Below are 262,958 nucleotides of genomic sequence, written 5' to 3' on the forward strand. Positions count from 1 at the left end.
TGGTGTATTGCTTCTGCAACAGCAAGACTTATTAAAAACGTCAAGGAGATCATGAAGATTTAAATACAATCAATAAATAGCCAATAAATTCCAAAACATTTTGGCTATAGCAACCAACGCTCTGCAGGGTCTATTGTTCTATTGTTTCCGATTAGAGCGCTGACATATTGGAAAATGTTGCCAATCAATATTCATGAGAGTGTACATTCCACGTCCAGTTTGCGAAATTGGGTGAGTTGTGTTTGGTAGGTGTGAAATACATCTGACTGGGCGTTTTAATTACGTAACGAATAAAGGCATTGACATCGTCGAATGGCTGCCCAGTGCTGTTATGTGTTTATTTATTATATAGGCCTAATAATTATTATTAAATGTATTCATCATTCCTTTCTTTTCCGTACTTATTCTTTCCTAGGCCTACATTTTATCACTCCCTCGCTCTCATTGTCCCTNTCACCCTCCCTCTCTCATTCCCATAATTTTCCTTATATTTCTATTTATCTACTTGTTTTTATTATCCCTTCCTCCAGCCCTCTCTCATTCTCCATATCCCTCCTCTCCTCTTCCTCCTCCCCCCTCCCAAGACTTCTCACAGAGGTGAATCTGTCCCTCCCCAACCCCCCTCCCCTCTTTGGATACGCCACTATTTCTATACCAATCTCCTTCTTAAAATTAAATTAAATGGAAATTTATAAAAAACAACCTTTATAGGCCTATACTTATACTTACATGTATACGTATAGCGATTACCATTATACGGTGTAATATAGATAATGTATATGGACTGGAAATGGCAGCCTTCATACATTCTAATGTGTAATCGATCACCAAGAGCATTCAATTTATTTAAATGAAACACCTATCGTCAGGTGGGTGGTAAAGATGATTGCATCGACAGCTACAAGCACACATTTGGAATACATGAGTACAATGGTACCACTTTACACATGACTGCCCTTACACATGACTGTAGTGTGGTCACTTATTGATACTCGCCTGTTATGTAGAGCGTTAATATGATGCCGGATCAGTGACCAATTTAATGGCGGAACCCCATTATTCGAAACAATGGTACCACTTTTATGAATAGCCTGTCGCAACTTCTAATCGGCATCAAACGAACAAAAGATTATATAATCTATTGCGACTCTATTTCTATTTAAAACCTCTTTGATAGCAACGACCTGCGTATTTTGTTTGGCGGTAATCTGTTAATATTCCGGATTCACAGTTTTGGCACAAAGTTTGAAGATGTCACCCTTAGGATGTCACTTCCAAAAACCGCTATGTCATCGTTAACAAGACATACGAACCAACGACAAACCAACATCCAAAAAAGTAGTTAAATATTGAATGTTTATGAGTACACTGGTAAATTATTTTCATGAAGTGAAAAAAATTATCGACTGTTCCATTTTACGCCGAATGAAAATATTCTTTACGTTGAACCAATAAAAACATTCAATATTTATTTTATATATCTCAAAAATTCCCTTTCTTCCACTTAATTTGATAAATCACCAGGAAAACTTAATTGTACTTATTTTAGAAGCAAAACCCATACCTAACATTTGCTGAATACGCTCGTTTTTCAGCATTACAATGGTAGCTGAGCGTGAGTGGGTTCAAGTCCTTTTGCTAAAATAGAAAAAGTAATCAATAGTAACTGGTCAATTACAAGAATCTTTGTATGAGTTATTATAGTAAAATCAAAACGTAAACGAAATGTTTTTAAATTTGATTGTTTTTGTTTCGCTGTCGCAAATCTTGAATAAAGGCATTAAACCTACTTCATCATACATTTGATCATACATTTTTAGTTTTTTCATTATTTGAATCAATGTATTATTGAAAAATAACACTTTGACGTTTTGCAAAAGTTCATTCTACAAACCATCTACTTTGTAAACGTGCTTGATCTATTGTTGTTAACGTTTTATAAAAGTGTTGTTGTTTCAGCCCTCTTTACAACATAACTCAAGAACCAAGGGACTTACAAAAGTATATCTGTGATATTTGAACTCTTCTACGCGCTCGGTATGAAATAATCAAATGCAATATTTGCCAAAGCTCACTACCATTCGCATTCGCAAGATACTGTGAACTACCAACTCGCAACAGTTTAAAATAGTTGCTAACCTTAGGCTTGATCATCATCGCTATCATCACTATTTATTTTAGCTATCACTGGTCATCTTGTCTTTCACATAATGTCTTATTTAACATTCATTACCAATCCGGATATGAGTTACATGTTAGGGACAAATTTTTAACTAAATCATTTGAATGAATCATGTGCTTCAAGTTGGTACAGTATTACTTAGTCCACCGTGGTGTCTTCTAAAAGGAATCTAAAAGGTTTAATGTTCTAAAGCCATGTTAATGAGCTTATATTAAACAATCGAATCATACGAATCATAGAGGAGATGACCAGTAGGCTAATAAAGCCAAAGGTAGTCCACTTTTTCAACGAAAAAAATTACCATTTTAAGTTACAGAAACACCATTACCATTTCAACTTTACCCACACATTGGCAAATCACTCCTTTCCTATATACTAGCACACCAATATTCTACGTGTGGACATTACTGCCCTCATTATTTACAATGTTTACTACTGCTAAACCGTAGAGGTCTATTCTAACATCAAGTAAACATGAATATTTTTGGTAATTCTAATTTTTACCTTTCATAGAAGATTCTTTTAAAACTACTAAATGCGTTTTTGCTCTAATTAAATTGATGGCCTACAAACAACGATATGGATGACCAATTGTGTAAACTAATCGTTAAACTGCTTGTACCACTTTTGTGTCTTGGGCATCTAAACAATGCGAATTCCACGAACAGGTAGTTGTGGCTCAAAGCCTCATTCTGACCGACTCCGTGTTTTCTTTTGTGATCTCGGATTTGTAGTGCACATGTAGTATAAAGGTTAATTTTGTAATTAATTGATTTAAGTAATTAGGCATAACCTTTGAACCCGTGCGAAAAAAAATCAACCAAAATGCTTCTGGTAGACTACATTTTACTTAAAGCCATCTTGTAATATTATCATACAAAATAGATTAGTATTTCTTTGCAATAAAATGTTCGCTAAATGAGATATATCTCCTTTTAATTTTGAGCCGAACAAGTAACATGACTAAGTACAATCGGAATTTACTACCAACGCCGATGTCGTCAATACGTATCATCCTTCGGTCGTTTTACGGTACAATCCTTGTTGTGTAGATCATCGTCTCGAGCGCCATATACGTACTGTGCTATGAACATCGCGTATGCATTCGACTAATATTTCCATCGTAATAATAAAACGAAGGTTCCTGCGTTTTATTCAAAATCTCGAATTTTGACAAAACTACATAGCACCTAAAGTCTTGATTTTTGCAGGGTATGTTGGTTTAATAAAGTACAATTTAATCGTTTAAAAAATATGGCTTTAATATTTCAATGCATAAAAAATTAAAGTCATGTCTTTCTGATTTTTTATACTGAAAAAATCCTGTTTTTAGTTACGGCTTGTATAACGACAAAACACTAGTGTGTGGTTGCTACTGTTTCTCTTATATGCCTTACAAAACATTTCGCTAAATATCGTGCAAGTTTTCTGTTTGGTCTTAATACTTTCAATTTATAGGATTAAAGAGACTGGAAACAGCAAGAGCCTAGTAATTGAACGGTTTCCCCCGTGGTATTTCCCAGGAAATGATATGAATCACAGCTCCATGTTCTCTGCAAGTTACATAGCACAACTCAAAATGCATATACAACACACTTGTGAGTGGCCACTATTTCTTTAAGAGACCAATACGTGTAAATACTGGATTGTTATCATAAATAAATTAATGAGCTTTAAGTTTGGAATATAGGCGAAGAAGATGGTCTAGGGTCATTGTATTTGCACGTGATGGCAAATATGTATCCAAGTATTTTAAAAAGAATGACTACGAGTATTGTAATCATGGTAATGGCGTGTTCTGGTAAAGAAAAGCTGTATATTAAAATTATTTGATATTGGTCTCCATTTTTTAGTAAAATTACCCTTAGAAATGGAGGATAAGCAATCGCCAGCTCGAGCTACACAACCATGTCGAAAAATACCCCCAATTCCTTAATGTATGCGGCCCGCCAATTTGCCGTAGAATTAGTAATTTGCCGTATACTTGATCGTTGTCCCAGCATTAGGTTTACACAAATCACAGGACCCACGATATACGCAGCACTAAGTTTAAATTTTCCGCGCTGTTTTTACGCTCTGTTGTCCATTTCAAGATACCCCGATATTCCCTTAAGGTTAGCAACTATTTTAAACTGTTGCGATTTGGTAGTTCACAGCATCTTGCGAATAGTAGTGAGCTTTGACAAAAATTGCATTGATCATTTCATAGCGAGCGAGCAGAATTCAAATATCCTGGTCATGCGGTTCTTAAATAATGTTGTAAAGAGGGCTGAAACAACATCACTTTTGTACAACGTACATAACTCATCAACAATAATAAATCTTAAAGTATACGATTTGTAGAATGAGCGTCCGCAAAACATCAAGGTTTTATTTTTAGATAATAATATTTTATTCATTTAGATAATGAAAATCTATCTTTTGGCTGCCTCGACCAACGATACTTAGTCAACCCTTAAATTCCTTAACCAGTTTAAATATGTATGCGGCCCGCCAATTTGCCGTAGAATTAGTTACGTATACTTGATCGTTGTCCCAGCAATAGGTTTACACAAATCACAGGATCCACGATATACGCAGCACTAAGTTTGAATTTCCCGCGCTATTTTTACGCTCTGCTGTCCACTACAAGATACCCTGACATTTCATAGCGAACGTGTAAAAGAATTCAAATATCACAGATATACTTTTGTAGCTCCTGTGGTTCTTGAGTTAAGTTGTAAAGATGGCTGAAACAAGAATACTTTTGTACAACGTTTATAACTCATTAACAGCAGTAAATTAAGCAAGTTTTACGATTTGTAGAATTAACTTTTGCAAAACATTTTGGGTGCTTCGACCAACAATACCTAATCTACCCTTAAGCGGCCCATGCACGTTCCATTGGGTAAGGACCGCTACAAACTCCGAGTATTCGACGTAGAATATTCGATGTAACATGTCTTCGTTATTTAATCTATTTCCAGTCTATTTACAGTAATAGAGAGATTGCGATTTCCAAACGTACGTATCGAACGTACGTGGAATCTATTCAAAATCACTCTCCTGTGACGGGATTTTGAATAGATTCCACGTACGTTCGATGCTACGTTTGGAAATCGCAATCTCTCTATTATTTAAGTTCTAACGAATGTTTGATGCGTAAAATCGATAATATGTTATGTAGAATGTCTGTTGGAAATATATTATCGATTATCGATTTTACGTCATCAAACATTCGCTACATGTTCTACGTCCACTGAAAAGACTGTAACCTTCCTAATATCAAAGACCATAGATACAAAATCTACCATTGTGCACTATTACTGATCGTGTGTACATTGACATTGGTAAATTTTGTATCTCTAGGATTTTTGATATTGCCCAATAAAATTGAACCCCGGGAAATTGAACGCGTATTGGCCGCATTTTAACAAGAAGATGAATTTAGAGGTACCATGTCATGAGTCCTAGATCCGGTGTTTTGTGTAAACCTATTGCTGGGGCAATGATCAAGTTACGTATACTTCTACGACAAATCATTCGCCATGTGGCTCTAGCTCGAATAAAAAAAATTACCCATGCACTACCCCTACTGTATGTTAACGAGTTTTGTATAATGTTGACAACAATTGCGTACATTTATGGTTAGTCATCATAACAGTGTGCTTTCTATTTGTATTTACGTTACTATGACAACGATGTTTCTGTACTACTGTACTACTGTTGAAAATATCCCCTTCATGGCGCCATAAACTACGCATAATTTTGAGAATATCGTTTTTTCTAAGTTTGCTTTCAATGCTATTGAGCAGTGTCAATGATATTGCTTTCAAAGCTATTGAACAGTGTCAATGATATTTGTGGATTTGTTTCTGCAACTTACGCAAAGAAAAGAATGCATTGATAGCTTTAAAGCTACCGATGTATTCTTTTCTTTGCGCAAGTTGCAGAAAAAATAGTTAGAAGTAGAGATAAGCTGGGTTACGTAAGATAGGCCATTACTACTCGTACTGAAACAATCCAAGGATGGGGACTTTTTTAATCAGGAATATAATCATGATAATAGTAATCTATCGGGATATCAACATATTCAGTTTTTGAAATCAGTTATACGGACATAAATAATGGGTTACTTAAAAAGGTTAGGCCTGTACTCCCAATAAAATGTTAATAAAAATGAAAGACCAATTTGGCATGTTGTTTACTATAATCCCTAATATTTGGACATATGGGATTTTTAGGACTTTGCGGAATATACATGTATTAACCAATACAAATTCAGTGCATGCTGTTTCTGCCTTAGGAATGACCATGAGCTCTTCACCGATGAACTTTATCATTTTTTTAAAGTATCAATGATATTGGGACAAGAATGCTGATCGAAACATCCCCCTTTCATTATTAATTTTACTCGAGTGATTTACTTAAATCCCAATTTAATCTTATCCTTGTATCACACTGGGGATATCTTGGTTCTTATCCGCATGTCAAACATCATATCCATATTACCATTATCTACAAAATATCTTCCGCTTTCTTTCAACGACTTTTTGAATTTATTTCGAGTGTTGAATTCCCTATAGCAAACTGTTTTAGAATCTACTCAGACAATTGCAGATACTCGAAGGTATGCCCGTCGTCAATACAAGTGTTGGTCACCGAAAGAAAATATTCCGAAGGAAACAGTGTGAATAGTATTTGGGTGGAGCTGGTAACGTCATTCCTTATTTTTATTACATTTTTTCTCGAAATAGAAATTGATAATACCTGCCTTGTTCAATTGACCTTTTATTGCAATGCATTATTTTCAATACCCCTTTCCTATATTGCATCTTAAATCGGTAACGTAATCACAAATCACGATCCTTGCTGCACGCCTATTCGTCGTCATTGTTACTAAAACGATGGGAAGTATTTTAAAAATACACTTAAACAATGTTAAATAAATATACGTTTACATCAACATTGCCTCAGAGATAGAACTAACCACAGACACAGCCTAAAAGGCGCAAAATAGATGTGCATAAATGCTTGAATTTCACCTTGATATTGTAGCTTTAGTGCCTTAGCAATTTAAAGGAACGAATGTGAATATGTATTGGAGAAAACTGTTACGTGTGATTATTTTCGAATTCTGATTTTTGCTATAAAAGTTTCTACATACTGTACTGTACAGTTAGAATAAATATTGCAGTAACAAACATTTAAGTTTGTCATCAAATCTTGTATTTACTTTCAAAGTAATCTACTATTCGCGTCTTTAATAAATAATAATTATTTGCAACCATTTAAACAGTTTCTTCATCACAATTTGTTGCTGAAAAGTGAACCTCAGCCTGAAAAGATTGACAACCACTGAGATCTGAACTACCTCCATGGACTAATATTCGTAACAAAATGAAGTATGAAGGATGGCTACCGCCAAAAGTGACAGACACACTCTGCTCCAGGCCCCTGACTGGATCTCATGACCTCATAGGTTAAAACATCAAGATCAAAACTATATTGGTCAACCATGAAAGACATCTGATCACACGGTTGGTGTCTTTTGCGATCAGGGATTACATGATGAAACATTATGAGGGTATTGAGCTGTAGGGATGGTATATTGCCTATGGATCAATCGGCTGGTATTTATTCTTCAGACATAATGCCTTGATAGGCAGGCTGGGGAGATGACTTCGTTGTATCTTTAAAATAAACTGAGTAATCATAATTTTCTTACAATGAAATGTCAATCAAACATGATATGTAGGTTACAAGACAAATAAGAGAAGACATTTTCTAGTCTAATCTACCATTGCGTACTATTAATGTTCGTGTGTACAGTGAACAATGGTAGATTTTGTATCCACTAAATTTGCGCGGGGGTTGCTTAACCGTGTCCTTTATTTGGAGCCATTTAATGATTCGATTCTACTCTACGCGTTTACGTTGGGGACGGACGAGGCACTATTAAGGTTACCAACTATTTTAAATTGTTGGGATTTGGTAGTTCACAGCATCTTGCGAATGGTAGTGAGGTTTGGCATAAATTGCATTGCTCAATTCATAGCGAGCATGTAGAAGAATCCAAATATCACATATATACTTTTGTAGATCCTGTGGTTCTTGAGTTAAAATCAACACTTTTTTAAAATAAACAATAACTCATTGGCAACAATAAATTAAGCACGTTTTCAAAGTATATGATTTGTAGAATGCACTTTTGCAAAACATCAAGGTGTTAATTTTCAATAATATATTGATCTAGATAATGAAAATCGATTTTTAGGTTGTTTCGACCAACAATACCCCATCTACCCTTAACATCACATTCAAATAATAATTACATTGTAAATTGGAACTGACAGGAATATCTTGTTTAACATAATGTACAGAGCTATCGATATTACTGCTCTGCATTTGTAAAATACATCTAACCGTCTGATACCTTTTCGTCATAGATGAGAGCATCAAAGAGGAGCCGACCACCCTCTTTGTGGCGTGTATACTTCACTGTTCATGGTACTGGAATGGTAGAATCATTGGTTATGAAGATAATGGCAGATCTTTTTGGTTTTGTGGGGCCACTTGCTCTGGGCCCCATAATTGTTTACGTCACCAATATTGTTGATCCTCCCATTAACGGAAACGTAAGTACTCTATTTTTTATTCTATTACCTCCACGACCCATTATTCAAAATCGCGCACTGTGATTTGTTGAAACGCGTCACGTGAGAGCCCATTATTCTGCAATAATGGGTCGAGCGCCGTAACACATTCTACGCACAGCATCACGCTTGGTTACGCGTGCAATATTTCCGCGATACGCGCTGTCACTTACGCGTACGCGCTCCACCTTGAAGTAAACAATTAGTTAAAATATTAATTTGTGCCAAAAAATGATATTTTCTCTATAAATCGCACTATTTTATGGTAATAGAATAGAAATAAAGGGTGCAGCATTATCCTTTACACGCAAATAATGTGTCCTCGGCAGTAAAACGTTTAAATAATGGGTTCGGCTGCGCCTCACCCATTATTTACGTTTTACTGCCTCGGACACATTATTTGGGTGTAAAGGATAAAGCATTACCCTTTATTTCTTAAATAAAATATATTTTATGATTGATCTTTTCTCTATTTTCCTCTTAGAGTTCTCTTAGAGAGGGCATGATTAATGACAGCAATTTTTATCTACTTCCCATTGTAACTTTCATTTACGTATTAATAAAGGGTATGATTGTCACCGCATAAGAAAAATGTGTTATTTTTCAATACTATATTGATTTAGATAATGAGAATCGATTTTTTTGGTTGCTTCGACTGCGCATTCTTACCTTACCATTGAATATGAAACAAGAAAAGATTCACTGCACAACATGTGTTTAACAATTCGATCCATAGAAATGAAACTGCTACCGACTTTGTGACCTGGTTAATTCCTGGTCTTCGTACGAAAAAACCCCAATTAGTGCTTTGACAGTTTTCTGTCTAAGAAGCAGATATTAGTCAATGTAGTATTAATATGATTAAGGGGATAAAAGGAAGTGTCTGACAAATATTTTAATTAATTGCTTAAGATATCTCATGACGAGATTGACGACGTTAGCACGGTATTTTTGTGGGGCCTCAGAGCATATCAGAAACACCAAATTAAGTTTACTTCGAGGACTGATAAATGTCAAAAAAATGGAAACGTCACTATCCGATCCCTTAAAGCCGATTGCACACATTGAAGAAGAACACCTTTTCTAATGTAATGGGTGCTTCGTGTACAGAATGCTACAATTTGCGCAACTTTGTCGAGTATTTTTTTTCTGTCCCTTTGTTTATACCGAGGGCTTAGAGCCAGAACTAGCTGTGTCCATTTGTTTTCTCAATTACATGTTACTCATTTCGGTAACAAATGGATGGTTAATTCTGCCCTCCATAAGAAAATGTAAGTGACTTTGAGGTATATGCATGGTCACTTGCGTCTAACTAACTGTTCAAGTGACCATGCAAAAACCCCAAAGTCACTTGCATTTAATTATGGAGGGCATAATTAACCGTACATTTGTTGCCGAAATGAGTAACATGTAATTGAGAAAACAAATGGACATAGCTAGTTCTGGCTCTAAGCCCGTTCATGGCATCGTCATCTCATATATCTTTATTTCTAATTGTTTATATATGTACGTCTTGTCCCAATATTGTTAATATCCCAGCAAACACAAAACGTTTTAGACATCATTCGCAAAAGGTTATAAAAGGTTGTCATAAAACGTTTAAATGTCGGATTATATAAAGGGTACATTAATGGTATAAAACGTTTTCATAACATTAAATAACATTTGTTGGTAATTTACTGCACAGCAAACACAAATGTTTTATATACAAAAACATTTAAATGTCGGGTTATATATAAAGGGTATAAAACGTTTTAATAACATTCCAAAAACATTTTTGAAAACTTGGTACAAATCATTCTAAACAGAATGTTATTTTGGGGTTAAAAAATATTTTACAAAAAAGTTTGCCCAAAATATTTACAATAACGTTTTTAAAATGTTTTCACGACCTTTATATAACCCGAAATTTAAATGTTATTAAAACGTTTTGTAAAAAACATTTTAAGAACATTTCTGTGTTTGCTGGGTGCAAATATTTTAAAATAATGTTATTTAAGTGTTGACAAAATATTTGGCCAAAAATGTTTGCAACAATAGTTTACAATGACATTTTTCGAAAACATTTTAAAAATATTGTTGTAGTGTGTTTTCATACAAAACGTTTTAAAACGATTTCATGACCTTTATATAACCCGACATTTTAATGTTATTAAAACGTTTTTACCTAAACCAAAACCCAAAATATAACTTATTTAAAACGTTTTAAAAACGTTTTTGTGTTTGCTGGGATAATGTCATTATGTGTATATTGAATGAAATTAAGGTGAACTAAAATCTGAATCTGAATGGAAAACTTGGCAATACTATTACAATTAATTTCAAAATATAACAGTTGTGTGTAAGAAATTTTCAAAAGTAAAAATAAAATCGGCCCAGATAGAATACACTGAGTCATGTTAGGGGCTGTAACACTTATCAAAAGTAATTATAATCGGTACGAATTGATATTCCCTTGTGTTTAATATTATAACCATAAATATAAGTAAATATTTTCTCGTGTTTACTGTTGAATCATGTTTTACTTGTTTCAGAGGTGGAGGGTGGGGAAGTGGAAGTGTTCGTGGGGTTAACAATCAACGTATTTTAACAGAGATGTTTACTTAGCGAGGTATGTGTACACATAAAGCTTATATAACATGGAGAAGCTAAAAATTACGCAACGCATTGTTCCTTTGTGACGATTTGATTTGCCGACAAGCAATTCATCGAGAGATACTTTTTGTTCAGGACAAAGGGTTCCGCCATTAAATCTATTACTGACCTGACAGCGTATTAAATCTTTACCAGGCAGGCTACTGTCAATAGGTGATCAAAAGAATATTGATCGGCAACATTTTCCAATGTCAGCGCTCTAATCGGAAACAATAGATGAATAGATGCTGCAGCGCGTTGTGTTTACATGTAGCCTATGTCAAAAGGTTAGTCTCTCATACGTGCGTGTATGACATGTATGAAAAGACTTGACCCGAATAACTGACAGAATTTGTGTTTCCTTCCCGCCAATAAAGTAGCATTTCTCCCGGGCATGACATGTAGAGGCGCAGTGTTTGATATTATTATGTTAACCAATGTAATTACATTGAATCCGACCTACAACTTATACAATGTACGGTCAAAATGGTTATATTTTGAACTATTTGCACAAACATTATTTGTGAACAATGATTTGATGTGATTTGAAAATGTTTCATTTTATAGTTATAAGCTAATTCGTCAAATAAATTCGTAATTATACCATTGCAAAATTTCTGAAACTTGATATAGCCTCCGTATAGTAAGTAAGTAAGTAAGGTAAGAGATATATCGTTCACTAATGTCAAGTTGAATAAAAAATGATATAAGTAAGCCAATAACCGTCAATTTCATGTCTTCTTGCCAATTACCACATTGGAAGAATCCGGAAGAGTTCATTGAAAAATTACACTATACATTCACCAAAATGAGGCCAAATGGGTAATTGATGTGCTTCATCTGGTATATGAAATAATCTGGCGGTAAGGGACATTCTGTAGAAAGGTGTTTAGGTATAGAGGTTATCCGTTTACTAATGTGTGGCGCTGGTTCCCGTAGTATTTCTCATTCAGACCAATACAATGCACGACCTCGGAGTTACCTGCATGACATTGGCGGGATATTTTGAAACAGTCATGGTTGCACATGCAGGTACTTCTTTTGAAAGTCCTAAACAATGTATAGCAGTCGCTGATAGGATATGCAGCTTATAGAACACGGGTATAACCTCTATTGAAAGGTTATCACTTATGGCCTTGAATCAGGCCTTAATATGAAATTATTTGGACTCACAAATCTTGCATTTAAAATGCAAAGACATGTGTTTTTTACTGTGTTTTGCTTTTAAGCGAAAATAATATCTATAATTTTCACCACTGTGACAATAGAGGGTAAACCATTACATTATAGATGCTCTGTTGTACGTGATTCTGTGGAAATGTGTGTGGGTGTGGTAGCATTTGTGGTAGCATTAAGATTTCACCTGTTATGTCTGTTATTTGAAGTCACAAAAACTGTTTAAAAAGTTAAATTTCCTAAAATATTCGTACGTCAAAATACTGAGTTATTAAGTCATCATAGGATGCAAGGCCTTAAGCATGTTAAGCTTCAAATCCACGAAGTGGAAGCACGAAAAGAGAAGTTAAAGCAAAGTACAGTCGTGTCAACACCAATCATGTGTCAAGCACAAACATGGCTTTATCCATTCAATGTTATTGAGAATGTGATTCAAAATTGACAAATCATAATCATGGAGATCTTAAAAGCGGTTGTCATTGAATAATGCAAACCATACTAAAATTGTTTATTTCAGTTTTAAGGGTCATACAATAATAAAAAAGTGGTGTACAAAATTACTCTTTCATGTACCGTTGTTGCTGAATTTGTATTTTATTTTTAAACAACGAAGTATCAATTAATAACCACTTGGCAATCGTACGTAGATTCGCGAGAGCATTTTATTTTGGAAATCTAGATATTTACATGAAATCTCGAATCATTCTTAATTAGTCTCAAAGTTATTCCAGTAATCCTACATTAATATGAGTGGTATTTTGTACGTCTTAAACCTGTAGACTGGGACTACATCATGACCACAGCATACCCATTATGAATCAAAATCTGATTCAATTGAATCAAAGATCTTTCTCAAAAGCGTTATTGCGCCCATAAAGTTGGTTTGTGCTACAGAGAATGCTCTTCCCCGGCTCTTCTATTAAGAGTCTGTGAGTCATCTGAAACATGAAGGATTTTATTTTCATGTTCACCATCCCATTAACCATGTTAACTATGCCCATTTTGAATGACCCATACACGACCTCCATGATCATGTACATTATTCTATATTATCTAACTTTTAAGATTGTAGGAAGTGTTAAAATTGGCTAATTTGCCCAGAATATTGACAAACTTTTACACAATACACGTTTTGTTTCTTCACTAGGGCTTGTAAAATGACACATGCCTAAATGAACCTTTATTATGTATATGAACCTTCATGTTTATGTCTGTTATCACCATTAATGAATCCGACATTTTCAGGTGTATTATGTATTAACATGTTTTATAACGGTACATAATGTCTAACCGTTATATGATTCATACATTTTTGTTTGAAACGGATGTGCTTAGTGTCGGCTTTATTAGATCAATTACAACCAAAGTAAAAGTTAAGCCCATGCACTTTTTTACAAACCGTTAGCTTAATTCAAGAACCACAGTGACTTGTCATTAGCTCACTAATTAAGAGTACTCTCTTTCAACGATTCAAATGCATATGCCATGCTACAATGTTTTGTTTTGCACAATGTCAATATTATCATTTACCTTGATCTGCTGCTAATTAGTTAATTACCAAGTTAAGCTGACTTGATAATAGTTAGATTTTTATTAATTATTGGGAAAATGACTATTACGTAAGTAAAAGTCACAGTGGCTTACTGTCATTTAGTGCAGCTGTCTGGATCTTGCATTGTTAGCAAATTAATAAATAGACGTAACAGATTGTCCCCGAGTTTGTCCTTAACCATTGTTAACCTAGTTTTTAGATATATTGCTTGCTGAGGTACCTTGTTTAAAACAAGATGGCCGCCCTCGAATGTGTTTCTTGAGTGTGCGTATATATCTATGACAAGATAATTGTAACTTGCAGCTTGCAGATGTATGAATAAATCTTGGTGGGGTGACGAGCTATCTTCATTACTGAAATACTACGAGTTTAGATTGAACAACTTTGAACTTTTTCTTCAGATTAATTTCATAATATCAACTTTGAACCGAAGTAATCTGTTGTTCTTTTGAAACACAAAGGAATGAGCTAAAAATTATTGTCATGATAATGAGTGTTTCGGAATCCTCACTGTGGATGATATCTTCGCTATCTCTTTGAAAGATAGACTCTCTGAATTATTGATGCGTGATAATGTCACTATCGCAACACACTCAGCTACACACTCCTCTTTATAGAGGGAAACTCAAAAGTTACGTTTCTTTATGCAGTCTATATAAAGTACAGGCTTATTTCAAGAGCAGTAGCAAAATCTGTGGGGTCATAAAACATTTCTGCTGCTGTTAATACATAACGGAAATACAGAAGTGCTTTATATCATCATATACCTTGAGCATCGTTGAGCGCCTTTGCGTACTTCAAATTAAAGATACGTGATGTGTGATCACGCACGGGGATCCAGAACACTCGACACATGGCTGTCTTGAATTGACAGTTGTATCACACTAGCTTTTGCACTCGGGAAACAGATCATAATATATTGTGAGAACTCACTCATTGCATGATCATGTGAAAATGCAATCATACTTCAACTCATAAGTTGCAAATTCAAACGTTTCTCGTCGTAAAAGTGATACTCCTATCCTGAAACGTGCGCGCGCGAGTCCTTAAAAATATCATCTATATCATGCCATGTCATTCCATATTCGTTCCGTGTATTTTCCTAATCATCTTTTAAAAGTTATAAACTTGAAAACTATTTTTTGTAACTTACCACTTTTGATAGTAAATCAAACAAAGTTGTGTTTTTTTGTTTCAGCCAATATATCCCGCTATATAGTCTTTCCGTGTGTCGCATATATGTTGAAAAAAAAAAAAAAAAATTGCCTATCTCATACGTGTATGGCGCCCTGCAATTACAACTGTCTTGATCTATTTTTGCATTCTTTTGCTCACTGCTCTTTAAACTTTAATTTTACGACGCTTTATTTTCACAATTTGATTGAGTGTTGAAACGTGTTGAGTGCTGAATGTTATTGTAAATAGTGCTCATATTGAAATTTATTAATAAACGGGGGTGACCGAGTTCTCTACAATCATTAAGGCTTACATAAACGTATTGGTAACTAACCGTTTCCGTTGTTAATGGTTAAAATACACAAAATCATAACTACGGGATCAATGGAACCTGTGCAGGTCTGTGTGGTAACATGGAGGATAACGTAGAATACAGGCTGTATCAAAATGATTGGTACGCATCAATTTTGATGTTTATTGAAATGTCTACCATGCTGACACAGCTATTAAATTTTGTTTTTAAACCGACACAGCTATATCTACAAATAACGCTTCTTTCGTTAAAATGCTTACGAATAACAAAATATCCGATTAAAATAAATTGGAAATGTTAATTTCCTCCATTAACAAGTATAATTGAGATCAATCAATCAATCAATCAATCAATCAATCAATCAATCAATCAATCAATCAATCAATCAATCAATCATGTTTCCTGATACAGTTACTATAGAATAAATAATATTTGATGCTCTTGATGCTACACATTAATGTTACATATTAAAGCAAACGTACGTATGGAATCTCGGTAATGTTTTGAACTTCACCAACAATGTCATCAATCATGTATAAAAATATAAAAATTGAATCAGCGAGATAAATATAGAGACTTGCGGAAGTAGTGATCTTTTTTTCTACTTTGACTTAATTTAAGAAACTACAAGGTCATGTCGTTCATGTGTTGTAAAATCATCAACGTGTATGAACTTCATTTTTAATTATGAAGTTTGAATCTCAGCTTGAATGGGGCTGGGAATGGCGACCTTAAGGTTTAATAGCAACTATTTTAAACTGTTGCGATTTGGTAGTTCAAAGCATCTTGCAAATGGTAGTGAGCTTTGGCCAAAATATCATTGATTATTTCAAAGTGAGCGTGTAAAATATCACAGATATACTTTTGTAGGATTGAACAAATTCATCAGGATATGTAGAGTAAACTCAGTAGATAAGGTCATCGGCACGGAGCAAAATAGATACACTCGCTGGATAAAGGAGGCTATAGAAATAAGAAAGAGGAGGGCGCCACCATGATTAGAGACGAAGGACAGTACCTGAGACGACAGTACCAACTATCTCACATAATTGATGAGAATCTAAAAAATCCCTTGGAGGAAAACCAACTGGCAACTCTAAGATCAACACTGGAACTACTTCTAGCGTCGGTTGCCAATAGCAGTCACTACCCATCAAGTGTTAATAAAGACAACAGGTGTTGTTGAAACGTACACAAGTAAGTGAACATTCTGGATCAGATACTAAGAACTTTAAGAGTATACCTTTGTAGGTCCTGTGGTTCTTGAGTAATTTTGTAAAGAGGCCTGAAACAGCAACACTTTTGTAAACCGTACATAACTCATTAATAACAATAAATCAACGAAGTTTTCAAAGTATATAATTTGTTGATGAACTTTTGCAAAACATCAAAGTATTATTTTTCAATAATATAATGAAAACCAATTTGTTTTGGCTGTTTCGACCAACAATACCTAGTCTACCCTTAAATTAGTATACGTATTTTTAAGGGTATATTAAAATATAACCATGAACAAAATGTTTGTGACTTATCTTCACACATAAAAGCTTTATTAAAATGATTGGTACCCACCAATTTTGATGTTAATTAAAAAGCCCGCCTCTTCCAAATGCAACATTGGATACTCGTGAATGTGTAGTTTACTACTTGTTAAATCTACAAATTACTTGGATCTTTTTGTGTTGAATTTTGGTGTGTCAGACTTTATCAATGAAAACTTAATGGTACCAATCATTTTAATACAACTTGTTTCTTTCAGATTATAGGACACCACACATATTCTAATACGATGATCATGACGATTTTTCAGTATAATAGATATAAATCGTTACCCCATATAAAACAAAGACTTTTGGGTTCGTCCACAATTGTTGCCATTTTCAAGTACAAAGCATACGTAAGAAGAAGGGGAAGTGGTAAAAATAACGGTCTATGTTGATGACCTTTCCTGAAGGTCCAGCTTCATGAATATGCCTTCCACGGCTGTGTTGACTTCGGTTATATACATAAATGCGCTTTTATAAATGCGCACGTGACCAGATGGCCAGCGCCATATTTGCATTACATCAATGTCAATCACTGAAATGGCGACCATTGAGGGAGTGGCTACAGTTGTGACCTTGTTTCGTGGCTCGCACTGGCAAGGAACATTGGCAGGAGGTTCGATGCTATAAATATGCAAGGATAAATCATGGATATCGAAGGATCATGATTATTGCACTGCACCCCCCCCCCCATGTACAAACTTAACCTAACTAATTTGTATTTATTGTTTATTTATTTATTTATTTATTTATTTATTTATTTATTTATTTATTTATTTATTTATTTATTTATTTATTTATTTATTTATTTATTATTACTTATGTACTTATACTTATAATTTTATAAATATTATTTGTTCCCCCTTTCTGTTTACTTTGTCTTGTTTCATCACTGTTTTGCTTATTCAATCTTTTGAGGAATTGATTTGACTTGAATGTCTCTCAGTTCTTTTCATTTTCTGTCCAAGATCTCTTCCTGCTCAGTTATATGCTTTATCGTCTTCTCTTGTGGTGCTACTTCTGTTGACATTTCCATCACTGCGCTTGCTACAGCTTAGTATTTTTAGTCTACATCCAGCCAGCACTTCAGATTTTAACCCCTACAGCCATTTTTCAGTTCCAACTATAGAACTAGTACGTAGATCTTGCTTTTCTTTTCATTTCTGATACTTTTGAGAAAGCCGAATGAAGTTTGCCCTTCACCATTCTGTGATCTCGTCCTAAATTAAATTGTGTGATAATTTCAATCCTTGATGATTCCCATTTCGCTACTGGGAATGAAGTCTATGTGATTTCAGGTGTGTCTATAGGCTTTGCGCGTTTCTTGAAGAATATGTTGGCTGTACCAACTTATGCTGTGATTCAAATTCCGGAAGCAATGGAACTAGCATTAAAGTCTCCAATCATAACAATGGCATACTTTGCTTCATAGAATATTTCTACTGCCTCTACATCATACTCGCTAGTACGTGTATGCACTTGGATAATGCTTATTTGATCCTTAATTAGACATCCAATACATTTCCTCCCGTATCTTCTTCAGTTTTTCATGATTTATAGAACCGCACTCCTCCGTGTATACATGCTATCATTCAACAATCCCCAATCATTCTCTATTTGTTTCTGATATTCCAATGATACCTGTTAGGAGTCGTTAATGACTAATATAAATAAAAATAAATAAAAAAATAAATGTGTACATGTACCAAAGCACTTTACATTTATTCCAAGGCATTCTCATACATTTGGGCGGCGCTCAATGGACAATTATTCATAACAGCTCCCCATTTCACACCTGGGTAGAGAGAGGCAAGTAAGGTAAAGCGCCTTGCCCAAGAGTACAACACGATGGCACTGCCGGGACTCGAACTCACAATCCACCGATTACAAGGCAGAGCCCGTACCGCTGCTCCAACGTGCCCTACAAGGCCATAAGCACCTTTTACCAAAATTCACTTCAGAATGCACAACAAAACACACTGTTTGATTAAGTTAACAATATCTGAATCTTTAATGAAAAGTATAATATGATTTATAATGATCTGATACATAGGCCTACATAAAGATAAATACATGTATAATCAATCAAATACATAGGTTAGGAATGACACTTAACCAACAGTCTTCTTGTTATTGATTACAAAGTTCTGATTCACTCCATGTTTCTGGACTACTGATGTATATCCTGATTCACTTGTCCTGTGAAAATCATTGTTCAACGAAGTCCACTGTTGACTTGAATAAATCCTTTGTGTATAAACTCCTCGCACAGATGATAATTTCCAAAATGGTGCTGCATTCATCAATCACTCTCTTTCATCGGGAAACAGGCTTTACCTTGCACTGGTCTACTTTATTGGCAGATATGCTGTTTTATTAACCAGACTTCAGCAAGTCGACGTCGACAGAAGAACATATTCCTTTCTTGGAAGAGGTACGCATTTTGACGTTTTCTAGATCTTTTCCGTTATTACTGGATAGTAATACATTGACTACATATCTGTCTGGTTCGAATTCAGCGTGGTGTGAGAAAGGGAGACACTATATTCCCCAAAATATTCCCTACAGCAACGGAAGCTATATTCAGAAAGCTGAACCTACAGGAGAGGGAGATCAACATAGATGGCGAGAAGCTAACAGATCTTATATTTGCAGATGATGTAGCTTTGGTGACAACATCAGTAAAGGATTTGGAGGTCCAGTTAAATGATCTGAATAAAGGAAGTAAATATATTACAAACCACCAGTCAGAGAACGTCATTGTAGTTGAAGGCGATGTTATCGAAAAGGTGGATGGCTATAAATATCTTGGCCAAACAGTGAAGATGGAGGACAACGCCAGGGAAGAAGCTTTGATCAGAATAAAGGCAGGTTGGAGCATAGACCCTGGAAATAGGGTCTATGGTTGGAGTTGCTTTGGAAGATTCAAGGACATCCTATGTAATAAAAAGTTACCAATGTATCTGAGAAGTAGAATGTTTAACTTGTGTGTATTGCCAAAAATGACATATGGGGCAGAAACATGGACAACAACCAAGTACCTGGAACAGAAACTATAAAAACAGTCCAAAGAGAAGGAAAGGAAGATGCTACACATTACCTTATCTCCATTACCAAATGGAGATGGGCAGGTCACCTTGCACGAAGGGAAGATAACAGATGGACTAAACGACTTACATAATGGCAACCAAGAACAGGGAAAAGATCAAGAGGAAAACAGAAGAGGGGGTGGCGTGATGACATTACTGCCGGCCTACATGGGACCTACATGGACAAGAAATGCAAGAGACAGAAAACAGTGTGGAAGAATCATGAAGAGGGTTACGTCCAACAATGGTCGAACACAGCCTGGTGCGGTGAGGTGAGGAAGTAAATTGTATACATCTAATGTACTTAATTAAAGTGTATATGTAGCTGGGATGACAAGCCGTCCATCATATGAAAATGTCACCTTTCGTATTGAAGACAAAGCTTTTCCCCCCAAAACACCAAAAAATGTAGGTCTTTTTTGGGGAAAAAAGTACATCTTCAATATGAAAGGTCACAATTTTCAATTGATGGCCGGCTTTTCATCCCAGCTGCATACACTTGAAGTACATATCGTTAGATTTACAAAGTTTACATCGAGGACTGTGAAATATCAAAAATATCACATTTTAAATAATTTGCCATAAAATTTGTATTATATCGCCGTTTTCGAATGTCTGATGTGCTCTCAGGTCCCACCAAAATAATGTGCTATCCGATTCCTCAAGGAAATGTGTATTTCATTCTTTCTTAAATTATTATAATATTTGCACATCGTCTGCGCAACGTTACACCTTCGGAAGCAATATCTGGAGATGTTTAAAATATTTTGTCTAAAGGTTGTCGCATTACTAAGTTTAAGTGAATATCGCCCACATACGGACGGCTGCCTGCCTTTACTCCTTCTCCGGGGCCCCTTTTTATTTTGGCAGTGATTCATATGAAGCAAATCATAATCACGCCATGATTTCAACTCCATATTCAACCAACAAGTGTATTTCCAATAAACTGTTTGGGGAAACGATATTTTGATAACTTATGACGGCTGTTAACATGGCTACAACAACGACATACTGTTTGGTACTCTCTTTTCTGCTATTTATAACAGGTTGGTAGAACAGAAATGTTATTTTTATCTTATGATGTCAAAATTCAAAGCTTACTTTAAAAAAATGCATGATTAACATTAACGTACACAACTCTAAAACCGTATTATTAAACAAAAACCTATCAGTGGATGTTATGTGAAGAAAAATATATTTTCTTGATTTGTTTGGTGTCGTTGTTGGCATTTGTGAAAATGTTATTTACTACTCTACATTTGACTATGTATAACGTGACATTTTCGTGTGTCACCCATAACAACGACGAGACAGGTCTTTCCATACTTTCAAACAGTTTCCGTTACGAGGGCACGCCTTTCTAAAGACGGTTCCCATCATGCATTTTATTTCCGGTTTTTTGACAGGAGTCTGATTCAGATTTATAACCAAATATTTTCTTGATTTCCAAAACAAAATAATTCCAACTTAATATGCAATATGACTTTTTGATGATATTTGTATAAGTTCCAAAATGATACACGTACGAAGGGCGACTGATTTGGTAACTAAATCTTCAGATACATTGATATTGTTTTGGTAGAGAATGAGGAGAGCTTAAATGAAATGGGAACAGTTTTCACTCGCGATCCTGTTTTTCATCATTCCAGTATATACCGTTTACAAGACATGCAAAAATATATGCGCATAAAACTGGCATCACGAAGTGAAAAGGAAAAAACACTATTCGATCTTAGCCTACTTCAGTTGGCTGTTAATTGATACACATTGACTCAGGGTTCCACTACAAACCGTTGTATCATAATTGGCAATTATGTCTCATGGATACGCAAGCGATAATGAACTATAATTAATATTAGTTAATGAGTAATCACATTACCATGTATGCGACAGTTTTTAGAATCAGTTATTATCACCAGATATAAAATAGCCAAATAATTATGGTTATGGAGTTTCATTTTCATTATACAATAAATATGTCAAATATCAATTCGATTTTGAGAATAGCCTATCACTGTCTTTTTATGTGCTTTTACGTTCTTCTCTGCCGTATTGTGTTTTTACTGTTTCCATAGATACAAGCGCCATATTGGATTTAACGTGCCTCAGTTTCAGCCCAAGAATACAAATAAATGGTGACAATAATCATTTCATGGGTGGATTCACAAGTGGAAATGCCACTGGTGCAGTCGTAAACTTCGGACGAGCTCTTGATACCGGAACCGGAAGTGGCCTACCTCCAGGGTCTTTTACAAGGGGTCATGGGTCAACATCAGCGAAGATCCTGCGATTGCCTCAAGCTGGGAAATTAAACAGAGTCGGGGTGTTTTATTGTGAAGCGAGTAAAGAAGAAGTGGTAGAGAGGACTAATGTTATCACATTGGCGTTCAGTAGTAAGATGAAGTTATTCGTACTCAATAATTTTATGTTAAAAACTGTTTAATATGTATTTAACCCTAAATTTTAGATGTTGTTGTACATATTAAACAGTTTTTAACATTTATTTTCCTTGGTTATGTACACTACTTGAATCTTTTTAAGATCCATTCAAAGTTTCCCTGCTGGTCAGTTGGTACTGTTTTAGTTTGCTTTTTTGCTCAATAATGAAATAAGATTTAATGTTACGTGGACATTGACTTATTCCTTCCTGAATTCTTTCATGGAAATGAGTTTCTTAGTTAAAATCATTCTTACAATTAAAACTACTAAGGCTCAGATTTTATACGCAAATAAAGGGGGCAAAATTTAATTAACCAACTATATAAATACAGGGCAGAAACTACATCCATTTTTTTGCCATCATCTTGGCCATGCTTTGCTCTTTGACCGAGCATTATCATTCACCTATATATGTATTGGCATAAATGGAAAGTTGACCATGAGTTGCCATTGTATTCCGTGGTACAGACGTCTATAAGTGACGTCACATCGGCCAAATAACTTTTTAAAATGGCGTCGCCCATGAGTGCATGGTCATTTTCAATTAATTTCAATCAATGCCAGATATATCGAATGGTTATACATGCTGATTTGTAGCAACATAATAATCTTTACCGAAATAATAAAAGGAAAAAAAAGGTTCTTAGATTCCATTAATCAGTAAATAAATGGAGTACAATGCAACAAAGGGCCAATACTGCATCTATTTCTGCTAACAGAACTGTGTTACTTCAGGATGTTCTTTTAACCTCCTGAGAACAACATTACGGTAGCAAAGACATTTTATAGGATATATCTTAATTTGCCATTTCATAGGTGACATCACTCCATTGCAGACCTTCCAAACCGTCAGTTTGGGTGAATCGGTAATATTTGAAGTAGAAAAACCTCTTAACGCGAGCAAACTGAGATGGAGGCATAATAGTAATGATATAATAACAGAATGGAGTGGTAAGAACGCCGTGTACATTGATAGAGTCATGGTCAGTGATGCTGGTATTTATGAATGCTATTGGGATGGTCAGCGTGAGAGAGGAGAACATGCCATATTTCAGCTGATCGTACGAGGTAAGGTGATTTTCATAGTTACTAAGTTAAAAATACGTAAAAAATCTGATTGAATTCACTATCAGAAAAGAAAGTTCTATGTTAGGAATTTTTGTCCTCTCGGGAGAACACTTCGAGGTTCTTGGGAGGAACCAAAAAAGGACATTAGAACACTCTGAGGAACATTTTGGTTCTCCGCAAGTCATTTAGAACCTTCTTTGGTTCTCCAAAGGGTTCTAATTTTTTTTGAAGCTTAGGTCCGTATGCACAAAACAAGTTAGACTAGGTTTAACGTTAGACCCGGTATAACCATGGAGGTTACAATTAGGGAGGGCTCATTTTACTCTTTCCTTTTCCTCCTTTACTCCTTGCAAAGTCCAAAAGTTGAACTGCAGCCATCTAATATTATGTTGCATGTATTTGCCCTTAACAGGATCTACAATAATATAAAATAAGATATGTAAATACCAAAGAGATTAATCTCCATGGTTAGACAAGGTCTAATGTTAGACCTGGTCTAACTTGTTTTGTGCATACGGAGAGAGGTTACAGAGAGAGGTTACCCTTAGAACCATCAAATTCAAAAGGGGTTCGTGAAACATTTTACACAACCAATAAAGGTTCTACAGAGAACCATAAAAGTTCCGCCTAAGAACCATCGAGAACCTTCTTTTCTAAAAGTGAAAATAGCCTGTTAATTTCCATTAATACTTTATTTTGAGTTATCACTTCTATTGGTTAAAGCAAAACGAGATGGATGGAGGGGTAGTTCATTTGGAGGCAGTGTCTAGGATTGGTTTTCTTTTCCCCTTTGGGACTCCTAAGGCAGGTAAACACTTGGTTAGTGATATAGGAGCCTCTGCTTCCCACTTCTACTGGGAAGTAAAACACATTCCATCCTCTGTTTTCACATTCGGCTACCAGGTCTTCATAGTTACACTTTTCCTGGCGTACGCATTGGCTAGGTTCTCCTCCGATGGTACTGCCAATTCTATGATGATTGCATGTTTGGTGGTGGCTGAATAGATCATAATATCAAGCCGCTTGGCAGTTTCTGCTATTTCTGGAGGGAACACTATTGGCTTGTGCTACTCATCCATCAGGAAGATCCAGTCTCTAGCTATCTTCAGGATGTTTTTTTTTACTTCTGTCTTTGGAGTGCGTGCCATCTGCTGTACGGAAAGCAATGATAGAGATGAGTCTGAAGTATACTCTGTTGTTTTGCTGTTTGCTGTTAGTCTCATCAATAGATGGTGCCAGACCTGATGCTATTGTTCTTAGTGTTTGTCATGGCGCCAGTTGTACCTTCCATTCTCAAGCAAGTAGCTGCAACAATTCAGGATGTGGAGCAGAGTACAGTTACGGTAGTTGCAGAGTTGGCACAGTCCAAAATTGGTTTCCCCACAGTTTTAGATTAGCAGGTGAAGAAAGTTTGTCATGTATGAAAGAGTTCTAATACCGTATCCAGACATATAGGAGCTTCTTCCATGAGGTGTCAGTCTGCATGGCGGAGTCCCATTTCAACCACTCTCCTTGTTTAGCACATCCGTATAGGTAAACCGGCATATCTTCTTCATTCACTTCTCTCACCAGATTAGTGAGGCATTTTCTGTGCTCTTTCTGGCTCATGTCCTTAATAAGCTTTTGGGTTTTCTTGAATCCCAGTCCTGCCCGGTCAGTTTGACCTCGGCTCCTCATCTCATTTAAGATGAGGTGGCGCTCTCTCTGTTCCACCTCTTATTGGTTTTCTTATTTTACAAACAATAAACAATCTATAGTGTTTGGGTCTTTCCATCTCTGGAGTATTTGTTCAGATGGTATTTGATGACTTGCATCATTTGACAGCGGTGGTGAGTTTTTACAGCGTTCAAGCGTTAAAATGTGACAGTTTTCAAACAAAATCCCACATCTGAAAAATTTGCAGATGTGATTTAAAAGAAAGAAAAACATAAAATGTGCGTAACAATATTGCAGGATAGGTTGAATGTTACCGGTCATTAGCATAGTTTGCTAATAATCAAGGTTTTCAAAGAACCAGTAAAGGTTCTCCAAAGGATCTTTGGATGTATAAGGAACTTTTTGGGTTCTTTAAGCTTCTTTAACACACAAAGAACCCATGTTGCGGGAGGGTGGTCCCTATAACAAAAAGGTTCTAAGTTGCACCTTTTTCCCAAGAATGTTGTACTGTATTATATCAAAGTAATTTATGGAAACTCGGCATTTGTGAACATACTTCAAGTATTTCATAATTGATGTAGATAGGTGTGACAACTTGATATACTTTATTTTATAAGATGCAAATTTAACCAACGCCTTGCATTTTCAGGATGTGCAGCCAACAAATGGGGACCACCGGACTGTTTATATGACTGTCCTTTATGTTTGAATGGAGGAATCTGTGATGACCAATCAGGAGTCTGCGTCTGCGCTCCGGGGTTTACTGGAAGCAGTTGTGAACAAGGTAATGTTTGCTCACTCACAATCATTGAAATAAAAGGAATTGCCAAATTTTCGTTCGCCTTTAAAGTGAAATTTAGGGAAGAGGCATGTATGAGTCATATGTAGCGAGCAACTTTTGGGGTAACTCAGTACAATGTACTTAACATTAGTATAAAACTTTTGCATTTGCAGGGGTGTTGCTTTGATTATCTTTTGCAATTCGGAGTAGGGGAAACGATATTCGGCAGGTCATGACGAATATTCAATCACGCGAGGTACAAATACTTTCAAATAAATTGGTGTTCATACATTGGTAAGATGTTTCAAAAACAAAAACAATATTAAGAACTTTCACAAATAGGTAAAATTAAATGTTAAATTGTTGTGAATTAACGTTCTCTTTATAATTAATGACATCATTATCTGATGATAAGCAATAAAGTCAATCAATCAATTACGAACGCCAAAAGCGGATTTAAAAAAAAAATCAGTTAAGTATATAATTCAAATGTTTGACTCGTAGGCTACACGTGTTTATCATAAAATTGGGTGCCGATTATGGCCTGTCTAAAGAACGGGATTAAGATTACCATCATTATATATGTTATTATCCGGTGCAACCCACTCTCCCTACTAAAATGCGTATAGTAATCATTTTACAATCGGTCTTAAATGCTCGTATTGAACACTTTAGTGCAAAGTTGTAAAGCCCTACCGTCTTTGCGGGGATGTCAATCCCTTAAACCATGATGGCAAAGGTAAAGTCTGTGTTTTGTATCTTTAAAAAGCAATAAGGTGCTCAATATGAGCATTTCAAGACCAGTTGTAAAATGGTTTTACAGACATTTTACAAACTGATATACAGCATAATTGATTGCATCTACACCTGTTATTATTTTTGATATGACCGAATTTATTGATCACTTTGTTAATTTAGTTCTTGGGAGTAATAGATGGGGACAAGATGGCGGCGTAATGTGTTCGAGAAAAGATGGTAACGATCCACATAGCAGAGCCTGTCAGGGTACACTATTCTGTTTACCACATCCATATGGGTGTTCATGTGCGGCCAGGTATTATGGAATTGACTGCATAAAAGGTGAGCTTCACCATCACTTACACATTTCATTTTTCTATTAGTAAAAATAAATGCCCAATTAAAATGCGTCAGTCAAATTAATCTAGTTTGTAACAAGTGGCTTGCATGATGAGCAGTGGTATGTGATATTGCATGTTTATGACACTTTCAAACTTCGTTGCTAAGCAACAGTCAGCTGTACATAGAAGTTACCAGTAAGGGGTTTATTGTATTCTTAAGGTGTGGTGAGTAGTCCAACTCCAAAAAAATGCCAATTTTCATTGTCTATACATTATGGGATTAATGAAAAGTTACACCTTGAAGATTTGAATGGCTACGGAATGCAAAACATGCACGTTCAAACTTTGCTCAGGTAACTAGAGAGGGAAGCGACGAGTTACCCCAAATCACAGCAGCAGGTAGTGATTGAGCCGCCGAGTGCGAATATGTATTTATTTTGGAAGGTTCATGTTTGTTTTGAATTTTGGGACGTTTCTCCAAAATTTGATATTTTTGCTGGTATTTCAAAAAAGTGACATGCTAAAGACAAATCTTTGGGCATATACGTTGTTATTGTTAATATACAGTTCTTTTCAAATTGACTGCAATTTGGCGTTTTCGATGCGTTTTAAGCGTACCATGATATCTGGACAAGCTCCTTTTAAAATTTATGTCTGATCGTCGGCTTTTGCAGGCAACAGAATGCAGATTGGCTCAAGATAGATGTCGTATTCCTCTATGTGGGTCTCTTTGAATTCATTGTGACAACATCAAATTTTTCGTCTGGAAACAGGGTTCCTGGCTGAGTTCGAAACAGCTGTAGTTTTCGGTGCCGTATCAATATCTCATAAAAAGAGTACGACTTTAGCGAGTGTGTTTATATTTCCCGCATGAAAGCTTGCGTCTGCGTCTGCTTTGGATACGTTTATTGACAATTATTTAGATTTATACCAAGGATATATCAAACTGTTATCAAATTTGTGTTGTGATTGGCACTTACATGAGGTATATCTTTGTATAATGCCCTGCTATTTAGCAAGCCGGCCAATCACTGACCTTGTTGTATGGTTGAATGGGTACTGTGATGTGTTATAAGCATACAGTTTACGACTGAGTTGTTTAGAACCTGGTCAATACATAATCATACAGGGAACACAGTAGTTTGACAATGGAGTGAAAGACCCATTATTGATTAGGCGCGGATATTAAAAGCACAGCCCTTTTGCGTGTATAGCAGAAAATGATAAATAACATAATGTTTGGAATTTTGTAACTAAAATACTAACTGCATTCTGCATTCTGTATTTATTTATTTATGTTTATTTATATGTTTATTTACTGACTTATTTATTTGGTAGATTGGTAAGTTAGTAAGTAATTAGTAATATTCCATGATTTATCGGTTTATTATTAATTGTTGATAACTTGAAAACTTGATTGATTGATCGATTGATAGCCATTTCACATATTCCTAGTTTCTATGTAACGTCTTTGAATAGGCTCTCAACCCTCAATATGGAAATTCCATGCAGGAAATGTTTATAGGGCAGACATTGCATATAGGCCCTTCTTGTATTAAACCATAGAAATGTTGAAACTCGAAGTTCTTTTGAAATTATTGTTCCTCTTAATTTTCTGACATAGGTTGTCCAGATGGATTCTACGGAGCCAACTGTAAATTAGAATGTCACTGCCCTACTGACGTATCATGTCTTGATGACACTGGAGAGTGTAACATAAGTGGTGGACGATGTATGCAAGGGTGGTCTGGTAATAACTGTCAACGTAAGTATTCTTGCGTCAGCCACTCACCAAAAAATTGTGGTTGGGTTTGGGGTTGTGGTAAAAGTTTATTCTATGGAAATCAACCCTTTCTCAAAGATAATAAAAATTAGATACTATCAAGATGAGTTTGCAAGAAATGTACCTTTTTGAGAAATATCACATTCACAGATGTGTATGTATTCTTGAAAAGTAGAATATTTGAAACACATTCCGCATATCGACAAATAATATTGACACCCTTTCCGCCATTTATAGCCCCTCTTCACTTAATTCCCGCATATTGGTGTGCGAACATTCATTTTGTTATTTGTCATCACATGACAAATAAATTATGGCAAAATTGGTTTCAATAGCATGTTTAAATACCTCCTATTACCTTTTCAATGCCAAAGTGTCATAAATATGAACATTTGTCTTTTTTTTCTCTTCCTAATTGGTTATATTCAACATTGCATCAACTACAGAGAAATGTACAGGTAAGTTCAATGTAGCTTAATCTAAGCCCAGGGTTGTTTTATGTAACAAATTAGATAATTTGATGACAAATAAATCAAGGAATCCAATGGTGGTCATTGCAGTGATAAATAGTTGCAAATGATAATAATTTTTATTTACTTGCGGTCCACATGATTAACATAATTTCCGTCGATCTTTTTCAAGTTTTGTAATTCTATATATATTTTCTCACTTATTGTTTCAGTTGATTTGCATGCAAAACACCAACAAACTTTCTTGATACAATGATTACCATGATTACAATGGGTTTTACAATAATTGCAATCAATTGCAATGGCTTACTTTTCATTCAGTTGAATGACTTGATTACGTAGGATTGTAGGTATTATGTTGCAGTTATCACTTCACACAAAATGTTGAATATACCAGAAATACTTGACTTACCCTATGCAGGGTGGCCTTCGGTCTCCTCCGAGTTAACATTCTCCATGTATGTTGGGTCTGCTGTTCAGCATCCTACCGTGGTGTGCTTGGTCTTTCCATCTGGTAGTTGGGCAACACGGTAGCCTTGGGACAGTGAAGTAGTTCTGATAGGCTTGGAATAATTGCACTATGAAATCATTGTACTTTTATTGTTCTAATTTTGACATACACAGATCCTGGTCAAATACTGGATATCTCCGTCACTCCTAAAGGAGCCAATGGGTTTTTAATTGACTGGGAACCTGAAGCGAGTCCGTGCATACAAAAAGAATACCTCGTAGAATATAAACTGGCAAATCGTGATCAATGTGAAACCACAATGGCTGGGGAGATCAAACTAGCAGGTCGTGTTAAATCTACAAATTTTACTATCGAAGGATTGGAGTATTATTCAACCTATATATTCTATGTGACTACGACTCTAAATGGTACTTATAATGGCACTAATTCTCCAGGAGTGACAGTATCAACTGGTGAAAAAGGTAACATTTTTTACTCTGAATGTTTTGCTTGTGTTGATGGGCATGTTATAATCGAACATCATCATCATCTTCATCGGTGTTGTCGTCGTCGGTATCCTCCACCATGTCCTTAATTGTCGTACCGGAGCTTATTTCCAAGGACAAATATCCTAATTGAAACTCAGAAACACAAAGCGGCAAAATAGTATCATGATTGTTACTGATTGTTGTCCACGAATGATTAAGACCCTCGTACGCCATATTTATGATCCTTGCAAGTATTCCTAAGCAAATGAAATATGAAATTGTTGATGAAATCTGTGTAATGTGTAATATGTTATTTATTATAATGTGCAATATTTAATATTTATGTTTTGAGTTCACTTGTCTCGGTGGGTTGGAGGGGTCACACCCTTCGGATGATAGTGTTCACGCTCCTGGCTCCTTCTGGCTAGCCTACCGGGACAATATTTTAGAATTTTTTATTTGATGACATGCTTTGTGTATTTTTGATGTATTTTAGCCAGTTATGTAAATAAATAAATAAATAAATAAATAAATAAATAAATAAATAAATGAATAAACAAACAAACAAACAAACAAACAAACAAACAAACAAACAAACAAACAAACAAACAAACACATACTTGCTCCGATACCAATTATTAAGAAACACTCTGTTTTCTATTTCAGCACCATTTTCCGCACCATCCGATGTCATGGCTACCTTCGTGACGTCAAACAGTATATCATATCAATGGTCGGAGGTATCATGTGGCTCAAGACGCGGGGAAATACTAGCTTACCTCTACTTCGTAACAGATGAACGCCGGCAAGAGTTATTCAGTAACGCAACTACTAAATCTTTGACAGTGACCATCGGGAAACTTACACCATTCGCTAACTATAGATTTGAAGTTGCAGCAATAACAAAAGAGGGAGTAGGACCTTTATCAGAACCAATTTATATGACAACTAATCAAACGGGTAAGATTGAAAATATTTAAATATTTATTTTATGTTATCAAAGAAAGGCTATTTAAAGGTGCATATCTACATCACTATGCGTTCCAGAATTACATTCATTAAAAGATCTTATTCAGCAAAATATCATTTTATATAACTCCATGCGCATATATTCGATCGAGTAAAGTTAGTCCAATGTACAGGAAGCGTAAATATAAAGAGGAGTCTTCAATATAAATAGACATCATAACTGTCCACATATTTTGTGTTTGATTCTTTTATTCATCTTTCTCAAACCTCTCTAAATATTGATTCATCTCACCAGCACCGGGAGCACCAATTCTGTTGACAGTCGTCAAAGCAACCAAGTACTCCATAGGGTTGACATGGCAGGAGCCAGTTCATCCACATTACATTGTCGAGAAATATTTTGTAAGTCCGAAATGTGATTGCGATAGAACACTGTCACTTTCCATCTTATAAAACACATATTAAATCTGCTAATATAATAATAATATCTCGAGTGCACGCCAGTTGTTGTTTTTCTTTGTAACAAACGAGACATTAAAGGCCCATGCATTCAGTGATTTTGCTCATCCAGACGATCGTAAAAATCATCAAAATTCAGATTTTGGTACCTTTGTCATTGTCATAAATATGTAAACATAGCCTGCTAGTGGTTCAGCCGAAAGCCATAAATTTAAGACAAAAATGAATCTGTAATTTAGATACTGACAGTATCTAAATTACCTACATGTATTCGAATGGGGCTTCAACTTTGTTAATACTGCTGTTTTCTTTGTTTCTTGCCAAATTTTTCATTTCAAAAATACCTAATGACAATTTGAATGACTTATCCTTCACTTTTAAGCAATTTATAAACAATTTTAATTTTTTTTACACTTTCCCTGGGATCACTGAATGGGTCTTTAAGAGACGTTGCGGTATCCCATACGCCATGCGCCTTACGGCGGGACTCTGGCCCAGGATGTATCGAACATTTAGAGTCCCGCCGCAAGGCGCATGGCTAATGGGACATAGCGACGTCTCTATATTATTACACAACACAGGATTAATTAAGCGATTGACACGATTTACCGTAATTTTGAAGTATATTTTTTTTTCAAATGTATGTAAATAAATGAAATGCAAGTACCATTTTTTGATTTCAGGTTAGTAGTAAAATCATCACAAAACCATATGATCTCAACTTCCGCGAAGAATCCGAACCAGAAAACGGACAACTTATATACAACAGGGAAAGTCATACATTTGAGAATTTAAAACCTACGACAAAATACGAGCTCAAAGTGTTTGCATATTCTGGTAATGGAAAAGGAGAACATTCTGCCGTGTACCAATATACACTACCCGCTACAGCTGAAGGTAATAGTTACAAACACATTATTGGTGATTACTGTATTATTAATGCGGCATTCTTTCAATTAATTCTCAACTTCCCTCTGTCATTGAAGGTACAAATGAAATGGCAGAACAGAGAGCCCGACAGAGAGTTCACGATCTTCATGATCTTAGATTCTTTCCCAGAGCAGTCTGAGCTGTTGTTAGAAGGTCCCACAGTCAAAGAACCATTGCTGTACATTCCACAATGCGAAGGGTATTAAATTTGGTCACAAACACCCTCGTGCCATAACAACATATTTGCTGCTGGCTCTGAAATTAATATTTGTAAAAAGCGGTAACCAAAAATTGGATAATAATTATGATAAGTTAATATTGCCATATTATACTGAAATATGCGACATAAATAATTATTTTCACAATTTACCAACAAATTGCAGATCTCTCTACTCCAGAACAGGTGCCAGTAATACAAAGCACACAGATTACACCAACAACTGTCTCAATTACTATACCAAGAAGTTACTCAGAATTTGTCACGTAAGTTACTATTTAGAAAAGCAGTCGATATAATACACCCTGAGTAATTCAATTTGATTATATACGTTGGGAATTCCCTCTCATGTAATCACAATAACAAAATCAGTCAGATCTATTATTATCTTGGGGATTCCCAAATAACACAATGTGATCACTGCATTGCATCATGTAGAAAAACACTGTTGCTATTACGTGAATGTCAAAGAAAGTAGCTATTATTAGGCATGGGGATTCCCGGCTGAAATGTAAACAACATTTCGGAGCAGATGTATGAAAGTGTTTGATGTATGAAAGGTGCTTGCGAACCAGTCATTTGTTTTGCTTCTAATCGAGCACACCAGCAATAACAAAGGAGATTTGGAGTTCGCCAAAGTTCGAATCTTTGAAGAAAGGGAATATACTATTCTGTCTGGTTTATGAAACAAAATGTCTGCCAATGTAAGTGGAAACAGAGTGGATGAAAATATGTGCCTGAAGAAAGTGAGTCAATAGAGAAAGCAGCACCGTCTTGGAAGTTGTCATCTGTGCAAGAATTTTGTACGCAAAGGATTATGCAAGTCTGCAGTGGTTTTCATGGCATATAAGTTTGGATGATACTTCAGAGAAACTGATCAGCAACAAGAACAAGACGATGTGTATTATTCCCGGTATTATTGTACAGATTGTCATACCTTGTTGTAACGTAACACATAATAACATTCATATTGGGCATTCTTGATCCAAATAAAAACATGGGACACTAACAAATACATTCTACATATTGTCCTACAGAGGTTATCAAGTTGGCGTTGAATGGATACCAGGTACTGGCAGAAGGAAGCGGCAATCCGAACAGCATTACTTGGATCCCAGATTCCATGTTGCTGGAGAGATACCAAAATCCACTGTACACAAAATTCCAGAATTTGTTATCGGCGACAATGGCACATATGGCATGTTTTACAATGGCCCCCTTCTTAAGGGTCAGACTTATAAGATATACACATCATTTATTAGTAGAATCGACAAAGAAGTAAGTTGATTTTATGCAAATATTTTAAGATTAGTGAAAAGACCAAAAAAAATATTTTTGTTATATTTCCAGCATAAGAACAGAGGTCTCAATCCACCAACATTTTTTAGCAATATTTGTGGCGGACTCCCTATGGAGATTATGAAGTCCATCTGAATCTCTTAATTTGAGACCTAGAGCGTGACGTGTGCAACCAAAAACAATTTTGGGACCCCTTGTCCATGCTTTGTCTAAGTTTGTGGAATACGGTATGGGGTGGCTATTTTTATATGCAAAGGCATATCATTATACAGCATGACAGTGGCATCTTGTCATGCTTGTAGAGACTGTTAAGTTGTTTTTGGACCGCCCCATACATTATGTGGAAACATGATTTTGTTGATGGGAAATGGCCCCATGAACTGGTTAATAAGTGACTCAAGTTACGAGGAAATCACATACTGTGATTAAGGATGCTCTGTGGAAACAATGATATACGAATTGAATTGCAATTTTTGTCTTGTATTCACTCACTTATAGTCATATGCGGCGTCTTGGTCAGATGGGAGGCCTGTAGTTACATCATGGCCTGGTAGAACTCCAATGTTGGTTGACCCTGTTAAACCAACGACAAAGGAGCAAGAAAAAGGTAACTTCATCAATTGCTTTGTATCTGATTATGGCGTATAGTAACTAGCAATTAAGTAAGTTATGCCCGAAGTTATGGTTATTTTTCACAACGCTCCTGTTCTTCCCATTATCCCCTGCCGATTACGGGTACGCGAGTGGGTCACTCTAGCTGCTGTTTGCATGACAAATCTGTAAAATTGGACTATATTGTGCATGTGTTTGCATTAAGCTAATCTTACCAGAAAAAAAACCATGTTTGACATTTCACCATAAAAGTGGGATTGAATCGAATTATTTCTATTGTTTCACAAATCAGTATAATCCCGCTTTTATCAATACTTTGGTATTATGCCATCAATACCCGTAACCAATTCCTTAGCCAACTTAAGTTTCCAAAGGAATTCCTGTCCTTGTTCAGTCCTGCTTTCCAGAAAGTGACCGTCACCTGATGTAATTACTTGTCACATGTTTAGAGTTGGTAGAATATGACAAATTGTTTCAAGTATTTGTAACGTAATGTTAAATAATCGTTATGAGAATGCCGAATCTGGATTCGTCTCTTTGATAAATTCATGTTACACGTGAATTCTCTTGAATTAGTTAACAGGGGATCGACCGCGAGGCCCTGCACCGTTAAATGACCCTTTAGGTCACCCTCTTTCGCTCATTTATCGCTTTGAATCACGTTTGGATAATTGATATGTTGCCCTCCATGTTCGCTAATTCAAGAGAATACATACGTAACAACAATTTAAGAAAGACGAATCCAGATTCGACATTCTGCCAAACTTATATTGTATACTTTATAATTTTGTCAGCAACATACCTGATATTGGTTTTGTTTTACCCTGGTATTTATCTGACTTATTTCACAGGTTATAATAAAGATCAGAAAGTGATAATAGTATTGGTAGTCATCATCGTCTTACTCGTTATTGCATTTGTAGCATATGGGCTCAAAACAAGGTAAAGTTGTCGTCAATTCCTGCATGTAGTGAAAGCCGCTCAACTTTAATTTAAATAAAAGATGATAGATATCACAATTGCCCAACTTTATTAGTTTCACCGAATATCCATTTATAGGTAAAACTTCGAATAGAAAGTTAAAACAAATTATAACATCTCCGCCTTAAGATTTGAACGTTCACGTTCATACTAATTTGCTAACTTTTATTGACCTCGTACAACCTGATTGCTCTGAGCAATGCTGAGTGGGTAAGGCTATCTATAGTTTCTATTCTTTCCCCTGTTTCCTCCGTTACTACTTTGTTTGCTCTGGGATGAGAATATGACCTTTTTTTAATGGGGTCTTTGGGTGAGAGCCAAAAGAAACCTCAAAATCAGTGATACTGATAGACGACTCGTTGCTGTTCAGATGGAAATATTAAGGTCGAGGTCTTTGGGGGACAGATCTAAATGAAAAATATGGGGTCTTTGGGTGACAGAGCATGTGCTGGTAATGGGGTCTTTGGGTGACAGCAATGGTGAAAAGGGGGATTTCAGCACATCACATCATAGCTCCCATTGGGCGCCCATTCCCTTTTTAAAGGAATTTTTATTTCATTTGTTTGTTATGTATTGGCAACCTAAAATATGACCACACCTGCACGCCACTTGTGTATCGAGATTTATATCAAGATTTTTCTGAAATAACTTTTGTTTGCTTGTATTTTTTTTCCATAGGCCGCCGGGATCGATGAACAAGGTAGTAGTAAGATGGAATAGATTATCGTGAAGTATGTGATATTAAGGCATGAGGGGAAGTAAGTCTTCCGCGGCAAATTAAAAAGGAATTAAAATTAAGATTCAAAGGTGCCCTACATTTCTGAAATGTACTGAAGCGTATAGCGCTATGAAAGCCTAGACATCAGATGATTCGCGATGACTCAGAAAGAGGTCAAGCAGTTTGAGATGTCTGAGTGTTTATAATTATGTCTTTTTCCCCTTCAAAATACACAACAGCAGATTGAGAAGTTAAGGTGAAATTAAGAACAAATTGAATTCAAATAATTATTAAAGGACTATAATATTGCACCTTCAGTTCTACAGGGCGTTTGTAACCATCCCAACGGGGGAACACACACATGAGAAATTACCCTTCAAATGCAGACACACATGAATTGTAGATGTCCGCGGTTGCCAGAACTTTCCAGGTTGGCAAAAATTGCACGTTGAAACATATAAACATATGGATGGTGATTTCTCTAATGTGGCCCGGTTGGATAGTTAAAATTGAATGTGTGTGTCCCCGGTTGTATGGTGGTTTCAACGACGTGTACCAAACGTCCCTGGTTGTCGGCGTTTACAAGTAGTGTGGGGTGTAGGGGTGTGTGTGTGGGGGGGTGTGTGAATGGTATAGATCAATGAAATTTAAACATGTTATACTTAAAGACCCTTCTATGAGGGAGTGCAAGATTTGATTCATATCTCTGCTAGTTCTCAAAGCCCGTTGCAGAAAAACGAATACGGGCTGCTGTGCCATTAGACATGACTCTTAACTTCTGTTGTCTCTCTCCACCCAGGTGTATAAATTGGTATCGGCATAGTATAATGCTGGAAAGGTAAAACACACTTGTTGTACGAAAAGAGTGGCGAACCTCTACCAACAAGTTAATTCAGGGAGTCTGGCCCAAATGCTAAGGAAAATGAGATGACTTAACCTGTTACCTTACAGTGTCTGGATTGGAAATGGAAAGATTTGGTAGCATAGATGGGCCATGGAACATTCAGTGGTGCACCAAAACGACAAAAAGGCAGAAAAAAGAGGAGAAAAGCTCAAGGATAAATTATAAATAGAGCAATGTTTCATTTTGAAATGTGTGAAAGCCTTATTACAAGCAACATAAGAGCTTATAAGCACCAAGACGAGGGAACGTGAGCACAATGCCCTGTAAGTTTCTACACATATCTGAGGATATTTGTAAAAACTCAAGCGTATGAATTCTAGTGTAAATGTGTGTAGAAACTCAAGTGCGTATCAAGTTAAACGAATTCATTGCAGACAAATGAGGTATATAGTTTCCTGTGGCAATGAAGTAACATTAACTAACAAATGTTTATTGTGTTTCGACATTTATTAAGAATTAAACTAAAATATATATTTTCGCGATTCACAATACGATGCGATGCCAGCGGTTGCTCTTGCCAGTCCAATTTTTGACCTCCAGGGTCGATATCGCCGTTGCAGCCACCAATGAATACCGTAACACCTCGACCGTCTACAGGCATATATAGAGCGCTTCTGATGAAAGCTAAATTAATCCAGGCGCCATTGTGGAATTTAAGCAAATAAATTACAGATCCAAGCATATGCAAACAAGTATTATTGTAAGACCAACCTATTGTATTGGCATATTTACGCATGTATCGTATTAATTTAGCTTTCATCAAAAACACTATGCTTGTAGACGAGGTTTTATACGGTATTCATTCCAGTGTCATAAATAATCATGTTAAAACAGCTTCACGAAGGTTTCCATGTGATCAGTGGAGAGACAATATATCTGCTATTACTGCAAATTGCTGTTTTAGTGTATATTCGACATTTTAACAGACAATGGCACGTGTTACTGTTTTGTGCTCGTATCACGCGGGCTTTGGAAATGACGCCCTGTGTATTTTGGCCTTTCCCCGGCAACCGCTGGAGGCGCATTGTATTGTGACCTTTCATCCCTGTGATCCATTGATACTACATGTAATGACTTCAGATTTCCCCTCCTGTTAAATGTTATTGTATATTCAGTAATTGTATTGTTAATGTAATTTTATTGTAAATTATTCGAGCCAAATTGTATAATATGGATTATCATTGTACAGTGTACATATCGTTGTATTGGTTAATAATATGTTTATAATAATTGCAACATTTCGAATTTTATTTTATAAAGGGTTATTATGAGACAGACTGTTAATAATAGCAACTTTCAAAATTCAAAATAATTGCAACATTCAGCATTTTATTGAAGGGCTTTTATGAAACAGATTGTTAATAAAAGTGGCATAATTGAGGTTTTTTATCTTACAACGATTATTATTTTGTACCGTTCTTGGAATAATAAATCGAGGGTTGTGAACCAGAAAGCCTTAACTCACAATGAAAACCATTGTGAGCTCTCAACCCTCGACATTCTTGCAAATCACTTTCTGAGCTCACCATACATCCCAGGGAGATAGCTCGGGATTAGATTATAAGATCATGGAAGTTTAGTGCCATCTACTAAGTCTGAAGTAGTGGATCATAAACGTTACTGAGATTGTAGTCTCCTACATCCCTGTTCATAACTGCTTCTATTACTGATCCTCACATTGACTCTCTTATCCATCATACGTGCCCCTAGAATTATTATAATGATTTGCCCTGGCTACATGGTCTGTATAGTGAAGCTCTTAATTGGCTCTCGGATATTTGCCCTTTTTTGATGTCTCAATTTTTCCGCATCCGTCCTATATTTTTACAGTTATATTTAAAATCTATCACATTTCCTTGGTAGTAATGGGATAAATGCTTACGTTTACTGGACTTGCTTGACAGAAAGGGCAGAATAGTAGGAAGAGAAAGACAGTAGCAAAGATAAGCATGATAAGGAACATACACAACAACAACGTTAGTTAGCTAAAATAGACAATAACTGATACTTAATAGACAGATCAACAAATCATCATCATATTCATATTTTTTATTTTCATCAAAATTAAAACATACAAATAACAAAACATGATAAAAACGATGGATGAGATACAACTAGAAGCAGAAGCCTGTACATAAAAATAAAATTGAACCAGATATTTGAGGGAAAATGGTTATAGTGGTAGTACTGTATGTTGCAAGATTTAAAGAATGTCAGAAAGAATCAGCGGAACTCTTGAATAACTCATGAAGGCATGCACATACCACAGTTCCAAAGATGCTTGTGCTGTAATCTTTGGTTATCAAGCTTGGTGAGTCCAACGAACATGAGCGCAAAATTCTTGACAAAGAATATGATTTAGGGGCTCACCGCATCAAAGAATCTATGTGGATAAAAATTAAAAGAGCTCCAAACACCATGAATATGAACAGTCACGTGTTTGTCTGGGACTTCTGGGCTCTAGTGCGCCCTCTGTTGGTGACCAATCAACCAGAAGGAAGGATCAAGTACCATTACTCAGATGATGACCTTCAACCCAGATGGCCGAAACTGTCAGGTCAGTGAAATATAAGAACATTCTTACAATAATTATTGTATCTCACAAACCTTATAATGTATTTCTTGAATAGTCCTGAATACAGAATGCAAACAAAATGCAAGAGACCATGGTTAACCTGATGAAAGAACATTGTGAATTCTATTGGCAAATCATTGCAAGGGCGAGAGAAATGCGCATACTTGTCCACTGGAATTGTGTTGATTTTAAAGCGATATTTGATATCACCATCTGGCGAGAAGTACTATGGAAATGATTACGATCCATTGGAGATACCGGTTCTTTCGTTATCGTAAGCATTTACAGCAACCCAAATGGTTTGAAGCAAGTAGTTGGTGTGAGACAAGGATGCTCTGGATGCCTCCTCTCTCCAAGGCTGTTCAGCATATACCTCGAATTTGTGATGTAAGAGTCCCGGGTAAGAGTAAGATGTCCAGAACATAAGCAGCGGAATTCACATGGGTAACATAAACAACGCCCGCTGTGCGTACGATCCAACCCTCATGGACGTTGATGTATTCAAAAAGCTCCAAATTACCACCGATGAATTGGCGAATAGGCTGCAGTAAATCGGGGATGAAAATGAACCCTACAAATGAAAGATCCACAAGATATCACACTGGACAATACACCAAGTGGAAGAATTTGTTTTTGTGGGTATATAGTATGTGTCCACAGTAGTGGTGGAAGTCAAACGGCGTACTAGATTAGCATATATATTAAGCATTTGGGATATTAAAGGCATGCACCATCTGGTCAAACCAAGATATCTCAAGGTCACTCAAATGATACCTAGCTGTGAGAATCTGTACTGGTCCCTTATTCTCCCTATTGCCATGTACCTACGGAACAGAATCTTGGTCAGTGCGTAAATCAGACCAAAGCAAGCTCCAAGTAATTAACATGAAATATCTTTGGTGTTAGGCCAATGGACAAGATACGAAGATCAGATGCTGTCTGAACATAACAAAGATCATACTTGAAGAAGTATCCCAACGACGAAGAGAATGGGTTGGCAATGTTCTTCGTATGCCCAACCATCGTCTCCCTCTTCAAGCTTTAACGCCTCCATCGATGATCTGAATTCGGAGTGCTAATCACTGGGCATCAACACGATCAACAGCGCGTGAGGCGTGTATTGTCATTGCTAGATATTTGACTCCGTGGAACGGATTGAAAATGAGGTAGTTTCGTATGAATTATTTTATTTCGAAAACGGAGCGGTCAATTGTCAAAATTCAATAAGTATGTGACAGCTGATATTTTCCTGAACCACATCGGTTAGGCCTATTTAGTTATGTTTGGTTTATGCGTAAAAATACCCATAAAATGCAGTTTCCGACGATACAGTTCTTTCATCAGGGACACTCTGTATCGTGTACGCTGGCTATTACATTTTATACATAAAACACCGATTTGTTTTAATTTGTGCACAATTATTGATAGATTTTCCATATCTGATCTTTTCAGAGCCCATACTCTCTGTTTGCTACCCCCCGATTTTTTACTGGGGTTTCTCGATCAATATAATACACCGGTAAATCAGAAGTGATCAGTACGTGAGCTTTATTACAATTATGCTGTTACATTCGACAACATACTTTTACTGTATGACCATTTATTGAATTCAACTGAATTAATGCGGTGCAAAATTAAGATATCGTCAATACATCCTGGAGAACAAAAACCTCTAAATGTGACCTGCCACCACCACCAAAATTAATGAGCGTAAAGTCGCAAGTTGGTAGTTTCGCAACGGCCTGGCTACTGCGTTGGTTATCTATGTTGCGTTGTGAATGGCCCATTGTGCCCCATTCACAAAGGACATACAAACAAAGAGCTTTTAATAAACATAGAGTGGCAATAGAAGGCATTGGTCCTTTGTGCCGATTTGGTTTACCGACACGCTATTCATCGAGAGGTACCTTTTGTTCGGGACAAAGGGCTAACTGTCCTGACAGCGTATTAACGCTATAATAGCCAGGCTACTGGCAATAAGTGATCAAACAAAAGTCACGTGAAAGCGCTTCTACGAGCGAGAGGTACCATTTGTTCCCATACAACCCAAGGGTGTGATTGGGTACCCTCTTCAAGTTTTAACACCAGAGAGACTTTACTGTCCCTATGTGCCACCCACTCGTCTAACAGATGGAAAGACCCAAGTTCTACAACACGACATAGGGATGCCACTACAAGAAGCTGAACATCAACATGATCAAGCTAAAGGAAGACTGAAGTGGAGGAGGGGAACTCGTTTGAAAGGGCCACAACGGTCTCATGAGGATATCATATAAGCTCATATATGAGAAGTCATATCAAGTTAAGTAAGTCAATGACAAAACCAGTGGTTTTAATGAGGGGGTTGTATTCCACAGTGACCGACACACCCATCTATAATCCACTATAGTCCAGTAGGACTAGTGAGAAACAAAGATCAAACTCGAAAATGAAATATGTATAGCCACTTTTTAAAACTGTACACTGCAAAAACAGTATAACATCTAACACTTTTTTAACACAGTTTACTTTTACTTTGTAAACGTGTTCAGAGCCTGGTAATAAACATGTTTTGAGTAGTGATACCTTAAAATTACTAGTTCAAGGCTTATCGTTGATCTTGATCAATAAATACTCCTTTTATTCAACATACTACTCACTAGACCGTAGTACGCTCGCCCATCGTGAAAGCTACAGGGTGTCCCTGAAAGAACTGTATCGTCAGAAACTTAATTGTTTGGGTATTTTCACGCCACAACCAAACATAACTAAATATCTGGTGTGGTTGAGGAATAAATCAGCGATCACTTTGACAATTGACCACACCGTTCTTGAAATATAAGAATTTTACGAAACTCCTCCATTTTCAAACCTTTCCACGGATTCCAATCCCAATCGATGATCTGAATTCGGAGTGCTAATCACCATGATCACTGGGCATCAACAGCGCATGAGGCGTGTATTGCCATTTATAGATATTTGACTCCGTAGAACGGATTGAAAATGAGGTAGTTTCGTATGAATTCTTTTATTTCGAAAACGGAGCGGTCAATTGTCAAAATTCAATAAGTATGTGATAGCTGATATTTTCTTCAACCACATCAGTTATTTATTTACGTTTGGTTTATGCGTAAAAATACCCATAAAATGCAGTTTCCGACGATACAGTTCTTTCAGGGACACCCTGTATCGTGAACGCTGGCTATTACATTTTATACATAAAGCACCGATTTGTTTTCATTCGTGCACAATTATTGATAGGTTTTCCATATGATATTTTCAGAGTCCATACTCTCTGTTTGCTAGCCCCCCCCACCCAATTTTTTATTGGGGTTTCGCGATCAATATAATACACGGGTAGGTGTAAGTGAGCCCTTATTACATTTACGCTGTTACATTTGATCACATACTTTAACTGACTCTCATTTATAACATTTAATTATCATGACCATTTATTGAATTAATGCGGTGCAAAATAGAAATATCGTCAACACATCCTGGGAAACAAGGCAAAAATGTGACCTGCCATCACCAAATGAGGGTAAGGTCGCCAGTTGGTAGTTTCGAAACGCCCTGGTTACTGTGTTGGTGGTCTTTGTTTCGGTCGTGAATGGCCATATTGTGCCCCCATTCACAAAGGACATACTTCTGGCTTGAACAGGTGTGCGGTAAAGAAAGCCATCCACTCATTCAGCCTGGATGTCTCAAAACTACCAACTTGCGACTTTATACTCATTTCGTTGTGGCAGGTCAAAAATCCTTGAGCACTAACTATAACCCTAGTGCTCGAGGAGCAACACTTAAGACTGTTGTGGATATCTCTATTATGCTTTAGGTTCAAAGGTTTGTTAGGACTAATATTGACATTGAATGGGCGTCAAAACAAAATTAAATCTGTTTGTGTGTTTGCATAGCCTATGGGAGTGTAGCACAATCCCGGGGGAGCTACAATCTGAGCTGTACGGCAATGATAATGCAATCTTGGAAAAAGATCTTGGGACACTTTCCTGTCAAGAACGGAAAACTGACCCATTGAGTAGTAATTAAACAAGGTCATTTGACGAAAGAAATATGCATAATGAAGCTTTAAATTAGCTACTGGTCTCAAAATACGTTATACAGCATGATCGGTAGGTGTAAAATATTCGTCGTTTTGGAAGGTACTATCAGTATCATGTGAGTGCCTCCCCTAAACCTAATTTGCGCTACTTAAATACTTACGAATACCATATCCAAAACCAAAGTAGTTGTAAAGGACATTAAATGAGCATGGAGTCATCTTGTAACACCAATCGTGAGCTGACCAGAGTGTTCATTTGGTGTGTGCCTCGCACGCTAGGAACAGCCCTCACCAAGTGTTTGAGCTACGTTGATGGAATTCAAGTAATAAACGAGCCTTTTGTTAGCGCATTTAACTTTGGTCCTGAGAGTCTTAGGGCAAATTCCGGGGCAGAAACGAATACGGATCCTGTCAAAAAATTTATGGACAGTGCTTCAGCAGTTCAGAATGTATTTGAGAAAGCATTTGATGACAGCAAATGCACATACGGGTGGGTACGACAACAACTAGAGGCTGAATACCCAGGAAAGAAATATTTATTGGTTAAGGACCAGGCGTTTTGCTTGAATGAAAAGTATAACAGTATTCCACCTGGGTTTCGACATGTTTTCCTAATCCGTCATCCCTACAAAGTATATCCTTCGTGGAAGCGTCTACTTACTAAACTATTTAACCTGGATCACGATCCAGCAAGTTTGACTGACCTCGAGGAACTAAATCACCAACCATGTGGCATGGTCGAAATGCAGTTTAACCTTCTCAAATATGTTCAAGAGAACTTGGATCCTAACCCTGTTATTATAGACTCTGATGATCTTCAGAATAACCCAGCTTCGACACTGCGTCAATTCTGTGAAGCTGTTGGGATTCCGTATAATGACAGTCTACTGGAATGGCCGGGGAATCGCGATATCATGAAAACATGGATAGGATCACGCATTGCTCTGCAAGGGAATCTACTGGAGAATGAAGGTGGTTTTTATGAGAATGCTTTGAGAAGCAGTAGCTTCCTTCCCAGTACAGCAACACCCAATCGTAGCGAATTGTCAGAAGATGTTCTGAAAGTTGCAGATGACGCTCTGCCATTCTATGAACAAATGTACCAAATGCGTCTGAAACCGTAAGATATTCGAATATATTTGAGTTGTACAGATGCGAACAGCTTCAAAAATAAAAAACAAAAATAAAAAACGGAGACATATTTTCACAGCAATTATTTTATACTGAACTATAACTAAACATTTTACTTTAAATTCCCATCATTATTGTACATAATCTTCACATGAATTATACGGAGAAGTAATCAAGTCCATATTTCTTCATTGCTTGTTAACAATTTTACCTTCAATGACAAAGACCTTTCGTGATCATCATGAGACAGGCGACTATTTGATTCGGTGATATTTATGTGCAAGAACTTTGAGGAGAATTGAATGCACAGCTATTTAATGCACTGTAAAATCATATATTAAGATTTGTAGTACTAACAATTGATTTGGTTTAGAAGAATATTTATTTTTTACATGCGCCATTATTTTTTTTAATTTATTGAAATTGAAGACTGAAAAGATTGTTAAATACAACGAGGGTTGTCAGCCAGAAAGCCTCAACTCATAACCACCTGCTCCCACAAAATGAGCATAAAGTCGCCAGGGCACTATATAGAAGATACAGTCCATTAATCAGGACAAAATTTAATAGAAAACAAAAGACATTAAGGAGGAAATACAGGGTGTCAAAAAAAAGAGGCCCCTCATTGTGCCCTCATTTTTGCCTATTTCTGAAAAGTTGATCAAATATATTTTGATATGTAAAGAAACCTTTAATTGTTAGCTCTAATAAACCAAAACAATTATTTCAATCGGCTCACAACTTTTGAAGATATGCCCTTTTAAAGACAAGTACCGTTTTTCACTCTGTCCACGGATAGCAAACATAGTGGTTGGGATGGGTCATGCTCTGGAGTGGCCTGCAAGATCACCAGACCTCACACCACTTGATTTCATCATTTGTGGCAAAATCCAAGATCTTTGCAAACGTATTACTCGCTATATTCTAAAGTATCCGGCGCACAAGGTTGGTACGCAACGCAATTGATGCAATGAGGACTAGGGCTGAAATCTGTATTCGTCAAGGAGGCAACCAGGTAGAGGGCAGAGCAGCACAGTAAACTCACTTCAAAAGAACCAAAGACAAAACTAAACAGCCCTTTTCAGGGCTACTGTTTATTCCAAAAAGAGAAATGACTTATGTTGTCAATAAAAAGAAAGCAAGAAACAATAAAGTAAGAAAGTAAGAAACATAATAAAACAAAAAGGCATAACATAACCGAGAAAAACATAAGTAATTGCAAGTATAGCAAAAGAAGTCCCATCACACATCAATTTCGCCCAAATTAATGACACTTAACAAAATCCATAACCCATAAGTCCACCGGTAAAGCCCATTCCCTAAAATAAAGTTGTTATTTTATAAAGTTATCATCGAGGAATGTTTTATATTCATGCATGGTATATGCACTTTAGCCAAACCTCCTCCGTGGACAGAGTGAAAAACGGATACATTTCTTTAAAAGGGTATATCTTCAAAAGTTGAGAGCCGATTGAAATAATTGTTTCGGTTTATTAAAGCTAACGGGTAAAGGCTTCTTTACATACCAACATATACTTGATCAACTTGTCTAAAATAGGAGAAAAAGAGGGTGCAATGAGGGGCCTCTTTTTGTTTGGGACACCCTGTATTGAATCAATTTGACCTTGACAAATTGTGTTACCTGGATAAGAAAGCACCCAAGATTGTTAAAACTTTTCTTTTTCGGATTTCTTGCAACAAGACAAATAATTTGAGATCAGTTTCATCAAAATCAGAGCAAATTTCATTTTCACCCCAGTGGACCTCTCACGTCACAATGTTACTCTTTTCCATAACTCCATAACCATGATAACCATGGTTTGCACGATTGTAGGCATGTAAACTGAAATCAATTGCACTAATACTTTTGTACGTGAGTTTTGCTTAAAACGGATTTATAACTTGTGCCAGTTAGTTCTATACGAATCCCTTTCATTCACTGTTTGAGCATGCTGTAAGGTTTTTGGAAGTTTCAACCTGAATTGTGATTTTTTTAGGGCACATCACTACATCAAGATTTTGTTTCGCAAAATACAGTGTATTAAGCCTCAAATTGTTTGTCTTGTTATAATAATAATAATAATTAAATAAAAAGAATAGTTTGCACTATGCAGGACATGCGGTTTCCTGGGTAACACAGCAAAATGGGACAGTATCCATTCAGTCCCATTGATTGTGACCTTCGGTTAAGGGATCAGATATTTAACAGTCATCGAAGTAAACTTTATAAATCTAAAGATATGTTAATTAAAATGTAAACTGGCCTCAAAAAGAAACCTATAATTTTCACAAGGTCATATCTTAAAATCCTCTCCATAAAAATGAACAAAATTGCACAGGATTACTTCAATACTCTACTCTAAACACATGTCAGTAACCAAGCAGTTGTCCAACTGACACAACAGCAAAATGCACTGACATGGAACACCTTTCTGGACCAAAATTCACATCCCAACAGATTTCTACCGTTGGGTTCCAATTATTCGCATGTGAATGTGGTCCATGAAGCTGTTCCGTGTCAGTGCATTTTGCTGTTGTGTCAGTTGGACAACTGCTTGGTTATTGACATGTGTTTAGAGTAGAGTATTGAAGTTATCCTGTGTGTAAGTTTTGTTCATTTTTATGGAGAGGATTTTAAGATATGACCTTGTGAAAAATTAAGTTTTTTTTTGAGGCCCAGTTTATGTAGCTGGGAGGAAAAGTCATTCATCACTTGAAAATGTTGACACTTAACGCAAAATAAAGAAGCCTCAAATTGTTTGTCTTGTTATAATAAAAAATTAATAGTTTGCACTATGTAGGACATGCTGCTACCTGGGTAACACAGCAAAATGGGTCAGTATACCCATTCAGTTCTATTGACTGTGACCTACGGTTAAAGGATCGGATAGTAACGTTTGCACAGTATTTTTTGTGGGACATGAGCACATCAGACATATCGAATTGCATTCTGAATACAAGTATTGTCCTTCTGATATCAAATATTTTTTATTTTCACAATGTAATACAAATTATTTTATGGCAAATTATTAAAAATTTATTTTTTTATTTTTGATATTTTAAGTCATCGAAGTTAACTTTATAAATCTCACGATATGTACTTAAAGTGTATGTAGCTAGGAGGAAAAGCCGTCCATCATTTGTAAATTTTGACATTTCGTATTGAAGATATACATTTTTCTCAATTCTTGTATCCCACAAAAAATACTGTGCAACCGTTGCTATCCGTTCCCTAAACAATGTCAATGACGAGAAATAAATAACCAAAAGTCCAATAAAGATGTTAATTCTAGATGACTTGGATTTTATTCAACAAATACCTTTTGTGTTACAGGAAATGTATTTGTGTACAGTAGCTTTTTATGTGTACAACAGCTTGATAAGTTTGTGCTAGATGGTAGAAATTTGGTAGGACTTTACCCTTGTTTAACTTATTAAGCTTATTTGTTTGTTTACCTAGGTTGGTCCTTAAAGGACACATACTAACAGATTTAATATTTTATTTAGCTCTTAAAACCAGAAAGATAAATTAGTACTAATTGTAACCTAATGGGTAAGAACTTTGGGGAAGTTCAAATTTAGTCATTATTCTTTCTCAGTAATTTTCATCTTTTAATTACAAGTACATAAAAAAAATTATATGGGTTAAAAATCATCACAATTCTGGAATTTCCCCACTTGACAAATTCATAACGTCACATTATTTAACATCTGAATTTCATAATTAACGATTTCAGTGCATTACCATATAACCTTATATTCTGTCCCTGTTCTTCAAGAACTGACATCTTTGATAATGGTCCATTCCAATTATACCATTTTTCATCTCGACGAGGTAGCGACATCGACACACTGAGCAGCTGTTTCTTGCATGCATCTATGCAGTGTTTTTAAAAATATTCATGTGTGCGCCAGTGATTTGACCAAAAATGACGGCACTACCTCGCCAAGGTGAAAAGCAGCCATTTGGAATTCACTGACATAGTGCATGCTAGTATCTATTGGTTACTGGTTCAAGCCTAGGCTCATACACCTATTCCAATTATGATATACAATAGGCTTTGTGTTGTGATCATTTCGATCAGTGGTTCGTAATAAAGAAAGCGTGAGCCAGTTGACCAAGCAACGGTCATATTGTAACATGCACTACACCAGTGAAGACTTTTTCATAAAATGCTTACAAATAATATGCATATTACAATATCCTAATACAAATATGTGCTTTCTTTAATTCACCAAGAACTTTGATGAAAATGGCATTATCTAGGAGTATAAACAGTCAATTAACACACCACTGCAGAGAAAGAATTCCCCAAAACTTCCAAGTCTGAAAAAAACTTTTATCCAATCCGCAAATACATTGTACTTATTAAGTTCCTGGAGTGAGTTGACAAAGGTCTGTTACATTTTCAATGTGTTCAATATGACTATAGACGTGTTTCAAGCCCTCTCCTATATCAGATTATGCTTCTCACTAAAGTACAACTTTGAACTCCATCTATTCTAATTATTGAAGATGACAAATGTATCTATGTGTAAATACACTGCATATTCATGTGCATCATGAATAAAATGAATATGCAACAATAAATACTACTGGTAATGAAAGAAACCTTTGTCTTTAAGATACTTATTTCCCTTATGTACATACAAAAAAATATCTGCCTGAACACTGGACAGGTTTAATGCAAGCTACTTTTGGTGTTTTTTCCCATTATGTTTTTTACACTCCAAAATGAGTCTTGCAAGTATCAAAAGGAACAAAATAATTCTTATATGAGTGGAAAACAAAATTTCAAGTTACAATTTCCACATAATTTGATGCAGTACTTGTCAATCAGAAGGAACACCATGTGTTTAAGCAGCATGAACATATTGTGAATATTATCAAGAATATTAGGAGGCCGGTCAAGTACAGATCCGCCGGAACATGCTTTTCAATACGGAATAAATGCTAATCTCATCATGACATCATCCAAGCAGCAAAGTTTATTTTCCATTGAAATATCGTTATCCGACGGATCTGCAGTCGACCATTCTGTTAGATAGCAAAAAATTGTGTGATTTTCTGTCAATGGAGCAAAATTTGTTTGATATTTGGACTGAACATCAATGCTTGATATCAATGGACTTGTTAATTGAGAAAACATTTAATCTTTGTGTGCAATGTACTGACCAAATATAATTTTACCATTAATTCTGATTAATAATTGATAGTTCATTAATAGCAAGTATCGATGCAGCATTGATGGTCGACCATCAAATAAATTTGGCTGCTCTGTCTAAGCTCATATGTAATTTTCATTAACCGTATGCTGTAAAGACAGTTCAGGCAATTTACAAGGTTGCATACAATTGTATTCTATGCTTTTCTTTTCTGACCCCACTTTTTTTAACTTAAGTTTCTTTTCTACCACATGGACACTTTTTTTTGGTTTTAACTTAAAGCTATCACTTGAAAAAAAAAAACCAGATGTGGAAGTGAGAGTTGAACTGACCAGCTATATGTATGACGCATTGGATGACCTAGGGGACCTACCCATGTTACTCTGCCCATATTCCCAGGAAACACTATTCCCAATGTGTGGCTTTAAATTTCTTCTCAGCCACATGGATAATTCCTCATTCATGTTCAGTTGCAGGGGAAACTCACTACGAAATGCTTTACAGACAATTACATTACATAGAAACACATGATACTTTTTGTTAATAGCTTAAAAATCATGACGATGGTATTTCTCTGGATCAAAGAAGGACACAACCACTACGCGATTGGCAAATTTGCGTCCAGCCAGGGCTTGCTGAGCTTTCTGCGCTTCTATTGCATTGGCAAACTCAACGAAAATCTGAAAAAAGAAAAGAAAACAAATCAGTAAAAATAAAATGATCTGTAACTATACCGTGTGCAATAAGTTCGTTCCGCCCCTACCCCCAAGCATTTATAATGTAATCAAAATTAAACTTACATAATACATTTTAGGATATATTTTGATATTTGTTATTTTGGTACATTAGTAGAGATGTTTAACCAATTTATTTGAAGTCATGGTATCCTTGGTGGTCAATCACATGATCACCTTCAAATCACGCTTTCCCAAGATACTGTTCACTAATGGCACAACAAGTTCCTTATTCTTGTCTAGGCTTGGTCATACATTCTGGACTCTTTCTGCAATTTGTGTTATGATTTTGCAATAAGAAGTTTCACAAAAACCTTTCTTTTAGAATAGACCACAATTTCCCTATAAGGTTAAGACATTTCGTCCTCCATTCTCTATCAATTTGTCTTTCCTTGGACAAGCCACTGTCGGGTTTTCTTGAACGCCATCTTTAAATTCTCTGAGGTTTGTGGTCCTTTAAATTCCTCAAAACAGACGTTTGTCCACACTACAAGAAATGCAAAATGCCTGGAGAATTTTTACACCATGTTTGCCTTAAGAACATTCATAGCAAGTAATCCTGAGGGCAAAAGCTGATGGGCCTCTAACTATAGTGATGATATGCTTGGGGCAAAACAGGCATAAGGGCGGAACGAACTTTTTGCACACCGTATATATAGATTACTGTGGATTTATTTTTCACAAAGTCCATCACATTAAATACTTATTTTACAAATTACAAAAGGAAACGATCAAGATAGTGTTCAATATTCTCCATGTCTAACTATACATGCCTATTAACCCAGTGTTTCATATGGTTTTAAGTGTATTTTTTGTGGAGAAACATTTTCTCTTTCATTAGTTTCCCAGCAAACACAAAACGTTTACAGAAAATGTTTCATTGTGGGATGTATAAAAGGTATAAAACGTTTTAATAATGTTCCAAAAGCATTTTTGAAACTCCATGCAAATCACTCAAGTACAACGTTATTTAAGAATTTACAAAACATTTTGCAATATTTGCAAAAACTTTTTATAACATTTTGACAACATTTTTGTGATGTTGTTGTAGTGTTTGTTCATATAAACTGCAACTTATAGGCAATTTAAAAGTTTCAGAAAACAATAAGAAACTAAATAATTTGAGCACCTTTTTTGCCAATAACAAAATCAATATTGGTGACATTAGACTCATTCTCAAAGTGAGCATGCAAATATGCTCTCCAGTGTCATCTCAATTACAACTTACATTACAAAGAACATACTTTTATAAAGTGCTCCAATAACAGTACAGGTATCTTGCTCATAAGTCTTACCTTTCCGCATCCAGGGACATCAATACCTTCAACTGGTCTGGGGATTTCCAAAGTACGCACCATGCCGTACTTATGGCATTCTTCACGGACATCATCAACAATATCTGTAAAAATATACAATAATAATATTTAGCAGATAAGAAAACATACATATAATATTGGAAGAAAGTCATTTTGAACCATTTCCTAGTGATGATGATGCAGGTCAAGTGAAAACACTAAAGCGGACCATAAAACAGTGAAATCTTCTATGTACTAAGAGAAAACATTTTTGGCTTTAGAATCACCTGATTCGGGTAGAATTCTTCGTAAAAATCCAACATAAAATGTATAATTATGGGTGATTATTGGCAAACTGTTGATTTCTTTGCCACAAAATCCCACTTAGAATGTGTAATATAATTAGGGCTAGGTTTAGGATTAGGATAAGAGTAAATGATTAACCTTACTTAATATTCGACAACAACCCTCATTTCTAACATAATGAGCCATCGACATAGCCAACTTTCGACATAGCGGCTATAACCGTATGATCCATGGCCTCCCTTGTAGGGAAGTCAACCTACCATCATATTCATCATCATCTTTGAGTTCATCTGGTGTCACCATATTCATAAGACACAACACTTCTGTGACAGCACCTGTCGTCTGTGGCAGGTTGAGACCAGGGATGTTGAGAGGAACAGTCTGTGGCATCTGAAATCAAACATATAATACACAGGAAAATTATCATCAGGTCAGTGACCAAGACCAAATTCACACCAGAGAAATGGCTTCATCAGATGATGATTAGATGAGGATTAAAAATTGGGTTTTCCTTATGTAAATGCACATCTCTTCATTCCATCTTCATTAATAAAGATCAAATGAAGGCAAGCCTGTGTGGACAGCTTTTGCTTCATCAAATGAATTGATTTTGAAGTGTGAATGCACATGCAACTGTAACAAGAAGCCTAGTAACTGCTGTGTTTTCTGTAGAAGTATTTCATCGCTAATAACACACTTATGCATTAGTGAAAGGAACTGTACCTTCTTACGATCATCATAGGTGTTATGTGAATGCATGCTTAATTAACTAACAAAGATGAACCAATCTTGTTGAATGAATGCATTTTCTGGTGTAAACAGGGTCCAAGAGTGAGATTAGGCTAATGAAAGTTGATCCCCAGTTTCCCGTTACATAGTTTTTCATGACTGGGTAGGTGACTGTTTCATTATTCATTATTCATTATTTTCAAACTTTCATTATCGGTGCAAAGTTAATTACGGAATGCTATGTTTTGAGGCCCAAATAAAATAATAAAGTATAGTTAGTAATGACCATGCTTCACTTCAAAACAAATTTTAATTAAGCACATCTTCTTTGGAATCTTCAAATTAACCTATAGGTTGTGCAACTTATGAAAGCACCGGAAGTCCATGATAGTCTTTGGAGAACCACTTTTCCATATAAATACACTGTGTCTGTGTGTTCTATTGCACACTACTTTTTACAAACCAAACTTACTCTCCACTAGCACATCTTTGGAAGCAATATTTATACGGAAATTAGTTTGTCTACTTGCACAAACTGGAGGTTGCTGGTAAAAATCATCACAGGGTGCACGTGTTAATAATAAAACAACCATGCAAGAAATTGACAAATAAATCATTTTATTTATAAGTTTATTTTATTAAATACATAAATATTTGTAAGAAAAGCAGAATAAATTTGACTTCAAATTTTGTTTATTTTATTTATTTTGATGTTGTCTATATATAGCGCTACATAGTGCACGGTAGAAATGCTTTCATATTTGTTCATACGCTGGTTCCCTTGAACTTGGCTGCCTCTCTTTGTGTTCGGTCTATCCATTTAGTGGTAGGAGAAACTTAGATGCAGGGAATTCCTAGTCTCCAGTAAATGCGCCCTAGGATATCGCCATTTTACCACGTAGTTTAACCCAGCGCTTGCAAAGACTATTCGGGCCGGTCAGGGTCGGCGTAAAAGTGCTTAAAATACGGTCGGACGTGAAAGATGACATTAAAACTATCCTTTTTTCTTAAAAACTTGAAAATGTGAAATAATGAAATAATGGAAAATAATGAAATATTTGATCGGCATTTTTTTCTGACCGGAGTCGGGTAACGGGAAACTGGGAGTCAACTTTCATTAGCCTTATGATGAGCAAAAGCAGGGTCTTCACCTGCACATAACACATGTCAGGCATATGTGTGTCTCTCAAAAACACAGGGGCCAAATTCTCATATAGTATTTAAGTTGTATCTTACATGACGAAGATGGATTTCATATTGTACCATGGCCCCGCTCAGCTGTCCCTCACCCATTACTGTCACATTTTTTCCAAACCTTGGGACGTATTATTCATCCAGGAAGTATACAACATCACCGTTATTTCTTATTCATAACCTCCACATATCCAACCACAATTGAGTCCGAATCAAATTTGGAATATCCCCTGGGGCTAAATATTCAGATTTTTCACAATGCCCTCCAAACAAATGATGTGCCATTTATTACCCTCTAAATCAGTGTTACTTACAGCTGCACCCTGGTTTCCTTTAGCTCCCACACTGGCTCTCTGCACGATCAATTTCTTGTCTCCTAGCTGCATGCCATTCAGTCCTGCGATAGCCTACGGATATTAAAAGATAATATAAACCTAGATTAATTCTAAATGACACAGGCCGACCTGCTTTTTTCAATTACTGCACATTCTAAGCACTACATTTTGCTGAAATCAGCAACTATGAAAGTTGAATAGATACATAATTAAATTATATCTCTGATATGAGAGTTGGTGTTGTCAAGGGCTGGGTTAAAAACCCAACTGCCGGCATGCAGAACAAGTGCACCCTGTCAATTTTCAAATCAATTTAATTCATATATTTTTTTTTCAATTCAATTCACACATATCATCCTAATATCACTACATCTGTACATATCATCCAAATATCAATACATGACGATGACAAGCATGAGCCTTATCCGTATGTCCGTTCAAAAGCTCACCAACTGTATTATAATTAATTGGACAACCAAAAACAATTTAAGTACTAACCTGGTCTGTGAGGTCGATATCCACATACTCGCAGAAAGCGTAGCCTTTAGATAACGAGGTGGCGCTGTCTTTCACCAGATTGAATGCTTTGAGAGGACCAAATGATGACAGCAATTCCTTGACCTGAATGAAAAAGATATCAACCAAATACAGCATTAGCACAAGACAATGGAGCACATAAGTCTACTACAAAATTCTAAGGGGCACTAATGTACTACACATAATAGTATCTACTCTTGATCTTCAGAGTTGAGACTTCTAATACAGGTATCCTGGGTTTCTCTACCAAAATTCAGCTTGTACTAAAATTCCTTTCCACAAAGTAATAGACATATTGCATAACAATAGAGACAACTCACGAGGTTATTTCAAGGAATTTCGGTACAACTTGACTTGCGGTACAGAACACAGGATCCGCATGTTGGGGCACAGTACTAGTATTTAATAGCATTACATGCAGAAGGTAAGGTTTATTGAAATACATAGTAACTAGTGAAGAATTGGATTTGTATGTGACTGACTCAAGTTACTTATCTTACGTGTACAGGTGCAACAGAAATATAGTTGATGCAGGAAATACTAAATATTAGTATTTTGTACCCATGGCTTAATAAAGACAAGGACAGGATTAAATTCAGAAATCATTTTCAACCCACATTCTGAATAAACCATATTTCTGTTGTTTCCTTTCATCTTGTGTGTTTCATCTGAGGTTAGGCTACAGAATGCAACAAGGTTTGTTGCAAGCAAAACAATCAAATATTATGCTTCAATTGATTGATTTCACCTTCACTATACCTGACAAAAAAACATTTTCTTCTTTATCTTTTAAGTCTGTTGAAGAGAAATTGTAATTGTGTTCTCAAAATACTTTTTATGACATCCCATAATATGCATAGAAATCCAAAGTTGGTCTGCAGCAAAAATATTCATAAACCTATCTATATTTGTAAAAATCTTAATATAAACCTCTTTCCAAATCTGTATGCTTAACCGTTCAGAATATACAACACAAAAAGAACTTATCAAATACACTACCGATATCTCACATACTTATTCTCATCACAAGGGTGCAACTGCTTGGCCATACTCACATCTGCACATTTAGATTTATTTACTGCATTTCATAATGTGCTTCTACTAAGGCTACAATTGCCACCTGTTCATAGCGCAAGCTCCTCTGCACATACAACTTACTTAGTACACACAGGAATATGTAATGATACCCCTAACCAAAAGTATCTTGTACAGTCAATTTGATTTGTACAAATGTCTTAGTACGGCTAGCAAACCGTACCCGAGTGATGTGAATACTCTTACATTACCACCTACCAGATTTGACAGTTTGTCAAATTTTTGTCACCTTTCAGGAGTCCCATTTGAAACTCTCTTCATGGTTTATTCAAAATCCCACAAATGCTCTCTCTTCCCCTTAATATGAGTACTATTTGATATTACCATTATTACCATCTCATACTATGCCAATCGTGCAGCTGACAGTGAAACTTGCCTTTGAGTTGAGACCGCAGCACAACACAACACTAGGACCGATTGTAGCGAGAGATAGAGGGCGTGCGACTACAACGTGCTCGCTATATAAAAAGAAAATGCTTTTTGTTTTGTGTGTTTTGTTTTGTTTTTCTCAATGTATTGTTTGTTTTGTTCTTAACCAAGGCGATAAATGCGTCATGAGATAAACGCCCGCTTGCTGGGGATCAAAGTTGAATGGGAAAGAAAAAAAATTGGGAAGAAACAAAGAAGAGACGTGGTCAGTTACTTTGAAAACTATTCACTTTCTTATTTTATCAAATCAAACATTTCTTCAGTACTTTTACTGAAATCCATCGCAGATCACATTGCATTTCAAATTCATCATTTATTTTTTTAAGTTTTGTTTTATTACACAGCAGCAATATTAATTACTTTTTTCAGCAAACTTATTAATTTTTCTTACCTTTTATTAAAATTCCTCATACTTAAATTACTGAAAACAAAAACGATGTTGCAGAGCCTAAAAAGAAATGCCTAAAATATCGAACGAAGGGAAAAAACCTGAAAATGATGGGGCGTCCCTGAAAAGTAATTCAAAGGAAATATTCTGCCAACTTGGTGATGTTGCATATCAAACTAGATCTCATTTTAAAAAAAATTGAAACAAGAGCACCGATGGAGCTGTAGCCTTCGCCTGAATTGAGCATTCACATCTTGAACCAACTTGTTGTTGGGGAATCACTTTATAAACTTGCCTAAACATACAACAGAAACACGCATCTGCTACTTTGTGCCACGATATTCCAGGAGTTAGATAATTTCATACTGGTATCAAATAAATCCTCCAAAGATTGATCTGGGGCATTTTTTTAAGCATGTCCCCTCATCATGGTTATTTTCATAACGTTTCTGTCAAATCAGAGCAACTTGATCTCTAGATGACCTTTGACCTTGGAGGATATGGCTGTTTTTAACATCACCCACACCTTGAAATTTATGCCATGGAATATTTGCCTTAAATCAAAGCCATTTTCTGAAATTCACGAAAATTGTGCATGACCCCCATGTGTTACCTTTGACCTTATTGTCCTTGACACCTCACTAGTTTATCAACCCTTCAATAAGAAGTATTTTAACCAACACTGGTAATGATCTATTACTTTTCTCTCTCTGAACAAGTTCAGGCGAGACAAAAAATGGTACAAAAAGGAGAAAATTGCAGAATAAAATAAAATGATAAAAAAAGTATTGGTGCTGTAAACAGAAATATCAATGTACCTGTATGTCGGTAATATCAACCTGTTACAAAAATAGAAATCCGCTGCAAGTTTTTGGAAAGAAAAACCCTGTACATGTATATTTTGGAAACATTTGAGAAAGAAAATGCTGCAGGAAAAATCCACGCTATCGTCCATGCTGCTCAACTATTAAAATAAAAGCAATGTTTCTCAGTATGACCCTATGGAGTCAAATTATTGCTACACCATTTTCTTGGAAATAAAACTGAACATCCTAGAATTGACATAGTCAGCCAGTACTGAATGAATTGTTTGAAGCAACATCATTTTCAATGAAAGTGCCACATTAATTTGCCAGTCCTGATTAGGGAACCATCGAATGAATACCTGAATTAATAAAAATTGGGATTTATGATGCAGGACTTATCCTCCTCTCCAAGTGGATCTCAGGGTGCTCCTATTATAAAAAATACTATAACAAATGTGTTGCTTAAAAATGTTTGTCTTGTAGGCTGTGCACATTTGTCTTTTTCGGAGCAATTTTACATTTATTTTTTTATGAGAAATCCAGAAAATTGACATGTCAAGCAAAAAATGATGAAATTTTGTAATATAAAATCACTAAATATCCTATGAAATTCAATCTGTAATATTTTCTAAAAAATAGTGATTTTCATATCTAACATACCCTGCACTGATTTGACAATAACTATACGTAATTTGAAGTACAGTGTGGGCCAAAAACAACTTTACCCAATTTAAAAGGTTCATATCTCAAAATTGAAAAGTCTGCTGCAAATTGTTTTCACATATTCGTAAAGAACATCTTCTTTAGAGTATTTGGTGAAAAAACTATCCAAAAATGTATTAAATTAAAAATGTGACGCTTGTTGTAAATCAAAGAGTCAAAATTAACTTTGTCCACGCGAAGGCTTAATACTAGCTGTTGTGTCACATCTCTTGTTCGATAAAGAATGAGAACCACTCAGTATATGCACAAATTTGTTCAGCAATTTTATATAACACAATCAAATAATTCAAACATGAACAATTTAAATGTCAAGCTATGATATTTCGTCATGATATGCAGCTTTCACGCTGCAAAGATAAACACAATTCTCTTCAAATATGCGCAAAGCATTATTGTAACCTCAGACCTGATTTTTTTTTTTTGTCATTACCAAATGTTATCTACAAGAAAGTTTGAAGTTATTGAAGTTGGGGTGTTCGTGGTATGTTCGTCAAATTGTTGCGTCGACAACTGACTCTGGGGTTAGTTCTTTTCCCTTTGAACCGCTGCAATTTTGCAGCTGAGCGACCAGTTCTTGGGACGTCCGCTCCGTGCTTTGCATCTATTCATCACACTTCCGAGGTTGTGAAAGTTTTTCGTACATAGAGTTCTGGTATAGGTTTGGGATCTTACGTTCGGGAAACGAATCCGAAATTGACGCTGCACTACCAAAAAGCTTTCTGTTCTTAATTAAGTATACCTCTGCCATAAAAGTCATCTCTTATGTTGTGAATTGCCTTATCTTAACACCTTGCAAACCTATTGGTATTTAGAAATAAGCCACGCAGTCACAAAATGCACGAAGGCCTATTTAAAATTCAAAAACTGCGCCAGATAAAACCTTTGCAATTGTGTAATTTTTATGCTAACTGTTGGTCAATGACAGGAGTGGAGTTCGAGTACATGACAAGTAAATGGGGGTTAAAATCAATTGTATTTCTTTCATGCATGTAAAACAATCATCACTTTTCAAAGACAAGCCAAACGTGTTTACCAATTTCACGTATGCCTAACGCATATGTATGCCGTACTCTTAGCAATCGGACACATATACCATTGAATTACGTGTGGACAAAGTGATTTTTGACCCTCGGACGTAAAACTAGCACCATTTTGTTAATTTAGCTTCTTTTGCTTTCATTTCTTCATCAAATATTTTTAGAAATATATACATTTAGAATATGTAACAATATTATGAATAGCTCTTCTACAATTCGAGCAACCACCCTCTGAAATTGGGTAAAGTTGTTTTTGGCCCACACTGTATGTTACCATACATCCTGAATCTAAAAACCAAAACAATTAAAATCAAACCCACATTTCTCACTTAGGTTTTCGGGCCACCTACAGAAAATAATCTTTTTGTTTTAGCTTTATAGCGCCCTTCTTTTTTTACAAACAGGATGACAAATAAAATAAAGTGCACCTAAATTTGAGCAAGTTTTTTAAACATACAGGCATATTCAATTGATAGTTCACTAATCAACGCTAGTTCTTTGACATACAGAATGTCCCCTCATGAACATGAAGAATGGTGGACAGTTCCAAGATTGTAACTTCAGTAGATAGATTTTCCAAAGTACTATGTCAAACATTGGATGCATATTCCTTTTAACAAATACATTACCACAGATAATTTAATTTTTTTTAAACCTGCTTAAAAAGATACTATCTTGATCACACAAAATTAATATCATGAAATTCCAAATTTGTTAAATTACTGCCTTTTAATTATTATTTATGTAATATTTCATTTAACTACATAATCTAATCTAGACTGGTTTACTTAAAGTTACATAAGGTTCCCTAGTTCTACTTGATGCGGGATGTATAATACAAGACCCTAGGCCTATTTTAATTTATTTATATTTTAATTCATAATCCTCCCAGATAAGAAACACCCATTTCTATTTTAATTTATTTATATTTTATTCATAATCCTCCCAGATAAAAAACACCCATTTCCTCCTTTTTATGTTTATAAATTGCTAGATCAGGTTTGTTCAAATATAAATAGGACAACTTTGTTTAAATCTACCCAAATCAGATATTAATTACACAATCTGCACCTTTACTTTCTTCCAACAAAACAATTTTCTTGTGAAAATATGATGCAGTTTGACAAAGGAAAGTGAAAACTGTCAATTATCAATTTCTTAACAAGATGTTCCACTTAAAAATGTAATGTTTTATCTCAATAGAATGGCCAATCCTACAACTGTTATGCTTTACTGAAAACACATAATTGTCGCAAAAGTTGCCTATGTGATAAAAGTTGCAATAGTACACCACTCCCTAATATCCGGCTATTCCAGTTAAAATCCACACACCCCCTATGAAAGACATGACCTTACTCTCCCACACAGGGGTGTAATTTTAAATGGAGTCACACATTCAGGTAACCCCATTTAAAATTCACACTCGCTGTGTGGAAGATGAAGGTCATGTCTTCCAGAGGTGTATGGAGTTCAACTGGAATAGCCCATCGTGCTAGTAGGTTTGAACCGTAGAGCCAGATCTTTCAAAAATCCATCAGTTATTGCGAGTAGACGAGATGCACATGCTAAAGGGAAGAAGAGTTTACAATGCACGCCTGCATGCTTGCTTGCTGTGAACAAATCCCCTGAAACACCCTTATCACTTGAATGTGTATAAAATGATACATCCAACAAAATTGCACTGAAATTAAATGAAAGCAATACCTTTTGTATGTAAGTTTCCATAATTATAATAATGTAACCTCCATGCCAGCTTGAGTTTGTAATTTTTAGTGCACTCAGTTTTGCTACCTCCACATCACAAATCAAATCTAAATGTTTTCATCTACAAGCCTTGCCTACTTATAGTGTGTCTCATCTCAAGTTGAGAGTAACGCCATGACGGATTTCGCAGTGGCAGATTCCAATCAGTGTGTTTACACAGTTGCGTTGCCAGTGTAAGGACAAATCACGAGTGTAGAAGCCCTGCAGGATTGGGTTATCACGCATGATTCGAATCTGCTACTTCGAAATCCATACTGGTGATATGTACTATCAGAGGCTTTCCTAGTTTTGATTTTCTGACTTGCACATCATGTTATGCACATTCATAAGTGATAAAGCAACTCTTTTAACTGCAGGATAAAATTGTGGAAAGAAAAGTGGGAGAAATTCTTCCGCTGCAAAAGAAATCTCAAAACAAAGGCTGGTTCGCTGCTCCATCTTTTCTCTCAGATGAACCTTTTGACCTCCTGCTGACCTTTTGACCTTGCAGCATCCCATTGCCACGTCAGACCTACCTGCTGGTGCCTCACTTTGAGGCTGGATGAAAATACAAGATTCTCACTTCACATACCTTGATGCACATCTCTCATTGGGCTTATTCCAGTTGAAGTCCATACACCCCCTATGGAAGACATTGACCTTAATGTTCCACACAGGGAGTGTGAATTTCAAATGGGATTACCTGAATGGGTGGCTCCATTTGAAACCAACACCTCCTTTGTGGGAGATAAAGGTCCCGTCTTCCATAGGGGGTATATCGATTTCAATTGGAATAGCCCACTCTTACTCACACACAGTAAATTCTATCAAGGCCAACAAAAATAAATTGTTTGTTTGTCCACAATGCCTCTCCAGGATAGGGTAAGTCGGTTGGATTATCCTCTTTACAAAAAATGTATTAGCTGAATAAATGGGTGTGAATTTGGATATTTCATGACGGTATCACTCATACATAATAAAATTAGAAATGTGAAGGAACTGTTTAAAAACATTTTGTGTGAAAAATTCAGGATGTCAAAATTCTAAAAGAAAAAAAACCTTTTTAAAGAATTTCCAAAATTTTAGTTTTGTATTCTTTTGTACAGTAACATTTTCCCCCAATTTTCAAAATAAGCGCTAGTTGGTAGAAGACAAGCAAACAACTTTTCTTTTTTGCCGTATCTACAATATTGAATCATACTGAAACCTCTTTGTACTTCTAATTTCACACAAACAAGTTTTTCTATATCGTCCACTTTGCTAAATTCACACTTCTTGTCAAATGATGGCGCTCCACTCCTTTTTCTCTTCCTTCATTCATCGCATCCTCTCTTCTCTCCTCATTCACTCATCTCTCCCCAGCCTCATCTTAGTCTCCATCACTGCTGGTTTGATGCTGCTCAGTGCTCACTCCACACAAACCAATTTTAACATAAATGTGCTTCTGATTGGCAAAAAGATCAAGCATCAAACAGTAATATTGGGGAACAGTAATATCTGGGTGTCATAGTTTGATACTAAAATGTATATTTTTAATCACTCCATGTGACTATGGTCATGACTCATTAATATTAAATAGCCACTTTAACCAATTGAAAGCCTTCTTTCAAGCGGCTTCAAGTCGTACCTGATGACATCATGTTAAAGATTTCAGCCAATCAAAAAGGGATTGTGATGATATCGGTTTGTGTGGAGAGCGAGCAGAATCAAACTGGTAGTGGATTAGGCCATCCTCTTCTTTCTCTCCTTTCATATTATCTCAAACCCTCTTTTCCCTCCCTACCCAATCTACCTTTCCCCTCCCCATTCTTCCCATCCCACTATCTCTTCCATCCCACCCCTTCACATTTGAATATTGTGAAAGCCTTTCAAAAAACTTTATTCAGATTGCACATAAAAACAGGAAGCAAAAATACATTCTTTCATGTGTTTACTATTTTCTTTTGTGCAAATCTCAAGTTTTGGTATTTGAGTATTTATCTGTAATTGTAACTACCCTAATTTGATTCCTAAAAACCACCTTTTGAACCCTGCTGTCAAGCAAACCCACAAGAGCACAATTCCAAAAATCCAGAAGTTTATACCTGACATGCCTCTTCAAACTAACTTTCCATTTCAAGTTAAGACTAATAAAAATCTGTTTCAGAACACATTGCTTCTGTATGTGCCCACCTGGCCTCACACCTACTCTCCCAATCATCCACCCACCAACTCATCTATCCAACCTCGTCACAAATCACTCCCATGTAAACGCTCACCAGTTCAATTGGCAAAGCACTAAACCACACTATCCCAAGTGCCCAGCTACCTATCCAACCTTCCAAACTACTAACCCTAGTAACCACTCCCCCTTCCACCTATTCATCGTGGACCTCCAACCCACACCATCCAACCCAGGTAACCACCCATCCTGGTTATTCTCATATCCATCATGTTAAGCTTACCTGATCATCGTTCAAATAGTTTGGCAGGCCACCAATGAAGATCTTGTGTGGAGAGTCCTGAACCATGGTAGACACAACACCTGCAATGTACATACAATAATAAAATCTTCTTCAAGCCATTGAAATACAGGAAAACATATGAAACTGTGTACAGATTATAGTTTTCAGTAAGGTTCTTCAGCGGTCTGCCAATTTGGCGTTGTTTATTGCGTAAACATGGAAGTGGGGACGGGTTCTGATTTGCTAATTGAATCATATCAATGGATATCATCTTTTCTAACTGGTCGCCGCCAATGCGTGGTGTTTCGTGCTGCTAGATCAGGTTGGACAAATGTCCTTTCAGGAGTTCCACAAGGGTCCATGCTGGGCCCACTGTTATTTAACATCTATGCAAATGATCTCCACTTACACCTGAATTCATCAATTTACCAGTATGCAGACGACACCTTCCTCTTTAGAGAAATAAAAAATGCCACAGATATTGTTCTTCTTTAGTCAGATCTTGATTAACTGAACTGGTGGTCTAATAATAATGCGCTTCAACTTAACCCATCCAAGTGCCAAGTTATGTGTGTCACCCGGCGTAAATCAAAGCCAACCCTGTCTTACTATGTTAATGGCACTCAGCTTGAAACAACGGATACATTGCGTCTTCTGGGTGTGTCTATTACCAGTGACTTACGTTGGAATTGTCATGTTAATAATGTAGTTAAAAAATGCAATAAGCTTCTGGGTTTTATTAGGGTTGTTGCAGGCAAAAACAACTCAAAAGTTCTTCTTAAGCTATATCGTACACTTATATTACCTGTCATTGATTATTGTGCACCTGTTTGGAAGGTGTATCGCAAATGTAACATTGAAAAACTGGAGCAAATTCAACATAGGGCCACAAGACTCATTTTATGTCAACGGAGGGGGGGAACAGTCATACGAGGAAAGACTCTGTACTTTAGAACTCATCAAACTCAATCACAGAAGGACTTATATATCAATATGTTTTGCATGTTCATGTCTAATTAGTACTCATGCCTTTTATTTTTGTAGGTGGACTGTAAATGAACGGCATGGAAGTCTCATTTTTAAACAGGAAATCACAGCCAAAACAGATGCATTTAAAAACACATTGCTTGTTTCTTTTCCAGCCATATGGTCAAATATAAATAACGATATCAGGAATTCACTTGTCACGTGCACGTTTACCACATTTAAAAAACAACTCAGGGCTTTTCTAAACAACATCTCATAGCTTCAACTTCAATTTTTTCCATCACCGTAGCCTTTTTTTCTTGTCTCTTGTGTTAAATTGTATATAACTTTTGGCGACAGTGCTTTCCTGTGCTTTTCAGTGCTCCCTGGCAGCTCAGGAGGCCTCCTTTATGTTATTTTCTATTTTTGATGTTTGTTGCCAAATGAATAAAATAAAAATAAATAAAATAAAAATATCATCATCCCATTGGCACCTCATTCGCTGGTCAAGCGATAATCAGAAAAGGCAGACGGACACCGCTGAAGGAATTTGCTGAATATTCTTAAGGGAAGGGGTATGAGCGTTTGGACAGTATTTATTGTGGGACATTAGAGCACATCAGACATATCGAATTGCATTCTGAATACGAAGAATGGCCTTCTGATATCAAATAATTTTGATTTTTGAAATTCGCAATGTAATACACATTTTATGGCAAATCATTAAAATTGATATTTTTGATATTTAACAGTACTCAAGTAAACTTTATAAATCTGATGATTTCTACCTAAAGTGTATGTAGGTGGGATGAAAAGCCGACGATCAATTGAAAATTTTGACCTTTCGTATTGAAGATATGGATTTTTTTCCCAAAACACCAAAAAAAATTAGGTCTTTTGGGAAAAAAATCCATATCTTCAATACGAAAGGTCAAAATTTTCAATTGATCGTCAGCTTTTCCTCCCAGCTACATACACTTTAAGACTATATCATTAAATTTATAAAATTTACTTCGAGGACTGTTGTATCTCCAAAATGTGAAAAATATCAAATTTTAATAATTTGTCATAAAATTTTTTATTATATCGTGAATTTCATAAAATGAAAATTATTTGATATCAGAAAGACATTCTTCGTATTCAGAATGCAATTCGATAGGTCTGATGTGCTCTCTCATGTCCCACAAAAATGCTGTCTAAACGCTCAAAACGCTCATTCCAGTTCCCTTAAACACTTGAGAATGTTCTTGCAATCTTGTTGGTTCTTACCCGTGTGACATGACATGTCGGTGCGATACTCATACACGCTATTTGAACCAATCGGAGGTGCATAGCAACAACGGGACTGATCAATTCTAAGCCCTAGGTAATTCCTTGTAAAATGTAGGATTTAATTTGATTAAAATTTGGTATACTTGTGATTAATATATATAAATTGAAGTGTTTAAGAATGAGAATAAAGGTATTGTTTTTAGCTGCTGTCATGCATCTATTATCTCATATAACACGCGACAGCATTATTTTTGGCATAGAACATGGCTTTGCCTCTTTGTTTTACTTAAAATAACGATGTCGCGGCATTGTAGCCCATGTTATATGAGACGATAGATACACTCCAGCAGCTAAAAACAAAGCATTTGCTCCCCTCGCTTTCAAGGCAAAAACACCAAAATTACACAAATTTCCCCTTTTTGCAGCAATTTTGGGCAAAATTTGTTGATTTTTCCCCCCTGAAATTCACTTCCCCCCTTAAAAATTCCTGGTGCCGCCACTGCCTCTATTTGAGATCAAAACTGCCAGGCAAAAGACCATATAGTCTACATGAAAGAAGTTGATTTTTTGCATTAACTTTAGTTTCATAGCAAATAATGCCAAAATTTTATCAATCTTGTTTGCAGGTGCTATAAGCTACATAATATCACAACATTACAACAGCAGAGGTTAACCTGGAGGGTGCAGATGGAAGTTTTAATCTTTCAAGTTTTTGTATGCTACCAGCACGTATGAAACTACACAACTGAACAAGGTTTTGCAAATATAAGAAAGGATTTTTTAACGCAAGTCTTCACATACATTAATGACAACCAGTGAAAAAAATTCACTGATCATCCAGGATTTGAACTTGGAACCTTTGGAGCACCGGACCGATGCTTTACCAACTGGGATAATGAGTCAGATTGAAAAGACAGTAATGTTATTATCTTTATGATCTTCTCAAGTTAGAAAGAGTTACAAGTGCAAGACTACGCTTTCCAAAACTAGCCCACTCCACCACCACATGATACCAAGTTACACTTTGGGTCATTAAATAATGAAAAAAACACCTCTGATTATTTTTTCTCGTGAATTGTATAATATGTGCACTATTTTAATTATTATCAAAATAACTACCCACCATACAAAAATAATGGTCATCTGTGACTGAAATCAGTTGAAAAAACTGTTTACTATTCTCATAAAGCGAGACATCAATTTGTGAGTAAGCATTCTTACCTGGAACGTGAACAGATGGTGTTTCAGCCATTCCTGGTACTGGTTGGTAGTCCTTGGGTCTTCTGATTTTCAGTGACTGGCCTTGGAAAACGACACCGTCAAATGCCATAGCCTGCGTTGTCTCATCCACTGACCGGAACTACAAATGAAAACAACAGCAAAAAATGTTCATATCATGAAACAACAACAGTAGATGTGCTCTTACTTTTGATACCATGAACAGCAATGACTCTCTTCACTCTTACAAATCGCATGTTTTTCCTCTGTCTATATCACTTTATCAACTATATGTGACGTGTCATGTCAAAAGGAGACACTTTTGGGCAAATCGTAAATGGAGAAATACCCAAAACTCTGCCCGTGGGTGACTTTTTCACAATTTGGGTTTGTTATGAATTTTTGATGTTATAAATGTTTAAAATATTGTCTGAGAGTTTTAGACTGGAATATAACTGGCATCTTGTATTTTTTGAGACATTTTTCAAGGTAATTCCTACTCTCAACATTGTCAATAATATTTTTAAAGGCCGATATCTCAATTTCCAATTTTATAATACCATAACTTACGAACTCCATATCTTTGCTTAGGAATATCCGATTTCATGGGGAAAAATTGATAACCTGCCCAAAAGTGTCTCCTTTTGACATGACATGTCACATATTTATGACAATAATGATAATAATATTTGCAGAAGTATACTTTGCTCTACTCTATTTACTAATCTGTATACTACATGCTCAGCGGCTTTCCTAATTTTCAGTCTGGTTTCAGTTATCATGGTCAAATATTGACCAGCTAGTTTCAATTAAATGACTGAAACTTGACTGACTAGTTTCAGCCGAATGACTTCTAGCTAAGCTACTTCTAGCTAAGTATGTGATTACATGAGCAATCACAATTATCATTTTCTATTCGCCAGCGAAGTGGTTACGTAACTCCCTGGTAACTGGATCACATACCTTTTGGAATTGATAGTACATGCCATGGACTTTGTGTTGTAACCATTTTGATCGTGGTGTAGTTGACATCACACATGGTGATAATCGGATTACATGTAACACTTCGCTGGCGAATTCTGTGCTTTTCTACACCATTGTATTTTGACCTTGCATTCTCTTGATACACTGTAATACATAGGTTATTCCAGTGGCTTCACATGTCTGCCATCTTGTAGGTGCATGCCTTTTTTGGGTGCTTTCATCATTTGATTCTTCACGCAGAAATGCACAACACTGCTCGAACAGTTTTGTCATGTGCTGCGCTCTGTGCGTAGTGTCCAACCTATGTATACGCAATTCGATTTCTACCCACAAGATAGCAAAACCAAATAGAATCCAACATGGCACATTTCCAAAGCTCCTACATTTGAATCATACAAAGTTTAGATACCCTTTATAATGTCCCTGCTGAGCTTTGCTACCTTGTCTTCATATAACCTTACTTAGTTTTATTTGATTCGTAAATTACTCAGGGATTGAGTTTTAAGGTGGACAAGTGCGATCGCACACCTTAAATCGCCTGTCTGAGTGCAATTTATAGTACACCACAGTTCCTAAACTTCTTACCGAGAGCAATTTAATAGCACACCCGACAGTCCGTCTAAACATTTCCAGAATTGCGATTTGTAGCATGCCCATTATTTTCAAAACTCAATCCCTGATTCCTGTAGGTACAAATCAAGATTGCATCGATCACTAACCTCTAAGAATGCAAAGTTTTTGTCATGGTTGACCTGTACAGCCAGAATTGGCGGACCTGGAGCTTGCGACAGTCTAGATTGCTGCATCTTGCCATTGAAAAATTCAATCATAGCTTCCTGATATTATGCATGGAGATATAAATTAGGTAGGAAACATTAAATTACATGTGAATCACATCAATGCCAATCTTACCTTAAGGAAAGCAAAGTTTTTATCATGGTTAATTTGAACGGCCAGAATGAGTGCACCAGGTGTTTGTGACAGGTGCGACTCGTTCATCTTGTGATTTGAAGAAATCGATCATGGAACCCTGTGAGATTAAACCATATATAGCAATACAAACTGGTGCTTTAGAGTAGGATATGATGGAGTAGGGTAATCCGGTTCTCATGCTGCATATGTTGGTGGTTGTCTTGTCAGATGTTGGTGTGATATGCACAAAGTGCACTTTATTTACCAACTTAACCAATGATTGCCTCCATGACTGATATTGACCATGATTGGTGGTAAATGATTATTCACTGAAACAGGTTGTAAGCTTCGCTACGAACAATATATGGGTATTATTGCTTCAAACAAAACTTTAAAAGCCATAATGTATGATTTACATTAAATTTTATTTTACAACAGTACAAAAGTGAACCCAAAACATGGATGAAACTAGCAGTAGCATATGAAGATCCCTCCAAGGTCATGTCGTAATCTTACCTCAGTAACACCAAACGGAATATTTCCTACATAAAGTCTTCTTGCCTGTCTGGTCATCTGACTGCCAATGACAGGCATATTGGTCTGTGTTTGGGCTTGAGCCTGGGCTATCTGATTGGCCAGTACCGTAGCTGGGACTTGTGGAACTTGAGCAGCAGCTGTATAAAAAGACAAAGAAAGGTGAACACATCTTCCATATTATGCAATCTTCCATCAGAGTTGCTGAAATCAGATTTATAAAACAAGGGAAGACAAGCTGATAGAAGTAACTGGTGCACGGTCGCAGCCATAAGCATTTGACATCTCCAAATGTCTCCCATGTCCTATTTCTTCATTGAGGTATATCCTTAAACTTACACCTAACGTTATAACTCTCATCTCTCAATTGATTATAGGTTAATAAATACGTATCACTTGTTGGGAGTGAAATTGTACAAAATAATGCACATGTACTGAGATGTGGATGCATTAGACGCATCAACATCTCAGTACAGGTGCACTATTTTGTACAATTTTTCGAGCAACAAGTAAGTCACTTATTAACCTATATCATACACAAGAAAGAAAAAAACATGTGATTTTTATTGTTTTTATAACAAAATTATCACTAAAAATTTTGGAAAATAGAACCAAATATAAATTCATCAACCTGCCCAAAAAATGAATAAATCCTACACGATGCGTACGAAAGCACTGTGCGTAGTACACTGAGTGCATAATAGAACACAATTAATACACTCTGCATACTTTTCTAACCACTTTTCTAATTTGCTGCTTTGATATTGGAGTGTATGAATACATGATTTTTATTGGATTTATCTGGATACACATGAGCAAGTCCACAATTTTATGATCCAGTTTCAAGCTACTGCAAAGCTCTTCATCAGACTGGCAACCCAGCTTTTCTCTTGGAGCTATTGTGGTTGGTAGCAATAGAAGCTTGTCAAAACTGTTTGATCAAGTTATTCCCTAATCATTGTTATCCTCTCTTCTTATCCAAATGTGTCTCTGATCTGTATTCTATTCCTGTTGGATTTGCTTCAAACACCAATTAATAGCAGTCAGCTTCAGCAAAGTAGCAGCTGGGTTGCCAGTTTGTTGTGGAGCTGTATAGTTTGAAAAGGTAACTAAACAATGTTGAATAAAACTATAATGACTCAAATTAATCGCCCAAAATCCTAATGCGTAACCCACGCCCTGAATTATTTTTTTCATAGAGACAGAACTAAAATGGCAACAAGAAGAAATGACCAAGATTTAACGGTCAATATCTTAAGGGATCTGGAATGAGCGTTTTGAACGTTTCGACCATATTTTATGTGGGACATGAGAGCACATCAGACATATCGAATTGCATTCTGAATACGAAGAATGTCTTTCTGATATCAAATAATTTTCATTATTTGAAATTCACGGTATATATAATACAAATTTTATGACAAATTATAAAAATTGATATTTTCACATTTTTTATATATATAACAGTCCTCAAAGTAAATTTTATAAATCTAATGATATATTCTTAAAGTGTATATAGCTGGGAGAAAAAGCCGACGATCAATTGAAAATTTTGACCTTTCATATTTAAGATATGGATTTTTTTCCCAAAAAGACCAAATTTTTTTGGTGTTTTGTGGTAAAAATCCATATCTTCAATACGAAAGGTCAAAATTTTCAATTGATCGTCGGCTTTTCATCCCACCTACATACACTTTACGTACATATCATCAGATTTATAAAGTTTACTTCGAGTACTGTTAAATCTTAAAAATATCAATTTTTAATCATTTGCCATAAAATGTGTACCGGTATTACATTGTGAATTTCAAAAAAATCAAAATTATTTGATATCAGAAGGACATTCTTCGATTCAGAATGCAATTCGATATGTCGATGTGCTCTAATGTCCCACAATAAATACTGTCCAAACGCTCATACCCCATCCCTTAACACAAACGTTCCTAACAGAGTGAACCAAACTTTATATAAATTGAGAAACTTACCCGCTTGAGTAACAGCTGTAAGGCACAAAGAGGAAAAGTAAAAATGTTTTAGGCACTTGTAAACTCATACTTCTTGCATATTAAAGTTGGATACATGTATTAGTTATGTGCAAATTAAAATAGCCTAGTTACTAAGTAATAGAAATACATGACCTATGTTAATCTGATATTAAAGGAAGGCGACCTGATATATTTGGAAAATCAAATTCTTTAAAACTTATATGTATAAAGTAACATGTTGTCCCTTTCAAGCATTCATGCAAAAAGAACATGTAAATGTTTGAGACTAATTTGACAGTTTTTTGATTTCTGCGCAAATATACCGATTTAGAACGCCTAATTACAATATGTTGTAAGGGAGATGGAAAGATATTATTGTCGAGTCAGTGAACGCAGATGGACCAGGGATGAAACCTGCAATGTAGTTTATCTCATTAAATGAAATGGCCTTAAGGAGCACAAAAAGGTTAATGCTTTTTTTTACATCAGTCACTTGTACACTGGACTCTCTCTCTCTGTCAGGTGGCGCTCTGTAGCACTGCTGTAGTCTTCACAAGAGTATGCCATCTTGGTCGATCTGATGTCAAATGCAGTGGCGTGGATTTCTTTTTGCGCGCGAAATTTTTTGCTATTTTGAAGCTAAACTGATGAAATATGGTGCAAAAGTGGAATAAATGTGCGTGAAGTGCACGAAAATTTGCACTTTTGGGGCTAAAATAGGTTAATTTGGTCAGAAACACATATTCAGGCGTTTACATTGGGGGATGATTGTATGGACCATCCCCCCTGACAAAATATTGGGGGGATTTATCCCCCCAGATCCAAGCCTATGGTCAAATGTGTTGCACCATGCATTCCTTGGTTAGAAACCAGCTTCACATCATCAGTCCAAGATGCTGGTGGCCTATGAGCATTGTATTGTGCAAAGCCAAAAGTTTCTAATGTTACTGTCATCAGATCTTTATATGAACGGCACTACATTTCTAACCTCTCCAATACCTTGGCTTTACCATGTACACATTGCAATGCTTTTAGTGTACAAGTGACTGATAAAAAAAAGCAATTATCCTTTTTGGGCTCCAAGCAGTTGGCTTGTTCTCAACAAGGGTCAGAGGTCACTGGTTGATGGTGTGCATCACTCACAACTGAATATTACTGTATTTAGATAGAGATACTTACCTTCATGGGTTGCAGCTGCAAGATATAATTGGGAAAGTAAAGTTTATAACATAAGTTTTGCTAAATGCTTCTCAACAAAAACAATGGGGTCAGAGGTCACTAGCTAATACTGAGAATCACAACTCAATTTAGTTAGTCCGCACGAGTGTTTTTTTCCTGTCGATTACGATTGTGTTACAATCATATAGGTATTGTGTGTCTGCTCAATGTCATAGTACAATTGTGTCATCATTGACAAATTATAATGATTTAAATGTCCATTATTGGGCCAGTTCGTAACATTATCGAGTCGTAATTGTCTACCAAATTTCCTGCGTGCCCACGTTTTCATTGTTGTATGTTTATTCAATGAACCAAATCCGAGGTCACCATCATGAATGATGACATCTTAATTATCAAGGTGTGTGTCTAACAAGTGATCATGACACAATAAAGTTAACGCTCTCAAATCTCATCATTCATTTATAATTGTGTGGTAATCGAGAAATTATGATAAAAATGATGAAAATACTTGTGTGGACCAGGTTTTACTGTATCTATGGCTATGCACTTACCTTCATGAGATGCAGCTGAAAGATATAATTGGGAAAGTAAAATTTATTATTATTATCAAAAATTACATTACATATATTCTTAGGTAACAAAAAAATTGTTTGCTATCGCTTGTTCTCTACCACCCAAGCCTTATTTGAAATCAAGGAAATCAATTTTTACTATACCAGGTACGAAAGAATACTGACACTAATTTAATTATTTTTTTTAGAATGTTGACATCCTGAATCATAACAGAGTAAGTGTTTAAAACGGTCTTTTCAAATTGTTTTAAAACATGCATGGGCGTCAACCGTCAATCCGGGGGACGGGGGAAGTGTTGTGTCTTTTGCCTTTAATATGGACAGTTTGCTATGTGGACTCAGAGGTCAGAAGTCACTGCCTAATAAATTGATATCACAACTTAATTTTACTTTGAAACCTTCCAATCATCCAGCAGGTAACAACTTGATGCCTTGGAAGGCCATATTATCTGTGCAAATACCGCTACTTGGTACCAAATCCGAATCTAGGCAGGTGTCGTGGTCAGGCGTGCTTGAACAAAAATACAAGCTATACATGTGACCTGGGATGATTGCCTGTAGGGGGTAGTGTTAACTTGCACCAAGGGGTCATACATGCATTCTTTTAGCTCTTCGCGCACAAAATTACCATTTAGATGATGCTATTTGGGGTGATTTGAACCCTTTATTCTATTGTTTTGGATCCATAGTTTCACAAAATTACAAATTTTTGACCCCTTTTTTGAACCTAGCACTACCCCTGATATATATAAGATAGAGACACTTACCTTCATGGGAAACAGCTGTAAGATATAATTGGGAAAAGTTGTTTTTAGTCATTTTTACATGGAGAAGAGTTTGAAAAAGTAAGAAACATTATCAGTTATGGGCAGATAATACATGCATATAAATGTCACACTTTTTTAGTTAGGATACCAAAGAATACTCCTGCTTACCTGCCCACTGTTAGTACACAAAAAAAAACTTCCTAGACCTGCTCTGCCCACTTGAGTACAAAAATACCTAGTTACCCTGCCCACTGCACTTTTAGCACACACAATACTCCCTACTTACCACGCGCACAAAGGAAACAAAATACTTCCTACTGCCCACCATTAGCACACAACATACTATCTACCTACATCGCTTACTGTGAGTACACAACATACTCCCTCCTTTAAAATAGGTTCAACACAAAATTACGAACTACGATATATGCAGCAGAGTCAGCATGCATGTGTTTAAAATTTAATATATATTGTAATCAATGCGAGGAACATCTACTTTAATCAAATCTTGCTTTGTACAGATTATAGTCTTCCCATGTTGCTATAAAATGTCAACTATAGTCAATCAGTCACAAGACTTTGTAGCTTTATACCTACCTAAATCCATCTATATATTTTAAACAGCATAGAATATGGTCATTTTCACGGTAAAGGGTGTAACTTTGGATTTTTAACATTTTGATCCGTAGTTTTCTAATAAAGCCACAGAATTCCATGATTTTTGACCACATAAGTCATCTAGTTAGCAGCTACCTTGGGTAGCATAATCATCTTCGGGAGTTACTGCGTTCAGTTTTAGCAGGCTTAAATGTACCTAATATTGCCATTTTGAAAAACTGTAAAAAACAGTAACATTTTTGTTAACCCTGTGTTTTCTTCAGTTAGTTCATGGATAATTTTTCTTATCCTGAAAGTACGGTCATATGTTCAGTAAACACTGCCACATTAGATTTAATTGTGAACAGCCCTGTATTTTTGAGAACCGGACTTGATATTTGTCGCTTCGGAGGCTTCATTTTCCGTTAACAATTGTTAACAAACTTTGTGGGTATAGCTTTGGTTCATAATTCTTGGTTATTTCTTCACTTCTTCTTGATTCATAACAGTTGATATCTTAACTTGAAATGGGTAACAAAAATTAGTTGATTTGCAAGCTTTTAAAATTTTTATAAAATCTTGACTTCAAAGAGCCGATTTTCCGTTAACTTTTTTGAAGCCTCCGAAACAAACTGTTCAGCAAGCTTGGGCAAATATAAATAAAAGAGCACATCCAATCTATTTATCAAAATGTAGCAAAGTAGATCCTCAAGTCACTTGTTTTTAAATCATGGAGATATATATCACCGTTTGAAAATGGGACCCAATACAAACTTTCCGTTAACAATTGAAGCCTCCGAAACAAATGAAGCCTCCGAAACAACAGTAAACTTAATTATCATCTATGCATATCTAAATTGGTATGTTCCATATTGATATCTGCATTGTAATTGTTGCATGATATGTGCAGAATGTCATAAATTTAAAAAAAAATTGATATTATGGTTAATGCTTGAAAAATATACTGATATCCAAGAAAGCCCGTTTCGGAGGCTTCACATGCAAATAACACCATACTTAACAAATGGGTGAAAAAATTATCATGTTATAAATCTGCAATATCTGCCGCATAGAATCATTGATTCAATACACACAAGAAAATAACAGCTTAGATGATCCCAACAGTGTTGTTTTCAAAAAAACTACTTCTGCCATGTTTAACCATTGTAAACATGAAGCCTCGAAACAAAAAAAAATGACTTGCTGTGATAATTTAATTTTTGTCACAACTGAAATTCAATACTTAGAAGCAAAGCATGAAAATTGGTAATTGTGATATTTTTTACCTATTTTTTCATGTCAACTTGTAGTAGTTAGCCAAATATTTTACTTTTATGATCACCTGTGTTGTTAACTGAAGCCTCCGAAACACAAATCGCTTGAATTGCCAATTCTAAAAATAACTCCAATTTCTGTGAAACTTGGCTGGGAGGTTCCTTTCATCAAGTAGTATTTGTACATGAAGTTAGACATTTAAATTATTTTAGGAACCCAATTAAAACTTAAAAAATATGTTTAAGGTTGGGAAATTTCCATTGCAAATGACCCTTGATGTTAAAAATTTTCAAAATTGCAATTACAAACATAGCAAAACATGGTATAAAATTTAACTTATATCTGTTGACTTACTTTGGAATGGGATTTCACATGTATTCCAGCTTTCATGTCATAATTTTCTGAGCTTATGTAAAATACATTTTTTCTTAGATTTTAACCAAAATGTTATGGAAATGTCAAATTTTTTATCAGAAATCAAAAGGTTTAAGCCTTGAAACACCATTTTACTGGAATTTAAGTTGCTTCTATGCATGATTACAGTAAACAGAAACATATTTAAGTGGTTTGAAATTTTGACCCTAAAAATCAAAAGTTACACCCTTTACCGTGAAAATGACCATATACTAACTCACCTTCTGGATCACCCTGCATGGCTTTATACTGCATGGGGGTGATGTGTGCGAAGCCTGGTGGGGGAACATCCCAGTATTTGTAGGGCTTACGTCGTCTTGCACCTGCACCACGTGCAGGAGGACCACGCTCGTTACGATCCCGAGGAGAACGGCTGTGGAAGTGAAAATATGCATACATTTTCAATTCAAAAATATTAAATTATCACAGCTAGTAACTTATTACTTAATAATTGCCACATACAAAACATATGATTAAGGGGGTACTACACCCCTGCCCAATTGTGTGCCTATTTTTGCATTTTTCTCAAAAATTATGGCGCATTGGGGACAAGTAAGATATGTATATTATAGGGGCAAGGACTACAACTACTGCACTGGAAATTTTATTTCAGCACAGCCAACAGTTGTGGAGTTACAGTCAAAAATGAGGGAAAACCAATATTTGATCAATAAATCAATAACTACTTGCTTTGTGTTGCTGTATTTTCAAAACAGTAGTTGTAGTCCTTGCCCTATAATATACATATCTTACTTGTCACCAATGTGCTATAATTTTGAGAAAATTGCAAAAATAGGCGCAAAATTGGACAGGGGTGTAGTACCCCCTTAAGAAGCAAGTTAATGGTAATTCTGGTAAGAAGAATAGACTTGACTTGAAAGTTCAAATACTGGTACTAATGTACTTTATTCCCTAGCCTACGAGTGTCATGGTTAAAAAAAATACCTGAAAGCCTGACCCAATAATTCAAGTGGCAATCATTCTTTATGCTAAGTTAATTACCTTCTTCTCCTCCTATCCCGACTATCTCTGTCCCGACTTCTGCTTCTGCTTTTACTGCGCCGCCTTCTTGAATCTCTGTCTCTGTCTCTACTTCGACTTCTGCTACGACTTCTTCTGTCCCGACTTCTGCTACGACTCCTACTCCTCCGCCTCCTATCCCTATCTGCAAGGGGTTAAATATTTCAAATAATTTAAAGAGAGTAAGTACAACAGTTTTTGTATCACAGGGTTAAGTCATGACGAGGTATTTTACACTTGTAAAAGAAAGATTAAAATAATAAGCGTTTAAACAGGATAGGATTGTATGCATGGGATGATGAGGTATTAAGGTTATACAAAGAAACGTATAAAAAACGTATAAAAGACGTATAAAGTTGTTCTCTAAAACAGAGTTTTCTCAGTAACGGGTAATCAAATATCGCAGCAAGTGAAATGTTGGTGCATTGGATGTAGCTTAACATTTTTCTTGTGTGTTTATACAAATTTTTAGAATAAATTTGAAAATCCTTCGTTTAAAGCCGTTTTACGCACCATGTTCACAAGATCAAAACGCGCTCCGTGCCGTTTTTTTTCAAATGTGCGCCCTGTACAGGGCGCACATTTGAAAACCACGCCGAGTGATTGTTTTCTTCTTTTTTGTATTGTACTACAAATCGATTAAAGAAATAATGTTGCCATGGGGAAGAACCAAATACAGTACTGATTAAATTTTAAAAGCCCGTTTACTTTTGGGGAACATTTACGAGAATCTTGCCTGAGAGTGAAATTATCGATATCTTGATTACGGGATGTTAATTTAGACATCTGAATACCTACATTATTTCTCAACATTCTGCCAATTGCTATCCCATTTGATTTTCACTCCAAATTGAAGCTAGTATTGCAAAAAACAAGGTTTTTCCTCCATCAGTTCGTTCAAAATTTCAGCGCCGACATGCATATTTATTCTAAGAGCCATTGTGCGGACGCGATTGTAATCAAGTCATTGCATCAAATTAAAGTTATATATCCGCTTCGAGAACAAGCAATTGCGTAAGCTGATGTATGGCCGAGTGGATAGAGCGTTGGACTGGGAATCTGTTAGGAACCATTTTTGTGGGTTCGAGTCCCCGTGTGGCTGAATTTCCTTTTTTTTTCTCTTTTCTCATTTTTACTTCCTTTCTTTCCTCTTTTCTTTCTCCTTTTCTTTTTTCATTTTTTTTTCATTTCCTTCTTTCTTTCTTCCTTTCTTTTTCTTTCTCTCTCTCTCTCTTTCTTTCTTTTTTCACTATTTCTTTATTCTTTCTTGCTCCTTTCTTTTTAGTTTTATTTGATTGATTCGCTGACTGCAGTGAATCGTGATTTGAGTGTTTTTCACTTTATATAATTCAGAAATTTGTAGGCCTGCTAAGTCTTGTTGAATATTCTTGGTCGCATGTCACAAATAGGTCACCCAAAAATGGAGCAGCCGTAACATGAAAACACTTTCTTCACACTTCAAGTTAGGTTTATTCTAAAAGTATAATACCTATTGTAGAAAGTTTGGTGTCATTTTGTAGATAATTATGTTCTTTTTCAAATACAAAAAACCCCAAGTCAATTGGACAAGTACTTTGAGATTTATACCTCAATATGTAAGATGTGTCAATGGAGCAGCCGGTTCGGGAGAGCCCCATAGGGTTATACACAAAATTGTGAAAATATGACAAACTTCAAACCTTTGTATCTTGAAAAGTACAACTAGCATGGACCTCAAATTGCACATATATCATCCTGGATTGTAGATCTATCTCATAGTACATCAACTGTAACAAAAGATGTAACCAATTAATTGCCTAATTAAATACTAATTAAGACAGTTTCCCCTATATGTTACTGTACAAAGTGTGCATACTATGCTCCGACATTTCTAAATGGACTATCTCTTGCCCGAATCACCCTGCTTAATCAAAAGAACACATATTTTTAAGGAAATTTGATGAGGAATTCAATTATGCTATGTGCCAGAAATGGAGGAAAAAGTTTTGATTGAAAAATGTCATAAAAATTGTGAAATTATTTTACAATTTTTGACCACCCTGTATGTTTAACACAAGGGATACTAAACTCTTTCTTCCTAATTTGTTTGAAGGACCCATACAATGTCTTCCTGAATCAATATTTATTTTGAACTACATAGCTTTCAGAAAAGGAAAAATATGGGGTTCACCATGACAAGAAAGATGCTAATTTTCTTGTTGTTCCACCCTGTATATTTCTCACCCACCCTGTATTATGATGTTATGCTTTGTTGATTTGGCATCCTTGTAATATAAGCTTTCCAGAAATATATACTTATAATGGTCTAAAATGTATTCATTAAAAGTTGTGTTGAATTGAATCAAAATTGGTGATATTTTTCTCATTTTACACCATGTTACACAAAAGATGACCAATTCATGACATGCGACCTCTTCCCAAATTCGATTTGCAAATAATTGTTTTTTGATATTGTTGTTGATGTTATTGTTGTACCCTATTATTACATTGTAATCAGGGGAATAGCAGCATTGATTTATTTCATCAAAGATATCAAGGCTATAAATTCAAAATCAACACATTTTCCAGGGCGTAGCTTGACGAAGTGCCCCCAATCAATTTTAAAATTTATAAAATCCTTATGAAAATTGCGAAAACGGCTTGTGCCCCCCGGCATCCGACCTGGCATGCCGTCCCTCATGACACCCCGACTCACGAGCTCGGGCACGAAGCTAAGCCAAGTTTCATGTCTTGACCGTGGATCGATATGCTATTGTAAGTAGGCCTACGTCCCAGTACGCTTGTTCATTGTCTGCATGGCTGTTTCTGTTATGAACTTACGCCCCTCTGAAATCAAGCGCATGAAAAACTCTCGGCTAACCTTAAGTGCACGAGGTGACTTTGAACGATAAGTTGCATATAGTTTATCTTGAGGTATACGGTATTCAGATCTTTTTTAAAAAACCGCTATCGCCGGTGACTAAGTTGATGATTTTGTGCTCTTTTCTATCCCAGCATGCATAGCACGAGTGGCCTTTTGCCAATCAGCAATGTATTTATCACTCATTGTGGCATTAATTATTATTTGGAGCTTTTTGGGTGGACAGAATAGTACAACACCAGACTCGCCAGTCGTTGTGAAACTTACACATAAATTTGTAACTTAGCGGCTAAAATTTAGATTTCAGTATATCTGACTACGTAATTTTGTATTTAAAACACATACGGCCAAATCAGTTAATTTTTCAGCTAATTTTTTTTTTCAGTCAATGAACATTGGCGCTCCACACAAACTAAAAAGTATGAATATTGTTGACACGAGAAACAGGGATTGAGTTTTAAGGCGTGAAAGTGCGATTCTGCACGCGCTGCACGCCTGAAAATACACCGAGGGTGCGATTTTTCGCACACCTAAAAAAAAAAAAAAAAAAAAAAAAAAAAAAAAAAATTAATTTTTTTAATTTTTTATTTAGAATGTCCCTGGAACTTAAAAATGTCCCTGGAAATATTTTTAATTTTTTTTTTTAAACTTTATAAATTATAATTATAAATTCATGTTCAAAATAGGCAAATTTATAATTGATGTTCACATTACAACCTATTTATGAAGTAAAGAAGCATACAAAACAAATGCATTTTAAAATCATTCATAGATTATTATGTGAACATAATTTACAAATTTGCCTATTTTAAACAAGAATTTATAATTTTTTAAAATCTTTTTGTAATTTTTTTTTAAATTAAAAAAAAATTCCAGGGACATTCTAAAGTTCCAGGGACATTCTAGGGACATTCTAAATCCAAAAAAAAAAACTAATTAAAAAAAAAAAATTACAAATGACACTAGCAATAAGTCAAAAGTCCAGGGACATCTATGCAGTATACACCATTCATTACCCCAGAGCTTTTACCATGGCCATTTAAAAAAAGTACATGTATGTTGTCACAATTGCTAAGTTTTAGCTGAAAATGAAATCATAGTCATACACCAGTTTTGAAAAAAGCACACCTTGGTTTATTTAGGTGTGCGTTTTTTGCAGCACACCTAAAAGCACACCTCGGGTTATCCAGGCGTGCGATTTACAGCACACCTGTCACATTGCAAAACTCAATGCCTGAGAAACAGTGTCCGAAATAAGGAAAATGTGGAGGTTATCCCGAGGATAACTAAAGCATAAATTCTGCTTGTCCTCAGAACATTTTGGTTGTCCCCAAAATGTGTCATACTTTTGGAGGTAAAATATAGTGGTTGTCCACATACAAACCTGCCCTATGCTTTGCATAGAGAAATCTCCCGCATGCGCACTAACCATACTCTTGCTTACCAAGGTCGATGTCATCGAACTTTTCCACCCCACGCATGCGCTCTCCCTGCACAGCTTATCAGAACTGCCGTTCTATTTTTAGCCCTCTGGTAAAACACAACCACCTTATGACCTTGTGCATCGAAACATGAGTAGCGCTAGCTATGCACTGTGTGCACACAGGCAGGGCTAGTATACAGTGTGTGCTGCATGCACACAGCAATTTCGTTCACTCGACGTTGATTTGCCTTTTACTTTTAGAACTGCTTTGATGCCGGATAATATTCGCGATAAAATATTTCATGCATAAAACACTGTTTTAATTTCTTGGATTATAGGTGTTGTATTATTAAGAATTAAACCATTTTCAAAATGCTAATTGCACAGTAGTGTTAAGATTTTAAAAATAGTTTCAAATAAGTCGAGTTGACAAATTAAGATCATGTTGTGAATATTAAAACATTAAATTTATCGTGTTACAATAGTGTGTCGTTTCTATTATTCTGTTTATAAAATGAAATATACGTCCATGATCTCATCAATAAATTAATGTGTTTGTACACAATCGTATATGTAGGCTTGGCCCTATTAAAATCTTCTAAAAAATATGACATCTTAATAATTAATAATCTAGTTTCATTTCACCATTTCTCTGAGTGTACAATATCATGACCTCCTTTCCCAAGACACGACCCGATATTCTCCGTTCTGAAGGCGTAGTTTGGTAAGTATTCAGAAATAGATTGAGTCACTTGCTTTCTATAAGCATCAACAAGTCTCAGGGTCAAATCATAAAGTTAATGCATGAATACCGGTCACTGAACTGTGCACGCTGCGATGGAACTGAAAATGTACATGGCCAGTAATTTAATTATGGTTTAGATTTATTTTTTCATTTTCTGAATGTTTTGTGGCGATGAACATTGCTTATTTCTTGACTTAACTTATGAAATGAATTAATGAATAGTAAACATGTTCCTATGTAAGCCTTTTTGTGAACAATCTTCTCCACGATCGTCCTGAATAAGTATTAAATTTAAACCTTTCAGTAAACGAAAATTAACAATGGGATGAAAATTGCAATGATGATGAATGGGACGGCCGGCGACCGGAAAAGACTTTTACCGCCTGAAAATATGCTAAGATGCAACATCCCAAGTAAACTTTTAATGTTGGTGGGTGGGAAACAATTTAACCATCATTTAATTTCACTGTTTCTTTACTTTCGACAAATGCAGAATTTCATCAAATCTTTGTGTAACTTTTTATGTTGTGTTTTAGGAACCTTGCGACCAATTAATCAACCTTGAATGAAAAATTAATTTAGAAGTTTAAAAGTACAAATTGTTCGCGCAAAAAAAAATGTAGGCCTATAAAAATGGCAGTAAATGCACATTTTATTATGACCCCATTAACCACCACGTTAATTAAATGTAGGCCTATACCAGTTCAGTTCTTGCTTTGTCACTTCGCAATAGCATCTCATTCAATACAGTCTTTCTAATTTGGCCTAAACTTCATAGTTTGGCTTACACACGTGGGTATAACGTCCATACTGAGTCCCCCCCCCTAGCTCCCATCATGTCAGGGGATCCTGATCCCACTATTCCCAGTTGGGATTTCTACATCTTGTCTTCTGGTGCAATGAAAAAGAAGAAAGCTTCGAGAAAGACGTTTGCAGCTAGTGTCAAAGAAGGAAATATTTACCCACCACCTGGACATTGCAGTTGCAAAATACCAGATGACCTATTCCAGGAACCAGAAACAAACAGGCCACGCCGTAGGCCTACTCGTGCGCGCCGCAGTACCCGCGGCCGCGCTGCAGCTGCAGAACCAGATCCCGATTCTGAAGATGATGAAGAAGAAGCTCCCATACAGAAGCATTCTATACTGACTCTTGGAGGGGCCATCCGTCATTCATCGGATAAACTTTGGCAAGATTGTAGCAGACCAGTGGTATCTTCATTTTCTGTTTATGAAACTGATTTGCGTGCTGATGAAGCTTCATACCAAACTTCCCTTACCGGTAAGAAACCATTTATCATAGGTTATAGTTATAAATAATGCTTATCTCTGTCAGTATGAAAAACGATTATTTCTTCCAGCTAAAAAAAATGATTTAACGTTTAAGCCTACGTTATTAAAAAAGCACGGAATCAACGTAACTTAGCTTGTTTTAACAAATAAATAATTTGTGGGCCGGCCCGCAAAAAAGATCAGCAGCAACATCCATGGCATCCCATTCAAATTATTATTATAACCCTGTCAAAATAAAATTGTTTTCTTCTTTACAATGTTACAATGTAGCTTTGTGTTTATCACAATCCTTAAAGAAAATAGAAATGGGTAACTTTTGTTCACTGTTACAAAATTAATGTGTTATAACGAGTTCATCCTGAATTACCATTTGTTTGTTTCTAAAGGTGCTGAGTTCCCAGGATTGGATCATCCTGGAATGGTTCAGGTATGGGAAGACAATAAACTGGTTGTTTGGGGAGGCGAAGTTGTATGGAGCAAAGGAGGGGGACTTCTGCAGAAGTCAAATAATCTGTTTGAGCTCAAATGTTCCAGACAACGAGGGAAGATATCGTTAGATGTGACCAAATTTGGGATACCAGGCCAAGTAGCAGAGAGTAAAAAGAACCGACAAAGCACACATCAGAAGGGAACTATACCACAAGGTAAAATACAGTTCTAGCTTACGACTGTCTTGTAACATTTATTTTAAATTTCAAATCATAATATTTGATGATGGATTTATTCAAAAATACACAGTGAAACAGTGTTAATAGAAATCGTGGACAGGTAGCTGTTTAGAAAATTAAATGTTTAAATTTTAATATTGAGATCCTAAACACATTTCATACGATTATGTGTTGAGATGTTTATCATGTTTATTATATTAAAATAGTTTTCGTTCTAAACACCAATCTGTCGCAGCTTTCTAAACACTGTTTTGCAGTGTAATTGATGTCCCATAACAATATCTGAAATGCAATAAGTTTACAATCAAAAGCATATTAAGTAGAACGATTACCAACTTAATTACATAAATAAATAATTTACATCAGATTGTTCAGATAAAGGGTTGGATATATTCAGAATTGATGTTACTAGTATTAATTATTGGAAACAATGATTCCAAAATACATTGCAACAAGATACATCAATAATATATTTATCACGCATTATAAGATAAAAATGGCTAACAACAAAGTCAAGAGCAACATCAATATTATATTTGTGAATATTTCCAATCATCTTTGTAAAACATGTATAAATATTTGGTAAAATCTGATCAGCTCAGATAGTGGTAACTACATATTGATCATCAAAGCAAGATCATATGTTCCGAATAAAATGATGTGTTTTAGTGACACAATGCTGCAGCCAACAAGTGTAATTGATAAGATTTACAAGATTTTAATCATTTTATTGTTTCCATCACCATCCATGCATTACACATATTCTAAAATAAAAGCACTGACATGTTTGGTTAATAGAATAAATTTACACACTGTGATAATCAAATTTAAATGCAGAATTGGTTTCCACCAAGTTATAATATATTTTTAAATTTAACTAAATTTTCTCTTTTTTTTTAAACTAAAGAAATGGTTAAAAAAGAAAAGAAAATTCAAAAATATATAACAACATGTTAATAAATTTTCATAAAAACTTGTCTCACAATTACAACATTATTGACTGTTTTCCATATTCTTGTTTTTCAGGAAGGAATGGTCATACATTTGTAAGAGTTGGGAGTACTTTAACAGCCCTCATGTTTGGTGGGGCAACTCTTGGGCCTGTCAGGATGCGAGGAGCTGCATTCCTTCCACCTAAGGAGGAATGCTTTGATTGTTCAATCTATAAGTTGGATTTAGAAACTTATCAATGGACAGACACGGGCCCCCTTAATGGAATTGAGCCCCGATGTTATCATGCATCAACATACACAACATGTATGAACTCAAAAGGATCTGTTATACTTGTAGGGGGGAAACATTTCACAATGGATACTGTTACAAGGCGTCCATTATCATCGATTGACATCATCCATGTTAACAACTTAACAAACAATACATTTTCGGCACAGACCATTCAATTTGACATGGCACCTAACAACCACTTTTATGTTTCAATGGTCGCCTGTACTTGTGTTGACAACCTGCTGTATGTTTATGGTGGCCGAAAGCAGACGGAAGCGACAGCGACAATGGCCACAGAAGTTTGTTCCAGCAATGTAATGTATATAGGTAATTTGAATGATAAGTCGGTAGATGTCAGCAAATCAGATGCCAAGTTAATGCCAAGCTTGGTAACTGCAGGTGCAACACTTCTGGAGTTGGAACCCGACTTGTTGTTGATAGCTGGGGGAACATCCCAACAGTACAGTGTATTCACCATGAAAATGGTTGAATGCATTGAATGTGACCTCAGCACCTGTCTTCTAAACGATCAAAACAGCGAAGACAGGGTCGCCTGGGTCCAATGCTCGGAACAGCGGTGCAAGAAGTGGTGCCATTTAATTTGCTGTGGATTAGAAGAGGAACCAGGTGATGATGAGCACTTCACATGTCCTGACTGCCTGAAGTGAATGAACAAAATATGTTATCAAGCTTGGCATTAATTTGGCATCTTATTTTCTGACATGTACAGACTTATCATTCAGATTACCTATGTGACCGTAAAGTCGGCCCCGGTCAATTTTGTTTTATTTTGTGTTTAGAAAATATATATTAATAAGCTTTAAAATGGGATATCATTTGACTTCAAATGATATCCAGAAGCGGGGTTATGGTTTGTTGAACTCTGCTCCTTCAACAAAATGGTACTTTTTTCGGTTCTACATGTGTCTCTTTTTCCACATTGCTGTAATAAATACAGAATACAAAATGCCGACTTTACGGATCATTCGTAGTGTATGCTCACATATAACCTTAACAAATATTTATAACCAAATACATTTAAACAAAAACAGAAGTGATTCTTCCTATTTAACAACTACCTGCATGGTAAACTGCGACACAAACATCAGGCACAAAGCTAAGTTAGCATATTCGCCCACAAAGTTCTTATTTGCCTTCATGAAATATTTTTTCTTTATCATTCTTTTAATAATAATAATAATAATAAAACAGCATTTATTCACGCTTTCTACTTCCTATTCCAGGAAAATACAGCACTTATTTTTTTAGGATTAACAAAATATTATCCAATTTTGCCAAATGAAACATCGCTAAATCCTTTAGTTAGTTCTAACTGCACTGGCAATGAAAGTTAATTTTTAATGTTTGGTCAATTTTTGGAAATGAGACCCCAAAAATATGGTGTTTTTCGTTGTTGTGATATCAAGCCCAAAGACTTGTATAAAGACTAATTTCAAGCTATACATTCTAATGATTGAAAAACACATGTTCTATTCTTTTTCATAAACAATTATCAAAAATAACATAATATATTGAAATTATGAGCTAACTCTTAGCCTATACTCACGATTTTGATTGCTTAGACTTGTGTCAAGTCTTAGAATTGAAATGAAAGAAAATTCACTCACTATCTAAGCCGATTAACTGTGGTGTTCTATTGAGATTTGAAGTCATAAATTTCAACTTGCTCTGTTGTCATAAAAACAATGAATTTGGCTGAATCTAATTAGGTGAAGTTGACTTGGGACATGTGTGGAAACATTACAAATATTCTGAAAAATCAGGTTAGAAAAAAAATGACCATATGCATTTTAATTTTTAAATGATCGTACATTATGACTTAAATGTTGAAATTTGTTCAAAGATATATTAGAAGTAATAACAAAACTACTTGGTTGTACTTTCTTTGCCTCTGGACATGTTGGCATCTTATGACCAGGTTTATGGCATACACTACAGTTATTCCGACTTCTCTGAATGGAGCCAATTCGTCCCAAAGTTGGGCTGCTGTATAGCCAATGCACCTTCAAGATGTCCATCAGTGACTTATCAGTACTGCCTCTATAGGCCACATACTCTCGGATTGTCCTAAAGATCTTGTTACCAGCCTCATTTCCTTCCCCGCTCATTCCTCCTATTGTTTGGGGCCCATTAGGATCCTCAATGAGCTCCTGACTATGCTCAATGACCTTGTGAAGATAATTGGGCCAGTTGGCATAGCCAAACTCATCCCTCAATATGCGACCCATAGCTACTGCTTCATCTTTCAAGGACCTAACTTCTTCAGGGTAATCCTTCATTGGGGTCAATGCCCTATACAACTTCCGCACCACTCGGAACTTCTTGAGCACTTCACGCAGTTGACGCCGCCTATACTCATTTGGAATTAAATCCAGGACAATGTCAACATTTTCTTCTTTAAACATCATTCTGGCGTAATTTCCAGGCATCATCATTGATGGATAGAGACCTAAATAACGTCTCATGTGCCGATCAAACCGTGCTGAAGCGTCTAGAAGCGTTGGTTTCACAGCTTCGGAAGCGTCCCAGGTTCGGAGACCAGCAATCTCTCTGACCAAAAGCTTGTAGAAGAAGCTGCCCAAGTTAATATCTGCATGCGTAGCATCAATGCCCTTCTCCCGTGCATCTGCTTTGATGAGAGGAACAGCATTAATGCCTTTCGAAATTGCCTTTAAATTCTTCTCAGACAGCTTATCAGGATTATCAATTAGATACCTCCCAACATCTTCTGCTTGCTTGTGTGTCCTGTTAATTTCAAATTCACCCAGTTTAGTCCTGGCCTCATCTTGTGAACTGACAGTGCAAAGTGTGCACATATAGTTTGAGCCACTTCCCATCAGTCCACTTTCTGCACGGTCCAGTTTTTCATCGATCATGGAGAAGTAGAACTGAAATTGGAACCGACGATATTGTCCATTTCCAATACACACCTTCATGAACGAATTGGCCAATCGCTGCCGTTCGCACTCTATTGGAGACATAATGAGCGAAATGGTTGCCACACTGTTTTCATCAGCGATAGACTCAAGAAGTGGTCTATTTACTTTCACACTATTTGGGTTGCGTGACCTGTAAACAGTTGCTGTCTTGTCCCTACTTTCCGCAACAATTTTGACGATGGCGAAGCTGTATCGGAAAGCATTGTCTGGCAGCAGGCTCTCAGACTTTTCTTTGTATTGTGAAACAGATCCCATTCCATCCGCACCGTCTTTCACTGTAACTCTGAAGATGACGTCTTTGTCGGTTGGATCTATCTTGGCTTTCCTTAACCCACTTTCAATCTCCTCGTTGAGTTCCTCTAACGTTTTAGCAAGAGCATCGGCGTAAGCCCATCGGACGCCTTTGCAGTTGGGTTTGGCCCGGTCATCTGTGGAACGGTAACTGTCCATGATGTCGATAGGCTGAATCGTTTCAATGCTCTCATCTCCAATTGGAATGTGCTGCACAAATGTCTTCACAGGGGTGTGGTGCAAGTCATCGGTGCCATCCACTGACTCCAGCTTGTAGCGTGCTGTGCCTGGCATGTAGGTTGTTTCATGGCTAGTCAGCTTGTTTGGATGTTGAAGCACATTGACACCACATTTGTCGAAAAAGTCGTACTGTTCCCTATACTTACCTTTGCTTTGCAAACTTCCAACCCTCAAAGCAAGGCACTCATCTACTGTCAGGGTTCCTTGTTTTTCTTCATCCCATAGCTTTCTGATTGTGGACCATCTAGCATCACCAATCTTCTTAAGGTGTAGGAAAAGTAGACAGAAAAACACATCACACTCCTCCTCGCCTTGCAAAAGGCAAAATTCTTCAATATTTGGAAGAACATCCTCGATGCGTTTTTTCAAATGATCTTCATCTGTTACTTCCCTCAAAAATTTGTATGGCGTGCGTGCCCATATTTTTTGTACTGGTTTATTGCTGTATTCACAAGTAGAAATATGGGCATCAATGCTGAAAAGCTTAACATGCTCAGTACACCCAGCACCTTCATACTTACATCTGACAACCATATTCTTATGGATGTCCCCCGTAATCCCTTCAACCTGCTTAGGCGATTCAATGGTCTCCTGACAACATGGACATAATAAATACTGCATTGCCAACCAGTCCTCACAGCACTCCTTACAAAAGATGTGTCTGCAGTTTGATGCTGATGATGGTTGTACTGGCCTTACAGGCACATTCCCACACACGACACATACAAATATTGTTGCAACTTGTTGCATAGCCTCTGTGAACTGCTTGACTGGAAGACTGTTAACATTGAAGTTAGGATGTCGTGGTTGCTCTCTGTGGTCAAACTCCAACTGCTTGACAGCATCAGGAACCCTGGGCTGCTTCGGCTTAAGAAAAGCGGTGTTCACTCTCAGCGGAGACAACTTTCGTTTCTTTGGCTTTCCTCGTTTCACAGCGCATACTTCACAATTTGAGTGGTGTGATGGGATCTCAACCAATTTGGGAAGTATCCCCTCAGAATCTTCCTCCTCTTCTGAACCAACAATAAATCTGTGAAACTTGCCGTTGCAGCTATTGCAGACTAGTGTTGGGTGAACAGCTGGGTCATCTTTGGCTAAATCAATCTTGTATACTACCTTTAATATAGTAGATATCTGTGTTGTGTCTGGAAACGGGCGTAGATGTAAGCTGGATGTTTTGTTGGCACATATTCTGCAGTGTTGCATTAATTGTTTCTTGTGCTTTTCCAACTCTGATGCCATGGCTGGTTGGTTGACTGGATATCCCGCTATTTATTTTGAATGAAATAAAGACTGATTGATTGAATGATTATCAGCAACAAACCAGTACAAAGGAGATGGGCACGATAATGTGTACAAATAATAAAGTTCAAATACTTAAGTTAAAACATTCAAAGTTTACCATGCAGGTAGTTGTGTGGTAGAAAGAATCACTTTTATGTTCTGGAAAAATACGCTTTATAAATCCAAAATTTATTATTCATACTTCATTATATAAATCCATCACAAATTCACAAGAACATGCATGGAATTATCATATTAAGGGAAGATAGCACACTGCAGTTCACTTGCAAGTCTGAAGAATGCATTCATGGTAAAATGCAGGATAACATAAAAAAAGTATGTGTGTGCGACTCATGTATGACTCATTCTTGGGGATACAAATTTACAAGTGCCAAAATACAGTAAAAGATAAGTAGAAGTATGATATACAAAACAACAGATACAACATAAAAACATCAAAATATGAAGCCATCAATTGCTATCATAAAATTTTAAATAACATGTTTTAGTTAAAAACAGAACAAAAAAATGCAAAACCAGAGGTATCGCAGCATAAAAATGGTTGCTGCAAAAAAACACTGTCTGTGTCAACCGACAATTTCATTCACAAGCATTGCAATGTAACAATTCATTGTTACTATTTACATGTATGTTAAAAGCAATAAATGCAGCATCCAAAAATTTACTTCATACACTCGTGCTGGTATATTGACAAAATAATTTGTCAGTGTTTGTGAAACCTACAGGCTCCAAAAATTTACTTCATACACTTGTGCTGGTATATATTGACAAAATAATCTGTCAGTGTTCGTCAAACTAGGGTTCCAAAATTTACTTCATACACTTGTGCTGGTATTATACATTGATAAAATAATCTGTCTGTGTTCGTGACTCAAGAATATATCGCAGCATAAAAATGCTTGCTGCAAAAAACCACTGGCTGTGTCAACTGACAATTTCATTCAATTTTATGTATTTTGTACAACGTAATCATACTTATGGTTTTTATCATGCATTACTATGTTGTATTATTATATTATGTGTCCATTGTGTCAAGAAACATTTAAATTGTATTTCTGCCTTCACTTTATAATAAGAGAATTACAAATGTTATCATTATATTATTATGTTGTTATATTATTATGATAGGTGGAATAAAATGAATGAATTCATAAGCATTGCAACATAACAATTCATATATTTACTATTTATGTTAAAAGCAATAAATGTAGCATCCAAAAACTTACTTCATACACTCGTGCTAGTATTATACATTGACAAATTAATCTGTCAGTGTCCGTGTCAAGAAATATATATCGCAGCATAAAAGTGGTTGCTGCATAAACCACTGGCTGTGTCAACCGCAAATTTCATTCACACACAAGCATTGCAACATAACAATTCATAGTTACTATTTATGTTAAAAGCAATAAATGGAGCATCCAAAAAAAATTACTTCATACACTCTTGCTGGTATTATACACATGGCATAATTTAGTTGGTATCGCGATTATTCATTGACAAAATAATCTGTCAGTGTTTGTCAAACTACGGCGCCAAACATTAACTTCATACACTTGTGCTGGTATTATACATTGACAAAATAATCTGTCAGTGTTTGTGTCGAGAAATATATAAATGTTAAACAGAAGAAAGAGCTGACTTGGTATCATCCATCTGAAGAGCCTTCTTGACCGTTTCTACTGCAGGGATGAAAACAAGCACTGACATAATTTCCTGAAACTGCTTTAACATTTCTGTTCCTGAAAATGTGTATTTCCATATACTTTGTACTGGGAAGATCCAAGCAAAATTATCCAAAATCAGGAAATTTCCTGCTACTGTCAGGCGATTGTGGATGCAATTTGAGACAAACAGCTTATCCTTGTTCAGCTTATTCTATGTTGTACTAGCCTGTGTGGTGATATTGAACCAGTTTAAGTAGACAGTAGAGTACTAGTTGACCTGTAAAAATAGTAAATAAAAATTTGAAGCACATGTAATTATTTATCTTCACTTCTTTTTATTTAAACAAGTATTTTGTGATTCTAGCATCCTCATTTTTATTTTTATGACATTTTTCTGTTGATAAAAAAAAACCTTATTCCCAAAATTTCAGTTGATTCCGATTATAGGTTTGCAAGTTATGCATATAATGTGTATTACACTGCTCCATAGACAGTGTGTTGTAATCTCGTTCTGGTGTACCAGAACATAAATTCAAATTTCACAATATTTTTGCTAAACATATTAATCTGCAAGAAATTTTTTGTGCACACACATTATGATAGCCAGATCACAACTTTTTTGAGAAGAGATGATGCAATGCTCATGCTGTGGATCATGAAATGGCCTTTTAAAACCTAATAATTATATAAAAAAATCAAATCAAACATCTATTTTAAAAATCTTTTAAACATTGTCATCATTTTTGCATACATACCTTGGCAAATGTTAAATTGCTGTTGAAGAGGGCAAGTCAGCTAGGCATGAAGGCAGGCAAGGTAAATCTTTCATCTGTAAAAAAGGCAGCAGAATGCACATGTCAACAAAACTATTCATAGAAAAAAATGAAAAGGCCACAAAAAAAACCACCGAAACCTGCTAGTTGGGTACGGGCGGACATACAGCTCAGTCAGTCGGTTGGGAGGTTTGTTGTTTATTTTGTTTTTAGGTAAAATTAAGTTGAAATATCACCCAAATTTGAAGATTTTTTTGCAAAAATATTTTCTACAATTCTTCAGCCAAAGTAACAAAAACTGGTGCTCCAAAATTGCTAATTTCACCAATATTTGAGCAAAACTAAACAATTTTCCCAAAATGCAAAATCTAAGTTGGTCAGGTAACATCGGCTTCAGAATTCAGGTTTTTTTTTGTTCCACAACTGCCCAGATTTGTACATGCATCTTTAACATTTTATAAACATGATAAAAATGAGATTTAGTTGAAGGAAAGCACACATTTTTAAAGCGTTTCAAGGTGTTTTTCATACATGAATCACCCCCCCCCCCCCAGTTCAACATGCTAGATGCCCCCTTCCCCATGTAAGACATGCAACTGTCACATCACATTGATCTGATAATAAAATTCCGGGCCGGTATGACAAATAATTGATGCACCCCCGGTTAATGGTTCATGCACATGCATTGCCCCCCGACCGGACATCAAAGTCCCATGAGGGCCGCGATCCTGCATACACCCCCTGGCCGTGCAGCCATGCCAAAAAATCTTGGCCCTTTTGACGATGTCGATGGCATGGCATTTATGTATGTAGGCCTACCGTGTCGACATCAATGCATGCCCCCCCTTTTATTTGATTTATTTCGATACCAAAAATCTTTGCCCTTGCTTGGTGCATGCCATGACCCCCCCTTTTTTTTTTTGACCAGCCAAGGCCAAGTATATTGCTACCACCCACCCACCCCCACCCCCCAAAAGGCAGGCTGGGGGGTATGGGCTGTGATTGATTTGCCATTGCACATCCAGCACCCCTATAGACAAACAGCTTAAATAGGGCCTAACATAATCATAACTAATATGATAAATAACAATAATATTAATTAAAAAAATACACGCACATAATTTAATTTAATTTATAACAAGGTCGAGGTCTGACATGGGGAATTTCCATTTTCACGAGGAAAGTCCACCAAATTAATATTTTAAAACAGTTATATTAACACACTGTTTGAAAAATGCCATTTTAAGCTTCTGCGCATTATTGGTCACGTGGTAATCCACGCTAAAACCGGCCGATTTTGCAAAATTCTTGAAAAAATGGTCATGCATATTGCCAACGAACAAAAAATTGGCAGACCGAACAGGCCACCGCAGTATACGAAACTGCAGTGTAAACATTGATAAACACGATCGCAATTCGTTTGATTTCATAACTAATTCGATAAAAAAATATAAATCAGAATCAATCATGTAACTCTTAAGTCGCTAAAAATCATTATTTTCGTACTCGAAAATACGTAAGATCAGTAAAATCGCCATAACTTACCGAAAACTTCATCGATTTCGAAGCTGTTTTTAACCATCGAGAGCTGCCATCTTGAACGACTCATCTAAATCTACTGCGCATGTGCTGTGACCGTAGTATGATCACATTCATTCATAAAACTGGTAGATGTTTCCGAAGCTCGTCGAAAATTTCCGATGCTGTGCGATCGACAAGGATGGATGATGTCATGTCAACGTCATAATGAGCGGCGCTGTTCATTCATTTGCATGAATGAAATTCGGTTGTGTAGTTTGTATGTGTTGTCCAGGGGATACATAGCTCAATATGGTTGTCCTCAGTGATTTTTGGACAAGAGGACAAGAGGATAAGTGCTTATTTCGAACACTGACGAGAAACATTGTTGCAAGCAACGTCATTGACAATTGTTGAAAACAGGTATACCGGTAAGTACTTCAGTTTGCAGGAAATTAATTAGGCTCTTTTTACATTAGCATTACAAATCAAATGAAAATTAACATTTTAAATCTATTTACGGAGCACACATCTAGTGTATCAAACAAGAAACTTAAAATAGGAACATGAAAAATGTTATTCTGCTTTCCCATTTCAGCTGTTCCTTGTATAAATCCCACCCCTACCTATAGTAAAATTCCTGAAAAATTTTTAGGTCAAAAATTGGTGGGGCTATTTACTCGGCTCCAGTACGATACTATAATAACTACATACATGTAATATGTATGGGTTTCACAGTAATAATAAAGCAGTGTATCAATCAACAAATTACTGAAACTATAAAAAGCTTAAAACAAATTTCAAAGAGAACAAAGGACTGAACATCTTCAGTTCTTGTCGGCTGTTGAATTCGGCAACCTTTACGATACATCAAAAATGTTTGGCCTAATTTTCTATCTTCTGAAACCATATCTATTCATAATTACCTGAATCTCTATCTTTTCTTTCGTCTTCTTCACCCTGCATTATTTATGTTGTATTTGCTGTGACCTACGGTTACAAATTTACAAATTTCAGTGCTTTTGCGTTCACGCCGTGCTTTGCAAGCTCGGCTTCAGAAAATGGCGTCAGTTTTAATGTAGGTTGCCAGCCGCTGTTATTATTCGCAAAAAAAAAAATCACAATTTCTAAATTTGAAAATCCCTTAAATAAAACTTGAAAGACTTATTTTGTTTTGTTATAATAAACACTAAAAGGCATTCTGACAGGTTGATAGCAACAAAAGCAAAACTTCCTAGCTTTTTTTTTTCATGATCAAACAGGATCAAATGAACAAAAAACGGTTATTTTTAATATCTTTCATATTTTAGTCGATAATCTTTCCTAAAGCATAACGCAGTTTGGAGCATTGGAAATAGTATGGATCTTGATGAGAAATCGATTTATTGATAAACACGGAGTTTGCTCAGAGCAAATGCAGCGAGAGCAGCCGGAGCAAAAAAACATCTCGCATCTCATTTCGCATCTTGCTATCCGCTATCATAGGGATGGAATCCTAACAGATGTTGCAGTGAAACAATTCGTATCTGTCGTTGTCTCTGATATTCCTTTAAAAAATGGACATTCGTTCCGTATTTGGCAGTCGCTCAACCGAAGGTTATGCGGGTGGTGCTGTGCAAGGTGAGTTTTTACGGTGAAAATAATAAGCTTATCTCAATTCTCATGATTTTTACTCATCTCAGTTATCTTGTGATTCTTCTTCTTTCATGTCAATTTAAAAGTCAGTAGGACAAGGGCTTATGCAGCCAGCCGTGTAGGAAGTATTTTATACACCTGAATTTGTATACACACACCTAGTTTTTGCCATGTAGTTCGCAAGCATGCAAGGCAGGCAAACTTAAAAAAACGGGCAAACAGACACATCATTTATCGGTATGACATTTTCGTTATTGGTGATGCCCTATCTAAGTTTGCACTGAAGTGCCATCTCAGATTGGGTGCACCGACTTGGTTCATGTGCTAACCCAGCTTAGCAAAATACGTTTTTATAACGTTAAAAAACCGTTTCACTTTGGTTTTGAAAACGTTTCAATATATTACGTTTTAAAAACGAAAAAGTGTGGAGTTTTGAATACGCTTTATTAACGTTTTCATGTAACGTTTTCAAAACGCCATTATATACGTTAAAAAAAACATATCAGTTTGGTTATGAATGCATTTCAATATTACGTTTTAAAACGTAAAATGTGGCGTTTTGCAAGCGTTTTAGTACCGTTTTTAAAACGCCATTATAACGTTAAAAAAATGGGAGGGTTTGTGTTACCTTTGGGCCTTTGGGGAACAACAATGTAACGAACATGGAAGTTTGTTTAAATACAGTTTTGTTAAGTATCGAAAAACAGTTTAACAATAATTCTTTACCGTGCGTCTGCAGCAAACGATGCGACGTTATGGTTACATCCGTACATGATCCGTATAATGTTTTGTGATTGGAGTCCAGGCGCAAACTCTGTAGTAAAACATGAAGCCGTGTGTGGTTATACATCAGCCATGGCCGATAAATTTACACCATATAATAGCTAACGTATGACCCCAACAGCTCCATGTTCCTATAGGCCATTGTTAAGTTTCTTCTTTAATACTGGCTGCAGGCTGCAGGCTGCAACATCAAACATGTACATGTCTACCCCGGGTGTCTACCTGTTTGGATTATGATAAAAGTCTAAAATATACTTTAACTTACCCGAAAATGTCACTCTTTTGGAAAATATTACAGCATCCGATTGCAACAGTTATAAGTCAGCTCTGACTCTAAGTCATGAGAGTGTAATGCAGGCAGAAACAAAACAAAAAACCTGCAACGATATATATTCCAAAAGAACATTTGGTCGCCGAACTTGGTCAAAGATGTGTATAGGCCTATATACAGACTCCACAATAATCCAGCAGCAGAGCGACGAGTTGATTTGAAATATAAATACCGTAAACGTTCGCCTAATGGCGCTATGGGCTCCCTTGACATAAGTGGAATTTTAGGCACAACCTAAATGGCCTCCTGCAAAAAATCCCCACCAGTAAATAAGGGCACGGAACCTTAATTCTTGTTCGGGATTTCAGAGGAGAGAGCTCTCTATTTGCAATGAAATTTACCCCAAGGCAAAGGAGCCCATGTGCGCCATTATGCGAACGTTTACAGTATACATGTAATAATATAACTGCCAGACTAGACTGTCCAGTGCATGTACATGTTTGTAAACCGTTCTACCGGTTGCTATACTTGAGTTCAAAACCGGAGTTCAAATACCACTTTCAAATCGCAGACCCTTTCAGGGTCAAGTTCGTATATAGGGGAGATTGGGGTTAGTTGGAACGTGGGGTAAGTTGAAACATTGTATTTTTTTCTGACACAAAAAATTAATTTGGTAAAATATTGGCACCTAGTAATAGGTATTAGTAAGGGTCATCCACCAAATTAGCAACAGCACTGATGCCCCACCAGTGTTGGCTTGGGAAAGGAATATCTGTTTTTTGACTTACTGACTAATTTTTATACCCCTCGGAAAAGATGCGTTATCTCCATGTTGTTTGAAGATTCAGGGGATTATTTTTTGAGTATCATAAGCACTAGTAGTAAGTCCCAGAATAATGTTAAATAACAGTTTTATTGTATTTCTTCTTTTGTGTAATGAACTTTGAAATGTAAAAATAGGCATCGGGGTTAGTTGAAACTTTTGAGGTGGGGTTAGTTGACACGTGAAAATCACATAGAAAAATATGGTTAAAAATTTGACTTTTTAAAAATTTGTAACATGTTTACCATTTCTTCAATATTGCTTTAATATGGTTAAAAAGCAATAATACAAGCAAAAAGTGGACACAGAAAGTACATTTTATAATATTTTAGGCTTCTCATATTTTGGTCCATGGTGACACTCGTCACCTTGTGTCCAAAGTATTGACCCGCACTCCCACATATTTATTTATTCATTTTTTCACACTGATTGTATGTTAAAGGGTGCCTTCAAGGGAAGTATAACCCTAACAACACAATAATAATTATTTTGAAATTTTTACAAGCCGTGTTTCAACTAACCCCACCCTATGTTTCAATTTACCCCAGGGGTGGGGTTAGTTGAAACGCTTTTTTTCAAATTGGATTAAATATGAATAATCATAAGCAGGTCCAATAAAGTTTAAGGCTGTATTTGTAGCATGTATGTATATGTTTATACTGATATGGTTAGTGTTTCTTGAAAGTAATCGGTTTTGCGTTAAAAAGCGATTTTGTGAAAATGTTTCAACTAACCCCAATCTCCCCTAGTCTCATTCCCAGTAGGCCTACCTACGCAAATTGCCTGCATACGTGTTAAATCACTTTGCAGCCAAAGCAGAGCTACGAGGTTGCAAAGTCATTTGAAACGCTTGCAAAAACAATAAATTTACGATCTTTCATAATTACAAACTGCAAGACAACGGTTTAGAAGTTCATTGATCTCTATTTTTGCAGGTCAGTACAATGAATGTAGAAGGCCCATGTTTTCCTATCAGAAAAGTCTGTTCAAGATACATTTCATCGAAATATTTGCACAACATTAAAATAGATACTTTTTGAGGAATAAATTTCAATTCTATATTTTGACAACTGACTTAAATGATGATGTTGATCAGACTGATGTTGATGATGATGGTGTTGATGAATATAATTATGATGATGATGGTGGTGATGATAATGATGATGATGATGATGATGAATACGATTAAAATACGATTAATTTAATAATGACATTATGACAAAATAAAATAATGCCTAAGTTACGAAAATATTTGGTTGTAATAAAACGTTATATGAACGGTTGTTTTGTGAGCATTTTGCACACGTTATTATTTCGTTATTAATACGTTTTGGTGCAAGCAATCAGCAATCAAGAAACCAACTGTTCTGCGATAGCGTTTTAAAACGCTTTTTAAAGCGTTTTACAAAAACGAAACCAAACTAAAACCAATTTGAAACGTTTTGAAAACGTTTTGTGTTTGCTGGGAATTAATTTTTATTTATTCTGGATAAGTATGGCACTTGAAACTTGATTCTGAGTTTAGCGTCCACCGCCCACGTTATGAACTTTGTGCCGCGTTTGAGATGTAAAATCTGAAAATAATTCATTATTTTGCAAATTACTACTAAACCAGAAAGAAAATTTGTTCTGCAAAATTTTTAAACCCCTTTTTTGTATTTGAACCCTTCAAAAACTATAGAAAGCCTTGAGAACTATTAGATGAATCCATCTAAATATTTTAGCATTAAAAATATACAGGTTTTTGACCCTTGCTCTATCCAATTATTATTACCTTTGGGATACCAGGGTAGACTAGAAGAAAAATCAACTTAGCCAAAATGTTTTTACTAGATGGACATTGTTGATGTTGTAAATAGTTTAACTAGGAAAGACCTAGTCCTAGTTTTGACAAATTGGTGCCAAGAATGTATTTCATAATGTTCTGCATGATTGTTATTTTTGTATAAAATGAGTCAATCCCCCCCATTTCCCCTCAAATGTATAATGGAGAGGTTAGTACAAATTGGAGTGATCAGTGAAGAAGACTGGCATGGTATACTTCGGAATACATTTAGTTTGTTTTAAAACTTGAAAAATAAAAAGCAAGATAATTATACTTTTATAAATGATGTGTGTTTGTGACATTATATTGCGACTGGCGATACACAATTGAATACCTGAGTGGAAGAAGGGCCCAACTCCATCAAAACTGTTTTTGAGATATTAAGAAAAAACTTCATATTTTGAAAAGTTTTATAGACAGAATGTTTTCATCTTCAGGGAACCTTCAATACATGATCCTACAATATTACATACATTGAAATTATATGTGATGTTTCCATGGCAACGGTACAGGTCTTAATACGAGCTGGAGTTGGGCCCTTCTTCCACTAATATACTGTAAGTACCAGTTCCTTAAGCAGATGTGTTATAAATAACTACAGAAATCCATTAATTGCACAAGTAGAAGCATGTAATATGCTAGCAAGACAGTTTATTGTCGTGAAAAGCAGATTTCATGGATGAACAAAATTTCTCTTTAACCCAATATTTGTGGAAGAAGGGCCCAACTCCATGGAGTTGTGCCTTTCTTCCATGAAAACCATGATTAAGTGTACATGGAAGACTATTTAGAGAGTGGATTTTGGCTCATCTTTCACACACAAGGAAGAACAGTCTGCTGGCCATAAAATGATGGGTCTAACTCTTTTTTGTGAAAAATTGGAGTTGGGCCCTTCTTCCACTCAGGTATTCAATTAGAATGAACAAAAGCGCATAAGCATTGGTAAAAGGCCGCTGATAATGAAACATTGAAAATAATGAATAATGAAATAGTTGCCTCATTATGAGCTGAAAAAAATGGGACGCTAAACTCAACATCAAGTTTCAATAGCCTAATGGAGCATTTATTACAATTTCAAGCATTTTACACAGGCTGAAAAAATGTTTTTCCCCTGCAAGCAATCCAGAATTTCCCTCCAGTTTTACCAAATTTCCCACCAGTATGACATATTTTCCTTATGTATTTCTTTATTTTTTTGATCAAAAACCAAAAATTTCCCGGTAATGAACTTCCCGTATTGCCCACTTTTTCCTGCCATGGGAGTTTAGGTAAGAAGTACAAGAAGCTGTGTAATTAATATTAAAGGCTTATTGTACGATTTCCTTCAAATTTTAAATTTGTCATTATATACTCAAAATGCTGAAATAAAATTCTAGTAATAATGATCGGGAATGGTTTCTGTCCATTTTGAACTGAAATAACGAGGTAACGTGAAAGAAACACTGCTTGATATTTTGGCCGTTTAACATGCAGTTCTATGGGCGGACATAAAGTCATAATTTCTTGAATTATGACTTTATGTCGAACTTTGCTCTGTTTACCTACAAACACAACACATTTGGCTGATTCCATTTAGGTGCAAGTTGTGACATGTGTTTACATTACAAATATGCAAAAAAATCAGGTTTGAAAAAAATTAACCAAATTCATATTATAAGATCGTACATTATGACTTTAATTATATTATGACAAACATGCAACTATTTATGCTACAGGAGCCTTGTATTTTTAAGTACAAACTCTAATTGAAATCATGCAATTGAGTTGCACTAGCTTTTCGTATACACTTCTTCCCATACCGTTGTGCAGTGCTACTACGGTATGGGTTCCCTGTTAGTTTTTGCCCATCATGCACATGTGACATGATGGGCATGGCTTATACATACCGGTACTTTACAGTAAAATTAACAGACCAGTCAGCCTTACCAGCGTTCCTTGCAAAATAATGGTGTCGCTACGAGATGCCATTCTCGGTGTCACAGTAATTAATGCACCAGTCAGTGACGGCAAATATTTGTAAAGTCTGACACATTTTAAGATTCAAGCCTGGTTTACTCCCGGTTTACTATACTTTCATGTAGTTTAAATGTCATTTAACTGCCCAATTGGGTGGCTTAAAGCCATGTGTAACATGGGTGATGGAATACAGTTTAAAATCCCCGCCAAGGCCACACACATCATTTCACATTTCAGGTGGAATAGACCCAAAGAAGACGGCTGCCATTTAGATGTAGGAATGCGTTAAATTAGATTCGTCTAGATACAGGCCTTGTCTTTTGAGGCGAGTGAGAGCAATCACTCGCCATCACTCGCATGGCAGGAAAAAATGGGCAATACGAGAAGCTCATTGCCGGGAAATATTTGGTTTTGGACCAAAAAAATAAAGAAATACATAAGGGAAGTATGTCATACTGGAGGGAAATTTGGTAAAACTGGAAGGAAATTCTGGATTGCTTGCAGGGCCTAAAATGAAGCTGAGGAGAGCTTTTTATCACTCGCCTACATTTGGTGTAATAATAATACAAGTGCTACATGTAGATACCCTACATGTATGGGAAGGCGATCATCAACAGCTATTTACTTCGCATTTAATCCTATTTACCCAACATAGAATACCGGTATTATAAAGATTTGAGATGTCATCCTACTTTTGAATCAAGCTCTGTCTGCCAACATATTGGCACCAGGGATAAGGAAAGTTGAGATAGGACTCCTAGTCAATGTAAGCCGCCATTACCCTGCCATTGCGTATCCTGGAATACTACCACGATTTCTACCGGCTGTATCACGTCTGTGCTCCGCGTTAAGTGATGAAAATTACCCGTAAAATCGCGTCTTGCTGCATCCACTGTTCAAGCCTGCTACAGTGCATTTTTTTAATGTTGAACAGCTGATTTTAATAAGTACTTAACTTTAGTAATATTTTTAGCGCATCCATGAACTTAATTTACATCAAATCGACCACCAATCCCGCTATCCAGGCCAATATTTATACAAGAAAAATACTGTTTCAATCACAAAAATTAATCTTAATTTTGCGCCTTCACGTAAGACTTGGCGATAGTCTATTCAGATGTTGTTGTCAAGCTCGAGGTAGTTGACCTCCGATGATTGACAGTCGAGAATGTGTACTGTACTATTACGCGTAGTCATGGTGCTGGGCGCGTTAGGGGATGCTGGAGACCGTCGAGTCGACAGTCGCCAGCACCCCTTTTCCGAAGATGGCGGCCTCCATGCATGTATCAGGGGTGCTGGCGTGGAACCAAAACAACAGTGGGAATCGCTTTTTAAATCAAGCTGGGATGGAAAAGAACATGGGGGTATCAGCAAAATTTACTGTCAAGGGCCTGTGGACACCCTCTTACAAGGTCACAGGATCATTTTGATAAGGCCCTTCGCACTTGATTATTAGTTTCCTGTTTACCGCCCGCGTCCAAAATTGAAAATCTCAAAATAATCAATTATTTTATTTTTATTTCTAATTTTCTCCTTTAAAATAACTTTCAACTACTTCTACTTGCCATTTTCTGACTTTAATAATTATTAACAATAATGATGAATGAACAAAGAGTACAACTCCACCTTCACTTATTTATAAAATCAAATATTGTTGTGAAATAATTAAATGCCAGCTAGCTCTAGTCAAAATGAGTCAATAGTTGCTTGTACATGTAATAGTTCAAACTAAATAAAGAAAATAAAAGATAATAATAATTAACAATTAAAAGTCACCTCGTCCCTTTTTCAAAATCTTAAACAGGAAACTAATAATCAAGTGCAAAGGGCCTAACGTTATTTAAATGACAATTGGACACATGCTAATTAGAGAGTGCGCTCTCCGGGTATTGTTCTGATGGTGTTGTGTCAGACTCGGGAATTATTATTTTTCAACATGAATGCAGGTGACTCCACCATGGGACTCCTAGCTGTCATGTCATGACTCACTGATCTTGCTTTTCAGCACTAGACTAGAGCTCTGTCAAGTGTCTGAATAACTCACTGACTTGATTGTTGTGGGCCTGAACTGTTTTGCTTCTAAATGTTGATGGCAAACTGGACAAAAGAAGCACATGGAAACACTTTGTAGCTTTTTAATCCCCTATTCATGTGGTGGGAATCATTCTATAGTGGTCCATTCTTCTGATAGGTCTACTTGATTGTTTAGATAACTGGAACAGCTTTGGCAAGTCTTTTGTCTAAAGAGCTCTGTTTGTAAACAAACTAGGAGGACAAAATTGTACTCCATGCTCAATATTTAAGAAAGAGACAGGGTTTACACATTTTAACATGCATCCTCAAGACAGCCCTGTTATCTTCAGAAGATAGCATCATTGAAGACATTCCTGCTATCTTCAGTAGATAGCATCATTGAAGACATTCCTGCTATCTTCAGTAGATAGCATCATTGAAGACATTCCTGCTATCTTCAGTAGATAGCATAATAATAATAAAATACATAAAGCACTATCAACACAGTTTCAAAGCAGTAATGGCATTATGTGCAGCTGGGATACCATGCTATATACAAGATGATCTCCAGGGGACCCTTAACCGATCCTTGGGGACTCCCCAAGGGAGAGAAAAAGTGTCAGAGAGAACTTACAACTTGAACGCGGTCTTGTAAGTATGACATGAACCAGTTCAGCACTGTTCCTTCTAATCCGCACCTGCTCGAAGAAGATAGATTGGTTGATGGTATCAAATGCCACTGAGTAGTCTAGCAGCACCAACACCACTTCATTGCCAGCATCAAGAGCTAGTAGCATCTCATTCATCACGCAAAACAGCGTGGTCTCTGTGAAAAGGTCATTTCCCCCGACATTTTCTTGCGGGTAGGTTTTCAGCTGGGATCCAACACTCTCCAGAACTTTGAAAGAGAGCATTAAATTTGCCACTGGTCTGTACTTATTGCGGTCATTTATGCGAAGGTTCTGTTTCTTGATGCACGGTTTTACTTGAGCCGTTTTGTAAATTGATAACACAACCTCAGATTTCAAAGAATCTTTTATGATCTGTTTGATGTATGGCAACAGTAGCATACATCCACAAGACAGGACTGCTATCTGCCCCTCTCTAATTTTAGCAGAGCCGCACCTGACTTTATGTATTTTTGCAGAGAGGCACCTGACTTTGTGTGGGCGGCAAGCCGCCACAGCGGTGGCTCTGCGCCCCCTCTTATTGAAAATTCCTGGATCCGCCCCTGATAGTACTGCATCCACAATGCAGCCCTGCAATCTTACCCTAGTAATACAAGTACTCTGACACTTAAAAAAAAATGAAATTGTGGTGTATTGTTCAGGGGCTAATCAGTGGCGGCACCAGGATTTTTTTCGGTGGGGGGCATTGGTGGGGGAAAAGTAAATTTCAGGGGGGCAAAATCGACAAATTTTGCTCAAAATTGCTGCAAAAAGTGGACATTTACGTAATTTTGGGGTTTGCCTCAAAAGTGGGGGGGGCAAACTGGGGGAAAGAAAAATATTTGGAGGAAAATACCCCTTGCCCCCCCTCTCCCTGTAACGCCGCCACTGGGGCTAATATTTTAGTAGTGTTACTGTCTTTGTGAAAAGCAATGGGCTATTCCAGTTGAAAATCATACCGCCTATGGAAGACATGGCCTTAAGCTTCCACACAAGGGGTGTAGATTTCAAATGGAATAACCCTTTCAAGGAATCCCATTTGAAATTCACACTCCCTGTGTGGGAGATTAAGTGCATGTCTTCCATAGGGGGTGTATGGATTTAACCTGGAATAGCCCAGTACATCAAAAGTGTGCAGGATATATACATGTAGGTGACTGGAAACCAGGACACATCTTTCATTAGCTTGTTAGCCTTGTGAAAACATGCCCCTTCTACTTCAACTCCTTTAAATAATGAAGATAAATATGTTGTATTTAAATAGGGTAGAATTCATGATCAGAACTCAGGGCTTAGGTGTAATGTAATATAGGAGTTTCACTTGTTATAACGGGGGTGTGTGCATGACCTTTTAATCAGCTTGAGTGCATTCACAGAAGTCACATAATAACACTCAGGTATGCAGTGTTTGACCTGAAGTAGTAGTCCCAACAATTATGAACTTCATTATTTAGGATTGTAGGATTTGAAGCAAAAGCCAGACTGTTGTTTTAAAGTATATACATTTCTTTCTACTCACTGTTAAAAAAGTGAGTAGAAAGAAATGTATATTATACTTTAAAAATGGGGGGAAGGAAATTATTTAAAAAATATAAACAAAATATTGTCCCAATGTATTTTTTTGAGATGTCAGGCCCATTTTACCTGGAATTTACATATTGAATGTGATTATGTTATTGTGCCAGTCCATGTTAACATTGTTTTGCAGAAAGATATACAAGCAAGATAAAACTCCGCATATCTTCATTATCTTCTTTACAATGTTTGCCCAGACTATAATGAGTGAACACATTAAACAATGCCAGCCAGCCACTCAATAAATAGTAACATGTAATGGATCAGATCTATGCAGATCAAATATCACTACTAATTACTCAGTATCAATCCTCCCTATTACTGAAATTCAAAGTTGGAAGCATAATGAGTAGACAGTAACATACAGATACATTGTTGTCTTCAAATTGGAAAACATAATAATTATGGTGCACATTTTCAGTTCTGCACCGTAGGGATTCAATATTAGGCCGAGAAAAATATGAAATACCCTCCCGCTTCTTTTTTTAGGCCCCTTCAAATTTATTTCATTTTGCTAAATACAGGGTTTTTTTGTTGGTTTTTTGAATGACCCATTGAAAAATCACCAAAATTTGTAAATGTTTTGCAATTTGTTCTTGAAATTTTTAAAAATTTGGGTCGGTATTCATTTGTACAGGAAACATTTTCCCCCCAATTTGTTCAAAATCTGTGTTGGTTGGGCCCGTAGAACAGGGTTTTCTTCTTTCGTCGCCTTAACCACTTTTATGTATTCATTTTTACTCGGCCTTATGAGGTGTTCAACAAGCTTGGTTAATTCCAAGGGGTGTGGTACTTGTTGAATGGGCCCAAAAGTGGCTGATTTGACATAGCAAAAATTCTGTCCCCTAGTTCATCCAAAAGTATTATTTTTTCCCTTCAGGCATGTCAGGTCGGAAATGCATGAAAATTCTGGGGAATGCTGGCAAATGCTGTGAAAGATGTTAAAAGACAGATCACATTGGCCAAAAAGATCTGAAATGTAAAATCATTCAGAATGTGTTTAATATGTTTGAACTTTGAAGTTGTCTTTCATTTTACTTTTCAGGCCTTGGAAAAGTTATTCTTAAGTTAGGGTTTCCAGACCGACCATAGCTCGGGACCAAGGTCTTAGGAAGGATTTGAAGGTTTGGGTGTGTAAATTCAAAAATCTGGGTGTGTAAATTAAAGATTTGTGTTCAAAGTATAGGCCATGTAGGCAAAAACTGGGTGTGTATTTACACAATATAGGTGTGTAAAAGACTCCCTATACGGCTGGCTAAGCCCTTGCTCCGGACTTATACAAATATTTTATGGCCTTTGGGAGGAACAAAAAGGTCACCACATTTGTCACAACTCCTTCTTGCAAGAATTAGTGATGTTTCAGTTTCATATATAACTTATATATAAAATACCAAAAGACCTACTGGCTCTTCATTTCAAGCAGCATGCGACCCTAACAAAACAATTATTTTTCCATGGCCTTGGTAGATATTTGGTGTACAGTCAAAGAATGTAAAGTTGTTTAGTGGACATTAAATGTGATGATAAAGCATCCATGCATTGAGTAAGCTTGTGTTGTGAAATAAGTATAGGTAGATTCTTTTGCACTGTAAACATTTTTGTGTCAAAATAAATGATGATATCTTTAAAATGAAATTAATAGAATTAGGTTATATAATATTATGTACCATTATATTACAGACCTGTATTTTAACATTTCAAACACAAAACTTAAAAATATTCGTAATATTTTTGTCAAAGGGATGAACTCACAGTATTAATAATATTGCTGTCTGCTGTGGGTTTATGCTATGCTGAATCCAGCTTGACTGTTTTGTGGATGTCTGCAACATGGGTCTACTATTGCAGATGTATGCTATATGCTGAAGATTACAGGACTGTCTTGTTGATGTATACTATCTACTGAAGATAACAGGACTGTCTTGTGGATGTATGCTATCTACTGAAGATAACAGGACTGTCTTGTGGATGTATGCTATCTACTGAAGATAACAGGACTGTCTTGTGGATGTATGCTATCTACTGAAGATAACATGACTGTCTTGTGGATGTATGCTATCTACTGAAGATAACAGGACTGTCTTGTGGATGTATGCTATCTACTGAAGATAACAGGACTGTCTTGTGGATGTATGCTATCTACTGAAGATAACAGGACTGTCTTGTGGATGTATGCTATCTACTGAAGATAACAGGACTGTCTTGTGGATGTATGCTATCTACTGAAGATAACAGGACTGTCTTGTGGATGCATCTACCTACTGAAGATAGCAGGCTAGGACTGTCTTGTTAATGTATACTACTGAAGTTAACAGGACTGTCTTGTTGATGTATACTATCTACTGAAGATAGCAGGACTCTTGTAGTGCATGATATCTACTGAAGATATTAGGACTGTCTTGTGGATGTCTGCTATCTACTGAAGATATTAGGACTGTCTTGTGGATGTATGCTGCCTACTGCAGATAGCAGGCTAGGACATGTCTTGTGGATGTATGCTATCTACTGAAGATAACAGGACTGTCTTGTGGATGTATGCTATCTACTAAAGATAACAGGACTGTCTTGTGGATGTATGCTATCTACTGAAGATAACAGGACTGTCTTGTGGATGTATGCTATCTACTGAATATAGTACTATATATTTTTTCTGGACCCTTTGGTACCTGCAAAACCAATATTTAAGGGGTCCAGTGAGAATTTAAGGAGTTTGTCCAAAATTCCAAACTTTGGAACTGGTCAAATATTCCAGTAAAATTATTAGTGTCGTTGGCCTGTGGCGATTCGGAAATTTAAAAAAAAAAAAAATTTTTATCGACGATTCTTATACTGATTTATGCCTCCGTGCATCGTAAAATTAAGGAGTTCATGCAGTTTTTATTGAACCCTTTGGTCACTTTCAACTTGTGATTTAAGGAGTCCAAAATAGCCAAAATCAATAAATAAGGGGTCCCTGGACGCGCAGACTCCTTATCATGCGACCCCTGCTGTTGATGCTATCTACTGAAGATAGTTGGCTAAGACTGTCTTTTGGATGTCTACTATCTACTGAAGATAGTAGGACTGTCTTGTAGATGCATGTTTTCTACTTAATATATGAGGACTGTCTTGTGGATGTCTGCTATCTACTGAAGATAGCAGGACTGTCTTTTGGATGTCTACTATCTACTGAAGATAGTAGGACTGTCTTGTAGATGCATGTTTTCTACTTAATATATGAGGACTGTCTTGTGGATGTCTGCTATCTACTGAAGATAGCAGGACTGTTTTGGATGTCTACTATCTACTGAAGATAGTAGGACTGTCTTGTAGATGCATGTTTTCTACTTAATATATGAGGACTGTCTTGTGGATGTCTGCTATCTACTGAAGATAGCAGGACTGTCTTTTGGATGTCTACTATCTACTGAAGATAGTAGGACTGTCTTGTAGATGCATGTTTTCTACTTAATATATGAGGACTGTCTTGTGGATGTCTGCTATCTACTGAAGATAGCAGGACTGTCTTTGGATGTCTACTATCTACTGAAGATAGTAGGACTGTCTTGTAGATGCATGTTTTCTACTTAATATATGAGGACTGTCTTGTGGATGTCTGCTATCTACTGAAGATAGCAGGACTGTCTTTTGGATGTCTGCTATCTACTGAAGATAGTAGGACTGTCTTGTAGATGCATGTTTTCTACTTAATATATGAGGACTGTCTTGTGGATGTCTGCTATCTACTGAAGATAGCAGGACTGTCTTTTGGATGTCTACTATCTACTGAAGATAGCAGGACTGTCTTGTGGATGCATGTTTTCTACTTAATATATGAGGACTGTGTTGTGGATGTCTGCTATCTACTGAAGATAGCAGGACTGTCTTTTGGATGTCTACTATCTACTGAAGATAGCAGGACTGTCTTGTAGATGCATGTTTTCTACTTAATATATGAGGACTGTCTTGTGGATGTCTGCTATCTACTGAAGATAGCAGGACTGTCGTTTCGATGTCTACTATCTACTGAAGATAGTAGGACTGTCTTGTAGATGCATGTTTTCTACTTAATATATGAGGACTGTCTTGTGGATGTCTGCTATCTACTGAAGATAGCAGGACTGTCTTTGGATGTCTACTATCTACTGAAGATAGTAGGACTGTCTTGTAGATGCATGTTTTCTACTTAATATATGAGGACTGTCTTGTGGATGTCTGCTATCTACTGAAGATAGCAGGACTGTCTTTTGGATGTCTACTATCTACTGAAGATAGTAGGACTGTCTTGTAGATGCATGTTTTCTACTTAATATATGAGGACTGTGTTGTGGATGTCTGCTATCTACTGAAGATAACAGGACTGTCTTTTGGATGTCTACTATCTACTGAAGATAGTAGGACTGTCTTGTAGATGCATGTTTTCTACTTAATATATGAGGACTGTCTTGTGGATGTCTGCTATTTACTGAAGATAGCAGGACTGTCTTTTGGATGTCTACTATCTACTGAAGATAGTAGGACTGTCTTGTAGATGCATGTTTTCTACTTAATATAAGAGGACTGTCTTGTGGATGTCTGCTATCTACTGAAGATAGCAGGACTGTCTTTTGGATGTCTACTATCTACTGAAGATAGTAGGACTGTCTTGTAGATGCATGTTTTCTACTTAATATATGAGGACTGTCTTGTGGATGTCTGCTATCTACTGAAGATAGCAGGACTGTCTTTGGATGTCTACTATCTACTGAAGATAGTAGGACTGTCTTGTAGATGCATGTTTTCTACTTAATATATGAGGACTGTCTTGTGGATGTCTGCTATCTACTGAAGATAGCAGGACTGTCTTTTGGATGTCTGCTATCTACTGAAGATAGTAGGACTGTCTTGTAGATGCATGTTTTCTACTTAATATATGAGGACTGTCTTGTGGATGTCTGCTATCTACTGAAGATAGCAGGACTGTCTTGTGGATGTCTGCTATCTACTGAAGATAGTAGGACTGTCTTGTGGATGTCTGCTATCTACTGAAGATAGTAGGACTGTCTTGTAGATGCATGTTTTCTACTTAATATATGAGGACTGTCTTTTGGATGTCTACTATCTACTGAAGATAACAGGACTGTCTTGTAGATGCATGTTTTCTACTTAATATATGAGGACTGTCTTGTGGATGTCTGCTATCTACTGAAGATAGCAGGACTGTCTTGTGGATGTCTGCTATCTACTGAAGATAGTAGGACTGTCTTGTGGATGTCTACTATCTACTGAAGATAGTAGGACTGTCTTGTGGATGCATGTTTTCTACTTAATATATGAGGACTGTCTTTTGGATGTCTACTATCTACTGAAGATAACAGGACTGTCTTGTAGATGCATGTTTTCTACTTAATATATGAGGACTGTCTTGTGGATGTCTGCTATCTACTGAAGATAGCAGGACTGTCTTGTGGATGTCTGCTATCTACTGAAGATAGTAGGACTGTCTTGTGGATGTCTACTATCTACTGAAGATAGCAGGACTGTCTTGTGGATGTCTGCTATCTACTGAAGATAGTAGGACTGTCTTGTGGATGTCTACTATCTACTGAAGATAGTAGGACTGTCTTGTGGATGTCTGCTATCTACTGAAGATAGTAGGACTGTCTTGTAGATGCATGTTTTCTACTTAATATATGAGGACTGTCTTTTGGATGTCTACTATCTACTGAAGATAACAGGACTGTCTTGTAGATGCATGTTTTCTACTTAATATATGAGGACTGTCTTGTGGATGTCTGCTATCTACTGAAGATAGCAGGACTGTCTTGTGGATGTCTGCTATCTACTGAAGATAGCAGGACTGTCTTGTGGATGCATGTTTTCTACTTAATTATGAGGACTGTCTTGTGGATGTCTGTTATCTACTGAAGATAGCAGGACTGTCTTGTGGATGCATGCTACCTACTGAATATATTAGGACTGTCTTGTGGATGTCCATTATCTACTGAAGATAAATGTCTTGTGGATGCATGTTTTCTACTTAATATATGAGGACTGTCTTGTAGATGTCTGCTATCTACTGAAGATAGTAGGACTGTCTGTTGGACATGTATGCTATCTACTGAAACACTGTTCTGTAAAGGACTAGCAAACCTGGATGTAAAGTTTTGTGATGTCTATTTTGTTACATATTTTATTGTTTTTTATTCCATATTTTTGCCTCAATTTCAATTTCAATTTCAAATTTGCTGCCTTTGGCCTCCACAGACCAGATCGTATCACAAATGAAGACGAAGCGCCAGATAAAATGTCAAAATCAATCAAATCGAGCTCTCCTGATGACCTGAGCTGTTGGATTTTATGGCCGTAATTATTATTTATGATTATGATTATAAATTCTGAACTATTCTTGACATTTAAGCTGTCCCACCTACATGCACTTGAGTTTAAGGTTACTATTAATTATTACATGTGAATATGTATGCATTAATAATGAGCTGTGATGTGAATTATTCAGAATGAACAAGAAAAGATAACCTTGTTGTGGTTCAACATTGTAGTTGAAGTAGTTTTGGTAGTGCTATATGGTATCCCAATTGTATGGTGACCAATGGTGTGTTATTTACTTCACTGAGCATGACATGACAGGTCAAATATATGGCTCAAAATATGCTAAGGTGTCATATTATAGCCATATATTTTGACATCTTTTTTTTTTAATAATAATTATAGAAATGGAATATTTGCTAGTTTAGTGGCAAGTTTAGGTAGTAAAGACATAGCATACACAATTTAAGTAAAATCCTTTCACTCTAAATAATAATAAAAAAAAAAATAGCTGTAAAAATGCCTATTTTTACACTTTTATTTGTAACATGCCAAGAGACGCCTTTTTTCAACAGCTTTTAATTTTTTTTATGGATCCTTATAGAAATTCATGTGACCTGTTTCCCAAAATGGTGCAGTAAACCAATCAAAAAAAAACAGAAAGAGGCATTATGAATTATAAGTTAACAGATCAAAAAAGGATTTAAAAGTTTGCCTTGCGTATGTTACTATTGTCTGTCAAACTTTTGATTGATTTTGAAGTCCCTCAGTTTTTTATAAACAAAGACTTGAAGCATAAACTAAAGGGTAAATCTATTGTAAATAACTTCATTTCTCCATATTATAATCAATTTGTAAGTGGCTGCCATCTTTTTTGAACATATAACAATTTTAAAATTTTTCTTGAAATGTCTGTCAAATAATAACATACGCAAGCACGGTGCTGTAATTCCTGCTAAACTAGGGTGATACAGCTAATTATGCTACATGACATAGCATTTAGCTCCACCTAGCTTTGTGGCACTATCACTTTGTGAGGAGAAGCTTTTTGATGACACAATCCATTGTTAAGTGTTGTCTGTCAAACATTTGTACGCATAAGTAACATACGCAAGATTTGTATGTGTCTGTCAAAAGTAACATACATAATACGTTTAAAAAATTAAAAATCACTTGATGTTCACATTATGATGATAGTTTAGAGTTTATAAAAGTGTTTTAAAACATGTGATTTATAAACTGCATGTGATCTTTATTCAATTTCCCATCTTGAACTACTGTTTTTGCCAAATTATTATTCTGTATGTTACATTTGACAGACATCTAGCATGTATGTTATGGCTTGACAGACACACATATTTTATTTATAACAATTTATCCTCCTTATTGTAATATTTGGAAACATTTTTTTCTACCATCAGTTGCTGTAGTTCCTACACCTAAATAACCACAAATTACCTTATGTAATACTTTATAAATTTTTATTTGATTGCAGAAAATCATCAAAATTGTGTCTGTCAAATATAACGTCATTTAAAGGGCTAGAAAATTAAATTTGTGAAGTAAATGGTCTATAACCTATCTTTCTTTTAGTGTATTATGAACGATATATGTGCATACTATAATTTAAACCTGGTTGGAGACCAAAAGAAAAGAGCTGGAAAAATAATTGTGTGTTACACTTTTATGACACCTTAGCTTATTTTGAGCCATATATATATTAGTGGTGTTGTGTGTACACCATTATCAATATCCACTCCCTTTATAAACTTTGGGAAGATCACAAAATGCAATTCAAAGGTATAAATTATCACAAAACATTTAACTTACCACAAGATATCAAAGCCGTATACAAATGTAGAAAGAATTATGTGATACAATCTGGTCCATGGAGGCCAAAGGTGGCAAATTTGAAATTTAGATAAAGGCAAAAAATATGGAGTAAAAAAAACATTAAAATACATGAGAAAATAAAATCACAAATTCTATAACTAGACCTACCGGTATGGTGTTTTCATTGTGATAGCCCAATGTTTGTATATTTAGTATAAGGTAATTTAGTAACTCAATTTTTGAAAAATGCCTCCTTTGGCCTCCATGGAGCAGATTGTGTCACATATAAGACTTTGATCAATATTAAGCCTGTAAATAGTGTTGTTTTCAAGGAAAATCTTAATTACTATTGTGTTCTGGATCATCTTTAGACACATCATTCATGTTGACTGACAACAAATTGAGTAATGGCATGGCAGAAAATATTTGTATGGTTTCCCTGTGAATGTACATGTATTGTATCATTTCATTCCCTTGTAAGATTTGTTTTAAATTTTTTTTTTTAAATATTATGTGGGGAAATATTTTTTTAATTTCCAAATATGTGATTTCACATTATACATTAATCATTGAAATAGGAATGTGAGATTTTCTAGATCAATATGTTTACATCCAATGTTGAATGTCTAAATATAGTTTCGTAAATCTTGGAATAATTGATCATACTCACACATCATTTCACCTAACTAGAAGACATTGACATTTTATTTTGAAAAGCTGTTGATATTATAGATTTGTTGTTGTGGCTGAAGTATATTACCAAGTATTGTACTGATTCCCAAAACAGGCATTTGAGCTCATTTTCACATCACCACGGTGATGCTAACTATCCTAACGTCTGCCCACGACTCGTTATGACGTCATGCCAAACAGAAAAAAATCCCTTCGGGTCGGAGAAATCTCCAGTTTGCTGCTTTATTTCCATGACGATCGTGTGTCAAATTTATTTAGGATGAATTTCCTCAAAATACACCTGCCTGGTAAATTTTAGGTTGGATAAGAAAGATAAAATAATGATAGGAAATTTCACTGTTTTGTATGGGAAATGATGTTCAAAGTGGATGTTTAAAATAGAAAAGGGGGTCAAAAATAGCACAGCTAATAATGAGACACTGTGTCTACTGCCAGCATATGGTGCATTGGAGTGTTGTTGTGCTGTGTGCCAGGTAATAAGGCAGACTACGGGTTACAATGTGCTAGTGTGTGCTGATGAGTTAATTAAAAATATCTGGATTGCAGCTTGAGAGATGATGAAGGAGGCTGTATTGGATCACATTATTAATTTTGTTGTCAAACGCTTTAATGATTCAAAGAAAAATCTGATTAAGTGGAAAATCTGATTTCATATGGATTGAACAACTGTGAATATAACATTTTGTATATTGGATGATGAATTTATAATTGGTTTCATCAAAATTGGCCAAATTATCAATTTTAAATAGTCAATAAAACTGAGTATAATGTCCTTTTGTTATCATATACCTTTTGTATGACAACATTGCTATGGCCAAATAAGAAAATTAATTTGTTTCACATCCAACTCCCTCTGCACTTTCTGGGATCAGTCCATATTTTTTATTTGTATTACTATAAACTGATACACTGTGTATGTTGGTGCTGCCATAATTACTGGAATTAAACCTGGAAACAAAATAGTGTTAGAGACATATTTTGTAATTTTTATGTTTAAATGATATTTTTTTCATTGAGAATTTGCCTCTAACATGTCTAATTAAACACTCCCATTTTGAAAAATGGCATGTCCCTGGGGTGTTTATTACAGACTACATATCACAGTATTCGTATATTATTCATATGAATATTTTTAATGATAACATTTAACAACATTGGAATGTTAATCTGCCTACTATATAAAATAAAGAATCTAACAATCTTTGTTCAGCATTCTGGGGTCATTAATATTTTCACTCAACCAAAACAAAGAATACATAATATGGACCTACTGGTGCACTGAACATTAAAATGAGGGGGTGGGGAGGTTATTGCTGGCCATTTATTTCAAATCTACATTTGTCATCTAAATTCTCAAAATTGTTTGTTTGAATATTGTTCACCTTTATCCTTGAATTCAACTAAATTTTGTAGGGCACCAAAATTGAAATCTATATCTTTAAAAGTGAACCTTTTAACCCTTTGCTTTTGTCTGTCAGCGTGTTTATACTGAGCGTACGGCTTTTTGACCCGCTATTTTCCGGGCCCAAAATACCGATCATAATCCGGCCACCGTTACCCAGCTTGTTTCTACTGAGACCAGAAAGCTGTGTCTCGCACGATGCATGTCATTTTTTTCCTGTAAACCGGAAGTACGGAAAACAGATCTCAGCAAGCGCAAGGCATGACGGTTGTAGGCCCTATACTAAATTTAAATGTCTACGCATGGCAGCTCATGGCATATATAGGACCTACAATCACAATTTAGTGTTTTCGTTAATCCAAATTGTATTAATTTACCAGTGGATCTAGTAATTGGCTATTATGATAATTCATTTACAGCCAAAATATAACCAACTCATTAACTATAAAGAAGTAGGCCTAGATTAAGTAAAGTCGTATCCAAGTTACTTCATCATGCGAGTCACACATGTGACCAGTGTATATAATATCAGAAAGAAGGAACCTACTACATTATAGGCCAAGGGCCCTACAGTACTATACAAGTAGAATATAATAAACCACATTATTTTTGCAACACGCATCACCTCGACCCGGCAACCGATCACACGGCTCGTTTCTACTGCGCGGATTACACGCTTTGACCCGGCATGATCCACCTCAAGAGGTGGATCACGAAAGGCGAGCACATGACCCGGCATGACACGGCAACCGATTACCCAGATCGTTTCTACTGGGCTTGTTACCCGGCACGGCATGGCACGGAATTTGGCCCTCAGTAGAAACACACAGTGTGTTATTGATCACCCCTATATACCAAGCTTTCTGAAAATTTGAAATTTGCAAGTATTTTATAAAATGTTGAACAATAACCCATGAGGAGCGAAACAGGTCAAGAAATATAGCCTAGAAGATAACCACATGAGTCAATCAGTGATTCACAGCAGCTTATGTAGGAACAACAAGAGTGAAGGGTGCAGTAAAGTACCAGACACAAGTAATAAGATGCTTATGCGCCCTGCTCTTGAAGGGTAGTGCGCCGTTGTCAGATATGTCTCTGACTACTCCATCTGGTAAGCTATTCCAAATTTGAACTGCAGTGTGGATGAAGGTCCTGCCAGTAGATATGGTTCTAGAAACTGGCACTGTGAGAGAATGGCAAGGCATCCCGGTACCCCAGGTCAACATAAAAAGTGGTAACCATGTGTGTTCTTCCTTTTTCAAAACCCCCCTTTTCACTGATTTTTCATTGATTTTACCCCCTTTTTTGCCAAATCACTGACAAAATCAGGGTAAAAAATCCCCCCTTTTTCAAGGTTTTCAATGAGAAGATTTCCAGACCCCCCTTTTCAATCACTCCAAATATTTTAATATATTAAGTACAAAATCTCCCCGTATGAACATTACTTTGTGTCTGTTGTACTCCCAGTTGTTAGTTTGACACATGTCAAATGCCCCGTAAGCTTACTTTGATTTATTTACTTCACGAGCGAACCGGGCACGCCAAACTTCAAGTGCAACAGGGAAGAGAAACAACGATACAAAATAAAACTTACATGCATCAGAATTGAACAGAATTAAAAACCAAGGAAAAATATCACTTTCGGTCGGTCGTAGAATTCGCTCCAATCACTGCCAATGTTTCCGCAATGTTTTCAATTCACCACATGGAAAAGTGTATACGGCAGCCAAAACGGTTACATCTGACACCATCGATGTTCGCGTCGCTCATTCAGCTCTCTTCAAAAGCGTGCGGGAGCATACGTGCAACACCCACTAGACAACTATATCGGGAAACCGCCGTGCCAATAGTAAAAAAGCTGCCTTCTGGACGCTCTCGCTGTGACGATTGAGGGCGGAATCAATGAAATGCCAGAGGATGGAGGCTGAAGACTCGGGCTGAAGACATCGATCGAGCGAACCTGTGAAATACCCTTTTTTTAAAATTTCGCGGAGACAATGCTCAGAATACCCCCTTTTTCGCGATTTCAAGCGGTCCGCGATTTCAGTCAACAAAATACCCCTTTTCCGCGAAATTTAGAACACACATGGTTACCACTTTTTATGTTGACCTGGGGTACCGGGCAAGGCATGGACGAGCTGCAGCGGGTAGCTCTTCTGACTACAAATGGCTTTGGTAGCAGTGCCTTCAAAAATCTTGTGGGCACAAGCTGGTGCGCATTTTGAAAAGGACTGTTGCTGCAGCCACTTGATGTCTTTGATGGAGAGATGTGATGTTCAGCTCTGTGCTTGCTTCTTTTTCGCTCACACCTATGATTCAAAGGGCCTTCCTGTGGATAGAGTTAAGTAATCCTAGAGTGGGGGTGCGGGCACTCATCACACTGCGAACTTGAGCCTTGTAAACAGTTGCTCTGCTTCTGACAATCTTTTGATTCCTCTTTCTTGATATTGTCATTGCCTTACATTTCGATGACTCAAAGGTCACCTTCCATCTGTCTGCCCAGATCCTCATTTTCTCCTGGTCTCCGTTCAGGCTAGCAGTAACAGCTTAAGGGTTGTCTCTAGATGTAAACTCACAAAACAAGGTGGAATCATCTGCGTTGGTTTCCACACTCATCACCCATGTCATCAATGAAGACAGAAAACAAAAGTGGGCCCAATATTGACCCTTGGAGAACTGATGGAGGAATGACTTGATGACTGGCCAGATAAGACAACTTTGATGGAATGATCTATCTTTTCTTATTAACATTTTATAAAACATAATGTCATTTTAAAACATTTTTTAAACATAATATTGTTAACTTGACATCAGTGAGCCAGGTGTGTACCTTCATCAAGCTGTAGCTAGCTAAGTAAAAATAATGACAAGTCAATTAAATGGATTTACATTTTAAATGAAAACCTACCCATTGAAATAACTCCCAGCAATATATATTCTGATTAACATTTTGAAAACATAATTTAGCATTAACTTGACATTAGTGAATCCCTGGTAGTGAACCAGATGTGTACTTTCATTGAGCTGTAGCTAGGTTCAAAAAATTTTCTTAATCGTGTGACCAATTATGTAAAATATTCTTAGAAACAGCAGCAAGTCCTAATACGCCAACATTTACAATTCCAGTTTGCTCTATTTTAGGTTTGTACTACAAGTACCTCCATGCTTTGAGACATATTACTGCCAAATATTATTATTCCATGACATTCATTTTCTTGTGAATGCATACATGTGTAAAATTCAAACATAATTGTATTTCTGCATCACTAACAAGGTACAAAGGATTGAATTTGATAATATTTATTGGTAGAGTATAAACCTATATACACACAACTAAAATTGTTCACTTACGTGAGCTTTCGACACGACGACTCTGTGTCTTTTTCAATGGTGATTGGGTTATTGATCTGGGATGTCACATGATGAGCTGACGATGTCATGTGACAGAACAGGTCACTTGATAATATCATTTGACAGAACAGGTCACTTGATAATATTTGTTGAACAAATATCTGAACTTGACAATGATGACCTCCTTTTCAATACTGCTGGTAGGCAGATGAAAGGTGATTGTGATTCTCCCATCGCCATGTGTGTCAACTTTTTATGCCATGTCAGAAAGTTATTTTGTAGAAATAATCATGATAATTAATTCATTATTTTGCCACTTTATGAAAACTTGGAATATTTCATACAGGTCAATACACTAAATAAGCTATTATACATTTCGAGGGCTGAGAGCCAGAAAGTCTCAACTCACAATCACCTGTTCCCCCAAAATGAGCATAAAGTCACCAGGGCACTATAGAAGATACAGTCCATTAATCATGACAAAATTCAATACAAAACAAAAGATATTGTGAAGGAAATATTGACTTTTGAAGACCAAAGCAATGAAGGGCTGGGCACTCCAACTTTGGAGGTGACGCGTATGTAGGGCTGTTAAGACCCCCCTTTTTCAGCGTCGCTGTCACCCAAAGACCCCATATTTTTTACGAACACATGCTCTGTCACCCGAAGACCCCTTATTTTTCCATTTGATCTGTCACCCAAAGACCCTTACAAGTTCAATTTGAATAGCAACTTTCATTTATCACTGATTTTGTTACTTATTTTGAAAAAACAAAGAAATTTAAAGCCATTTAGAACTAGAAATTCAATTTTCGAGGTTTCTGTGGCGCTGTTTCGGCTCTCACCCAAAGATTCCATTTTTAAAAAAAGTCATGTTCTCACCCATTGACCCCATATTTTTTACATTTTGCTCTCACCGAATGCCAAAAATCATGCTCTCACCCAATGACCCCATATTTTTAACATTTTGCTCTCACCGAATGCCCCTTAGTGCGAAAGTGCCAGCCCTACACTGATATCCATTTCATATTGAAGGGGGGGGGGCAAGGAACCAACTTTATACTCATTTTGTGAGAGCTGGTCACAGTGAGTTACGTCTTTCTGGTTCTGAACCCTCGATTTATAGGTTAATAAATTTATGCATATCACTTGGGAGTGAAATTGTACAAAATAATGCATGCATACTGAGATCGATGATGTTGATGCATCTAATGCATGAATCCCATAGGGGCAGTGCATTAGACTCGTCAGTACTAGTACATTATTTTGTACATTGTCTAGAGCAACAAGTAATGTGCATTTATTAACCTATTTCATACACGAGAAAAATCCTTTGATTTTTGCTGTTTTTATAACAAAATTGTTACTGTATGTTGGAAAATGCAAGCAAATATAAATGCATCAACACGCAAGAAAAATGAACGTGGCGGAAAGCACTGCGCATACTACGCTGAGTGCGCGCCAGTGGAATTACACTACATTTATGCACACCATCACCTTGTATTAACTAACGTTTGCTCTGATTGGTATATATGGTCAATTCCAGCGAAAAGCGGACAAAATTCTCTCTATGTTAACTTTCCACTTTAAAATGTCATTAATAAAGGAAATCACGTTATTGATGGAGCATATTATGTCACGTCCAATGTGCTCTCTTTGTGCATATAGGCCTTTACTAGCAAGTCATACCTGGGGACAAGTTATGATAGCTTAAATGAATTGGCGTTACCACGAATTCAAAGATAAAGCACCATATATGTCATTGAATGTCCTTCAATCAAAATGAAATTATTACCGTTAGAAAGAGCGTTTGCATGATCTCTCATCATATGTAAAACGATTGAATTCCACCAAAGTTTGTGGACTCTAGAGGCCATTAAGTCAATTTGGCTAATAATTGTTGTTACCAGCGTATCAAAAATAAAATGATCGTTCTGAAAAATGTTAAGTGAATATGCCATAAATGACTATATCATGAAACGAAGTTTCGTTCTATAATTCTGAGGTCCAAGTGATTATTTTATGCAAATACGTTTTACCCATAAAATTCCATAAAATCAAATTTGACGTTACCCACGTATCAACTGTTACCCACGAGTCCAGCAAATATAATTGCCATAACTTAAATTAACATTTAATGACTTTGGACACTGAATTTAGTTTGACAAGCGCTTAAAATTGTAAATCGTAAAAATAAGTTCACCTCTTTAAAAAAGAATCTACGATGGTTTAAACTTTTGTTACCCACGAATCCCGAATAGATGCTAACCTTGAAAAATAAGGAGATTGTTTATTTTAAGTTTAAATCAGCACATATTCAAGCCATGGGTATGCTATAATTTTGACAGTACTTACAGTTTATACACCTAAGAAACGCAAACCCCAAGCGGTACTATAGTACTTATAGCTTTACCCACAATTGGCGTTACCCACGAATCCAAGGATTTACTCAGTAAATTATATGTTTCTTATGCATCTTAACATTTTGAAAACATGCGAAATAGGTTCCAAAACAGTCCTGTTTAATAGCGTCCTCTTGAAGGTATACTGAAGCTGTATCATGAAGTTTTGATTGATTATCCTAAATTACCATTTTTGGGTAAATGCAATTGGTTAGAGAAGCGGGAATCATTGAAACACAATGGAGGAATAACCGCATGGTGGTTTCCAACCTTCTGTAATATTTTCTATTTTGCCGCTTACCAATACATACCTTCAAATATGTGTTACCCACGAACATTTTGGTTACCCACGAATCCCTGCTTAAATTATAGTTAACAATGTATTGATAGTGTTTTAGTTCATAGGAACTGTCAAACACAAGTTAATAGAATATCGCTGCATGAAAATATGGAATGATTTTACTAAAATAATAATATAAAACTGTTTGCTCTGTCTATTTGAATTTGGCAACTTCATTATTCTCAACATTTTTATACCCAAAATGCCATAATGATCCATTCTAAATGGATGTAGTCTGTATTTTGATTAAAATTCATTTTAGTGCCATTGCAGCCTGAATTATTGACATACGGAAAAGTATTTTTTATTTTTATTAAAAAGAATTAATAGGAATTGCTATTTTCCAGGCGCTGTTACCCACGAATCCATCCGAGATCCTCATCCTGCGACGAGATACAAAATCTAACTTTATATTTATATGAAGCATTTATTCTAATCTTTCGAAATAATACAGTAATGTTAAATGACAGCCACTTTGGAAAGAGTTCAAAGAATTGACACAATCTTAACTGTACACCTGGTTCTTTCTTAAAATTTGTAATAACCAAAATATTTCTTTGTAGATATATGTAATAAAATTCTATTTTACGTTCAAAGTCTTCACCGATTTCTAGTGTATATGAGTCACACATAAAATATTGAAAGATATTAAAGAAAGTGAAATTTTATGGCGTACAACAAGTGAAAAATGCTTGAATTGTGGGTAACATGCATATGCGCATTTAACACTTTATTTGGTCTAGCAAGAAAAGTTATTTTTCAATCCGATGGCACTTCCACCTGATGATTCACTAGACATGATCGTCTCATTTGATAAGTCTAGAATTGAAAAGGAAAACATTTTCAAAATGGCCCCAGAGAGAATTTTGGTCCGCTTTGGCTGGAATTGACCATATATATCTAAGATTATATGAATATTGGCCTGTAAATTTTCTTAGAAACCTTGATATGTGTTAAATAATGAATGTTCCTAAAATACTGAATAATGAAAGAATCGCCTCATCACTCAGCATGACATATGATGGGAAACTCCCAATCAACTTTCATTAGAAAAATAACATTGGGAATCAATGAGTGTTATTACCGTAGTACTGTAAAACGTTATCTAAAGTAAAATCTGACCATAGGATTTTACATAATTGTGAAAAAACAATAATAGAAATAAAGTTTGAGTGAAGCAATGTGTTTACAGTTGATTGAAGAATCAGAAAGTGTGTAAAGTACATTTCAATTTTCATTTAACATCTAAAACAAATCAAGTAGAAAATGTAATTTCTTCATCAAGTTAGACGTGTGGGAGTGATTCAGACATGAGATTCAGACATACACTTTAATTTTTATGTTGACACTATGTGAAGACGTCTAAACAGATTTAAAGGTTAAGATATTCACACCTGTATTGTTCTGAATCATGCTGAGGCTTTTTTTCACTGCACATGATGTTGATAAAGGTGTACCTTATTCTTAAGTTTTAAGGTACTTCCACCTAAAGTATTCCATCCTCAATGTAAGAATGGTTTTATTGATTCATGTATTCTTATTAATTTTATTATTATCATCATCATCACATATGAAATTAAGAATATGTTGCACTCAAAATTAAATTTCTTTCAAACTTGCTTTCTTACAAGCTTTCTATCTATCTTTAAAGTTATTGTTAAATTCATCATGCAACTATTATAATTCTGGATTTGTGTGTGGGGTGGGGGAATGGCGACTATCTGATATAAACCCCTGTTTATGAGTATATTTATTATAAATAAGCAGTTCTATTACTTTTTATCCTAGGGAAGTAGTGGACCTATAAATAATAATCCACTGGCAACATATTCTTTCAAGAAATGTCTTACAGGGGCATTTCGTGATCCACAGCCTCATCCCCACTTTTCTTGAAAAAAAAGTTGAGATTTATATACCACAGGAAAGCCCTGGCTATACATAATGTTTATGTATTTCTTGCAGATTAATTCATTTAGCAAAAATATCATAAACTTTGAATTAATTATTTTCTGGTGTAATATAGAAAGAAATTACACACAGTGGCCTATGGATCAAAATGTGATACACATAATCATGCATAATCCGCAAACGCAAAATCGGAATCAATTGAAATTTTCGAAATAAGTTTTTTTTGTGGATATCTATTGAAATATGTTATAAAATGAGGATGCTCTGATCACAAAATACTCCTTTAATGTTGTTGAAGCATGTTTGCAGACAGTATTATTATTATGAATAAAAATAGACATTGGTCTGAGACTTTGTTGATACATACATGTATAGCCAATAATCACTGAAGCCAATAATAGCCTGAGACTTGTTGATCCACATGGCTAGTTGCAGCTTTTCTTGAATAGCTGTAGTGATCCAGAACAAAAAGAAGTCAGCATGGTCAGTGCACCTTCATTCCTGATACATGTTCTTCCTAATATACATGTACACTGTATGGACAATCACCAAAATATCACCAGGGAAGATGGCCATTGCCATTATGACTTCTGAGTGTGGCCCTTCATCAAGTAGAATGAGCAATAAATTATGAAATGGTTTGAAATATAGCAACTTTTATTAGCAAGTTGGGAAAATTTATGTTTTTTATTATAGGTCTGATTAATTAGCTATACCTACCAGCAACAATATCAAACAGGTTGCAAAAGCATATGAATGATTATCATTCCGAAAAGAAACTGTGCATATTTGCATGAATGTGTAGTGTATAGTGTACTCTTGGCTGATGTAGACTCACATTCAATGGAAATAATATGTACAATCTACAGTCAAATCTGCAAATCCTGGTTTGCTGAAGCTGAATGACAGATGGCAATGACACCGTGACATTAATTCATCTGTAATTTTCTGTGGCAATGTTGTCGAGAAGATCTATGCATTATACAACATGACTTCAAAGATCATTTTCCAAATCTGAAAATGCAATGTCTGGAAGGGTGCAATGGAATGCTATAACAGACCATATGGACCACTGAACATGAAATATGGAAATTGGAATAAAAATTTGCATATTTTTTTGTTTATCTCAAATAAAAAAAAAAACTTTTATGGAAATATTTACATAAACAGGTGGTATATATTGATATAATAAAAAGTCGGGTTTCTATACCATTGGATATAAATTGATGCATTCGATATCGATTGACTTTAACGTGCGGATATTGCAACAAGACAACTCTAAACTGTACCAATACTGTGATGAGTATGAGTGATTCTGATGAATTAGACTACCGGCAAGGGTGTTTAGCTCTTTCTCCAGGAAGGCCAATGTTTGCAGTTTGGGTTGGAAGTAGTACTGGTATGTCTTTGGTTTGTAACATTCTGTGTCATGCTATTATTGATAAATTTATGGTGAGAATCAGCGTAGAGATGAACAATATGGTATGTACCTGATCATAATTGCCAAATTGAGTAGGTAATTTTTAATGCACTTGGTGTTGTTACATCCACACACAGCGTGAAACAATTCTAAATGTTTTCATATACAAGCCACAGCTACAATTGGGATATGCTGGAAATACTGAGACTTTCTCCTCAACAATTTTCAATGGCAAAAACTAACCAAATCTCTTTGGACACATATTGTACCAAATCTAGTCTTTCCCCTGCTCCCGCCACCAAATTTATGTATGTGGTGAGTTGCCGGTTTAATTCCATTTTTTTGTAGAAATCTCTGGAAAGCCACAATTTATTTAGAAAAAAATAAAATTAGTCTGACATTTACTGTAAAAAATGGTAAATCTAGATGCAATCCTACACAAGTCACCTGCCAATCACTTGTTTATATGAATCGGAGGAAATTCACACAGGAGCATTGTGCTACTTGTGGTTATTATAAAGTCGATTTCTCTGAATTGTTTTGACAAATTCAATCTGATGCTGTGGTAACTGGCTATCAAAATGACTATTAAGCCGAAAGTCGGGGGTTGTTTTCCCATGTTTTTCACGGACCGAGCTTGCAGAAAATCCAAATACATGGGGTGACAATTGAATCTCGGGGGTGTAAAATATTTTGCAGTGTAGTCAGGGGTAGGAGTAAGGTCCAAAAGTAGAGGGTCAGAGTTCACCCCCGAGCTTGCACATTCCCAATATATGGAGGGTGAAAAATTAATATATTTTAAATTTAGGGGGTCATTCACCCCCGATCGGGGGTTAATGCTACCCCTGCTATGAAGGTCAGTCCAACCTCTCTCATCTGGCCATGATGGGACCAAGCATTGCCCGGATAAGTGAAAAATCTAAATAAGTAAATTATGTGCAATTCTCCATTGAATGAATTACTCAACAGTGGGTAATAAATGACTCATAAAAACCTTATTACAGTCAGTTCTGACCAGGGTAATACTCAATTGTCTGTGTGACCCCCTTCACCAGATCACTGTGCCTGGTTGAAGTTTCGTCACTGTTATAGATCCAATTTTGGTTTACCTATAAAGCGCAGTGATTTAAAGCGCAGTGATTTATAGTGCGCTACGCACAGGCACAACACCTATCATTCCACAAACCATTAAACAACAATTCAGGGACGTTGCTGCTTCAAGAGCGCACACTCTAGACATTCCACAAATAACCATTGCAACCAGGATCAGCTCCCCGAGTTTTGTACAGGTTACAACGAGACAAATAAGCAGTGAGTTCCTTGTCCAGGGGAATTTCAAACTCAATTTTTCCACGTGAGCATACTAGGCACCGCCAGGGTTCAAACCCGCAACCTCTCGCACCAGAGTCGAACGCCTTATTGATTGAGCTAACTTGACCTATCCATATACTTGACGTAAAAAAATCAAAATAATAATAATAATAATGAGGCCCTTGTATAGCGCAGAAATACCTTTAAAAGGCCTCTAAGCGCTTTACATAAATATTCAAGCAATAGCAACACAAAAAAGTTATAAAAACAATGATAAAACCGCATTAAATATATAAAGAGATAAAAAAACACAAAGTTCAGAGAGTGAAACCAGCCCTCATAAACATGACCATACGATACAACGTGATTTAAAAAGCTAACATAGTATAGGCCCAAAAAATACAATATACATACGACTTATGTATCTTCCTGAATGTTCAATCATCCAAGCATCCTTGGTACATTGTATGTTTTGGGATGTCATTATATTGTAATGTAGTTATTATGGAAACTACACCACACTACATCAGAATTCAATTAGGGCCTACTGGTTTCAATTACTTGTGTACTGCTCTATGTGTTGTTTGCAGTTTCTTATATTCTGGTCTCCAGGCTGAATCATTCATATTCAAGTCTGGAACATGTGTTAGGGCAAATTTTCAAAATTGAATTAAATGGTAGATTAAGAATTGGAAGCATGCATGTCGTATCAAAATAACAAACCCTACATTATATTCACTATCACATACACACCTACTCCAACACACTCATCGACCCGTACACAAACACTTACATGTAAACAGGTGCATACCTATTCGCTGTCATAGTGCACGTTAGAATATGACCGTTGCTAGGTCAACTGGATCACACTTGCGTTGTTACGAACCACTGATCGAAATGATCACAACACAAAGCCTATGGCATATCAAAATTCGGGAACAGGTGTATGAGCCCAGGCTTGGAGCAGTAACCAATGGTTAAATGTGCACTACGACAGAGAGTAAGCATAAACATGATAAATACTTACACACACTGAATTGTTTAACCAAGTGGTCATATGTTTTATAAATTGGTCAATATGGTTTAATGGCATTTTTGAGGATGGAAGTATATACAAACCCAAGTCTCAGAGACATGTTTCTTTTGTTCTTTTCATAGCTGAAACACTGTCAGAAGATGAAGAAGATGAGGTCAGAGCGTCATTGAAGAGGAAAGGATCCAATGGGGGATATACTCCGGCACCAGGTGGCCCATTCTCAGGGCTAGTACCCAGTATGTGGCCACAAGATATTCTAGCCAAGCTTGCCCAGGTAAGACTGATAATAAAGAGTCCAATGGGGGATATACTCTGGCACCAAGTGGCCCATTCTCAGGCCTAGTACCCAGTATGTAGCCACAAGATCTTCTAGCCCAGCTTGCCCAGATACGACTGATAATAAAGCATCCAAAAGGGTGATACAGTATGGTACCAGGTGGTCCATTCTCAGGGCTTGTACCCAGTATGTGGCCACAAGATCTTCCAGCCCAGTTTACCCAGATACCACTGATAATAAAGCATCCAAAGGGGGATGCAGTATGGCATCAGGTGGACCATTCTCAGGGCTAGTAACCAGTTTGTGGCCACAAAATATTCTAGCCAATCTTGCCCAGATAAGATAAAGGATCCAAAGGGGGATACAGTATGGCACCAGGTGGCCCATTCTCAATGCTAGTACCCACTCATCTGGGTCGGTTGGGCCCGTAAAACAGATTTATTTTCTTGCTTAGTCTTATCTCCATAACTATAACTGTGAATGGATGTAATGTCAAGGTTTGAAAACTAAATAGTAGCATATGGCACTAATATTTTAATTAATGAATAAACCATGTTTGTTTTATGTCAATTTGTCCATGTTTGCTTTTAATATCATTTTGATGTCATATTAAAAAATACACGGATGTAGTTTTTGTAGGTTTTAATGAAGAACAAAAGTGAGATTAGGCAAAAAAAGAAACAAGTTTGTTTCCTGTAGCGCGCGCATTTAGTTTTTGACGGCTTATGTGCGCATTTGAATTTTTTTCACTTACACAGAAAAAAAAGTAAGAAAAAAACGGAAAAATCGCAACAAAAATTATAAAACATAATATTTCGCATTCAACTTTTTGGACCTGCTACAGGAAACAAACATGGTTTTTTTTTTACCTTATTGTGATAAATGTTGTATTGAGAATTTTCACATTTAAAACAATTTTCTTCTCCTGATCATCTTTCTTTCCTTGTTCATTTTCTTTCCTCTGTAGACTGAAGATGCAGGAGCTGGTATGGACTTCAGATATGATGAGTTTGGATTCAGGGTGGAGGAGGAAGGTTAGTTGAAAGAACAGCCATGGTTCATTGATAGAACAGCTGTGGTTTATTTGGTCTGTGTTCAAGTGTTTTGTAAATGTGTCCCCATATTACACAATGTGTTAGCAGCTTCACTCCCTGGTATGTCCACTGCTCATTAGGGATATGGCTTGTACATATCAATGGCTAATACCTGTTTCCATTCATTCTTGATCATTACCAGTCCCGTTACCAGTATAAAATGCTATGTTTTTTCATGCAATTGGAACTACACATGGTCCATCTATGGTATAATTGCTATTGAAAAATTTAGTTACAAAGTTAAGCTAGTGAATAGGTTCTTCTCATTATGAAACGGACTGTAGTTTAGTCTTCACAGAAATAGCACTAGAATGCTCAATATATGCATTGTCAAATACTGCCAATTAAAATACAACAGAAATGTTTCTTTCAAACAGTCTACCAATTTAATTTAAATCAAAGCTAGTGTTAATGTATCTCATGGTATTCTAGATGTTTTTACAACAAAAGTATCATCCTTAAACCTATATCTGATTTTAGTTTAAATTGTCAAAACTGTTGTAAATATTTAACAACAGAGAGTATCAAAATTTCAAAAAAATATTGAGGTAAAAAGGGCATGACAGTGTTTGTCACATCAAATTTATTATAATACTAGCTAAGCAGTGAAGCATTGACACGTTGCATGACATCTTCTCATAAAACTAATCACCGGCGCTTGTAAAGGTGAATTTATCCAAATACCTGGTGTATGATAAACTTAATGATAGCATAGCAACATCTGGTGGCTACGTCACCAGCAGCAGTACCAATAGTTGCATTGCAATTAAAATTTGATATGATGAACCAAACGGATGTACTGTTAAACTTGTTTGGCAACCTGGCAGTGCAATTAAAAATTGTAATATGATGAATTAAAAAAATATTTTGGTTTGAAATGTGAACAAAAATGGAAAAGCATAAATTTTGGTGTAAAAATACTCTAATAGATCTCCATGTAGTATATAATTGTATAATTTTTGTCTGCCTTGATTGTATTTTGATGTTCAACTGTTTGTGGTTTTTATCATATTCCATGTGCATTCATTTGTTGCTTATATAAAGGCCCATTCAGTGATTTGCTCATCCGGACGATCGTAAAAATCATAAAAATTCAGATTTTGGTACCTTTGTCATTGTCATAGATGTGCTAACATAGCCTGCAAGTGGTTAAGCCGAAAGCTGTGTATTTAAGACAAAATAAGATATTTTACACAAATCTGTAATTTAGATACTGACAGTATCTAAATGTGACCATCCACCACGAAGTCGGCTCTAGATCATTCCTAATATATTTTACATAGAAATCCATATACTGTTTTTGATTGTATCTCAAAATGGAAAATGCCGACTTTACGACCAGTTTGTGGTGGATGGCCACAAATTAGCTACATGTATTTGAATGGGGCTTCAATTTAGTCAGTACTGCTGTTTTGTTTTGTTTTCGTTTTTTGCCAAATTTGTCATTTCAAAAATACCAAATGACAATTTGAATGACTTATCCTTCACTTCTAAGCAATTTATAAACAATTTTAATTTTTTTACACTTACACTATGATCACTGAATGGCTCTTTAAGTTTACAAGCTTAATCTTTATTTTTGTTTACTGTAATTTTAAGCTATTTCAAATTGCATTTAGGCATGCTAGATGCACTATATATTTATTATGATTATTTTTTGTTTTCAAATCCAATTTTCGATTCCATTTGCACATGGATTTTTCCGACAGTTTATGTACAATATTTGGTTTCATGAAATAGAAATATAAAAGAAAATATTAAATTTAAAAAAAAAAGGCTTTTAATTGCTTTAATAGCAGCAATTGTTGTTTAATTTTCCACAAGAGGTCGTGGACAAGAATTCATCCTTTTCAAAAGAGAGTGGTGCTATTTACTCAACAGATGCAGCCGAGCCTAATTCCAGTAAGCTTCTCAGTCAGCCTTTCATAGAAGACCCTCAACACAGACTCAAGTGGGTCGCTTACTTTGAGTTTGCTCATAATCAAGAAGTGGGCGATCTCACGTGGGACAAGGTAAGCAACTTAAGACTTTTTTTTTCGTTTTGTGTGTACTTAATTTTGCACTTGACTAGCATTTCCTAGGGATTTACAGGATGACGAGCTGTATTTTTTTAGTTTTGGTTTTGGCCATTTTAAGGCCATAATGTATGATCTTAAAATATGAAATTATGACTTTATGTCCACTATTATAGTCCATGTTAAATGACCAAATTAGCTTGTGCGGTTTCTTTCATGTTCCATTGTTATTTAAGCTTAAAATGGACAGAAAGCCTTCCCGGCAGTTATTACTTATATTATTTCAGCATTTTGGGTAAATATAACAAAATTAAAATTTGTCGGAAATCATACATTATGGCTTTAACTACAAACCTGCAGTGTACTTCTTAATATCTATCCACGGTCCAGACCTGTAAATGCACAAGCTAGGCTAGTTGGGCAATTCCTCGTTTTCCTGTACTGTGTGTCATTTTCGAGATTTTGTAACACTTTTAAGCTGTTCAGGGGTAAAACGCAGCTCATGGTTATTCCCAGAATATCGTTCTTGAAAATATGATGTCTTGAATTTAAGTAGAACCCCCAAGTGTTGAGACAATGCCTTGTTCCAACTCCTACTTTTCATTCTTACTCAGACTGAGCTCAGCTGTAGGTATCCCCTTCTTAGATCTGCCGTCTTTATCTGCACACTGTTAGCCATGTATGATATAGGAACTCCTGATTACTGTAATAAGTACTGGTATCTTATCCTTGTAATTGATCATGTGGTTGCAACCCTATCTGCCGCAAGTCATAATTAAAGGTTAAAATATAAAAAATGTAAATATCATATGTAATACAAGAAAACAATGAGTGAAATTATAATGGTAAAAACAGTGCAGCTGTCTAGTCAGGCAGTCATAATTATCATAACAAAATCTATGTACGTCAGTATTTTTATATGGTGTAATCAGGCACAACGAGCCACCGTCGACCTGTGACTTTTGAAATTTGATCGCAAGTTGTATGTGTAGTTTTCATTTTAATGGAGAAAATTTGTAAACATGTTTTTTTGTTTAAATTGCTTGCTTTTTCACAATTTGTGTATTGTGACAAACTGGGATATTTGTTGATTAAAAGTATGCACAAGCTGGTCAAAGATTGTCAAATTTGAAAATTTTGTTTTCAAAAGAAGTACAGAATTTGTCCCCTTGTTCATGTAAGGAAAGTGCAAGTAACATATCGTCAGCCTGCTACGCTAAATGCCTAAGTCATTCTTACATGTTTCTCATTTGCAATTTTGATTTTCTGAGTAATAAACCCATAATTCATCAAATTTCGAGCCGCATTTTTTATAACTTGTGGAATACATCTCTTTTGATGTATTCCACAAGCATGACAAGTTAATGAAGAACGCGGCTAGAAATTTGATGAATTATGGGTTTATTAAGGGGGTACTACACCCCTGCCCAATTTTGTGCCTATTTTTGCATTTTTCTCAAAAATTATAGCGCATTAGTGACAAGTAAGATATGTATATTATAGGGGCAAGGACTACAACTTCTGCACTGGGAATTTTATTTCAGCACAGACAACAGTTGTGGAGTTACAGTCAAAAATGAGGGAAAACCAATATTTGATCAATAAATCAATAACTACTTGTCTTGAGTTGCTAAATTTTCAGTGCAGTAGTTGTAGTCCTTGCCCCGATAATATACATATCTTACTTGTCACCAATGCGCTATAATTTTTGAGAAAAATGCAAAAATGTGGACAAAATTGGGCAGGGGTGTAGTACCCCCTTAATCAGAAAATCAAAATTGCAAATGAGAAACATGTAAAAATGACTTAGGCATTTAGCGTAGCAGGCTGACGATATGTAAGCAGATTACAAAAATAACTTGATATAATCAGGCATGACTTTTGAACCTGAGCATTAAATGAAACCAACTAAAAATTCCTATAGCAGCCTCGACATTACTTATTAAAAGCCAGATTTTTTGTAAGCAGATTACAAAAAATAATTTTTTTATTAAATGTTTCAGACCCAACAAAAATAGCCATGTATAATTTCCTAGTAAACTCATTTTAAAAATAAAGTGTGCTGTAAAGTTCCTTTACCAAATATTCTCATTTTGATTAGAGAGCTAAGTACTTTTTATTTGCTCACAAATATTTGCTCACTATGCAGTAGTTTGTTCAAGTGTTTTCCTTGGTTTCATAAAAAGATGCTCACCAGTTATTGGTCTACTGTACTATATATACTATTATTTACACTTTCTAGTCAGTGTCTCCTGGTACCTGTTTGCATAACACCTGTACATATAGTATCAATATCACAGATAATGATTCATTGTAGGAGTGAAACACACAGATATTACTTTTGAATACATTTTATATTAAAAGGTTAGCATTAACTTAGCAACTATTTAAAACTGTTGTGATTTAGTAGTTTACAGCATCTTGCGAACGGTATTGAGCTTTGGCAAAATTTGCATTGATCATTTCATAGTGAGTGTATAGAAGAATTCAAATATCACAGATATACTTTTGTAGGTCCTGTGGTTCTTGAGTTATGTTGTAAAGAGGGCTGAAACAACAACACTTTTGTAAAACTTACATAACCTATTAACAACAATAAATCAAGCAAGTTTTCAAAGTGGTATTTTTCAATAATATATTGATTTAAGTAATGAAAATTGATTTTTTGGTTGCTTCGACCAACAATAGTTACCACATCTACCCTTAATTTTCCTTTAAATAACAAAGGAAGTGTGGCTCTTTTTTGTCTCATTTGCTGTACAACACGCATAGGCCTTCAAAAATAAATGTTACAAACATGTTTTATTTGTTTATTTATTTTCATTTAAGACAGCGTTCAAGATTTGACTTACGTTTGGCGGACACACGTGTGAAAAAAGTATTTAGGGGTGAAAAGAACCAAAATTCTTGAATGTTTATATGTTTCCAAGGGTAAAATGTCATCTAGTTTCAGATTTTGGCACTTAAAACTCCCTATCTTTTATAGATTTTGAGAAAAAAAATCATTTTTTGGTCCGATTTTGGCCGAAAATGGCCATTTTGGGGTGACAAAAATTTTGACTTGCAGATTTCCTGTGAGTATATGAACATGAAAACTATCAAATAGTGCCTAATTTTCTATTCTAATTGTGTAACAAGGGTACAATTGTGATATTAAAAGCATTGAATGGGATCCATATATTTCTTTATTTTTGTAGCAGGGGTAGAAACTTGAGGGTTCGGGTGACAATTGATTTAGAAAAATATACAATATTCGCATCATTTTCAATTTGAAAACGCCATATCTCCACAATGGTATGAGCTATAGGCATGCTTTAAGTGTTTATTTGCTCAGTATTTCATTAGCTAAATGGTGATATAACAAACAAGTAAGCTAGATCTACAGAAAATAAAATAACTTGCAAAATGTTACCCCCACCCCTAAGGATTTTGAGGGCGTGAAAAAAGTCACAGATTTTGCAAAAAAAATAAGTCCTTCAAAATTGGGAGGTTTGAGGCTAAACAAAAGACATGTTGCCCTTACCAATGCCTCCCTCTACAGCAACATGTTTTTTTTTTTGTTTAGCCCTGAGTATCCCCATTTTGAAGGACTTATTTTTTTTGCTCCAATTTTTGCTCCAATTTGGGGACTTCGGGCAGAAATATGTCTGTACAGTGCTATGGGAAAATTTTCAAGTTGATAATTATGCATTTTTTATGTCAGATTCAGTTTCTACACAAAATTTCACCCTAGAAAATGTTCCTTTAAGTAGGGTATCTTTCACTTTAAGTTTCCACCATTCTGTCCGCCAAACGCAAGTCAAAGCTTGAACGCTGTCTTAAGAACTCTATTTAGCATTAAATTCAGCATTTGATAACAAAGTACAGTAATATGTGGGCCAGTAAAGTAACTTTTGTAATTCTTCCATTGTGCATGCTGTGCATCTACCTACACAAATGTAATCACAGTTGCAGAAGTGATAAACTTGTATTTGTTTTTGATCTGTTTGCTTTCAGGTTGAAAGTCGTCTAGCGAGGACAGACAAATTACACGGTATGATTCAACAGGGTATACCACACAGTATGAGACCTCAGCTATGGCTCAGGTTATCAGGGGCACAACAGAAGAAAGAAAATACAGAAACTACTTATAAAGTAAGCAAGTCAGGTTTTGCTCATAATTAACTAATCAGTAGCATGAATGTTTCCTCATGTTACATCTGATGTTCCCATGTAAATCAAATTATTATTGAGTATAGATGGCCTGTGACATCTTGGATATATGATCATATGAGCAGAATTACCTTTATTTACACATCCCTCTTCGTTTGCCAATCAAATAAATGCAAAAAAGCAGAAAGCCTCTCATGAGCTATATTTCCATCATATTTTTCTCACTAACATACTGAAGTTAGGCATTCCAAATCGGCATATTTCTGAAGAAATCATTAAAAAACTGTTGAATTGGTCTCAATTGTGGCATACCACGTTTGAGAAATATGCCAATTTAGAACTCCCAATTTCAATATGTTAATGAGAAAAATATGATCTTTCATTTTTGATATCAGTTTAATGAGTTTATTACAGGATCATGATGGTTATCATTAATTAAAACACTGTATACTGCCAGTATCATTCTGTATATATGTCAGTAATTCCATAAGGAATTAGTCACATTTACATGTTCTTTTTGCATGAATACTTGACAGGGACAACATTTTATGTTATACATAAGTTTTAAAGAATTATTTGATTTTCCAAGTATATCAGGTCACTTCCTTTAATTTATTGGGCAGTTTGGCAAAATAAAATCTATGCATAGGCCTACCTCTTCATATCTTACTTTATTTAATCAGAATATGTTATATTGACTCACAGATGTTGTCATCACTGTTGCCAGATTTAGATTGCTATCTACTCTATTCAGACTAGTACCTGGCTACCTGTGCTTCTAAGTACCCATACCTGCACTGGTAGCCTGGTACTTGTACTTACACTAATGTTATTATTCCCAATACATGTCTGCCAAACCTGGCATCAAAATTGTTTGTTTGATTTGGGTATATGAAGCAGTAGATGCCTTGGTGATATTTCATAGTTGTAACAAGGATTCTATTTTGTTTTGTAGTAATTATGGCATGTATATATAGGGATTTAAAAATAGAGATATAATCCAGTTATAAACATATGCTGTCACTAGCCACTAGGCACAAATTGCATTTGTTATATCATAACTCAGTTAGCAGTAAGCTTACAGTATTACATTATTCAGTATTCGAGTTTTAAAGGTGGTATTCTGATTGTGTTACATAAGTTCAAATTTCAGAAAATTTTAGTAATTCAATTCAATTTCAATTCAATTTATTTCCATCAAAAGTACAAAGAATACTTAATTAACACCAAAATGATTAAAAAACACAAGATGGAGGAGATGCAACAAAAGGCAAATGCCTGCAAAAGTGTTGTACCACCTTACATAAAAATTAAACACACACACATAATAACTAAACAAGACAAGTGCGGAGGCCTGACAAACAATTAATTACCTCAGACAGCTTTGATTCTAGAAGCAACAATTTGACAGCATACTCAATAGCCAGTACAAGACTTCCGGAGTGGGTGTATCACCAAACTACCAGTTTTTGTTGATACTGCCAAAGCAAAACATATTTAAGGCCTAACATATCACTGGGGTTATGATAAAAGCATGAGCATTTTGATGGGGTAAAGTTGTGGAGCTGTCAATCGCATCATGCTCCTTTAAAAATGACGAAATACTGACAGTCTGTGTGAAATTAATAAATACACAAGCTCAGTATTAAATTACTCATTGTGGATACAATCATTTTTTTTACTGGTCAATTTTATGCAGGATATTTTTTTTAATGTATGATTAATTGATATTGTTTGCCTTATTTCTTAACAGGAAATCATCAAAGCCAGCTCAAATGAACATTCCCTCACAGCCAAACAGATAGAAAAGGTAAGCATTAAGCTGAATTTATACTTGATCAATTTGGCTGAAAAGCGAATTGCATGCATGCTGTACTTGTGCATTTACTTCCGTTTTCATAGCCGATTGTTCAATACCCATCTTGTTTGCAAAAAGGGCGTCGATTTTGCGACTAATATCATTTTTGACCTCGCCATTTAATTGGTTTAACATGTTATCATACAATCTTCACAAACTTTTATAAATTTGCAATATGTTATGATACAATATTTTGTCATCTGAAGTCCGCTGAGAGAGTTGACTCAACTGTAAGGACTGTTTTGGAATATTTTGGCATGACCAAGAGATAAAATACATGGCCAGCCAATCTGGTCTGTTGCCAATTTGCATGAGGCTGTTGCATTGGCCACTGTTTTCTAATGCAAATGACATCTTTTCATTGCCTGCAGGATCTCCTTCGTACCATGCCAAGCAATGCATGTTTCTCATCTCCCAAAGCCAGTGGTGTGCCAAGGTTACGACGAATCTTACGTGGAATAGCATGGCTCTATCCAGATATAGGATACTGCCAGGGTACAGGAGTGGTAAGTATTCAGCCCCTTTAGTATCTAGTACTGATCCCCTAGGGGCTCTGAGTAACAAATAACAACATACAATTTAATATTTCAGAAGTTTACATAAATAAATATGAAGAGGCATTGAAAGAAAGTTTCCATGGATATCTTTAGGGAGTTTATTCCGAGCAAAACATGATCTGTAGTGAAAAGTTATTTTACCAGGATTTATGTTCCATTATGTTTTAGAAATATATAAAATCTTGAAATATATTATTTCACTTTATTGCTTGCTGGTGGAGAGATGGGAGTAATTAATAATATTTGGAATCTGTGGGATGTAGAGTATACATCTAGAGTATACTATTACTGTTTTATTTCACTAGCATCCTTGATATCTCTGTTTGTTGAGTGCTGGTTAGACACCCAGGGGTCCCAGGTTCAAATCCTAGTCAGAGATGTACATATTTCTCCCTTGACCGACTTGATGAAGAAAATAAATTGAGATCATACTATTAAATTTTGAGATTAAGTAACTCTTATCACATTTATTGTAAAGCAAATTTTCAGGTGAATGTGCCTGTCTGTATCGCACAAAATTGAAATTGGTGAGTTCCTAGCCCATTTGTTTATCATATAACCATACTTTTCTGTTTGCTTCATCCCACCAGATTGCAGCTTCATTGCTGCTATATATGGAAGAAGAAGATGCCTTTTGGATAATGTGTGCAATAATAGAGGACTTGGTGCCAGCTTCCTACTACTCCAGCAGTCTGCTAGGTGTGCAAGCAGATCAGAGAGTCCTTAGACAACTGATGGTCAGTTACTTGCCAGAGATTGACCAATTACTCAAGAGCCATGATATAGGTATGAAAATACAGGCTGTATCACAATAATTGGCACTGATCAATTGTAAAGTTCATTGGGAGAACTACTTCTTGTAAATGAAAGATTGGACTTGTACTTTTATGCAGGTTGTAACGAGTCAACAAAAATCATATCAAGCCAAATCATTTGGCCTATTGTCTTGCTGGTTTGAATCAAGTAACTTGAGTCACTGTACAAATTCAATGGTGTTGAGTCACGTAACATCACTTGAGTAATTCGCCTCAATTTTTCTCAAGTCGCAAGTCATGATTTGTTACAACTTCGGATTTATGACTTATATAACATGAATTTACAAATTTGGAGGGGGTTCTCATATTATAATTGGATATGGCAGTCACTGTAAGATGATGTGTACCATCATGCTAGGATGTTATATTTTTGTTGGTTGGCTTCATATGATAATGGATATCTGATCTACATCTGAGTAGACGTCGTGAAACCCGACGTTATATCCGGTTGAGTAATCCTGAAATTGTTAGAGACAGGACAGGGTACACCATGATCGGTGTGTTAAGTTTTTTTGCAGTTTCAGGTAGTAGTCTTTTGAGAGTTACTCCAAAGCAAATACTAAAACAGTGTAGGTTATACCAAGGTAAAAATAAGGTGAGTTTTGAGGGAAGTGGGAAAATAACTACAGGAATATACAAAAGCATCTAGACAGACACAACTGCTTTTTGATACAAATCTTGTGTGTGGGATGACCTATCTAAGTCAGGTCCTTAGTTGGCGTACCCTTTTAAGCATGTAACAGCCAAGCTTGCATAGACAGAGAAATGTATTATGCATCATGCAGTTTATAAATTCAGTTTTACTAAAGGTCAGGTTATAGTCTTGCTGGACAATTTCCATTGCATCAGATGCAGTGGCTTATTTGCTGCCAGTGTTTTCTGCAGCAGCTTAAATTCTTCTGCTGTAGAAAATGTCGAGAAAGAGAACAAAACCATGAAAAAACTAATAATTTGAGTGGGAAATCAAAGCTGAGAACGGAAAGTTGCAGCAGGGAACTGACAGTGGGCTATTCCAGTTGAAATCCATACTCCCCTTATGGAAGACATGACCTTAATCGTCCACACAGGGAGTGTGAATTTCAATTGGGTTTATCTGAACGGGTGATTCAATTTGAAAGCTACACCCCCCTGTGTGGGAGATTAAGGTCATGTCTTCCATAGAGGGTGTATGGATTTCATCTGGAATAGCCCAATGCAGCATCTGCCACAACTGAAAATTGCATGCAAAAACATACTATAACCTGACCTACATCTTATGCAACATTGGTGTGTTTTTGTTAGGGTGCAGTACATAAGGCCAAAAAAAAGATTGTTTGCTTGTCCTCCACCGACCGACCCTAATCTGGAAAATCTTGAAAAAAGTTATTTTTTTGTTTTACTTTACAAATGAATACCGACCCTAATTTTGGAAATTCCAGAATTTTTTTTTTCTTTCAACATTTTTGACATCCTGAATTTTTTTTTTATAGTTTCTACACACTTCTAAACTGTTTTAAAAACATGAATGAATTGGTATACAGTAGTGAAATATTAAGCTAATTAAAGGCATACAGTCATGTTTTGGCTATGACCTTTAAAAACAATCCTGACTGAGCGACCCAATTCTGAAAAAGTTGTGGAGGACAAGCAAACAATCTTTTTTTTTGGACTACTGCCCAACAAGTGGTATGGTGCTGGTGATATGACTGAATAAATTAAGCATATGTTCTAATAGGATATTTTCAATTTGGACCAATCAATAACATGTTATAAATAAGTCAGTAATCAATATAAATCAGTTGAGGCATGAAATAAGGTCAAGGATTATGTTATGGTCTATGTCATGGACAGGCAATGGAAATGTGTTCAGATTGTTACTCAGATATGCCAGAAAAGCTCTTAGTCTGTGATATCTGAATGTAATTTGCATATTTGAATGAAGTCTGGAAAAGCTTATGTAAGCATCATGTTCAAATTTTGTGCCATGATTTTTTTACACATTGTTTTAAATTTGAAACTGAAATCAAAGATTGGTGAAAATGCTCATCTATAGTAATTAGGAAACTCTCATCAGAGAAATATTTTTGTATTTGCTTAAGTGAATACAAGCTGGTTCAATTCAATATTTATATTTGCCATGATGAAATATTTGAATTTCTTTTGCAGAATTATCTCTGATTACATTACACTGGTTCCTGACAGCGTTTGCCAGCGTGGTTCACATGAAGGTATTACTACGGATTTGGGACCTGTTCTTCTATGAAGGTTCAGTGGTGCTGTTCCAGGTCACATTAGGCATGTTTAAACTCAAGGTAAGGTCAAATGATGTCATTCGGTCGGTCATCATGACGTCACTTGCGATGGAGTGCTTCATCGCATTGATTGTTTTTGCCGGGATTCGCCTGTTCCATTTCATGCCTGTTCTGACATGAAAGGGACACTTACCGATGTACTCAATGGGGGAAATAAAAAAACCTGTCATAAAATAAATACTTCTTGGTGAAACAATTCAAAAAGCTTGATTTCTTATCAGCGGAATAAACTCCCAATAATTACAAAAGGAAAAGAAAATTGGTGCGGAGAAAATCGGATTTAAATGAAAGCCCTGTACAAACCAATAGGGATTTCACCAGGGTGTCCCTTTTGACAGACGTAAGAAATGGGTATGTGCAATATATGGAAAAACCCCAACTGAGAGAATATTTGCCACAATATTTCATCCCAAAGGCACTATGTCAAGGCAGCAGGGGCAGTGTTCAAGCAGCCCAATTTGCATTCAAACAAAAAGGCTTCCAAAGTCCAACTATTTGTGGACTTAAACTGAATTTAGCAAAGAAATCACCCAATTTGTGATTGCTTGATGGAATGCATATCCTGTACTTCAAAAGCAGTCAATAATGTAGGTATAAAACACCTGACACTTGATATAGGCAATTCAGTACTTAGAAATGATTCAAATAATCACTCGGATGACCTATCATGTCGCCAAAATTTGGCTTGAGTCAGGTTATGTGGCTTAATTTTAGCTCAAATCAAGTCGAGTCACAAAGTCAATGGGGTTTAGTCATGGCTTGTTACCATTCTGTTATCAGGATCGATTAAAAGTTGCAAAGTTAGCTGAACGGTGTTGCCTTATGAGACGCAGTGCATCTTTTAACAGTGGCAATCTGCATAGTCATGAAAAATCAATTTGTGTGTACTATCAACCAGTTTTAGTTCCATTAATATGACCAAATCCCTGGACAGTACTATATCCCTGGGGGTACTCAACTATCATTGAAAAGTTCTATTACTATACCGTAAATGTTCGCCTAATGACGCTATGAGCTCCCATGAGACCAGGTGTGCCATAGGCAAAGAGCAAAAGGTGACCTTATTAATCGTTTTGCTTTTTCAACCTATAGGAAGAGGAATTGTTAGAATTGGAGAACTCTGCCCAGATCTTCAATGCTCTCTCAGATCTTCCAGGAGAAGTTGATGATGTTGATAAACTCCTAGAGGTAAGGATATTATTATTTAAATGTGGTATAAAATGATGACTTGTTAGACCCCTTGTATATATTTGATAGCTAGAACATGACATAGGAAAATATTTTGAACATTGTTCATTTTCCAAGCCAATTTCAACTTATCATGTCAGATATTAGTACATAACTTATGACTCTCTGTGGTGTAGACAGATGCAGCATCAGGGAAGCAATTGGGTCAATAATTGGAAATATGAATAATGTAAAAAAAATGTTTTTAATGTTAAAGCTTAGTAATGTGTTGAAGTAATATAAGTTACAGATGAATGATAAAACAAATAAAGGGTATCCCAAACAATTACTGCATGAGTCACATTTTCAGAAATATGTGACAAAATCAAAACAAATTAAAAAGGAATATGTAGCACACAATTGTCTACATTTGTATGTAAATTACACTTGATTTGATTCACTTGTTACTTAGAAATAAATGATTACCGGTACATAATGTACCATATATCCTCGAATAGTCACCCCTTCAATTAAACACCTCCCCCACCATTTTTTTTTCAACCAAGATGTTCCAAACTATCTTGTGTAGTAAGCTTACCAAGCATGCCAGAATGCACACACGATCACTAAATGGCATCGGTAGTTGGCGAAAGTCTGATCGTAAACCTGGAAGTGAACCGAAAGTCATCGTTCCAAAGTTCATAGTTCCTCATTTCAGCATGAGTTTTAATCTTACCTCGCAATTTTAACAAGAATTATTGTTCTAAAAATGACCTCTAATAAACGCCTCCCTTTTGGAAAAAGCAACACCCCCTGGGGGCGGCTATTCGAGGATGTACAGTATGTGTGTCAGTGTACTTGAGATGCACAACTTGTACATGAATTCTGAGAATAGCCATCCCAGCACTGGTCTATGTAGAGATCAACTCATTGAAATAGGTTTGCTGACAATTAGTTGTTGCTAGGATACAAGCTGTATCAAATTGTTAAGTATCCATCAGTTTGTTTAAACAGACTATCTCTTAGTCTCCATATATTAACTGGATCAATTTGAAACAACTAAGATGATCAGTTTTCTCATCTGCTCGTAGAAGACTTCTGATTATGCTTTGGAAATTAATGGGTACAATTGATTTTATGGGTTAAAACAACACCTTAACTATTTCATATTTCACATGTGACGCAAGTGTATCCACCAAATATCCACCAAATTTTGAAAATTATTTATAACTATCACAAACTTCATCAGTATCTAAGCTGAAATTTGTAAGTTTGTGACATACTTGGCTGCAAAGTTATCAACTTTCATGCCCATTTTTGCATGTATTTTATTGTATTTCTGGTCCTTATTTTCCCTTGCCTATAATTTAATTTCATTATTGCAGGCTTTGATCTGAGTGGATCAGATCTTGTCACATATAGTGTTTATCTTTGTGACATCATCTTATCAAATCAGACCAAAAAATGCAGCTGTGATATTGAGATACAGGCAAATATAAGAAACAAAATCAATAAAATGCAAAAGCAAAATGTGTTTATAAAAAGCTCACAACTTTCCAACCAAGTATGCTAGGAATGGAATAGGTTCAGCAATAGCATGGTTGGTCTTCTGACAAGTTGATAATATTAATCCCCTTTTTAAAACTGCTTCCTTTAGCTTGATTGCATGACATGTAACGTAAAGGTTTACAAGATCTTTGTTCCCCAGTTCCCCTAATTTAATCAATCAAATAGTTTTTTACAAAATGAAATTTATTACAAAAGTTATTGGCAGCCTATATTATGTCACACATTGTTGCATTCGATCACAATGGCTAATTGTGTAAGAAAACATGCAATTCTGAAAGTTGCACTTTGGTCTATTTAACTCTCATAAAGCATGCAGAATTCAGATTACATTCTACATTACGACTGCATGTTTTACAAGAGTTGAATGAACCATAGTGTAACTCTCAAAACTGCATCTTTCTTACATGATAACCGAATGTGTGACATTGTAAAGTGACCTTATTTGCCGTAGTCGTGATTTGTCACAATCTCTTGATAATTAATAAATTTAGGTAGTTTTACTATATCCAATACAGAAATAAGATGTTATAGTACCCATAAATGTCATGTTTCCTTTTAAAGTGTCCAATGTTATGTATCTGTTTCTGATTTGATGTGGATGGCATACTAGCAACAATTTAAACAACTTTGCACTTCATATTAGTAATAGTGAAATGCCAAGTGAAATGTAGACCTCAGTTCAACTCTTATGTTATGAATCCATATAAACCAGATGCTTATTGTGTGTTATATGTCCCATCATTCCCAATCATATGTCCCTTCATTGCCAATCAATGTCTTACCATATTCTTCATTGGGAATAGTAGCAGGTGCAGGGTGGCTTGCTATTGGAAGTAAATGGGAAAATTATGGCTTTGTTTTTTGCAAGGGCAATTCACAGCGGGAATTGCACATTCTTTGCTTTATGGGACAAATGTCAAAGGATGTAGCTAGCTAGCTAGCTGGTGTGTTTTTTGTTATCCCATTAAGTAGAATTGTGTGTCTAGTATTAAGTAAGATTTGAGATTATTAAGAGTGATCTTTGCATATTCAAAGTGCATTTAAAGAAACTTTACAAGAAATTTGTAATATATGTGTGTAATTTCAAAACTCTGTTATTGAAAATAATAAATATTTCCCCTGCATATTCTCTCAATGTCACTTCAGGGTAGGGGCAGCAATGGGATAAATAACCAGGGATAGCAAAATTTACAATAGGGCCCAGTAATGGGCCTTGCAGTGGGATGGAACACCTTGATATAGTTATGCTCTTTTTATTATTAGTAGTAAAAAAGAAACAAGTTTTAAAAAAATAGAAAAAGCCATTAATTTGATCCTTTTTGGTATGTACAGAATTAGAAGAGATAACGTTTATTCATCAAAAGGTAACTCACAAAACCCTTGGAAAAAATCTTTCACCAAGTTCACAGAGAAGGTGACTGTCCTCCTGTCATTTATAATGCCTCTGCTTCAATATCTTTTTACAATTTGGGGGAGATGTTTATGTCAAGGACGAAAATGATACAGAGAGAGATTAAAAAAAATTAATATTAATGCGCTACAAAATATAGTAATAATTAATATTAACGCACTGAGAAAGATACTTTAATATCTTTCTCAGTGCATTTTAATATTAAAAGATCTATGCTTGGCAAGCAAAGAGTTTATTGAGAACACAAAAGTGAACCTTTCAGTAGAGGATTGTAGTAACAGATCTTTTGGCGAGATATTCCATGGACTACATATTGCAAGTTTGTTGCCTATCCTGGTTCAAATCCATTATTTTCAGCAGGGCTATTATATTTTTCTGTTCTCTGTACTATGTTGCTACATATTCAGAAAGTCAGGGCTCCATTGGTGTACTTGTTGCACTTAAAGGAGTACGGTATTTCGCTATATTTCGTGATCCTAGCATCCTCCTCTTATGACATTTTTCAGTAGATATGCACAATAAAAGCTTATTTCCAAAATTTCAGTTGATTCCGATTTTGCATTTGTGAGTTATGCATGATTTAGTGTATTACACTGCTCCATAGGCCACTGTTGTAATTTCGTTCTGGTATACCAGAATGAAATTCAAATTTCACGATATCTTTGCTAAACGAATTAATTTGCAAGAAATATTTTGTACATAAACATTATGTAGCCAGAGGTTTCCAGTGATATAAAAATCTCAATTTTTGTTGAGAAAAATGGGGGGGACGAGGCTGTGGATCAAGAAATGCCCTTTTAATTTTAAATGTGACCTCAATAATAATAAAAACAGAAACGAGGAGGAGGATAAGAAACTTGTTGACAAATGATTAAAATTAAGTTTGATATAAATCATATTTGGTTGCAATAAAAACCTGAGCAATAATACGGACACATGACCCATTGCACAGACTGAAACAGATGGTACCATTTGTTTTAATATGGCTACATTATTATCAATGTATTGTGTATTCATGAGGATACCGGATACTATTTTGCACTTTTATACTCTCAGTCATAAAATTACCCTCTCACCTTCATCAGTTTTTATACACTAATGGACAAAAGTTTGGAATCATTTTTGATACCCTGCTTTTCTTGGAAAGACACTCCGATATTTTGATAGTGAGCTAAGTGGTCTGAATATTGGTAGACAAGGGATAATTTTATAAGGTTATATTGAAAAATAAAGAGGTCTCTAGGTGACACTGCCTAAACTATCGGTCCTGCATTGTTAATGTGCTTAGGGGTACACAGACATCTTTATCAGGCAACACTAGGATGAAAGAATTTAACAAAAACAGGGTCTTAAAATGGCATTTTTTGTACAAATATGGCATTTATTTAATGAAAAAAGTACATGTTTTGTATGACAAGTTTCTACCAGCGCATATCCGGTTTTCAACACCTCCAAAGTTCAAATTGCACATAAATATTTCCAATAATCAATACCAAAAACCAGTATAGAAAATCCCACTCCAACATCTAAATAAATGACAACATCGATATCTGTGTGTAGCTAGCTAGATGTTCACAGGAGCCCTCTATTGATAACATAGATAAGATAGCTGTGGCCAAGTGCAACAGCTGGCAGAGATAATACACAGTATAAAAAAATGGAATATAATATTATTTTATAGTGAGGGCTAGAATTTATTTTGTTCCAATCCTCCAATGTGTGTCATATAGAACTTGTCTATTGGAAGTAATATTCCAGGATTTGGTTCAGTAACTGGTTTTAATGTATATAAGTGAAAAATTCATTTACATATTTATGTAGTTGTTAAGTACTTCGTTGCCATTTTTTCCCTGTTTAAATATGCAGTCTCAAATTCATATGAGAAATATTGTGAAGAAATTTGTTTTTATTTTGAGGAAAATTAATTTTTCATGTAAACATTTTTGTCAACTTTATAATGAGGGAAATAAATTTTTCATGTAAACATTTTTGTCATCTTTATAAAAATTCATGGCAAGTAATTAAAATGATCATAATATATGAAATTACTCATAAAGATAAATATATATTATCATAAAAATAATTACCATAATGAAATCAGTCTGGTTACTGCATACAAGTGCATGGATGCATATATTGGGATCAGCTGTTGGTTGTCCCATAGCATACTTCTAGTCTACTACACACTTTATGTGCACTTTGAACACAGAACCCCATTCCAAAAATGGCATCATCCATTTTATTTAACACATCTAGTGTACAATTCCAATGACAATATCAGATAATTATGCAAATGAGATGCAAAATGAACTGGTAGCCACGTGTCCATAAAAAGTAATGCTATTAAAATTCATATCATCGGTAAAATAATCTGGAGAGTTAATATTATTTCCCATCACATGATCGGAGAGGATAATAAAGGCAGACATGACAGTTGGTTCTTCACCTGGTAGTTGTAATGTTAACATTATGGGGAATTTGAAGGAGAATAGTTATCCCCAGCCAGCAAGGGTACGTAGGTTCACTAATATACATGTCCTACTTCACAAGAGGCATTATGAGAATCAATATTGTAATATCAGGCATTAATAATAATATAACTAGGCAGGGTTGCGTAACAACTTGCCGTTATCTTTTTCCTATTTTCAACTTCTCTAACTTTAAACTGACATGTATTCATTAAGAACTGTTGTGAAGATTGGTAATTACTCACCATTTGTGTGTGGGGAAGGGGGTAAGGGTGGGGTCAGAGTGTGTGTGTTTCTTCGTTCATAAAAACTGACAACGGATGACATTTGTGTGAATTAGGGCCTAATTACTGTACATATAGTTTGATCAGCTTGTAATTGGCAGGCCTTATAACATTGCGGATTAATATCAATATATTCTATTTTGAGAATTATCTTGTGACATCTTGCCAGAAGCACCACAAATTATTAATTGAAGTCCTATACTTTGACAACTTTCTTTAACACACAAAATATAGATCATACAGTTAACTATAACACTCTTAGCATGGGTCTACTTTTCGGCATAGTGGTAAAAGCCTAAGAATTCCCGCCGATTACGAGCTGATCAAAGTATAACTAATCTTGACAACTGGGGACATTCCCCGGTTGGAAAGACTGTGTCCAGTATTACAACTCTGTCCAGATAAAAAGACCAAAAACTACATGGGACAAGTCCCCAACCATATACATATCTAGTATATAGTGTGTCTCGTCTCAAGTTGAGAGTAACTAATTCCCTGTTGGATTTTGCAGTGGTAGTTTCAGATCGCGCGCTAATTTAATCCTGTGGGGCATATGCACACGCGTGGATAAAAGTGATTTGTCCGTACGCTGGTGACGCAATCGCTTGCACACACTGATGGCACACTTAGCCCCTCAATTATAGCTGTCAACTTCAGATGAGACACAGTATAGATAGATAGATAGATAGATTTATTATTATCTTTTCACTCAATACATGATACAAGAATATTACAATAATATTACATTATAAAGATATAAATAATAATACATATATAATAACTATGGAAAGGCATTATACAACGATGAGTGAAGGAATTACAGTAGAGGCCCAAAGGCCTGTAGCTCTGTAACCCCTTGATACAGGTATATGGCATTTATTTGACATGGCAGCAGGTTGGTAGACAACAAAATGCTGAGTCGAACCAACCAGCTGTCATGTCTATCAATGACATATCCTATGTTAACATTTAAGGAAAAACAAAGAAAAACAAAATGCACATATCAAAAGCTAAGTATAGTATAGTATACAAATATATACTCATTATACTGCCATGAGAGGTTCTGGTTAAAACTATGGGCCCGAGGTGAGATCAAGAGTATTAATTGATCTCAATGAGGGACCATAGTTTTAACCAGAACTTTGAATAAAGGCAGTATATATTTGTTTTATATACTTCATTAATATGTTCTTTGTTCATTGATTGGTTAAAAGAAAATTATTTGACGTTTTAACTCTCCAGCTTCTATCCTGAGTGAACAGCACGACCAATTTTTAAAGCACAACCTATATTTTGCCCTTCAAAAAATCGAATAGGCTAAAATCGGGCTAACCAATTACAGCAGCGCGAAATCACGCTATGGCAGTTTCGTGTGCGTGAACTGTTCCGTCGCATCAAATGCGCGCACGTGGAAGGCATGTACTATTTACGGCTTGGAGGTACTATTTACGGCTCATCCAGGACATTGCAAATACTATTTACGGCTTAGAGGTACTATTTACTGATAGGAGTACTGATGGTAGAACTATTTTTGGTCATGTGATCCACTTTTAACCAATCAATGAACAAGAATATATTAATTAAGTATATAATTACTTTTATCCACCCAACCATGACTTGGGTTAGTTTGTGACCATCATTAGATGTGCTTACAAAATGGGTTATGTATGTTTATGTATATGTGGAAGTTGTAACAGTGGATCCATGAAGAACCTGTTGTTCTTGATCAAATGTGAAAGCCAACAGTGTGAATTACAAATGTGTCATTAACTGTAAATGTGCCCAAGGTATAATTCAGATGTTTGTTTTTATGTTGGAAAGGTGTTACGTCATACAGCCATTGTTTCTTTCAATTGGAATGTCTTTTATGCATGTGGATTTTCTAAAGTTGAGCTACATTGCACTTCTGTCTGCTTTTATGCTGAATGATATTCATGTACATGTATGTCTACTGTTGCTGTCTACTAAAAACACCCAAGTCCAAGTGTTTTGTGTTGGTTTTGCAATTATCTGTCGTTCGTATGTTATATAAGGCCACAATGTATAGCCTGCTATTAGTAATATTTCCCAGGAATATTGCTACTCAGTTTCCAGGAATAATACCATAATAATGTGTCAATGTAGTTTGATCGTTAATAGAGGCCGTCAGCCTTTTCTGCGGGATCCGCCATCTTATGAGTACAGCCGTTCTTCATGTCATGTGTTAGAGATTACGCGGAAGTCGCAGCACGTGACGCACCTCTTCAGTCAAGCATCAACGAGGTGATCTTAGCAACAAGACACTCCGTACCCACAAGATGGCGGTGTTGACGTCACAATGACTATCTCTATATGGACCCTTTGCACAATCATCTCAAAACCAGGTTTTACTTGCAAACTGCATGTTGTGTGCATCTTTGATTTCATGCACATCATATTCATAAGCATTGGGGTATTCCAGTTGAAATCCATACACCCTGCTATGGAAGACATGACCTTAATCTTCCACACAGGGAGTGTGAATTTCAAATAGCATTATCTGAATGGTGACTCCATCTGAGATTCACACTCCCAGTGTGGGAGGTTAAGATCATGTCTTCCATGTGTGTGGATTTCAACTGGAATACCCCCATACTGGTGTGTTGCATAAATGGGTACAAGCAAAGCTCAAAAAACAAAAATACACTTTTGCACATGCATTTGAAAAACCTTGTTTCTGTAGCAAGATGGCAGGTCTGTGCAAAGGGCCAATAGATCTAATATGATTAATTTGAGAAAGCCAGTAACATTACCCATGATTCCTATCACCTACCTATTGATAACTTTATAACATGCATGTTTAGTCTGTTTGTTTGGTTATTAAAATTTGGTGGCAGCCTCATATTATACCACCTATGACAGGTAAGCTTACATAATAAGCACAACTGTTATGATAGTTCCATGATTGTATGGCATTACAGGTGGTTTAATACGAGATGGCCAATTTGGTTCTTGTGTCGTCTGCTTGATGATTATAGTTTGCTTCCTCTTTCTACCATTTGTTTTATTTGTGCACCCTTTTTGAATTGCTTATCTTTGTTTGAATCAGAGGCGGGATTTGATTCAAGTAGAAATACCGTGGTGTTTTCCTTCTACAAATTGTATGATGTGCAGCGGGGTAAGTTGCTCACAGATGCCATCATTCCCAGTAAGCGGAGTTCCATAACCTACATTGTGTGCATGTTACCCAATGTGACCTTTGTCGATGTTGGTTACCAATTGTGGTACTCAAGTCCTTTGGGGTCACAGTTGTTGGTTATATAGAGTATAGAGGTTGTGAGACATTGGTTGTGGAGAATTCTGTGTGTAGTTTCATTAATACATTGTAGGAGGGAGTTTAACTGCTAACCCATTGAACAAGATTTAATAGCTAAAACTGAAAATTTTAAAAACCAATCATAAGATGAAATCATGTTACAAACTAACCCATTAACAATCCAAATCTGTGGGCAGTTTGTCTACAGTCTGACTTTTTTGTGCATTTTCGCCCTTGCAAACAGGCATCATCAAATTGCTGCAGTTTTTCCTGTTGCGGCAAAAGTTACAGCTTTTCAGCCATTTGAGCAGAAAATAGTAGCGATTTATCAAAAATTGCAGTGTAAAACCGCAAACGCAATATCTGTTGCCATAGAAAATGTGCAGAAAACTATCAGACTATATTTTATGTAGCCTTAAGGAAAAAGGGGTGCATATTTATAGATTCTATAACAATTAGGATATCTTCATTGGGGTTGGTCAAATAATGAATGCAATAGCAGTGACATTTTGGGAGAATTAACATGTTTACTTTTTCCTCATATTGTTTACTGGTATAGCATAGCATACATGTTGACAATCCATGTGTATGAATCTGATGGATTTTGTCAAATGTTTGAAAAACTTGTTCAAAGTGCTGGATAGGTTACGAATATGAAATGTACCAATTCATGCTACTGGTGGAAAAGTCTTTCTTTTTTGCATCTGGAGCTTCTGGAGTTTCCTTTCTTAACATCTTGAAAATTTTGTAAAAGTGGGCAAGAAAAAAGCTTGATTAAATTATGGATTAAAGATAGCTAGGTTTGGTGTAATAATACAGTATTACATACTCTGCAAAGATGATAAAGCTAGCTTGTTTAGTGGTTTTGGTGTGGGATAGCTCAAATTTGAAAAGCACTATATAGTGTATTTGAAATGTTAATATGAATTAGTATTAAATTATATATATGGTGGATGGGTAGTTGCCACAGGGCTGTAATCTTACTGGCTTGTATGGCTTGTGAAATGATTTCATATGTACATACTTCATTCATATATAGTTACCTTTAATTAATTCAGTCTAGTAGCTGAAGATGGGAACATTACTAGTACATGTCATGATAGATTGGATATTTTAGATAACTAAATATTATTATGCACATGTATATCAAGTTTATCACTTTTTGTAGTATAAAAATATGTACCATTAGTTCTCATGTTATAATAGAAACTTGTCATTTCAATATGGAATAAAGAAACATAAAAGGGGAGCAAAGAAATTAGGCTTTAGTAGGATTATAACTAGCAACCTCTGGATTGTGAGTCCATCTGAGCTCTCCAGTCGGATGATGGTTAGTGATCTCATTTACCAATACCTTTGCTAAGTGCTGGTCAGGGCCATGTAACTTTGCTCCTGTGCAGCTGCCCAAATTATGATATCAACCCTTGAAGCAGCAGTAGACATGGTAGAGGGGAGCAGTGAAGAATTGGCATTATGGGTGGTATTCTTTGTAATTGTGCACGGTTCCACAGATTTCATTTTAGCCCCTGCACTGGTATTTTTATACTTTCTAATAGATTCATTTGGGTATCATATCATCTCTATCAGGTGATGGTGTAACCCAATGTGCTCTGGTTGATTCAGGTTCACATGGATAATATTGTCTTATTTTTCTTCTTGGTTAACTGAAAAAGGTTTTGATTCTTGTTCCTTACAATTGTATTTTGTAATCTCAATGATGCATGACATTTTGGGCTTTATACAATAATTATTACTTCATTGATGGGTTTTTTAGAAATACACACAATAATAATTGATCATGTTGCTCTTCTTTAACACACTAATTGGGCCATAACAGTGGCGTGCGCAGCACATTGAAAGGGGGGCAGGTTGTTCAGTTCCCCTGAATGGAGTCTGATTAGGAGCAAATTTTGATGTTTTTCCCCAAATCCCAATGACCAACAAAAGTGGGGGCATGGCCCCTGCCCCCCCCTTTGTGCACGCCACTGGGCCATAATGGTTCATTGTGGTGTTTTTAGTATAGATGGTGCAAGGAACAGTACACTGGTACCTTAACTTCTTCTTTGTTTACATTTTTAAAATGATAGTAAGTAAGACAGATGACCAAAAAGGCCACTTAGCCCAACCATAACTTTTACCTGGACATACTGTAGTCTTTTTGCATATAGGCGTAATCTCTACCAATCAGTCAGGACTTTACTGGTCCGACAGTCAAGTTACAAGCCCAATCCTGACTAGGAAGGCAAGGAAACTATGTAGAAGTACTTGAGCTCAACCAGAGCAAGTACTTATCTAGAGTTTAATCCAGTCCTGTCTCTTACCCTTAACTTAATCCTAATCTTGACACTAGCATTAGTCCTTACCATTATCCTAATCCTAACCCTTAATACTAACATGAACCCTATCCTTTTAATCCTAAACATAAATACATTGTGTGTCCCAAATTATAAGCTACTGGTTGAACTTGATAATACGTCTATCATTGGTTGTCTTTTTTTTGCTGAACCATGAAATGGTATCAGCCTATAAGAGTAAATGTTACTAGCTTACTTACTAGCTTACTTACTAGCTTACTTACTAGCTTACTAAGTTACTAACTGACTAACCATTTGGTCTGAAATGGACATATCTCTAAATGCCACGAAGGTATGACCCCATGAGTGGTGTCATATGAAAGAGGAAAACATAAAGAATATAATAAAAATATTTCCAAACGTCGGAGGGGTCAAAAAAGGTCATTTTAACTGAAAATGCTCCGATTGAGCTTAAATTTAAATGCAATAATCCTTGTGACATTCTAAACATGTTTTAAACATTTACAAATTTATTTAAGGTCATTAAGAGGTCATAAAGGGGTCAAAGGTCAAGGTTCTCAAAATGCTCCAATTGAGCTGAAATTTAAATGCAATTATCCTTATGACATTCTAAACATTTAAAAAATATTTTAAGATTCATTTAAGGTCATTAAGGGGTCATAAAGGGGTCAAAGGTCAAGTTTTCCAAAATGTTCCGATTGAGCTGAAATTTAAACGCAATGATCCTTATGACATTCTAAATACGTTGAAAATATTTTAAAATTCATTTAAGGTCATTAAGGGGCAATAAAGGGGTCAAAGGTCAAGTTTTCAAAACGCTTCAATTGACCTGAAATTTAAATGCAATGATCCTTATGACATTTTTAACATGTTTTAAATATTTTAAAATTCATTTAAGGTCATTAAGGGGTCATACAGAGGTCTTAAAATTAATACTATCCTGCACAGTATTGCTGCTTGATCAGATCGTCACAGTCATCCGCCTCTTACCTCGTGCCCTTGCAAAGGGCACAGTTGCTCTAGTTTATTTTATATTCTTTACTTTTCCTCTTTCATTAACACCACTCGGGTGGTCATACCTTCGTAGCATTTCGAGAGTATGTTCATTACAGACTCCGGGTGACAGTGGTATCCCGGGAGTGGTATAGGCCTACCACAATATACTGCCGAAGCCACATGGTTCAGCTATGGTGCGGTTATCGCTCTAGTTTTTTAGAAAATGTTGGTGTAATTTATGAATGTACAAATATGGAAATGGGACCCTTGTGGACTGATTCAATCAAGTCATTAAGTAAATGCTTGGTGTTCAAGCTAATATCATAGTACACCCCAACTTTTTTTTTTTTTTTTGTAATCCGGGCAAGTGCAAAAGATCTCTGAGTAATGTTGATGAAATGTAATTTATTTTAAATAGTTGTATTGATTCTAGTTTTTTTTCACTGATAACTGTATGTTATTATTGCATTTAATTAAATGTTTGATGGTAGTAAATCATAAGACCCATTGTTTTTATTATGATTGTGATCAGGTTTCTACCAAAATCATACAATCTAATCTGAATTTATCTCAAATAAGTAGCTTGTTAAAGGTGTATAAATGAGTAGACCTGTAGACTGTCATTGCTTTGTCGCATGAAGATCTGTTTCAGTTATTTGTTTTAGTTCCTTAGTCACCATCATCCTCATAGTTGCTATATTTTGGTTTTGATTAGATTTCTAGTTCCTGTTGAACTTCTGTAAACATTTATGTAATCTGTAAAGCTGGATAATAGAAGCATCATTTGTTGACTAAATAAGTTGCTATCTCTCTTTATTTTGTTTCCTTTCAATACTGTTCGTTGAATTTTTGCTGCCATACTTGTACTTCTGCAGAGCTATCAGGTTTGTATTCCATTGCCATTTTGCAATATAGGCAGATTTTTAAACAAATCTGACAGAATGTGTGAGAAATGGACATCAATATGGGAATTGTTTTGATAATCAAATTATAATAAAAGGTAGTGATGAGAGTATGTGTTTCAATGTCAGTGATTAAAATTTGATCGACATTGTCATCAAATAATAATGAGATTTTCATGACTGAGCTTGCTATGAGCATTAATTGCAACTACTGGCCCCTGTTGTTTTGATGAATTTGACCCCTTTGTTCATGTTCTCACAGATTTGGATATGAAACTCTACCTTTTTTTGGAGGAAACTATTAAACCCATGCGCTCATCACTATCATACTTGTGTCCATTTTTCATATATTGTCTGATTTTTCATAGTAAACTTGCCTATTATTGGTTGATATGCAATTTGATATACCAGGGCACAGTTCTAATTCCTCACCCCTCTTACGTACATCCTTTTCCATAATTTGAATTGTCACCTTTTTACCCACAACTGTCATTCCAAACCAGTATGTATTATGACCTACCCACAACTGTCATTCCCTAGTGTGCCACATGTATACCTCTTTAAAACGTAATCACTCGGGTATATGCCACCTTCCTAGATGATGGGATCTAGCCAAAAATAGGTGGTGGGCTTATACCCTAAACATGTCAGTGTTTCAAGAGGATATGTTAACTATTATAATATATATGATTTAACACCAACTTATTCAATTAGTCTTGCCCACTATCAGCTGAAGTTATTGGTTGGTCATATCAGAACACTTTACCATATTAGAGGCGAGGGCCTATACACTTGACTACCAATTATAGGGCATCTTCATGACTCAAGACTACTCAAATGACAATTCCTATGGTCATTTTGTAGGATAGATTGATGGACACCCTGGTGTGATTTAAGTCATTGAAACTAAGGTTTCAGTGAATGTTATCAAGTCAAAACATACTACTGGGCTTGTACCCGGATGATGCACACTTGTTTCTAGGATACTTTGGAAAATATGGAATGGGCTTAATGTGTATGTTTGTAGGGAGGTGGAGGAAGGCTCATCATTTATTCCTATGTGGATCAGCCCCTGGATCACTATTTCTTCACACACACTGAACTGTGCCTTTGGGTATGATGAATGCAGACAATTGATAATGATTTGATCTTTGCATGATGAAATATAAAATGTGAAATATGGAACCACCTACATTTACGCTAGAAATTCAGAGCTGTTAGATTTAAACTCATCAGGATTAGATTATCAATTATACTGCTCTCTTTGGTTGCTTGCCGCTTGTAGATTCTGTTAAAGGTTATTTTTAAAAAGACATGGTTGCACTTTTTCCATTAAGATGCAAAATTCTTAGAAGTGGGAGACAATCTGGTGAGGAATGGACTATAAGCAATATTCTTGCTTATTTTCTCATTTGGTTACAACAGTTATAATGGGATTTGTGCCAGGCTCTATTTTGTGAAAGAAGAGGTGGATTTTGTTTGAACCGGGAGCTACTTGCGACCAACAAAGAGTAAAAACACATTATTTCTGGAATTATACAGATATTGAGACTTTCCGTCAGGAAATAATTTCAGGTTAAAAATAGCTCCCAGTCATGTTATGCAAGAGGCTAAATGGGAGCTATTTTGTATCCAATAAGAGTCTAGAGCCTGTTTAATTTTTCCCCCTTGCATTGGGTGTTACGACGACTTATCTATCTGCTTTGTTGCATGCACAAGTTCAAATTGAAATGTTTTGTATCAAATTGGTATAGAACATGTACGTGAAATTTTACATCTGGTTCAATGAGATGATCTTTTATCATAGCACCCAGCACCTAGAGCATTATTTTATTTTTAGGACACTTTTATTCTCTATTTTCTCAGAGCCAGTTTCTGGCAATATCACAATTTTGCCTTTTAAATCATAACTCGGCTAATAATGGGGATTGAAGGTTCTTAAAACATTATTTAGAGGTAGAATTTGATATGCCACTGACCATTCATCACAAGTTGTAATTTTGCTGGCTAATATCCTAAGTGAGGTCATATGCACAGGAACCTGTCAGTGTGGATGTTTTGTTGTGATGACGATTTTGATGGAATCTGTTTTTTGTTTTTTTAGTTGTTTGTTTCTATTGATTACAGCAAGAAATTACCTTTGTTTGTGAAAATATGTGTCTCCTGTGAAAATGCCCAAGTAGATCACATTGTTGTTCCAGTTTGCTTCATTATAAACTTGATTCTGTAATTTGTGAACACACACAAATGTGGATTGTGTTTGTTTATACTCTGAATCTATACAGTGCAAAGAATGTTCTATTCCTAACTTTTTCTAATTTTATGTAATTGTTAATGAAATCAATAGAAAATAATCAGAAGTGCAATTTTAGTGGGTTGGCATAGTGTATGTCTCTCTTGGGCCTTTCTATTTCTCTTTTTCTTTTCGTTTTTTGTGGGTTAGGGTAGTATGATAAACGATGGTGGTGGTAGTAGTGAATTTCAGTATTGAAACGACTGTTGAATGTATTTGATTATGAACATTAAACTTTGTTAAGTTGTACTTCTAAGACATAGTAGACTGAATGATAACTTACATTTCATTGCAACCCAGTACAAAAAGGTAGATCATCAAAATCTCCATGTAATATTCCATTTCAGCTTAAATATATCATTATCATGTACTAATATTCATAATTGTATTATGAAGGTTGCTTTCATTTGGAATATTTAACATTTATTAGGTCTCTATCTTTACCATATTTACTGTCTGAAATTACCATATTTTTCGTATAATTCTATAATATCATCATGCATCCTGTATTTTAAGGTGAATATGAATATACAGTATACTAACCAAATTGTACAATACAGTTGCCAATTGACCTGCAACATGTCCCACGTATATGGTATAAAAACAAATAATTACATCGCTAAATATATGAAACAAATCAGTCCGATTTTTGGGCATAGGCTATATTTCAAGGGTGGGAGCTAGTAGGCACTGACATTTCATATCTATATTAGCTTAGGGTGCATTTGTGGAGTTGCACTGCTTTGGTGATCCCCTGTTTCAACTGCTGCTACAGAGAAATGTCCCTTGCTCAATTACTGGGTAGCTTCAAGTCCTGTGTTATTAATGTTCTTTCGCAAAGAAAGTGTACATCTTAATGATTAATTGGCCAGATTTCAGCTCTCAAAACCATATTTGTTTTAGAATAAATCAATTCACAAACATAATTTATGTTCGGAGCAAATGAAACCACCCCAGGGAAACCACCCTTCTAAAATCTTGGTCAGCATATGTTCCCAAAATTGAGTATACCCCTCCCCCTCACAGTACCCAGGACTGAATGCTTCCTTGATTGTATGTTATGATAGATATGTATGCGACTATGCGTTATTGACCCTGGTCTATTGTCATAAGTGTGGATATTTATACAGGGTCTATGTGAAAATAACAATTTATACAGCATGTTCCATCATCATCATATCATGCATGTCGGTGTCTGCCTACATGTATATAAAAATAAATCATTGTAAGATGATGTGGAAACAGGCATTGTAACTGTTGATGGAAATGTGGTAGACTTGAACTTAATCTGGGCTGCTTTGATTCATGCGCAGATTAGGCCACATAAAATGAATTTTTTGGTTCTCATCTGGAGGATTGTCATGAACTGATGAGGGAGGCGGATGTTTTCAATGTAAAATTAGCATTGTTAGTAGTTTTTGGTCTTTGCCAACAACAGTGTTCGAGGAAAAAAGGAGGCCTTTCTTTCTTTTTCTTTTTTTCAAAGGTGTAATTGGGGATGAATCCCTAGAGCCCCACAGAAAGACTTGGAAGTGACCCTTGTTCTCTAGTATTTATTTGTGTAAAGGTTTCCTAAACCATTCAAAAATTTTAAATTGTTTGAAAAACCATAGCAAATCTGACTATCAGGAATTGAGGTAGGAGGGGACATGAACCAAAAAATATTTTATACAGCCTTAATAAAAGGATAGATTATACACAAATTTGCGAAATCTCTTTGGTTCTATATTATATAGCTGTGTTAACCGCATAGTTGTGAGAGTGAATTTTTCTGTGGCGCATACTTGACAAGTTGCCTGTAAAATCACATCCTATAGCAATTGTCTGAGCAGTATTACTGCTGGTCATTGAGAAATATATGGTGACTGACTCAAAGCAATGTTGTCTTGTGCACTTTATGGAACGATTGGCCCTTGTTAATGAATGCGATGGGATGTTGCAAAGTTAAAGATGATCTGTTCTTTTGTCAATATGCAAATTTAATGTAAATATAATAGAGAGACCATTATTACTATCTGATTTGTACAGCCTTTTGAATCCAAACAGATATACTGGTAGAAACAGATTGATATAATATGTGGGAATTGAATCTTTTCAAAACATTTTTAGAATAACCACAAAATATTTGTGTAAAAAGAGCGTTGCATAAAATGTCCTGTACTAGAAAGATATTTTCCCAAAGAAGGATGGTAATCATGATAACTTTGAAATCTGAGACTAATAAAGACTATGTTGTTTTCTTCTCACAGGTTGGCATGAAGCATTCAGCCTCTTTAACAGACATCATCGTAGACACTCACAGACGTAAGCATTTAGCCTATCTCATGGCAGAGCAAGGTGCTATTGTCAACCCAGAATCAACCGGAAACCTTCCAAAGCAGGTAAGATTTAAGGGTACACAATGTATTGTTGGTCGAAGCAGCCAAAAAAAAAATCGATTTGATTTTCATTGTCTAAATCAATATTATTGAAAAATAACACTTTGATGTTTTGCAAAAGTTCATTCTACAAATCATGTACTTGCTTGATTTGTTGTTGTTAATGAGTTGTGCGCGTTTTACAAAAGTGTTGTTGTTTCAGCCCTCTTTACAATGTAACTCAAGAACCACGACCTACAAAAGTATATATGTGATATTTGAATTCTTCTACACACTCGCTATGAAATGATCAAATCAATTTTTGCCAAACCTCACTACCATTCGCAAGATGCTCTGAACTACCAAATCACACCAGTTTAAAATAGTTGATAACATAAAGGGTGAAATATCTTTAACAGACATCATAGATGACAGAGTAGCCTATATATTATTATTAATGGAATTGGACAACTATTATTTTTCGCATTTTAAATTATACATGTTTTTGTGGGTTTTATGACTAGAGATGTAGATGGTGGTTGTATTTCTGGGTTATGCTTAGGGTTTAGGATTCATTAATTCAGAAAGACAGTAGAATCTCTTACATACTATTCTGTCTATAAGAATACATGGAGATATGATCATGGTCCTATTCTTTTGATTCTTTTATACTAAACATCCTTTTCAATAAAAGACAGTTTAGATGTGCTAAGGCCATTGTAAATGGGATGGCAAGTGTAGCCACAGACACCCCATTTTTTCACAAGGGAAATTAAAAATGGTCACATGGTCTACAAACCATTAACCTATCTTGGTCGCTGAGCAGCCAATTGATTATCAATTGTCCATGTTTGCAGTCAACAATTTGTACAAAAGTCAAACTGGACATTTTTCATGTGAAATAATACTGTAGTTCAAGAAAAAATACAATGAATGCCCATAAGACATTGTTGCAGCATTTCAGCTCTATGTCGAGATAATTGTGCTGTGATTGAACAGGAATTTTGAACTGCATTATCATGGTAAAAGTGAAAGAAGACACTCAAACAGATGCACATTGGAAAGTTGACAGGTGCTAAATAGGGGAGGGCTGCTAATTAGATCATGTGCAGTGTTATGTGTTGGTATCTAATCTATTTTGTCATATTCACTGATGTTTTGTCTCATTGTCTCTTCCACAGCACATACACAAACGACAGCTAACGAGAAAAAAATCATTCATGGGCAGTTTACAAAATGTATTTGGTAAGCGACTAGAATGACTGATAACTCCATAGATTAATAACAAATAGATTGGAATGTTCCATGCCTGTGTCCCCTAAGCGTACTTGAATTCAGCTGATGCCTGTACAGCCTGTTATGACCTGGTGACATTGCTCATCTGAGGGTACAGGGAGCGCTCAACTTGTCAGCGCTTACACGCAAACTCTCTTATATGTACGCTTGCGCTATTTGCGATATTTTTGAGTTCGCTAACACACCCCCTACTTATCATCAACCCCCATGCTTACCTTACGCAGTATGGTTAACTCAGTGTTCACTGAACTTTGTTACTATACCTTATACCTTGAGATTTCTATTACATTCTCAGCATCAATTAAGTGCCATATTGTTTTGTTCATGTTGCACAAATTTCTTTTTTCCAATAGCCATGTAAAAATATGTTCTTGTCACTATGTTCAGTTGCAGTGTGATGTTGCAACAGCTTGTCCAACATCCCCTTATAACTACAATATAGTCTGCAGGATGTGGACCACAGATTTGGCAGTGAAATTAGATGTGGATTGTTGATAATTTTAGGATATTTTTACCAGAAATAGTGGATGGGATTATCCGTCATGCATAGGACTATATCTTGGTTGATACGATGTTATGAGCAAAGATTCAGTGACAGTGGCATGTGTAGCAGAACAAATTATGTTGCATAATAATTGTTAAAATAGGCACAAGTAGCAAGCAGGAAAGCTTTATTTTTGTCTAACATGATACTGATGTATAGGCTATTGCTTATAGCCATCTGATGTGGATACAAATGTTGATGAATGAGAGGATTGTTTGTTCAGCTTATAATTGGCGAAAATTATTAGGTTTTTGTTACTACGTCCATTAAAGACCCATTCAGTGATCCCAGCGCAAGAGTAAAAATAAATAAATTGTTTGTAAATTGCTTAAAAGTGAAGGATAAGTCATTCAAATTGTCATTTGGTATTTTTGAAATGACAAATTTGGCAAAAAACAAAGAAAGCAGCAGAACTGATGAAGTTGAAGCCCCATTCAAATACATGTAGCTAATTTAGATACTGTCAGTATCTAAATTACAGATTCGTATAAAATGTCTTATTTTGTCTTAAATACACGGCTTTCGGCTGAACCACTCGCAGGTTATGTTAGCACATCTATGACAATTACAAAGGTACCAAAATCTAAATTTTGATGATTTTTACGATCGTCCGGATGAGCAAATCTCTGAATGGGCATTTAATAAAGTTCCAACTAATATTTGTGTAAATTCACATAAGTGAATGCCGGTCGTGCATTGCTCAATGCGCAACTAGCGTAAGTGCTGTGCCCAACTGCGTGCCTGCCATTCTATATCAATACACAATGTTATGTGATTCTTGTTTTTTGGCCAATTATAAGCTGAACAAACTTTAATATGGTGACAAGGATAATGTAACATGTCTATACACATTGATCATTTTAATAAATCCTGATATTTGATTTCTTATTTCAGGACAAGATGAAAAGTCTGATGATTTAAAAGCAAAGAATATCAAACAAACAGAACTGGTATCAGATTTGAGAGAAGCTATACTACATATAGGGAGACACTTCCAGGCAATAGATCCAAAGAATACCAAAATAGTAAGTTGTCGAAGTCTCATTAATTTGTGACGTCAAAACTGTTGTATCATATTTAATTCAATCATCTCTGTAAGTACGTACCTATTTGTTGCATCCATGTAGCGTACTAAGTATTTACGCAGTGGTAGGCGTGTGCATGCAATCTTCTGTACCATATTATACCCTTATGTTTGTATCACAGAGCTACAAGTGTGGTAAGTATTACAACTTGGCCAAGAACTACCTCATGCCTATAGCAAGTTAAGTGCTAAAAAACAAATTATATGTGAATAACATGGAAGAAGTAACACTAGAGAAGGAGTGAAATTATTTAAATTTGAATAAAATTTATATATTTATAAGAATGAAATTCTCCCACAGCCCCTCTGCTCAAAGTCTTGTTTTTAAGTCTTTCACAACATATACAATCATAATATTGTGGTTTTCGTTGATTTTTTGCCTGCAGTCTCTTATACCAGATTACTCATTAGAAAGCCACCAAAAAGATCATGAGCAGTTTGTTAACGTGACAAGGAATCGAAGGCGGAGAGCCAAGGCCTTGCTGGACTTTGAAAGGCATGATGATGATGAACTTGGCTTCCGCAAAAATGACATCATCACAGTAAGTACAATGTATTATACCTTGCTTCACATTGAGTTTGGTAGTACAGGGAGAAGTCTAAACTTTTTAGGATATACCTCGAAGAACTGTCACAGAATTGCCCTGTGTGTAACACTATGGTAAATCTGCCCTATTGGTTTGTCACACAAGAGACCAAAATAGTGTACCTTCACCATTTATCGGCAAAGCCCAAAATCAAATGATAATCTTTGAGTTTGAGCTTTTCAAATGTGTTATCAGAACAACACTTTACAAACAGAACGCAAGACACACTTGAAATCATTATGTTTTGATGAATCCAAGTGTGTGAAAATATTGGATCCAAAACATAATAATGATAAATAAAATTGGATGCTTTACACCCAATATTTATTGGTCTCTGATTTTTAAAATATTGGACTCTACTTCGTCTTGTCCAATATTTTTAAACCCTCAGTTCGACCAATAAATATGGGTTCAATCGATCCAATTTTATATCAAAGTTTACCACCCGCATGGCAAAAACATGGTATTTTCTGTCAAACAGGTTATTTGAATCTAATGGATGTGTCTCATCTCAAGTTGAGAGTAACGCCATCGTGCACACTAACCTAATCCCATGGGGCGCATGGTGCAAATTGTCCATACGATGGTGACACAACCATGTAAACACACTGATTTGAATCTGTGAAATCCAAGATGGTGTTACTCTCAACTTGAGACCAGGCATAGTATGATAGACTGTTTAATTCAGTTGGTTGAGGACATTTTATTCAGAATAGGGAAACTCAATTAAATTCAAAAGATTAAGTATCCTTGATCCAACTTTGATTTACTTTGCATGTTTCAACAACATCTGATGAGTTACTGCTGTGGAATCATCACCACAGACAAAACAACTTAATACTTGCTAGCTCATTAGCTAGCTAGCTAGCTAGCTATGTTTAAAAAGGCATCGGACTTGACAGAACTTAGCAAGAACTGTTATGGAAACTTGTTATTTCAAAAAAGTTTGATTTTGACTATCAAGAATTTAACATGATGTTTGTTAATTATCTCCTTGTTTTCAGATTATTTCACAAAAAGATGAGCACTGCTGGGTTGGAGAGCTGAATGGTTTAAGGGGTAATTATTATTGTTCTGAAAATCTTAAATACTGAAGCATACATACAAAGTGACAGTGTACTAGAAAAATGTTGGTTTTATCTTTGAACTGGGCATGCTAATTTATCTTCCACTCAGGTATGGATAATATGAAATAGATAAGGATAAAAGTATAATGTTAAATCACACCAATTACTGTCAATAATATTTCAACATAGAAAGTCCAACTAGAATGAACCAAGATAAAAGAATGAATACCGGTAATGTACGTTTGATTCTGTTGTCAATTGTCAGCATACTGTCTAGCTGTCGACCGCCTAGCTGTTGAGACTGATACAAGGTCAGAAGTGTGTTTCATACCAAAGATATCATCCTTGTGTAAGCTCAAAAAATAATTGCATCATAATTACAAGCACCTGAAATCCCTTTGTGAAAACATATCATTGTTGTATCATGACAACAGAAATGCACAGTTTAACAAACCAAATGTGTTCCAAACAAAATTTATAAGTGCTGGCAAAACCCTCGGAGATAAAAAGGAATTCACCAACATGGGAATTGAACCAACGACTTCAATTACCTATGAACTGCGGCCACAGAATTAGAGAAGGAGAACCGGGACTCCCTATACCGCCATGTTCAATCGCACCATCAGCTTTGGGGAGAAAATTGGGGGTATTCGGCGTCTCATCTGAAGCGTCTTGGTACTAGTGTGCAGGTCACATCAAGTGCGTCTCTCAAATGCGCCCTTCATCCATTTTGTGCTTGCATGACAACGAATGCCTCGAGTGCATTCCGAGGGAAACCGAATACCCCAATTTTTGCTCCATGCCTGTATCAAGATGGCAGCCGAGTCCTGATTCTCTGTCTTTAATTCTATGACTGCGGCAGATAAGCATAGCCACAGTTCACAGAGCTGTGTGTAATTGGCAAGCTTATACATGTGATGTCTACCGTCATTACCTTAATGTGAGTGGGTCATAATGGGGAAATTACGCCCAAAAAGAGACAAGAAAACAACAATGTGTGACCATGTCTTTATTATGTGTTTTTAAACAGGATGGTTTCCAGCCAAGTTTGTTGAGCTTCTTGATGAGAGAAGTAAAATGTACACACAAGCTGGGGATGATACAGTCACAGAAACTATCACAGACCTTGTGAGAGGAACGTAAGTGTCAAAACATAATGCATGTTCCCCTCAGTCAGTATTGTAACCACCCAAGCTACCACATATTATATGCCTATATTTCCCTAACATTGTATGGAAAAATTAATTTGTGCCTATTTTTAAATGACCTCCCATCTTGCATCTTCATCGTGCACCCATTAATCTCTGTGCAAGGGTTTTGCTCACCAGACTGTTGTAATGAGTCATGACTCGACTTGTGCTCACTATAAGTGACGTACTATTTGACATCCAGGATTTTCGGGCACCAAATTTCTTCTGTTTTTTTTTTTTTTGCACTAGGTATTGGCTATGATAATTTTTAAAACTTTCATGTATTAATCTTGCTGGGCTTGATACAGCAAACAACAACTTGCTTCACCTGTACACGTCCTTAAAAATGTCGATTGCAGATCAAGCCAGGAAGCAGCCACTCCACGGCTATGGAATTTCACACTACACAATTAGATGGGGGAAGGGTTTTTTAGTCATCATTTTTTTGCTCATGTAGTGGGGGAAGGTTTTTTTACAGAAACTTCCAGGCCTACACATGAAAGTCAAATGGTGCATCCCAATGCAATATGATTTTCTCAGTAACATGCTTATTGGTATGTTAGCAAACAATAATTCACATGCACCTTTAAGGTGTTAAATATCATTAGTACTGCACCCCAGCAAAAAAGATACCAAAAAATCAATATGCCAGATTTCCAATATGTAAAACTTGTATTGTAAATATATTCTCATATTTATTTCTTTGATCACAGATTATGTCCAACATTGAAGTCAATCTTTGAGCATGGTTTGAAGCAGCCTTCCATCCTTGGTGGACCATGTCATCCATGGTTATTTATTGAAGAGGTAAGCTTAAAATTGTAACAGCAAAGACATACTTTTCTGTGTATGCCTATGTCCGATGAGTGACTTTGTGTTGGAATACTCAGAGTTTGTTTTGCGAATGATAATGAATTGCAATCCACTTTAAATTAGACAGCAAAGTATTAGACATTATGTGATGATATATTGAGCAGAAAGAAAAGGGATCTGATTTATGTGAATTACTAGTGGCTCATAATATGTGCAGGTCAAAGACACATCATCTCTGAGGTTGTAAAACCTTGTGTGTATAAAATGAACAGTATTATTATTAAAGGGTATCAGAAACACATGGACTAGTTTTCTCCAAGACAAGTTTCAATATATACTTAAGTATGCTATTTTAAATTATTTGTTACTCAATGTTAACATGGGGATTGTTATCCAAATGTTTCACTCCCCTATTGCAAAAGTAACACTCAAGAACAACAACAAATCTAACAAACATGTGTCCTCCACCTCATGGCTTTATTGGTAAACAGTTATACTGCCCTCTACCAGATGACTTACTTTGATAATTGCCCAATACATACATGCATTACACTGCCCTCCTGGTGGCCTCCTTCCCAACAAACTTTGCAATATTATGCCCTGTGGTCTAACTGTGAGATTCCACAGTTTAATATTGCTTTCTGAACCATGGCAAGAGATATGAGGCTAGTTGAGCTCCAAGTAATATTATTTTGGTGAAAATATGTGCAATTGAAAAAGTAATCAAAATCTATCACTATAGTTTTTTAGCATTTAAATGATTATGACATAGAGATGGATACAGAAATTTATGTAAAACCAACACCATTTGAATATCCAGCAGTGGTTAGACTTTATACCCCACCTGGTACTGAATGAAATGGGCCAACAAATCAGGAAAAAAAATCATAGAACAATAGTGTAGCATAGTTTCTGATGGGTCAGTGTTGCTCAAGCCCCTCAAACATTGTCCAATTTTGCTCTTTAACATGCATTGATCACAACACACGGTACATGTGCTGCAGCATGTTCTTTAAGCATACTTTGTAAATTACATGCCAGCAAGAGCTGTCTCCATTTGGAAAAGACACCATTGAATCATAATTACCAGTGAGGCACCTTATTGTATAGCAAGACTTGTAAATTGCTTCAAGGATTTACTTCTTCTATCCTACATTATAATCAAAGTTGAAACCAAATTAGGTCTCTATCCATTGTATCTACCCAAGCTAATTATCCTTGCTTAGACTAAAAACCAAAATAGAGGCGAGAAACTTGTTAGCTTTCCTATCAAGAAAGCATCCTTGTTCATATTTTGTAGCCTCCACTGTCTAGCTCAACTATTGTGTGTTATGCCTTGTATTTTCCTTTGTGTTATATTTTACCTGCTTGACACGTCATTTGTCTCCCAACTTTTTCCCATAAAAAGGGGTACTTCCTGATATTTTTTTCAATAAAGTAATTGAAGCATTAACCAAGTGATGTTATACTGAATGATGAACATTAAAATAGGGGCTATCTGGGTGAGACTTCCTGCGCTATATCAAAGAAAGTGAACGTTTACAATAGATAGAGTCATGCATGGAAAACTCATTGTTTGGGAAAATTATGGGTTTTTTCCATTTAGCCTAGAAGTTGATTCATTGGTTCTTTTTTCTTGCCCGTACCAATTATTCATTTGAGCTATATTCATTTTTTTTTTTCATTATTTAACTCCAATAAATAACGCAAAAAGATATTACCCAGTATGTTTGTACTGGATTGGCAAAGCCCTGTGTTTTGTATTTGCAAAGCCCTGTGCACAGGTTTGCTCAAACTTACTACCAGGGCCCAGTAAACAAATAAACAAAAGAGTTTTTTTTTTTTTTTTGCTATTTATTTTTTGTCATGACTACATATATACAGCTTGGTAAAGTGACTTGGATATAACATTCTGTTATTACTAAAAGAAGAAAAAAGAAGAGGAAAAAAATACAACTGAAATCACAGCATGGTTAATTCCAAGTACAATTGACGCAAACAAACTTTTTAACCTTGGTCCTTGCCGCCTTTTAATGGCACATGTGTGTGCTGGCCATTATGTATCAGTTTAAAGTATAGCATCCAGGGTCCTTGTTTTTAAATATGAATGAAGAATGAAGTGGGAGGAGCTTAAATGTTAGTTTACAGAGTATTCACATGGGGCCTGCATTGGATTTAAGAAACCGATGTTAATTTTCTTCTTGTGTAAATAGAACCTTGTGCTATTCATTTGTTACTGAAATGTTTTGACATTAAATTTGTTGCCTTTTGTTGTAATGTGCACCCAAGGCCTTAACCATTTATGTTTTCAGTATTGATTATGGATCTAACAAAAGAATTGATTTGATAAGTTTTTATTTCTCTTGCTGTATTGTCATTAATCTAAATAGTCCCTTTTTCCGAGCTATTAATGAACACTTTTTATTGATGAGGGAAAAAGACAATTGAGATATAAGCCTTGAATTAAATGAAAACATCTATCATGCACTGCTGATTCCTGCTCATGTATTGCAGGATAGTTTTAATAAACATAGTTATTTCAATTTTTAAATTATGATAAAAGATTAAACATTTATGGGTATGCAAAGCACATTTAAAATAGTGAAAAATAACAACTTGGGTACTTTCAGATCAGAACAAGAGACATCTTGTGTCAAAAAAGTGGCTGTTACACAGAAATTCTTAACAGGGAGCTACTTGAAACCTTCCACAAACCATCAAAATTATTTGCAGAAGATGATCATATTGGTCATAATTAAGTCATCTAATGTGTATTTGGAATTCAACTACAACCCCATATACATAAAACGTAATCATTTTTATAGGTGCTTTCAGGGGATGAATTATTGTTTTCTGAATAGTTTCTGTCAGCCCCAGGTAAGTCCACAAACAATCCAGGGTAGTGTGTTGTGCAATAGATGTACCATCACCACCTTGTAGAAAAGGAACAACTATTATCATTGCATCATTTATAATAAAGTCATTTACAATAAATGACGCTACTGAGGATATTATGAGCTATTATATGAATATAGCCAAGTCACAGTAGCCTTGTTCAGATGGGCACAGAACAGTACGTTTTATGCAATTCAAGGTTTCTAAAGTTAACACCCTACACCTGGAGTTGTGTCAATGGTTTCAGCCACAACACCTTAACCCTCTGGACACTATTGGTCATCTAACACCATTTCTGATTGGTTGATAAATTGAAATGCTCATTTCAATTGCCAATTATGACTAGGCTTTAAAACTATTTATGGTCAAACTTGCACTTGCAGATGATCTTATTATAATACCCTCTTTGATTGGTTCAAAATTTGACATAATATTCATTTTGGCTAATCGGCAGGTAGTATTCATGGGGTTAAATAAACTTGCACTACTTGAGGTGATTAAGAGCATGAGTTGGAAGAAAAATGCTATCGCTAAATAATGTTATTTAGACTGTGGAAAGAAACTACTGTTTTCTCTCGGGTAAAAACACTTACATAATGCTGGGGAATTACATGATTCTGCAGGTGTGGTCATAGCGGCCATAGACCACAATGAAGTAAGCACGTAAATGAGGGTCAATGGCACATCATGCAAATGAATGAAATTGTTATGTAGTGTAACGCACTTACATAACAATAATGTGAATAGAACAAGCTAAGCTTGAAAACAAAAAAAAGTTCTAAATTTAGCTCTGTGTTATGCCTTTTTTTTGTGTGTGTTATAGTAGTGGGGCAGAACTATTTGTGTGCATGATTCCTCTTTATAATAATTAATGAAGGGAACTGAGGCTTTTGATGTAATTATTTACAGTGAAGTATTAACATGCAATGGTACCTTGTAGATATTTCTGTTCATCATAATTACCAATGTCATGTTCAATAATATTTTAAGGGATTAGACTGTTTTTCAAGAGACTTTTTTTCTGTGTGAAAAAAAACAATTTATAGCGAGATCAGATCTACATCATAATTTTATTTCCCTTCATTCCTTATGGTACATTATGATCCCTGATGGTCCCATTAATCGGGAAGTCATATACAGTTCCTGAATCAAACTAGGGAAAGAAGAAACTGAAGTAAACTTTCAACATTTATAGCAGTCTTGTTAATAGCAAGCTGAGTCAGCAAGATTCAAGTCAGGGTGATGTTCTCAATATTGGTTGGGTAGGAATGTGCGGGTGGGATATAGAACACCATGCCCCAAAATATATACCAATATTGCCCAATTCTGGAAAATGTTTGCCAATTTTGCTCAAATGTTCAAATTTTGCTGCAAAATCAGCACTTTTTCAGAGGGAAATTTTCAAAATACACCTCATCTCTAAACCATTTTGTCTGAAAATTGCCATCCAAAGTTATACGAAATAGGCTATAAATGCACTCCAATTCTGCTGAACATCCCTGTGCCCACCTTTCCACTAAGAACCATCCCCCAGTTCAAGACTCTGTTATAGGTGTACATATGTTTTTAAGCCCTGTAATTGGACAACTTTGATCAAGTTCAACCAATACCATACTGGGCTACTCCACATGGGAGTTGAGGTGCGGATCATTGTGGACTTTTCTTGTGTGAAAAAACAACATCGCAACATGAGCCGCATTACCCACACACATGATGATCAAGTATATAATGCCCTCAGTGTCACTACATGATAATTTTTCAGATGTGGATCGCATTCCCTGTTTTGATGTGGATCACAGAAGTACACATATTGATGCACAGTAATGCATATCTCAGCTCCTGTGTGGAGCCGCCCACTATTGTTTCTGTGTTCCTTCATTGGTGTACTTGTGGGTTTCTTTAACACATGTATAGAATTGAATTATGATAATGAAATTAAACCATTTTGGTCACTGTGGGTTGATACACAAAATTCAGCTTTTACATTGATCATTTCACCCTATCTGTCTCATCTCAATTCCTACCCTATTGTCTGTGTTTGATATATGAATATGTTTGTGTGTTGTCTTGTCACTGCTTTTGATAAAGATCCTGAAAGCAGGATTGTAAGCTCAGGCCAGATTTATAATTTAACAGAATTTGTACATTATGACTTGAATAGAAATATTAATGTTTGTGCAATAAAGTTATAATTAGCCCCTTAACCTCTGTGTCTTTTATGTCATTGTTAGTATATGGATACGGTTGATTGCATTAAATTAATAACAATTTAACACTTTGTTTAGCGCACACAAATTTATGATTTGTGGTTTCACTTTGATAGTTAGAAAGTTTGTCATATTTTTTCCTATATATAATATGCCCATTTTGATAATCATGTGCTATGATCTCTAGTCTTGAAATGTTAACATGTTGAATTTTGTTAACTTCAGATTTTCCATTTTTTTATCATTCTTGTTTTCCTTGGTTTTGTGTAAAATTTGTATGCCAATAAATACTAAACATTTATATTGTTGTAATATTGTAATTTCACATTTATTATACAATTTTTCTTGGTTGTGATCTCATCCAGTTTCAAAATATTTACCTGTGATTACTTAGCAATCATAATTTGTTGTGGTAACCATTGTATAATCATTGATAATGTTATAGGCTTACTTGGATTACTTCATGCATAGACCTATAAAGTGTAGGATATAGGTCATGACGTAGTAGTGAAGTTGTTGATCATGAATCATGATATGAATGATAAATGAAGTGTATTAAAAGTTAAGTTTGAATCAAGTAAATGTTGTGATGATTCATATGAGTTATGAGCAATTCACCCTCTGTGATTTATGTTGTTTGGTCAGGTCTAAACATGGAACATTTATTGTAGACTAGCCCATACACAGTGGGACATTGCAGATTTGCAAAGCTGTAAAAAAAGTCCCAAAAATCCCAATTTTGAAAGTGTAGCAATAAAAAAAATTGGTTTTTTCACAAATGCCCCCCCAGAAAAAGGTCCACTTTTTTCCAAAAATGCACCACCCCAAAAAACAATCCTACGTATATAGGCCTGTTGTCGATCGTTGCTCCATCATATTGCTTGTTTTTATGTTTTTGCCCCTAGTCAGTTTATATTAGCATGATGGCCATATTTTGGCTACTGTTGTCAATGATACACGGATCTACTTTATTTGTTACCACTTGAGCTTGAAGTTTGTTATTTTTAGCTAATTATTTGTACTTGTTGTTATACAGGAAAGAGATAAATAAATAGATAACGTGCTTGGCCTTGGCCCCTATTCATCATTGCACATCTGTACATTCATCTTCAATTTGAATCCTAATAACAAATAGTCAACAACTTTATGTTTTGTAATCGTTACCATGCAACAGTTGCTACCATTTCCAATCACATTACCATATTTGGCAGAATACTGTGTAGTAAACAAAGTAAAAAAGCTGCCACTATACAGAACTAGTTATTCCACTCACCCACCAACACTAAACCCACCCATCCTGCTCCCCCTCATAAATGAATGACTTGTCTCTTGTACATACAATGCTTCTCCCCCTCAAATGAACCCTGTCATTCCTATGCCATTTTGGTAACTTATGTTAGGTTACACCATTTAAGGTGAAGGAAGATTCCTGGTAGCTCTAAAGAGCCTTTGCTCTATCCACAAGCAATCTACTATACTGTCTATGCTGAGGTGGAGGGTAGAAGCAGTCCTACGCACTACTGCTCGCACTAACACGCTCGCTGTTTGTACATCCCGATCCAGCGGAATTGATCAAGTTTTAGATTCCAGGTTGACCTTAATATTTATCAGTGGTGGCCAACCTGGGGTCTGTGGTCCACATGCGGCCCTCAACAATGTCCAATGGGCCAGCAACATAGTGAATATATAAGTTAGTAATAATAGTGTATTGTGGCCCATTAAACTGTGCAGTTGTGCCGCCCTTGGATTGAAAAAGTTTAGCCACCCCCTGCTGTAAATTGACAAGTCCATGGCAAAGGGCAGCAAACGTGTTTACCATGTTCTTTCATTCAAACGTGTGTGTTTTTAGACCATCCAAGTGTCAAAGCACAAATAGAGTTAAGCATGGCAGGTTTTAAAGCAAAGGTTCAGCCATCTGGATGACTGGTTCCGTGGTGTAACATCCAAGTTCATCCACAGATCTATCAAATAGAACTTAATTTTCTCCAAGATTACCCACAATGACGTATTATTGCTTCGAATCAAAGGAACTGGGAATTGTATTACTCCTACATGTAAAGTACTAGAGTTTATGTACTTAAATAGTGCTAAATACATGCTTACCCACTGAAAAATATGTCAAGTCATCTATTGAAAATAAAACTAACTCTGTCCCTGAAAATAACCCTTACTGTTAACCTAAGCTGTAACCCTAACCCTAATCAGAGCTGTTTAAAGGATTTGACGGGGAAAGTATGAGGAATTTCACCCTTTTAATTTCCCTTTTTTCATCTTATTTCCTTAATTTCTTCTCACTTTCATTTCTTTGTTTCTCAAAAAATGTCAGGGCAACAATTCCAACTCCAAGCTAAGCCATATAGACCTAATTTGTAACAAATGATTGAGTACCAAATGGCTAGTGACAATGCACAACCATTGTTTCCATAGAGGGCAGGACTTCCTTCTCCCATTCACAATAAGACCTCCCATTTCAACCAAACCCCACCCCTAGATGGCATATTGCCAACATCCAAACTGTAAACCTTGTTACTGTAGTTCAGTTATTGATGACCAATTCTCAACCCTTGATTTGTGCCACAATTACTTTGTTATTAAAGTCTCATTATTTATAACTAATCCAGGTAAAGTCCAGTCAATATTGTCCATTTTGATAATTGTAAAGACAGATTTTGAGCTGGTCAACAGCCTTTTACAAAACAGATTCTGTTTACATGGTTCAGTAAGGATATAAATTGTGTATATTAAGGACCGTCCATGTCAGGATTTTTAAAAATTGAAATAGTGGTCAATCAATATCGTTAAAAATCGATATATCAATTTTCCTCCCAATTTTCCTCATATCTTCTACATTCATCCATGATAACCATCTGAGCTCATCGGCTATTAGTTCATCCCTCAGTTTTTTTAATTCATTACTGGCATGGAAAGCCTTTCTCCTTGGGATCCCAGTAGTACGATATCATCACATGACCTACGACAATTGCTCAATTTTAGTCCTTTTTTACCAATTTTTCGACACTTTTTTCTCTATTATTGGTAACTTGGATATATCAATTTTCTTCAGAAAGCGATATCGGCAATATCTATATTATTGGATAGTGGATTTATTGATTATTATTGATATATCAACAGTCCTTAGTGTATATATATCTTCAGTGCTTTATCAATAATGGTAAATATAGAAATAAAAACAATCTAGAAATTGAAAGCCATGCTGCAGACATGTAGAACATAAAAAACAATGTTATAAATATACCGTGATCCCTTAATAATCCCACTGGTTTTCTAAAGACCTCAAAAAAGTAACTCGCCATTTATACATCCCCCTATATAACTTCAGGTATATCTTTTTAAAGACATTTCTTGTTTTTAACTGTTTATACAAATATTTATGGAAATTGATTCAATAATGTTAGTTCATCAAAGTGTAAAGCTTCTGTGGATAACCATGCTTGAGTCATCCTTGTCATTCCTTGAACTGTTGCAAAATAATAAGGGGACAGATAAGGAGAGAAACAAAACTGATCACAAAACTTGACACCAAAGTTACCTAAGCTAAACCATATTAGGGAAACCCAACCATGCACACTGTAAAAACAAACATCTGAGCTGAACAACTTTCATTTACTAATTCATGGAAAGTACAATTGTTATATTGTCATCAAAAATTATTCCTTTCTGATCTATTGTTCCTTTTGACAAGTAAAATAGTTTTGCCAATTTTTCTATTGTATAATTATATAGACAAATTTTTGATTTTCTATCATCTTCAATCTGTAGCTGTTATACCCCATGGTATTGACGTCATCCTATAGCGCAGATATCATGCAATACTAACATTGTCAATAATCTCACTTCTTAAGGAAAAGTTCAGATACTTTCATTAATTGCTGCTTAGTTGTAATAACCGACTGTAGAAATGGGTGTGAGTTTTTGTGCCCAAATTACTGAGAGTTAGTTTGCATAGTTCACTGATCTAGCTAGGTTTGTGAACTTTACAAGGGGGATGAGATTGAGATCTTTTGCTTTATGATGTAGAATAGGTAGGCCCTATATATTTATTTTGAGCTCGTAAAATGATAAACATTGATTATTTCAATTGTTATTGTATGGTTCGTTTATTTTCGGACTTTTGATGGTAGAGTGTTGTTATAATTCTATTCAATCTGCCAAATTTGAAATCAAATGGTCACAAATGAATTGAACACCAAGATGTTGTGGAATGATACAACTTCTGTTGATAGTTCATATCATAATGTCAGGAAATCTTTAATTTTAAGATTTCTTCTTACTGAGAAGGTTGTTGTTAAGGTGTTTAGGAGTGCCCATCCTGCCAAATGCCCTATCATTGATTCATTCAGTTATGCTAATGGCTGCACATAGACCATGGCCGCTCCACTTTTTTGCAAATTAACCCCATTTTTTTTAGCTTAAAACTTGCCAATTGTCTGTGTTTCGCTTCTTTGGCCACCCCTTTTTTGTCTTAATTGGCAGTAAAACACTCTATAACTCTCGCAAATCACTATCTAATGCGCCACCAGCGATTGATCTTGCCAGTCCAATTTTCAAACACTTAACTCTGCTTAAATCAGTTCTAAGGTGTTTTTTTTTTCAACTATATCATATATCAATAAGTTTAGTTTATCAACTCTTGTAAATTTGGCCTTATAATGGAAGTTGTGGGGATAGCTATATTATCATATGTGATGTTGAACGTCAATCATAAATATAGTACGATAGGCTTCTCTATATCCCTAAATATAGTAAACCTTAATTACATGTTTAAGAAACTTCCTTAATAATATGTTTAAGAAACTTGTATTTTTTGGCTATATTTTCTTCAAACTTTGGTTTGTTTCATCATAATTTACTACATTTTTAAAGTGCATTATCGTATCGGCAAATGACCGATACCAAAGAGTATCAACCACCCGATACCGATACCACTGGTATCGGGGTATCGCTACTAAATACATGAGTAGTGAATCATTTGTCTGCATTTGTAGCACAGCAGAAATGACCGGGTTGACTGTGAGAGGATTTGAAATACAGGGGAATAAAAGCGCGATAATGCAAGGTACTCAGTATAAATACGCCGTTAGTTTGTGATACCATTATGGTTATTTAGTTGGCTACAGACCAAAACAACTCAATTCAGCTGAGTCCCAGCTTAAATAATCATTATTAACTTTTCTTTTTTTCACTTACTACCAGCTTCATCAATAGGGTAAAGTTGACTCCATTGTATCATGTGAATTATTAATAGATTTTTAGTTAGGTACTGATCCAAACCAAATTGATATATTGATGACCTTGCGAATAATGGAAGGGGGATATATCTAGCACTTGAGGCAGTTTTGTTTGTAAACGTTTCCACAGGCTATTGTTATTTGAAACAAACTTGTTGTCAACAATCTGTTTTGAAATTACTGTAACTTTTGCAAAGTTTTAGTTTCAAATAACAGAATCAGTCTTGTGAAACATTTTATTATGCGGTTTGATATGAATTGTACAGTAAATTACTAGTGTTTTGGGTTACATTTCAAAAGAGTTGTGGCTGAAGGTGGCATTGTTTGGATCCTTGCCATTAATTTGACATAATGGACTTCCAAGTGGTTACAAATATATTAAAGGCACATTGCTTGCAACTTGTTTTTAATTGGCTTATCTGATCATCGTTCTCATCAACTTGAATTTCAGCCAATGGAAAATTTCATTCACAGCACTTTATTAGCACATCAGTACTTGTAGCATCGCATACAATAAAGGAAATATTGTATCATTTTAGAAAAAGAAAAAGACAAAAATCTTGGGTTGCTTTTTTTTTTGAAACTCATAAAATTTCATGTTTGCAGGTTTTCTCTCCCAAAAGTGTAGTAATAATTTCTAAGAAATATTTTGAGTGTACAATCAAAAACACCACACCAGGTGCTCAATAGTTTCAGTTATGCTGTAAAGATGTGGTTTCACTTTCCATATGTGAAAATGGGTGGAAGTGCCTAAAAAAAAAAAAAAAGGATTGACCTACCAACCCTCCAAATTTTTATCTCTTATGGGCAAACAAATAGCCTAACGAAGTGTGGCTGAAAACATGAATACCTAATTTCTCCCAAATTCCAGCAACAATTCATGAACTTCAAAGTACTTTTATCTTACAGAATTTGGGTTCCCTTCTCAAATTAGAACTTATTTGCATATCTGCATGTTAATTGGTTAAAAATCATATTGAAGCAAATAAGATGTAATTAGAAACCCGAGGGCAGATTATTGAATATTTTTTTGATGTGATGTGCCGTCTGAGTTTCAAAGCCCTTCCCCATTTTTAGGGGTAATTTTTAGGAGTAAAACTGCAAAAATGTTACTGTTTTAGGGCAAATTTGTCAAAGCTATTTATTTTTTAAGCTTTCTTTGGGCAGGGTATCCCCTTCAATGACAAAGCACTGATTTCCAAGAAGGCCCTGCAAGTACATAAACTTAACTGTCAAAGGATTTTCTGTGAAAAATACCAAATTTAACTGGTTTTTTGTTGTTGTTTTTTGCTCTTTTTTTGTTGTATTTTTTAAATCATGGACTCATGGTTAAAGATTTGTTGTGTAAAACAACCATTTGGGCATCATGTTGCTGTATACTTCGACATGGAAGTCCCCCCTCCCCCATTAGAAAGGAACACAAAGTTGGAGAAGTAAAGAAAATTAAATCATCCTTCACTTGTTCTGATAGGAGACTGTTATACATCACAACTTCTTCCCTCATTTTGCATAGATACAAGGACCATCTTGAACCATGTGATTACCCTCATTGGGCACACATACAAAAATATCATGCATCAATAATGCGTGGCACATTGATTTGCCAATTCCATGTCAATAGATTTTCAATGACGGCTTTTTTTCCGATGGTCACATGAAGGAGTTGGTGAGGGGGTGTGTCTGCTTCTCACCTACCATATGGCCACACCCTAAGTTAGAGAATAGGACAGAGGAGTGTTGGTAGTAAAGTGAAATGTTTGTGTTGCATTTCAAGCATGAGAGGGATTTGGGGAATGGTATATATTTTGACATCTTCAAGGGTAGAAAAAATTGAACAAAGAAATAAATTCCTGAAACAGTATTGCCATGCATCCATGTGTGTCAAAGAAACACCAAGTGGGGTGTCTCAAAGGCATCAAAATCTTTAACAATTCAATAAGAGTTTTGTTAATAAAAAGAAACACTCAAAGAACAGATTAAAATGAGAGCTTTAGACAAGAAAATGCCACAAGGAACTTTTCATTAGGATTCATGTACCAAACCCTACACCCCCTCCCCGACTCAAAATACTTCAACATTGACTTAAAAATCTTTCGATTCTTTTCAGGTCAAAATTAAACTCATTATGCACTCTGCACAGAATTTGTTCCTCATAAAGTTATTTGGGAACTGGTCAATGGGACAACCTTGCCATTCTGCCCACCCCCCCTTGAAATTTCACCTAGGACACCACTGTCTCTAACTTACTATGTTCTGTTACAGTCCCACCACTGTTTAAATGATTGATGACTGAGAAATCTACCAATATGATCAACTTCAAACTTGTTTGCAAAGGTATTACAATATGTTGTTAATCAAATATTTTTCCTATTTTCTGTTTGTCTTCCATAGGCAAGTGCCAAAGAAGTAGAGAAGGATTTTGAATCTGTTTACTCAAGACTTGTGCTTTGTAAAACATACAGGTGAGTACATAGTTGTATGCATCAAATAATGGCATATTTATTGTAGTGTAGTGTGGTGTGCTAGTGATTTTAAATGCACTACATGCCCGCTCTGACATGTAGGCATTAACCCAAAAGCTCCACCACACTTTACAGGAATTCACGGACTACTATGGCCCAAGACACTCAAATTTATTGCAAAGATTCAAACAAAAATTTAAATTCAAAATAATTGTATGCTATATTATTAGTTGCAACACTGAATAGCATACTTCCATGGTTGGAGAAGTAGAGTTTTATGTACAAGGAAAACAAATATTTAATTGTTTGTTACTATACAACCTGAAAGGTCAGGTGGGTAGAAAGAGGAAAAGATCAAAACTGTTGTTATTTAGTAAGAGAAGTAAAAATTAATTTGGGAAAGGACTCATTATCTGTTCACTTCGGGTGTTTTTGTGAGAAAACAATACATTACTAAAAAACAAAAAAATTAAGTAATTATTGATTGTGGTATATTTTAAAGATAAAAATAGACAAACTTAAAAAGAACATTGATGACCAAGAGACTCACCTTGGTAAGGTCACTGGAAAGGAACACAACAATAGTATTCAAGAAATCATTATATTATTTCCCAGCTCAGTTGTTTTTCTTGTCATTTGGTCTCTAAATTGGGATACATACATTAGTACCCCGTGCACTAAAGTTGATCACTTTCAGGGGGCGCTTATTAAAGTGAAATTGTTAATTTATAGATGAGTTGACATGTGTTTACATTTGATACGCCCTCTCTTGGCCGGAGATCAAACCTGCCAGGCAGAAAACACTATAGTTTATGTGGAAGAAGTTGATTTTTTCCATTAACTTTGGTTTCAAAGCAAATAATACTAAAAATTTTATCAAACTTGTTTACAAATGCATCAAGCTATATACATAATATCACACAAAACTTCAAATGTTTTCAAAAGTTAGGTTTTCAAAATATTTATGTGGTCTGTCATAGACAGAAAGATAGAAAGGGGGTACTTAGACAGTTGTCACCTGAATATAGGGGTCGCTTTTGGAAGCGGTGATAACAACTAATTCTAAGGTAGAAAACAGTAATGGAATCATAAGTTCAGTACAGCCATCATGTAAAGTACCCAAATCATTATTTTGTGCAACCTTTGTGCAGTTCCAATTGTGCAGTTTCAATTTGAAAACTAAGTCATTGATTGTATAAAAAGAGAGTAGAATATGACCTAATTACCTTGAAACTTTTCCATGTTGTATTATTTATTCACCTATCATGTGAACACCCATGTGTGTAAGACAGCATGGATTAACATGCGTTATTGTAGTCAATTTGTATAAAATGAAGGCCTTATCTGTAAACTTGCGTGAGTGTTACAATAATGATTATATTTCACCTGTGCATTTAAAAATTATTTGAACCGTTTTTAATAGTCTCACTCTGGTCCCACCTCTTTAATGGAAATATGATGTAAGTAAAATAATGTGGGCTGGATTATAAATGGATCGCTAACCAAACATGAAACTTTCAGAGTGACAAAATAGTATGTTGTGTATTGATTCTTAAACATTTTCAGTCTCTATTGAAAACAGTGGCAAATCTTTGTGCTGTTAGCAAATTAAATACCCCTTTTTTGACAAATAATTAAGCAATAATCAAGGAACTTTTAGTGGGGTGAACATTTTGATTTTTTTGCCCAAAAATGCTGGGTTTTTTCAGTAATTTTATTCACCTTCATCCAAACGTTTTGGGTAAAATACTAAAAAGCCACTATGCCCCATCCCTCATGGTGTGGCCACTCTAGAGTTGGCATGAACTAGTGAAGATTGTCACTAATATGATGGCTATAGAATAAAATTTTGATGAAAGTTCAAATTCTCGCTATTCGCAATAAGGGCGCCGCCAGCGGTTTGCGATGTAAATTGATGTATCATGGGAAAATTCGACATCAAGTCCAGCGCCAATACGAATATTACCATGCTATTACATAGGAACACGTGACAATATTTTTTAGTTTGTCAAAATAAAGGTGTTACACACGAATCGATACTCAATAATACTTAATAATGTGATTTGAAATGTGCACAATTAATTTTTTCTCTATCGATTTTGCGTATATTGACAAACTAAAAAATATTGTCACGTGTTCCTATGTAATAGCATGGTAATAAATGCTGGACTTGATGTCGACCTTTTCCCATGATACATCACGATTTTCCCATGATACATCACGATTTTATGATACAACACGATTACATCGCAAACAGCTGGCGGCGCCCTTATTGCGAATAGCGAGAATTACATAAATGTTCAAAAATATATGCAAGGTTTGACTCAAAGAAGAGGTAACTTGTATAAACATTTTACACATATGTGACACGATCTGGTCCATGGGGCCAAAGGAGGCATTTTTGAAAATTGAGTTACTGTAATTATTACATTATACATATAATGGGCTATCATTTACAGAAAACACCAAAGGTCTAGCATATTTGGTTCTAAAGTTATGAAATTTTTTGATGCCTACTCTCTTATGTATTTTATTGCTTTTTTACTCAACATTTTTACCTTTATCTCCGTTTCAAATTTGCCGCCTTTGGCCCCCATGGACGTGTCACATATATGACATTAATTTTTTTAACATTTGTCATTTGTAGACTTGATGAGGATGGTAAGGTGTTAACTCCAGAAGAACTTCTGTATAGATCAGTGCAATCAGTGAACCTAACCCACGACTCGGCACATGCCCAGATGGATGTCAAGTTACGATCACTCATATGTCTGGGACTCAAGTAAGAAAATTTCATCAAATTATCTTTCCATTATTATACTTTTTAAAAGAAGAATGAGCCTTATGTGATTCTTGAACAACAGGTTGTAACTTATAATAATGATATGAAAAGATAATAGAGTGTCTTCAATAAATAGAAATAATGTTACTACTATTATACTGCTTTTTGTGTAGTATTCAGTGATGACAATGCATTGGGTAGCTTTTCCCCACGTGCATCTAATCAATGTCTTTAAATGTGTGCATGTGTACCCCAGTGCTTTTGGCAGCATACTCATTGATGTACTCAACAGATTCCAAGGACTTGAAGCTTTTCTTTTGTAAGCTTTACATTTGCTGTGGGCATTAGAGTCCCAAGCCCAGTCACTATTTATGCACCCATTGTTATTCCAAATTTAAATACAAATAGGCAATGTTTTTACTAATTTTCCCAAAATGTTTGGCAATTTTATGAGTCCAAATTGGTCTATTTCTCAAAGTAATTTGAGAAATTTGAAAAAATGACCCATCCATATTTCAACAACTCTTCCTATACCTTTGTACAGGAACCAACCTTTGTTAATCCGTGATGAATCCACACTTTTCCAGTAGCGTACGCGAACGCAAGGTTACGTGTGAGCGCGTAAAATTCGTCACACCTGGAACTTATGCGTAAACACTTTCTTAAAAAGTAACAGCAAAACACTAGGCTACCACTTTATTCTTTAGTTTTATTGCTGATATCAACAGAGAAATCATCGATCTCCTTGTAAAGTTGAGTGGCAATGACAAACGGACATTCAGAATGAAAGAATCATGTGAATATTTAGACGATCTTTAGCTTGTTTTCGTTGTTGAAAGGGAAAAGCTGCCCTCACGAAGTAAACCATGCAGACGACGCGGACGCATCGTTGTTAATCGGAAATGTACAACGGTGAAACATGATTGAATCCCTAAACCAACATTGGCCTATAAAAGGGTCATTGGTATACCAAATGGCGGGAAATGCAAACCTTGTTTCGAGCACATCTCCATATGGTATTTTGTATCCCTGCTGATGAGACATGACACGTTCTTCCTTTTATCTTTGCAGTGAGCAAGTATTACACCTATGGCTTGAGACCCTCTGTTCATGTGAACACATAGTGGAGAAGTGGTACCAACCATGGTCCTTCCTGAGGAGTCCAGGCTGGGTTCAGATTAAATGTGAAGTGAGAGTCTTGTCCAAATTTGCCTTCAATTTGTCACAAGACTGGGAGATACCGGTCAAGAAAGAGGTGAGTAGCCTTCAATTTTACTCAAGATTGGAAGATACTGGTCAAGAAAGATGTGAGTAGTGCACTTGGTTATACTATACTGCGCCAATAAAGTATCCTTACACTTGAATAAATAATTACAATTTCAAAACTGAACAATATTGGGGTAAATTTGTTTTTTTAATAGATGCACTCTATAATGCTGCACATTATGACACCTCATTGAATCAAATGTGACTTCAGGAAGCAAAGTTACAAGCATTTGATTAGACGAAGGTCCAGTTTTAAATGTGACAAACTGACCTATTCAAAACTCCACAGACTAGACATCTGGTTTGAGAGTGGTGAATGGCTAATTTATGCGTTTGGCTTTGATTTAAAACAAAAGGAACAAAAGAAAACTGAAACAAAAGAACTGACAAATAAAATGAAAGTTATGAAAAGTACAGAGAAGTAAAACTGAAATAAAAACTGCTTTAAATAACGCTTCATTGAAGAAACTGTGTTGTCTCTTTGTTTCGCTTGTTGGGAATCTTTTTGCGCCTTGTATAGGTCAGTTTGTCACTTTTAAAACTGGACCTTTGCCTATTCAATTGCTTGTAACTTTACTTCTTGAGGTCACATTGGATTCAATGTGGTGTCATAATGTGCAGGATTAGATAGTGCATCTATTAAAAAACAAATTTACCCCAATATTGTTCAGTTTTGAAATTGTGATTATTTTTCCAAGTGTAAGGATACTTTATTGGTGCAGTATATAACCATGGTTATACTATATAGGGTGTCCCTTCAATTTGTCACAAGACTGGCAGACACCAGTCAAGAAAGAGGTGAGTAGCCTTCAATTCGTCTGGAAGATACTGGTCAAGAAAGAAGTGAGTAGTGCACTTGGGTATAGGGTATCATTTCAATAAGACTGGGAGATACCAGTCAAGAAAGAGGCAAGTAGTTGACTTGGGTATATATAGGTCCAAAGCTTAGCAAGTATGTAAGAGTTGCACTCTGTTTTGGATTTTTTAAATTAATATTTTCTCCAGAATTTTCCATGTTTTTTATTGAATATTGGCATCTTCTAAAGTATCCTGGCAAATCGATAATCCCAAAGTCCAATAACTTCGTTATAAATAAACCTTAATCCTTAACCTAACCCCCGGGAACCTAACCCTACCGTAACCCTAACCGAAGTCCTAAACATAACCCTACACATAACCATGACTCTAATCCTAACCCTAATGCCAACCCCACCCTTATTTCTAATCCTAACCTAAATTGCCCTGAAACCCTAACTTTAAACCTTTTCAGACTAATGACCCATTGGACTAATGAGCTGTTCCCTGAAATTTGAGTAAGTCTGTATAGGTTAAATACCACTAATTATCTATAACACAGGTTTCAATGGAAAAATAGGTGATTTCAAGCACGATTTTCTCATATAAGGAACTCTCACAGTGAAATGACATTATTCTCAATTAAGAGTAGAAGGATGAATCCCCAAATGACCAAAATTTCAACATATGATGACCTGAGAATTTTTTTGTTTTAAAGCACTGAAGTGGAAAGACCACAATTTTAAAGTGCACCCTCCTTTTTTGTGAACAGATTTTAGCCAACTGGTTGGGGGGCAAAATCGATGTGCAGTGGATGAATTTCAGGGAACTTTTCATCCAAACTGTAAAATAATGGTAGAAAACATGACTTTCCTGCATGTTACTCTGAAATTTGCACTTTTTTTACTATACAGCTTGGTATTTTTCAGTGATTTTGAAGCACCTTTTAAGGATGCCATGCAGGAAAAAAGTCCCTTTCTTATTTTCACGCACTGCCCAGCACTAATTGGTGGTATTTAACCTGTAAAGCAATCTGCGCTGTAGATATTGATAATGATTCAAAGATGACAAGATTATTGGATTTTTTGATTATAACCCATGTTAGACGGTACATCATGGCAGCTTTAGAAATGCAGCTTATTGATCATGTGAATAATAAATTGGCTCAAGTTCACCCACAGATGCTACTTTTTTCTCTCAAAATTAGACTCTTTCTCATCAGCCCAGGATCATAGCCCATTTCCTGATGCCCCCATGGCCAGTGTACTTTGATTATGCATTGATTCAATGGGAGGCCAAGACAAGCCTGATAACAATTAATGAAGCATTTGATGGACACTGATGCCTTGTATTTATTATTACATTGCCTCGGTATAATTGAATGACAGAGGCTTTTTAGAGTTACCATACATTCACACACAAAGTAAAGACTTTTATTTAAGATTTTAAAGTTTAAAATGAGGGATAAATGACTATTCTAGTATGTAGTGTTCCCTAAATAAGAAAGGAAAATGAAGTAAGTTGATATTTCATTATGATTATTTCAATATTTGCAAGGTAAGAGTTTCCATACCATTTGCATTGATACCCCTTATTATGTGTTTCACTCTGTTTGTTTCTACATGTGGATATATATATATATATATATATATATAATCTTCTACAAGTCTACATCATCAGAAATTGTTATACTAATCTCTATATCGTATATAGGCTCAGAAAAGTATCAATATGTCATTTGGAAATATGCCATTGCCTGCCATAATTTTGAAGAGGTTTATTTTAAATATATATATTTCTGACAATGCAAAGTGGTGTCTTATATTATGCATGTATTCAGTTGTTTTGTCTTTCTGTTCTGTTGTCTTGTTGTATGGGAATGGTTGATAGTGCATGGTGACATTTTTCTAATATCCTTAAAGAATTATCATAATATTCAATTATTTTATACTCAAAAAACCAATACAAACCCTCAGAACAACCAGGCCAGTTAGAAGCCTGAATCAAATTCTCATAACAATATTCTAAGTTATATCTTAGATAAGCTGTATCAACCTCCCTGTATTGCTGGGCTCCTTTGATATTTTTGTCTAACCATAAGGCTATGACCACGACCACCTACAGATGTGGTTACACTGACATGATGTAATCCATGGATTTCCAGGAACCTGCTATATGGAGTGTATTTCTTCATTTGGGAAATTTTCCATCAAAAAGGCCAACATTTCTTAGAAAGGAGTTTCGTAGATCCAACTTTCTCATCCCTGGATCATGTCTAGAATTACAACAACTGTGAGATTCATATCTGTTTTATAACAAGACCTTTCCAAAACATAACTTGATCATTTCCCTCGTCCACATCAGGGTTGCCAAACCTACAATATGTAGCCCAATTGGGTGACTTTCAAGATTGTCACTGCAAATTTTGATCATTTCCTGTCCCATAGAAACCAATGGTTTATAGGAAAATTTTGGGCATCTTGACAGCATTGGCTGCAGCAACTTACAAAGGTTTGCTGATCCATATAAACCATTGGTTAATAGAAAAAGTTGGTGACCTTTAGCTAATTGACCCACGATTAGCGCTGAACATTTTTGGCAACCCTGATTTGCATCGGTGGTTGGTAGCCTAACTCTGATCAACACATCATTTCCTACAGGATAATTATTCAAGATCATCTTTTGATAATGAAATTAAGAGAGCCAATTATATACTTTTTATATGCTGTTTACTTTTTAACATTATGTCACAGCATTCTTAAGAAATTTCACCAGTTAATTAACATCAATATGTTATTTGCATTTGAATTTCTGGTGCAGGGGTTCACAAGGTTGGAGTACCATTTTAATCATGTACATCATAATTCATATAGGCCTAATAAATTAAAAACAGACCGTTTTTGGCCAAAATGGATTGATTTTGATTGACATTTTTCAAAAACCAATTTTTTAAGTTTTTGGTGATATTTTTAAAGTGTCATTTAGCCTCTTCCAAAAACAAATTGCAAAATAATCCAAACCAAATGACGTACTTGGTAAGTCCATCCGCCCGTAGAACAGGGGGGGGGGTTTTCAGCGCCTTCCTTATACAGGGGTTTCGATTTTTATCACTTTATCACTCACCTTGTGGTTTGTTTCAAGCACTACAATGTCACTAACCATTCAAAATGGGCATTCAGTTAGCTACATGCTGGGCTGACATTGGTAGCAAAGGTGTTCATTTATACCATCATCTATCTATACATACAGCATTGTGTCATTTTTTCCTTTGTGCATCTCTACAACATCTTTTGCATTCTTTTCTACTTGTTTCAGGCACACACATCTCTGAAAGACAGTGTACAGGACATGCTCATCAAGCACCATCTCTTCAGTTGGGATATTTGAACTCTGACCTCTCAATGAATGAACTCTGACCTTTGGCCTGCCATCTTTTTTAATGAATCTCTTCATGCACTATCAAAAGCTAGCACATTTGCCGTTAACTTCTCATAACTAAATGAAGCATACAAGTACTTAGTTAACCACTGCTGTACTTAATGTAACTCACTAGAACAGAACTTTGCTATCTAGTGATGAGATGAGATTCTTAGTGAAGTATGAAGTGCTGGTTCTTATGAAATGCTGGTATGCATTATCTTGTCTGCATATTATTAACTCAGCTTGCATATTAACACATCTTCACATCCAAAAAAAGTTATATGTTGGCATCTGCAGACAATCACATAGTGTGTGGGTGGGAATATTGTATACAATTGTATAAAAATATTTTTAGTTTATATAAAGAAAAGTGTTACAAATGGGGTGTTGAAATATTGTAAGGCAAGTTTATTTGAATGTATGTCATAATAATAAATAGCAGATGCCTATTCAGATGATTAATTTTACCAAAGACTACCAGTAAAACACCTTTGATGCTGCTACATACCATGTTTGATTTTTCTCAAAGAGATGAATAACAGAGTTCTATAAACTGTCCCTACATATTGTGTGAAGTGCTCATGTGAGGTATGGAGCAGTACAGAACATGATGTCACCCTCATCACAAAAAGGGGCCGCTTATAGTCCATCTGTGTTTCATCACTATGGGGAAAGCGTAGCAAGATATGTTGAAAACACTTCAAATACATGGTATTCTCAGAAGTTTGGATGGTAGACAGCAGGATTCAAAATAGACATGGCTAGTGGTAATTTTCCTCTAAAATCCCAAAAGATATCAAATAAAAAAATGTATTTTGAGGCCTGGAGAGATAGACAGGTGTATGGAGTGGTTCACTTCTCACTAAAATCACAGGAGGGGATGCTTCACTATTAAGCCTGCATTGGTGCATGAGTAAGCTGTTCTGGCTTGCAATCATTATATTTTTCTTTGTCTCACCATAATATAGTTCCATGGTAGTGTTTGATATGTATGCAAACATGATTTTAAATAGTCGCCTTTTTTAAAAGTTATCATTTGCAAACTGCTTAATGATGTGTTGCAACTTTTAAAGCATGTATGCAAGTTAAATTTTACATCTTTGCAGGTGTTTGCTTATAAGAAGAACATGGCAATATCTCTAAACATGCTATATAATTTAAATTTTGAAAAGATACAGTTTGATACATAACCCATATAATTAAATATGCACTGAATTGTTCTGGAAACAAACAGGTATTATTATTGCTGTGTTTTATCCTCCCACATACCTATATAAAGAAATTGTTTTGCTTTGATCTTATTTCTCAAACCATTGGTCTTAAAACATCCGCCAGTGGTCAATTATTGTGTCATTTTACATAGTATATGCTAATAAAAAGTCCTCCAATATTATCCTCCCGGTATTATCCACTAGAAGCTAGCCCCATGGGACTATATTCTGGTGAGTACTTACCTCATTGTTGCATGTATTCATGTGACTAAAACCAATTATAAATGCATCCTGTACACTTAGAAGCTTGACTGTATTCAGAGTCTATGCTGTAACTCAACTCACAGATACACAGAAGACATTTTTTACATGTATGAAATCAAGTTCTTTGTAACATGTTTGAATGTGGCTGCAAACAGAAGATAAATGCATTTTATTGTATGAAATTCTTCTTACTGACATAAAATTTTATGATGTTAAACGCTGGTACCATCTCCGCTGTTGCTGTATGATAATTTGATTTAGTGTTTGTTCTCAACACATTTCTTTTCTTCAATCTATTTTATTGGAACTCTTGAAATAGATGCATTTTGTGTGATTGTAGATCCAAATCTAATTAATTTTTGATTGATAAATCCAAATTTACTGTTTTAGACTTTGGGTCTTTCGTCATCTTGGTTGATTGCCTTTCCAGAGTATAACCACTGGGATACACTGTGGGATTGTCCGGTAGTTGCTTGGTTTGTCTTAGTAACAAGGAAGGTCAGAGAAGCAAAAGGAAGATCAGGGAAGCAATTTGGATTAGAAGGGGGAACAAAACAATCAGTAGGGACACCAAAAGTTACTCTCTAGACCATGTTCACGATTCACTACTTAAAAGAACCAAGAAAATGTAGTTAGAGATAGTTCAAGGCAGCCATTCAATGCTGCCTGACATGTCCTTTCCTGTCCTTTGACACAAAAGTGTATGACAATTGAACTTGTTGGTGAAATCACTTATTGTGTTTGTTGTTCCTGTCATGCAACAGGTCATTTTGCAAAGGAACGTGTCATTTTTTTGGACAAAAGACAAATTGCAATCTTTGTAATGATTTGAAAAGTTAGTCTATTTTGGGGGTACAAATCTGTTCTCTTGTCAGTAAATTGGGTCAAGTATACATAAATTTAATGACAAAGTATATTTCAGTTGTTTAACAAGTTCTACTTGGCACCTGTAGTATCATGTGACAGTGTGTGGTGTACTTGCCATTGTTTGACATTTGGCAGTAGTGGAGATAGTACCATGGAAAAACATTATTGCCAGTGGAGATAGTATCAATTTCTTTTATGCTTACAAAGACTAAGAACTAAAATTAGTCTTACTTCTGCTCTCTTGGGGAATAGTACATGAAAACTGAAAATGAAAAGTCAGAGAGCAGGCAGGTTCTGGGTGCACATGTTATGCTAGATGTAGGTTGATAGGGTACTGTGCCTATGTCAAGATATACATCCTTCAATGAGGCCAGATGGTTTATGGCACGTTTTGACCCAAACTAAACCTTTATTAGTCAGGGGAGTAAAAAATGACTCCCAAAGAAAATAAGGCAAGGTCTGAAATTAGTAGCATGCAAAATGTTTTGTTGATAGATATCTCAGAAAACAGACATAATAAGTTAAAAGTTTCCATTTAAAAAGATTATTAGAATGAGTTTTTTCCCTAAACAAACTTGATTTTGCTGTGTCATGCAAGACTAATTTTGCTTGATGGCATGTACTGTTGGTCATAATATAGATAGCATATAAAATAACAACAAAGCCTGCCTAATTCATCCCTGACTATGCCAAATGTATATTGTAAAAGATGACATAGGAGTTGTTGTGTATCAAAGTATTCCGATATTACGAAAGTACTATATATTATTTATCTGCACTGAGCATTGTATTTCACTAAGTTCAGGTTATATTAGGTCATATGTTATGGTACAATGCATGCAATCATTCCAGAGTTTGACATCAACTTCTCTTGTATATTTATGTAATAGAAGGTACTAACTACCATAGCTGACAATGTTGTTTGTATAATTTTGCGGATCTTTGTCAGAAATTTATTTATTGAATAATTCTTATCAGTACTTGTTATCTTTATGTATAATTGTTGCAATTTTGATTTTCATTGTTTTGTTCAGTGAATGCAAGGACTGTATGATATGTCTGCATTTATCAAGTTTGTCAATTTTTGTTTATTTCTTGCACAGAGTCAAGAAAACAAAAAGCAAATGGGAAAAGAACATGTTATATTGCCCAATGTATTCCCCATAACTTGCTGCATCCTTTTAGTACAATGCAATATGCAGGTAGCTTTATATTCTAATTCTACTCACGTTGGCAGTAAATACCATCATTATGTTATGATCACTGCTTTATTGCCAAATAGCATCCACGCTGCCCAATCTTCATTCCTTTGAATTATTCTATTTCCAAGGATGATGTTACTAATTTGTTTACAGTGAAAAAGCTGTTTTTGCCATTCTCGCTGCTTGCACTGGCTGAATCACATAAATCACTTCACATGTTTATGGGGACGGTCGCGGTTTATAGTAAACTGTTATTTGGTATTATGCACAAATCACTACGATGCGATTAACAAGTGAAAATTGACCTTTTCAGTAAATCCCATAAGCCTTTGAGAGTAGTCCTGAGATGTCGTCATTTACCAGATAGCAGCAAGAATCTTTTGCATTTATGAGAATACTATATTTCATATCTGAAGATTTTACAATTGCACAATATCTATATTGGACTACTCCAGTTAAAATTCATACACCTGTGGAAGACATGACCTTAATCCCCCACACATGGGGTGTAGATTTCAAATGGAGTAACCATTCATTTAACTCCATTTGAAATTCACTCCCTGTAAGGACATGTCTTCCATCTAGGGGTGTATGGAAGTCAAACAGAAAAGCCCATTGCATGTCGGATGTTGCTTCCAGGGGCGTAGCAAGAGGGTAGACTGGTTGGACAAAGTCCAGGGCCTCGAAGATTCGGGGGCCCCGAGCAAAAGCAAAAATGAAATAAGAGAGCTGATATAGGAGATGTTAAAAGGGTCCTGCACTGTTCCTTTTCCATGCCCAGAGGTTATTGCAACACCTCTGGTTGTTGCATATTGTCAAAAGAAACTACAGTCTGTCCACATAGAAGTACAAAGTAAATAAACCTTGGAAACGGGAGGTATGAAAATAATTATTTCCGTGCAATGCGTGCGTAAATGCTTCTTTGGCGCACCAACTGCTGCACGATTTGTACTAGGCGAGCGCACCACGCTCTTTAATACGCAGTGCGTGTGACGCAAAACATCGACCCCGATGCCACCGATTTGGTTTATACTTCTATGTGGACAGACTGTATCATTAATGCAGCTTCTTGTCTCCACCAACACAAACTGGTGTCAAATTAATGGAGTCTGATCATTCTTGCACTTTCTTACTCTGCATGCTGACCATAGGTTTCAACATAAAAGGTTTTGAGATATTTTCTCAAAATATCAAGTACCACTGAACCAATGATGGGCTTCAGTTATATGTACTTATTTTAATACATTTTTCATGATGATTCCAGTTATGGTCATCATGACAATGTACAATTCTGAAATAGTTTGAATTCTAAAGAAATTTGAACTTGTTGTCTGCAGTCAGCACCCATGTGGAAGGAAGGACTGATTTTTGAAACTGGGGCATTTGGATTTAAACCAGCATTCCTAAAGGCTCTATCAGTGATTTGCTTAATAGAAAATCTAAAAAATCATCAAAAATCAGATTATCTCAGTTTTGTAAGAAGTGTATAATAGGTGTGCTGATGTACCTTGCAAGTAGGAAGCCCCAGAGTGACCAAAAAATGATATTTTAGTCAATTGCAGCAGTTGATGTCCACAGGTACATCCATGGACACTTATAGCAACCCACAATCAAAAGGAACCCCATATTTTCTCTGCATTGATGTTTTCATCAATTTCTCATGTGAAAAATTACCTGTTCATGTAATGAGCATATTAAAGATGTATCCATTTAAAAAATGTTTTTAATATTTTCATACTTTCATGGGAATCATTGATATTGCCTTTACTATAATGATAACGACAGATTTTGGGAAAGAAATATAGTGATGGGAAAAATAGTAAAAAATGAAGGCAACAAACAAATACCTATGAGTATGAGCTAAGGATCCCCAGGTTCAAATATAGGCCTACAAACTAGAGTAAAACAAACACTGTGGTAGTGGTTAAAATTCTCAGACAATGACACACCAAAAGTTTTTCTTGTATCGTTTACTTCCATTCCAAGAACATTGTGAAAGGTCGAGTCAAGAAGTTTTCTCTCATGTCAATCAAATTGCAATCATGTCAGTAGTCTAGAATCAAAACAACATTTGTTTTGAGTTACATTTGTGTTGTTCAAGGAGTATTGAAATGTTTATTTCATCTGAAATTCCTCACATTTCCAATCTTGTATTTGTTGCTTTGTTTTTAACCTGGAATAGATTATAAGCCTATATGTCGTAATTATTATTTGTATGGAATTGAATGATAATTTACACCTTGCCTGATGAAAGAATACTTTCATTGTCTGAAATGGAATGCCATGATAACTTAAAGATATATTTATTATTGTAATACAAGTACCAGGTTAAAGTGTGTTTGAATTTCAAATACCAAAATATTCTAAATTTAATTATAGTGTTAACCCCATGAGAACTACCTGCCGATTGGCCAAAAAGAAGTTTTCATTATCAATTGGACCAATCAGCAACATTGTTAGAATAATTTCATGATGCAAAAAAAATGGGGTGAATTAATTGCAAAGCTCCATTCGGATTGGTGATTAAAGTGAAGATATCACGTAATTGACCAATCAGAGGCAATGTTAGATCAGCAGGTAGTGCTCAGGGGGTTAATATTTTCATACTGATGAATCACATGTGACCATCATTCATTTGATAGAGGTCGTCAGCGTGACGTCATATGCCGCCATCTTGGGGGTACACGCTGCGATGGTCGTTCGACATCCATACGTGAAGAGCAAAATCACCGCATCGACGCATGATAACAGCTGTGCGGGAAGTTGCGCCCTGCGCGTAGTGACCGATGCATGAACACGTACATCATTTGTACCCACAAGATGGCGAAAGACTGACGGCCTCTATAGTGCAATATGATGGGACGACATAATCAAAATATTTTGCAGTGAATGCTGTTTTTGTAATTATTGCAGCATGTGCTTAGCACCTTGCACAAGGCATTCTTTAGCAGGGATGTGTCCAGGGATGCAATACAATCCTGACCCACTGGAGTCAAGGGGGTGCTTAGGCCCTCTGTTCTGTCAATGGAGTGATGCCCTATAAAATTCTGGGTTTTTGACATTTTTAACACCATTTTGCTTTATTTTTTGCTGCATACCATGTGTGTGTGCATGCGCTTCCTCCACACCCCCTTGGATACACCCATTACATGTTTAGGGAATGGTTTATAGTAATATGGGATTCATCAAATTATATGAAAAAAAAAATGTTTATATATTGATTTGACATGGTACTGACAACATTAGTACTGCACAGAAAATATGAGAAATGAGTATTATGGTATAATGTGAATAAGATAATAGCATGCTGAATGGGAGGGGTTCAAGTTGGAAGAAGTTCTTTCTCTTTATTTAGTGTCATTTTTTTAATTTCATGCTCGTTTAAAAAAGGAACCTTCCAACAGCATGCTATCACCTTCAACCCATTAACACAGGGGGGTCACTTGGTATACTGGTCGGGTAACCAAACTCGTTCCAAAAACAAGAGACACATTTGACCCATTTCTGTTCTTGAATAGTGTCGCCCGCGGAACTTCTGGAACATGCTTGGTTATCAGGGTACTTCTACGCTACAGTGACCCCCGTGCCCATGAACTTAACAAAAACCTGAAATTGTGTTGCCAGGTAGAGTAACTGTTTGGGCATTTTGTTCAGTAACATGGTACTATAGTGATGTTAAGTTGTACTTGTTTTATTTAATATGGTACGGTGACTGGGCTGTTGGAGTTGAAATCCATACACCCCTGTGGAAGACATGGCCTTAATCTTCCACACAGGGGGGTGTAGATTTCAAATGGAGTTACCTGAATGGGTGACTCTGTTTGAAATCTTCACCCCCTGAGATTAAGGCCATGTCATCCACTGCGGTATGGATTCCTACTGAAATAGCCAAATGTGTTTATTTGTAAGTAGACCAGAAACACAAGTGATCATATTATTCCAGATACGAGAATCATATCGTAGATTTTTTTGATCAGATTATATATATATATATATAGTACATATGCAACTTGTACATATGTATAATGCAAAGTAAAACAGTATTCTATGTAATGTATAGTAATCTCGGAAGATATTTATAGTGGGAGTGTGTGTGTATATATTAAGTTCAAAAGTAACAGGTATAATACTCTCTTTTTTAGTGCAATGGATACATTCTTTCATTTTCTTCTATTTATGGGTAGGTCACATCATCATACCTTTTATGTCTTTTAGTTTAACTCTAAGCAAGAAAATATGCCAATGTATTCACAAAGTGACAAAGTAAAGGGACATGCAGGGATGCAGAAATTCCTCTTGATTTCTTCAAGAATTGGTTAATGAGCATAAATGGATTTAATCCATCCGATTGTACAGTCATCTCAAAACGAAGTTCTGCCCGCAAAGTGCGTACTGTGTGTGTGTACGCCTGTCAAACGCATGCTTTAATTACTGCATACGCCTTCTGGTGTGTTGCTAGAAACGTTCAAGAAGCATTTTGCGCATGCGTTTGCTGGGAGAACCTCGTTTTGGTAGCAAGATGGGGGGATCCGTGCAAAGGGAGAATGTGGCTCATCCTTTTTCATAAAACAGCCCTCATGAGATGACACAAATTACCAAAAATCTAGGGCATAAACCCTCTGATTGCTGAAGTCCTGTGATTGCCCCATCCTATATGGTCCAAATCATCTGAACTACAAATCTTGAGTGACTGCCTTCTGGACTGTCTAGTACACCACAGAGATGGTAGGTCATGGTTTTAAGATAACTACTTAATGGAGGTCTCATCTAAGCAGAGTGCTGTTGTAAATATCGACTACTCAGTGCCAGAAGTGGGTAAGTGCAATAACTGCCTTGCAATTTACACATAGTATATTGTACTCATGTACACATGGCAGCTATTGCACTTGCCCACTTCTGGCACTGAGTAGTCGATATGTTGAGTATGGTTTTGAATTTGACTGCCTTGCTCACACAGATTTTCTTGTCATCGGTACATGAAACAGCCAAATGGTGTGATTTGTCTTACATAAAAATACACTTTACAACGTATCAAAACAGTGGCATGATTGACAGAAATTAAATATAGAAAATATATAAAAATTGTATTTATTTATAAGTTTACAACCAATTCATTGCAAGCTACTGCATGGGTAATAATAATAATTTATTGTACACTGGCAAAAGATGGCAATTGCTGGAGAAATGTGTGATCAGCTTTGATAAATCTCTGCATGTCCCTTCACGTAATAAAGGCACAATTCATTCAGCAAGACTTTATTCTCCTTGTTTGATGATGTGACGTATGTTTGTGGTATGAATAAGTACTAAAGATCTAAACATCTATAGTTTTAAGTTGTCATTTTGTAAATGAACATGTAGATAAAATTTTATGATTTGTGCAAAGTAAGATAAATTAATGAGATCGAGTTTCATAAATAAAAGGGTGCAAGATCACATACATTTCAAACATTTACTGCCCTCCATGTTTACTTGATTTTAAAATGTTAAAATGTACATGTTATTCATTTCAATTTTGACCCTAAGCTTAAATCTAAACCCTAATTTGAACCCTATTTCATTTTGAAGTAAGTGTACCTTTTTTTCAGATTCCTAAATCATGCCCTGTGTACTTAGGAATCCATCTGTGCCTATATTTAGCCATTTTTTGAATAAGTAAAAAGGTCCTCCAAAAAGATGCACTTTTAGCCCAACAATGTCCACTTTTCTGTGGTGTTCTGGATGAACACTTCAGAAATTAGCACCGTGCCACCTAAAAAAGGCAATCGATAATAATTTAATCAAATCTGTCAACACACCAGCCCAGGCAGCACCTCGAAAATAAATCAAAAGCCTTCACAGCCACCTTAAAAATACAAATTTTGTGAGTATCAATTTTGAAACAAGTTTTCTATATTTAGAAGAAACATTCGCAAATAGTATTAACTTTCTGGTGTCTGATTTTAAGGAAAGTTCCCCCACATCCCAAATCAGGGCTGTTAACTGTCACACATGAGCATGACAGTCACGCATTCGGGCACTTTCTCACACTCGCACCCCAAGATAGCAATAATTTTGTCCCAGTATGCCACTTCGACAGTGTCGCACACCAAGCAATTCTAAAAAGTTAACAGCCCTGCCCATATTCTATTTCATCAAATATGCCATTGTCACATTGTCTCCCATTTTTGTTATTAAAAAAACATGTACATTTTTGTGGGACAACACGGGCTCATCTTATGATATCAGTGTGTGTCAAACATTGAAACTGTTTTTGTTCCAGGTTCTGGGAATGTGCAAGGAACAAAAATAAACCAAATATTTACTCAACAGTGAGTTGTGTTATTCATAACCCAGGATTCATAGTTGACAATTTGATGAGTTTATTTCACTTGACATTTGAGCTATTCCAGTTGAAATCTGTTACACCCCCTGTTGAAGACATGACCTTAATTTTCCACACAGGGGATGGTGTAGATTTTAAACAGAGGGGTGTATGGGTTTTAAATGGAATAGCCCATTTGTAGTGGAAGCTGATCAGATCTTCATTTTAGGAGATTAAAAAAACAGTAAATTATTGTAAGTGAAGAAATAGGTAAAAAAGCTGGAAAAGGGTGAATATACACCATACTACAAAAAGTGGTAACTTTATAACTAAATGGCTGAGAGATCTTCAAATGAAATTGAACTTGACTAGGATAAAAACAAGCAATACTTCTTTTGTCTATTGATTTTAAAATTGCTGCCTCTTGGGTAATTAACCAAGATGATGTCACTTTGCAGATCATAAGCGTGCTAAATGGAACAATTCTATAGTTACATAATCATGGAAAGACATGTTCTTGGTTAGAGATGGAAGGATGCCACTAATGGTTCCACAAGTATGTTTGACATATCCTAGATCGCAGATGACAGGAATCAGTATGAATATTTTTAACAGCATGCTCAAGACACCTTCAGAAAAACAATGACTAGTAGCCACAAAGGCCTAGGATCAGTCTACTGAAGTTGCATAATTTTTTATGCCACCAAAAAGCAACAATTTCCTTGAGTGTGAAATAGGTTAACTTTGGGCCCTTTTTTTTAGCTCTTGGGCCCTTTTTTTTAAGCTCTTGGGCCCTTTTTTTTAGCTCTTGGGCCCCATATATAAGATGTATAAAATGTACTGAAACATGGACTTATTGGGGATTTATGTATGATTTACTAAAGAGAATTTTTATTATTTTCCAATTTTAATTATTGTTGTATGCAGACCAAACAAAGTTGGAAAGGTAAGGCATTCAAACCATGAAGAAAAATAGTTGAAGAAGGGGATATGAACTAATGACTATCGACTGCCATGGTTCATAAAGTAAAACCCTATTAATTTCATGCCATTTTTTTCTTTTATTATAGACCATGGTGGGTTTGAAGCAAGGAGTGCAAGACATGCTGGTGAAACATCATCTCTTTAGCTGGGAACTTTGACATTGAACTTTCAACTTTGACATGTCATCATGGTTGGAAAACAGACAGTAAAATATGTTTGAACATCTCGTATGGATAACAGTGTACATAATGTATAGATATTTGAAAATATTTATTGATATTATGCCAATTTAATTCAGCATGGACTGCTACAGGGATAATAGATGTTAAAGCAGTGATCTGCTGCAGTAGCCTGACTTTTACAAAGATGAACCATCACAGCCATTTCCTAACCTGACTTTTACAAAGATGAACCATCACAGCCATTTTTCTTCAAGACTACACATCACTTGCCAATGCAGACCTTACTGCTTGCCCTTTTAATAATTGGACAATCTTGTTTTCACATTGTACTATTTATATCTCCTCGAATGTAGGTTCATGCGTGCTGGTGATAAACATTTTCCAAAAGTTTAAGTTGACATAAATTCAACTAACCTTTAATTCTTCTGATGAAGATGTGAGTCACACATCGAAAATTCAAAGTTAGTAGGAGTTTGTTGTTCTGAAAATCAGTTTAAACTTTGGAAATTATCTTAAAAAGAATAGAACTATTCAAGCATGTTTTTTTATGGTAAACGGAAAAACCTGAATTTTACCATTCCTATAAGTTCAACTATATACTTTGTTGAATTTGTAACCCTATATAGTTTTAACTTGTAAGTATCTGTATGCATGTACTTCTCAAAACATGTGTGAGAAACTGAAACCGGCCTGATGTCAGAATACGTGAGAGATTTGACACACTGACACCATGTACCATCAATGTGCTGTGACAAAAAGAAAAGGGAAAATTTACCAGCAGTTTTGTGCCCACGGCTGGGTTGGAAAGTTTCAGTTTGCGATTCATTGTATTTGTATATAGTATAAACAACTCCAAACAATTATACATTCATTTCTGAGGTATTGACATGTGTACGTCTTTGACGCAGTGATACGCGGAAGCTGGGAATTTTGTGGGAGGGGGAAAGTCCATGTGGGGGCAGGTGGCCAACTTAGTTCCTCAACCGGACAAAAATGTACCTATTTTTCAGGCACAAAAGTCACACACAAGTAAAACCTCTACAACTACAAGAAGGTGTGGGGAACCAAATGCAAAATTTTCTTCAGGAGTGTTACCCCGGCTCCAATACGCCACTGCAAAGACAGGAAGCTTGTCATCGGATTTTCAAAATCTACCCTGTGTATTTGAAAAAAAAAGTTTGATGACCAGCAATATATGAGCCACCCTGAACACGACAAAGGCATTGAATAAGAACGATTCACAACTTTTTTGTGTGAAAACAACTTAGTCAAGAGTGGAGGTAAGAATTTGAACACTTTACCATCACACTACCTGTTTGGTTCTGATCCAAAGAAAACAATATATCAATTCAATGTGAGCTAGCGAAACAAATATACAATACTTTTTGATCTATTTTATATTATTGTAAATTGGTGGGAAATTTACAACTTGTTGTTATTCATAAATAATGAAATAAAATATGATAAATGTCTTGTTGAACTTTTAAAGACAATCAATTGTATTCAAATACAGGTTATTATTGTTCCCTGTGCAAACATCACACCATTCATCTTATATTCATGTATGTAACATTAAAGTGACAGCTGGCCTTGAACTATATTCCCGGGTTTCGGGAACGATGAACCATTTTTAGTTCACCTTTAAGGTTAGCAACTATTTTAAACTTGCAATTTGGTAGTTCACAACATCTTGCTCATAGCGAGCGTGTATAGAGGAATACAAATATCACAGATATACTTTTGGAGGTCCTGTGGTTCTTGAGTTAAACATATGTTGTAAAGAAGCCCGGGTAAAGAAGGCTGAAACAACAACACTTTTGTAAAACGTACATAACTCATTAACAACAATAAATCAAGCAAATTTTCAAAGTATATGATTTGTAGAATGAACTTTCACAAAACATCAAAGTGATATTTTTCAATGATATTTAAATAATGACAATCGATTTTTTCCCGCTGTTTCGACCAAGAATACGTCGTATACCCTTAAGATTCTGATTTTATGTGTATGGCTATGTAAATTGGATTCGCGTGCAGAGATTTGTAGTATAGGCATAATCATGTTTTCTTCTGAGTCGACAATACCTCAAATTTTCGTCTCAGATTTTCTTTCTCCCTCCTATGTTTGTCTACAGCTGGTTTGCGCAATATAGGGCCCACATGTTTGTACGCCAGTTGAGAATATAAGGGCCGCCGGGGAACTCGGGGAATTGAGAGTAGGCATGTTGGAGGTATCAAGACTAAACCAACCAGTATTAAACAACCCCACTTGTGACATCCTGTGCATATATTCCATCTGTTTTTTATTCATTCATTCATTCATTCATTCATTACCTCTCACCCACCCTTCCTTTTTTGTTTTTTTATCACCAAAAGACTCCTTTTTTCAAGAATTTAGACAAACTTCTGATAATGACCCCCGGTTTTTTCCTGATTTGTCTTCAAAAGGCGGAGGAATAGCTAGGAATGAGCATGTTGCATTGCTTTGAACCACGTTTTCTCCAGACCCATCACGAACATGACTAGTAAATGATGTGATCGCACATCCTGTTCATAGGCGTAGATCCCTGGGGGATAAATCCCCCCATATTTTGCCCAGGGGAATGATCCATACAATCATCCCCCCCCATGCAATGTTGACACCTGGATATGGGTTTCTGAACAAATTAACCTCACACTTGCCTATTTTAGCCCCAAAAGTACAAAATTTCCCGCGTTTCGCGCGCATTTTTTCCACTTTCGCACCATATTGCATCAGTTTAGCTTCAAAATAGCAAAAGCTTCGCGTGCATTTATACCACCAAAAGGTGCTACCCTGTGCTACCTGGTATATCTACCAAAGATCAGGTTATTGATAAACTACCTGTATATCTGCCAAATATCAGGTTATTGATAAACTTTCTGGTATATCTACCAAAAAAAAATCCCACCCAATGTCGAAAAGAAATCTACGCCACTGATCCGGTTCCTTCATAATATAATAATTATGTTGAATATTGTAGTGTACTTTGAAAATGAGAAAAGAAATAAACACATATAATACTCCCTCCCCCTCGTACAAAACTAAAGCTTGGTTACGCTCCCTCCACATGTGGAGGAGCGTAACCAAACTGGCCGCGTAGGAGACTAACTCTGAGGCCGCACTCGCTGTCCTGATCCAAATAGTGCGATATGTTTCGAGTGATAGAGGTGAAGTTTATGATGTTGTTTCTTTGCAAATTCCCAATGTTTTTCGCGTCCAAATGTATTGGGAACTTTCATAATGATTGCATATTATCATTTTAGAAGAAAAAAAGAAAAATCTAAAAATTTAAAAGATCGTACATTAAGGCTTTAAAATGAATGTGTGTCACAAACACATAGTGTTTCTTGCAAAGAGTAAACTACAATCATAAACATACTTTGTTTGACCTTTACTGTTATTCCCCGTTGATTGTGTCACCATGGTCACATTTACCATATTTTTTCACAGATGAGGAGTAATAGTTAAAGGTAGATGACCCGATTAACAACCTCATCCGCTAACTGAAAATGTACCGCAAGACTTAGATTTGCGGTTATTGATTCTATCAATCACGGCGACCTTCAAGACTTGTCATCGTCAATATTTCTGATGTAAGCTTTAACGATTCAGCTGCGGCTTGGATGAACGTCGTCGTTTTTTCAACGACCAACGATATATACGTGCGAAGAGAATCGATTGTTGTTTGGGCTTTGCTCGTCAATTCCTCCAAATGACCGAAACCTTTTTGGAAAAAGAAAAAGGAGACAACACAAATCGATCAAGCTCTAGATTAAGCTAAGCGAGTCACTTGTTTAGCAAAATTAATTTAACTTTTTCTCCCTTTAAAGCCGTAATGTACGTTCTTTTAAAATGAAATTGTTTTTTCTTTCTTCAAACCTGATATTTTGGCATTGTTTGTAATCTGGTTATGTTGTACCTGTCCCAACTTACATCTAAATGGAATCAGCCAAATTTGTTGTGTTTGCAGGGCATCAGGGCAATTATTATTATAGCCAGTGGATTTTCTTTCATTTTATCTCATCATTTCGGCTTCAAATGGGCAGAAGCCCTAATCTTGACCGTTGATACTATTATTTCGTAAAATTGACTGCATACAAACTGCTAAAATACGACTGGATTTGGATTTTATTCATTAAATGATTATTTTGAAATTGCTGAAGCACATCCTTTGAATGATTCTCATCAGCGACAAATGGCTCGTTTTGCTAATACATTAGAATTATATAGTTTGTTATGATGATATTATTTCATTCGAATTGTATAGTTTGTTATGGTGATAACCCTATTCACTTCATAAACATGATAAATCACTTTGATCTTTGCAAACTTTTTGAAGTTCAACCGTCACCATGTTAATAAAACGTGTGAAATGGTCCGTGGAATGACATAAGGTTTACGAATGGTATAGGCTATGTATGTACGTGTGGCAGGAACATGCTTATTGAGTGACTTCCCGTCATGCTTTGCGGATGCGGTGTGCAATTCAAATTTTCTCGGTCTGTACTACATGATCATGCTCATTATGCAAATTATTGAAGTAAGCGTAAACTACCGATTCAATCTAGGCTTCCTTACTGATAAATTACTGCCTTCTTTACTAAAAAATGACGTATCTACCTTAGTCCCGGGTCCTTAGATCATGTTTAATATTGATATAATTGCCTGGTATATGTCTACCTAAGATCAGATTATTGATCAACTACGTGGTATATATCTACCAAAGATCAGGTTGATACTTAGAGATAAGGCATTAACTACCTGGTGTATCTACCTTAAATAAGGTTTTCGATAAACTACCTGGTACATACCTAAGATCAGGATATTAATAAACTACCTGGTATATATCTTGCTAAAGAGCAGGATATTGATAAACTACCTGGTGTATCTACCTTAGATAATATTATTGATAAACTACATATAAGGTTATTGATAACCTGTCTGGTGTATCTACCAAACTATCAGCTAATTGATAACCCACCTGGTGTGTCTAAGATCAGATTATAGATAACATGGATAAACTACTTTGTATTTCTACCTAATATCAGGTTATTGATAAACTACCTAGAATATCTACCTATAAGATACGGTTATTGATAAACTACCCGGTATATCTACCTAAGGTACGGTTATTGATAAACGACCTGGTATATCTACCTTAGATCAGGTTATTGATAAACTACCTGGTATATCTACCTAAGATACGGTTATTGATAAACTACCTAGTATATCTACCTTAGATAAGGTTATTGATAAACTACCTGGTATATCTACCTTAGATCAGGTTATTGATAAACTACCTGGTATATCTACCTAAGATACGGTTATTGATAAACTACCTAGTATATCTACCTTAGATAGGGTTATTGATAAACTACCTGATATATCTACCTTAGATCAGGTTATTGATAAACTACCTGGTATATCTACCTTAGATCAGGTTATTGATAAACTATCTGGTATATCTACCTAAGATACGGTTATTGATAAACTACCTGGTATATCTACCTAAGATACGGTTATTGATAAACTACCTGGTATATCTACTTTAGATCAGGCTATTGATAAACTACCTGGTATATCTACTTAAGATCAAGTTATTGATAAACTACCTGGTATATCTACCTTAGATCGGGTTTTTGATAAACTACCTGATATATCTTCCTTAGATCAGATTATTGATAAACTATACCTGGTATATCTATATACCTTAAATCAGGTTATTGATAAACTACCTGGTATATCTACCTTAGATAAGGTTATTGATAAACTACCTGGTATATCTACCTTAGATCAGGTTATTGATAAACTACCTGGTATATCTACCTTAGATCAGGTTATTGATAAACTACCTGGTATATCTACCTTAGATCAGGTTATTGATAAACTACCTGGTATATCTACCTTAGATCAGGTTATTGATAAACTACCTAGAATATCTACCTAATATCAGGTCATTGATAAACTACCTAGAATATCTACCTAAGATACGGTTATTGATAAACTACCTGGTATATCTACCTTAGATCGGGTTATTGATAAACTACATGGTATATCTACTTTAGATCAGGTTATTGATAAACTACCTGGTATATCTACCTGGGTTATTGATAAACTACCTGGTATATCTACTTTAGATCAGGCTATTGATAAACTACCTGGTATATCTACCTTAGATCAGGTTATTGATAAACTACTTGGTATATCTACCTAAGATACGGTTATTGATAAACTACCTGGTATATCTACCTTAGATCAGGTTATTGATAAACTACCTGATATATCTACCTTAGATCAGATTATTGATAAACTATACCTGGTATATCTATATACCTTAAATCAGGTTATTGATAAACTACCTGGTATATCTACCTTAGATAAGGTTATTGATAAACTACCGGGTATATCTACCTTAGATCAGGTTATTGATAAACTACCTGGTATATCTACCTTAGATCAGGTTATTGATAAACTACCTGGTATATCTACCTTAGATCAGGTTATTGATGAACTACCTGGTACATCTAAATAGATCAGGTTATTGATAAACTACCTAGAATATCTACCTTAGATCAGGTTATTGATAAACTACCTGGTATATCTACCTTAGATCAGGTTATTGATAAACTACCTAGAATATCTACCTAATATCAGGTCATTGATAAACTACCTAGAATATCTACCTAAGATACGGTTATTGATAAACTACCTGGTATATCTACCTTAGATCAGGTTATTGATGAACTACCTGGTACATCTAAATAGATCAGGTTATTGATAAACTACCTAGAATATCTACCTTAGATCGGGTTATTGATAAACTACCTGGTATATCTACCTTAGATCAGGTTATTGATAAACTACCTAGAATATCTACCTAATATCAGGTCATTGATAAACTACCTAGAATATCTACCTACGATACGGTTATTGATAAACTACCTGGTATATCTACCTAAGATACGGTTATTGATAAACTACCTGGTATATCTACCTTAGATCAGGTTATTGATAAACTACCTGGTATATCTACCTAAGATACGGTTATTGATAAACTACCTGGTATATCTACTTTAGATCAGGTTATTGATAAACTACCTGGTATATCTACCTTAGATAAGGTTATTGATAAACTACTTGGTATATCTACCTAAGATACGGTTATTGATAAACTTCCTGATATATCTACCTTAGATAAGGTTATTGATAAACTACCTGGTATATCTACCTAAGATACGGTTATTGATAAACTACCTGGTATATCTACCTTAGATCAGGTTATTGATAAACTACCTGGTATATCTACCTAAGATACGGTTATTGATAAACTACCTGGTATATCTACCTAAGATACGGTTATTGATAAACTACCTGGTATATTTACTTTAGATCAGGCTATTGATAAACTACCTGGTATATCTACTTTAGATCAGGTTATTGATAAACTACCTGGTATATCTACCTTAGATCGGGTTTTTGATAAACTACCTGGTATATCTACCTTAGATCAGGTTATTGATAAACTACCTGGTATATCTACCTAAGATACGGTTATTGATAAACTACCTGGTATATCTACCTAAGATACGGTTATTGATAAACTACCTGGTATATTTACTTTAGATCAGGCTATTGATAAACTACCTGGTATATCTACTTTAGATCAGGTTATTGATAAACTCCCTGGTATATCTACCTTAGATAAGGTTATTGATAAACTACCGGGTATATCTACCTTAGATCAGGTTATTGATAAACTACCTGGTATATCTACCTTAGATCAGGTTATTGATAAACTACCTGGTATATCTACCTTAGATCAGGTTATTGATGAACTACCTGGTACATCTAAATAGATCAGGTTATTGATAAACTACCTAGAATATCTACCTTAGATCAGGTTATTGATAAACTACCTGGTATATCTACCTTAGATCAGGTTATTGATAAACTACCTAGAATATCTACCTAAGATACGGTTATTGATAAACTACCTGGTATATCTACTTTAGATCAGGTTATTGATAAACTACCTGGTATATCTACCTTAGATAAGGTTATTGATAAACTACTTGGTATACCTACCTAAGATACGGTTATTGATAAACTTCCTGATATATCTACCTTAGATAAGGTTATTGATAAACTACCTGGTATATCTACCTAAGATACGGTTATTGATAAACTACCTGGTATATCTACCTTAGATCAAGTTATTGATAAACTACCTGGTATAGCTACCTAAGATACGGTTATTGATAAACTACCTGGTATATCTACCTAAGATACGGTTATTGATAAACTACCTGGTATATTTACTTTAGATCAGGCTATTGATAAACTACCTGGTATATCTACTTTAGATCAGGTTATTGATAAACTACCTGGTATATCTACCTTAGATCGGGTTTTTGATAAACTACCTGGTATATCTACCTAAGATACGGTTATTGATAAACTACCTGGTATATCTACCTAAGATACGGTTATTGATAAACTACCTGGTATATTTACTTTAGATCAGGCTATTGATAAACTACCTGGTATATCTACTTTAGATCAGGTTATTGATAAACTACCTGGTATATCTACCTTAGATCGGGTTTTTGATAAACTACCTGGTATATCTACCTTAGATAAGGTTATTGATAAACTACCTGATATATCTACCTTAGATCAGATTATTGATAAACTATACCTGGTATATCTATATACCTTAAATCAGGTTATTGATAAACTCCCTGGTATATCTACCTTAGATAAGGTTATTGATAAACTACCTGGTATATCTACCTAAGATACGGTTATTGATAAACTACCTGGTATATCTACCTAAGATACGGTTATTGATAAACTACCTGGTATATTTACTTTAGATCAGGCTATTGATAAACTACCTGGTATATCTACTTTAGATCAGGTTATTGATAAACTACCTGGTATATCTACCTTAGATAAGGTTATTGATAAACTACCTGATATATCTACCTTAGATCAGATTATTGATAAACTATACCTGGTATATCTATATACCTTAAATCAGGTTATTGATAAACTCCCTGGTATATCTACCTTAGATAAGGTTATTGATAAACTACCGGGTATATCTACCTTAGATCAGGTTATTGATAAACTACCTGGTATATCTACCTTAGATCAGGTTATTGATAAACTACCTGGTATATCTACCTTAGATCAGGTTATTGATGAACTACCTGGTACATCTAAATAGATCAGGTTATTGATAAACTACCTAGAATATCTACCTTAGATCAGGTTATTGATAAACTACCTGGTATATCTACCTTAGATCAGGTTATTGATAAACTACCTAGAATATCTACCTAAGATACGGTTATTGATAAACTACCTGGTATATCTACTTTAGATCAGGTTATTGATAAACTACCTGGTATATCTACCTTAGATAAGGTTATTGATAAACTACTTGGTATACCTACCTAAGATACGGTTATTGATAAACTTCCTGATATATCTACCTTAGATAAGGTTATTGATAAACTACCTGGTATATCTACCTAAGATACGGTTATTGATAAACTACCTGGTATATCTACCTTAGATCAGGTTATTGATAAACTACCTGGTATATCTACCTTAGATCAGGTTATTGATATAAACTACCTGGTATATCTACCTAAGATACGGTTATTGATAAACTATCTGGTATACCCAGTAAACACAAAACGTTTTCGACATCATTCGCAAAAGGTTATAAAAGGTTGGCAGAAAACGTTTAAATGTCGGGTTATATAAAGGGTACATTAATGGATTAAAACGTTTACATAACATTAAATAACATTTGTTGGTAATTTACTGCACAGCAAACACAAATGTTTTACAGAAAACATTTTAAATGTCGGGTTATATAAAGGGTATAAAAGCGTTTTAATAACATTCCAAAAACATTTTGAAAACTTGGTACAAATCATTCTAAACAGAATGTTATTTTGGGGTTGAAAAATATTTTGCAAAAAATGTTTGCCCAAAATATTTACAATAACGTTTTTAAAATGTTTTCACGACCTTTATATAACCCGACATTTAAATGTTATTAAAACGTTTGTAAAAAACATTTTAAGAATATTTCTGTGTTTACTGGGTGCAAATATTTTAACATAATGTTATTTAAGTGTTGACAAAATATTTGGCCAAAATGTTTGCAAAAATAGTTTACAATGACATTTCGAAAACATTTAAAAAATATTGTTGTAGTGTGTTACGTTTTTACCTAAACCAAAATCCAAAATATAACTTATTTAAAACGTTTTAAAAACTTTTTTGTGTTTGCTTGGTATCTACTTTAGATCAGGTTATTGATAAACTACATGGTATATCTACCTTAGATAAGGTTATTGATAAACTACTTGGTATATCTACCTAAGATACGGTTATTGATCAACTTCCTGGTATATCTACCTTAGATCAGGTTATTGATAAACTAGCTGGTATATCTACCTAAGATACGGTTATTGATAAACTACCTGGTATATCTACCTTAGATCAGGTTATTGATAAACTACCTGGTATATCTACTTTAGATCAGGCTATTGATAAACTACCTGGTATATCTACTTAAGATCAAGTTATTGATAAACTACCTGGTATATCTACCTTAGATCGGGTTATTGATAAACTACCTGGTATATCTACCTTAGATCAGGTTATTGATGAACTACCTGGTACATCTAAATAGATCAGGTTATTGATAAACTACCTAGAATATCTACCTTAGATCAGGTTATTGATAAACTACCTGGTATATCTACTTTAGATCAGGTTATTGATAAACTACATGGTATATCTACCTTAGATAAGGTTATTGATAAACTACTTGGTATATCTACCTAAGATACGGTTATTGATCAACTTCCTGGTATATCTACCTTAGATCAGGTTATTGATAAACTAGCTGGTATATCTACCTAAGATACGGTTATTGATAAACTACCTGGTATATCTACCTTAGATCAGGTTATTGATAAACTACTTGGCATATCTACCTAAGATACGGTTATTGATAAACTACCTGGTATATCTACCTTAGATCAGGTTATTGATAAACTACCTGGTATATCTACCTAAGATACGATTATTGATAAACTACCTGGCCGTATATCTACCTTAGATCAGGTTATTGATAAACTACCTGGTATATCTACCTTAGATAAGGTTATTGATAAACTACCTGGTATATCTACCTTAGATCGGGTTATTGATAAACTACCTGGTATATCTACCTTAGATCAGGTTATTGATAAACTACCTGGTATATCTACCTTAGATAAGGTTATTGATACACTACCTGGTATATCTACCTTAGATCAGGTTATTGATAAACTACCTGGTAAGTGGTATATCTACCTAAGATACGGTTATTGATAAACTACCTGGCCGTATATCTACCTTAGATCAGGTTATTGATAAACTACCTGGTATATCTACCTTAGATAAGGTTATTGATAAACTACCTGGTATATCTACCTTAGATCAGGTTATTGATAAACTACCTGGTATATCTACCTAGATCAGGTTATTGATAAACTACCTGGTATATCTACCTCAGATAAGGTTATTGATACACTACCTGGTATATCTACCTTAGATCAGGTTATTGATAAACTACCTGGTATATCTACCTAAGATACGGTTATTGATAAACTACCTGGCCGTATATCTACCTTCAGGTTATTGATAAACTACCTGGTATATCTACCTTATATAAGGTTATTGATAAACTACCTGGTATATCTACCTAGATCAGGTTATTGATAAACTACCTGGTATATCTACTTTAGATCAGGTTATTGATAAACTACCTGGTATATCTACCTTAGATAAGGTTATTGATAAACTACCTGGTATATCTACCTAAGATACGGTTATTGATAAACTACCTGGCCGTATATCTATCTTAGATAAGGTTATTGATAAACTACCTGGTATATCTACCTTAGATCAGGTTATTGATAAACTACCTGGTATATCTACCTTAGATAACTAGTTTTAACAAGTGCATGCTGGGATATCCGTGGTCCTGGTGGTTTCTGAATACCAACCCTTGCTCGTGGCCCTGAGGTTATTTTGTTGCATGGTCAGTGATCCAGGCAGTTGATTTTGAATACATAATTGAAAGCGTGCAGTGCAACTTGTTTTACCCGATATTGTTTTGCATAAAGTCATTGTATGCAAATATGATACAGCAACTTGATCAATGTTGAAATGAGCTGAAATTGTATTATTGTTGCCTTTAAATGATCATATATAGTATAAGCAGAGCCTTGGCATATCAGCAGCAATGATATTTAAAAGGTCGATATTTTGGAACGAAGAGCAGAAAACATACAAAACATAAACAAGCGAATTGCGATCCATTGCATTTATTTTTGTCTTAGATTGACATTGGTAAAGGAGGAACACGTCAAAAGCAGTATGGTTTAATAGCGATGGTGGTCATTCAGTAATATGCCTACAAAATATTGCTTCAATTTATATCACGACTGAGTAACGAAATAAATAAAATAATCTGGGGCTTGAAGAATTTTAAATCTGCAATCTAGACTTCCTTGGTGGACTACGGTGTCCCCAAACGGAGATCTCAATTTAATCCATAAAGGTAAACATGATAACATGGTTACCGTGATGTATGCGTATCCATCGTTAATGGGTTTACTTGTGTCCCTTCCTTCTCCACTTTATGTGCCAATATTTAAATGTTTAATGGATAATAATTTTATCCAATTATCACATTGGAAAAGAAGGCTAATTTAGCACAATAATTGATGGAGCTAATTGACTGACATGGGAAAAACGAGACATGAATATTGATAGGATGACCAAATTTGGAAGTTTGTAATAGATAATTTGCTTCCCTGTTTTCCCGAGGAGGCTTGATTGATGATATCGTAATTTCGTAATAAAATTATATAAAATAATGAAGAATTTCAAAGTAGGCCTGTGGTAATTTCACCGAAAATATTTGAAATTTGGGCCAAAATCGGGCTTTTTTATGATTTGTTTTGAAAAATCAACATTTTTGACCATTTTGGTGCAAATTTCTCAAAGTTCAAAAAATGAAAAAACGGGTCCTAGATATTTTGATCTAGTTTTTTAAAAATTAATAAAAAAAAAAAATTTTGGCCCAAGAATTTTTTTGTTAGGATGCACGAAAAAGAAGTGGGTCAAAAACCGTTATTTTGGGGATTTTGGGCCACAAAATGGCATTTTGGCCCAAATTTGACCTCACAGATGAACTTATCAAGTCTTTGCCATTCTAAATATGTATACTTTTATATACTTTAGACCAACAATTTAGAAGTTATGAGGCCCGAAAGTTTCCATAATTCCAGGGTTCAGACCAACCTTAAGGGAACTGGAATGAGCGTTTCGACAGTATTTTTTGTGGGACATGAGAGCACATCAGACCTATCGAATTGCATTCTGAATACGAAGAATGTCTTTCTGATATCAAATAATTTTCATTTTATGAAAATCACGATATAATACAAATTTGATGACAAATTATTAAAATTTGATATTTTTCACATTTTGAGATATAACAGTCCTCGAAGTAAATTTTATAAATTTAATGATATATTCTTAAAGTGTACGTAGCTGGGAGGAAAAGCCAACGATCAATTGAAAATGTTGACATTTCATATTGAAGATATGGATTTTTTCCCCAAAAGGACCTAATTTTTTTTGGTGTTTTGGGAAAAAAAATCCATAGCTTCAATACGAAAGGTCAAAATTTTCAATTGATCGTCAGCTTTTCATCCCACCTACATACACTTCAAATATAAATCATCAGATTTATAAAGTTTACTTCGAGTACTGTTAAATATCAAAAATATCAATTTTTAATGATTTGCCACAAAATGTGTATTACATTGCGAATTTCAAAAAATCAAAATTATTTGATATCCGAAGGACATTCTTCGTATTCAGAATGCAATTCGATAGGTCTGATGTACTCTAATGTCCCACAATAAATACTGTCCAAACGTTCATAACCCTTCCCTTAATAAAATAAAAAGAAATTTACTAGAATTAAAATTCTACAACGGTTTACCTGGGGTTCGAACCCACACTCTATGTATTCAAAGTCTAATGCCTACACCACTGTGCTATGGGTCGTTGTACCAGAAAGGTGTTTATCATACTTATTACGCAATAAAGTGCATACACACAATATACTATTACTAGTGTATTAGTGCCATAAATACGTATATCATCTCCTAATCCTAACCCTAACCCCAACCCTAACCCTAAATCCTAACCCTAACCCTAATCCTAACCCTAATCCTAATCCTAACCCTAACCCTAAACCCTAACCTTAAACCCTAACCCTAACCCTAACCATAAACCCTATGACCTAAGATCCTAACCCTAAGACCCTAACCCTAAGACCCTAACCCTAACAATAATGCAACTTCCCTCGGACTATGCGGTTAGTTATATATTGCGGCCCATTAAGAAATTAAGCCCCCCCCCCGGCCTAGGCCCACATACGGGTTTTTTAAACAAAATGTCATCCTAACGTCTGATTTGCCTGTGAGTCCAAGTTTGCCACTGCGACCTACATAGAATTTGTTATTGTTAAGGTGGTACTTCACCTCCTGATAAATGTTGTGACTAATTTTGCATTTTTCTCAAAAAATAACTGTACTGGTAACAAAAGTTATGTATATTATAGGGACAAGGAATCCAATTACTTTCCACTGAAATTTCAGTGTGGTTAAAAAAGAAATGAGGTACATTCTACATGTTCTAGCGGTACCAATTTTCTTATCATGAATAACGTACCGCTTGTCTACAGTCACTGAAATTCCAGTGTAGTAATTGGATTCCTTGCCATAACTTTTGTTACCAGTGTGTTATTATTTTTTTGAGAAAAATACAAAAATAGTCACAAATTTATCAAGGGGTGTAGTACCACCTTAAAGGGATATGTCGTGATTCTAATCTAAAGTCTGCACAAAAAATAACGCAGCTGTTATAAATACGCCTATGGCTTCAGAACTAATAATTGTTTCCACAATATTTCAACATAAAGGGAAGGATGATTTATTTACGCGCATTTTGATATCCCATTTGTCAAATGTCGTTCAATATTAACAACACAGTAGTGCTTAGAAAAATACCAGAATTTAAAAGTTGCAGTTTACAGCGATCAATGGTTTTTATGCCATCACTCTGTAGAACGTAAAGCCCTCCATTATCTTCGCGCTTATTTCAAATCAATGCAAATAGCTGCAACTTTTAAATTCGGGTATTTTTCTTTCAAAACACTGCTGTATTGTTAATATTGAACAAAATTGGACAAATTGGGTATCGAAATGCGCATAAATAAACCATCCTTTTTTATGTTAAAATATTTGAAAACAATTATTGGTTCTGAAGCTATAGTCGTATTTGTAACAGTTGCGTTACTCTTTGTGCAGACTTTAGCTGTATCTATAGCATCCTCTTTTTCTTGTATGTATCAGTACGACAGCAACTTAGCTCACTTCCGGTAATTTTTACCGGCGTGACCTCTGCTGTTACGTAACGCAATGTTGAAAATCAGGTGGCAAATACGGTTTTTCAGAAAACATCAAAAAAATGGAATACACGAGTCGTTTCTCCCTTCATTTCCATATTGAGCCCATAGATAAGATATGAAACATGAGTATAAGGCAAAGAATAACGTGTAAAAGTTTAACTATTGTGGAAAAAATGAATGCTTTTGGTGTGCGAAGTAGCCTAAAAAATGAGAGAAAATGCATGTCACGATCACTAAAATGTTTATATCTACAGCTTTGAGGAAACGCCGGTTTAATGCTTTTCTGTTATGATAAACATTAATTAACCACAGCTTGTATTAAAATTTCAGCGAAAATGAGCGGTGGAATAACCTAGTCGTAGGTTGAAAAGTTGCGTTCTTTGAGTCCTCGTGTCGTAAGCGCACGTTGCAAGTGTCACGATGCTTCACGAAATGGATCCCAGCCGGCGCTGTCTATTATACATGTTATATTGATTAATATAGCAATTAAAACGTCTATTGTTATATATTTTATAAATGCAAAATACTCTATTGTGTAACAAAATATTGTAGTCGTCAAAGAAGGTAGTATCATCTCATTTAACTGAAGTACAAGCAGTTTTGAAAAGATTGTTGTTGAGTGAGATCTTTGAACATGTTGAACGAGAAATAAGATAGCAAAAGAATACCCTTTGCCCGAACAAGTTGCGATGGCTTAGTGGACAGAGCGAAGGTGTGCAGTGCGGAAGGTTGAGAGTTCGATTCCCATGTTATCGTATCGATGATGTGGAATTTTTCGGTTTGTTTTTCTTTTCTTTTTTCCTCTCCCTTTTGTCTTTAATAATATAGGCCTAATGAATGTCAGCTTGAAGGCCCACTTTTTTCATGATTTATTTCTTGTTCATGTTTAAGCCTAATTCTACATTCGAGTTCATATCTTTAAAAAAAAAATGCATTTAAGTTCAGTAGCTTTCAATATGAAATAATCAAATAAAGCATGTCAAACTTAAGTAATTTTTAAAAGTTCAAGAATATATATAGGCCTCTCAAATAAAGGAACGTCAACACAGATTTTCACGATTTTTTAATTGGACTAGACCCCTCCCCTATCGGCAACATATTTTATGCGCTTTTATGCATACATATCAAATCATGAGATGCACGAATTTCAAACCTAATATTTTGGCATTATTTGTAATTTTTACACAATGTCCTTACACCTCGGATTACACCTAATTGGAATCAGCCAAGTTCGTTGTCTAGATAGAGCAACTAACTTTGATGTCTTATCCCCCATAGAACACCACAGTTAAGCGGTCAAGATATTAAGTGTTTTCTTTCATTTTTATCTCGCTACTTCTGCTTCAAATGTAACGTGAAAACCTTCCTGACAGTTATTTACTAATATTATAAATATTGTTATAATTTTTGGAATAACAAAACTTCAAATTTGCCCGATATCGTATATTATGGCTTTAATAAAAATATGAAAACTAGGATTTAAAAATATGAGTTAAAATCAAATAGAGGTAATCGCGGGGTTCGAACCAAGATCGAACTTCCAAATACACGTATATACCACTAAGCCATACCAGGGATATGATGAGTTCGGTGACAATAATAGCAAAGTTATTCCCACTCAGTGGCTCACTCGTGTATTATATTTCTGGAATGAATTAACACCGTCCAAATAATGTAACACAAACCTTTATGCTGACTTTTAAAATTGTTTGAACGTTGGGAGTATTATTTTCAAGTTAAATAACCAACAATGGACAATTGACAATGAAAGTTTCTTTGCAGGAAAAACATCGGCCGTACAATATATGGTGTGACAGTAGTCACGCACAAAGATAAACATTTCAACATGTTCAATATGCAACTAGAAATATACCCCAACCAAAAATCATGAAATTTTCAGGCAAGCTAACTTTAGTTATTCTATAACATGACACCCATTTTTGATTCCGGCGCTTTTTCTTGCTTGATGATATGAACATTTTTGTGTTCGTGACATGCAATTTTTTCTCATTTTCTGAGCTACTTTGGACCATGTTTGGACATGTTCAAGCTTCTTTTTTTCCATTTAATTCAACTTTTACACGTTATTTGTTGCTTTACACAAATGTTTGATATCTTATCTGTGGTCAGGGTACATAAATGGAGCAATATACGACCCGTGTCTTCCATTTCTGGAGCTATTTTGATAAAAAGCGTTTGCCGGCTAAAATTTCAACATTGTGTTACGTAACCCGTGTTCACCAACCCGTATAAATTTTCTGTCGAACAAAAGAGGTCACGAAGTTGCTGTCGTACTGATATGGTTCAATAGATATCCATTTAAAATCTCAAATTTGTTGAAGTAATGAAGGCTCACGAAGTGCCCCTTTAAGTACTGATTGATTTCAAAATATTTTGTTTACGGGAAAAGGTTCCGTGAACTTATTCGAAGACTAGCTCCGCATGTTTCTTACAACAATTGATTGAATTTCCAAGATAAACTTGCATAATAAAGTTTGGCTGTTTATAAAGCTTTCAAGTATCGTGAATATCATTGCATGACTTCGGTAAAGCAAACACCATTTAGTTTACTTTGTTTGAAATGGATCGTAGAGTTATGTAATAAATGGTATCAACATTATAAAAACATTGCACGGGAGTCGATTTTTACTGCAGAAAAACATTTTCTTTCGATCCGAATCCATCGTTAGATCATGTATATAGATTGAGAAAATCGTTCTCAACTTCCCTGCTTTTACATGATGACGGTGTTGGTTGGTTTCTTCTGTTTTTGAACCACCTTCAAAATAAGCACGGACAGCACGTCCGACGAAGCTTAAAGGCTTCATCTTCATCTGATAACCATCATTTCCGCCCACATATTAATTGACAAGAGTGCCGGTGACATTGAATCATGCATCTTGTAAAAGAACAAAACAACCAAAAGGCTGATGAGCTTCAAAGGAGTCTTGCGGCGAGCTCTGTCCCCGGGGCTGTGTCACCACTAGTGGTATTTGCAGTCAATTGAGGGGGGGGAACACCTCTCTCAAATAAGCTCCTGACCCCCAGTTCCAACCCCCAAATTTGCCGTTTGTTTTCAAACTTTTGACCCCTAATTGACAACCACAACCCCAAATGAAATTCATCCAAGACCACACTGCACTGCCCTATACAAGTACATTCCACACTAAGCACATAAAATAAGATGAATGTACACGTATGTCTTTCCGGTAGACTCCAATCCTCTTCAGAATGTTACCAGCCTCACCGACACTCTGTCAAAAGCTTTCTTTAAGTCTATCCAATGCATTTGCACTAGACTGAACCACTCAAGACCTTTTGGGGCAGAGGTACGTCCCCGGTTGAAACATTTAATTGCTCCGTGTGAAATCAGAACGAAAATGTTAAGGTGGGTCAGATGGGAGAACGAACTTTGCACTCAACTACCGGTATCAGTTGAGACAAGTAGTGCTGACACGCAAGATAAAAATGTGTTTTATAAAGAGTGATAAAGGCTAAAGGGGTGTCATTTTCGATCCGTCATACATGTTTTTTCTCGGGAGGGTGAAAACGCCCAAAACTTGGACATGCCTATATGATTGCCCTAAATTAAAGAACTGCATGCTTTTGAAAATTTTGAATTTTGAACAGAGCATTTCAATATGTCATTTTCGAAAAGTTCTACTACAAATGAGCAAAACATAGGAGTAATATAAAAGTTGCATCATGCCGAAAGATACGAAAAACAAAATTCTGTATCTATCGACTTTATTGTTTTTAGTGTCTTAAAGAAATCACTTCTGTCGTTTTGTGCGCAGTATACATGTAAATGAAGTTGTATTATGCCTAAATAACATGCACAAATAATAATGTTGAAAACTTGGTTGATTCCCGAATTTTGGCGGGAACCCAAAATGAATATTTGATAATTTGAATGTGTGCCTGCTGGGGTCTATGTTTGCATTAGCTAGAATTACAAATGAACAACACTTGAGCAATTCTTCTCGTATTTCAAAAAGTCAATAATATATATAAAATGTTCATTCAACATTACCGGGACGCATCGTTTCTTCATAAGCAGATTCTTCCGACTGTTCTCTGCGTCATCAGAGCTGCGTCATATAATTTGACTTGAAGAAACCTATATCTATGCGTCATTAAATTGAATTATTTTATTATTTAGACGTACATTTTAGTTAATATTAAGTTGTTTTGTAATATACTGTTGAGCTCCTATATCAGTGGTATCATAAGCCATACGAGTCATAACTAGCACAATTTCTCCTATAGGAGAAATCAATTTTTCCGATGAGAAATTGAATTTTTGTGGTACCCTATATGCAGCATGACGTACAAGGGCCCTCTTACCAACAACTTTTTGTTTTAAAATGCCAATTATGTAGGCCTATCGATATATAATTGAGAAAAATCAAGGCAAACAGTTATGAAAATAAACATTTTTAGTAAAGAATGATTCGAATGATGGTATCATATAATTTCTGCATTGTAAAACATTTCTTCCTGTGGGATAGTTTAAAAATCTATATACATTTAGCCACAAATTACTGCGTCTGTGTCATCAGTATATCAATATTATTTTATACCATGACCTAAACTCTGATTCCATTGAAGACATCGATTAGTACTACTCTAAATTAGCCATTATCCGATTTAGGAGGAAATTCCAAACCGTTATATGATTGTTTTTTGAAAGCTCAATCCTGACCTCCGCCGCGCAAATTGGCTTATCGTTCAATCCTATCATGAGCACTAATCGTTTCCTCTTTATTCCTAATTACCTTTATTGAATTCTCCCAAATTAGCTTAATAGTGCGTCTATTAATCATATTAATCTTTCTAATCCACTTTGCACGTCGCGAATCGAATCATGTATACACACTCATTAAAAATCGTTTAGGTAAGTAGATAAGCTAATTTGGGTGACGTGACTTTGCAATGTTTACTAGCATTTAATTCAAATTCTGAAATAGTGTATCAAACTTGAGAATATTAAAACATTAAACATTTAAAAAGTTTTAAACCATGTTTTTAACCTACAACTTGGCACAAGTAATAGCATTCATTGTTTATCGTATGAAAATAGAAACTGGGATCATCATCATTCATAATTGATTTAAAGGAGTATTTCGTGATCCTAGCATCCTCTTTTTATGACATTTTTCAGTGCATATCCACGAAAAAAGCATATTCCCAAAATTTCAGTTGATTCCGATTTTGCGTTTGTGAGTTATGCATGATTATGTGTATTACACTGCTCCATAGACAATACGTTGTAATTTCGTTCTGGTGCACCAGAACGAAATTCAAATTTCGCGATATCTTTGCTAAACGAATTAATCTGCAAGAAATATTTTGTACATAAACATTATGTAGCCAGAGTATTCCAGTGATATAAAAATCTCAACTTTTTTTGAGAAAAGTGGGGGAATGAGGCTGTGGATCACGAAATGCCCCTTTAATTGTTACTACATGTATTTGATTGTGTTGATATTTAATTATACCGTTGATTCTTGATTGTACTTCTAAGTACAATCAAGTACAATTTATCAAGTACAATATTAATATTCTTGCTTCATATATTTCATATTACTTTGTTGAGTTTTATGTATCACATGCAATTTGATGATTGATGAAAATAAAATATGAATGATGAATAATTATCGGGATAATTATACATAGTTATATTGTATACAGGCTGTATCAAAATGTTTGTTTTTGTAATTATACCCCTCAGTTTTCTTGAGTTTATATTAATGGAAAATCATACATATTCCAAATGCAACATGATGATGATCATCATCAGTGATATGATCAGGAAACTGTTGGGTATACCAAACATTATGATAAAGCCTATTTATTAAGGGACATTTATCCTGATAATTTATCCTGAGAAATTCACAAGTTTAAAAGATATATACGAGCGTAGATCGGAGCGTCGACCACATCTTCATATTTTCCCATAACACAGGCTGTTTGATTTACTAATTATCGGCTACAATACACGTAGTAAATGTTTAAATTAGCATCTATTTGTTCAAAACTTAAATGTGCTAAAAGCATTGCCCGATCGAGCTAATTACCCACGGGCTAATTTTTGAATGTATATAGGAACTCTAGGAACTGCAGTAATTAGCTTCATCTCGTGCTCATGGGTCATCATGTTTAGACATTTTCTTGTTCAGCACCCTTGGATACCAGCTTGGATATCTTTACAGTGTGTTATTATTTTTTGAGAAAAATGCAAAAATAGTCACACATTTATCAAGGGGTGTAGTACCACCTTAAATATAAATTTTATAGCAAATTATTAAAATTGACATTTTGACATAATTTAACAGTCTCCGAAATAAACTTTATAATAAATCCAGGGAATAAATCTATAGTGTAAAATGTATGCAGCTGGGGGAAAAAGCCGACCATCATATGAAAATTTGGGACCTTATGAAAGATATTTCATAGGGAAAGTTCAAGTCCAAAAGCTAACAAGTGAGCATATACTATAAGTATTCTATCATTAAGGGGGTACTACACCCATTGCATTTTTTTTTTTTTTGCATTTTGCATTTTGTGAAGAAATGAGAAAAAAATGGGACAAAGTGGTTCTAGGCCTATTGGTGGCATCGGTATCAATGTAGCTTACATGCTTTTAAAAGGTGGTACATCGGGCATACCACGTTGTGGCTTCTACCTTTTAAGCATGTAATCTACATTGATACCGATGCCACCAATAGAACGAGAAGATTTGCCCCTTCATTTTGCATACTATTTTGTCAATTTTTTTTCTCATTTCTTCATAAAATGAAAAAAAAAACGCAAAAAAAAAAAACGCAAAAAAAAAATGCAATGGGTGATGTAGTACCCCCTTAAATTTCTAACGAAGATTATTCCACCCAGGATTTCACTATTTTCAAGTTATTTCAGCAGTCCAGGTACCTACTTGTTCTTGATGCCCGGCTGCCCGCAACTAAATTAATCGAATCGCTGAGCACACATAAAAATAAAATCAATCAAATAAATGATTTTCTTATCAAGGTCATTCCACCAATTACAATGATTGACATTCATAAGAGGCGTTTCTACAAAACAACCGCACAGGCTTCCATCGCTGATTGGCCAGATTATTGTAATTGACACACTTGAGTGACATTTAGGTAAATCAACGTTAATATTACCTTGTATTAAACCGAGGATTAGGAAGGCCCCCAACATGATATAAGAAACAGGATCATAACAACTTTGTATTCATTTATCGACAACTCAACCAGAGAGAAGATAACATTGTCAATCTTTTGTGACCATCTCATGTAATATTTTACCAGTGAATCTGTTTTCACGTTATAATACCAGTGGATTTTATCAAGATATTGTTATACTCCACCGACAAACTTGTCATCAAATTTCAGCATCATGCATAACCTTCTGACTTACTCCATTTTCGTGGCTCTTCTCCTCGCAGTTTGCTCTGCAGGTAAGATGAATGTGCTTTATGTTTCTTGCGAAATACGAGGTGTTTTATAGCAATTATTTGTGTAATTCTAGCCAAGTAATGGTTCTTGTATATATATAGTGTGGAAATGGTAAATCGCATTTGCCAAATTGAGCCACGCCACACTGCAAATTCGTGTACAAGAAATTAATGCCGAATTTGGACGCTTAGCGTCTTTTCGCGTCTGGCCCCAAGGGGCCAGATGCATTTAGTGTCTGGATTAAATCCCCAGGGAGTTCTAGTGACACATTCTAGAACTTATCTGTTATAACTCAGCTGAAGATGTGATCATTGATACTGAGACAGAGACTGAGGCAGAGATGGGATTTGACCGACCAGCCTTTTATGACTCTTTAGGGTAAGGCGGCTTATGGGGTCATAAATTTAGTAGGAAGAATTGTGGCCATAATAGGTTCATAGGTCAATGCTAGAAAGTACAATATAATAAATCAGAAGATTATATGAACATAGTCCTGTGTTGCCATAATATTAATGTATTACATTATATTGCTGTAATTTTTGTAATAATGTTCCTGCAAACTTAATGATATCCCAGGAATGATATGAAATAGTATAATTTGAAAAGCACGCTGGTAAAGTAATGCACTTCATTTCACAAAGTGATCATTGAAAGCAGAGATGGGTTAATTAAGCAGAGATTAATTAATTAATTAATTAATTAATTAACTAACAAACATACAGAGACAGAGACAGCAGAAATGGGATTTGACCAGCCTAGTACTTTATAGTAATGACTCTCTAGGGTAAGGCAGTTACCGGGCAGTTATTGTGTCATAAATTTAGTAGGAAGAATTGTGGCCATAATAGGTTCATAGGTCAATGCTAGAAAGTACAATATAATAAATCAGAAGATATAAATATCCAGTGTAAGGTGGCACATGTCCATTGTGTCACCCCAAACTAGCCTGGCCAGTTTTAGGACTGTAACACTTTTGTAGGGAAATGCAATCACTGTGAATTTTTGTTTTCTAAACCATATAGAAAGCAAATACAAATTTTTCTCATAAAAGTTGTTATACACATTGTAAACATTGATTCAATTATTTTCAACTTACCTATTTCAGTAATGGTATAACTGAAATAAGAGCTTTCTTAGATCTTCCATATGAACCAGTTGTGTTAAAGGCACTCCTTAACAAATAAGTTCTTTCAAAACAGTGGAAGTAAAATTCAAGTCCAAATAAAGTATCCAGGGAAATGAACATGCAGGGTCGAATGCCCTTCTAGGGTAAAGTAGTGTTGGTGTACGTGTTAGAAAGTATGATCTAATGATGTGATTCAAAATAATATTTGCTTTAAACAATTTTTTTAAAACTAAATTTGTGTTTTTTTAAAACACCAACAATAATTGGTGCTTTTACATTTCACATTAATATCAAACATGGTTAAAGATTATAGGCATCACAAACAGAGCATGCAAATGGACAAGGCCTACATGAATTCATTGTTTTCTTTTCTCTTAACTTTTGTTTGTTCACAAAGTTGGAAAAAAATACCACAAAAGTAAGCCTTTAAACCTTACTATAATTGAAACTTTTCAAGAGGTCAGTCAAGGACAAGAAGGGCCCATAAATTTTCATTATTGTAGACAGTTTTCTTGTTCATTCATAACTGATTTAATGCACATAAAAATTCCTTTACAAAAGGAAATGGGCTTACCCAAGAAAGGGCGCATGATGCAGGGTATTGTAAATGTTTGATATAAGTATTGGAATCAGTGAACTGGGATAAACAAGCAAGCACATGTAATATTTTACGATTTGAAAAGGTGAGATTAAAACACATTTTAAAAAGTCATGAGAATAAACTAGTACTTGGATCCTGATTCTTCCAGTCTGTTTCCATGACCACAACGCATGCAATCTTTTCTCTGGACCAGACGCATCCCTTTTTAAAGGGATTTTTATTTCGGCAATATTTAGTTATATTATTATATATATATTTAGAATACCAAGGGAACCAAGGGAGAACAGTGCCAGTGCATTGATTGATCACCCCAGGTTAAATAAGAAATAAATAAATAAATAAATAAATATGATATTCATTGCGTTGTGTGATAATATGCCTAGATGTGCCTACTACTGAAGCACGGATTGTGAATTTTGCTATGAACACCATACTTTTCAAATTGGACAGATATGATAGGGCAGAAAATTGTTGCCCGGGTTTTTATGGGTTTTTTTATATAATAATTTACCGTAGAAACTTTATCTACTTCATATGTTGAAGTTTTGTCTCTAATTTGAATCCCGGGATTTGAATTTTATAGTAGAAGTTTTCCCCGACTACTTTTATATACACTGTATATATTGTGCGGGATCTGGTACGGGATATTGTGACGGTAAAAATGATTCAAGTTTCAACATTTTTATTTTCCTACTGAACAACAAGTTCTGTATTTTCAATCAATGTTGTTTACATGCATGGTCCTCACAATATCCAGGGACGAGTTAGTCCCGGGGCTGGTAAACTTGCGTTAGTAAACTCGTCACACGTGGCAGTAGGAGGCCTGGGTATATTTCATTTCATTTGCTTGCTCCAAACAGCTCGCCCCTGGGAAGAAAATAAGTAAAAACAAGTTGACAATTATTCAATCAGTTTGATTAACCCCTTACCATGCTTACCAGGTTTGCTGTTGTTACTATTTTGATATACGTCTATATGTAGAGAAGGATTTATAAGACAAACTGAAATAATTATTATATGAGGCAGAATAAAAAGGGCACTTTTTCTCTCTCCTCAAATTAATGCAAATTACAATTCGCCATCCAACTGTTTAATTGATATTGATGAGCAATATCCCTATATTTTAATACAATAATTAATGATTTAACGACCTAATAAACGGAAATGATGACAAAAACATAAATTCATTCAATCATAAATAAAATTGAATAAAGTGTGTACATATGTGACAAAATTCTACAGTGCTTTAAAACCTTGCCCTTTTCTCGATGCATATCTTGATGATCAAGTAACAACATTTCTTAACTGGTTTAATCTCACCTATCCAACAGTTCGTTCAACTTGTTTTGTAACTTAATTCAAACATGTAATGCTCATTTATCATTTCTATCACCGATTGCACATATGGCATATACGTGTTCGCGAAATATGATGAGAACCCGGGATGAGAACTATGAACTCGGGGGAAGTTGAACATGTTGAAGTTGATCAAAGGACAGAACATTGCTTGTATTCTCTGACTAGTTGAGTAGTTCATCGGATGTCGTGAAAAGGGCTAAAAGGTCTTCCACACTAGATTGTTTTCTTTCAGCCCAACTTTTATACACAAAATGTAATATTCTTCCTCTTTCAAAGTCAAATATAAAAGAAAGTTCAAAAACAATAATCGCATAAATCAAAAACTGTCAGCCTATTGTTATTGATTTCGTTATCCTATAGCATCCTGTTTTTATGACATTTTTCAGTAGATACCCACGAAACCCCAAAATTTCAGTTGATTCCGATTTTGCGTTCGCAAGTTATGCGTGACACTGCTCCATAGGCCACTGTTGTAATTTCTGGTATATACCAGAACGAAATTAAAATTCGACGATATTTTTGCTAAACGAATTAATCTGCAAACATTTTTGGTACATAAACATTGTGTAGCCAGAGCCCAGAGGTTTCCAGTGGTATAAAGATTTCAACTTTTTTTGGAGAAAAGTGGGGGATGAGGCTGTGGATCACGAAATGCCCTTTTAAGTCTTATGGTAACAAGTATGAAATCTCAGTTTCTCCCATCTGCATCACTGGTATCATAATTCGTCATCATTTACGAACTCGATAAAAAGTAACACTCGATTTAGGTCATTTATAGGTACTTATATACACCTGTGGTAAATTGTGACTATTTTGCATTTTTCTCAAAACTAATAACACAGTGGTAACAAAAGTTATGTATATTATTGGGGCAAGGAATCAAATTACTACACTGAAATTTCAGTGACTCAAGACAAGCGGTTCAGTATAATGATAGGAAACGAGGTACATCCTAGCGGTACCTTATTTCTTATCATAAATAACAAACCGCTTGTCTTGGGTCACTGAAATTCCAGTGTAGTAATTGGATTCCTTGCCCTATACAATTTTTACCACTGTGTTATTAGTTTTTGAGAAAAATGCAAAAATAGACACAAATTTATCAAGGGGTGTAGTACCCCCTTAATGCCGGCTGTCGATAAATTATTGGGGTGTGTATTTTAATGTCGAGAATTGAATTGATTTCGACCGGCAAAATAGCTGAGTGAGGCTTTCCTTCTTTCAAAATGTTCAAAGCTTTCAAATCAATATACAAAGTGAATCATACATGTTTTTCTCGTGACCTTGTATTCGATATCTTTTGTTATGATGTTGATCATATCGAACGTATGAAAAAATGAAAGGCAAACAAAATATATTAAAGGCCCTACCAGGTCAGGGAGAAACCGGGGGGAGAAAGTTTCTCAGTATAGAGTTGGTATAATATATACTTACGTGCAAAAAAACATACTTCTTCTTTTAACAAAATAAAAGTTATACTTACTACTTTACATTGCTGTAAATACATGCACTTTCAGTTCTTATTTATTAAAATAGTGAATTTTTGTAACTTGTCCAATCGGTCGTGCCTCAATGCAAAACTTAACACGAATTATACCGTAACTTCTAGCAGATGAGCATGCAAGTATATGGATATATTGCTAATTGCTATGCGCAAAAACTGATAATGTATCACAATCAAACATTAATTAAAAATATTAAGGAGCATTGTACCAATATTAATATGTACCGTTATATTTTGTCTCTTCTACAGTAAGCCTAGACGATCTCATGGGCAATCAACCTGAAAACCCTGCAGACCAAGTCATTGACGACGCTGCTGCAGAGACTCTTGATGAACTCGAGGTTACGGTGTTTGAAGAAATTATTGACGCTGAAATGAATCGCAAGAGGACGACGATGTCACCGAAGAAATGCTGCAAAATAGGCAAGAAAGTCGCTGAGGCAGGGCTGTATTGCAATATCGACTTAATGCAGGTAAAAATAAGATAAGGTCAAATGTAAAAAAACCCAAAAAAACAACCAAAAAATCAAGATTATTCAGGCGCAAGAATGTTGGCAATCTTATTACTATGGTGTCAGTTTCAACATGGTTTCAAATTAAAGGAGTATTTCGTGATCCTATCATCCTCTTTTTATGACATTTTTCAGTAGATATCCACGAAAAAAGCTTATTCCCAAAATTTCAGTCGATTCCGATTTTGCGTTTGCGAGTTATGCATGATTATGTGTATTACACTGCTCCATAGACAATGTGTTATAATTTCGTTCTGGTATACCAGAACGAAATTCAAATTTCACGATATCCTTGCTAAACGAATTAATCTGCAAGAATTTTTTTGTATATAAACATTATGTTGCCAGCGGTTTCCAGTGATTTAAAAATCTCAACTTTTTTGGAGAAAAGTGGGGGGATGATGCTGTGGATCACGAAAATTATGCCCTTTTAAAGTTGTTCAATTTGCGATAGTCCTAATTGATACCTACTTTTGTCTTTGAGATTAATTTCGTAAATTCAGTGAGCATTTTTTAACTGGATTCCTTGCCGCTATAATATACATAACTTTTGTGAAAAATGCAAAAATAGTCACAAATTTATCAAGGGGTATACCATCTTAAAGACAAGCAATACTTGTTTTGTAAAGTATGATATTATTATTTGAAATAGGCCTATATGACATGCTTGACAAGTTACTAGGTGACAGCGAATAAACGGATCATTGTCGTGTGTATTTTATCTTCAAACACATGGACACCAAAAATATTTTGAAGTTTCAAACCAAAACGATATTAAATGTTATTCCAAACATTTTCATGTTCAACAAGAACTGTCTTCAAAAAAGACAGCACCACGGACGAAGGTCATGTTTTATACTTTTGCATTGATACGTGCTTGGAATGCTAATAATTTGTTTTGTTTGTGGAATAATTTACCGGGTGGGAAATACTGGTGCTCATTGGTAAATCGAGCCAAGGTAATATCCAGACCACTAAATTTGTTCACTTGTTATGGTCTTATTACAGGTTCAGAAAAAGAACAACAATGTCTTCAAGCGCAAGATGAAATGGCAAGGTCCTGATGCTGACGTCGGCAAACGACAGCACAAAGACCTGTTGATGCGCGTAGAGAAATGTTACCCCGCTAAATCGTCAAGAAGTATGTTTATGAAATGCTGTCAACTCCAACAATCAAGACAAGACGAATTGGAAGACTGCAAGAAATTACCAACTCGAGATGAGCGCAAGGCTTGCAGACGGAACGCCAAGGGAAAAGGAGACTATTAAAGCAACACCGACACTTCTTTGTTATCATTTGTGAGAGGTATAAACTTTTCGCGGTTCGGGTCCATGAATGTCAAATTAAGTTGTTTGAAATCAGTGCACTCTTTCCTAAATACTTCGTCAGTCGACCGAATTTAAGAACTGGGAACGAGACATTGCGAACAGACTAACACGTGGTATGGAGTGTTTGCTGGCAATTTATAGAGCAGTAACTTTCATGTAGTAAGCCGAGTTCGCTGAGCGATAGTGATTGGTTTTTAGCCAATGAGGTCTAAGCGCGTTTTTTGTTGCGTTGGAAAAAGCGTGCTACCTCATTAGTCAAATACCAGTCGCTCGTCGCAGCGGAGGAGTATAATTTCAGCTTCAGCTGTACTATTTGCAGAAACGTCTGATGGAATTGATACATCATTCATTTGTCCATCATGATTTTAGAAAGACGAGAGAGTCGTAGAGTCGTAGACGTACGTGGGAACGGTGGTCGACTGAAATAACAGTCAAGTTCAGCTATAGGAACTCTAAAATGTAACATCGAAAGATCTAATTAAAAATGTTATGTATGTTCATTCACATGTTTTATAAACATGATTGTTTTATACTATTGTAAAAAGTCCATGTGACGATAAAGATGTTAACTAGAAAGATAGGTGTTTTTAGTCTGAGAAAAATTGTCTTGGAACAGTATTTCTACCAGGATTTGTATTCAATTTGCAAAAGAAAGGTATCTTAATCTCATAATGAACTGCAGTGCCAATTGTGTGCGCGTAGCTAGCTGCACGTTATGACCTCGAAGGCTTGCCATAAATTTGGTCGAGGGTGGTTACTGGTTAGCAATTAAGGGTTCAGTCGGTTTATGGTTTAAGGGTGCATGGGTGAGGAAAGCAGTTGTGTTCATATACAAGTGAGTCAGTGACATCATAAGTTCTTACACCACCTGATTGGTAGGTTTTGTTCTTGAAATACTTTCAAATTCAATCCGTCATCATGTCTGAGAGTAACTGATAGTTACGGTAGGTCTACGTTTCTTACGGGACATGTAAATCTGCACGTCGACTAAAGCATGCGAACTTGTTACTCTGTGTAACTACTTACCTTTTTTAAGTATTTTTTCTGACAGATAAGTCAAAATTTAAAACTTTCTTCAGTTAAAACACAATCAATACTATTAATATTACAGTTAAGCACGACATCAGGATATTTCAATAATCATAATCTATACCCGGGAATCTACAATAGAGGAAATAATCAAATGGCGACCTAAGGTGGCGTTATGAAAAATGGGTGTGTCGCTAGCGCTACGTGTGATATAAACAATCAAGTGACTTTTATTTTTTTTGGGGGGGGGGGGGGTCGATATGATAGGTTTCCAAACCAATGCTCTACACTAAAATTGATTACGAAATGCAATAATTTATGTTCAGGGATGTAAGTTTGTAGGATTAACCCTGAATTCAGGAATTTTTGTGTCCAAATTTCCGCACTTTTATTTACTGTATATTATCAGCCCGTTTTGGGGCTTTTTAGCCCAAATTCACGCGCTTTTTCCAGATTTTTCCCCAGATTTTCAGGAGGATTTTTTCTTCGGGCCTACTTACATCGCTGTATGTGATTACAAGATTTATGTAGACGTCTTTCAACCAATCTTATCATTTGCCTTGATTATTAAAACCAAATTAAAAATACAGAGGAAAGTAATGTATGGGAAGTTCGTCGGATTTATTTGCAGCTCATACCTTGTCTCACACATTTGATAAATTTCTTCCAGGCGTGTTTGGAGCATATTTTATTTTATTGTGTATGTTACCATGGTTACATAAAACAATGTACTCTTGGTGTTTTCAGGACGTTTACATCAGGTTACCTTAAAATAATTATAAGGATATACTTTCTTAAACTATACGGGTCTATAAAATTGTAAATAATGTAATTATGTACATAAGATTAATTATGAAATTGTGATTTATGAATTGATTTAATCATGTGTTATGAAAAGAACCGGAGAGAAGAACTTGTCTAATCATACAACGGTATAAGCCTATAACTGCGAAAACCAGGTCTTAGCAACATCAGCGCTTACATTTATTTAGGCCTACACATGTATATTTTTCAGTGATTAAAACATTAAAAACAGAAACTTATGTCTTGGGTAAACACACAATCTGAGATATTTTAAGCAAGCAGGCCAATATTTAGAATTCACTTACACGGGAAATGTTAGTGGCTCATCCGAGTCATGACTCTGTGCAAGACAGTTCAAAATGTCAGACATGTCCTTGGAGCTAATAATTTTGTGTCTTTTGGCACATGTCTCAATTATGTCTTAAAGAGGAGGCCCGCCAGAGCAGTTCTTCTGGGGTGAACCAGACTTGCCTGGTTATCAAATTAATCAGTAACAAGTTATCTCTGAATTTGACAGGTGCCAATTGATGTTTTCATGTTATTGCGTCAATTAGCACCTGTCAAATTCAGAGATAACCTTGTCACTGATTAATTTGATAACCAGGCAGGTTTGGTTCACCCCAGAAGAACTGCTCTGGTGGACTTCCTCTTTAAGAGTGTGTCTTTAAGACACGATGTCTATTTCTTATAGTGTTTATGGGGCCCTAATTCGTCAAGACGTGTCTCATTGTAAGACACGAGTGCCAAGACATGTTTTTCGCAGTGTATTGGGGTTTGTCAATTGCCCCAAAGAAATCGAATGACAAAATAATTTTTAACATTATTTTAATTACGATAGCCGTCGTTGGCATTTAATACATAATGGATTGTATAATTATGATGATTACATGTTTTCTATGATTTTACACGTCTGTACAGTTTTCTAATAAAATATTGAAACTTGTCGGAACAGATTGTTGTCAACTTGTCAGTATTATGTGTTTATCAGCTTAAGGGGTGGGGTATGAACGTTTGGACAGTATTTATTGTGGGACATTAGAGCACATCAGACAGATCGAATTGCTTTCTGAATACGAAGAATGTCCTTCTGATATCAAATTTTGATTTTTTTTTTAAATTCGTAATGTAATACACATTTTATGGCAAATGATTAAAAATTGATATTTTGATATTTAACAGTACTCGAAGTAAACTTTATAAATCTGATGATTTATACTTAAAGTGTATGTAGGTGGGATGAAAAGCCGACGGTCAATTGAATATTTTTGACCTTTCGTATTGAAGATATGATTTTTTTTGCCAAAACACCAAAAAAAATTTAATTCGAGGATTGTTTATATCAAAAATGTGAAAAATATCAAATTTTAATAATTTGTCATAAAATTTGTATTATATCGTGAATTTCAAAAATGAAAATTATTTGATATCAGAAAGACATTCGTATTCAGAATGCAATTCGATATGTCTGATGTGCTCTCATGTCCCACAAAAAATACTGTCGAAACGCTGAAAACACTCATTCCAGATCCCGTGTGCGGATAATTTGCGTCGTGGAACTTGAGTACAGGGTGGTCCAAAAAGAACTTTACCTAATTTGAAAGGTTAATTTCTCGGAGTTTAGATAGAGCAGCTATTTTTAATATTGTTACATATTTTAAATATATATCTTTCTAAGAACATGTGGTGAAGGGAGAGAAAAAGAAGTTGAAGTAACAAAATGGCAGTAATTTTACGTCAGAGGGTCAGTTACGTCAGAGAGTCAGAAATCACTTTGTGTCCACACGTAATTCAATGGGATGTATCCGATTGCATCATCATCGGGCATGCACGTTTGTATTAACACCCTCTGCTAGTCATTCAAAATTTTACATGCATGAATGAATTACCATATTTACAATCTAAGATCTAAGATCTTAGTTCTCACTAGTCATACTAGATAAATCAATGTACCCGAAATTAACATAAACATTATTAAATTAATATAAAAATTACATCAGTTTCACTTCAGTGGTGTGGTTTTGGAAGTTTTGGTGGTATGGTACACCCTTTAGAAGTGTATCTTGCTTGCTTACTTACTAACTTACTGACTAACATTTTTGTCTTAAATGGCATATCTCGAAATGCCACGAGTGGTCAGTGTCAAATGAAGGAGAAAAAGGTAAGCTATACAATTAAAAAAACAACACTGGGTTCTACTCCTATAATTATAATACTTTTTTATAAAGTCGAGTCAATTTTACTCCCCCATACTGAGATGTTTGTGACTCGTATAATTATGGGGGAAGTTAAGTCCTTTTTTTTTGTATTGTATGCTTTGTAAGTTGAGAAATGCACACTGTGGTATCTGACACCCAAGTAGGAATTGATACTACAATAATTATAACATACTAAGCGGTCACCCGTATTTTGCGGTTGTCGGCTGTCGCGATCACCAAGTTTCATGCCCATACGACAGTTTGTATTTATTTGACATCAGATGACCCCTGGTGACCCCGAAATGACCTTCCCAAAATTTGGCTCTAAATGTTGATTGTACCCACCAAGTTTCATGCCCACACGACAGTCGGGGCCCGGGACAGACCGAATGGAAAAATAAAGGATCTTGTTTCATATCCCTACTTTGAATGACAGAGCGGTGACAGCGATGCTGAAAAGGAGTGTCTTAACTATACATAAGCTTCACCTGCCAATGTGAGTTCCCCCCTCCTCAGGTAAACTCTTTCCCTGTGTGGAGCTGTCAGACTTCTATGTGACTTCATCAATTCTGGACCTAATATTGAGCCAAATAGTAGGATTTATAAAGAAAGAAAAAACTCACGATCGAACATGTGTTGTTTGGGCACATAAAGCGATAGACAGTCGATATTTAAAGTCAATGAAGCATTATAATAGCCTTAAGTGTTTGCGGCTGTTTCGGGTTCAGCTTTGGTAAAATTATTGACTCATTAATATTTATCATAAGCTATAATAATGCTTAATTGTTTTGACTTGAAGAAGCATACCCCGAAAACCGATGTCTAGACGAATGAAGGCCAAATGCTATTATTGAATGAGACAAATGATTTCAAAGTTCTTATTAAACATGTCAAAATGTGACCTTAACATGATTGTGTACTCCGCGATTGTCATTTTGACAGGCGTGGCCACCATGTTGATGCTTGTGACCAAATTTGGTTGCAATCGGTGAAAGCATGATCTAAATAATGCAATTGTCGTAACTTGAGAAAGAAAAAGAAAGAAACGACAGTATAACGAGGTCATATACCTTCTTGTCATTGGAGATATGAAAAGGACCCATGTGAATATTGACCCAGCCGTGTTATGATGAGTGTTAACCCCTGGTGTGGAAATATTTTCGTTGTATTGTTCTCTTTCATTTGACACCACTCGGGGGACAAACCTTCATGGCATTTCAAGGTATGTCCATATTAGCACTTCGAGATATGAAAAGGACCCAATATTGACCAAGGTCTTATTAGGAGTGTTACCCCCGGTGGGGATTTTTTTAAATATTCTTTACTTTCATTTAACACCACTCAGGTGGTCATACGTTCTTGGCATTGCGAGATATGAAAGGGACCCAAAATATGAGTACTGACCCAGGGCCTATGAGAAGTGTCACCCCGGTGGGGGAATAATTTTATTCTTTGCTCTTTTCTCTTTCATTTGACACCACTCAGGTGGTCATACGTTCTTGGCATTGCGAGATATGAAAGGGACCCAAAATATGAATACTGACCCAGAGCTTATGAGGAAATATATTCTTTGCTTTTTCCCCTCTCATTTGACACCACTCAGGTGGTCATACGTTCTTGGCATTTGGAGATATGAAAAGGACCCATATGAAAATTGACCTGCGTCTTATGAGTCACCCCCGGGTGGGGAAATATTTGTATTATATACTTTACTTTTTTCTCTTTCATTTGACACCACTGGGGGGGGGGGGGTCATAGCTTCGTGGCATTTCGAGATATCGAGATATGGTCATTTTAGACCAAAAGGTTAGTCAGTTAGTAAGTAAGTCCTGAACAAAAATCTGCATAAAATAAAATAAAAATATAAATACACCCGAGGTAGGCCAAGAAAGTGATAGACTATTATAGTGATAATCGTTTTTTAGAAATAAAAAATGTGTTATTGATCATGATGAACGCATTCACTTTAACTCGAAATTATAGAGATGTTTATTACAATCACAAAATATTATATATAAAGGGTTTAAATAAACAGTGAAAGTTGTCATTAATGTCAAGGTCCTAATACGTCCGCAGAAAATGCTACAGTTCTTGCTGGTGTACGCCCTCCTTATAATATGAGATTAAATTTCACCAAGGCTATGAGAGGGCGGATGTGTGCTGTGTGCGCGGTGTCCGAACTGGATACGCAAGGGGAAACTATTGACCAATGAGGAGTGAGGACTGAGTATTAATTGCTGCAAATGTAGACCTACTGACCTTTTGGCCTAGGCCTTTATCTTCTGAAGCAAGCCCCTTTATGATTTATACTCTAGAATTGTGCAAGATATCATATTGACACATTCCATAATTAACAATTGATGTTTTGGAGCTCATTTGATGGCAAATTTACTGTCATATCTTTTTTTATTTTTTTTATTCCAACGATACATTAAAAAACCTAAACGCTCACAGTGATAAATGTGACACGACTCAGCCATTTAGATGGTGAGTCCAAAACACATTCCCTTATCATTAGCCCAAGGCAGTTTATTATTTCAACTATTTTATAAATAAAAGTTAAGATAATAATATCAGCTTTCTTTTAATACCAAAGTGATTGATTATATACTGATTTTTAAGGAAAATATCAATATTTTTGCACTGCGAGGCATCAAAAATGAAATTTACCATAGAGCTTGTACACAGTGAGTCGCTGCCTCCACCCCGGCCCCCGCACTCCGTTCATCCGCGGGTATTCATGCTCGTCGAAAATTTCGCGAAAAGGGGTGTTTTCAGATGAAGAAACGCGATTCGCGAAACACACAAAAAAAGGGGTGTTTTTTCAAACCACGTGTTCGCGAAATGAAAAAAAAAGGTATTTTCATCGAGCAGCCTGCGCGTTTCTGCCAGAAAAGAGTATATTAGAAATATCGTTCGCGTTTTAGGGAAAATAGGGGTATTTTCGAAGGGCAAATAATTCGCGAAATCGCTAAAAAAAGGGGTGTTTTTCCCTTAAAAACTTCGCGAAATGAGATGCAAAAGGGGGTGTTTTTAAAGTTCACCGACAAGCATGAATACCCGCGGATGCACGGAGTGTGGGGGCCGGGCCTCCACCATCCCTGACTTGGTCAACTGAATTGAGTGACATTTTGTCTCTGCTCAAAATATGTTATTGAAACTTTCGATAATTAATCATTAATATTTTAGCTTTTAATTGATCCCAAATCTACTGTCATATCTTTTTTACTTCCAAAGATACACTCAAAAAACAAAATGATCACAGTGAAAAGTGTTTTTGGTGTCTAGTTCAAAACACATGGCCCAAAATAATTTACCCACCGGGGGTGACACTCCTCATAACACCTGGGTCAATATTCACGGGTTTTTTTTGGTCCTTTTCACTGATCTTGGAATGCCAAGAAGGAATGACCCCCTAGAGTGGTGTCAAGGGAAAGAGAATGTATTAAGATTATTTTCCCCACCGGGGGTGACACTCCTCATAAGACCAGGGTCAATATTCCTATTTTGGGTCCTTTTCGAAATCCCACTTTGAAGAATAATATGAGTTGACCCATGGTGTAAAATGTCGAAAACCTTCAGGCATACAGAGTTGGTTGGGGGATTTAGGCCTACTTACCAGTAGGACGATTTTGTTTATCTCGCGGGAACTTTCACCATTTAGACTCTAGAAAGAATACTTTCTATAGTTTTCACCCATGGAAATCTAATCGCCCAGTCCATATTAATTACCATCCGCAGCAGTACAACTACCATACACCAAATGGGGATTTGCCATTTGATCTAATGCCATTTGGTCTACTATCCATTTCGACTACATCCATTTCGTCTAAACCCATTTGGTCTATATCCACTACGTCCAATAATCATTTGATCCTTTAACCATTTGGTCCGATAACCATTTGGTCCGATAACCATTTAGTCTAATAACCAATAAGTCTAAAACCATTTAGTCTAACAACCATTTAGTCTAATACCCATTTGGTCTATAACCAATAGGTCTAATAGCCATTTGGTCTAATACTCATTTGGTCTACAAACCATTTAGTCTTACAAGCATTTAGTTTATAGACGAAATGGTATTAGACTAACTGGTTATTAGACCATACGAGTATTAGACATAACGGTTATTAGACCAAATGGGTATTAGACCAAATGGTTATTAACGAAATATTAGACCAAATGGTTATTAGACTATATGGTTAGTAGACATACCGGTTATTAGACCAAACAATGTTAGACTATAAATGGAAATTAGACTATATGATTATTAGACTACGTGGCAATTAGCCTTTCTGGTAATAGATCAATTGAATATAGACTAAACGGGAATTAGACCAAATGGTATTAGACCAAATGGCAATAGACCCACCAAATAACTCCGGAAAGCGGCGGAGTGAGCGAAGCTGCAAAGAAGTGCATGCAAAAAAGTGGGGCGCTCATGGGCGTCCCACTTGCGACGCGCCCGATTTTACTGTCATCAGGTCATGTCAAGATTTACGCCGCGTCTCTGTCCACAAAGTGTTACAACACCGCACTTACTTTAGATTTATATGCATACTGCAGTTACTGTCCGTTTTCCTATACACAATACACAGTGCTCTCACCATTGACGCGTGACCCCTACAAATGATGTATGTTGGGAGAATGGACACTTGCCTAGTTAACATCACTGTGTGAAAAATAACCAGCCAATATTTTATTTATTCTCCAAAACTTCTAGCAAATATATTTCTCTAACATGACCTAAAATTACAGCTCACGGTTAGATGTTCAGAAATGGTCGTACTTTTGTAAAATATGAGTGAGGGCAAGGCATAGCTAGCCAACTCCCCGTGTTATTTGAATGGAGATTTGACCGAAAATATTGGTATCGGACCGCTCACTTCTGAAGGATGCCACAAAAAAACCGGTAAAAGCTACATTTAAATTATTCTAAATAGGTTCTAGAAAATAAAGTTTTGTAACATGTCCTAAATTTTTAGCTAATTTAGGTGTTTGGAGAGGGTCGTACTTTTGTGTTTTAGGAAGGACATGTAAACGACAGATAACACCAAAAATATGAAGAAATTATTTCTAAACCGTGTTAAGTCAAAAATCATTATGTTGCTCATTTTCAAGAATGCTGGTTTACAAAAAGCACGACATTGTCTGATTTCGTGAACAAAGCCACACATAACATTGTTTCCTTTCGTTTCCTTTATAATCGGTTACCCAACTGAAGCTATGAATACCAGCTTTATTGCGATATCGCACATGAAAACAGTCACTTGTGCACAACCAGAGAAGATCCGATTTAATCAGTTGAGCTGTTTCAATGAGTGTTATCTTGGTTTAATAGCTTTTAATGGGGTTAAGTCCTGCAAAGGTCGAGATGAATTCTACTGTAGACATGACTGCATCATGGGCTGCACAAAAAGCTACACTAAAAGTTGTAACTTGCTTTGGTTTGATATCTGAGTTGAAGACATTGCTTGCAAAAGAACTCCGGTTGAACTTGGCATCCATCAACTCAATATCAATCACCAGAGGGCAAAGGTTACGTGATAATAGAGATCAAAGATTTGGTGAGTCGACTCTATCCAGGGATATTAAAATGGCCAGTTATAGGCCTATATTATAGGCCTACCCATCTCCCATAGGCCTACGAATCACGTTTATTCATTGATGTATAGTATACTTCCAAGCAAACACAAAACGTGTTGTAATTTCAAAAGGGCGAGTTATATTAGGCCTAAAGGTTATAAAACGGTTTGAAAATTTACCACAAAACATTGCAAGATATGCCTATACAATGTACATGTAGGCCTGATAGTTCAACAAGTGATTGAAAAAAAAAATGATTTTTTTTTAAACTTGTGCTAAAATATTAACACGTATAAAAACAACCATTTTCGCAACATTATAAACCGATGAATAAATCTTGTGTATTTTTATCAGTAATATTTAACTACGCAGTTCACCGTATGGGTATTTCCTCGGAATATTTCAATATTCCAGTTTTGTCGAGCATAAAGTAGGCAATCATGGAAACACTTTGTATACCGAAGTTTGAAATCACAAACTCGTGAGAATTCAATCTCCGTGCACGCGAATGACCGCTGGCTAGCGTTGTCCGCATGGTGACCACTGACCAATGTTTGTAAACACAACGGTAATTATGGTAGGCTAACAAGCAGTCACCCGTCTTTCGCGGTCGCTGTCTTTTGCGGTACTGATATTTTATATAATTTTTTAAAATGTTCTATTTAATGTGATTAGTGAGGTGAGAGGATATTGTCATTTAGAATTACAATAGAGAGACGGTCAGGTGCAATTTCAATATTTGAGTTATTTTTGTTACCTTGGGGTGCACCCCATTTTGAAAGTTGTGATGCAATTTCACCTGATGCAGCACACTTTGAAGTGCAGTCTCAGAACAATCAAAATAAATTACTGAGTAAATTTGGCGAATTTGTGAGGCTAAAAACTTTTACAGTTTACATTATTTCGGAAACGGACAGGAAATTGTCGAAAGTCTCAGGGAAAATCTTCAAAAGTCACCCATTTGGGCTACCAACCCATGGGTTTTGCAACCCTGATCAATTTGTCCTTCAACACAAAAGCATCAAACACTTGAACTAATTCAATAAACAAACAATCTACTTGACAATAGGTTCTCCATAAAGAAACAGTCATTGAACACTGAATACATGCTAATGTTGACAAATTAGTTGAATAAACAATACATGTTAATTTCTACTGTGTAATGTAGTACTTGAAGCAGTGACCGGAGTATGAGACAAAAAAATTGACCTGCGAGTCAAAATAGGCTACTGCAACCTTATTGGAGGTGATTAGTCCGAAAGGCCCTTTCAGTGCTTTTGAAACTAATTAACTTAATTAGACCCTCTTAACATTTGACGTTTTATTGAAGTGCGCACGATCTTGTTCTTCGCATCGCAAAAGTCCGTTTCTGGATCTGGATCTGGATGCTGTAGGCCTACTCCGATTAAGCAGGACAAGCCTACATCATATGAGAAATAATGTAAATCGTAAAAGTTTTTAGCCTCACCAATTTGCCAGTTTCAGTAATTTATTATAGATATTGAAAAATAGATGATTTTTGTGCTCCGGGTTGGTTATACTGTACCCGAATTACACTTTTGGATATTTGTTTGAAACCCACGATTGAAAAATAAAGTATTCCAACAATTTTAAAATACCATATTTTGGCCTAACTTTTACCGTTTTTCGCCATCCGAGTGTTAACTTAAAAGCCTATTGGGACAACATGTTGTGTTAGTGACCGTATAGTGCTGCGGCTGCAGCAACCTGCTGCTATGTTTCTGACATCAGAAATTATAAGCCAATGATCTTCCGGATGATCTAGTTTTAATGAAACTTTTGAATTGTGCTTCAGGGAAGGTACTGAACTGTTGAAGTTCCGGTATCTGTATTCCTCTGCAAAGAATGCGGACTTTATTTATTTATTTTTTATTCTTGGACTCGATCCAAAAGAGGACCACCTTGCAAAATCGTTAGAATTTTATTGTACGTTCTTATCTGATTTCCAGTGCCGCGGACATGAATGGTATGGTATATAGGGCGATATCTGTACATTAAAGGGGCATTTTGCGATTCTAGCCGGGATTCTACATGTAGCCCCCTTATGCTAGATCATAGTGAAGCGCCTTCACTATTTATGGCTACCTATACAGCCTATATGATTCAATAGATCTCCACACTAAAGCCGAGTTACAAATCATGTATTATAGCGCTGGGCCACTGAACTGAATTACAAGTTTCGGTCGACAGAAAAAAATTCATCGAAAGACGTCTAAATGCCTGAATCGGCAGGAAAGGATGTACACACAAACATTATGTATAGTCCAGGTCAGGCCCGTACGCAGGATTTCATTTGGGGGTGCTGATTTTGAAAAAGTGGACTTTTTTCCAATTGGAGGGGGGCAATTTTGTGAAAAGTGGACTTTCATCCCAAAATTTGGACCTTTTTTGTCCAAAAAAGGGTAAAAAACCTGAAATTTTGGGACTTTTTGTATACTTTTCCAAATTTCGCACCCCCACCCCCTGCGTACGGGCCTGGTCCAGGTTTCTAATAATGAACATCCTCAACAGTTTTCTGTCTACATTCGCACATATAATGCTTACGTACGGAGGCGAAATGTCCAATGATTCGGGAAGAAATCTTAGTCTTGGCTTGTTCTATTGAAAAACCGCTCCAGATTGTCATTGTATTAAAACAAAGTGTTTTTCCACATGACAGGCCAAAAGTTTTGTTCGAAAACCGCGATTATCAAGTTGAAATTTGAATGCAGGCCTATTGTCAAATACCATACTAAGTGAAATATCGAAATGGTACTAAGATTTATTTTCGAATAAAAAAAACTTGGTTTGGCACGTTGGTGAATCATATATTAGATCAAAAGCAATTAAGATTATTCACGTGTCATTTGAGAAACCACGATTTTCATTTGAAAACAGTAAATAACCCGAGAACTAGTATAACTGCGGATAATATTACCAGAAAAATTTAACCCAATCACCCCACCAAAACAGCCATAAAATCGTTATTTGATTGCCCCCGTGGGTGATAGCGCTATAATAGTACGGAGCACCATTTATGACATAATGTGCTCAAAACATGTACAAAACACTATTATACTGGTCATCGCACCCGGTCCCCAGGAATTTGGAGCTGAGTAAAGGGTCATTACCCGTGGGGCGGGGGATTCTGCAGCACAGGGCATGGGCTAAAAATCAAAGAAAAAGAAGAAGAAGAAGAAAAAACAAACAAACTCAGGAGTTATTAAATAAAAATTCCTTTAAAAAAGGAATGGGGCGCCCAAATTATGTGAGCTTGGACGTGATATGGTGAATTCCATGGCATGGTGTTTAGATTTGGTCCCGGGGATTTGGTATCATAATGATTTTTTCTAGGGAAGAGTAGAAGATGATCAAATGCAAGACAAATGTGTTTGATTGGGGAAGGTGTATCACAGGACCGTTTTGGATGAAATAAATTGAATTGGAATGAAGCTGTCGTGTCAATTTGCGATTATGTGGGGTGGGGGAGTTCACTTTTGGGGCATATTGTAGTGATGATATTGCTTTGGATATTGAATATTGTTGAATTTCGTTATGCAGGGGGTATATGATGGATAGTATAGAAGAGGATCTACCCCTATGTTGACCAAAAGAAAAGTTTTTATGAATGTATAACGTCTGTGATACATATCCATCATAACGTCTGTGATACATATACATCATCTACTTGCTAATACACTGAAAATCTAATAGAGATGAAGGATAAAAGACAATTACAGAACATTCATTCTTCAAAAGTAGCTACATGGGTATACAATGTTTACAAGATAAGAACGTTAATGTTTTGTACATGAACGTAACATCTTTGATACATAGTTGTTAACACACTGAAAATCTGACTAGAGATTTACAATTTGATGATATCCAAAAGAATACTTACTAACTTAGCATTGAAGAATTAAAATAATTACAGAACTTTCATTTGTTAACATACACGTAGCAATGATTAACAATGTTGAAAATACAAACGTAACGTTTTGTTCATAAACATAACATCCTCGACACATCTAGGATCCGCATAATTTGTTGATTAATGTCATAAACAGTCACAAAAGATTTATGGTCTGATCATTTTATCATTTTAAGGGGGACCCGATATTGCATTTGGAAGAACCAGGCTTTTAAATTACTATCAAAACTGCTGGGTACCAAACTTTTTGATACAGCTTGTATAGTAATTTGTTCTAATTTCCATGCAAAAGGAGCCAGTTGTTTCATCCTTAAAACAAATAGGCTACACCATAATTTCCAATTACCCCATGCAGATAGATAAGACCTTGGTAAGATAAGCGTGTTAATTGTTATGTCACTATCACTATCTTGATCTTGATAAGATGCCTGACTTTGAAACTTTGGGTACAAAAACTCATACTCTGCAAGTTAGGTCAAATTTTGCACTATGATTGTTTATTTGAGCTTATTGGACTATGCCATTCAGATTAGGCTATTGTAATCCAAAGTGTTGGTCACCGTCTATCGGGTTCTAAGAGGCGGTAAACTGGTTACAAAGGTCAAAGTGGTTACAAAGGTCAAAGGTCTCGATTTATTTGGTGTTTTTACAAATCCATTAATTTTGTCTTTTAAACAAAGAATATACGCACACCATTTTATCCTGTGCATAACAGAAAACAATAATAAAATAAAATCCAAGCATATTGTGGATTTATTTCTGAGCAAGGGCATAATTTTAGCAAAATAGCACAACAATTGCGGAGTAAATCTAGTAAGACTGAAATTAGAAGCTACTCACAAGTACATGCCAATATTGTGGGACGCCTCCGTAGAGGGCGCCCCAAAAAGTGAGCGGGCGATGAGGCTGGCATGTGTCGGTTCACCCGCGCCCATCTTATAGGATGTCATATTTAAGTATATATAAATGGCTAATATAATATGTAGAGTCTACAGATATAAGCTGATATACTTGTTGGTCTGAGATCATTCATCTCAGTTCCCGAACTTACTTGTGATAAAAATCCCCTTTAAAAGGGAAGGCCAGCCTCAATGCCGAAGAGGTCTTGTAAATAGTTTGAGTCACCGTGAAAGGCATTTTTAGGATCACGCTTACATCCATGTTACATGACAGTTCACCAAACCATCAATGGTGAGAACATGCACACTGAAACAGCAAAAAACAATTCCTATAACTCCTGTCAACTCTTTAATTCATTACTCCAAATTGTTCTTTACTGCTTTTTACCCATGCTTATTATTATAATCAAGAAATACACTGCAGTTCCCAGCAAACCAGATGATGGTGGATGCGATATCGCTATTTTGACGTCGCCATTGGATTAACACATAATCATGAAATCTTCACAAACAATTCTAAATTTGTTATGTGGTGTCAAAGCAAAATTATCTTACTCTAAAACCGTTGGGGTTCTGCAAAGTACCCCACTGCAAGTATGTTAATTGTCCATTTATAATCGCTAACCGTGTATTGTGAATGGGGCTAGGCTGTCAGCCCTGTATCTTCGCCAGCCTCGTACGTCCGAATTGCGTGTCCTATGCCGCCTGTATGCAGCAAACACAAAACGTTTTCGACATCATTCGCAAAAGGTTATAATATGTTGTCAGAAAACGTTTAAATGTCGGGTTATATAAAGGGTATATTAAGGGTATAAAACGTTTTCATAACATTGAAAAACATTTTTGATAATCTACTGCCCAGCAAACACAAAATGTTTTACAGAAAACGTTTAAATGTCGGGTTATATAAAGGGTATAAAAACGTTTTAATAACATTCCAAAAACATTTTTGAAAACCCGATACAAAACATTCTAAACAGAATGTTATTTTTGGGTTGAAAAAATATTTTGCGAAAAAATGTTTGCCCAAAATATTTGCAATAACGTTTTAAATACGTTTTTATGACCTTTTATATAACCCGACATTTAAATGTTATTAAAACGTTTTGAAGAGAACATTTTAAGAACATTTCTGTGTTTGCTGGGGGCAAATATTTTAACATAATGTTATTTAAATGTTGACAAAATATTTGGCAAAATATGTTTGCAAAAATAGTTTACAATAACATTTTTGAAAACATTTTAGAAATATTGTTGTAGTGTGTTTTCATATAAAACGTTTTAAAACGTTTTCATGACCTTTATATAACCCGACATTTTAATGTTATTAAAACGTTTTTACCTAAACCAAAAGCCAAAATATAACTTACTTTTGTGTTTGCTGGGTTGTTAGTTAATTCGCTATGTTAACTCAACTTACATGCACATTTTATTTTAAAATAATTTTATATTATTTCGCAATGTATAGTTTACTATAAAGTAGATAGTGGCAAGCACATGATAAAGAACTGATCATTCACTACAATCTTCACTTTTAAACTGTATTTTTTGAATGTGTTGATTGTTAGTCCGAAACTCCTGCAAAGCTATGGACATGGCATCTAACCTACTCCATTCTGTAATAGTCTGCATTGTGTGTTTTCTCAGTCTTCAATCATTTTGTTGAATGTAATTTTATGAATCAAATAAAAAAGATAGAAATTGGCCTCACTTTAGTTATGTGTCATTTTACAGTATTTATAATTTATAAAGTAAGACAATAATTTATTTATTTTCTATAAGTGCATGTCAAAATATGGGATATATTGTTCAATATTATAGCTAGCCTCTAAAAACTTTATTTTCAATCGGATTTTTCCCGTTGAAAAGACAAAACTGATGTTAAAGATAGCAATAATATCATCAATAACATTTTGAGTCAATTTTATCCATAAAACGATACAGGATAGGATAGATAATTACTTTGACTTCAATGTGGTCCATATAATGAAGATTTTGATTCTACAACATTATTAGATCTGTTATCAACATATCAATTATGCACTCACAGGCAACCAAACATCATGCTATGCTCAGTAGTCCACTGATATGACCTCGTGATCATTCCGCCCGCTTTGACAATGTCATTTTTTTAATATGCTGATTGATGAACAAGTTTATGTTTATATGTGTAGGCCTAACCTATGATAACTTTTTAAGTCATAATTAATTCAAACATAACTTTGGCAATACTCAATCGTTTTCGTTCGTTGAAACGGCAAAACATACTTTCTTTTCCTTGCAAATCGAATTAGCAGACATCAAAAACATTTCCACCACGAGAAGTAAAAAAAATAATTCATACCAATAGAAGAAGGCTATAATCTTAGCTAATCTTTAGTGTACACAAACCCCATCTCAGAATTAGGTACCAGCCCTATGGGCTGGCGAAAATCGGAGTAGCGTGCCCCATGCCCAAAACGGAATTGAGTCCCTACCCTACACGCATAAATGCCCTCGGCCGGTAATACCGTGATAGGCCTCTCAACAATATGGGGCAAAAAAGTGGCTCGAGCTTTTCAAAGGTGTGCCAAAACGCGTGATCGGCCCTAAATGGTTTCCGTACACGATTCTTGAAACTTTGAGGACCCTGGATCGTATCGAATTGAGAGTCACTTTTAGGGGAATGCACGGGTCACGGCCAACGTTATCACATCCATCAAGTCCATCAAAGAAACCGATTACGACCAATGAACTTGACCTTGAATCTGGGCGCTCTGATTTCACTTCAACGATTCGCTCACCGCGTGTGTTTACATCGGGAGTGGTTTTGTGTGGAGATCAACAGCTGTTTGTTGCGTCAACAACAACTGATGCTTTTTGACAACACATCTAACAAAAGAAACCAAAACAACAACAATGTCAACAACAACAAACAAACAAACAAAATTTGTTAACGTGAACTTTCCACCTTTGTTTCCAATGGACATTTTATTGTGAAATGTCATTGTACAAGGAATATATAAAAAAAATCCACATAGCCCGCCCCGAATGAAAAGTATTTAATTATCTTTGTAATCACTCAAAAAGTATTTGGTGTGAATTTTACATCCGAACTAGAGGCTATTAAATTTTTACGAGCCTTTTTTTTTTTTGTAACATGTGCCTATGGGAGGGGTGACGATTAGAAATGGACGGCAATATTGAAAACCCCTCATTTTGGGCCATTTTAGACACTAAAATGCCCATAAAAAAAGAATAGCCTCTAGTTCGGATGTAAAATTCACACACAATGCTACCTGAGTGAGTACAAACATAATTAAATACATTTCATTCGGGGGCTATATCAAAAACAAAAAATGTCCTATATCCTACCTAATGGTTATGGAACAAAGGTGTTTCCCCTAAAAATTCACTTTCCCCCATGCTCCCCCTCCGAAAAAACATACACAAAATATAGTGTACTAAACATCTGCGAGGTGTTGTAAGATGCCACTGGCGTAGATTTCTTTTTGACATTGAAATATAGTGAATCCGGCACCTTTTGGCGACAGAATAAGTTTATGGTACAAATGCGCGAAAAAAAAAAAAAAAAAATTGCCGTTTTGAAGCTAAACGAAAGTATTTGGGCTTTGGGGCTGAAATGGCCAAATATGAGGTTAATTTGGTCAGAAACTCACATACAGGTGTCAACATGGGGGGATGTATTGTATGGACCATCCCCCTGGCAAAATATTGAGTAAAAATGTAGTTGGGAAGGGAGGGGAAGTGGTTATAAGTTCTAGGGTTGCAATGAGTCAACAAAAACATGCAACGGATGACGAATATGGCTTCATCAACATTGTATGGGGGACAGGGGTCTATTTTAATGCATAAAGTATAAAGTATCACAATCCCTTAACGCTCTATACGTAGGCCTATAGGCCTGTATAGAATAATGATGAGGTTTTAAACTTCTGTGGCATAGTCGCTCAAGTTTCCCACGAAAATCCCATCAACATGATGGGAAATGAAGCCGAGTTTCATCACGTTTTAAGATTCGATATACTCGATTTGTAATAATTTTTGTTCCTCAAGGCTTCCGGGCACGTAAGACCACTGTTTTCGTAGAAAATCGCGACCGGGTCAGCGTCGTCACCATGATCACAGAAAAAAACAGGGTGAAAACACTGGAAAGAGGTGAATGATCGACCATGCAATTCACACCATGCGTCACATATTGCAGTACAGCAAAAAAAAACACAATTTTTTGTAGATTTTAGTGATCACGTGTGTGCTATAGAAAAATAAATAGACAAGTAAAGTGGGTCGGGTAAATAAGAAATTGAGCTTGTGTAAGAAACTGTTACTCTTAGAAGGAATGTTCGAAAACTTTAATAAAAAACCCTTTAAATGGGAGTGCCCAGGCCATATGGAAGTCACATGACTGCCCCCCGGGATTGTCCCCCTCCTGCCCTGCCACTCAGTGATTTGCTCTGCTCATATTTATAGTTATACAGTAGAACAGCCTGGCTTGACCATTTTGTTTGAGCCTGGTCCCATCAGGACCCAACGGCGTGTCTCCACACGGAGCGACCGTTTAAACAAACAAACAAACAAACTCTGGACCACGCCCTATACTGCGAATTGCACATACCTGCTGTGAATAGTCGTAATACGAAAACAACGCTTCCAAAAAATACGTTTAAAAAAGTTTGAAGGGTATAAAAATAAAGGTCCCCGTGCACCTTGCAACAAAAAAGGTTGTTGGCCGAAAGTTGTGTTATATAAAAGCGTGTTACCCTCTGGTCAAATGGTTAACCCTCTCAAAGTCAAGGTCACAGTTTATGGCCAATCAATGGAACAACCTGTCAGCTCAGTTCACCCCTGTAATCCTAACAAAGACAAATATCTCATAACTCGTACCTTATATAATTCTTTTGCTACCTGAATATTGTGGTGCAATATTATTACAGTGGATTAGGCCTATCTAATCTCTGCTATCTACTGAAGATAACATAGCTTCCTGGATTTACTAAAAGTGGAATTGACATCAACTCATAAGTAACTGTCATTATTTTCTTTTTTGATGTTGAGATATACGAATCCTTAAAAAAAATGCACACTCTAGCAGTAGTTACAAAGGCGGCAGAAACGCGGGGTGGGGGGGGTTGCAAGGACTCAGGAGGGACGACCCTACTAAAAACGATAACGGAAGAAAAAAATAAAGCAATAATTGCCATGTACTGCATGTACATTAGCCTTTTTATTACGAAAAACATCATGTTTTGGGCCCAAATTGCAACATTTTGCGTGCTTCTCAATAAACATCAAACTAGATGGGTATCAATCATTTGCATACAGCCTGTATATACCATTTGTGAATGTTTTCGAAAACGATTTGTGTTTGCTGGATAACCAATGGTAACAATTCATCCTGAAAGTGCATTGACTTTCTAGAAACACAGATGGTTCGAGCCCAAAATGAAGGTCAACATTTTCATACAAACACCCACTTTGCAATAAATTCATCGTGCACGTGTCCCATGAACTTGGAAGTGGCATGATCCAACCATAACAATTACCCATTGTTACGAAGCTTTATGAGTGATCTTCAATCGAAATTTTACCAATGCGAACTTTGATGAACGTCTTCCGATGACATTGCATGACATACCTGCAAAATATTTTGGCGATTAATCACTATCATACTTCCTTTATTTGACATTCTCCGAGTTATTATTAGATCTTTACCTAGCTGGGGGGGTTTACACCCCCCAGCTAGGTATTGTAATCGTTCGGGTTCTTCCGCTGGCAACAAACCACTGTAATCTTCCCGTTTTCTTCCGCTGGCAACTAAGTGAAATTGCACATGTTTTTGTACTTTATGCACCAAACCCTCTATCTTTTTAACCAAATATCCCACAGAGTTGTGCGATATGTCAAACTTTTCCTCTGGTCATAAGGAACAAAAAAGTCAGTGGTCACATCTCTGTTGGATCATTGGTTAATGAGATATAGTCACTTTTTTGTACTTTATGCACCAAACCCTCTATCTTTTTAACCAAATATCCCACAGAGTCGTGCGATATGTCAAACTTTTCCTCTGGTCATAAAGAACGAAAAAGTCAGTGGTCACATCGCTGTAGGATCATTGGTTAATGAGATATAGTCCATTTTTGTACTTTGTGTACTTAACCCTCTATCTTTTTAACCAAATATCCCACAGAGTTGTGCGATATGTCAAACTTTTCCTCTGGTCATAAGGAACAAAAACGTCAGTGGTCACATCTCTGTAGGATCATTGGTTAATGAGATATAGTCACTTTTTGTACCTTGTGTACTTACCCTCTATCTTTTTAACCAAATATCCCACAGAGTCGTGCGATATGTCAAACTTTTCCTCTGGTCATAAAGAACGAAAAGTCAGTGGTCACATCTCTGTAGGATCATTGGTTAATGAGATATAGTGACTTTTGTACTTTGTGTACTTAACCCTCTATCTTTTTAACCAAATATCCCACAGAGTTGTGCGATATGTCAAACTTTTCCTCTGGTCATAAGGAACAAAAACGTCAGTGGTCACATCTCTGTAGGATCATTGGTTAATGAGATATAGTCACTTTTTGTAGGATATCTATCTTTTTAACCAAATATCCCACAGAGTCGTGCGATATGTCAAACTTTTCCTCTGGTCATAAAGAACGAAAAAGTCAGTGGTCACATCTCTGTAGGATCATTGGTTAATGAGATATAGTGACTTTTTGTACTTTGTGTACTTAACCCTCTATCTTTTTAACCAAATATCCCACAGAGTTGTGCGATATGTCAAACTTTTCCTCTGGTCATAAGGAACAAAAAAGTCAGTGGTCACATCTCTGTAGGATCATTGGTTAATGAGATATAGTCACTTTTTGTACTTTATGCACCAAACCCTCTATCTTTTTATCCAAATATCCCACAGAGTCGTGCGATATGTCAAACTTTTCCTCTGGTCATAAAGAACGAAAAAGTCAGTGGTCACATCTCTGTAGGATCATTGGTTAATGAGATATAGTCACTTTTTGTACTTTGTGTACTTAACCCTCTATCTTTTTAACCAAATATCCCACAGAGTTGTGCGATATGTCAAACTTTTCCTCTGGTCATAAGGAACAAAAAAGTCAGTGGTCACATCTCTGTAGGATCATTGGTTAATGAGATATAGTCACTTTTTGTACTTTATGCACCAAACCCTCTATCTTTTTAACCAAATATCCCACAGAGTCGTGCGATATGTCAGACTTTTCCTCTGGTCATAAAGAACAAAAAGTTAGTGGTCACATCTCTGTAGGATCATTGGTAAATGAGATATAGTCACTTTTTGTACTTTGTGTACTTAACAATCTATCTTTTTAACCAAATATCCCACAGAGTCGACTGTCGTGCGATATGTCAAACTTTTCCTCTGGTCATAAAGAACAAAAAAGTCAGTGCTCACATCTCTGTAGGATCATTGGTTAATGAGATATAGCACTTTGTGCATTTAACCCTCTATCTTGTTAACCAAATATACCACAGAGTCGTGCGATATCTGATATGTCAAACTTTACCTCTAGTACGTGAAGACGGCCTGATTGGCGCGAGGTTCATATCGGTGCGTATGCACCAAATATGTATCTTGTAAACCTTAATAAGTTTTGCCTTGCCTTGCTTCGTAATCCTGTTTGGGCTGGACACAAATTTTTTTCCACTTTTCCCCAGTTTCCCCTAGGTATTTCGTCTTTAAGCTTAATGATATACAGGGATTGAATACGAGTGTCACGGCCCTGGTTAGTGTGCATTCAAATCAGAGATCCCTGTTCAAGGCCATCTTACTTAGCTGTCGGAAATGGTTGCAAATTACCCCGGGCAAATTACACATTTGTAATCATTTTGACCACAAAATATGATGTGAAAACACAGGTAAGCAATGAGAACAAGTCCTCAAACATTTGAAATTTGTAGCTTACTACAACCTGATGATGTACTCATCCCAGGCAAACCTTAGTTAACACATTTGCTAGTCAGCCAAATTCGCCGACAAAATGCAAATCAAGGGGTGACACTAAATTCACGGTTGTTCTATTAGCAACGCAAAATCTATGAAAAATTCAGCTGGTTTACTAGCTAGAAAGTGAGGCCAGTTATCGATCCGTTATAGCTCGTTATGAATAATTCATGTTCGACCCCTTGGATCATGTTAATTGAGTTTCGCAAATAACAACGTTGTTAGTTTTGCGAACTTTGCCTGTTCAATGAGAGTATAGCGCGCCCCAATACATCTGGGCACAAACCAGGCGAAAACGATCCAGTTTAATGAAATGGCGGACGGGTATTCCCATCAGGCACCAGTGATATGTTTTTTCAAAGAAAGTCTACTAATTTGATATGAAATGACATTTTGCAATTTGCAAAGTCAAAATTAGGACTTGCTGGCAATAATATGAAGGAAATATGTGACAGAGGCAATGTGGGAAATACAAGTAGTATTTAAGTTATAATAACCTTTGATACCCGACCTGACCTTCCATCATGGCGCCTTATTCGTCTTATGTATTTCTATTATGCTCTCAAGTAAAATAAAATACCAATCTGCACTGAGTAGACAATGTTAATTGGCTCCCAGCAGGAATTATTGATTTTATACGGAGGTAAAGAAATGCACAGTGTACTGTGCATGATGTGCAAGCATACTCCAAATATTTACGGTAAATCTCAAGTGAATAGTGGTCACATGTTGACATATCATGTGTTCGGGAAATCACGTGGCAACATTTTAAGATTTCAGGCTTGTTTACTAGTTAATTGCCATTTGTACTCTTTATTATTTATCTTTGTTAATTAACATATATTTTAAATGCTGATAAATCGTGGTTGGCTGCCCATGATATCTGTTAAATTCATAATTCTACCACGCAGAGGGGGTCACGCAGCAGAATTTCACATCACCTGACTTAGCTAGATTTCGAAGCTCTGCTTTTCAAATTCATGTAAATTTCAAAGTTTATACATTTAATATATTTAATATCATACTAATTTTTTGTTATAACCAACTGGTACACGAAATATACTAGCTTATTACCTATACAGAAAGGTGATTATCAGCCTTCACTCAGCAAATTGACATGCCTGGCATATGCAGCCATTCTCCGTCTGGGTAACATGACTGTCGCCCTCAATACGTCTGGGCACAAATTTAAATAACAATACGCTATTTACATATCAATGTGGCCTCATGCTAATTAAAGCTGCCCCATCCAGGAGTTCATCTATGTGCATATTTACATAGAAATTTAAAACAACTGGCCGAAGAAGGAAACCTACATAAATATGTTTTCTATACTTCACTTGACCCAAATATATGATTTTTTATGGTGATAAGACAATCGCACAAGGAATTTTAGAGGATTTTGATAGCAGTTCCATTAAAAAAAGCTGCTATCATAATGAGACTAAGATCTAGAAACACCCCCGAAATGCCGTTTTGGGGAATTTTGCTAGCTGAATCTTTTTGATGCCGAAAGTCAATCTTTGACAAGATGTAACTTTGCTACGGAAAGTGCTATGAAAAAAAGGTTTTCAGTTTTGGCTTTGTTTACTCAAGAGCAGGGTTAGCGGTGACCAGGGGTCCAAATTGGCAAATAAAGGGGTCCAGGCATCTAATTCTACACAGACGTACAAAATTAAGGGGTCCAAATCACGGGGACCTGCCAAATCAAGGAGTCCTGAACCCCAAGACCCCTTAAAACGCTACCCCTGCTCAAGAGCTTTAATTTGATATATAAAATGATGCAGTTTGATGGCAAATTTGAATTCACCTAGCATACCTAATATACCATGTACATGTCAGATGTACGGTATATTGTATTGGCAAATGTCCATAAAAGCGTTCATTATAAAATTATTTTGATAAATTGTCACATTTTATGCCATGTATTAATATCCTTAAAAGTAACCGGTGGATTTGCGAACAATTTGTCGACATAAATGACCTTCCCGGAAACGGTAGCCCAAAATGGGTTATATTTCATAATATGCAGACGAATGGTCAAATTAATAGAAAAATACCTGTGATAAATTTATCTGTACACATTGTCGCGCTCCGAGTGGCGTATAGTATATTTGCAACCCTGTGGTGGATTTGCGAACAATTTGTCGACATAATGATGTTCGCGGAGAAAAGGTGGCCCAAAATGCGTTATTTTTTTGGTAATATGCAGACGAATGGCCAAATTAATAGAAAAATAGCTGTGATAAATTTATCTGTACAAATTGTCACACTACGAGTGACATATGGTATATTTGCAACCCTACTGTGGATTGGCAAACAATTTGTCGACATAAATGACCTTGCCGGGAAAACGGTAGCCCAAAATGGGTTATATATGGTAATATGCAGGCGAATGGTCAAATTAATAGAAAAATACCTGTGATAAATTTATCTGTACACATTGTCGCACTCTGAGTGACGTATGGTATATTTGCAACCCTGTGGTGGATTTGCGAACAATTTGTCGACATAATGATGTTCGCGGAGAAACGGTGGCCCAAAATGCGTTATTTTTGGTAATATGCAGACGAATGGCCAAATTAATAGAAAAATACCTGTGATAAATTTATCTGTACAAATTGTCGCACTCCGAGTGACATATGGTATATTTGCAACCCTACTGTGGATTTGTGAACAATCTGTCGACACAAATGACCTCCGTGGAAAAACGGTAGCCCAAAATGGGTTATATTTGGTAATATGCAGACGAATGGTCAAATTAATAAAAAAATACCTGTGATAAATTTATCTGTACAAATTGTCAGACTTGTAGTGACTCGACTCGAAATGACTCGACTCGACTCGACTCGAGTTTTGGTGACTCGATGACTCGACTCGAGGCAAGGTGACTCGACGACTCGACTCGACTCGAGGGTTGATGAATCGATGACTCGACTCGACTCGAAATTTAATGACTCGACTTCGATGACTCGAGGCTTGTGACTCAGTCACTGTGGCTGAATCGACTTTTTAAAAATGACTCGAAAAAATAAATTATACCTTAATATTTCTAATAATACCTGCACGTTTTCTTCCACACATCTCAGTGTATTGTGATTCTTATATTTTACAAAGTGGGCTTACTATCTCTCAGCATCTTTATAATAACTTAAAATATAAATTATATGTATGTGTGTACAATGTACATGTATGATTGCCTGTCGATCTGGCTAAAGGATCCACCTTTTTTTACATGCTTCAAACTTGGCATGGTGGAAAAGTCCATTGCCCATCATTGCTGAGCCTGGCTACACAAAATGTACATGAATGCTACACACATGTCATTGTAACAGCCTGTGCACACACCCCTACATGTATGCTACATGTCTCATTCACACAATGACTGATCAATACAGTCATACAGAAAAAAAACCCAGCAAACTGGGAAAACATTTCGAGATACTCTCTTTTTTGTGGTGAATTTCAAGTTATCATGTTAAAATATCATTAGTATAGCTTTTATTATTCAATTTGATTATTCCCCATCCAAATACACTCCTCTACATGCTGCACACATGAAGAACTACATTGCAATGTGACTGACTGGTGTGAGCATTTCCACCAGCCACATCATGACATGTACTTCTTGTGCCCAGGCTTGGGCTTGTGCATCTGAGTCAAATGAATAGAGAGGTTCTTACCATAATGCAATTTGGGATGTTTATGAATTTTAAAATATTAATTAACATGGATATAATTATCCAGATGTGCATAATAAGACTCGAAAGCTACATCATTGCTAAATATAATGTTGAAATTAGCAGACTTGTACCCGAGTCCAGCTTGTCCGAGTCGAGCCGAGTCCATTTGTATCAGAGTCCGAGCCAAGTCCGAGTCCTTTTGTCCAAGTCCAGGGGTGCCGAGACCGAGCCAAGTCCGAGTCCAACAAAAATAAGACCGAGTCCGGACTCGAGTCCGGACTCGGGGTGAGAGTCCATGCCGGTGGTGGTGGGGGGGGTTCATTCAACTTTAATCTGACAGGTATACCTATTGGCATTGCTTAGTTTGGGTATAACAAAATGAAAAAGGGGTAATTGGGTATAAAATTTTGAAAGAAGGGGTCATTTGCCCGGGGGGGGGCACTCACATGTTAAGGTGGTACGGGTATGTGCGGCGCTCAAGGGTCCCTTTTTCAGGCTCTCCGGCAGTTCCTTAAGCCCCACATTTGGATCTGCTCCAGTTCTTTGAGCCTCAAACTCTGACAATTGTAGCTCTTTAAGCTCAAATTTGGAAATAATTTAGAAATTTTAGCTCAACAGCCTATAATTTGGCCCTAATTTCAGTTCTTCAAGCCCCTATTTTGCCCGAAAATCAGTTCTTAGTTCCCAAAGTTCGGCGCTCCGCGCCGCACACCCCTACCAAAATTTAAGTCGAGTGCCCCCCCCCCCCCGGGGTCATTTGGTACAACATTTTGAAAAAATGGGTCATTATTTGCAAAAATGGAGCAAAATTTTATATTTTATTTCTTTTTGAAAAATTTACAATACAAATTTGCTGAAAAAGGTCAATTTTAAAGTTTCCGCATAATTTTATGGCATTTTTTTTTTATGATAAAATTGTAGAAATGTGATGAGAAGGTCACTCACTGCATCACACCACACACCACACACCACTTTACCAAACCCCACCCAACACTGTTGACTCAACCAACCAACCGTATACACTTTCTTCAAAAGCCATGTCCATCAGGTTACTCCTGAAGGTAAAAACTACATGTATCAGACCACCTATAGTACCTGTATCAGACAGCAGGCATGTGGGGGTATTTTGTGTGTGTGTGTAGCACACTACATGTAAACTCACAGTTAGTTAATTGCGCCTAGGGACAAGGCTGTAGGTATGCCAGGTGAATTCAAATTTGCCATCAAATTGCATCATTTTATATATCAAATTAAAGCCCTTGAGTAAAGAAAGTCAAAACTGAAAACCGTTTTGTCATAGCCCTTTCTGTAGCAAAGTTACATCTTGTCAAAGATTGACTTTCATCTAAAAGATTCAGCAAACAAAACAGCATTTCGGTCATAGACATACCACCTGGACCTATGACTGCCCATCCCTTACCACAGCGGGAGGTGAAGCCCCGTATCCGGGCCCGTATCCAAGGTGATATTGACGGATTGACAGGGTTACTAGGCGCGGAGATAATCGCGTACATTCTGACGCTCTCAGTTGCGTGGTTACTGCGCCGTTATCTTGCCGCGCCGCGTCAAATGCAACATGTTCTGTATTATCATTATCTGCTTGCTTGCGTCCGGGTATGCGTCCTTGTTCAAGTCGTTGCTAAGCAGTGTCGGCTTCACTACGCGAGTCAAAGTCACAGGTCTAGGTACTAGTTTGTCTGGGATTTCGGTGGTGTTTCTAGATCTTAGTCTCATGATGATAGCAGCTTTTCTATGTGGAACTGCTATCAAAATGTGGGTCAAAATCCCCCTAAAATTCCATGTGCGAGTGTCTCATCGCCATAAAAAAATCATATATTTGGGTCAAGTGAAGTATAGACAACATACTAGTATTTATGTAGGTTTCCTTGACCTACCTGTTCTTTAAATTTCTATGTAAATATGTATTGTGTTCTAGGCAAATTTGGCTGACTAGCAGATAGGTTTGCCTGGCATACCTATACGCTGTGTGCAGTATTACATGTAAACTATATCCTACTGAGTGGGAGCTGAGATGTATGGTCCAGTGTGCATGTTTCTCTTTCAAGAGCTAAAATGGATTGGAAAGTTCCATGAAAGAAGTCTACATTGTAGAAATTTTTATCAATTATTTCATTTTAAATGATAACAAAAATATGATTCTGCTAAGTGACAGATAAATCTAAATAATTTGGTGGATATGTAGGAATAATAACAGGTCACAGATTTGACAGCCCCAATTCATTTGGAAAATGGCCAAATAAGTAAAGTCAACAAATTTGAGATCTATTTTACATTTAGATAATCATTTCACATTTTACATAGATTTGGACATTGGACTGGACTCGGACATAGTTTTTCACTTGCAATATGCCACCTTTAGGCTAGATTCACTATGACCACCAATATTTGATCTCTTTTTGTACTTGATTAATTTTATTTGTTTATACCCATACCCATAATAGGACCCATACAAGTACTTGAAGTCCCAATTTCCATACCACTACTGGACCAGTACCCGTACTCGAGTCCCAATTTCCGTACCCATACTGCGTACCCATTACCCATGGCTCCGTACCCGTACTTGCACCCTATTTTGGAATGGACCCGTACTGAATACTCAAGGCTAGGGATCCATACCCATACCCTTACCCATGACCTGAAATCCGTACCGGGACACGCACCCGTACTTATACTCATGGCGGGTCCTAATGGCAATACTACAAGTCTGACTGATTACTGATTTCCACAATGCACTGGATGGAGCTAGCACATAGATTCATAAATTAATATTATGTACTCTCACTGGGATTTTAATTTCAAAAAAGTACAAATTCATGCAAATTGGGCTATCAAGTTGATAGCTGGTATCATGAGCATATAAAGCGTGAAGTGACTCGAAATGACTCGACAAAATATATCCGACTCGACTCGACTCGACTCGACAGAATGGCCTGACTCGACTCGACTCGACTCGACTGACAACTTCAAATGACTCGACTCGACTCGGACTCGAAGGCTTCATGACTCGACTCGACTCGAGACTCGAGGGCTCGATGACTCGACTCGACTCGGACTCGACTTTCAGTGACTCGACTACAAGTCTGCAAATTGTTGCACTCCGAGTGACATATAGTATATTTGCAACCCTACTGTGGATTTGCAATTGACCTGGGGAACATATTGGAACATTTTGCACGGGTCAGCTCAAAAGACATCACTAAGTTCTGGGGCCAAATCTTAGAATTGCGTTATCTGGACATCTGTAAGAGGTACAGGGCTCAAACTCGGTGACAACTCATGACCAGGGGTGAATTATGGAACATCTTGCAGGGGTCTGGTCAAAGGTCATCTGGGTCAAATCTTAGAATTGCATTTTCTGGACATCTGTGAGGAGTACAGGACTCAAAACTCAGTGACAACAAACCTCATGACAGGGGAACATTTTTGGAACATTTTGCAGGGTCAGATACCTCCACAACACCAACATGCCCCAGCTAGGTTTGTGGTCTATGACCACCATTTGCCTCTAGTTGTATCTCAATTTGGTATTTACTCAAAACAAAACTATTGTCTTGAATTGACGAATCATTGCTGTAGGTCTTTAAGATAAATAGATAAATACGCTATATAATGTTTATACGAGTCCGGTACATCATATCACGGTGAACCCAATTTCATTTTTGAATGCTCTCAATGGCGAAACTAGTTCATCCAATTCATTCGCCTTTATAAGGGAACAAACCAAAAGATCGATGACGTAACTGGTTTCGTTTCTCAGCCGACCCCCTCCCTCCCTGCCAGAAACGTTGAAAATTTTGACATAATGCAGCTGATAATGATAATAATGACACATTGTTTCAGACCGATGTTTTTGTACAATTTAACGTAATCGAGTATTTTTACCCCCTCCCCCCTAAACGAAACCAGTTACGTTTATAGGATGTCATGTCATCGATCTTTTGGTTTGTTCACTAAATAGGCCTATAAGTTGACAGGGTAGGGAGGGGCTCGAGAGCGCACAAGAGACACCTTCGGATCGTTGCATGCCAATGAACATGATGAACACATAATTATTTCAGCTACGAGGGCAGATCCAAGTTAAATAATTGTGCTGGAGTGAATTCTGTTGTAGAATCTGTCTTTTGCTTTTTGTGATTCAACAATTTCCCATGGATTTTATGCAAGAATAAAAATGAGACAAATGACGCACTGTGTCTACTATGTCAATGCAAAACAACTTATTGGTTCGCTATTGAAATCGTAAACAGCGAATTACAACTTGATAGAAATTTCTCTGAACTCAAAATCTGAATGATTCAAGTCCGGGTCGCCTGACTCATGTACCTCTTGCTCCATCTCACTTACTAATTACTCATCGAGCGGAAAGAGTTCACTTGTCACTTGAAAAAGTTGGAAATCCAATTAAATGAAGCAAAAATCACGGCAATGTCAAAGACAATTGGTTTCAATTTGAAGTTTACTATAGGCCTACGGTCAGTCAGAGAGGATGAGAAAGCACGCTTTCTCATCTTCTCTGGGTCAGTCTGTCTCGATTTGATGGGCTTAAATTTGGTCATGACCACATCGCCCACAAAAAATCACACAGAGATAATAAAATTATTAAATTAATGTAAAATTTTCACCTGTTATTATTGGTTATTTGATGCTTCAGTTATGTCGACACCTATCGTGTAAATTCCGAGAAATTCGTATAAGGTCAGACTTTACGTGCGTCGAAGTTCGTCCCATTTATTGATATAATCTCAACATGAATTAATATTTACCCAAACTGACATTTTTGAAACTTTTGAACAACCTGTATTCTTAGGCGTATACGCTTAGTTTGCAAAAGGATCATACCTTGAACTTGAAGCAACACACGGTTAAACGTTTTACAGAAAACGTTTAAATGCTTTTATTTTAATTTATATGATATATAACATTTTAAAAACATTAATGAATTCTTGCTGAAAAACATTGTAACAAAATGTTACAGTGTTGGAAAAACATTTGCAATAACATTTTGACAATATTTTAGAATGTTGCAGTAATGTTTTTCTTATAACATGTAGGGCCTACATTATAAACACCCATTTAAAAAACGTGATTATGTAGTAGGCCCTAATCCGACATTCAAATGTAGTTTTAAATGTCAGTTTAAAATACGAATTATATAAACGTGTTTTTGTTTTGGTCCAAACGTTTTAAAAAATCTGGCGTATCAGCAATTAAGAAAAGATGTTTCATAGGGGCCTAATTATGATTTCATATAATTTATATATTGTAAAACGGACAAATTTTGTGGATTTTAATGTTAAAGGGCATTTCGTGATCCACAGCCTCATCCCCCCCACTTTTCTCAAAAAAAGTTGAGATTTTTATATCACTGGAAACCTCTGGCTACATAATGTTTATGTACAAAATATTGCTTGCAGATTAATTCGTTTAGCAAAAATATCGCCAAATTTGAATTTCGTTCTGGTGCACCAGAACGAAATTACAACACATTGTCTATGGAGCAGTGTAATACACATAATCATGCATACTCGCGATCGCAAAATCGGAAGCAACTGAAATTTTGGGAATAGGTTTTTTTCGTGGATATCTAATGAAAAATGACATAAATAGAGGATGCTAGGATCACGAAATACTCCTTTAAAATGCACAAAATATAACTATTTTGTTGCACAATGTGCCGGGACAATGTGCTATTTTCCCGGGGGGGGGGGGGCACTCAACTTTGGAAGTGACGGGTATGTGCCTACCGGAGTCGCGAAGTAGGGGCCTATCGGGTACAAAGCGTTATTTTAAAAAAGGGGTCATTGGGTACAAACAAAATAAAAAGGGGTCATTGGGTACAATATTTTGAAAAAAGGGGGTCATCGAGTATAGGATTTAAAAAAAAGGGTCATCGGGTAGAAAATTTTGAAAAAATGGAGCAAAATTTCGAAAATTTCGGCATAATTTTGAAAAAATTGAGCAAAATTTGACAGTTTCGGCATTTTTTTGTTCCATTTTGATGATGCTATTCTAGAAAAAAGGGGGTCATTGGGTAGCCGCAACCAAAAAAGGGGGTCATTGGGTAGCCGCAACTAAAAAAAGGGGGTCATCGGGTATGGCTTTTAAAAAAAGGGGGTCATCGGGTATAGTCGACTTCAAAAGAGGGGGCCTATTGACAGGCACATACCATCACTTCCAAAGTTGAGTGCCCCCGGGGCTATTTTATCATCAGAGTTCACGTTCACCCTAAAAAATAGGACATGTGGTACACACACGTGTGTGTATTAATTTTAAAGTGCGATGACAACTTATTTCAACAGCTAGAAAGTTCACAAAATGTCAAATCATGACAGTCTCTGTTTCATCACTTAAATTGCTATACGTCCATTAATAGAGCAAACGATATTGGCACGTAGTCTGTTACAGAGGTGAAGTTCCGATGGGCGTAGTGGGGGTGTGTTCAGTTAGAGTGACAGCGAATGGCTGAAGATCGTACGATGTTTGTTTACGTCATTTAGAGCAACCCTGTTTTAGGTCCTTAAACTTCCGGACTATATTTTCTGGTCAATCACATTGCTCATGTGTTTTTTTGTTGTTAAACTTTCATTATTTATTAATGTTATATACACAGTTAGGTGGGAAAAGTTTTTTTTAGTGTTGGTGGTTGAATTGTTTTTTTTCAAAAACTGTAGGCCTCCCCCCCCCCCCGCAGTAAAATGGCGCGTCCCTATTAAAGCAGTTTCCCAGACAATCTGTTTAGAAAGCTTGGTGAATGCGTATAAACAGATGTGAATCAACACATAAAAATAAGTTGTTACGTAATTCACCCGTAATCAGCACTACACAGACCAAAGTGATACTAATATAGTTGTTAGTGCAGTTTCATAAATGTTTTGATGTAGCCTACATGTATCTCTGCTGCGACTTTGCATTAATGATTTCGTTTCCGTAACCTTTCAACTGCTGAACGCATGTACTCTAAAGCGGCCTCAATTCAATCACAGATAGGGCCTACTGGATTCAAGACACCTGGCACATGTTATCATCGAGTTTCTCATTTATAGTCATTGTTGCTACCACAGTCTCCTATCGAGTACAAACACCTGCAACCCTATTTCCAAGACACATAATTGGACTTAATTGAACAAATGTAATCTTACTTGAAGCATCAAATGCGATTTTAAAGGCGAAAGGGTGCAAGTTCTGTATGTTCTTCAGATTTTCAGAGAGAAAAAAAGAGAGATATATACTTAAGAGACCTAGCTATATCGCTCTCTCAGTTGTTGTTTCCACTGTGATACATACCAGATATATACCTTAATCAAGTTATTTAATTTTTAAATACTTAGGATTGCAGAAGTCAAGAGAATATTATTTTTCCGTAAATCTTTGCGATTTGGTATATCCGAACGCTTAAATATTTTTGGCGCCATTTTAGATCTGCTTACATTTACCAGCCGTCGGGATTTAGTCCTGTCTCTGCCTTATTAACCAGGACGAAGCACACAAGTAGAAAATGCTGTGAAAATGAACTTCTTGTATCTTAGCTTCTTGTGGAATGACTGAAAGATATTAAAAAAACAGGGTAAACCTGGGGTATAAGCAATAAATTAAGCTAGAATCAGTGCAGAGTGGTGCACATAATTAATTACCGGGATTATTTCAGGTCCCGGGTTTCAGATACTCGCTCATTAGCCGGTATCTCTAACATCCCGGCTGTTTTTTTTTAAATAGATAGGCCTAGGTCAGGGCCTAGGTAGGACGGCAACCCAGAACTCAGAAGGGCGTTTACGTCGATTTATGATTCGAACCTTTAAGGGTATACGATGTATTGTTGGTCGAAGCAGCAGAAAAAAAAGTAGTTCACAACATCTTGCGAATGGTAGTGAGCTTTAGCAAAAATTGCATTGCTCAATTCATAGCGAGAGTGTAGAAGAATTCAAATATCACAGATATACTTTTGTAGGTCCTGTGGTTCTTGAGTTCTGTTGTAAAGAGGGCTGAAACAACAACACTTTTGTAAAACGTACATAAGGCCAAATAAAAAAATAAACATGTTTCACGTCCCTCCGCTTCCTTTTTGAGGTTT

At 35.8% G+C, this 262,958-nt stretch overlaps 6 protein-coding genes and 1 long non-coding RNA gene across 9 annotated transcripts; 4 read left to right on the forward strand and 3 right to left on the reverse strand.

Annotated features, from left to right (window-relative positions):
• Positions 1-21,171: 21,171 nt before the first annotated feature.
• LOC140149585 (uncharacterized) lies at positions 21,172-38,986 on the forward strand. Its single transcript, XM_072171662.1, has 17 exons — positions 21,172-21,347; positions 22,377-22,694; positions 23,557-23,808; positions 26,114-26,248; positions 27,164-27,325; positions 28,949-29,089; positions 29,554-29,565; positions 30,175-30,510; positions 31,183-31,476; positions 31,781-31,887; positions 32,628-32,841; positions 33,258-33,357; positions 34,129-34,369; positions 34,889-34,997; positions 35,854-35,944; positions 36,662-36,714; positions 37,501-38,986. The coding sequence occupies exons 1-16, from the start codon at positions 21,278-21,280 to the stop codon at positions 36,711-36,713; spliced, it is 2,634 nt and encodes an 877-aa protein (XP_072027763.1). The 5' UTR covers positions 21,172-21,277; the 3' UTR covers position 36,714; positions 37,501-38,986.
• Positions 38,987-44,428: 5,442 nt separating this feature from the next.
• On the forward strand, positions 44,429-47,675 carry LOC140151335 (uncharacterized). The gene has a single exon (XM_072173644.1). It carries the CDS (start codon positions 44,429-44,431, stop codon positions 45,341-45,343), a length of 915 nt encoding a protein of 304 aa, XP_072029745.1. The 3' UTR covers positions 45,344-47,675.
• A 958-nt stretch (positions 47,676-48,633) lies between these two features.
• LOC140151332 (splicing factor U2AF 50 kDa subunit-like) lies at positions 48,634-96,060 on the reverse strand. The gene is made up of 16 exons (XM_072173642.1): positions 95,902-96,060; positions 77,992-78,154; positions 77,211-77,362; positions 74,704-74,718; positions 73,916-73,930; positions 73,362-73,376; positions 72,183-72,197; positions 70,180-70,337; positions 69,471-69,587; positions 67,771-67,909; positions 64,312-64,391; positions 55,608-55,730; positions 55,089-55,181; positions 53,112-53,241; positions 52,546-52,649; positions 48,634-51,196 (listed from the first exon to the last, which is right to left on the reverse strand). Exons 1-16 carry the CDS (start codon positions 95,939-95,941, stop codon positions 51,065-51,067), a joined length of 1,491 nt encoding a protein of 496 aa, XP_072029743.1. The 5' UTR covers positions 95,942-96,060; the 3' UTR covers positions 48,634-51,064.
• LOC140151330 (V(D)J recombination-activating protein 1-like) lies at positions 85,107-91,049 on the reverse strand. Its single transcript, XM_072173638.1, has one exon. The coding sequence runs from the start codon at positions 90,952-90,954 to the stop codon at positions 88,033-88,035; it is 2,922 nt and encodes a 973-aa protein (XP_072029739.1). The 5' UTR covers positions 90,955-91,049; the 3' UTR covers positions 85,107-88,032.
• On the reverse strand, positions 91,501-95,239 carry LOC140149925 (uncharacterized). Its single transcript, XR_011858774.1, has 3 exons — positions 95,003-95,239; positions 93,440-93,513; positions 91,501-92,961 (listed from the first exon to the last, which is right to left on the reverse strand). It is a non-coding gene; the product is annotated as an uncharacterized lncRNA (long non-coding RNA).
• Positions 96,061-96,377: 317 nt separating the features above from the next.
• LOC140151331 (small G protein signaling modulator 3 homolog) lies at positions 96,378-201,091 on the forward strand. 3 transcript variants are annotated; one of them, XM_072173639.1, is made up of 22 exons: positions 96,378-96,595; positions 128,628-128,779; positions 129,750-129,816; positions 131,758-131,888; positions 135,888-136,025; positions 137,797-137,853; positions 138,273-138,407; positions 139,049-139,244; positions 141,419-141,564; positions 142,657-142,752; positions 160,493-160,624; positions 161,782-161,845; positions 163,335-163,465; positions 163,911-164,066; positions 165,116-165,170; positions 166,209-166,317; positions 167,082-167,175; positions 179,924-179,994; positions 182,642-182,776; positions 183,848-184,031; positions 189,673-189,699; positions 199,176-201,091. In XM_072173639.1, the coding sequence occupies exons 1-22, from the start codon at positions 96,532-96,534 to the stop codon at positions 199,245-199,247; spliced, it is 2,412 nt and encodes an 803-aa protein (XP_072029740.1). In that variant the 5' UTR covers positions 96,378-96,531; the 3' UTR covers positions 199,248-201,091. The 3 variants fall into 3 exon arrangements, with proteins under 3 accessions (XP_072029740.1, XP_072029742.1, XP_072029741.1); XM_072173641.1 differs by lacking the exon at positions 189,673-189,699; XM_072173640.1 differs by lacking the exons at positions 189,673-189,699; positions 199,176-201,091 and adding an exon at positions 188,153-189,654.
• Positions 201,092-222,065: 20,974 nt separating this feature from the next.
• Positions 222,066-231,539, forward strand: LOC140151333 (uncharacterized). The gene is made up of 3 exons (XM_072173643.1): positions 222,066-222,326; positions 227,164-227,387; positions 228,435-231,539. The coding sequence occupies exons 1-3, from the start codon at positions 222,266-222,268 to the stop codon at positions 228,693-228,695; spliced, it is 546 nt and encodes a 181-aa protein (XP_072029744.1). The 5' UTR covers positions 222,066-222,265; the 3' UTR covers positions 228,696-231,539.
• The last annotated feature ends 31,419 nt before the right edge of the window (positions 231,540-262,958 follow it).

Source organism: Amphiura filiformis, chromosome 4 (genome assembly GCF_039555335.1).
Source record: "Amphiura filiformis chromosome 4, Afil_fr2py, whole genome shotgun sequence".
In the NCBI taxonomy this organism is placed as follows: Eukaryota; Metazoa; Echinodermata; class Ophiuroidea; order Amphilepidida; family Amphiuridae; genus Amphiura; species Amphiura filiformis.

Bases quoted from the DNA above. Each gene is read 5' to 3' on its own strand.
- LOC140149585 (XM_072171662.1), top strand. From the start codon at position 21,278: ATGACGGCTGTTAACATGGCTACAACAACGACATACTGTTTGGTACTC. The intron at 30,511-31,182 runs GTAACATTTTTT...TTTCTATTTCAG, and splicing joins AGTATCAACTGGTGAAAAAG to CACCATTTTCCGCACCATCC. The intron at 33,358-34,128 runs GTAAGTTACTAT...ATTGTCCTACAG, and splicing joins AGTTACTCAGAATTTGTCAC to AGGTTATCAAGTTGGCGTTG.
- LOC140151335 (XM_072173644.1), top strand. From the start codon at position 44,429: ATGGAGTCATCTTGTAACACCAATCGTGAGCTGACCAGAGTGTTCATT.
- LOC140151330 (XM_072173638.1), bottom strand. From the start codon at position 90,954: ATGGCATCAGAGTTGGAAAAGCACAAGAAACAATTAATGCAACACTGC.
- LOC140151332 (XM_072173642.1), bottom strand. From the start codon at position 95,941: ATGCAGGGTGAAGAAGACGAAAGAAAAGATAGAGATTCAG. The intron at 64,392-67,770 runs GTAAGAATGCTT...TGTACATTGCAG, and splicing joins ACCATCTGTTCACGTTCCAG to GTGTTGTGTCTACCATGGTT. The intron at 51,197-52,545 runs GTAAGACTTATG...TTCTTTTTTCAG, and splicing joins ATGTCCCTGGATGCGGAAAG to ATTTTCGTTGAGTTTGCCAA.
- LOC140151331 (XM_072173639.1), top strand. From the start codon at position 96,532: ATGGACATTCGTTCCGTATTTGGCAGTCGCTCAACCGAAGGTTATGCG. The intron at 163,466-163,910 runs GTAAGTTGTCGA...TTTTGCCTGCAG, and splicing joins ATCCAAAGAATACCAAAATA to TCTCTTATACCAGATTACTC. The intron at 179,995-182,641 runs GTGAGTACATAG...TGTCATTTGTAG, and splicing joins GTGCTTTGTAAAACATACAG to ACTTGATGAGGATGGTAAGG.
- LOC140151333 (XM_072173643.1), top strand. From the start codon at position 222,266: ATGCATAACCTTCTGACTTACTCCATTTTCGTGGCTCTTCTCCTCGCA. The intron at 222,327-227,163 runs GTAAGATGAATG...TCTCTTCTACAG, and splicing joins CCTCGCAGTTTGCTCTGCAG to TAAGCCTAGACGATCTCATG. The intron at 227,388-228,434 runs GTAAAAATAAGA...GTCTTATTACAG, and splicing joins GCAATATCGACTTAATGCAG to GTTCAGAAAAAGAACAACAA.